Source organism: Scleropages formosus, chromosome 16 (assembly GCF_900964775.1).
Source record: "Scleropages formosus chromosome 16, fSclFor1.1, whole genome shotgun sequence".
Classification (NCBI taxonomy): domain Eukaryota; kingdom Metazoa; phylum Chordata; class Actinopteri; order Osteoglossiformes; family Osteoglossidae; genus Scleropages; species Scleropages formosus.
Genome location: NC_041821.1, coordinates 26,249,089 through 26,537,446, shown reverse-complemented (window position 1 = coordinate 26,537,446; position 288,358 = coordinate 26,249,089). Strand labels below are relative to the sequence as shown.

General features: G+C 46.3%; 1 protein-coding gene across 1 annotated transcript; it reads left to right on the top strand.

Annotated features, from left to right (window-relative positions):
• Positions 1 to 86,209: 86,209 nt before the first annotated feature.
• sntg1 (syntrophin, gamma 1) lies at positions 86,210 to 286,350 on the top strand. Its single transcript, XM_018727869.2, has 18 exons — positions 86,210 to 86,344; positions 113,316 to 113,370; positions 152,861 to 152,995; positions 183,824 to 183,880; positions 197,676 to 197,733; positions 197,811 to 197,854; positions 198,162 to 198,203; positions 222,307 to 222,409; positions 222,829 to 222,911; positions 238,337 to 238,467; positions 239,540 to 239,669; positions 239,858 to 239,896; positions 245,288 to 245,404; positions 264,911 to 264,982; positions 274,688 to 274,840; positions 275,771 to 275,863; positions 285,170 to 285,280; positions 285,871 to 286,350. Exons 2-18 carry the CDS (start codon positions 113,344 to 113,346, stop codon positions 286,057 to 286,059), a joined length of 1,584 nt encoding a protein of 527 aa, XP_018583385.1. The 5' UTR covers positions 86,210 to 86,344; positions 113,316 to 113,343; the 3' UTR covers positions 286,060 to 286,350.
• The last annotated feature ends 2,008 nt before the right edge of the window (positions 286,351 to 288,358 follow it).

Here is a 288,358-nt window from a genome sequence, read left to right as displayed (position 1 = left end):
CGTTGCAGCGCATACAAGAAAAGGTCGACGGATTAATCCAGGTCCTCCAAACTGGAGGTATTCTCAACCCCTCCTTCCAGGGTGCACCCGCGACTCCTGCTGAGCCTGTCCCGCCCGCACCCCCCGAGGCTTCGGGGACGGTCACAAGGATCGCGACCCTAGAGAGGTATGACGGTTCGCCCGATCAATGTCAGGACTTTCTGATGCAGTGCGAGTTGGTTTTTGAATGTTCTCCACGCATGTATCAGACGGACGCAGCTAAGATCGCTTTTGTCCTGTCGTTGTTAACCGGTCCAGCCCGGGCGTGGGCCACCACTGGGTGGCGCGCTCGCCCTAGAACTACCTATGACATTTTCCGCGAAAAGTTCGAAGCGGTTTTTGACCACCCGCACGCGGGGCGCGCGGCGGGTAATTATCTCATGCGTCTCACCCAGGGAAGTAGAAGCGTGGCTGAGTACGCTCTTGAGTTCAGACTCCTCGCGGCCAAGAGTGGCTGGAACTCCCCTGCCCTCCTCACCTGCTTCTTCGAAGGGCTGAATCCCCGGATCCAGGACGAGCTCACGTACAGGGGTGAGGAGGGGGACTTCGACTGGTTTGTGGAGACAGCCATCGCCATCGACAATCTTGGCAGGAGTCGACAACCCCTGGGGACCAGCCCAGCGGAGGACCGGCTCAAGAAAGAAGAAAGGAGACGGCGCCAGGTGGGGAGACTGTGTCTCTATTGCGGGTCCCCGGAGCATCTCCGTGCCGCGTGCCCCGAGCGACCACCTCAGGGGACCTCCACAGAAACGAAGGCGAGTCCAGGGGAGCACCGGGGACAGCTACGTCTGCCGGTGAGTCTTTCCTGGGGGGCAAGCCGGGTGCAGACGAACGCCCTCATAGATTCCGGAGCCGCGGGCTGTTTCATGGATGTAGGCTTTGCCCAAGCGCACCATGTCCCTATTAAAACATGTGAAGTCACCCTGAGTGTGAAAGCCCTGGATGGTCAACCCTTGGGTGATGGGGTGGTTGATTCCCAGACGGCACCTCTTGTGCTCGAAACAAGCGCGTGTCACCACGAGAAACTCACCTTCTTTCTGATCCGAGCTCCAGACACCCCTGTCATTTTAGGTTACCCCTGGTTGGCACGACATGACCCTGTCTTTAGGTGGAGTACCAAGGAACTGGTTTCTTGGGGAGGATCCTGTCACGCATCCTGCCTCACGCTTCCTTGCCGGGCCATGTCGGTGGAAGGGGTAGAGGGCCTTCCCCCGCCGGTCATACCCCCGGACTATGAGGATCTACGAGAGGTCTTCAGCAAGGTCCGCACCGCCGAACTGCCTCCTCACCGGTCCTGGGACTGTGCTATCGACCTCTTGCCAGGTACCACACCACCTCGGGGCCGGGTGTATCCCCTGTCGTTACCAGAACAATGGGCCATGCAGGAGTACATCAGGGAGGCCCTCGAAGCTGGCCTGATCCGGCCGTCAACGTCACCAGCCGCGGCGGAGTTCTTCTTTATCGGTAAGAAGGACGGGGGACTGAGGCCGTGCATAGATTACCGAGGGTTGAACGCCATAACGGTCAAGTATCCGCACCCCTTACCGTTGATTACCTCGGCTCTGGAGGGGATCCATGGATTGACCTGGTTCTCGAAATTAGACCTACGCAGTGGGTATAACCTCATCCGGATCTGTGAGGGGGATGAATGGAAGACGGCCTTCTCCACTTCACTAGGTCACTATGAGTACAGGGTCATGCCTTTTGGCCTAGCTAATGCCCCCTCAGTTTTCCAGGCCTTTCTCAACCATGTGTTGGGCGATTTCCTTCATCACTGTGTCATCGTCTACCTGGACGATATACTGATGTACTCGAAGACCCGAGAGCAGCATATCCAACAGGTCCGGGCGGTCCTCAGGCGACTCCTGCAACATCGATTGTATGTGAAGGCAGAGAAGTGTGAGTTCCACCAACGCCAAATCTCCTTCCTGGGCTATATCCTGAGCCAGGAGGGAGTTTCCATGGACCCCAGGAAGGTGGGTGCAGTGACCTCCTGGCCTCGACCTACCACGGTAAGGGCGGTCCAGCGTTTCCTTGGGTTCGCCAATTTCTATCGTCGATTCATACGTAATTTTAGCACAGTTGCCGCACCCCTTACCGCATTAACTGCAAGCAAGGACCGAAGATTCCCTTGGGGGGCGGAGGTGGAGAAGGCTTTCCAGGAGTTAAAAACACGGTTCACCTCCGCCCCAGTGCTGAAACAGCCGGACCCTTCCTTGCCGTTTGTGGTGGAGGTCGACGCCTCCTCGGTAGGGGTGGGTGCAGTCCTGTCACAGCGGCAAGGGGACCCTCCCAAGTTGTACCCCTGTGCCTTCTTCTCCCGGAAGATGACCCCTGCCGAACGGAATTACGACATTGGGAACAGGGAACTCCTTGCTATCAAGCTCGCGCTTGAGGAGTGGCGTCACTGGCTGGAGGGTGCGGTCCATCCCTTTGTGGTACTCACGGACCACCGCAATCTAGAGTACCTAGAGACCGCAAAACGGTTGAACTCCCGCCAGGCCCGATGGGCCCTGTTCTTCACCCGTTTCCGCTTTACTGTTTCTTATCGGCCAGGTTCCAAGAATGGGAAAGCTGATGCTTTATCGCGGGTTCATGACCCCGAACCACTGCCCCCCAACCCAGAGGAGATCCTACCCCAGGGATGCGTGGTGGGTCCGGTCCGCTGGCAACTCCTCCAGGACATCCAAGAAGCCCAGGACAGCGAGCCAGAACCGCCCGGGAGGCCAACCGACCGTGTGTATATCCCCAGTTCCTTCCGCGGAGCGGTGCTGAAATGGGCCCATGAGGCTCTGGAGGCCGGGCATCCCGGGATCCGCCGTACCTTGTCCCTGTTCCACGGACTGTTCTGGTGGCCCTCACTGTCCGACGACGTCAGGGACTTCGTCCAGGCCTGTGCCACCTGCACTCAGACCAGGACCCTGCCCGAGAAGGCAGCGGGTCTCCTACAACCCTTGCCTACGCCGACCCGACCCTGGACCCACGTGGCGCTGGATTTCCTAGTGGACCTCCCTGTCTCAGAGGGTAAGACCGTGATCCTTTCCGTTATAGATCGTTTCTCTAAGGCTTGCAGACTGGTGCCCCTTCCGAAGCTACCCACCGCTCTCGAGGTGTCAGAGGTCCTATTCGAGCATGTCTTTAAACTCTACGGACTCCCTGAAGACATTGTTTCCGATCGAGGTCCCCAGTTCACCTCTCGGGTATGGAAGGCCTTTTGGAGCCGGCTCGGAGTGACGGTCAGCCTTTATCAGGATACCACCCGCAAGCCAACGGTCACATCGAACGCTTGCAACAGGATGTTGCAAGATTTCTCCGAGCCTACTGCTCCCAAAAACCCCACCACTGGGCTCGCTACCTGGCCTGGGCAGAGTATGCCCACAACTCTGCGCCTCATACATCCACAGGTATGTCGCCCTTTCAGTGTGTGTTAGGCTACCAACCTGTCTTGTTCCCTAGTGAGACCTCTCCAAGTTCTGTTCAGGCTGTGGAGACATGGCATAACGAGAGCACCCACGTCTGGAGGATGGTCCGGGCCCACCTGCTCCGCAGTGCGGAACGCCACAAACGTCAGGCTGACCGGCGCACCCTTTCGTTCTTGCCTGGACAAAGAGTTTGGCTCTCCACCCGAGACCTTCACCTGAAGACCCCCTCCAAGAAACTTGGGTCCCGCTACATCGGCCCCTTCAAGGTAGTACGTCGTGTCACGCCGGTTACTTACCGCCTTCAATTGCCTCCTGACCTCCGAGTGCACCCAACGTTCCATGTTTCCCTCCTGAAACCGGTTGGGGTGTCCTTGCATCAGCCACCAGTAGAGACAACGCCACCGTCGACACTACCCCTCGCAGGGGACGATGTCTACACGGTCCGAGCCCTGCTAAACTCCCGCCGACGGAGAGGTCGACTGCAATATCTGGTGGATTTGGAGGGGTACGGTCCGGAGGAGCGTTCCTGGGTAGCTGCTTCGGACATCCTGGACCCCGACCTGGTGGTCGCTTTCCACAGGGACCATCCCGAGTGCCCGGCTCCGCGCCCCCGGGGGCGTCCTCTTTCCCGGCCCAGGGCGTCCGGAGCCACCCGTGGAGGGGGGGGGGGGGGGGTACTGTCACGTTCTCCGCATCTGGCACATCTGCGACACCTGCCGTTCCCTGATGGGAACAGCTATAAAGAGGGAAGCCGAGGAAGCCCAGATGCAGAACCTTGTTTTGCCTCCTTGTTTCCCTGCGAACCGTATTACTGAGAGACCCATTCCGACTTCGACCCTTTGCCTGTTTCTTCCTGACCACGTTCTTTGCCTAGCCCTTTCTACGATGTTTGCTGATCGCCTGACCCTCGCCTGCCCCTCGACTATGATTATGGATTCTGATTCGGCTTCCGTGCACGTCGATCCGAACACTCTGCACTTGGGTCCGTCTGCACTACGCGCAACCGTGACAGTGACGATAGAGTAATTATGAAATGCACTGCATGTATTCTTTTTTGCTGCTCACTTTTCAGTTTATTTTTCATTTAACAGCTGGGAAATTTACTGGACAATCATTCAATGTAGAACTGCAGTTTTTCAGCACATAACCTTATCATGTATGCATGTTCCTGCCTAAATTTGTACTATGTCACTGATAACTTCACACTTAGTTATTGTAGATTTGCTCCAGCTTTAAACTTATTGAAGGAAAGTATGAAGAAACTTAATTAAAGCACTGTGCCATACTGCCTCCAGCACAGCATTTGCCATGACTTAAAAAAAGACAAGAAATACAAGTGCAGAGGCTTTGAGTAGAAAAGAACACAGGTGCAAGGTTTATTTCTGGTGAACCCTGGTGAAAGAACATGGACAACTAAACAAGGCAGTTGAACTATACACTGGAGCTTAGGATATCCCATTGCTGTTTAAGTATATAAACACTGAGCAAGATTCTGTGGTGAAAATATTTCCTACTTCTGCTTTATGAAGAATGTGCAACCAATAAAGGGAGGCTGACTTGAAGAACTTGAACAGAGGTTGTCACGAGGCAAACCTTCTGGAGTTTCTGACAGCAAGTCACAGAGCCATAAAATTTCAGTGTTAAATGTTTCCTTGCATAATAAAAGAAAATGTAACAAAAATTTATAACTAAACATAGTTCTGTCATGCGGAACTGAGGGAACGGGGGCAGCTGGACAAGTTCACTGTGTCATCACTAAATATAGGTGTAACTGAAAATCACCATTTATCAAACACAACCAACTCAGCTGAAGGATAATGCAAATGTTGAGTTTTTTTATGTTTTAATGATGTGAAGACTAAGAGTTCAACTGTTTCTTGCCTGTTTTTTCTCTATATGCAAAGTGGCTGAGGTTTGCAGTTAAAACAATCTGAAACCTGGAATGAAATTTCATAATTAATACTCGTTAATGTTGCTTAAGGGGGGGCGCGGTGGCGCAGTGGGTTGGGCCGGGTCCTGCTCTTCAGTGGGTCTGCGGTTCGAGTCCCACTTGGGGTGCCTTGCGACGGACTGGCGTCCCGTCCTGGGTGTGTTCCCCTCCCCCTCCGGCCTTACGCCCTGTGTTGCCGGGTAGGCTCCGGTTCCCCGTGACCCCGTATGGGACAAGCGGTTCAGAAAATGTGTGTGTGTAATGTTGCTTAAGTATTACTATGCTGACCTGACAGCAGTATCATCAGTTGAAAGATGTTTTAAATACATTCCAGATAGTGCATAGACAATCTACTTATTTTGCTCCTACAACAGTTGCTGTCCATAGGCAACAATAAATGGTGTAGTTAAGCTATTGAACAAAAATTATATAATTACCTGCTTTTGATAGAAATGCCTTGTAAAGAAAAAACATTGGAGAAATTTGAACCGTTTATTAAACAGCAAAATTGTTTTTAAAGTGATGTATCTGCACTGATGCATGTGCTGGACAGGTTGAAATGTATCTTGTCATTAGTTATTTTTGTGCATGTCAGTCTACAGATTTATTATTTATCCAAAGTCACCTTATCTTAATTGGAATGGATGGTTTGCTATACTTTCTTCTGTAACAACATTACATTTGCATTTACATTTATTCATTTAGCAGATGCTTTTTTCCAAAGTGACGTACATCTCATAGAAAATCCAATTTGATTACATAAAGTGAAACAGACATAGTGGCAGATGTGTGATTCTTAAGTAGAGTTAGTTTGTTTCTTTCCACCATGTGCACCAGTGTTCATCACAAGATTAGCTGTATAAAACTCAGAATATCAATGATGTTAACCACATTAAAGGCACACACTCCTGATGGTGTCCCAGGGCGTGTACTTTGTGCTTGCACTGACCAGCTGACAGAGGTTTTTACCAGCATTTTTAACCTCTCCTTGACTAGCGCCGTTGTCCCGACCTGCCTCAAAACTACAATTGTCCCCATTCCCAAACAGCAAAATAGTGAGTTGACAAAAAGACTATCATCCAGTTGCACTTACACCCTTGATATCCAAGTGCTTTGAAAAGCTCATTCTGGCACATAACTAAAAACATCATCCCTGCCACTCTGGATCAGTATCAGTTTGTATATCGGGCAAACAGACCAACAGAGGATGCAATTAGGCTTGTCCTCCACACTCCCTTGGAGTACCTGGATGGGCCAAACACATATGTCAGAATACTCTTTGTTGACTTCAGTTCGGCCTTCAACATGGTCACCCCGATGTACTAGTGTCCAAACTCCACAGCGTAGACCTAAGCACAGTCATCTGTAGTTGGACTCTGGACTTCCTGACCAACCGTCCCCAGAATGTTAGGTTAGGAAAGCACACCTCCTCCACTCTCACCCTGAACACTGGTATTCCACAGGAATGTGTGTTGAGTCCTCTGCTGTATGCACTCTTCACCCATGACTGTCTACCTGCCCATGCAACAAACACCATTGTGAAGTTCACAGACAATATGACAGTCATTGGCTTGACTAGAAACATTGATGAGATTGTATACAGGGACGAGGTACAAAACCTGGCAGTCTGGTGCTCTGCCAACAATCTCTTTCTTAACACCAGGAAGAAAAAGAAGATTGTGGTGGACTTCAGGAAGAAAAAGAGAACTGACCCTAGTCCTATGCTCATAAATGGCAAGGCTGTAGAGAGAGTCCCCAGTTTCAAATTCTCGGGGGGGGGGGGGGGGGGGGGGTGACCATTACAGAAGACTTCTTTTGGGCCACACACTCCTCTACTGTCGTTGGAAAGGCACAACAACTCTTATTTCCTGAGAAGACTGAGGAGAGCGAGACTGCCCCAGGAACTTCTTGTGAATTTCTTTCGATGTACAGTGGAGAGTGTACTGATGTACTGCATTACAGCATGGTATACCAGCTGAACAGGAGAAGACCAGAAGGCTCTGCAATGGGTCATCAGGACGGCTCAAAACTTCATTGGCACACAGCTACCAGCAGTCGAAGACATTTGTCCAGATGTCAGAACAGAGCCTCCAAAATTATCAGGGATTCTACTCACCTTGCACAACACATCTTTAAACTGCTCCCTTCTCCTAGGTGATACAGCTGGTAGTGTAGTGGTTAGAGCTACTGCCTTTGGATCCAAAGATCACAGGTTGGATCCCCCCCTCTGGTTGTAGTACCCTTGATTGCCCTAAATTGCTTACTTACCCTAAATTGCTCTAGTAAAAGTACCCAGCTGTATAAAGTGGTATGTAATTGTAACCTTAACACTGTAAGTCACTTTGGAGAAGAGTGTCAACTAAATGAGTGAATGTAATACAGGACAATTCACATACACCACAAGAATGAAAAACATCTTCTTCCCCAGCGCTGTGAAACACCTGAACACTGCTTGATTTTCTTTGCCCTCCCATACACACATAATACGTTCAACTACACACACACTTTATTTTCTGTCTTTTATTTATTTGTAAGTCTGTTATTATCTGTCCTACTGTATTACTGGTGTACTGTATTTTATTTAAATTGTTTCATTTTCTATTTTTATACTTAAGTGTTTGTAATTTTGTTGTATTGCACAGCAGTATAATAACAAAGTTTTCAATTCAATTCAACACACACACTGTAGAGAGAGAGAGAGAAAGAGAGAGAGAGAGAGTTAGGGACTGTGTAGCACAGCAGTGGTGATGAAGAAGACGTATAACAATAGTCCTGGAACGTAAATTGCAGAAGATGAAGAAATTATTCAGGTTTGCTGTCATTGATTCTATTATTACCTCAATAATGATACATCTCAGAGTAGGTCCCAAGAATCTGAGGACTCTCTTTTTACATGCAAAATGTTAAATATTAACTAGGTGTTATGTGATTAGTTGGTTTAAGGAACTTGCTAAATCATTAAATTATAAATTATTCTGATACAGCCTAGACATTCTAATCTCTTTTTTATTCACAGTTTGGACATCCTATTTAGATTCTTTGTTGTATGGTCCTATATGGTTGACAAATAACATGTCCATTCCCCTCTCAGGGGTTTGAAGATGAGACAGGGTCAGAATACATGAGAAAGGAATGGTAATCGTGCATTAGGGCAAAGAGCAAAGATGGACAGAACTGATAGTACTTTCAAACACAGTACTGAAGTCAACACACTGTAACATAAAAAAAAAGATACTCAAAGAAAAAAATCTGATCAAAACCCACTCTACTTAAATATCTTTGATTCAGTAATTCTGATGCTCACTTGCAACGATTTAGCTGAAACCTTTGTACAATATAACTTAAACTTTTGGGATCGTATACACGGCTACTACCATTTAAGAATGCAATTTACCCATTTGCAGAGCAGTCCAATTTTAATCAAGCAGGTTAATGTAATTGCCTTACAGTGTATTACAGGTATTACTGGAGAAGCAGAGTCATGTCCTTTGACTGTAACATTGTCCCTAATGAAGTTATATAACTTTTCTTCTATCAGCTGACAACATTTTCTAAAGTGATGTACAGCTGTTTACCAGTTTAAAAAGGGGGGGTATTGATCCTATAGAATTTCAGGATAAATGGCTCTCTCAAAACACATTACAGTAGTGAGAGGATTGGGATTCAGACAACCTCTAGGTTGCAAGTCATCACCCCTAAGTGTTAGTCCCTATTAAATCCTGTTGGGTCAGTCACATTCTCTGAACACAATTTACTCACTTTGTCTAGGTGATGTGGCAGTTACAGTATCTATCTTGGAAATTAATGCCTTAAAATACTAAAATTAGAAAGTAGCAAGGACTGACTGGAATATACAAGGTATTAACCAACTGATTGCAGATACCTAAATGTTGTCTATTGTAACTAAGTGATATTGCAGTACTAATGCTGACATTGAAATTCAGGTTAGCAGACACATAGAGCTGGTTATCGCATTAGTTTATAAGCAACTAGCCAGTCCACCCTACAAAAATCAACATCCTACTCTCACATTTTTTGGAGTGGGTGCGCAGTTCATTTAATATTGTCATTCATTGGTAGACAAGTGAAACCATATGTGTGAAGTGTAAATAGGTGTGTAATCAATATTACTGTTAGGTCATATTAACTTCTAGATTAATAGTTTTAAGACTGGTTTTACCCTCCTTAAATTTAGTTTTGTTGTGGATTTGGAGTTCACTGTCATAATTTTTGGTTGCCAGGGAGTCTTGTCATTGTGGAGTACTAATAGTGTGCTTATAAGAACTGCAGCTCAATAGGACCAGGGCTGGAGATCCCGGGTGGAACCAGAAAAACACTTTTAACACAGCAGGATTAGTTGTCGTGATCAGCTTTTAATTTCATAATAACCATGTCATTGTTGTGACTGCACACCAGGATTTTTGGTTTTTGATCTAAATTAAAAGCAGTTTGGTTTTTACATATGACTGTTTCACCATCTAACCTAGTCTGTTGCTAATAGAAATGTTGAAATTGTGCAAAAGAGCATGGATGTAAACCTAACGGATCACTGTGATTCAGACATGCTAATCATTTGTTACACATTGCACAGAAACAGCATTGTACCGCTCTGAAGCCTGAACATGGAGTGAGCCTCTGGGAATGTGTCAGTCTTAGCACACACAGAATTTCCCATAATCACTCTGATTAGGCAGTTCCATATTTTAGTTGCATTTTGATGTCCTATAAATATTCATCACAATTGCAAGCGCTACATACTGTGACTTCTTGTCTTTTGACAAAATCTGTTTAAGGGGCAAGAAGGAAGAAAACACAGCTGCTTCATTATTTACTTGCAGTGATGTTGAGAAGAGTCTGCATAACTGTTCCTTTTATTTGGAGCAGTGTTTCTGTAATGGTAGAATGTTTCCAAAAATGGTGGAGTATTTCATACTCAGATTACTCATTAAATCTGCAGTGCACTGTCATGCAGAATAATATGTCCCGAAAATTTTCCTACAGAGTGGTAATGTTTCTCATTTACATATTTGATATTTAGAACCTAAAAATTTACAAACAAAAGCCTACAAAGAAGTTATTTGTCATTTGTTACAATAAAACACTGTAAGAAAAGACATCTGTTGCAGTAATCATATTTACTAAACTCTTCATCATTCTTTTTACCAGATATTTTCACAGTGAATACTGATTTATTAAAAGTTGGCTAAATCCTGGTTCCTGAACAAAAAAGTTGACAAAGACATTCAACCAGTGTAGTTATGGCATAGTCTCACCTTTTGAACTGTACTTAAATATAATTCCAAATGTATTTTTAATAACACAAATAACAGATTTTTTCAGGAACTGATAACTCCTTGTTATTCGTGGCTTACTCAAACTGGTCATGGCACTTTGGTATAGTATAGACCTAAATCACAGCAGATAATACAAAGGTTGAGGCATTGAATTGTAGTCTGATTTCTCATTTAGTGGTTGGAATGCATGCCAGAAAAGACTTTGTTCATTTTAGTAATTAATGCAAAATTAATAATGTAAATAATTAATACAATTAGTATTTTTTGCAAGTCACACTACTGCCTCACCAGCCCCTTCCCCTATAACCACTACCATGTTGCAAGTGCTCATGGGCTTTTGGTAAACCACAGGTGTCAGGACGCCAGGCTGGGGACAGGAGGTAAGGTAATGGACCAAAGTGCAGGTCGGCTTTATTTCAGGAGGGGAACATTGGGACAGACGAAAACAGTGGTCAGGGACAGGCGAATGTCGTTTGAGGCGCAGATGTCGGTACACGGGCGAAACAAGTCTCAGAAGCCAGACGATCAGAACCCGAAGCAGAAACTATGGCAAAGAGAAAACGCTGATTCTGCAATTCCATGAAGGGAGGTGTTTGCAAGAATCCACACCCCTGTGCGGTTACGGAGCTCCCTTTATACCTGACTGGGTAAACAACTCACAGGTGCGGTTGCTTTGTTTGATTCTGGGGGCATGACAGTACCAGCTGCCTGTCGAGGCCGAGGGGGGCGCCCCCTGAGCCAAGACGCCGGGCAGTCTGGATGGTCCCTGTGGAAAGCGGCAATCAAGTTTGGGTCTAGGACCTCCCTTGCCGGAATTCAGCTGCGCTCCTCTGGACCGTATCCCTCCCAATCAACCAGATACTGGAGGCGGCCGCAGCACCTTCAGGAGTCTAGGAGCTCCCGCAGTTGGTACGCCGGGGTCCCATCTACCTGTATCGGCAGAGGTGGCACTACATCTCGAGGGGCCTGGAGGAGAGATACTGTATATGATTTGAGGAGGAAGACATAAAAGAAAGGATGGACTCGGAGAGATGGAGGCAGACGCAGGCGATATGTGACTGGAGTGACCTGACAGATGATCCGATATGGGCCTATATACCGGGGACTGAGTTTCCGGGACGGGAGATGCAGTTTCAGATCCCTAGTGGACAACCTGATGCACTGGCCAGGACAGAAGATGATGGGGTGACGATGGCAATTGGCCTGTTGCTTATACTGGCGCTCGCTTCTACTGAGCTGGGCTGCTACCAACCTCCAGGTTTCCTCACTGTTCCGGTACCAGTAGTCGACGGCGGGGACTTCGGTTCGCTCTGGATGCCAGGGGAACAGGGGAGGCTGATACCCTAGGACACATTCAAATGGGGTAAGTCCAGTGGATAGTGAGACAGGGAATTGTGGGTATATTCGGCCCAGTGGAGGAAGCGGACCCATTGGTGTTGTTTTTGGCTGCAGTAACGCAAGAAGCGGCCCAGGTCCTGGTGTAGTCTCTCCACCTGTCCGTCAGCCTGCGGATGATCCCAGACATTAGGCTTACAGAGACCCCCAGTTCCCACCAGAACGCCATCCACAGCTGTGAGGTGAATTACAGGCCTCTATCAGGGACAATATCCTCCGAGAGGCCATATAGGTGGAAGACGTTCTGGAACAGGGCTTCCGCGGTTTCCATAGCCGATGGGAGCTGCGGCAAGCATAGCAATCAACAGGACTTCGAAAACCGGTCAAGGACTGTGAGGATAACGGTGTTACCTTGGGACACCAGGAGGTCCACGAGAAAGTCGATTGACACATTTGATCAGGGCCAAGCCAGAATGAGGAGGGGCTTGAGCAAATCCGCGGGCTTCTGAGTGGGGGTCCAGGTCTGTGCACAGGTCTCACAGGCCTCTACGTATACCCTGCACATCTTCCCAGATGGATGGCCACCAGTAGCTTCCCTGGAGGAGGGCTAAGGTCCGGCGGTGGCCCAGGTGTCCTGCCGCTGGGGAGTCGTGTGTCCACTGCAGGAGAGAGGATCGAAGATGGACCGACACGTATTCCTTACCTTCCGGCCTATCTGTGGGTCCACGGTCCTCTTTTTGGGCCGCCTGGAGCTCCTGCTTGAACTGCCCCCATACCAGAGCCACCACACACTGTTCTGGTAAGATGGGAGCTGGCAAAGCTCTTTCCAGTTCCCGGCCATGTACTCGAGACAGGGCGTCTGCATTGATGTTCTCTGACCCCGGCCCGTAAGTCACGATAAACCTAAACCGGGTAAAAAACAAGGCCCAGCGTGCCTGATGGGGTTCAGCCACCATGCCTTTTGCAGGACTTGAGGTTCTAGTGGTCTGTCAGCACGAGGAAAAGGTGTGCAGCACCCTCTAGTCAATGTCGCCACTCCTCCAATGCCAATTTAATGACAAACAGTTCCCAGTCCCCAGTGTCGTAGTTGCGCTCTGCTGGAGTCAGCTTCCGCAAACAGTTAGCACACGGGTGGAGTTTTGGGGGAATACCCTCCATCCATCCATCCATCTTCCTCCGCTTATCTGGGGCCGGGTCGCGGGGGCAGCAGTCCGAGCAGAGTCCTCCAGACTTCCCTCTCCCCGCACACCTCCTCCAGTTCCTCTGGGGGAACCCCAAGGCGTTCCCAGGCCAGCCGGGAGACATAGTCTCTCCAACGTGTCCTGGGTCTGCCCCGAGGCCTCCTCCCAGTGGGACAAGCCCGGAACACCTCCCCAGGGAGGCGTCCAGGAGGCATCCGGAACAGATGCCCGAGCCACCTCAACTGGCTCCTCTCGATGCGGAGGAGCAGCGGCTCTACTCCGAGCTCCTCCCGGGTGACCGAGCTCCTCACCCTATCCCTAAGGGTGCGCCCAGCCACTCTGCGGAGGAAACTCATTTCTGCCGCTTGTATCCGCGATCTCATTCTTTCGGTCATGATCCAGAGTTCATGACCATAGGTGAGGGTAGGAACGTAGATCGACCGGTAAATTGAGAGCTTCGCCTTACGACTCAGCTCCCTCTTCACCACAACAGACCGGTACAACGACCGCATTACTGCGGACGCCGCACCGATCCGTCTGTCAACCTGCCGCTCCATTTTTCCCTCACTCGTGAACAAGACCCCGAGATACTTAAACTCCTCCACTTGAGGGAGCAACTCCCCCCTAACCCGGAGGGGGCAATCCACCTTTTTCCGACTGAGAACCATGGCCTCGGATTTGGAGGTGCTGATTCTCATCCCCGCCGCTTCGCACTCGGCTGCAAACCTCCCCAGTGCACGCTGCAAGTCTTGACTTGATGAAGCCAACAGGACCACATCGTCCGCAAAAAGCAGAGACGAGATCTCGCGGCCACCAAAACAGACACCCTCCATTCCCTGACTGCGCCTAGAAATTCTGTCCATGAAGATAATGAACAGAATCGGTGACAAAGGGCAGCCCTGGCGGAGTCCAACATGCACCGGGAACAGGTCTGACTTACTGCCGGCAATGCGAACCAAGCTCCTACTCCGGTCATACAGGGAACGAACAGCCCGTAGCAACGAGCCCCGAACCCCATAATCCCGAAGTACCCCCCACAGGATGCCACGAGGGACACGGTCGAATGCCTTCTCCAGGTCCACAAAACACATATGGACTGGTTGGGCAAACTCCCACGAACCCTCCAGCACCCTAGTGAGGGTATAGAGCTGGTCCAGTGTTCCACGGCCAGGGCGAAAATCGCATTGCTCCTCCTGAATCCGAGGTTCGACTATCGGTCGGATTCTCCTTTCCAGTACCCTGGCATAGACTTTCCCAGGGAGGCTAAGGAGTGTGATCCCCCTGTAGTTGGAACACAATCTCCGGTCCCCCTTCTTAAAAAGAGGGACCACCACCCCGGTCTGCCAGTCCAGAGGCACCGTCCCCGAACTCCACGTGATGCTTCAGAGGCGTGTCAGCCAAGACAGCCCCACAACATCCAGAGACTTGAGAAACTCGGGGCGGATCTCATCCACCCCCGGAGCCTTGCCACCGAGGAGTTTTTTGACTACCTCAGCAACTTCAGCCAGGCTAATGGACGAGTCCCCCTCCAAGTACCCGGCCTCAGCTTCCTCTACGGAAGGCGTGTCGGAGGGATTGAGGAGATCCTCAAAGTACTCCTTCCACCGCCCAAGGACATCCTCAGCTGAGGTCAGCAGCGCACCACTTCCACTGTAAACAGTGTTCGTGGAACACCGCTTCCCCCCTCTGAGTCGCCGGATGGTTTGCCAGAATCTCTTTGAGGCCGACCGAAAGTCTTCCTCCATGGCCTCACCGAACTCCTCCCAAGCCCGAGTTTTTGCCGCGGCGACTGCCAGAGCCGCGCTCCGTTTGGCCCGTCGGTACCTGTCAGCTGCTTCAGGAGTCCCATGAGCCAGCCAGGCCCGATAGAACTCCTTCTTCAGCTTGACGGCATCCCTTACTTCCGGTGTCCACCACCGTGTTCGGGGATTGCCGCCGCGACAGGCGCCGGAGACCTTATGGCCGCAGCTCCGAACCGCTGCCCCGACAGTGGAGGTGTGGAACATAGTCCATTAGGACTCAATGTCCCCCACCTCCCTCGGGACCTGGTTGAAGCTCTGTCGGAGGTGGGAGTTGAAGACCTCTCTGACAGGGGCCTCCGCCAAACGTTCCCAACAGACCCTCACTATGCGTTTGGGCCTGCCAGGTCTGTCCAGCTTTTTCCCCCGCCATCGAATCCAACTCACCACCAGGTGGTGATCAGTTGACAGCTCAGCCCCTCTCTTCACCCGAGTGTCCAAGACATATGGCCGAAGGTCAGAAGAAACGACTACAAAGTCGATCATCGACCTCCGACCTAGGGTGTCCTGGTGCCAAGTGCACTGATGGACACCCTTATGCATGAACATGGTGTTCGTTATGGATAAACCGCGACTAGCACAGAAATCCAATAACAACTCACCGCTAGGGTTCAGATCAGGGAGGCCGTTTCTCCCAATCACGCCCCTCCAGGTATCACTGTTGCTGCCCACGTGGGCGTTAAAGTCCCCCAGTAGAACGACAGAGTCCCCAGTGGGAGCGCTTTCCAGCACGCCCTCAAGGGACTCCAAGAAGGCCGGGTACTCTACACTGCCGCTAGGCGCATAAGCACAAACGACAGTGAGAGACCGTTCCCTGACCCGAAGGCGTAGGGAGACGACCCTCTCATTCACCGGGGTAGACTCCAACACATGGTGGCTGAACTGGGGGGCTATTAATAAGCCCACACCAGCCCTCCGCCTCTCACCTTGGGCAACGCCAGAATAGTGGAGAGTCCACCCTCGATCGAGGAGAGTGGTTCCAGAACCCAAGCTGTGAGTGGAAGTGAGCCCGACTATATCTAGACGGTATCTCTCAACTTCCCGCACCAGCTCAGGCTCCTTCCCCGCCAGTGAGGTGACATTCCAAGTCCCAAAAACCAGAGTTGGCGCCCGAGGTTTGGGTCGGCCGGGCACTCGGCCCCGACCACCGCCCAAATCACAATGCACCGGCCCCTTACGGTTTCTCCGGCAGGTGGTGAGCCCGCCGAAGAGCGGCTCCACGTCATGGCTTCGGGCTGAGCCCAGCCAGGCCCCGTGGGCATAGACCTGGCCACCAGGCGCTCGCATGCGAGCCCCCCCCCAGGCCTGGCTCCAGGGTGGGGCCCCGGTGACCCCATACCGGGCGGGGTAAACGAAAGCCTTGCTTTTTCCTTCATAAGGGGTTTTCGAACCGCGCTTTGTCTCGTCTGTCATCCAGGACCTGTCTGCCATGGGAGACCCTACCAGGGGCATATAGCCCCAGACAACATAGCTCCTGGACTCATTCATATTCAGGGGAATACCCTGTCCTTGCGAAAGGATAGCACCAACCCCTACCTCCGAGTCGTCTACCTCCACCACAAATGGGAGCGAAGGATCCGGGTATCGCAGGATCGGTGCTGTAGTGAACCTCTTCTTGAGGGTCTGGAATGCAGTCTGGGCCTCCTCCGGCCACACCAGCTTCATTCCCTTTCCCCGCAACAGTGCCGTCAGCGGGGCTGCCACCGAGCTAAAACCCCTGATGACCCTGCGATAAAAGTTAGCAAAGCCCAAAAAGCTCTGCAGGGCTTTGACAGACGTGGGCCAGGGCCAGTCCAGTACTGCCTGGACTTTTTTTGGGTCCATAGCCACACCGTCGGCCTTCAGAATAAACCCGAGGAAGGAGACCTGTTTCTGATGGAACACACATTTTTCTCCCTTGACATACGACCAGTTCTCCAACAACCTCCGTAATACCTGCCTCACCAGGCAGACATGCTGGTTTATTGTCTGGGAGTATATGAGGATGTCGTCAAGGTACACGAGAACTCCCTTGTTTACCAGGTCTCCCAAAACATAATTAACAAAGACCTGGAACATTGATGGCACATTGGCTAGGCGGAACGGGATGGCCAGATACTCGTAATGCCCTAAGGAGGTGCTACATGTGGTCTTCCACTCATCGCCTTCCGGAATCCAGATGAGGTTGTAGGCGCTGCGCAAGTCCAGCTTGGTAAACACTCGAGCCCCTTGGACCTGTTCCAAAGCAGCGGTGATGAGAGGCAAGGGGTGTGGGTATTCTACCGTGACCACGTTCAGCTCTCGATAGTCAATACAGGGCTGCAGCCCACAGTCTTTCTTAGCAATAAAAAAGAATCCGGCGACTGCTGGGGAGGTGGACAGCCTAATGATCCCAGAGGCTAAGGCCTCTTTCACGTATTCCTGTAGTTCCTGTTGCTCAGGTAACAACAAGGGGTAGATCCTACTTCTGGAGGGAGATGCGCTAGGCAGCAGATCAATAGCACAATCCCATGGCTTGTGCGGGTGTAAATTAGCCTCCTTGTTCTTACTGAAAACCTCAGTGAGGTCCTGATACTCCACGGGCACGACAAAGGTTTAGGATGCTTCCAGGCTCTCCACAGAGGTGGCCCGGCAAGGTAGGGTCAAGCAAGTGGTGGCACACTGCGGTCCCCATGCCACTAATTCCCCCTTGCTCCAGGAGAAAACCAGGTCGTGCTTAGCCAACCACACGAACGCCAATATCACTGACATCTCCGGGGACCAGATAAGATAAAACGCGAGGTCCTAGGTGTGACATGACCCGACCCAGACCCACAACGACACTGTCTGTTTCTCCACCACCCCCTTATCCAGTGGCTCCCCGTCCAGAGCTCTGATCCGGTGTGTGACTTCACATTAGTGTACCGAGATGTTGTGGTGCTGGGGCAAAGGTCGCGTCTATAAAACAACTGGCGGCCTCTGAATCAATCAATGCGCGTGTCTGTATCCGGGAAGCCCCCCAGGACATCTCGAGTGGTACCGTTAGCTGTGTCTCGGTGCAGAGGGCGGCACTCACCTCTGCTCCGTAGCAGGGTTTGCTCGCAGGTGGTTTCCAGAGGCAGTCCACTCAGAAGTGCCCTGACCCACCACAATGCAGATACAACTGACCCTGGAGCCATCGCTGTCTCTCTTCAGGAGAGAGACACCTCTGTCCCAGCTGCATTGGTTCCTGGACCTCAAGAGGCATCAGCGTCTCCAGTGGGGTCAGCCAGGGATAGGGTAGATGATCATGTGCCAGGTTATTCACGATGATCGCGTTTTCAATGAAGAGATCCAGGATCCAGTCCTCCCCTCAGTATGCCAATTCAGCTTGGATCCGAGGATGTAGCCGTGGCATAGGAGGCCAAGAGGACAGCCTGGTCCCAGCCGCTCTTCTCTGCCAGGCTCCGAAACTCTAGGGAGTAAACTGCCATGGTCCGATTCCCCTACTGGATCACCATCAGGCAGTCGCTGGCCGAGTGCGCCGACAGCGGGTGGTTGAACACCGCCTGAAACTGCTTCAGGAAGCTTTCGTAGGCAGTGGACTCCCGCTTGTGACAGACCGCCATAGCCCAGTCTACTGCAAGTCTGGTGAGGAGAGCAATCAAACAAGTTATTTTACTAGCATCAGATTTATAAATGTGGGGCTGGCTCGCGAACACCAGTTTGCACTGCAGGGTGAAACCCAGGCACTTCTCAGGCTAGCCGTAGTACCTTTCACATGGGTTTAGTGATGCAGTGGGTTTGGCCGGGGCCTGCTCTGTAGTGGGTCTGGGGTTTGAGTCCTGCCTGGAGTGCCATGCCGTGGACTGGCATCCTGTCTGCGGTGTGTCCCTTCCACCTTCAGCCTTACACCCTGTATTGCCAGGTTAGGCTCCAGCTCGGTGCGACCTCACTTGGGACGAGTTGTTGTAGACGTTGTGTGTGACTTTGCGTTTCCCATCATACAACAAAAATGATGTTTCTTATTCCTCAGGCTTTTCCGAGTATACCTTGTATGTCAGGAAGTTAATTACCTCAAGCAATTAAATTACCTTGACCATAGTTTTATTGAAGTATGAAATTTTAAGATTTTAAGATACTTTGCACATCTGCTGTGTCTCCTTTCTTTGGTATTTCAATGCATAATGATTTTTTTTCAAGTCTTTAAGCAGCTGTGTGGATTGATTATAAGTCCATTAGCTATTTTCTTGACAATGACTTCAGTTCTGATCTTATTTCATTCACTATTAGTAAAGCTTCTGTATAAAACTCAGGTGTTTCAGTATGTACTGTATGCACTATCGACATCACTGTTTTCACTTTCAGTTAATGAAAAGCTGTGCCTTGGTATCTTGGGATAATAATTGGACAAATTTACTTAAATGCTATATTTAAAATAAAATTATAGAGGGAATGTCAACAGCTCTTTGAAAGTATTTCCTTCTTTAAATGACATAAATGGCCTATGGATGTAAGAAGTTAACTATTCATTTGAAAGGCATGTAAAAACTGTACTTACAATGTATTTTTAATAAAATTTAAATTTTATTATTTTAGTTTTAGGGTTGGACCGGGTCCTGCTCTCCGGTGGGTCTGCGGTTCGAGTCCCGCTTGGGGTGCCTTTTGATGGACTGGCGTCCCGTCCTGGGTGTGTCCCCTCCCCCTCCAGCCTTACGTCCTGAAGTTGCCGGGTTAGGCTCCGGTTCCCCGCGACCCTGTATGGGACAAGCGGTTCAGAAAGTGTGTGTGTGTGTGTGTGTGTGTGTGTGCGTGTGTGCGTGTGCGTGCGCATTTTAGTTTTAACATTTCTCATGTGAGAAACAGCTTTCCTTGAAAGTTTGAAGGCTGTACAAAAAAGCTATCACTCCTGCCAGATTAATGCGTTAACTTCAGGTTAAGAACAGGACAATATTAATTTTGTGTAGTCTAGGCCAGAACGTGATTATTATATTGTAACAGCAGGCTGCCTGTTCACTTTAAGTGTCTTGCCGACACAGGCGTGTATACATTTGCATTCCAGCAATGTCTACTAAGTATTCAGTGTGGTTGTGAGCAGCAGAGCTGATCGATTCTACAACTATCTACAAAGTAATTTCATTATATTATTGTATTACTTTTTTTCACAAAGTACTTATTGACCTCATACTGTCTTTTTTTTTCTTTTTTTCAGGCCCTCAAAGGCAATTATTATAGTATTTAGAAATTCTCCTGTAAATTGGAGATTATTTATTTATTGTCTTCCAACACACAATTTAGAATAAAATAAACTGAAATGAAAAAAAAATAAAATCACTTTAATGCAAGGCTCAGTTTACACTGATGTTAACACACGTTGGTGTGTTTCTACTATGAGTTCTGCACTTGGCCGATCTTCTTCGTACCATTTTTGTCTTGTATTTTCATTGCTTTGGAAAGCATTTGTAGTCAAACATGAAAACTCAACCGGTAATAAAAAAGGATCACCCCAGGTAGCAACCAACCACTGTCTACAACCGCTTGTCCCGAGCAGGGTGATGGCAAGCCAGAGCCGACCTGGTGGTTTCGAATGCTTCCAGGCACAGAGTGCATATCTGAAGGGGGAGAGGACATACCCTGGACAGGACACTAGTTTGCCACAAGGCACCCCAAGTAGGGCTCGAGCGGCAGACCCGCTACACAGCGGGCGCTGGCCAATCCTGCCATGCCACCGCGTCCCCCCCAGTTAGCAATCATTTCCAATTTCCAAGAGTTTCTGCCAATTTCTTTCAAAACATCCTGCCATCCAGAACAGTTTTTCTTCTCTTATTTTTTCTGTAAATCAGCTAATATTGTAACAAAACAATAGTTTGACAAATCTTTTTACTATTGCACACAAATAATTAATTATTCTGTATACACTATACATAAAAAGTAACTACATATAGTAATCTATAGTATTATAAAACTACAGTATAGTAATCTATATATAGTAACTACTACTAATTTCCTCTGTATAAATATTTTTGAGTAAAAGTGAGTATAAATATTTACTTATTTTTGTCTTCAACACTTCTTCCAGATTTTAATTTTCCCTGACCTGTTGTTCTCTGCTCCCTAGACCAGCTTCATAGGATAACACTCTCTTAGTGAGCTTAACTGAGAAAAGAGCTACTGCAGCAGCACTGTCAGGACTCCATATACCCAGTATGTAAAACATTAATCTCAACAGGACTTAGGGCCAAATCAGTGCAGTTGGTTTTTGTTTCAATGTTCCTGTGTTGGCACAGGATCCTTTTTTTTCCTATTTTAATTGGTGCAACTTAGCCAGTGAACATCAGTTCTAAGTCAAGGAGGATGAACACACATGAGGAAGGGTGAACACAGATGCACCTCTTCTCGTATATACCTTATGAAGATCAAGTTCATAACTTTACTTCTGAATTTCAAGTTGTCTGTAGTTTCGTCCCTTTCACACACCTGGAGGAAAATATTTCTTCAGTTCATCTCATACCATCGTTGTTGCCTCTCTGGCAAAAAGTTTTATCTCTGTCATTATTCTAAAGGACTTTGTTGTAGCTCACGCCCATTCATTTCTGAATATCTTTAGCATAGGTGCTGCTTTGGCACGGCAAAGACTCAAACCTGAATGTTTGTCATAGGTTGTCAAATGCTACCTTAAGACACAATGACTATTATATTCATTGAGAATTTAAAGATTGTTCTTAGAATTAGAACTGATGCTCTTAAAAACCTTGAATGAAGATTACCGGCTGTGGTCCATAGTATTTAATACATGGCATTTTGCCCCTTGTCCCAGTGTTTTACTCTAGATTTTCAAATTGTCTGCAAAGCCAGCCTCCCAGCAGGCTTTTCTAGGGTTCTATGCAGAGTGTTTGGAAAAATAATGTAATTGTTTTTAATGATTGGCAAGAGACAGCCAATCATTACCTCAGAAATTAAAATTCATTGTAATAGATTAGGGGGTGCGGTGGCGCAGTGGGTTAGACCACAGTCCTGCTGTCCACTGGGTCTGGGGTTCGAGTCCCGCTTGGGGTGCCTTGCGACGGACTGGCGTCCCGTCCTGGGTGTGTTCCCTCCCCCTCTGGCCTTACGCCCCTGTGTTCCCGGGTAGGCTCCGGTTCCCCGTGACCCCGTATGGGACAAGCGGTTCTGAAAATGTGTGTGTGTGTGTGTGTGTGTGTGTAATAGATTATCACAAGTAGAGCTATATCCTTTCAAAAAAGAATGTGATATATTTTTTTGCAGAGAAACTTTTTCAGTGACATTATTTTTCCACTAAAAAGCCCTAGAAAATGTACCACAAGTGTTTTTATTTTTAATACAAACATGTAATAAATGCTCAACACATTGTAATTAGACAGATTATGCTGGACACATTCTAATTACTTGTTCCTTTATTGTTTCCATGTGGAACAATGAATGCTGAACTGTAGACTTGGACCTCATTTAAAATTAATTTGTTTACAATCAAAACATTGCATTAAGAGGTGGCACAACTAAATAAAACACTGCAAAGAGTGTGCCCACAGTTTTAAACTATGATTATTGGGATTGTTCAGATGTGTCCTTGAAGAGATGGCATGTTACGTTCTACACAGAATTGCATATATTATCCTGTAAAAGAGTTTCTTAGAGAAGGAATGTTCTGAGTGATTCAGAAACCAGCATACATATGTAGGTCGACCTCGATATTGAAAAGTAGTCCCCTAAACAACACTCACTGCAGATTACTATGCTGAGCCTCACTGGTTGAGCCACTGAGGAGCTTGTAGTATATCTGATAGCTCAGTGTGAGGAGAAATGCTGCTATGATTATGTGGTTATGACTCTGGGTCTACTCAGCCTTGCTCACTAAGAGCAAAGTGTGATACAGAAACATGAGAACAACAAAAAAAGCATTTTCTTGAACGATTTTCATAGACTATTTTAAAATTGAACATTACTAGTGGGGGGAGTGCGGTGGCGGGTTTGGTTGGAGGTCTGGGGTTCAAGTCCTACTCGGGGTGCCTTGCAACAGACTGATGTCCCGTTCTTGGTGTGTCCCCTCCTCCTCCAGCCCTGCACTCTGTGTTGCTGGGTTAGGCTCCACTTTGCCGCGACCCCATTTGTGACAAGCGGTTTCAGACAATGTGTGTGTACATTATTAGAGGGCCTTGCTGTTCCTTGCTATATTATTAGTGCATCTTAAAATGGCAAAGTAGTATGAAACACTGATTGTCACAAATGTGCAAACTATCATAAAAGGGAGGACATCTTAAGATGTGTAGATCTTATACAAAACTTCATGTACTTTCATCAACTCTTTCTGGATCCTAATTCAGTGCAAACCTACAGGCCAGTCTTCCTCCTCTGTTTTCTGTCTAAAACAGATCAACTATTTGAATTCCTCAAGCATTCCCGTGTATCTCCTGTACTTGTTTCTTTGCATTGGCTTCCTATAGCTGCCCGGATCAAATTTAAGACCCCGGTTATGGCCTCCAGATCTGCTACTAGCTATCTACGAGACCTGATCATCCACTACACCCCAACCAGACTGCTACACTCTTCCACATCTGCCTGCTTAATGGTCCCACGCACAAAAGGTTAAGCATGAAGGTTCTCAGTTGTGGCGGAATGGCCTCCCCCTCTCACTCAGAACTGCTGACTCTCTGTGCACATTTAAAATGGTCTTAAAACTCACCTTTTTAAGACTCATCTGAACACATGACTCACTTCACCCACCATCTCTTAATGTTCATGTAAGTCGTAAATGTTCTTGCACTATAACTTTAAGGTCATGCCTGGATTATCTTTTATGCAGCTACTCCTGAAATGTAGTGTAAATGTGTTTATATGTATCTCAAAAAAAGAAAAAAAAATACTAGGTAAGTGATCAGGAATCGTGGATATTCTGATAGTTTTATGCAGCTACTTGTATGATGAACATTGCTTCATACGGTGGAAAGAACCACCTGTGGACCCCCAGAGGTTTTTTTTTCTCCCTCAACTTTCATTTGGGAGTTTTTGCTCCTTTCCCAGGGGGTGTGGTGGCGCAGTGGCGCAGTGGGTTGGACCGGGTCCTCTTCTCTAGTGGGTCTGGGGTTTGAGTCCCACTTGGGGTTCCTTGCAACGGACTGGCGTCCCGTCCTGGGTGTGTCCCCTCCCCCTCCGGCCTTACGCCCTGTGTTGCCGGGTAGGCTCCGGTTCCCCGCGACCCCGTATGGGACAAGCGGTTCAGAAAGTGTGTGTGTGTTCCTTTCCCTGGTGGCCAGTAGGCATACTTATAGTTCTATAAAAGTACTTTATTATGGTAGCCATTAGTCGACTGTCTTCTTTGTTTGTATCTGTTTTTCTTGCCTTATGTCTGTGTTAAAGCACTCTGTGTCACTGCATGAGAAGAGCGCTCTATAAAAATAAATTGAATTGAATTGAATTGAACTGAAAGAACCTAACTGCATTTAAGAATCACAAGTCTGCATCAAAGTCTCTCTTCCTGCTAATGTAATGCATACATTGTTTTTTATTTGAGTTATATGTCACTTTGGAGAAAAGTGTCTGCTAAATGAATAAATGTAAATGTAAATGTACTTTAGAAAGGCACTTAGCATGATTTACCAAGTAAAATCCCATATAATCCCACATATTGATTGATTGATTGATTGATTGATTGATTGATTGGGTTCTTTTCTGTTTTGGCTGCTGAGATCTGAAACCTGCCAAAAAAAGCTGGTATTAAAAAAAAAAAACAAAAAACTGTTACACATGCAGCCTGGTTCTTACTTTGTACTTTTAGAGATTACTAAAGAACTCTCCAGTGGAGCTTTCTATAATGGCAGGAGTGTTGGCTCTTGCGCTAGAAGCAGTTGACCCCTGACACTTTCTCAGGAGGTGCTAATGGTGCTAATGCACAGGACACTCAAGAGAGATAATTGGGAGCAACTAGGGGCTTAGATCTTGCCAAGTTTGAGCAACTAAGTGCAATAATGATTTTCTTTCCCCTACAGAATGAGAAAGCTAAAAGTCAGGCTTTAGTCAGACCTGACAATAATAATAATAATAATAATAATAATAATAATTATAATTTGTAGGAAGGTGATCAGGATTAGTCTATCCTGAGTTTTGTGCAGATACTTGTGCGATGAACAGCAGTGCATGAATTGGAAAGAAACTAGGTTTACTTAAGAATCACATGTCAGTAACTGTCTTTCTTTCTCCTAATGTAATGCACAAATTGTATTTTCTCTGAGATGTGTGTCACTTTGGAGAAAAGCATCGCCTAAATAAACAGCTATTTTTCTTCTTCTTCTTCTTCTTCTTCTTCTTCTTCTTCTTCTTCTTCTTATTATTATTATTATTATTAATGTGTAAAACATTTTATTCAGCTGTGAATTTACTGCAGTGATTCAGGTTACATTACAGTACAGTACATTACAGTAATACATATGTCAAAAATAATACTTTCTGCAATTTGAAGCTGTAGACTGCTGTTTATAGTTTTCTACTGACCAAATTCATTACATGCTCTTCTTTAGTTATGTAATAAAACACTGGACTTCCTAAGTACAGGTCTAGGACAATATTTCTGCCAGTTTGGTGAGTGCTTAAATACGATATGGAAAGCTACCAAGGAGTGTGTGACAACCCAAGCAAAGATTGTACTTTGCTGAAAAAAAAATTAGCATGACATATAAAACTGGCCTTGTTCCTCAGCCATACAATATTGTAAGGCTATTATCATTTCAATTCATTCAAGCTGCTTTATTTTTATTCTGATGAAGTTTGTTTTATTGGCAGGTGTGCTCTAGTTTGACAGTGAAAAGGGCTTTTTTATGTCGACAGCTGATGTTTTCAAAGATCCGTGATTCTGCTACTGCGGCATCTACCAAATATCTAGATATGTTTCATAATGTGCTGCTGTCAGTATAAACATAGCATTTTTGATGTAGTTGTGTCATGGATATTTTTTGCAGGCACAATGCAAGCTTCATAAAAAAGTATTCCAGACAAGAAATCCGGGGAGATTTCAAAAGTGTTTTTTGGATATCAAGGTTGACAATGGTATAAAACAGACTGCACAAGTAGGTTTGATATCAGTGTTAATAATGTGGAATTCAAAAAAAACAAGAAACTTTATTTTGCCAAAAAATGGGAAATTAAAGTAAATTTTAGTTACTCCAATTATTTATTCAGAATCTGTTTTCATGTTCAAGAATTTTCTTTTCATGGATATCCTGATGCTATGCCATTGCAAAAATCTACTGAGCTTTGCACACAGCTATTAATAAAACACAGATTTTTTAGCTCCAAAGCTAACCCGGCAACACAGGAAATAAGGCTGGAGGGGGAGGGGACACACCCAGGAGGGGACGCGAGTCTGTCTCAAGGCACCCCAAGCGGGGCTCGAAACCCAGACCCACAAGAGAGCAGGACCCGGTCAAACCTGCTGTGTCACCACGCCCCCATATATATTTTATCTGAATAGATTATTTTGTTTTTGCCATGTTATCCGGTAGCTGGGACTGTCAAAAAAGCAGTTGTCTTTAATGACATGTTGAGCACTTATTGTTGCGCAAATTTAGTGAAATGACAAAAAAAAAAATGCCATGTCATGAAACTTCACGTTGCCAAAATATTTTCATGAGCCTGCAAAAAAGTTTCACACTATCAAGTATTTCTTTGTAGCATATTTATTTACTGGCAAGATTGCAATTGAGATCACTGCATCAGTTTTACAAAAGCTTAACCTTAGCATTAACACTAGAATTACCAAAAATTTTGCAACCAAATGATTATGGGATCATAAGTGACTTAATACCAAAATTGTCTTTTTGTTGTTTGTCTGTAATTCTACACATTTTGCACACAGTTATCCCTGCTCCTGACATACTTGTAATCTGCCCCACTCATAAGTAACATAAATTTCCAGAATTTTGGTTGTTTTAACTGTATTTGCATATTTTGTCCACCTGGTGTAAGAGGCACTTAAAATTTGCAATGGGGTCAATTTTGACATCATTAATACTTAGCATGATACATATATTTTGGTTATGATAGCATTTTGAATTGGGCTCCAGAATAATCCCTCTGCTGCTCAACATTACATTGCATTGCTAGTACCTTCTAGTGACCAATGAAATACGATTTTGAATGCTGAATATGTGGGGAGCAATGAAACATCAAAAAAAAAGAAATTCTTGCCATACACAGGAGCCAAATACAGCAGATTTTTTTTTTCTTCTGTAAATAATGGATATGTCCAGTCTTTTCTCTGGCTACACATTCCTGCCTTAAAAACCTGTTCCATGAATTATAACTAATTAAATGTACTGGTACTTATATTCAGTGATTTATTGCTAAAACTTTCAAAAGGGCTTCAAGCAACTGATGTGTGAATAAATGAAAACACCACTTTGGTTATTGTATTCAACATGCGCCATCGCTAAATAGAAAAGCTACAAAAAACTGACTCTTTATGGCTTATCAGGCATGAAAGATATTATTATTCATATTGGAATTCTGTGGTTCCTCCTGCTAGCTAGTGAATGTTAGATGTGTGTGCACCCAGTGGCCACATTATATCCAAGGATATAATGGTAGTCTTGGCCTATAAATCCATACTAAACAGTAATATAGACTTTCATTGTCAATATAGATTATTGCGGTCATATGGTAATATGACTTTCACTATTACTCATTGATTATTGTTACTATTGAAGTTCAGCAGTGAAACATTCAAACATTTGCTCATTTGCTCAGAGCAAAGACTCCTGTCCAGTTTCTTTGTGTATTTTTGTTTTTTACTCTGTACTCATGATACAATTCTAACAAAAATGTTAATTTTTCCACTTGCAATGTATTTTTCAGGGATACACGCATAGGGAAAACAGAACACTACACAACAGAACAGAATTCCATACACACTAACATAAACAGGCTATGCACTTATAACACTACCCACACAGAATATGCACACATCTACACACCTATATACACCCTGAATAAATTTGTGGCCCCTCTCTCTGACAACAAAAGTGGTGCAAACTGTTATAAGAACCCCATTGCCAACAGTGAGTGAGTGAGTGAGATTCCCCCTGGAGTGACAAGGAGGGAAGGAGAAAGGAAAGAAGTTTTGGAGTCTGAGTCTGCTTCTGATTCCTCTTCTCCCCAACAACTTAAGCAATTTTAAAGCCAAAACTTCTGAGTTAGTGTCTTCTTGTATGAAGAACCAGGAAGCTGTCACAATTCTTATTTAGCTACTCCATACAGACAGTAGGAGGTTGGAGGTAGGGAAGCCCAGTGTTTCTTCACTGTTACACAACCATGCAGAGCAATCATCAAACCTAATAGTATTGCAACCAATACCATTACGGATCTCACACCAAGTTAAACACCTGGCAACAGTCTTTGTGGTTTGAAGGCATCTTTTCTGCAAATATAAACCCATCCCGATATAAAAATTGGAGTGAAAGATGAAATCGTATTGCTTTTCTTTATTGCTCAGGGTTACATGTCTTTGTGCATTGGCCTTGGACACTAGCAAGCTCTCAGTAGCAGCCCTGCCATAAATTCCAGCTTTGTGAAGCTCGCAATGTATAGTTTTTGTTGAGACTGAGTAAATATTTATTTAATTATTTATTTACTTACTTCATCAAAGCTGTCTACGGCAACTGGACTGTGTGACATCATCATCATCATCAGAGACTCAGACGCCCCTGCTGCTACAGTAACCTGTTTTATCCTCGTCTATCAAGTCCTTGATCCTGTTTCAACCTCTCCATGAGACTCTGGAACTGCGAGTCTGCTGTGAGGAAGGCTGACTTCATACCAGCCTATGTCTCCCCCCTCCCACTGGACCTCCTGACCATACCTGAATTCTGTATTACATTTTTCATTTTCATTTACTTTTACATTGATTCATTTAGCTGACGCTTTTCTCCAAAGCGACGTACATCTCAGTGAAAATACAATTTGTGCGAACTTCCTACTTTTTTTTTTTTTTTTTAAATAATAAGGTACACAAAGCAGTTGTATAAAGGCTTATCTGGGGATGATCATGAAGTTATGGTGCATGAACATTTACACAATACAGGAGCTAGAGAGATTTAGCAGATGCCTTTCTCCAAAGCGATGTACATCTCAGCAAAAATACAATTTGTGCATTACATTAGGAGAAAGAGACATAGTTGCAGACGTGATTCTTAAGTAAACCTAGTTTGTTACTTTCCACTTGATGTTCATCGCTCGAATAGGTACATAAAACGCCGGATAGATGAATGATAGATAAATCCTGATAACCTTCCTACATTTTTTTAAGTACAAAAACATTTACATACAATACAGGAGTAGTGGCTGTGTATAGGCTTATCTGAGGATGATCATAAAGTTATGGTGCATGAACATTTACACCATACATGAGCTGAAGCGATCTTGGGCAAAGTGAGTCTGGAAAAGTTGATTTTTTAGACCCTTCTTGAGTGTAGACAGAGTTTCAGCAGTTCTGAGATAGAGGGGGAGGTCATTCCACCACAACGGAGCCAGAACCGAGAACCTCTGTTCTTTACTTTTCATGCACGGGACCACCAAGTCAACAGAAGTAGACCAGCAAAGGGGTCTGGTTGGAATGTAGCAGATGATCAAGTTTTGTAAATAGCTGGGAGCAGTTCTATTGATGCATTTGTAGGCAGTAACCAGGGTCTTGAATTTGATCCAGGCAGCTATAAGAAGCCAGTGCAGAGAAATCAGTAGAGGAGATACATGGGAACATTTTGGCAAGTAAAACACAACTTGTGCAGCAGCATTCTGTATCAGCTGCAGAGGTTTGATGCCAGTAGCAGGAAGGCCACAGAGGAGAGAGTTGCCGTAGTCCAGACGGGATGTCACCATGGCGTAGACAAGTAGTTGGGCAGAGTCAGTTGTGAGGCAAGGATGGATCTGCAGGACCGGGTTGTGGTTTCAATGTGCTGAGAGAAAGATAGACTCAAGTCAGTCATTACTCCCAGACTCTGAGCCAAGGAGACAGGCAAAATGAGTAAGTTGTTCAGTTTGATCGATAGATTGTGACAGAAGGATAGGCCAGCTGGGAGGTGAAGAATCTCTGTTTTGAAGAGGTTGAGTTGGAGGTGGTGATCAGACATACATGGAGAGATGTCTGACAGGCAGGTAGCAATGCGCGCAGAAATGTCTGATGTTCCAGGTGGAAAAGAGAGGAAGAGCTGGATATCATCAACATAGCACTGATATTTGCATCCATAACAGGCTATGACCGGGCCGAGGGAGGAGGCGTAGATCAAGAAGAGAAGAAGACCTAGTACCGAGCCCTGTGGGACACCTATTGAGAGAGGCAGAGGTGAAGAATGAGAGCTCCGCCAGACCGCTTGATAGGATCTATCAGATAGGTAGGATTCAAACCATCTTAGTGCCACTCCTTTGATCCCAAGCTAACTAAGAGAGGAGAATAGAATCTGCCACACCTGCAGCCCTCTCCACTAACTACTCATTCTCCCACACCCCTCGTTCGTCTGGCAGAGGTGGAGGCACAGGCCTGCTCATCTTTCGCCAGTGCAAATATTCTGTTCTCCCTCTTCAACTGTGTGACCTGTCCTCCTCTCAATTGCATGCTGTCTCTGTCACTGCCCCGGTCACACTCGTAGTGGTTGTTCTCTATCATCCTGCCTGCCCTCTCGGCCACTTTGTGGATGACTTTAAGATCTTGTTGAGCTCTCTCAACAGTCCGTTGATTCTCTTGGGTAACTTCAACCTGAATGTCGAGGCCTTCTGTTGCTCCTGAAGTCCTTTGACCTCTGCCTGTCCCAATCCCCTGCTACTCACAAAGCTGTCAATCGCCTTGACCTTGTCTTCTCCCGTAACTGTGGCTACCCTGTCCTCTTTGTTACTCCGCTGCATGTCTCTGATCATTTCTTCATTTCTTTCCAACCCTGCCTCACCACTAATCCCTTTCCTGCTTCTGCACCCATTGTCACCTTCGTCCGTAATCTAAACTCTCTCTTGCCCTCCTGCCTTGCCTTTGCCACACTGTGCGTTCTCGCTTATGCTGCACAATTCTCAGATCTATCAACAGACAATGTTACTGTTTTCCTCTCTGCCCTATCTTCCTCTCTTCACTCTCTCTGTCCCCCAACTCCCAGACCAGCATGCCCCAGTTCCACCTCATGGGGCTGACTGATATATTATGTGCCAACAGGACCAAACTCCTGCTTGCACACAGACCTGGATGTGAACAAAGACCTCTTAGCTACTTTTCGCTCTGCTGTCTCCTCAGCTAAAACAACCTTCTTCCACAACAAAATACAGTCTGCAACCAAAAAAAACACACAGACTCTTCGCCACCTTCTCATTCATACTCTGTCCTCCACTACTTTCTCCTCCACCTTCTCTCACTGTCGATGACTTTGCTTTGTTTTTCAGAGACGAAATCAACATAATCACAGACAAGTTCTTGGCATTTGACTGCCCTAATCACAGTGGACCTCCCTGGAAAGTCACACTCTCCAAATTCAAACCCTTGCCAGAAACTGAAATCTCTGACCTCCTACTGTCACACAGAGCCACCACCTGCTCGCTCGATCCGATCCCATAGACACTCCTACTGACCATCTCTGCAAGTCTCCACCTTCATCTCCAAGATTATCAACTCCTTGCTCTCCTCTGGCTCCTTCCCATCTACAGGACAGTCTCTCTCCTCTGTTTACTGTCAAAAACTGTAGATCAATTATCTCAATTCTTCACCAGGAATCATCTCTTTTCTACTGATGTCAGTCTGGGTTCTAAGCTGGACACTCCAGCAAGACAACGCTCCTGGCAGTGTCTGTTGCCCTCCAGTTGACTAGAGCGGCTTCCCTCTCCTCAGTCCTCATCCTCCTCGACCTCCCTACACCATTCTACACTGTGAACCACCGGATTCTACTCTCCTCTCTTGGTCAGCTTGGCATCTAAGGAATGACACTAACATGGTTTCAGTCCTACCTATCAGACAGATTCTACCAAGTGGTCTGGTGGGGCACCCATTCTTTTCCTCAGTCTCTCTCAACTAGTGTCCCCCGGGGCTCAGTACTAGGCTCTCTACTCTTCTCTATCCACCCCTCTCCCTCGGCCCTGTCATTGCTTTCCATGGATTCAACTACCGCTGCTACGCCAATCATACCCAGCTCTTTATCTTATCTCCACTTGGAGCATCAGACATTTTTGTGCGCATCACAGCGTGCATGTTGGACATCTCTGCATGGATGTCCGATCACCACTTACAGCTCAACCTTTCCAAAGCAGAGATTCTTCACCTCCCCACTGGCCATGGTAGTATTTCCTAAAATTTCTGTATAAAATGTTTGCTATTATCCCAGGGGATATGTCTTTATTATGTCAACAATACATTACGTACAGGTGCTTCCGAATTTAATATTCCTGTTTTTATCAAGTATGATGTTCCCCACACTGGGGAACTTGATAAGGATCTTTAAGTAATGCACTGACATTTATTAGCTATTGAATGCAAAATGAAAGAATTTTATAGAGTACAATGGTTCCATTCAGCTTGCTTTCAGTTACCCATTGTGAAATTTACAGGCAATCCTTGTATTTTGTTTTCCCAAAATATAATTGTGTCACAACTGCTTCAGTATTTACCTTGTTGTATGATCCTTGTAAACTCCATTCTGCCCTGGCATTAACTGTTGTCAAGCAGAATTGAAATGAAAAAATATGTATAACCCAGTCCTTTACCTGTCATTTGCTGAATCCCTATGTGATATTTCTATACCCAATGCTTAGGTTTGTAGGTCCTCATTCTTTGTAAAATTTAATTAGTTGGTTTTATAGAATAACACTCATCATTTTTAAGGGAGTCAGCTGACTATTATTTGACATTCTGATAACTGCATCCACTAATATGCAAAAAGTGGTAAGAAGTTTATTTTTAAAAATGAAAATCATTGTTGTAAATGAACTGTACTTCCACAAACGTTTAAGGTATGAGGAGTTCACATTTGGGGGGTGCGGTGGCGCAGTGGGTTGGGCCACAGTCCTGCTCTCCGGTGGGTCTGGGGTTCAAGTCCCGCTTGGGGTGCCTTGCGACGGACTGGCGTCCCGTCCTGGGTGTGTCCCCTCCCCCTCCGGCCTTACGCCCTGTGTTGCCGGGTAGGCTCCGGTTCCCCGTCACCCCGCATGGGACTAGCGGTTCTGAAAGTGTGTGTGTGTGTGTGAGTTCACATTTGAAAGATCTCCATATAACTACACAACTAAGCTTTGGGATTTGCAGATTACCAGCTTTTCTAAAAAAAAAGTCAAATTAGAACTAATGGACAGAATGTATAGTTCAGAGGCTGGTGCTTTTTATGATCAGCTTGATTAAATGGAATCGGAGTATGCTCTCTGCTTGATTAATTCCTATGTGCTTTCCCATGTACCAATCCCAAATATGTAATTGAGAGCATTAAAGCACAATGTTTTATGCTTGAAAAAGAAACATCTATCAAATGCAGTGTGTGGAGCGAAACAAAATCAGTCAACAAGTATTTTCCCACATCTTTGACATGCTTTTGCAATATTTAAATCACACTCACTCAATTACTCACTCAAATACTCATTGCTCACTATTGATTGACAATTTATACTATTCAGATTTGTAGCACATTCTTAAATCCGACAGTGCTATCTGAACTTTTCATGCAGAAATGTTTTCAGTAATCTCACAGAAAAAAATTTAGTTCTCTTTCAAAGTGACTAAGCTTCTTTTTTTGTAACAGGAAATGCACACAGATTTTTTTTCAGTTTTTAGTTGGAAACAAAACCAAAATAATTTCAGCCTTTGCATTAGAACCAGAGATAAGTTCTTCAAGATTCAGCAACATAAACACTGATTTGAGACAACACACACTTGAGATGCTTCTTTTATATATTTATTTAAATTCAGTATAAATCCAACTGTCTTAACATTATTCTGTAAAACATCTGATTTCTCTTGGTAAAGGTTCTCAGCTTAAGTACAAAACTTGTTTCTCCTCTTCACCCTTTGCTCATATTTCCCCCAGTCCAACATTCGATTATCGACTGAAATGACTGATCAGAACCAGGGCTCTTCAGAACTCAGTGTGTGAATTCCAGATTTTTAAAAATGTGTAAAGCAGCCTCAGTGTTCAGTACACTTCACTTGATTTCTGGCAATTTTTTATTGTGAGGTTGGCTAGTGAAGTTCTATAGCTGGAAACTGCGAAATAAAATATACCAAGCCACAAATCATTATCATTTACATATACTCATTTATGAGATATTTTTTTCCAAAGGTAGAAAATGTACATCACACACACACACGCACACACGCACACACGCACGCACACACACACACACACACACACACACACACACACACAGTGTCTAGGACTGCTTAGCGGGGTCACTGCGAACTGGAGCCTATCCCGGCAGTGCAGGGTGTGGGGCCAGAGGGGGAGGGGACACACCCCGGATGGAACACCAGTCCTCTGCAGGGCACCCCAAGCAGAACTCTAACCCCAGACCCACCAGACAGGGGGACCCAGCAAAACCCACTGCACCACCGTCCCCCATCCATCCATCCATCCATCCATCCATCCATCCATCCATCCATCCATCCATCCATCCATCCATCCATCTTCCTCCGCTTATCTGGGACCGGGTCGCGGGGGCAGCTGTCCGAGCAGAGTCCTCCAGACTTCCCTCTCCCCGCAAATCTCCTCCAGCTCCTCTGGGGGAACCCCAAGGCGTTCCCAGGCCAGCCGGGATACGTAGTCTCTCCAACGTGTCCTGGGTCTGCCCTGAGGCCTCCTCCCAGTGGGACATGCCCGGAACACCTCCCCAGGGAGGGGTCCAGGAGGCATCCGGAACAGATGCCCGAGCCACCTCAACTGGCTCCTCTCGATGCGGAGGAGCAGCAGCTCTACTCCGAGCTCCTCCCGGGTGACTGAGCTCCTCACCCCATCTCTAAGGGTGCGCCCAGCCACCCTGCGGAGGAAACTCATTTCTGCCGCTTGTATCCGCGATCTCATTCTTTCGGTCATGATCCAGAGTTCATGACCATAGGTGAGGGTAGGAACGTAGATTGACCGGTAAATTGAGAGCTTCGCCTTACGACTCAGCTCCTTCTTCACCACAACAGACCGGTACAACGACCGCATTACTGCGGACGCCGCACCGATCCGTCTGTCAACCTGCCGCTCCATTTTTCCCTCACTCGTGAACAAGACCCCGAGATACTTAAACTCCTCCACTTGAGGGAGCAACTCCCCCTTACCCCTAACCCGGAGGGGGCAATCCACCTTTTTCCGACTGAGGACCATGCTCTCGGATTTGGAGGTGCTGATTCTCATCCCCGCCGCTTCGCACTCGGCTGCAAACCTCCCCAGTGCATGCTGTAAGTCTTGATTCGATGAAGCCAACAGGACTACATCGTCCGCAAAAAGCAGAGACGAGATTCTGCGGCCACCAAAACAGACACCCTCTGTTCCCTGGCTGCGGCTAGAAATTCTGTCCATAAAGATAATGAACAGAATCGGTGACAAAGGGCAGCCCTGGCGGAGTCCAACATGCACAGGGAACAGGTCTGACTTACTGCCGGCAATGCGAACCAAGCTCCTGCTCCGGTCATACAGGGAACGAACAGCCCGTAGGAACGAGCCCCGAACCCCATACTCCCGAAGTACCCCCCACAGGATGCCACGAGGGACACGGTCGAATGCCTTCTCCAGGTCCACAAAACACAGATGGACTGGTTGGGCAAACTCCCATGAACCCTCCAACACCCTAGTGAGGGTATAGCGCTGGTCCAGTGTTCCACGGCCAGGGCGAAAACCGCATTGCTCCTCCTGGATCCGAGGTTCGACTATCGGTCGGATTCTCCTCTCCAGTACCCCGGCATAGACTTTCCCAGGGAGGCTAAGGAGTGTGATCCCCCTATAGTTGGAACACAATCTCCGGTCCCCCTTCTTAAAAAGAGGGACCACCACCCCGGTCTGCCAGTCCAGAGGCACCGTCCCCGAACTCCACGTGATGCTTCAGAGGCGTGTCAGCCAAGACAGCCCCACAACATCCAGAGACTTGAGAAACTCGGGGCGGATCTCATCCACCCCCGGAGCCTTGCCTCCGAGGAGTTTTTTGACTACCTCAGCAACTTCAGCCAGGGTAATGGATGAGTCCCCCGCCGAGTCCCCGGCCTCAGCTTCCTCTACGGAAGGCGTGTCGGAGGGATTGAGGAGATCCTCAAAGTACTCCTTCCACCGCCCGAGAACATCCTCAGCTGAGGTCAGCAGCGTACCGCTTCCACTGTAAACAGTGTTTGTGGAACACCGCTTCCTCCCTCTGAGTCGCCGGACGGTTTGCCAGAATCTCTTTGAGGCCGACCGAAAGTCTTCCTCCATGGCCTCACCGAACTCCTCCCAGGCCCAAGTTTTTGCCGCGTCGACTGCCAGGGCCCCGTTCCGTCTGTCCCGCCGGTACCCGTCAGCTACTTCAGGAGTCCCATGAGCCAGCCAGGCCCGATAGAACTCCTTCTTCAGCTTGACGGCATCCCTTACCTCCGATGTCCACCACAGTGTTCGGGGATTGCCGCCGCGACAGGCGCCGGAGACCTTATGGCCGCAGTTCCGAACCGCCGCCCCGACAATGGAGGCGCGGAACATAGTCCATTCAGACTCAATGTCCCCCACCTCCCTCGGGACCTGGTTGAAGCTCTGTCGGAGGTGGGAGTTGAAGATCTCTCTGACAGGGGCCTCCGCCAAACGTTCCCAACAGACCCTCACTATGCGTTTGGGCCTGCCAGGTCTGTCCAGCTTTTTCCCCTGCCATCGAATCTAACTCACCACCAGGTGGTGATCAGTTGACAGCTCAGCCCCTCTCTTCACCCGAGTGTCCAAGACATATGGCCGAAGGTCAGAAGAAACGACTACAAAGTCGATCATCGACCTCCGACCTAGGGTGTCCTGGTGCCAAGTGCACTGATGGACACCCTTATGCATGAACATGGTGTTCGTTATGGACAAACCGCGACTAGCGCAGAAATCCAATAACAACTCACCGCTCGGGTTCAGATCAGGGAGGCCGTTCCTCCCAATCACGCCCCTCCAGGTGTCACTGTTGCTGCCCACGTGGGCGTTAAAGTCCCCCAGTAGAACGACAGAGTCCCCAGAGGGAGCGCTTTCCAGCCGGCCCTCCAGGGACTCCAAGAAGGCCGGGTACTCTACACTGCCGCTAGGCGCATAAGCACAAACGACAGTGAGAGACCTTTCCCTGACCCGAAGGCGTAGGGAGACGACCCTCTCATTCACCGGGGTAGACTCCAACACATGGTGGCTGAACTGGGGGGCTATTAATAAGCCCACACCCGCCCGCCGCCTCTCACCTTGGGCAACGCCAGAATAGTGGAGAGTCCACCCTTGGTCGAGAAGAGTGGCTCCAGAACCCAAGCTGTGAGTGGAAGTGAGCCCGACTATATCTAGACGGTATCTCTCAGCCTCCTGCATTAGCTCAGGCTCCTTCCCCGCCAATGAGGTGACATTCCAAGTCCCAAAAGCCAGAGTTGGCGCCTGAGGTTTGGGTCGACCGGGCACTCGGCCCCGACCACCGCCCAAATCACAACGCACCGGCCCCTTATGTCCTCTCCGGCAGGTGGTGAGCCCACCGAAGAGCAGCTCCACGTCTTGGCTTCGGGCTGAGCCCGGCCAGGCCCCGTGGGCATAGACTTGGCCACCAGGCGCTCGCATGCAGGCTCCCCCCCCCAGGCCTGGCTCCAGGGTGGGGCCCCGGTGACCCCATACCGACTACCGTCCCCACCCTTCAGAAAATGTACATCTCATAGAAAATACAACGTATGCATTACATTATCAGACCTGCCTTTTTTAGTCTCTAGCCATGAGCCAATAAATGAGTTCGCTCTCATCCATTACATGTAGTTGTTTTCAAAACTGGTCTTAAATGAGCCAGATGCTCTTTCCATGAGGTAGTGTAAATGACCATATCATTCAGGTACACTTCAGAGAATTTCACATAACCTGTTAAGCCTGTCACGTCCAGAGGCAACAGGAAAACAGATGTGTGTTGCTCTGCATCTAAATGTGAACAAAATGGGTGATGTTCTCAGATGCAGAGTAAATACATATAGTATATGTGAACCGTTCAAACTAAGAAAGGAAGTGCCGAAGTGATACAAGGAACACGGAGGGAAGAGATGTGCTGAGTGTTCTCGTAAGGGAAACTAACTTGAGTACACAGAAATGTGACTCAGACTGGGCAGGGACACAGGACTGGGATAAGAGCACAGAGGATGGATGCAGACAGGACTGGAGCTTTTGTCTGCAATACAAACAGACTGTGAATAGGACTTTAGTGGCAGGTGAGCAGACACGGAATGAGAATCACTATGAGATTGCCAGGAAATGCAATAAAGAGCAGATCAAGAATCCACAACTAGATGTTTGTCCATCACCCCTTTTATGGTGCTAGGGATTTGGTACTCACACTCACACATTCTCAGAACCGCTTGTCCCATACAGGGTCACGGGGAACCGGAGCCTACCCGGCAACACAGGGTGTAAGGCCAGAGGGGGAGGGGACACACCCAGGACAGGACGCCAGTCTGCCACAAGGCACCCCAAGCGGGACTCAAACCCCAGACCCACCAGAGAGCAGGACTGCAGCCCAACCCACTGCGCCACTGCGCCCCCCACCGGATTTGGTACTCACGTGGTTCAAATGTGCTAATGTGGCTTAGTGGCTCCAGGTGACACGCCCGCTATGTCCATCCCGAGTCTGATCTTCGGGGATCATGACAAAGACAGTGTCCATAAGGTATTAGAAGGTTGCAGTGTAGTGCTGTCTTTTGAAGTTTTAGTGTAATTGTGCAGTGTATCCATGGAGACCAAAACTTGTCCCCTATAGCTGTGGTGATTGTTAAGATAAAGTATTATGTGTTTTTGCTGAAAGCTGGAAAGGTTGGTAATCTACAAAGTGAACTTATTTCTCTGCTAGCTGTAACTGATTTGCTGAGCATAAAGACAAAAAAAAAAAAAAAAAAATTCAACTTCCATTTCCAGTTATTACAAAGTCACAAACTTGCAGGGCTTAAAGCCTTAGGAATGTATAATGAACTCTTCTCAGGGGAATTTTAGGGTCCTCAGATATCAAGGTGACATCCTCACCAACAGAAATGGCTAAATTCTCTTGAATCAGATGGAGATAACCCAGAGCAGCTCACAGATCATAAGTAGGGCATAGCTGATAATAAATTTTTATTTCAAATTTCTGCCGTACTCTTCCACCCATGTATGAAGAAAATGCTAAATATTTAGTAAATGAAGAGGCAGGTAGGGAATTTTTTGTTGCTTCAAGATATTTCAGGCCTGTTGTTGTACAACTTACACACTCTGTACCCTAGACAGGTCATTTGGACAGCACGTGGCACAGCGAGTAGTTCTGCTTTCTCACAGCGTGTGGGTGGTGTGAGAGGACATGTGTTTGATCCCTGCTCAGTCTGTGTGGAGTTTGCATGTTCTCCCTGTGTCTGTGTGGGTTTCCTCCCACAGTCCAAAGACATGCTGTTCAGGTTCCCCCATAGTGTGTGAATGACAGAGGGAGTGTGTTCCACTGATGTATGAATAGGTGACCCAGTGTAAGTAGTGTATCTAGCAGTGTAAATCACCTTGGTGAATAAGGTATGTAGGCTGATAACACTGCATGGAGTTCAGTGAAAGTTGCTTTGGAGAAAATTGTCTGCTAAATAAGTAAATGTCATTTGTTTGTAGAGCAAAGTGTACTGGTAGCCTCCATTTGAATCGACCAACCATGTCCATAGATGCTCATGCATTTTGTCAGACCTGTCCTGGCTGCAATAAAGTGAGTTAAGTACTTAGACATATCTCCATTCCATTTGCTGGTTAGTAATGTCAAATTCCAGTAGATTGCCATTTTGGTTATTTATTTAGCAGGCATTTCCTTTAAAGCAACTTCCAATGAACTCTGTGTAGTGTTAGCAGCCCAAACATGTTATTTACTGAGGTGACTGACAATGCCAGTTACACTACTTATAATTGGTCAATTATCCATACATAAGTGAAACACACTCTCTCTATTACTCACACACTATGGATGAACTTGAACAGCATGTCTTTGAACAGTGGCAGGAAACCCACACAGACACAGAGAGAACATACAGATTCCACACAGACTGAGCAGGGATCAAACCCACACCCTCTCACACCACCCAGGCACTGTGAGTCAGCAGCACTACTTGCTGGGCCACTGTGTCACCTGTAGATCTACAAGACATGGACCTACTAGATGTGCAAGAAAAGCAATCTCGGACACTAGTGCATATTAGCAATAAGGGATTATGCGATTATGCAGCAGGCTTTCCTGAGACTTTTCTGCTTCACAAGATGAAGAGATCTTCCATAATTTGTGTCCTCATTCAATTTTTTGCATGTTTTGGCATCTGTAATAAAATACTTACCGATCAAGGTTCTCATTTCATATCACAGTCGATAAGACAGTTATACAGAAAAGTAGGAATTAAAGGGCATGAAGACAATGTGCTCCCCAGACATATGGATTACTGGAGAGACTCAACCATGCCCTCAGGAATATATTCAGAAAATGACATCAGAAACAGCAGAAGATTAAGACAAATGCATGTAATTTCCATTGTTTGCTTACCAACAGGTCTCCCAAGCATCGAGAGGAATTGTTCTTTTTAAGGTTTTTGGTTGTTGTTAAACCTGGGAGGTTGTAAAACCATCTTGAAGGAGTGTGTTAGCTAATGTATTGCAGATGAGGAATTGCCTTGTGCAGTACCAAAGCTGTCGTACCCACGGAAAAAGAATGCCGCTTACAGTGTTCTTCTTGTCCTGTGTCTAGTCTAGTCATTGTCTGTATTCAGTCCCTGTTCAAGTTTCTTAAACTCCTGTGCTTCTTGGGTTCACCACCATGAGCCACATGTCACCTGTTCCACATATAATTTTCACAAACTAAATAAACTCAGTGAAATTCGGTGTACTCCATACTGCACTAAAAACTTATTAAGTCACGTGGTTTTCTTATTTGGTTTATAACAACATAAATAAATGTGGGGCACAGTGAATAGCGCTGCTGTCTCACAGCGCCTGGGTGGTGTGAGAGGATGTGGGTTCAATCCCTACTCAGTCTGTTTAGAGTTTGCATGTTCTCCCTGTTTCTCCGTGGGTTTCCTCTCACAGTCCAGAGAGGTGCTGGTCAAGTTCCCCCTAGTGTGTGAGTGACAGAAAGAGTCTGTTTCATTGATGTGTGGATGAATGACCCATTGTAAGTAGTATATGTAGCAGTGTAAGTCACCTTGGTGAATAAGGTGTGTGGGCTGATAACGCTACATAGTATCCATTGGAACTTGCTTTGGAGAAAAGTGTCTGCTAAATAACTAAATGTAAATTTAACTCTACATTTTTTTCTCTTTTTAGTGGGTTTTAGTTACTATTCTGTTATGCATCCATATACCTTGATGAAAAACTGTCACGCAGAACCGAGGATGCCGGGGTGGCTGGACCCGAGTCCAGGATTGTACGTCAGGAATCAAGGGGTCAGGCAAGTTCTCGTTGTCAGGGACAGCTGAAGAGTTGGTCAGTCGGCGGTCAGAGTCAGAGTGAGGATCCATGGACATGGTCGGGGGACAATGCAAAAGGTCGAAAGCCGGAGAACGGATACAAGAAGCAAGGGATGAGGAAGAGCAGGACATAGCACAGGGGGATGGTTGTCTCAGCAAGATTCTGCAAGGGAATGGGAACAGAGGAGGATCTTTTAAGGGTGCGTGTACTGATTGGTGTCCGGTGCTTGATCTGTGTCAGGTGTTGTCAATGATGATGCGGACATGGAATTGACATAAACTTTATGACTATTGTCCTTTTCAAATTCGGTTTTTGCATATTTGGCATGTTCTATCAAGATCCCAGTTCCTTTGCAATATCTAATAATTTGCCTCTGCAATGCGGGTACCGAATATTGGACCTCATTTATCTACCCCATTGTTCTTGGGGCACAGGGGGTGTGGTGGTGCAGTGGTGCAGTGGGTTGGACCGGGTCCTGTTTTCCGGTGGGTCTGGGGTTCGAGTCCTGCTTGGGGTGCCTTGCGATGGACTGGTGTCCCGTCCTGGGTGTGTCCCCTCTCCTTCTGGCCGTACACCCTGTGCTACCGGGTAGGCTCTGGTTCCCCGTGACCCTGTATGGGACAAGTGGTTCTGAAAGTGTGTGTGTGTGTGTAAAAATAGTCAAGGTCTGAACTGGTGTTTATTCATGGTACTTACAGAAATGGTGAGGAATGACAGTAAGGGAGCTGAGGCAGGGAAGTGGAAAGTAGATTCTACTGTAGTAAGAACATGCTCATTCTGGTCTACATCTCAGGGTCAGGTGCTCCCCTATTGAAAAGGTATAAATAAAGGGTCATGAACACATTGTCCCTTATTCTTTCTTCCATTGTGTTGCCTCTGCCATGCACATTACATTTACATTTATTTATGTAGCTGACACTCTTCTCCAAAGCGGCGTACATCTCATAGAATACAATTTCTGCATTACATTAGCAAAAAGAGAGACATAGTTGTAGACGTGTGATTCTTAGGTAATTTGTTTCTTTCCACTATATGCACCAATGTCCATTACACGGATGATGATGATGATGATGATGATGATGATTTAACCGTTCAGTGGAGGCCGACTTTCGGTCACTTATGGATCATCATTCTTCATGCTTTACGATTTTTGACCATGTCTTTTAATTCTTTCAAGGGCATGTTCTTGTCGGCATTAATGATGTCCAGCCAGCGTGTTCTTGGATGTCCTCTTCTTCTCATCCCACTCACTATGCCAAGCATTAATGATGTTTCCAAGGAATTAGCTCGCATGATATAACCTAAGTATAGGAGCTTCTGCTTGGTGATTTTGCCTTCCAGCGATATCTTCCTTTTGACTCGCTCTAGGATCGTCTTGTCTGTGACCTTGGATGTCCATGGCATGCGCAGCATTCGCCTCCAACACCATAGTTTGAAAGCGTCAATTTTCCTTCTGTCCGCCTTCTTGAGTGTGCCCAGCTTTCACATGCGTACATGGAGATCGGGAAAACGATTGCGTTGGTTATTCGGATCTTTGTTGTGATGCTAATAGCTTTGTTCTTCCAAATTTTTGCCATTCCTTGCACCGCGTTACGACCAAATGCAATTCTTCTGTTGATTTCTGGTCCCGATTTGCTGCTGCGGTTCATTTTGGATCCAAGGAAAAGGAAGTCGTGGACTGATTCGATTTCTTCATTGTCGATTGATATATGAACTGTGCTGTTGTCTGCTGTTGTCATTACCTTTGTTTTCTTGATGTTAAGATAAGTCCCATGCGTTCACTTTCTTCTTTGACTCTTTGGACCAGATATTCCAGGTCCTTTTCACTTTCTGCAAGCAGCGTCGTGTCATCGGCATATCGAAGGTTGTTGCTCCTCCCACTAATTTTCACATCAATTGGTGATTCATCCAGATTACATCACCTCATGATCGTTTCAGCATACAGACTGAACAGGGCCGGTGATAGGATGCATCCTTGTCGGACACCTTTTGCAATCTTAAACCAGTCTGTATTGCCAAATGCTGTCCTGACTGTAGCTTCCTAATTCTCGTAGAATAATCATATCAATTCTTCCAGATGCTCTGGGATACCCATTTGCTTCAAACAATTCCACAGCTTGTCATGTTCAATGCAATCAAATGCCTTACTGTAATTGATGCAACACATATAGATGTCCTTTTGGTATTTGCACGTCTTCTCCATGATCCACTGCAGGTTTGCAATTTGATCTCTGGTTCCACGTCCTCTGCAAAATCCTGCTTGAACATCAGGGAGCTCCCTCTCGACAGTTGATGCCATGTGTTTTTGAATGATTTTCAGCAGGATTTTGCTTGCATGCGATATGAGAGCGATGGTTCAATAATTGCGACATTCTTGCATATGGGCTTTTTTTGAAAGCGGGATAAAGACCAGTTTTGTCCAATCTCTGGGCCACGATTTGGTCGTCCAGATCTGCCGGCAGAGCCCTGTTAACGTTGGGATCGGTATTGGCTTGAGTAATTCAGCTGGAATGCCATCAATGCCCAGGGCTTTCTTATCTAGTAGTTGTTCCAAAGCCCAGGCTACCTCCTCCTCCAGAATTTCTGGTTATTGCTTGGTTGGGTCTTTGTGACCAGCTGATTGACTTGGTTAGTTGCCATTGTACGATTGCGCTGTGTACTCTTGCCACCTACATTTAATTTGGTTTTCACTCTGTAGAACGTTGCCATTCTAGCCTTTGATGGTCACTAATTTGCAGGGCATGAGTGGTGCTCGTGCCTGTTTCACATGGGTGAAAAGCTCGTGAGTGTGACCTTGTTTGCATGCATCTTCCAATTTTGCACACTGCTCATTCCAGTAACGCTCCTTATCACGTCTCGCTTCTTTTTGAAATTCCGCATTTAGCACTTTGAAATCGGTGCTCTTGCCAGTGACTTTAGCTGCTCGTCTCCTGTTTGTGATTTCAATCGTCGCATCTGAAAGCCATTATGGTCTTTTTGCTGGTTTTTTGTAAGGGATGAATTGTTCCGCTGTGTGTGTTATGATCAGTTTCCTCCCATAATTCCTCTAGAGCTTTTTCGACTGTACTGAGTGATTCAAATCTGTTTTTTACCTTGACCGCATATTGTGTTGGGATGTTGCTGGTATCGAAATGTCTCATTGCAGGTGAACTTTTGATGGTGTTGAACCGGAGTTTGACTTTTACAACAAGTAGCTGATGGTCGGAACCGCAGTCGGCACCAGGGAGTGCTTTGACTGCTTGTACTGAGCTCCTCTAATGTTGCTGGCAGAGGAAGTAGTCAATCTGATTTCAATGCTATCCTTTTGGAGCTGTCAACATGGAAAGGCGATGGTTTGGCTGCTCAAACCATGTGTTCGTGATCAGTAATCGATTTTCATGACAGCATTGAACCAAGTGGTCACCAGCCTCATTCCGTTCTTCTAAACCAATTTTGCCTACAACAGGTATCTCTTCTCCAGCGCCTACTTTTGCGTTGAAATCTCCAGCAATAAAGATGGTGTCCTTGGCAGGGGCTTGATCAATTGCTTGTTGGAGATCCACGTAGAATTTTTCAATATCCTCAACTTTTGCGTCAGTGGTGGATGCATAAACCTGCAATATTGTGAGCGGGCGAGGATTCCCGCGGATGCGTATGGATATGACTCTGTCGTTGATGGTATTAAAGCATTGAGCGGCCTTAGCAATTTTCTTGTTTGCAATGAAGGCGACACCATTGCATCTTATATTTACATCCCCAGAGTAGTATACTATAGTATGTAATCGTCACTAATGAAATAGCTGCCTCCTGTCCAGTGGAGCTCGCTGATACCAAGGATATCGATGTTGAGCCGTTCTATTTCAGTTTTTATTATGTCGAGTTTGCCGGCATTCATTCCGCGGATGTTCCAGGTTCCAATGCTGTGAATCTTCGTGAAGCGCAGATGATTTCTTTCGCGTGGGGCTGCATCAGCAGACCGCAGTCCTGGTGGATTTCTCCGACTCACGTCATAATTCTCCAAGCTATTCGAAATTCGTCATTGTTCTTCCCTGGTCACCTGTAGGGTGCTTTCCTGCCCAGGGGGACTGCCTTCCAGCACCATGATTGAAGATGTTTGGTTGTGATCCATAAAGTATTTCGGCAAAGATAGTGAAGTAGTTTGCCATTGTTTTCTCCACCCCTCCCCATTTATCCGGGCTTGGGACTGGCGTGTTGCTGTTGCCAACTACACGGCTGGGTTAGTACATGAATAGCTTCATAAAACTCAGAATAGACAATTCTTGATCACCTTCCAAATTTTTTTTGTTTTTTTTTGTTTTAAGATACACAATCATTTACGTATGATACAAGAACAGCTGGGTAAAGGCTTCTCTGAATATGATCATAAATTTATGGTGCACGAACATTTACACCTTACATGAGCTTAAGAGATCATGGGCAAAGTGAGTCTGGAAGAGATGCGTTTTCAGACACTTTTTTAAATGTTGACAGAGTTCCAGCAGTCCTGAATGAGACTGGGAGGTCATTCATTCCACCATGACAGAGCCAGAACTGAGAACCTCCGTGCTTTATCTTTTGTGTGTGGTACAACCAATCGGGGCAGAAGTAGAAAAGTGAAGCGGTCTGGTTGGGCTGTAGCAGTTGATCAAGTCTTGTAAATAGTATGGAGCAGTTCTATTGATGCATTTGTAGAAAATAACCGGGGCCTTACATTTGATCCAGACAGCTATTGGAAGCCAGTGCAGAGAAACAAATAGAGGCGATACATGCGAATGCTTCGGCAAGTCAAGTTTGGCAAGTCACATAACATACATGCCCTTAATAGTGTATGCAAAACTTTAATCTCACAATCAAATGAAGCTCATCTGCCTTCAAATATTTTCTAATACCACTGCACAGCATCTTGAACAGGACAGTTTCAGCATGCTTTACAGAGTGAAAGAAACAAGCAGTGGCATTCTGAATGTTATTTTTTTCAGTAATAAACATTCATGAGCCAAAATTTCAAATCTTTTGCCTGCATGATCTACGTTGTCTTACCACCTATACTAGACTCCTGTCACATTCCAGAGGTCACACAGATGTGTTTTACTGTAACATCCCTATTTGGGATGTGAAACTCACATGCAGAGTGGAAATATGAGTGTACAGAGTGAATTAGAAACTACAGTGCAGGTGTGAGGAGAAACAGAGCAAAGGGAAACAGAGCACTTTAAACATGGACTACAAGTGGAACAGCACAAGCACATCACAACATTGCTTAAACAAGGCTGAGACACAGGACTAGGCCAGGGGCACAGCAGTAAAGCAGAGAGGAGAGATACAAAGGACTGGAACAGAAATACACTGTCACAAGGACTTTGGAATCAAGGAAGGCACAGGGAGCAGGGAGAATCACAGCCAAAAGTGGTAGATAGCAGATCAAGGATCCACAACTCTGCAGGCTTGATGTTTGCCTTTTATAGCTTCTACTCCAGCTGAAGCATTGAGAACAGCTGTGCCGCATTCAGCCAGGTTATTTGTAATGTAATGTTTCATCTTAATGTTTGTGTACCTTAAAAAAAATGTAGGAAGGTTGAAGGATTCATCTATCCTGCCTTTTATGCATCTACTTGAGCGATGAGCATTGGTGCATCAAGTGGAAAGTAAGAAACTAGGTTTACTTAAGAATCACGTCTGCAGCTATGTCTCTCTCCTAATGTAACACACAAAATTGTATTTTCACTGAGATGTACATTGCTTTGGAAAAAAAGTGTCTGCTAAATGAATAAATGTAAATGTAAATGTAAATGTACTTGGACCCTGACCTCTGGTGGTTACTTTCATCACTCTTCATGGCAGACATGACAGCATTTAGGAGTGGCTTCAGCCGTTGTATGTCAACCAGAAGGAGGACACCCCCTAGCACAAGTAGCTGGATGCTCAGGGTGTGTCCTATGAAAGACCATGATGAGAGCAGGGTCCAAGATATCCTCTGGACCATACCCTTTGCAGTCTACCAGGTAGTAGATAGCACCACCTTGGCATTTAGAGTCCAGGAGTACCTTTACTGAATAAGGAGGGGCACTATGCATGATGATGGGTGCAGGTGGGGAGTCAGCTTGGCCCTGATGAATTGATGTACAATGTGGTTTAAGTACAGAAACATGAAACATGGGACACAGCTGGTAAGTGACAAAATTCCTCCTTTTTAAGATCTTTAAAGGTCTAATATATTTTGTGCTTACATCTTGGATGGCAGGTGTAATTTCATATCTCAAGCAGAGAGCCAGACTCTCTGTCCTGACTGATATAAGATTTTGTGACCCCGCTTTCTTCCAACCAGACATGAGCTGATTTCCAGGTGGCCTTACTCCTTTGGTACCATTACACCTCCAGAGAATCATGTTGGACTGGTTTCCTAAAACACGTTGAAAAAGCATGAGGTTTGTGGAGGAAAGAATTAAGGAATTTTGTGCATATTCTGCCCATGGAATGTATCTACTCCAGTCATTCTTTTTGGGCACAATTTAGGTCAGGCTGAGCAACACCTGGGCAGGCAGGAACAGAAGACCATCCACACCCTTGAGCTGAATTGGGGGAGTCAATCAGAAACAATGTCTTTTGGGACACCATATAGCCGAAGACCTGTTGGAAGAGTGCCTCGGTGGCTTCCATAGCTGTAGGCAATTTCTTCAATTGCTGGCCACCAGGGTAGTAATGTTCCCTTCTGAGTTGGGCAAATATATTTGAAAATCCACCACGACATAGGACTAAGGGTGATGTAGTAAAGGAAGAGATTCTAGCAGCCTGGCCAGCAGTTGTCGTTGGACTTTTCAATTCAATTCAGTTTCACTGAGTCCAATTTATTTTTATACTGTGCTCTTCTCACACAGTGACACAGAGCACTGAACAAAGGAATAAGACAAATCAACAAATAAGACAATGGACTATTTACTAAAGTAATATAATATCCATGCAGTTAATAAAGCTACAAGTATGTCTACTGGTCACGGAGGAAAGGAACAAGAAACTCCCAACTTAAAGTCAAGGGAGAAAAAATATCTCTCGGGGTCCAAGTGTCAGTGGCTGTCCACCCCTCCTGGACATTCTAGATTAAAAATTTCCCAGTTTACTAAGGTATGTCTCATCCATCATGGCAGTTGGCCATCAACTTCAGTCAGCATGGGGTTCTTGTGAGATGGCCAGTCAGCCCCCTCAGGTCTTATTGTACGGAAACAATGCTCAACAAGAAAAAATTGTTAGTAAGTTATAACTTAAAGAAATCAGACAATTGACAGTTTTTCGCGATCAATTTGACACATTACTCCAAACTCTGGTCACTGTTCTCAAAAAAATTAACACAGCCATCTGAACACTTCATTCACACAAACACACATTTTCTGAACCGCTTGCCCCATACGAGGTCGCGGGGAACCGGAGCCTACCCGGTAACACAGGACGTAAGGCCAGAGGGGGAGGGGACACACCCAGGACGAGACGCCAGTCCATCGCAAGGCACCCCAAGTGGGACTCGAACCCCAGACCCACCGGAAAGCAGGACCCGGTCCAACCCACTGCGCCACTGCGCCCCCTAAACACTTCATTCATTCTCCTAAATAGATTGTAAGTTCTTGTCTATCTCATACTACTTTCAGATGACATGCATCGATCCATCCATCCATTTTCCTCCGCTTATCCGGGACCGGGTCGCGGGGGCAGTAGTCTAAGCAGAGCCCCCCTGACTTCCCTCTCCCCGCAAACCTCCTCCAGCTCCTCTGGGGGAACCCCAAGGCGTTCCCAGGCCAGCCGGGAGACATAGTCTCTCCAACGTGTCCTGGGTCTGCCCCGAGGCCTCCTCCCAGTGGGACATGCCCGGAACACCTCCCCAGGGAGGCGTCCAGGAGGCATCCGGAACAGATGCCCGAGCCACCTCAACTGGCTCCTCTCGATGCGGAGGAGCAGCGGCTCTACTCCGAGCTCCTCCCGGGTGACTGAGCTCCTCACCCTATCCCTAAGGGTGCGCCCAGCCACTCTGCAGAGGAAACTCATTTCTGCCGCTTGTATCCGCGATCTCTTTCTTTCGGTCATGATCCAAAGTTCATGACCATAGGTGAGGGTAGGAACGTAGATCGACCGGTAAATTGAGAGCTTCGCCTTACGACTCAGCTCCTTCTTCACCACAACAGACCGGTACAACGACCGCATTACTGCGGACGCCGCACCGATCCGTCTGTCAACCTGCCGCTCCATTTTTCCCTCACTCGTGAACAAGACCCCGAGATACTTAAACTCCTCCACTTGAGGGAGGAGCTCCCCCCTAACCCGGAGGGGGCAATCCACCTTTTTCCGACTGAGGACCATGGTCTCGGATTTGGAGGTGCTGATTCTCATCCCCGCCGCTTCGCACTCGGCTGCAAACCTCCCCAGTGCATGCTGTAAGTCTTGATTCGATGAAGCCAACAGGACCACATCGTCCGCAAAAAGCAGAGACGAGATTCTGCGGCCACCAAAACAGACACCCTCTGTTCCCTGGCTGCGGCTAGAAATTCTGTCCATAAAGATAATGAACAGAATCGGTGACAAAGGGCAGCCCTGGCGGAGTCCAACATGCACAGGGAACAGGTCTGACTTACTGCCGGCAATGCGAACCAAGCTCCTGCTCCGGTCATACAGGGAACGAACAGCCCGTAGCAACGAGCCCCGAACCCCATACTCCCGAAGTACCCCCCACAGGATGCCACGAGGGACACGGTCGAATGCCTTCTCCAGGTCCACAAAACACAGATGGACTGGTTGGGCAAACTCCCATGAACCCTCCAACACCCTAGTGAGGGTATAGCGCTGGTCCAGTGTTCCACGGCCAGGGCGAAAACCGCATTGCTCCTCCTGGATCCGAGGTTCGACTATCGGTCGGATTCTCCTCTCCAGTACCCCGGCATAGACTTTCCCAGGGAGGCTAAGGAGTGTGATCCCCCTATAGTTGGAACACAATCTCCGGTCCCCCTTCTTAAAAAGAGGGACCACCACCCCGGTCTGCCAGTCCAGAGGCACCGTCCCCGAACTCCACGTGATGCTTCAGAGGCGTGTCAGCCAAGACAGCCCCACAACATCCAGAGACTTGAGAAACTCGGGGCGGATCTCATCCACCCCCGGAGCCTTGCCACCGAGGAGTTTTTTGACTACCTCAGCAACTTCAGCCAGGGTAATGGATGAGTCCCCCGCCGAGTCCCCGGCCTCAGCTTCCTCTACGGAAGGCGTGTCGGAGGGATTGAGGAGATCCTCAAAGTACTCCTTCCACCGCCCGAGAACATCCTCAGCTGAGGTCAGCAGCGTACCGCTTCCACTGTAAACAGTGTTTGTGGAACACCGCTTCCCCCCTCTGAGTCGCCGGACGGTTTGCCAGAATCTCTTTGAGGCCGACCGAAAGTCTTCCTCCATGGCCTCACCGAACTCCTCCCAGGCCCAAGTTTTTGCCGCGTCGACTGCCAGGGCCCCGTTCCGTCTGTCCCGCCGGTACCCGTCAGCTGCTTCAGGAGTCCCATGAGCCAGCCAGGCCCGATAGAACTCCTTCTTCAGCTTGACGGCATCCCTTACCTCCGATGTCCACCACAGTGTTCGGGGATTGCCGCCGCGACAGGCACCAGAGACTTTATGGCCGCAGCTCCGAACCGCCGCCCCGACAATGGAGGTGTGGAACATAGTCCATTCGGACTCAATGTCCCCAGTCTCCCTCGGGACCTGGTTGAAGCTCTGTCGGAGGTGGGAGTTGAAGACCTCTCTGACAGGGGCCTCCGCCAAACGTTCCCAACAGACCCTCACTATGCGTTTGGGCCTGCCAGGTCTGTCCAGCTTTTTCCCCTGCCATCGAATCTAACTCACCACCAGGTGGTGATCAGTTGACAGCTCAGCCCCTCTCTTCACCCGAGTGTCCAAGACATATGGCCGAAGGTCAGAGGAAACGACTACAAAGTCGATCATCGACCTCCGACCTAGGGTGTCCTGGTGCCAAGTGCACTGATGGACACCCTTATGCATGAACATGGTGTTCGTTATGGACAAACCGCGACTAGCGCAGAAATCCAATAACAACTCACCGCTCGGGTTCAGATCAGGGAGGCCGTTCCTCCCAATCACGCCCCTCCAGGTGTCACTGTTGCTGCCCACGTGGGTGTTAAAGTCCCCCAGTAGAACGACAGAGTCCCCAGTGGGAGCGCTTTCCAGCACGCCCCCCAAGGACTCTAAAAAGGCTCTACACTGCCTCTAGGTGCATAAGCACAAACGACAGTGAGAGACCGTTCCCTGACCCGAAGGCGTAGGGAGACGACCCTCTCATTCACCGGGGTAGAGTCCAACACATGGCGGCTGAACTGGGGGGCTATTAATAAGCCCACACCCGCCCGCCGCCTCTCACCTTGGGCAACGCCAGAATAGTGGAGAGTCTACCCTTGGTCGAGGAGAGTGGTTCCAGAACCCAAGCTGTGAGTGGAAGTGAGCCCGACTATATCTAGACGGTATCTCTCAGCCTCCTGCATTAGCTCAGGCTCCTTCCCCGCCAATGAGGTGACATTCCAAGTCCCAAAAGCCAGAGTTGGCGCCTGAGGTTTGGGTCGACCGGGCACTCGGCCCCGACCACCGCCCAAATCACAACGCACCGGCCCCTTATGTCCTCTCCGGCAGGTGGTGAGCCCACCGAAGAGCAGCTCCACGTCTTGGCTTCGGGCTAAGCCCAGCCAGGCACCGTGGGCATAGACTTGGCCACCAGGCGCTCGCATGCAAGCCCCTCCCCCCCAGGCCTGGCTCCAGGGTGGGGCCCCAGTGACCCCATACCAGACGGGGTAAACGAGAGCCTGGATTTTATAGTCATATGGGGATTCTGAACCGCGCTTTGCCTCGTCTGTCACCCTGGACCTGTTTGCCTTGGGAGACCCTACCAGGGGCATATAGCCCCAGGCAACATAGCTCCTGAGATCATTCAGGCACTCAAACCCCTCCACCACGTTAAGGTGGCGGTTCGCGGAGGGGAGATGACATGCATACTTTTTCCAAAACACTGTGTACAAAATTCTGCAATGTTTGCACAACAGTTCATACAGCCAACCACACACACACACACACATTTTCTGAACCGCTTGTCCCAAACAGGGTCACGGGGAACCGGAGCCTACCCAGCAATACAGGGCGTAAGGCCGGAGGGGGAGGGGACACACCCAGGACGAGACGCCAGTCCATCGCAAGGCACCCCAAGCGGGACTCAAACCCAAGACCCACCAGAGAGCAGGACCCGGTCCAACCCACTGCGCCACTGCGCCCCCTACAGCCAACCAGAACTGTAATATATCAGGAAAAAAGCAATTGCATATTTTTCATTGGATTAACACAAATCACAAACATTTATGTACCATTTTGCTAATCACAACAAGTAAAACGCTGTCATTTGTTCAATGCTCACTTACACATGGTATGTTCTCAATGAGCCCCAGATTGATATCTGCTGATTTAGTAATACACACAACACAGGAAATGCAAATTTCCTAATTGATTACACAGTTATCACAATTCCTACAACTATAAAAGGGGAAAAGAAAAAAGACAAAGAATAAGAATGAGAATGAGAAGGGGAAAAGGAACACATGTAAGAGTGAGAGGTGGTGGAGAGGGTAGAGGAAGATGAAGAGTGGAAGAGGTAGAGGGAGATAAGGGGAGAGGAGGCGAGGAGTAGAGGGAGAAGAGATGGGTAGAGTGGAGGGCAGTGGTGTAGTGGAAAGAGCAAGAGAAAACAAGAGGAAGGAGACAGCAGGGTGGAAGAGGAGGGAGGAGAGAGGCAGAAGGATTGGGTTCAAATGGGTTTCAAATGAAATGAGGGCCACCCTAATTGACCATGTCATAAATCATGGTCTCTCCTTCAGAGAAGCTAGGCAGAGAGTTCATCCCAACATAAAAAGATCCACAGTGACTTCAGTTATCCTCACATTTCAGAGTGAAAACTCGTAAGTAACCATACCATTGTACTGCTATGCTTAGACTCTAGTACTCTAGTTCTCTACTATAAATGTTCGTACTCATCCAAAAATTTGTCAGAATTGGAGTTTGACAACATTCAGGTAGAGGAGCAAGACTCTTTTCAATTGAACAAGAGCATGCCATTGTTGACATGGTAGTCCAGAGCAACACCATCAGCCTCAAAGCAAAGAATAATACAGGACAACGAAGTATGCAGTCTTGCCACAACTGATCGTGTTGTCATTCACATCTGGCCAGAGAATTTCATCTACATCACAGCATATATTCTCGTGAGCAATGCATCGTGGGAAAAAAACGTGAATGTTGAATCCATGCTTGACAAGCTGCTGCCTCAACATCTCCACAGGCCTCTTCCAATTGCTTGAAGAAGACTTACTTGACTGTAAGGGTTGTGATCATATACTTTCCATCTCCAACAGGAGAAGAACTCCTCAGTTGGATTCAGGAAAGGAGAATATGGTGGAAGGAACACCATCCTGAAATGTGGGTGATGCTCAAACCACTCCTGCACCAACGCCGAATGGTGGAATGGCACATTGTCCCAAACAACTACAAAATCTCGATCCATTTGCTTCTGGTCAACCTGCGGGAAGAGGATTTCATTGAGGGAGATCAAAAAATTTGTATCCTTTCGGTGTTGTATGGCCCTAAGACAGCATTGTGTCACAACACCAGTAGTTGAAATTGCGGCAGACATGGTGATGTTGTCTCCCCTCTGTCCAAGGACATTGACTGTGGCACGATGTCCAATCACATTCCTCCCTCTTCTCTTTTTTCGTTAAGATTGAAGCCAGCTTCATCAATATACTGGTACTCAAAATGAGTAGCACTGCTATCCAACTCCAAAATCCTCTAGAGTAAAAACACAAGGTACGATAAGTAAGTGCTTTTTAAGATAATGCCACTGATTGCAAAGTTTATACTGTAACTGTTGCAGAACAGTCTGGATTCCTCCTTTGACACAGCACTATGCCTAGAGACGCCTGAATTTTTCCACTTACAGTGGAATAGTATATAGACAATATCTTTGTATTTACGGTAAAAGCGCAGTAATTGTGTGGCTTACACGTACTTGAACAAACTGGAATTGCAACTTCTTCACTCTGATAGAGTTCCTCTCAAAGGGCACTTTGTATGCTTGCTTCATCCGGATGGCATTTCTCCTTACAACATGATTGTCACGTCCCACGGGGTCACTGCCCCTCCTGGTCAGAGGCGGCGCCACTCAGTGCCGCTAGTTAACGCTCACGTATCACCTCACAGTCTCGTAGGACACGGAGGTATAAAAGGAGCCAGCGGAGCAGAACTACTTGCGGATTCTTAATCAGCGGTTTTATTGTGCTCTCTTGGCGATTCGTAGTCTCTTGTTCCCACAGTCTGTTTCCTAGGTGTGCATGTTCCAGTCCCAAGTGCCCGTCCCGTCAGTTCCTGCCTCTTGTTCTCCAGTCCTGGTCCATCGTTCCTGTCCGGTATTTCGTCACGTCTCGGGGTTGCGGTCATACTCACAGAGTAGCGTTTCACTGTTCACCGTAGTTCAAACACCGTGTGTGTTTCCTGGTCTCGTGTTTCCTGTTTCACTTCCACCGAGTGTCTTACAATACGCACAGTGCACTTTTAACATCACACTGCACGTGAGGTCATTTTATATTTCGTCTGTGTTTGGACGTAATAGCAATGCGCGTCCGTGTCGGACTCCCGTCCGGACGCTACAGAAGAATCCGCCTGCTAATATGACTTCAGCAGAATGGCGTGAACTGGCAGATCTGACAGAGGCGAACCAAGAACAACTCCTGGTTTGCACAAACGTCGCTAGCCGCATCACGGATCAATTGGAGCGGTTGACACGACTCCTCAGTCGCTGTGGGCATGGCGCCGATCCGACCAGTTCACAAACGCATTATCAGCAGACGTGTCTTGATGCCCCCTCGGGTCCCCGCGCTGAGCCTGCGGTTGCCCTATGTGACAGTGAGCCGGCTAAAGCACGCAACCTTGTCAGCTGTGCAAGGCTCGAAGAACAGTGCGTCAGGCAGGGAGTAATACGACTCAGTAATGGGCGTTTGACAGAGGAGGAAAGGAGGCGCCGTTTTCTGCAACGCTTGTGCTTTTACTGTGGAGCTGCGGATCACGTTCAGGTTTCCTGTCCAGTGCGGCCACCCCGTGGATCCCAATGGACCGACTTACTGGTGAGTGATGTATCTCTCCATACCTCTCTGCTGACATTACCAGTTACAGTATCCTGGGGTTTCCAGCGGCAGGAGACAAAAGCTATGGTAGACAGTGGTGCTGCAGGGAATTTCATGGATCGTGATATTGCCGCGTCCTGGGGCTTGCCCTGTGCCCCATGCTCCAAACCCCTGGCTATTAAAGCTATTGATGGTGCATAGAGAGCCCTAATGCAGATCTGCCCCTGCAGATTCCAATGGAGTACGCAGATCTAGTGGCGGTGTTTAGCAAACACAAGGCTGCAGAACTGCCCCCTCATAGACCTTGGGATTGTGCTATAGATCTTTTACCTGGCACTACACCCCCTAGGGGGCGGATATACCCTCTTTCTCAACCTGAACATCAGGCAATGGAGGCGTATATAGCGGAGGCACTAGAAGCCGGATTAATCCGGCCGTCTACTTCTCCAGCTTCTGCTGGCTTTTTCTTTGTTGAGAAAAAAGACGGGGGTTTGAGCCCGTGTATTGATTATCGGGGGCTAAATGCCGTTACTGTGAAGTACCCGCACCCCTTGCCTCTTATCACGTCGGCCCTCGAACAGGTTTCCGGTGCTGCCATCTTTACGAAACTGGACCTTAGGAGCGCATATAACCTGATTCGCATTAGGGAAGGGGATGAGTGGAAAACCGCCTTTAGCACCGCCCTAGGCCATTATGAGTATCTGGTCATGCCTTTTGGCCTGGCGAATGCACCTTCCGTATTCCAGGCTTTTGTTAATGAAGTACTCCGAGAGCTAATTAATCGCTCAGTATTGGTGTATCTGGATGATATTCTGATCTTTTCTCGGTCCCGTGAGGAGCATATTGTACATGTCAGGGAGGTGTTGCAAAAGCTAGCAGTGCATAAGCTGTACGTGAAAGGGGAGAAGTGCCAGTTCCATGTGCAATCTGTGGATTTCCTGGGGTACATCCTAACACCCAATGGGGTCACGATGGATCCACAGAAGGTCTCGGCAGTTCTGTCATGGCCCCAGCCAAAGATAGTAAAGGACCTGCAACGGTTCCTAGGTTTTGCGAATTTCTGCAGGCGCTTCATAAGGAACTTCAGTTCCATTGCAGCCCCATTGACTGCTCTGTTAAAAGGAGCCCCTAGGTGCCTGACCTGGACCCCTGAGGCTAGTCAGGTCTTTGAAGACCTAAAGAAGCGTTTTACTTCTGCCCCAATCCTGAAGCACCCTGATCCTAAACTGCCCTTTATCGTGGAAGTTGATGCTTCTGAGGCAGGGGTAGGGGCGGTGCTCTCACAGCGCCAGGGAAATCCCCTGAAGCTCTATCCATGTGCGTATTTTTCACACAAAATGTCGCCTACTGAAAAGAATTATGATGTAGGAAACAGGGAGCTCTTAGCCATAAAGATGGCCTTGGAAGAGTGGAGACATTGGTTAGAGGGGGCTACTCACCCATTTTTAGTGTTAACTGATCACCGGAACCTGGAGTATCTGCAGAAGGCAAAGAGGCTCAATTCCAGACAGGCGCGGTGGGCCATGTTCTTCACCAGGTTCCGTTTCACGGTGACCTATCGTCCTGGCTCCAAGAACGGCAAGGCTGATGCTCTGTCCCGCTTGTTCGAGGTATCGCCTCAGCTCTCCCCACCAGACACCATCTTGTCCCCGACGCAGTTTGTGGCTCCTATCCGTTGGGCTTTATTGGACGATATCCAAGCAGCCCAACGTCAAGAACCCGGTCCCAACGAGCAGCCCCAAGACAAAGAATACGTCCCGTCCACCATTCGGTCCGAGCTCCTACACTGGGCCCATGATGGTCCAAGTACAGGACACCCAGGGGTCAACCGAACCTTGAAGCTCCTCTCTGAACGCTTCTGGTGGCCATCCATGAAACAGGACGTACGAGACTTCGTCCTTGCCTGCACCACATGTGCCCAGGCCAAAGTCCCACGGCAGCTGCCAGCAGGGCTTCTTGAACCACTCCCGATTCCCAACCGTCCATGGTCCCATATAGCGGTGGACTTCCTTACTGATCTTCCGTGTTCTGATGGAAACACCACCATATTGGTCGTCATAGATCGCTTTTCCAAAGCCTGTCGACTGATCCCTCTGAAAGGTCTGCCCACAGCCCTGGAGACCGCGGAACTGCTGTTCCAACATGTCTTCCGGCTGTATGGCCTGCCAGAGGATGTCGTCTCGGACAGGGGACCCCAGTTCACCTCAAGGGTCTGGAAGGCCTTCTTTGCCCGCTTAGGAGTCTCAGTCAGCCTCTCCTCTGGTTACCATCCACAGTCTAATGGGCAAGTGGAACGCCTCAACCAGGAGATTGGACGTTACCTGCGGAGTTACTGTGCTCAGAATCAAGCAGATTGGAGCAGATACCTCCCCTGGGCAGAGTACGCCCAGAACTCCCTGGTCCATTCGTCCACAAACTTAACTCCTTTCCAGTGTGTGCTCGGTTACCAGCCTCCGCTGTTCCCGTGGACGATGGAGACCAGTGGGTTGCCAGCTGTGGACGACTGGTACAAGAGGAGTGAGTCGGTGTGGGAATCCGCACATGTCCGTCTCCAGGAGGTGATGTCCAGCCAAAAGGAGAAGGCCGACAAGAGGCGTAGGACTGTATTGTACCAACCGGGGCAGAGAGTGTGGTTGTCCACCCAGGATCTCAAACTACATTTGCCCTCGAGGAAGCTTGCCCCCCGTTTCATCGGCCCATTCAACCTCCACCGTTGGATGTGGAGTGGATGGTTCTCCTGCTTACTCCGTCAGGGCCCTCCTGGACTCCAAACGGAGACGGAGTACGCTGTACTATCTGGTTGACTGGGAGGGCTATGGGCCGGAGGAGCAGTCTTGGGTACCAGCACGGGACATATTGGACCCGGCTCTTATTGAGGACTTCCATAAGTCTCATCCAGATCGGCCTGCTCCGTGACGGCGGGGGCAACCGCCTACCCGCCGGCGTCCTGCGGCTGGAGCCGCCCCTGGAGGGGGGGGTACTGTCACGTCCCACGGGGTCACTGCCCCTCCTGGTCAGAGGAGGTGCCACTCAGTGCCGCTAGTTAACGCTCACGTATCACCTCACAGTCTCGTAGGACACGGAGGTATAAAAGGAGCCAGCGGAGCAGAACTACTTGCGGATTCTTAATCAGCGGTTTTATTGTGCTCTCTTGGCGATTCGTAGTCTCTTGTTCCCACAGTCTGTTTCCTAGGTGTGCATGTTCCAGTCCCAAGTGCCCGTCCCGTCAGTTCCTGCCTCTTGTTCTCCAGTCCTGGTCCATCGTTCCTGTCCGGTATTTCGTCACGTCTCGGGGTTGCGGTCATACTCACAGAGTAGCGTTTCACTGTTCACCGTAGTTCAAACACCGTGTGTGTTTCCTGGTCTCGTGTTTCCTGTTTCACTTCCACCGAGTGTCTTACAATACGCACAGTGCACTTTTAACATCACACTGCACGTGAGGTCATTTTATATTTCGTCTGTGTTTGGACGTAATAGCAACGCGCGTCCGTGTCGGACTCCCGTCCGGACGCTACGATGATAACTTGTGGCAAGACTGCATTGCTGAATATTCTGGAATACTTGGTTGTCCTCTATTAGTCTTTGCTTTGAGGTGGATGGTGTTGTTCTGGACCACCATGTCAACAATGGCATGCTCTTGTTCAATTGAAAAGAGTCTTGTTTGTCCATCTGAATGTTGTCGAACTTCCATTCTGACAAATGTTTGGATGAGTACAAACATTTATAGTAAAGAACTAGAGTACTAGAGTCTAACCACAGCAGTACAATGGTATGGTTACTTACGGGTTTTCACTCTGAAATGTGCGGATAATTGAAGTCACTGTGGATCTGTTTATGTTGGGCTGAACTCTCTGCCCAGGTTCTCTGAGGAGTGACCATGATTTATGACATGTCAATTAGGGTGGCCCTCATTTCATTTGAAACCCATCTGTACCCAATCCTCCCTCCTTTTCCACCCTGCTGCCCCCTTCCTCTCTGCTCATGTCTTGTTACATCTTCTTCTCTTGCTCTTTCCACTACACCATTGCCCACCACTCCATCTTCTCATTCTCCTAGATCCTCAGCTCCTCTCCCCTCATCTCTTTTTACCTCTTCCACTCTTCGCCTTCCTCCAACTTCCCCCACCACCTCTCACTCTTACACGTCTTCCTTTCTCCCTTCTCATTCTTGTTCTTATTCTTTTCCCCTTTTATAGTTGTAGGAATTGTGATAACTGTGTAATCAATTAGGAAATTTGCATTCCCTGTGTTGTGTGCATTACTAAATCAGCAGATATCAATTTGGGGCTCATTGAGAACATACCATGTGTAAGTGAGCATTAAACAAATGACAGAGTTTTGCTTGTTGTGTTTAGCAAAATGGTACATGAATGTTTACGATTTGTGTTAAACCAATGAAAGTCATGCAATTGCTTTTTCCTGATATATTACAGTTCTGGTTGGCTGTATGAACTGTTGTGCAAACATTGCAGAATTTTGTGCACAGTGTTTTGGGAAAAGTATGCATCTTGTTTGAAAGTAGTATGAGATAGACAAGAACTTACAATCTATTTAGGACAATGGATGAAGTGTTCAGATGGCTGTGTTAATTGTTTTGAGAGCAGTAACCAGAGTTTGGAGTAATGTGTCAAACTGATCAAGAAAAACTGTAAGAATCATGCATCTGCATCTAAGTCTGTCTTTCTGCTAATGTAATGCATAAATTATATCTTCAATGAGATGTACATCGCTTTGCAGAAAAGCGTCTGCTAAATTAATAAATATAAATGTAAATTATTGGGAGATATGGTGGCAACTGGTTGTGGCCTTATGTCCCAAGCCAGGGATGTAATGAGAGAGAGCAAGAATGTGCTGTGAGGAACACAGAAGAAAGAGAGCGTAGTGTTTTGACAAGGACTGTAAATGGAACCAAACTAGCACACAGAAACATGAATTAGACAGGTCTGGGACATGGGGCAGGAATAAAGTGAACAGACAGGTCTGGATATCAGGGTTGGAAGAGAAAAATGCTGTGAATATATCTTTGGAAATAGGTGTGCAAACAAAGATCAAGAATTACTGCAAGAATGCCGGCAAAAGCAGTAGAAAGTTGATTGAAAATCTACTATATGTTTCTCCTATCCTTCTTTTATAGTGTTGAGTTCAGATGTGCTGATATGGGTGAATGGTCCATGGGCAGCAGCCCCTTTGTTCCTCCTAGGTCTTATTGTCAGGGATTTTGACACAGACTTACACAAAAAAATTTTTTCCACCTTATTCCACAAATAAACACAAAGAACCGCAGAGTGAAAAAAGTTTGTATTCCTTCTACATTCTTTTAATTCTGTTGCCCTAGTAAGGTATTGCACACTATTCCATTTTTTGCCAATGTTTATTAATCAATAGCTATAGCATTTCATATGTTTGAGATGTAACAGGTGAGGGGGCACGGTGGTGCAGCAGGTTTAGGCTGTGCCTGTTCTCTGGTGGGTCTGGGGTTGGAGTTCCACTTGGGGTGCCTTGCGACAGACTGGCGTCCTGTCCTGGGTGTGTCCCCTCCCCCTCCAGCTTTGCACCCTGTGTTGCCGGGTTAGAGTCTGGCTTGCTGCGACCCCGCTTGGGAAAAGCAGTTGTGCACATGTGTGAAATGTAACAGAAGCAGATAGGGTAACACAGAGATACTATGTATATATAGTAATAATTCAAAATACCAACTTCTGCTTTGGTTTCTTATAAGAGCACAGCCTTTCAAATCCAGGAAGCAATTCGTGACATAGTAATAATTCAAAATACCAACTTCTGCTTTGGTTTCTTATAAGAGCACAGCCTTTCAAATCCAGGAAGCAATTCGTGACAAAAGAAATTTATCAGTAACTTCTCTAAAAATTAAGCTGTGGAAGTGGCAAACATTGCTTAGTGTAACAGTTGTCAAATTTAATTTTATTCAAATTCAAGGACAGACAGTGATGATTTATTGGAATGGATTGTCATTGACTGCTTTAATTCTGCCATCCTGAGTATGGAGGATCAGCAGAGCAGACTCAAATGCTGATGCTTAAGTTGTTTTATTTGTATCACACAAGGGTTGCACGAACAGAACAGAACAGAACAGAATAGAGAGCCTCGGAAGATGGGTGAGGAAAACGTCTCTCAGTTGGAGGTTCCGCGGCCAGGTGCATCGGAGCGGGTCCTTTTATACTGTGTCTCCGGGGTTGTCACCGTGGGGGTCATGGTGGTTGTTAAGCACGCAGCTGCTAGGCGCGCAGTCATCGGGCGTGGCAGTGACAGTACTCCCCTCCCTATGGGCGGTGCCTGTCACCCTACAACGTGAGGGGGGATGATCCTTGGGGAGGGGAGGGGAGGGGAGGGGAGGGGCGGGGCCCAGGCCAGTCTGGATGGGACCTGTGGAAATTAGCAAGAACAGGGTCCAGAAAATCGTGCGGGGGCACCCAACACCGTTCCTCCTGGCCATAACCTTCCCAGTCCACCAGGTACTGCAGGCCACCTCGCCGTCGACAGGAATCTAGGAGCGCATAGACTGGGTCCCCATCAACAGCAGCCAACTCAGCTGGCAGGCTCGGCATGACATCACCAGGGGCCTGGAGAACAGAGGACCTGCAGGTTTTGAGCAAGGAAACATTGAAAGTGGGGTGGACCTACAAGTCTGGGGGTAACCAGAGGAGACGGGTGTGACCTGTCAAAGGACCTTAAAGGGGCCGATGAAGCAGGGGTTGAGGGGTGTAGCTGGTGGACAGCCACACTCTTTGCCCTGGCTGGAAGATGAAGGGGCACTGGTGGCGGTCTGCCTGCTGCCTGTAGCGGAGGGTGCTGCACTTGAGATGAGTCTTGACAGCATGCCATGTCTCCCTGCTGTATCTACTGCGGGTATGTTGCTCAGGCCAGGGCATCAAGGGAACAGACCAGGCTGATACCCTAAAACACATTGGAACAGTGACGTACCTGTGGAGGAGTTACTCAATGCTTTGTGGGCATACTCAGCCCAGGGCAGGTTCCAAGCCCATTGGTGCTGTTGATGGGTGCATTGGTGGTATTGATGGGTACAGTTGCTGCGGAAGAAGCAACTGATATTCTGCTGTAATTGCGCCACCTGCCTGTTGGACTGGAGGTGGTAGCCAGAAGTGAGGCTCACCAAGACCCCCGCTTCATCCAGAACGCTTTCTACACTCGCGAGATGAATTGGGGTCCATGGTCAGACACAATGTCCTCAGGCAGACCATATAGGTGGAAGACCTGTTGGAATTGTGCCTCCACTGTCTTCAGGGCCATGGACAACCGTTGCAAAGGGATCAGACGACAGGCTTTGGAAAATGAGTCAATCAAGGTTAGTATCACAGTCTTACCATCCAAAGAGGAGAGGTCTACCATGAAGTCCACTGCTACATGTGACCAAGACCGCGAGAGCAACGGCAGCCATTCCAGCAAGCCAGTGGGTCTCTGTGTTGGAGCTCTAGCTTGGGAGCAGACTGTGCAGACCTCCACATACACCTGGACTTCCTCCTGCATGTAGGCCACCAGAACCTCCCTTGGAGGAGGGACAGTGTTTGGTGCATGCAGGGGTGACCGACCGTGGGAGAGTCATGGGGCTACTGCAGGAGTGTTGGTTGCAGTTTCATGGCCACATACTCCTTACCATCCGCTGCCATGGGTGGACTGGGCTCGGCTGCTTGTGCGTCCAAGAGCTCCTGAAAGAAGTGCCAGCTCACTTGGACTACAGCATAGTTCTCAGGTAGGATCATTTCAGGGCTTTCGGTCAGGGCGTCACTGGCAAACAGCTGTGACAGGGCATCAGTCTTCGTGTTCTTAGAGCCCAGCTGATATGATAGAGTGAAAATGAATCTGGTAAAGAACAAGGCCTATCGGGCCTGGTGTGCGTTCAACCGGTGTACTTTCTGAAGATATTCTAGGTTACGGTGGTCAGTTAGTACCAGAAAGGGATGCGAGGCCCCTTATAACCAGTGTCTCCATTCCTTCAGGGCTAATTTAATAGCTAAGAGCTCTCCCTAAGTTAGGCGGGTTTCCTTAACTGTCGTAAGGGCCCTGAAAGGGGCAGCGATGGAGCTGAAACCCCTGATGAATCTTCCATAGAAATTGGAAAAACCCAGGAACCATTGCAGGGCCTTCACAGTTCTCAGCTGTGGCTAGTAAATCACTGCCTGGACCTTCTCCGAGTCCATAGCCATGCCTGCATTGCTCAGGATGTCTGAACGGCACTCTCGACTGGTGGAAGAGACATTTTTCTTCCTTGACATAAAAGCGGTTTTGCAGGAGCTGTTCTAACACTGTCTTTTCCCGATGGACGTGCTGTTCCTGGGTCTTGGAGAAGATCAAGATGTCGTCCAGGTACACCAGGATGCAGTCATGCACAAGGTCTCTTAGGACATGATTCGCAAATGTCTGGAACACTGAGGGCACGTCCGACAAAATGAAAGGCATGACCAAATACTCATAATGACCCAGGGTGGTGCTAAAAGCGGTTATCCACTCATCCCTCTTCCTGATGCGGCTTAGGTTGTATGCACTCCAAAGGTCAGATTTTGTGAAAATTTTTGCACCATGCACTCATTCTAAGGCCACAGTGATCAAAGGCAGAGGATAGGGGTATCGCACCATTAATAGCATTCACCCCACAGTAGTCAATGCAGGGGCACAGGCCCTCATCCGTCTTTCCTACAGAAAAGAAACCTGCGCAGGCTGGCAGTGTGGAAGGTTGAATATAGCCTGCCTTAAGTGCTTCGGTAATACACTCTCACATGGCGTTTTGGTCAGGAAGAGAAAGGGGGTACACCCACCCACAGAGGGGCATGGTTTCTGCCAGGAGGCTGATGATGCAGGCCCATGGTCTGTGCAGAGGAAGGGTTGCTGCCCATGCCTTACTGAACACCTCACTTAGATCCTGATATTTGGGGGTACCACCACCAGTGGCATATCTGTGACAGTCTCAACAGAGGTGGCCTGGCATGAAAGTGACAAATAAGAACGCTCACGTTGTGGTCCCCAGGAAACCAGGTCCCCATTGTTCCAACGGAACACTGGATCATGTAGGGCTAACCAAGTGAAACCCAAAATGATCGGTGTGTTCAGCGACCTTGCCAGCTAAAACACGAGCTCTTCACATTAGCACACCCCCACAGACGTGTGTAACAGTTCTGTATGCGAGAGAGAACAGACTCAAATGCTGATGCTTAAGTTGCTTTATTTGTATCACACGAGGGTTGCACCCACAGAAAAGAGCAGAACAGAGAGCCTCAGAAGATAGGTGAGGAGAATATTTCTCAGTTGGAGGTTCCACGACCAGGTGCGTCAGAGCGGGTGCTTTTATACTGCGTCTCCGGGGTTGTCACTGGGGGGGATCGTGGTGATCGTCAAGCATGCGGTTGCTAGGTGCTCAGTCATCTGGTGTGCCAGGGTACCAGTGACAACCTGCACGGGGGTGCGGTGGCGCAGTGGGCTTGGCCGGGTCCCACTCTCTGGCGGGTCTGGGGTTTTGAGTTCTGCTTGGGGTGCCTTGCGACCCACTGGCATCCCGTCCTTGGCGTGTCCCCTCCCTGTCCAGCCTTGCACCCTGTGTTGTTCAGTTAGGCTCTGGTTCGCCGTGACCCTACTTGGGACAAGCGGTTTCAGACAGTCTGTGTGTGTGTGTATATATTCAGAATACAGAGATAAATGTACTAAGTCTATTCATCATACCTCAGTAGTTAATGCAAAGAACACTTTCAAAGCATATTTTAAGTGAAAGTATAAAGGATTTTTATCAAGTCATCACGCCATATTTTGATATAGCTGTTGGTATTTGTTCCTTTTTTTTCGGGGGTTAGAAGGTAGCATACACTGCTGCTCTGCAGAAACCCCATTTTGAATTCCACTTCCTGCTCTTGTATCCTTCATCAAGATACCTTCCTTAAATTGCTCTACAAAAAATTTTCCCAGCTGTATTAATGGGTTAATAACTGTATGTAGTTTAACCAGAGGTGGATAGACTAACATGGTTGACAGAAGTATCCTTACTTTTATAAATAATCTTGTTCTGTCTTCAGTAGACAAAGGAAGCAGGAGAATTATTTTTCAAAGATTTAATGAGAAAAGAGGGGGCGCAGTGGTGCAGTGGGTTGGACCGGGTCCTCCTTTCTGGTGGGTCTGGGGTTCGAGTCCCACTTGGGGTGCCTTGCGATGGACTGGTGTCCCGTCCTGGGTGTGTCCCCTCCCCCTCCGGCCTTATGCCCTGAGTTGCCAGGTTAGGCTCTGATTCCCTGCGACCCCGTACGGGACAAGCGGTTCAGAAAGTATGTGTGTGTGTGTTCTTGTTCCTTCTAGAATCTTTCAATGGCTGTAAAGTATCAAAGGGGGGTGTGGTAGCACAGTGGAAGTAACCAGGTACTGCTCTCTGGCAGGTCTGGGGTTCAAATCCTGCTTGGGGTGCCTTGCAACAGGCTGGCATCCTGTCCTGGGTGTGTCCCTTCCAGCCTTGCGCCCTGTGTCGCCAGGTTAGGCTCCAGTTTGCAGCAACCCCACTTTGGACAAGCGGTTTCAGTTTGTGTAAAGTACGAATGTAAAACTGAGTCTCTAGAACTAGTGGTATTTTTGTTACCAGTAAACTTGAACTAATCATAATCAACTGACGTGACTAAGTATGAAAAATTTTCATGCGTAGTGTAATTAACCAGTTTTTTTTTTTTTTTTTTAATGACATGTTCTCCAGTGTTAAAAGATACTTTTTTACTTATCCTTGTAATTTTTTTTAAATTTTTTTTTTTTTTTTTTTTATGAATGACAGTGAGGTGCTGTGTAGCATTACTAACAAATGTTTCATATTAGATGTTGTTCATTTACTTTCCAGGTTCAAATTATATTTATGCTACTGCATGGGTATTCAGGTAATTAAAGCTATTTATTAATGCTTGCTATTAAAGTTGTTTATGTTTATGGTGCTTGTGGCCATAAAAACACAAAAGAAGGAGGGAGGAGTGACAGCATCCTTTTCCTACTTTATTTAAACCTTCCCCTGGCAAAAGTTGGGCATGCTACCCTGAGAAGAAACCAGAGGAAGCACATTCCCAGAGAGATTCTGCTTCCCAGCCCTTCTCTGCATCAAGTTCCTCACTATTGTCTGTCAGCAGTTAATCTTTGTAAGATTGGATATTTAATCTGTCCACAGACCTGTCAACTCCCCCATTTCCATAAAGGTTGTTCTGTTCCTACCCTGATCTCCTGTTTTGTCTGCTCCCGTTCTTCCTGTTGTGTTCCTGGTCCTGTGCTTTAGTTTGTTGTCATGCCACTTTGTTGAAGTCCTGTCATCTCTCTGTTTCACTCCAGGTGCTTGGTGAAGCACTCGTTACTTCCCTTTGTTCTGTGTTTATTCTAGCACACCGACACTTTATTTCATAAGTTCATGATGTGCTGTTCAGATCACAACCCCTTTCGTCCGAATTCAGATGTTACAGTAAACAGCATCTGCGTCACTGTTTCGTCTGGATGCAACACTACTACTAATAATAATAACCAACTCTTTCAGTTCTGATATTTGATTGATTTTAATTGCTCAATTTCATTATTGTTTACAGTCTGATAGCTTGTTGTTCTGCATGTTGATATATTTCAGAAATACCACAGCTTCCTGCTAAAGAATGAAATTAAAAAAATTGATTTAATGCTCTCTCAATTTAGTCTTTGTACAATATATGTTGAGAGACAGGTAATTGACTATCAGCATGGACTGCCTTATAAAAGATGAGTCACAATGTAGTGAGGCAGCAACACAGTACGACTCCAGGTTATTAGGCTTCCATGGCATGAAATTGTGGAGATTCAAAGCCGGATAAGCATGCTAGAGATGATTCTGACCCATCCCTTCCTGAATAATAGAGCATGTATCAACAGAGAAGCAGACCCTTCACAGCGGGATTGGACCATCCTTGAAACAAAAGAATACAGCCAGCATCCATAATTATGTTTCTGAACCCTGAAACAGTTGTAAAACACAACATTTAATATACATTGTGTTAGGACTGTCAGTGATCTCTGCTTGCTGGAATTTGAAATGCAAAACACTCGTATCTGGAATGTGCGCAGAGAATAATCCCTTCTGCTGTTTTGCATATTATTCTACAGAAAATCCACCTACTGTACATCTGGGTGAAAAGGACATTAATCCTGTACTGGTACAGCAATACAGAGTCACAAACTTGATTTCTAATGTTTCCCCACTAAACATACGGATAAGATTTCAGATAGATTGAAAAATGTGTTACAATTTTTCTTGATTGATTTTACACATTTCTCCAAATTAATGTAATTGCTCTAAAAACAATTAACACAGCCGACTAAACACGGTCTGATCTTGGCCAAACTGTTAAATTTTTGTCTCACAGAGCCTGGGTGGTGCGAAAGAATGTGGGTTCGCTCCACGCTCAGTCTGTGTGGAGTTTGCATGTTCTCCCTGTGTCTGCGTACGTTTCCTCTGGGTGCTCCAGTTTCCTCCCACTGTCCAAGGATACGCTGTTCAGGTTCCCCCATAGTGTATGAATGTCACAGGGAGAGTGTGTTCCACTGATGTATAGATGAGTAACCCATTGTAAGTAGTGTATCTAGCAGTGTAAGTCACCTAGGTGAATAAGGTCTGTGGGCTAGTAACACCACATAGTATCCATTGTAAGTCACTTTGGAGAAAGGTGTCTGCTGACTGAATAAATGTAAATGTAAATTTAACTGTGTAATGAAGCACTGTATTTTATACAAGTAATGCATTTATAAAAAATGAATACTAACATCAAAACTACAAGTTTGCTTTTAATTAGTTACCTTCCTTTAAACTGTTAAGATCATGTACAGGTTTTCAGATCTTTACAGATTCTTGGCTTAAATGTTGCTGCCATTGAATTTAAGTGCAAATTGTGATATGTGGAAAAATCCCAGCTAGGTTAGCTAATCCAGCAAACCCATTGTGATTTAGTGATGTGTTCTGAGCCCTGCTGTTATCTCTCAGCAGCCCAGGGGAAAACTAAGACCTCAGTGGAGTTACACCAGAGTCTTAGTGAGGACAGCCTCTTCTACTAGACTAATGCCTGCATATCCTTGACCTCAATGTGATACCACATTCTAGTAAGGTAATTTCTTGGATACAGGTTTTTTTTTTTTTTTTAACTGCTGAAAATAAAACATGCTGTGTCAGGGAAAATTCACATTTCATATTAAGGGAACAAAATTAAAAAGCTTGTTGTATCCAAAGGCTGTCACAGGGATTTTAAACAGACAGAACACCCTCAAATATATTTTACATTTTAGTTTACCTGCCCACTTTCCATTCCTGGAGTCTGTATGAGTGCATGTAAAAGTCTTCTAAAGGTCTATGATCTAACTGTTCTTCTCCAGAAGACATATAACATTGTCACGTGCTGCTGGTTTATCTTGTAATTTCCAGTTTATATCTTTCAATACTCTCCCTCCACTTCTCCATATCTACAAGAGGGGGAAAAAAAAAAAAAATAAAAAATAAAATTTAACTCCTGCCCAGGTGTGAATACTAGTCATTACTGAGCAGTTAGAAACATGATGAAGATAGCAGACACACATGTACATGTTAAGTGGTGTTTTGTTTGGTTGTTTGCTTTCGTTTTCAATTGGTGGGATTTTGGGGTTAGTATGTGTATGGGGACAATAACTTTGAACATTCCTTTGGGTTTTATGGTGTTGGAGAATTAATAAACTTGCTTTTGTTATCGAAATACATGAGTTGGGTTATACATAAATTTAGTTGGAATAGAACCTAGGCACCACCCTCATAATTAGGTGAAATGGGGGTCAGGGTGGCGCTACACTTTTTATCGCTTACAGTTATACATTTCTGGAGAGCAATTTTTTTCAGAAGCAGTTAGGATAAGGGAGTGGATTTGAATGCAGGGACATCAGGTCATAAGTCAACATTGCTGAGGTTATTCGTTGTTTGAAAGATATTGAGTGTGCAACACTTCGACGCACACCAGACCAGAAGTTTCTTAGAACCTTCTGAGTGTTTACACATAATCTCTCGAATACTCGAGTATTCCTAACATAAAACACCCTCGTTGCAGGCCTGCAGGCTGGACGCAGCTTCGAGCTTGTGCGTTAAGACCCAAAATTATGGGTCGCTTCACTCTTGCGAGCAAAAGGGGAAAATAACCGCAGTTTACCTTATCCACCGTCCACTCGCGTTCGGGGGTGAAAACTCCAGCGATGCCCGAGGAACTTGCGTTACCGGTAGCACGAAGCGCTTAGCGCTATCTATGATCACGTTCCCCTCAGTCCTCCGTCACCGGCGTAGCAGTTCGACGAGACGGGCTGAAAACTCATCGTTTTAACTGGATGTCTCGTCGGACTACGGAGACTTAAACTCGCTTATACAGAATCCACACGAAATGATATTTTCTTTTGGTTGCTCTTTCCGCAACCAAAAAAATATCTCCTCTGGACCCTTCTAGAAAAGTCTAGAAACTTTTCCCATTCATTCCATCCCTCTCATTGGTTCGGCGCCAAACCGAACCCCAATCAATTCACAATACGTGCAGAACTGGCATAACGTGTAGGTTGCACCTGTTCCAGGAAGTGTGATATGGCTTCAACCAAACGATGAATCAAATTGATGAAGCTTTATTTAAACCTTCAAAATTGAACACACAAATTAGTAGCGCTACAGGGCTATAAAAGTGTCAGCTAAATTACTTACAAAAGTTTAAAAAAAAAAAAAGCACACAGCTGCCCCTTCACCTGGCGTAGCGTTATTGTATCTTGACCAAACATATATTATAAAACACAGTCACTTCCTTACAAGATACATTGTTTTGTTTGAAAGACACTCCTTCCTCTTTTCCTCACTTTCAGAAGCAGTATGAAAATGATTTCACATGATAATGTTAAGCTGTTCTTTTGCAGAATATTTCAGTGGCTTATTTGTTGTTGCATCATTTGTCTCAATACCCCACCTTCACATGAATAAAATCTTTTTTTTTGCATTCTGACCCATTCGGTCGACACCAGACAAAAGCAGGTTGGCGTCACAGAACAACTTCAGACCTATCGAGGGTTAACATATTTATAGCTTGGTTTTTACAGAAGCAATTTGGGTTAGAGATTTTACTGAAGATGTTCCTCCTGGGATGTGGAGCTTGCAGCTTTTGGCCACAAATCTGGTTTCACCAGCAGCAGGCAGTTGTATCAGTTATTGAAATCTGTCAACAGGGTGCATTGCAAATGTGAGGAATAAGATTTCTGGATGCCTCTATGCTCTTATCACTTCATGCAAGGAAAACAGAGGAATCATGAGATGCAATGTTAGATATATGAGATCATAAGCCTTATATTTGCCTACATTCACGGTAAATGAAAGACTGCTCAGAACCTGTGCTGCTTTCCGCCTATTTATGTTTAGATCCATATGAAAGTACACGAACAATAACGAGAATTATTGACCTGCAAGACTGTTTATTTGCCAAGCCCTTTTCTTACCCATAACCATCACAGAAAGTAAAAAGAGCCTTATCTGTTTTTGACTCCCAAACTCTTTCCTAAGCTTAGTGTCTGAACTCTCAGTAGTTTCTCCATATTGCTTTAATGGCAGAACAGAGGAAGATGGTGAACAGTTGTTATTATGTAACTCCCACCTCAGTACTGCCCCTCAAAGCACACTTCCTTTTTTGTTGACAGCCCTTGCCAAAAAACCTAGTGCACTTATAAGAGGTCATGTTGCACACAGGTTTTGCACATTTCCTCATACCCCTGTACTGTCTCACCCCACTGAAGCTGGCAGAGCTAATTTCACAGAGAACTTAAAAGGCCCAGAGCACAAAGTACCCTGACCTCCAACACATTTAACACACTCTGTAATACATTATCTCTCACACACACACACACACACACACTTTCTGAATCGCTTGTCCCAGACGGGGTCACGGAGCCTAACCCGGCAACACAGGGCGTAAGGGGGAAGGGACACACCCAGGACGGGACGCCAGTCCGTCGCAAGGCACCTCAAGCGGGACTCAAACCCCAGACCCACTGGAGAGCAGGACCCAGTCCAACCCACTGCGCCACTGCGCCACCGCACCCCCTGGCACTACAGAATCATTGGCTATGTATCACAGTCCCTCTACAGGCTTATAAACAGCAGAACCAATTTGCATTTGGAAGTCTTGCTTGTGCCAATTGGCAACACATGTCAACACTTATCCCTCAGTCAGTTTCACAGTACTGAGTGAACACTGTTCTAATATTGATGTTTAAGTGGTAATCAGACTATTCAACTACGTTCTGTTAAGGCTCCGAAGGAAGAAAAGGAAGAAGCAGCAGGCCAGGGTGGCATTTTTCAGAGATTTCAGTTTTTAAAGGCTTTGTTTGGTAAGAAGTCTGCAATGTTAAATGTGGAAAAGCATGAGCTGGATGGTTATCTGCATGACATGTACTCTAGTGGAGAACATGATGGGGGGTTTGAGTTGCCAGAGGATATCCCCCCTGTAGTGGCGATAGAAGGGTAGATGGATGTGTTCCCTCTGAGGAGGGGAGAGGTGCAAGATATTGTGCGGTGGGGAAGGGCCTTCTTAGCACCTGGCCCAAACAGAGTATTATACAAGGTGTTCACAGTGTATGTGCACCAAATGTCATGAAATTTTTGCGGAGGTTAATGGCTGTTGTGTGGAAGAAGAGGGTCATTCATACCATTATATTTGGAGTCTGATCGGATCATGTACTTTGTGGAGTTAGCAGTGCCATTTGAGGATGCAATTGGTAAAGCATTTGGTGGCAGAGGCAAGAGACCATGGGTGCCGGGCTCAAATTCCACCCCCCCCCCCCCCCCCCCCCCCAGCTGTAGCACCCTCAGTTGCTCAAGTAAGAATTTTGTGTCATTCACCAAACATAAACCTACCTATTTATGGGAAATAGTACAAGACAACACATTATTATTACTACTGCTGGGGACTGAAGATGTTCTACTTATTACTCAAGGCTAAACTTTTTGAGCACTAAAATTAGGTACATTAAGGATGACAATATTTGAATAAATGCACTTGGTCCCTGGTTTACAATCTTCTGAGTAACAAAGTTTTCACAGAAACAAATTTTTCTTAGGGCTGGTCAATTACCTTTTCATAAGAAAGATTGCATACCAATTTGAATCACACATAAAAGCAGCACCAACATATAGCGATCATTAATAATAAGCACCTGCTAAAGTTTTTCAAGAGTGCAAAAGGTGGAACAACCCAAAAAGGTTAAAAACAATGTATGATCCTCTGCCTGCTACATCTACCAGTTTCCAGCTTGTCAGTGAAGTGTTGCCTCTTCATCAACCTCCACCTCCAAATAATACCTTCAGCTCTGAGTTGATGCAAAGTTGTTCTCTACACTTCATGGTAAATAGCACAATTCACACCATCCATCCATCCATCTTCCTCCGCTTTTATCCGGGGCCGGGTCGCGGGGGCAGCAGTCCGAGCAGAGTCCTCCAGACTTCCCTCTCCCCGCACACCTCCTCCAGTTCCTCTGGGGGAACCCCAAGGCGTTCCCAGGCCAGCCGGGAGACATAGTCTCTCCAACGTGTCCTGGGTCTGCCCCGAGGCCTCCTCCCAGTGGGACAAGCCCGGAACACCTCACCAGGGAGGCGTCCAGGAGGCATCCGGAACAGATGCCCGAGCCACCTCAACTGGCTCCTCTCGATGCGGAGGAGCAGCGGCTCTACTCCGAGCTCCTCCCGGGTGACTGAGCTCCTCATCCTATCCCTAAGGGTGCGCCCAGCCACTCTGCGGAGGAAACTCATTTCTGCCGCTTGTATCCGCGATCTCATTCTTTCGGTCATGATCCAGAGTTCATGACCATAGGTGAGGGTAGGAACGTAGATTGACCGGTAAATTGAGAGCTTCGCCTTACGACTCAGCTCCTTCTTCACCACAACAGACCGGTACAACGACCGCATTACTGCGGACGCCGCACCGATCCGTCTGTCAACCTGCCGCTCCATTTTTCCCTCACTCGTGAACAAGACCCCGAGATACTTAAACTCCTCCACTTGAGGGAGGAGCTCCCCCCTAACCCGGAGGGGGCAATCCACCTTTTTCCGACTGAGGACCATGGTCTCGGATTTGGAGGTGCTGATTCTCATCCCCGCCGCTTCGCACTCGGCTGCAAACCTCCCCAGTGCACGGTGCAAGTCTTGACTTGATGAAGCCAACAGGACCACATTGTCCGCAAAAAGCAGAGACGAGATTCTGCGGCCACCAAAACAGACACCCTCTGTTCCCTGGCTGCGGCTAGAAATTCTGTCCATGAAGATAATGAACAGAATCGGTGACAAAGGGCAGCCCTGGCGGAGTCCAACATGCACCGGGAACAGGTCTGACTTACTGCCGGCAATGCGAACCAAGCTCCTGCTCCGGTCATACAGGGAACGAACAGCCCGTAGCAACGAGCCCCGAACCCCATACTCCCGAAGTACCCCCCACAGGATGCCACGAGGGACACGGTCGAATGCCTTCTCCAGGTCCACAAAACACATATGGACTGGTTGGGCAAACTCCCACGAACCCTCCAGCACCCTAGTGAGGGTATAGAGCTGGTCCAGTGTTGCACAGCCAGGGCGAAAACCGCATTGCTCCTCCTGAATCCGAGGTTCAACTATCGGTCGGATTCTCCTCTCCAGTACCCCGGCATAGACTTTCCCAGGGAGGCTAAGGAGTGTGATCCCCCTATAGTTGGAACACAATCTCCGGTCCCCCTTCTTAAAAAGAGGGACCACCACCCCGGTCTGCCAGTCCAGAGGCACCGTTCCCGAACTCCACGCGATGCTGCAGAGGCGTGTCAGCCAAGACAGCCCCACAACATCCAGAGACTTGAAAAACTTGGGGCGGATCTCATCCACCCCCGGAGCCTTGCCACCGAGGAGTTTTTTGACTACCTCAGCAACTTCAGCCAGGGTAATGGACGAGTCCCCCTTCAAGTCCCCAGCCTCAGCTTCCTCTACGGAAGGCGTGTCGGAGGGATTGAGGAGATCCTCAAAGTACTCCTTCCACCGCCCGAGGACATCCTCAGCTGAGGTCAGCAGCGCACCACTTCCACTGTAAACAGTATTCGTGGAACACCGCTTCCCCCCTCTGAGTCGCCGGACGGTTTGCCAGAATCTCTTTGAGGCCGACCGAAAGTCTTCTTCCACGGCCTCAGCAAACTCCTCCCAAGCCCGAGTTTTTGCCGCGGTGACTGCCAGAGCCGCGCTCCGTTTGGCCTGTCGGTACCTGTCAGCTGCTTCAGGAGTCCCATGAGCCAGCCAGGCCCGATAGAACTCCTTCTTCAGCTTGACGGCATCCCTTACTTCCGGTGTCCACCACAGTGTTCGGGGATTGCCGCCGCGACAGGTGCCGGAGACTTTATGGCCGCAGCTCCGAACCGCCGCCCCGACAATGGAGGCGCGGAACATAGTCCATTCAGACTCAATGTCCCCCACCTCCCTCGGGACCTGGTTGAAGCTCTGTCGGAGGTGGGAGTTGAAGACCTCTCTGACAGGGGCCTCCGCCAAACGTTCCCAACAGACCCTCACTATGCGTTTGGGCCTGCCAGGTCTGTCCAGCTTTTTCCCCTGCCATCGAATCCAACTCACCACCAGGTGGTGATCAGTTGACAGCTCAGCCCCTCCAGACTCATGCAGACACCTGTGATCGGCTGAATGAGTAGTGGGGGACTGCGGTCAAGACCTGTACTGTGCTGACGACGGACACGGTGAGCGATGGAGGGTCCGCTGACGACACGGAGCTGTTCCGCCAGGCCCAGGAAGCCGATCCAGAGCTGGCGGTGGTGCGGGGCTTCTTACAGTCGGGGCAACACCTGCCCTGGACTGCTGTGACCCCGCACGGACCCACCGTCAAGTAGTACTGTTCGCAGTGGGACAGCCTCACCTTAAGAGGGGGGCTGTTGTATCGGCATTGGGAGGGGCTGGTGCATGGCCAAGTCCTGTGGCAGCTCCTCATCCCCCATGCCCTCAGAGAAGACGTGTTGTGGCGAGTGCATGGACCCACCAGCATCAGGCACTTTGGCGTGGCGAAGACACTGCGTCGGCTACGCCAGCAGTTCCACTGGGCAGGGTGCAGGCAGGATGTAGAGTTGTTCGTGTAGTGCTGTGACACCTGCACGGCACGCAAGGGCCCCAGCAACCAGTCACACGCCCCCCTGCAACGATTTCAGTCCGGTGCCCCGATGAAGCGTGTCAGCCTGGATGTGCTAGGACCCTTCCCTCAACTGAGCAAGGCAACCGCTACGTGCTCGTGGAGATGGATTACTTCACCAAGTGGCCCAAGGCATACGCGGTGCTGGACCAGAGTGCATCTCTATGGGGGAGCAATTGGTGGAGAAGATGTTCTGTCACTTCGGGGCACCAGAGGAGCTGCACAGTGACCAGGGGAGGAACTTTGAGTCACAGGTCATGAAGGCAGTGTGCGACCGGCTGGGGGTGTGCAAGACGAGCACCACACCTCTTCATCCGTAGAGCGATGGTCTGGTGAAGCGGTTCGACCGCACGCTCACCACGCAGCTCTCTAAGCTCACTGCCCAGCACCAGCGCGACTGGGACAGACACCTGCCTCTGGTCCTGTCGCCGTGCCGCTCTGCTGTCCATGAGTCCACCGGCTGTATCCCCGCCCTGCTTATCTTTGGGTGTGAGTTGAGGACACCGGTGGACTTAGCTTTCGGTAGCCCGGTGGAGCCCGAGGTGAGTGAGGAACCAGGTCTGGAGTACCTGCAGCAACTGCAGCAGCGCTTGGAGTCCGTGCACGCTTTTGCAAGGCACCATCTGACAGAGGCGGGGAGGCGACAGAAGCACGTGTACAACACGCAGTATCACGGGCGTCCCCTGGACCCAGGAGACCGAGTGTGGGTCTACAGTCCTTGAAGGAAATGTGGGCTCTGCCCCAAGCTCGCAGACAGCTGGATAGGTCCCTGTGTCATCCTGGGCCAGCTGTCCAACGTGGTGTACAGGGTGCGGATGGGACCCGGACTTCGCCCGGTGGTGCTACACTGAGACAGGCTCACCCCTCACCATCCCAGGGAACCCGCACCACAGCCCACCGTCGCAAGCCTGCCAGGTCCAGTGGATTCACCACCGATGACCAGACCCAAGAGGGAGCGCAGGTTACCTCTGCACCTACGGGACTTTGGAGAGTTATCCCAGCGTCGTGTAAATAGTTGATGTTAGTGTTCATGTGTGTACATAGTTCTGTGTGTGTGTGTGTGTGTGTGTGTGTGTGTGTGTGTGTGTGTGTGTGTGTGTGTGTGTGTGTGTTGTGCTGATTGGTTGTCGTTCCATTTATATTTAGTGTTTGAGCGGGGAATTCTGGGGAGTTCCAGGGGTAGCCCCTTAACCGTGGGGCGCGGTCGGGGGGCTGGGAGTGACCTAGGGGGATTCTCCAGTGTTCTGGATTTGTTTGTTCTGTCTGAAGCGTCTTTGTCAAACTCTGTACTTCAGTTCATTATGTTTCACTTGTGTGTGGTCATGACAACAGCCAAAAGACTTTGCAAGGTTTAGCAGTAGCATTATCAAAGAAGTTTAATTAGAATACATTGAATGTTGCTTTTTCCAGTGGAAGTAAGTTTGACACCTGAGTAAAGACCTTATTTCTGGTTTGAGCATCCAGTGTGGGCCATATTAGTGAACTGTGTTTTCTTCACAAATATAACCATAATCAAATTCAATACTACATCTTTATCAAAAAGTTTTTGGGTTGTGGAACATCTGGACATGAAATGGATTCAGATGTTTTTTACCGAAACATCCAGACACAAATATAATGTGTAATGATCTCAATATCAGAATATATGTACAAGTGCACAGTGTAAATCAGGAAATGACGTGCAGGGGTGACACAAAAATTGAACAAAGAGATGCACTGTGCGTTCCTACCTTAATCAACAAGGTGACTTGCAAATTGCTAGTATTTTACACTACTTACAATGTGCCACTCATCCGTACATCAGTGGAACACACTCTCCCACTCACAGAGAATATAGTGAACATGAACAGCATGGCTTTGGACTGCGGGAGGAAACCAGAGCACCCAAAGGAAACCCATGCAGACACAGGGAACATGCAAATTCCACACAGACTGAGCAGTAATCAAACTCATGTCCTTTCACACCACCCAGGCCCTGTGATACAGCAGTGGTACTTGCTGAGCCACCATATTTTACATTTTCATTTATTCAATTAGCAGATGCTTTTCTCCAAAGCAACTTACACTGGATACTATGTAGTGTTACTAGCCCACACACCTCATTCACCAAGGTGATTTACACACTAGATACACTACTTACAATGGGTCACTCATCCATATATCAGTGAAACACACTCTTTCTGTGTCACTCACACACTATGGGGGAACCTGAACAGCATGGCTTTGGATTGTGGGAGGAAACTGGAGCACCTGATGGAAACCCACGCAGACACAGGGAGAACATGCAAACTACATACAGACTGAGCAGGGATCAAACCCACGTTCTCTCACACCACCCAGACGCTGGGAGACAGCAGCACTACTTGCTGTGCCACTGTGCTGCCCATGTCACCTATACTTAGCTGTCTTGAGTTCTTGTGAAACTTGTCTATTATCATCTGCATATATGTGAACAGTACTAATTGGCAACCACACCAGCCACTCTTAGAACTTACTGGCTTCACCAAATATGCTACCAACACTTTCTTAATTTTTTTTTCCTATTCTACTTGAAATGTTCTTAAGGAAGACCTCTAAGAAAGGTTTTTTATCCTAGTCCAAAGACCAAAATCAACATACCTGTGTTTTTGTAAACATTTACCTTATTAATTGTGGGAAAGGCAGAGTGAAGGAACCTCGAAGATACATGGAGAACCCTTACTTTGATGTATTAATGAGGGCATATATTGGAAAATGATATCATTTACTTACACTGAATCATATTAAGGCTGCAAGTAATAGTCTAATGCAAGTGAATCAGAAGAACCTTCCTGCCGAACCTGTGTTTTGGTCATTTATTATCACCAGTCAGTCACTAAGCACAAAGACAGACATTATTAACCCCTTGGGTTGTATGGACTTTACTTTGCTCTGTTCACACAGCAAGAAAAACAGATACAAAGAAAGAAGACAGTCGACTAATGGCTACCATAATGAAGTACTTTGATATAGCTATAAGTATGCCTACTGGCCACCTGAGAAAGGAACAAAAACTCCCAACTGAAGGTTGAGGGAGGAAAAAATGTCTGGGGGTCCAAGGGCCAGTGGTTGCCCACCTCTCCTGGGCATTCTAGATCAAGTAACAATTGTCAGCCAGTTTAACAAGTACTAATAATTGTTGCTAAATGGTATCTTGGATCCCGGCTCAGCATGGAACATCTCGTTCATCATGGCAGTTGGTCATTATCCTCAGTCAGCATAAAACTTGCACTGTACGGGTTATTAAACAGGGGGTGTGGTGGCGCAGTGGGTTGGCCCACAGTCCTGCTCTCCGGTGGGTCTGGGGTTCGAGTCCCGCTTGGGGTGCCTTGCGGCGGACTGGCGTCCTATCCTGGGTGTGTCCCCTTCCCCCTCCGGCCTTACGCCCTGTGTTACCGGGTAGGCTCCGGTTCCCCCGCGACCCCGTATGGGACACGCGGTTCTGAAAATGTGTGTGTGTGTGTGTGTGGTTATTAAACAGCAAACTTGGAAGCGCAAAGGCTCAGTCTTTCTGTTAATGAGTTTTAATCGTGTGCAATTAAAAAACCCTAACACAACTGACATTTTCTAATGAAAAGGAATATGGTAAATGACATTGCAAAATGGGAAAAAAAATATAATAATGTACGCATGTGTAGTTTGTTCTACTCTATTGCAAGTCTACCGGCAAAACTAAAAGCAGTCAAACTGCTGGGTTTATCAAACTGTGATAAATGTAGTAAGAAGCCAAGAAACCAAATGTCATGATTCACACAGACAACAGTGATTAAGAGAAGTCAGATGTATAGTTCATTTACAAGTGAGGGGTGCAATTTATGGTTGTATGTCAGTGGGAGTGGAAAGCTGTGGTACTATAGTTCAGTGAAGATGTGGAAATGCGTGGGAGCTTGGACAGATATAAACTTGGAGAACAAGGAGATACAAAGAACTGACAGTAAGGTGCAGGATAGGGGCTCAAAGTACAGGGAGCTGGGAACCAGGAATTCATGATGCTGTGGCAAGATAGAGGGAGCAGAACAAGTTAAACAGGCCAGCAGTCTTAGCACTGTGTGAGATTCTGCAGCACAGCAGCTGTTACTCTTTTCAAGACTTGTCTGATGGAGTGACTGAAAGCAAGCATGGTGGGGTCTGTTGGGTTGTTCTGTGTAAGAAACCCTGGCGGTAAGCCAGGGGGCTGTTTCCAGAGCACATGACAGTACACATTCCACACTTGGAGTTGTTCCAGTCACTTGCTAGGGATGTGATGAAGTTTGAATTTGAATCCGCAAATCTAGATGCATTTGAGAGAGACTGTGAGAATTAATGATTGTAGAGTACTACATGCGCAACGGTATACACTTTATATGTAACTCTCTACTTGATTGATTTGTGCATGTGTTCACATATCAATTACACAGTGAAATGCCTTAGACCTGCTTTGTAGGACTTTACATACCATATATGTCATGGTGGTCTTTTGCGTAGTGTAAGACGATTTGTGCAAGTTCACTTATATGCAGGCTGGGAGGGCTGGCTGGAGGCGCAGCTCCTAGAGGAAACGAGGTACTCGGACAGAAAGCATTATTTCCCTGTGTGCCGGTGTTCAATAAAATGTTCGAGATGAACGCGGCCTCTGCATCCTTCTTCGCCCCATCCAAACCCATGGCGCTGTGCGCCACAATATGAATCAATGTACTTCACACAAGTAGCTACACAGAGGTTTATCAGAATATCAATGATTCCTAATCACATTACTAATATTTTTTAAAAACATTTACGTTACACAAGTAGCTGCGTGAAGGAATATCCGTCGTTCAACACTTACGATCTCAAAGTTATACAGCATGAACATTTACACATTATATGAATATGGGAGAAGAGAGTCTAGAAGAGGATCATGGGAGAAGTGATTAAGTGGAAATACACACACACACACTTTCAGAACCGCTTGTCCCGTACGGGGTCACGGGGAACCGGAGCCTACCCAGCAACACAGGGCGTAAGGCCGGAGGGGGAAGGGGACACACCCAGGACAGGACGCCAGTCCGTCACAAGGCACCCCAAGCGGGACTCGAACCCCAGACCCACCGGAGAGCAGGACTGCGGTCCAACCCTAAGTGGAAATACTCATACTGATATAAATTCTTATATTTTTGTTAATATTTCCATGAGAAGAACAATCATAGTCACAATTTTGAAAATATGTGGTTATCCCCCTTACTCTATAAACCATTGGTTCTAGTTTCTTCCTAAAACGCTCTCTTAACAAAAAAGTCATAGTTGCACATGGTGAAGCAAAGAAAAAAAGGTTCATTCAGCAGAATCACCGTAAACCAATTCTTCCTAGTGAAAAACGATCAAGGTCCGAGTTGTGTCAGCTGATTGATGTCACGTGACATCAACTAACCAATTGTTTACTTCAGTTATGTTTTCACTTGTCGAAAATGGTGGAAGTCAAGAGCACACCAGATCTCACTGACAAACTAAAAAAGCTGAAATTTAAAGAAAGACAATGGGAAGTATACAAAAATTATAAGCTTTCAGAAAATTTTGTTTGTGAAGATTCCAAATGCACAAAGAGCAGTGTTAGAGAAGCACCTGAATGAGATGAAAGCAAAAGATGAGTAAGACTCATAGTTCTCAACATTTGAGTGTTTCAAGAATGTAAGACGATGTCGTCCAAGTGAGCAGAATCACAGGTTTTTGCAGCAAATGAATATTCTTACCACTATCATGTTTATGTCAGGAGAAATGAATAGTGCGTTAAGATACCAGTATTTGCAAAAGCATTCATCTCCGTCTTCGGGATCATCAGTTAAAGATTGATTACAATCAAGACAGTACTCACTACAGAATGTTCAAAGCATAATATTTTGTTTAATTTTTGTCAGAATTTTTCGTTGTCGGTTTGTTTGGATTAAAACTTGGCAAATTTAGCAGTTTGAGGAATGCAGATAAATGTGGGCTTTTTGGTGAAATAATGTCTTTTGTGAGAGGTGCATTTTTATATTGACATATTGTCATGAGGAACAGGGCCATGGGCAACCGTGGCAGGGGGATCAGGTGGCAGGCTTTGGAAAGCCCGTCAATCAAGGTCAGTATCATATTCTTACCATCTGAAGGGGGAAGGTCCACCAGGAAGTCCACCTCTATATGGGACCAAGGCCATGAGGGTACTGGGAGTGGTTCCAGCAGGCCCGTGGGCTTCTGTGTTGGGGTATGGGCTTGGGAGCAGAACAATCAGCCTCGGAAGATAGGTGAGGAGAACGTCTCTCAGTTGGAGGTTCTGCAGCCCGGTGCATCGAAGCGGGTGCTTTATACTGCGTCCCTGAGGTTCTCAAGGGAAGGGGTGACGGTTGTCGTGTTGTTGCCGGGCACAAGGTCATCAGGCATGTGGTCATCTGGGGCAGGAACGCAAGTGACACTTACCAATAAAGATCTGAAATTTTACCTTGAATTTTGCATAAATTAGCTATTCTGTCATTTTTGAATGTTCTCTTTCAAAACGGGTCTGTTTACTGTTATTTTTCCAGTGAAATTGCATGTAAATATAAAGGACCAGGGGTGCGGTGGCGTAGTGGGTTGGACCATAGTCCTGCTCTCCAGTGGGTCTGGGGTTCGAGTCCCGCTTGGGGTGCCTTGTGACGGACTGGCGTCCCGTCCTGGGTGTGTCCCCTTCCCCCTCCGGCCTTACGCCCTGTGTTGCCGGGTAGGCTCCGGTTCCCCGTGACCCCGTACGGGACAAGCGGTTCTGAAAATGTGTGTGTGTGTGTGTATAAAGGACCAGTTTTAAGAAGTACATTTTCCCTTCACATATAGAAAAAATAGAAAAATTATCATAGTCCAGATTGCATGACAAGTTTTAAAATCATTTCCAATACCACAACTATTGACTAAAATTTACCAAAATGTAATACTGCCAAAAACAATGTGTTCAATTTCTATGGATGGCAATTATGTATGTGGAATAAAAATATTGTTTCAAAGTTAAAAATTCAGTTTTCTTCATTTTAACATTTTGTGACCTTGATTGTTCTTCCCGTGGACTCTTAATTTAATCTGAGTGTAAACCAATGTTTTTTGATTGCTGAAATGGAAAATTACTCCTGTTTGTAAAGTTGAAACCAAATAATTCTTTTTAATCTTTTCATTGATATGTGCATGGAGATTAGTAAATATTATTCTTTCTATTTTAATTTTCCTTAAAATACCCATCCACATTCGCATCCATATGGATTTATAAGTTTAAAACCGAATTCAACGGATGCCAATTTTGCTCAGCTCCGTCACATCCCTACTTGACACCAACGCAATGAAGCCAATCTCTGGAAGGAGGGCTGGGATGGCCTGGGTGACTTCTGTGATATTACTAAATCAGGATATGAGAAGTCACAAGTGAGCACCCAGGAATGTTTATCTAGACCATATACCTCCCAGTCTACTATATTGTGCATCATGCCTCTATGGGGTTTTTAGTGCAGGAGGACCTGAATGGACCTGGCTGAATATGTGCTAGAGTCCTTAGTGTCCATTGGTGCAGGGGGAGTTGCAAGGGACAAATCCTGTAATCCTGCAAAATAGAGGTCTTGAGTGTTATGTCACCTAAGCTTGTTGGTGGGCATCACAGTGACATAACATATCATGTTACATTCCCTGAATATAACTTACTGATTTTTATTTATATATTTTTAAAACGCAGGGGGTGCGGTGGCGCAGTGGGTTGGACCGCAGTCCTGCTCTTCGGTGGGTCTGGGGTTCAAGTCCCGCTTGGGGTGCCTTGCGGCGGACTGGCGTCCCGTCCTGGGTGTGTCCCCTTCCCCCTCCGGCCTTACGCCCTGTGTTGCCGGGTAGGCTCCGGTTCCCCGTGACCCCGTATGGGACAAGCGGTTCTGAAAATGTGTGTGTGTGTGTGTGTGTATTTTTAAAACAGTTTTCAACATCAAACTTTTTAAAATGTTTATCCTCACACTATGAGCATTTTTCATATGTTGTTCAATATAACTTACACAAAAATGTATCTTAAAAAGAAAAATACAGAGGAAATATTTTGTGTGAAATCAACACAGTCAAAATTAAACCTACTACTTGTGCCTGCCATCATTCAATCCATCCATCCAATTTCAAAAACCACTTGTCCTGAGCAGGGTGCAGTGAACCACAGTCTCTTCTGGAAGCACTGGGCAAAAGGATAAGGAATTACTACAAGTTATCACAGGAAACTTCACAACAGTTATCAACTGAAATAGTCTCCAGAGCAGCAGATTTCCTCCTTACTTCTTCTGCAGGGAATTTAAGTAATCAGAATCAGAACCAGAATCAGAATCAGAATGAGCTTTATTGCCAAGTATGTTCACACATACAAGGAATTTGTCTTGGTGACAGGAGCTTCCACAGCACAGACAGAATGACAGTGACAAGATAGATGAGAAGATAGAATATGTGAATAAGGGATAAAAAATATAGAAAAATATAAAGTACCCAATATTATATACAAAAATAGTCACTAGTTACAAATGCAAGGGAGTGTGAGTAAGAGATATGACGTGATAAATACACACACATTTTCAGAACCGCTTGTCCCATACGGGGACGGGGGGAACCGGAGCCTACCCGGTAACACAGGGCGTAAGGCCGGAGGGGGAGGGGACACACCCAGGACGGGACGCCAGTCCGTCGGAAGGCACCCCAAGCAGGACTCGAACCCCAGACCCACCGGAGAGCAAGACCGTGGTCCAACCCACTGTGCCACCTCACCCCCTGCATGTGATAAATAGTTATAAATATAAATAGCATTGTGTATTGCACTGGTTTACTCTCGGGGGGGAATTTAGCTGTTCATGAGGTAGATGGCCTGAGGAAAGAAACTTTTCTTGTGCCTGGCTGTCCTGGTGCTCAGTGCTCTGTAGCGCTGGCCAGATGGCAAAGGTTCGAAGAGGAAGTAATGATTAGAATCCAGTATGTGGCTCAGTTAAGTAATTTATATAATTACTACCCAGTGTTTTGGTGTGTTCAGTGTGTTCTTTCTCCCTCTGTCTGACTTCATCCAAAATGCTTGTATAAGGAACTAGTTAGTGTATCATAAATAGTAGATGACTTTTACTCATCTAATTTTCATTTCAACTTGCATTTTGACTGGCAGCTACATGAACCTAGAATGCAACCATGCTGAAAGGAAAACAAATCATTAACTCTTTTTCGCAACCCACCCTTTGTACATCTTATAACTGATAAAGAGCACCATATGTCATTAGTTTAGCTTTTTTGCAAAAATAAATAGTTTGTACATAAAAATTCAAAGTTCAAAGTGTTACCTAAACAGTTTCACAAAACCCAGATGACACGTGGTATCCCAGTTTCATGAACTGAACAGTTGGAACAGTGACCTGTCTTCACCCTGACCTTGGAGAAAGCAGTAGTTAGTAGTTAAATCCTGGTTACTGTGTACAAATGCATCAATAGAACTGCTACCAGCTATTTACAAGACTTAATCAACTGGTACACCCCATCCAGGCCCCTTCGCTCATCTACTTCTGCTCGCTTGGTGGTCCCGTGCACGAAAGGCAAAGCTCGGAGGTTCTCGGTTCTGGGTCCGTTGTGGTGGAATGACCTTCCCCTGTCACTCAGAACTGCGGAAACTCTGTCTGTTTTCAAGAAGGGTCTGAAAACCCACCTTTTCCAGATCCACTTCGCCCAAGATCTCTTCAGATCAACTATGGTGTAACTGTTCACGCATCGTAACTCCAGAAGCATCCCCAGATACAACCTTTATTCAGCCATTACTCTGGTATTGTACTTGCTCATTTGTGTATCTTATAATATTTAAAAAAAAAAAAATGGTGGGAGGGTATTGGGAATTGCCTAGCCTGTGTCTTAAGCACCTACTCGAACAATGAACCTCGGTGCAGCAAATGGTAGGGAACAAATTAGGTTTGCTTGAGACTTTCATGTCTGCAGCTATGTCTCCTTCTCTTAATGTAATGCATAAATTGTACTTTTGCTGAGATGTACATCACTTTGGACAAAAGCATCTGCTAAATGAATAAATGTAAATGTAAATGTTTTGCTAAGCAATAGATTTTGCTTCTAATATTTGCATTCTCTAATGTATGGCACATTCTGCTCTGTTAGAAAGCTAACCAAGACCTTTACTGAACAAGTACAACTAAAATAGTTTGCATTTCATATAAAGTGGAAAAAAAAGTTATAAACACATGTCATATATAAATGCAGGGTAAAGTATATTTATCATTGCCCTTAATTACATCAAATCGTTCAAAGTGAATACTTTGACTAGTAGTTTGTCTATTTTTTTTTCTTTTTAAGGTTTACTGAGAGAATCAGTAGGATTACAACGTAAAATATCCCTCTGCTGCCAGACAGTATCCATGGAACTGTCCAGATCTGTCATACTGGTACTACAGGATGAAACCAGACATCTGAGAACAAGACGCTGGTAAACAGAACAGGTAAATTTTTGGGCAAAGACTGGCTGAAGGCATTACAAATGTAATTTATGTTTGTTTAAAAATGTGTGTTTCCAGCTATTTGTTATGTGTGTACTTCAATAACACACAACATGTCACAAAATTTTGAAAGCTGCCTTAATGCCGTTCAGGCATAACCACTCTTCCACACTATCTGTTATGACACTGGAGTGTTATGACATTGACAGTGTTTGACTGAACTGGTTATAATTCATTCTTCATGATGATCAATGATCAATTCCCTCCCCACCCCCAGATTTTCAGGTGACTTGCATGAAGCGAACATAGCCATAAAACTGGATTAAAGTTTTTCCATTGCTTTATCTATTTCTGAGGTTTGTAGTATTGATAAAGCGATGCAGACATTTCTGATGATGAATCACAGGTCTCACACACACACACATTTTCTGAACTGCTTGTCCCATACAGGGTCACAGGGAACCAGAGCCTAACCCAGCAACTCAGGGTGTAAGGCTGGAGGGGGAGGGGACAGACCCAGGACAGGATGCCAGTCCATCGCAAGGCACCCCAAGCAGGATTCAAACCCTAGACCCACCCGAGAGCAGGACCCGGTCCAACCTACTGTGCCACCACGCCCCCCGTTAAATCACAGGTCACTTACATTCCAAATAAGCACAACCATACAGTATTTTTTTAGAGTTGGGTTGTGATCAGCTTGACCTTAAACAAAGACAGGGATCGCTGATCACGGAGACTGCAGCAGAAAGGGCCAATACATTTGAATCCACAAAACAGATAATACCCCAGACACATTTCTGTTTCAAACCCTGTTTCATAATTTTTAAGTGAAAATATCAAAGATTATTATTACTTAAAAAAGCATCCAGCAGAGCCTTTGGTAAGCAATGAACTATTTCAAAAGCCAGCTAAATGTCTCAGTATGTGGAGCATACTAGACTTGTCTGCCAGTTACCACAACTGGCAATGTTTCCTGAGATGGTCAGTAGCTTCTTGTAAAGTGCCTGACAGTTTATGTTGGAGGGACCATCTATTTTGTTAACTCTGTGTCACTGGAGGATTCTCTCCACTAAATAAAATAAAATTAAAAAAAAAAAAAAAATTAGAAGGAAGATGCAAGTCAGTCCTTTTACTGTACTGCTTATGAGGGTTCCATTTATACAACATGTGTGGGTTTCCTCTTAGTTTTTGAGAAATATGCAGTGCTTGACATACTGATCGTTCCCCAGGGAGACCTGCTAAACTCAAACCTAGTCCTTAAGATACCATCTGAAGGTCACACTGTAGTAAATGTTGCAGTTTTTCACTGCTACCTGCAATTTCTAAAATTAGACATGAAAAGACTGCAAAACAATAGAAGAGATACTGCTAGATATGTGCTCTCAGAATGTACTGTTGTCTTTTCACCTAGAAAATACATTCAGAGATAGAACATTCATGTTTTTCTGGCTGTCATGGTCAAGATTACATAATAAACCTCATCTGAATAAGCACGGCATTTCATTTTCAAGCAAATCCACAAGATACTATTCCATTTTTTTTTCCCTCACATATGCATAAGGTGTCTACAGCTATTAAAAACTGAGCCCTTGCAAAGTGTACATCTGGTGCAGAATTTCCACTGAAATACATTTCGACATTAAAATGACATAAGAGGAACCAGGTGGCATTATAGTTGAGTACTCTATTTGAAAATGCATGGGTATTATTATTATTATTATTATTATTATTATTATTATTAATAAATGTTTACAAATATTATTAAGTATTAATAAATAAACAATATAAGATATAATTGCAGGTAAAAGACAGAGAACAGAATGTTGCAGAAGTGCGTGGGCAGGACATGAATTCACCTCTGTGCAATGCGAAAAGGAACAAAGGAAGATAAGGGGAAGGTTAGGTTAGGCTTGCAGATTGATGGAGGAAAGCACTGCCCACGTTAGTGTCAGATGTGTGAGGGGAGTCACAGTTTGTCTCTTCTAACCACTTTCAAATATCAGTCATGTTTCAGTACTTCAATGGATAACCCCATTATCAAGAATACTTACAGTGCACTGGTAGACACTATGTATTATGATTATTATTATTATTATTATTATTATTATTAGTAGTAGTAGTAGTAGTAGTAGTAGTGGTAGTGGTAGTAGTAGTAGTATGCTAACAATACCACCACCACCACCAACAACAACAACAACAACAACAATAATAAGAATAATAATAATAATAATGTAGAACAAGTATGATACCTTGCTATAGGCATGTACTTATGCTGCATAGTTATACATTCAATTAAAAAATTTTTAGATAGGGTAACAAGCAATTCTATATCTATCATTGCGATATTCCATGGCTGTTTTCAAATTAAAATCTTTCCTTCATGCATTGCTAAATTTGTTTCCTACCCAGTTAATCATGATTTGTAATGAATTAAATGCTCTGATCCGATTGTTAAATTTTACAGCAACATTACAGCACAAGCAAAACCTATCGACACAAGCAACACAATCTGCAACCCCACCTTTCAAAAGCTCTGTGGATTCCTTCACAGCCACATGCTCCACATACATAATTTTTCCCAGAAAGGACAGCATTTTTCATATTGGAGAAGAAGCACAAAATCATGAAAGGAATGATGGACTTTGTTTTTCAGCAACAATAATGGTAACAATAATTATTTTTATAGGTTACAGTCCTTTTTATAGGTTACAGTTATAGGTTATGATCCTTGGGTTGCACAGTGGCACAGCAGGCAGGGAGATTAGATGAAGGTTTAATCCTTGGTCAATCTGTGTAGAAATTACATTTACATTTATTCATTTAGCAGTCGCTTTTGTCCAAAGCGACGTACATCACAGCAAAAATACAATTTGTGCATTACATTAAAAGAAAGAGACATCATAGCTGCAGACATATGAGTCTTAAGTAAACCTAGTTTGTTCCCTTTCACTTGATGCACCAATGTTCATTGCTCGAGTAGGTGGATAAAACCCGGAATAGATGAATCCTGATAACTTCCTACTATTTTTTTTTTTTTTAAATATCAGATATAAGAAATTATTAGTTCTACCGCTGTTTGTGTGAGCTACGGTGCTACAGTTCCCTCCCAAAGACACGAATTTGACTTGAAATGATGAATGTGTTATTGCCCATTGTGTATGTGTATGGCTGCTTGTGTTTCATTATTCCAGTGAATGGATGGTGGTAGGTAGCTTATGGGCAGCATGGTGGTGCAGTGAGTAGTGCTGCTGTCTCACAGTGCCTGGGTGGTATGCAAGGACATAGGTTCAATCCCCACTCAGTCTGTGTGGAGTTTGCATGTTCTCTCTATGTCTGCATTGGTTTCCTCCAACAGTCGAAAGACATGCTATTCAGGTTCCCTGTAGTGTGTGAGTGACCCAGAGAGTGTTTGTTCTACTGGTGTATGATGAGTGACCCATTGTAAGTAGAGTATCTAGCAGTGTAAGTCACCATGGTGAATAAGATGTGTGGGCTAATATACATAAAGTTTGTTGGAAATTGCTTTGGAGAAAAGCATCTGCTAAATAAATAAATGTAAATATACTGCAGTGTATCAAGATTTGTAAACTCCCATGGCTATGTGATCTGTGAGAATCCATGCAGTAATCATCACTTTTCACTTTGGAGGAAAAAAACATCTGCTAAATGATAAAATCATTGTAACCACTATGCTTCACATCTATACACATTGTTTAATTGTATTATTGCTTTATACATAAAGACACACATACACACACACTGGCCACTTTTTCAGGAAAACCTGTACACCTGCATACCTACTTGTTTAGAAAAGTTTTCAAACAGGCAATCATGTAGAAGCAGCTGAATGTATAAAACCAAGCAGACATGGGTCAAGGGCTGCACTTAATGTTTAGATCAAACATCATAATGGGGAAAAAACTGTAATCTAAGTGATTTTGACTGTGATATACTAGCTATTGGTGCCAGGTGGAGTGGTTTCAGTGTCTAAAGAACTGCTAATCTCCTGAGGTTTTCGGGCACAACAGTCTCTAGATTTTAGGTAGAATGGAGCAAAAAGCAAAAACCATTTGAGCTGCAGTTCAAGGGGCAGAAAGATCTTGTTGATGAAAGAGGTCAGAGGAGGCCAGACTGGTTAGAGCTGACAGGAAGGTTACAATTGCTCAAATTACCTTCCTTTACAGAGTAGAAAAGCATCTCTGAATGCACAACACATTACACCCTGAGAAGGATGGGCTAGAACAACGGAAGACTAAATCAGGTTCCACTCCATTCATGCTAAGAACAGGACTATGAGGCTATGGTGGGCAACTGAAGATTGCAAACTGGATAGCTGAAAACTGTAAAAACATTGCCTGGTCTGATGAATGTTGAGGCAGATGTTAGTGTCAGAATTTGGTGTGATCAGCATGAATACGCAATCTGCTTTGTCTCAACAGTTCAGGCTTGTGGTGGTGGTGTAATGATGTGGGGAATGTGTCCTTCGCATACACTGGGCACCTGAATATCAACCAAGTACCATTTGAATGCCACAACCTATCGGATTCCCTTTATGGCCACAGTTTACCCATCTTTTAATGCCTACATCCTGCACCATATAATGCACCATCTCACAAAGCATAAGTCATCTCAGTCTGGTTCCATTAATTGAGTTCAATTCAATTTATTTTTATAGAGCGCTCTTTTCATGCAGTGACACAGAGCACTTTAACACAGGCATAAGGCAAGAAAAACAAGTACATCAGAAGAAAGAAACAAAGAAGATAGTTGACTACAGGCAATCATAATATAATGATTGATCTTGTATTTTCCCGCAACTGTGGCTGTCCCATTCTCTCTGTCACTCCACTGCATGTCTCTGACCACTTCTTCATTTCCTTTCAAGCCTCCCTCACCACTAACTCTTTGTCTCTTCCTGCACCTGTTATCACCTTTCGCCTCAACTTAAAATCTCTCTCACCTTCCTGCTTTGCCTCTGCTACTCTGGCCGCTCTCCCTTCTGCTCCACAATTCTCAGATCTATCTACAGATGATTCAACTAATACTTTCCTCTCTGCCCTGTCTTCCACTCTTGACTCTCTCTGTCCTCTGTCTTCTACACCAGCACGCCCCATTGCTACCCCATGGGTGTCTGATACGTTATGTGTTAACAGGACCAAACTGCAGGCGGCAGAGCGAAGATGGCGTAAATCCAAAACTCCATCGGACCTGGATGCTTACCAATCACTCTAAGCTGCCTTTCAGTCTGCTGTCTCTTCAGCTAAAACCTCCTTCTTCCGCAACAAAATACAGTCTGCGTCCAAAAAAACCACACAGTCTCTTTGCCACCTTCTCATCCCTTCTGTGTCCCCCGCCACCTCCTCCTCCCTCTTCTCTCACTGCTGAAGACTTTGCTTTGTTTTTCAGAGACAAAGTCAAAGCGATCACTTACAAATTCACATCATCAATCTGCTCGGTTCGCGCTGAACCTCCCTGCAAAGCTATCCTGTCCAACTTCAAGCCGCTCTCTGAATCTGAAGTCGCTGACCTCCTGAAATTGCTCAGAGCCATCACCTGATCGCTTGATCGAATCCTGTCCTAACTTCGTTAGAACATTTCCCCGCAACTCTCCTCCTTCATCTCTTCTATCATCAACTCCTCACTCTCCTCTGGCTGTTTCCCAGCTGCCTTCAAAACTGCTCTAATTTCACCTCTTTTAAAAAAATCCTCCCCGGACCCCAATCTGGTTGAAAATTACAGACCGGTCTCTCTCCTCTCCTTTCTGTCCAAAACCCTTGCAGGGCAGACTGTGATCAACTGTCCAATTTCCTCACCCAGAACCATCTCCTTGATGGTTATCAGTCTGGTTTCAAAGTTGGTCACTCTACTGAGACTGCCCTTCTGGCAGTTTCTGACACTCTCCAAGCTGCTAGAACTGCCTCCCTCTCCTCGGTCCTCATCCTTCTCAATCTGTCTGTAGCATTCGACACTGTAAATCACCGGATTCTACTCTCCTCTCTTAACCAGCTTGGGATCAAAGCTCCTCTGCCTCTCTCAACCGGTGTTCTGCAGGGCTCGGTATTGGGTCCTCTTCTTTTCTCCATCTACACCTCCTCCCTTGGTCCGGTCATAGCCTCCCATGGATTCAAATACCATTCTATGCTGATGATACCCAGCTCTTCCTCTTCTTTCCACCTCGTGCATCAGACATCTCCGCACGCATTGCTGCCTGCCTGTTGGACATCTCTTCATGGATATATGATCACCAACTCCAACTCAACCTCTCCAAAACAGAGATTCTTTACCTCCCAGCTGGCCTGTCCTCCTGTCACGACCTCTTGATCAAACTGGACAACTCACTCATTTTGCCTAGCTTCTTTGCTAAGAGTCTAGGGGTAACAACTGATGCGAGTCTGTCATTCTCTCAACATATCGAAGCCACAACCCAGTCTTGCAGATATATCCTGCATAATATTTGAAGGATCCGTCCCTACCTCACTACTGACTCCACCCAACTACTTGTCCAGGCCATGGTGACTTCCCGTCTGGACTACTGCAACTCTCTTCGGTGTGGCCTTCCTGCTAATGCCATCAAACCTCTGCAGCTTCTACAGAATGCTGCTGCACATGTTGTGTTTGATTTGCCAAAGCGCTCCCATATATCTCCTCTATTCATCTCTCTGCACTGGCTTCCTATATCTGCCCGTATCAAATTCAAAACCCTGGTTACTGTGTACAAATGCCTCAATAGAACTGCTCCCTTTTATTTACAGGACTTAATCAACTGGTACACCCCATCCAGGCCCCTTCGCTCATCTACTTCTGCTCGCTTGGTGGTCCCGTGCACGAAAGGCAAAGCTCGGAGGTTCTCGGTTCTGGGTCCGTTGTGGTGGAATGACCTTCCCCTGTCACTCAGAACTGCGGAAACTCTGTCTGTTTTCAAGAAGGGTCTGAAAACCCACCTTTTCCAGATCCACTTCGCCCAAGATCTCTCCAGCTGATTTACGGTGTAACTGTTCACGCATCATAACTCCATAAGCATCCCCAGATACAACCTTTATCCAGTCAGTACTCTGGTATTGTACTTGCTCATTTGTGTATCTTAATTTAATTAAAAAAAAACAATTAGTGTGGGTATCGGGATTTGTCTGTGTCTTATGTACCTACTTGAACGATGAACCTCGGTGCAGCAAGTGGTAGGGAACAAACTAGGTTTGCTTGAGACTTTCATGTCTGAAGCTATGTCTCCTTCTCTCAATGTAATGCATAAATTGTACTTTTGCTGAGATGTACATCACTTTGGACGAATAGATGTAAATTTAAATGTAAATATAATGCTTTTATAGAGCTATAAGTATGCCTACTGGTCACGGAGGAAAGGCACAAAAACTCCCAAATAAAAATTGAGGGAGAAAAAAACCTCTGGGTCCAAGGTCCAGTGGCTGCCCACCCCTCCTGGGCATTCCAGATTAAATAAAACTTCTAATCCAGTTTTATCAGTAAGTAAGTAATAATGGCTTTGTTGCTGTATGGTATCTTGATTTTACAATTCAGCAAGGTATGTCTCGTCCATTATGGGAGTTGGTCATCATCTTCAGTCAGCATGGGGTGTGTCTGTGACTGCTGGCAAGCCTCCTCAGGTCTTTTATAGGGAGATTATGCTGTACAAGAAAAAGCTTGTTAGTAATTTACAACAAACAAATAAATGTAATATGCTTCCGTAAAGAGGTGGGAAAAACAATGTGGAATGCCTGAGTAAACACACACACACACACACATACATACATTTTCTGAACCCCTTGTCCCAGAAGGGGTCGCGGGGAACCAGAGCCTACCCGGCAACACAGGGCGTAAGGCCGGAGGGGGAGAGGACACACCCAGGACGGGACGCCAGTCCGCCACAAGGCACCCCAAGCGGGACTCAAACCCCAGACCCACCAGAGAGCAGGACCCGGTCCAACCCACTGCACCACCGCATCCCCCTGCCTGAGTAAACATGTAACTCTTTAGTGTGGATTTGAAAACAGAAACAGAAGGGGCATTTCTGACAGCAACTGGCAAAATATTCCACAGTTTAGGTACTCTATAACTAAAGGTGCAAAATCCTACTGAGGTCTTATTGATCACAGGTACTTTAAGGTAATCTGCATCCAATGAACAAAGATATCATCCTGAGATATAAGAATCAATAATCTCACAAAGGTTAGCCAGAGCAGTGCCATGTGCTGCCTTATAGGTCCAAAGTAGGATTTTATAATCGACTCTAAATGTAACTGGGAGCCAATGCAACGATTTAAGTGCCGGTGTGATATGGTTGTACTTCCTAGTTCTAGTAACAGTTCTCACAGCAAACTGTAGCCTGACAGCCCGATAAAAAAGTATTACAATAGTCCAACCTGCTTGAAACAAAAGCATGAACCAATTTCTCAGCATCCTGCCCACATAGGAATCACCATAATTTAACTGTTTCTTAAGTGAGGGAAGCACGATTTAGTGAAAGCATTTACATGAGATACAAATGACAGTTTCCCATGCAACAGGACACCTAAATCCTTCACACAATCTGTACGCTTGAAACTAATACCATCTGTGGGAAAGATTGGAGTGACTTAGTCAAGAGTTTTGGCATCACCACCCACCACAAGTAGCTCTGTTTTATTGGCATTTAGAGATAAAAAAATTTTTACTGTACTTTATTTGATATGCTGTGTCACCAGCAAATTGAAAATATTGCTAATCCTCGTATCCACGATAGATTAATACTGGAATCTAATTTGACACTGGCAATTGCAATTACAATTGCCACGCAGCTAGAGGCAGCTGATGCCCAGGCGAAAGAGATGTTTGCAAGCAGTTCTGCTCCGGTACAAGCCCTAAGCGCTACTCCTACTCCGGACAACAGCGTCCAACAGCCAGATCCAATGCATGTGTCTCATTAAAGATGTCTGCTTCTGGTCCTGCTCCGTCAGTTCAGACCTGCTTCCATTGTGGCTTTGATGGACATCTTGTTAATGCATGGAACTGCCCTGCTGCATCTGCTAAATGTAGGAATTTCAATAAGGTTGGATAATTTGCTGTTCTGCTCCTTCTTGTTCAGTGGATGCAATTAAATTACTGGAGGTCTGTTTTCTCTACCTGCCTGGACTAACGGAACGTCTGCTGTGTGATGTGGCCATTAATGTTTCACCAGCTGCTGCATCCGTGTCTCTTAAACTCACAGTCGACTATTATGCCTCACGGTCATTTTACGGAAACAAGTGTATAAACAGCATTTCACACTGCGCACTTACAGCCTCCTACTGTCCGTTTGCTTACTTATTCACGTAAACCGATTTCAGTGCTAGGCTGTTTACCTGCAACCCTGTCTAAATATGGCCTTACTTGTCCTGCTTACTTCTTCATCATCGATAATGGCGCAGCATTGCTAGGCATGTACTTGATTAAAGGACTTTAGTTTCAATTTGATGGACACAGTGCTGCCGCCACGACACTCTGCTCCAATTTGCGCCCTTTCCACCCCTCCATAACAGCATACTGCATTGGGCTGTGTAAGAAACTGTGTGAGAACACTCATAAGGTTAAAATTTTTCACTCTGTGCCCCCTGTCAGGCACAAATTGCGTTGCTTGTCTTTCTCTGTGCAGGACGCTGTTTCCGCAGAACTTGACCAACTTCTGCATGCAGGCATCATTGAAAGAATTGCTTCCTTTCCGTGGATCTCTCCAGTTGTAGTGGTTCAGAAGAAAACGGGGGGAATTTGTATGTGTGTGGATCTGTGAGAGCCCAATAAAACAATTATAGTGAATAGCTACCCGATGCCGCAGATGATGACACTACTGAGAGGTGAAACTATGTTTTCCACCATAGATTTATAAAGTGCGTATCACCAGGTAACTCTCCACAAAGACAGCAGGGACCTCACAGCCTTCATTACACATGAGGGTCTTTTCAGGTTCTATCAGATACCTTATGGCTTGGTTTCTGCTCCATCTGCGTTTCAGAAGATGACGACTGTCGTTCTTAAGGGACTCCGGAATATTGCAAACTATTTGGATGACATCATCATTTAGGGCGCTGACTGGAGGAACATGATCAAGCACTGAAGAATGTGCTGCAACATCTCAAAGACACTTGATTGCTGCTGAATGAGTCAAAGTGTCATTTCAGGAAGCTGAGCTTGAGATTTTTAGGACACACAGTCCAGGAACACCTCTCTGCAATAATCGATGCACGCGCGCCAGTGGATGCTGTTAAGTTGCATTCTCTGCTGGGTCTCCTTTCTTCGTAAAATAAATTCATTCCTAATTTTGCTTCTGTAGTGGTGCCTTTGTGTGCATGCCTGTGGGATGACAGTGAATTTTTCTGGTCTTAAGTAGCTAAAGACAGCTTGGCTGCAGTCAAACAGCTTCTTGTGAACAGTCCTGCTATAGCACAGTTTGACCGTGACCTGCAAGCTGTCATCACCACTGATACGTCTGATTATGGTTTGGGTGCCATCTTTTCACGGATACATGCTGATGGTCATGAACTTACTGTTGCTTTTGCATCTAGAACACTCACCCCAGCTGAACGAAAGTATTCCACAGCTGAGAAAGAGGCTTTGGCATGCATTTGGGCCGTCTAAAATTGAAAGACATATTCACAAAACCCGCGAATTGTTTGTCTGGCCTGCCTTTGCCGTGACCTTCCCCTGAACGAGAGATGGAATTTGAGTTGGTGGCTTTGCTATCTGGTGCTCTGACTGCCATCTTACAGGAAGACTTTGCGGCTGCTTTGACTCACTGTTCTGAACTCTCTGTTCTGCGTACACAAATTGTGCATGGTTGGCCTTCTTCTCCCCTGCTTCGGATTCTGTGTTATGTCCATACTACAAACTATGGAATGAGCTCAGTGCGCAACATGACTTTGTGTTTAGAGGTTCTTGGCTGGTGGTACCTAAAGAAATGCGTGTGATGCTAGTTTCTATTGCATATGAAGTCACCAGGAAATTGTGCAAACGAAACAATGCCTACGTGAACTCTATTGGTGGCCTCAAATGGACGTGCTTGTGGCAGAGAAAAGTGCTGCTTGTCAGTTTTGTCTTTCTTTGGATAAGAATGCCAAATCTTCCGCTGTACCAGTCCAGCCCGTTCCTTTGCCTTCTTCACCTTGGGAAAAACTGGCGATAAACATTGTATCCCTTTCAAGATGGCTGTTTGGAATTGTCAATATGCCCTGATGTTCAAGAACTATTATAGTAAGTTGCCTGAAGTAGCCTTTACTGCATCTGTGGCAATGAGGCAAGTGATTGCTTTTCTTGCCTCTGTTTTCAGTAGACATGACAACCCAATGATACTGGTGACTGGCAATGGACCTCAGCTCACTCCGCCTGAGTTCGCTGCATTCTTGAAAGACAGTGACATTCAGCATGTTCGTACATTGGTGTATTATCCTGCTGTAAATGCAGCTATTAAACACTTCCTCCGGGTGCTTATAAGTACTATTCACTCAGCCATACTGTAATCAGCACCATGACAAGCAACAATGAATGACTTCCTCCAGATTTACTGCACTACACCGCATGCTGTGACAGGTGTCTCACTCTTTGCATTGTTTCATGGACTGAAAACGCACACTGGCCTTAATGTTCTGCAGCCTCCACCTTCTGGTCACAAGCCTGCACAAATGCACCAGTGCGTTTCAGCACAGCAGATGTGTTTCAGCGTGAGCCTGATTGGCTGAAGAACTGTATACACTACTTACAGAATTACTGTGGACATTTAAGTGTTGTTGAAATGTTCATATTGCTATTTTGTTATAAGTTACTGGCATTTATTCAATGCGTTGTATAGTGTATTTTCATATACATGTGAAATGGTTGATTGATAACAAATGTAATGCTTGCTATTCCTATTTCATGTGCTGAGTGGTGACTACAGGAAGAATTCCTTTAAGTAAGAAGGGGATATGTGGTGTTCTTGCATTGGTGTACTGCTAGTTGGTGTTTGGGGTTTTGCGATGCGATTAGAGAGATAGTAGAGAAATAGTAGAGTGAGAAGAAGAAAAGAGAGTGTGTGCATGTGGTGATGTTTACTTGATGTTGTTGCTATGTATGTTTATCTTTATTAAAATCTTTGAAGAATAATTCTCCTGTTTCCCTTGCCTACTGAAGACACAACAGTATGCAATTCGGGCTCTTGCCACATATTAAGTGACCCCTTACGGTATACATCTTTTCAGTTCGGGAGGTTGAGAAGCTCAAGCAGGTTATTAGTATGGCAGTATAAAGTTGGCTGGGAGGGCCATGCTGTTTAAGTAGCATAGCGTTATATGGTAAGGTCATGTTGGAGTTGCCGGTGACAAGTCTGGTGGAAGAGTACAATTCAGTTTAATTCAATTTATTTTTATAGAGCGCTCTTCTCACGCAGTGACACAGAGCGCTTTAACACAGGCATAAGGCAAGAAAAACAAATACATCAGATAAGAAACAAAAAAGACAGTTTACTAATGACTACCATAATACAGTACTTTTATAGAGCTGTAAGTATGCCTACTGGCCATGGAGGAAAGGAACAAAAACTCCCAACTGAAAGTCAAGGGGGAAAAAACTTCTGGGGGTCCAAGGGCCAATGGTTGCCTACCCCTCCTGGGCATTCCAGATTAAATAAAACTTCTAATTCAGTTAACAAGTAATAATGATATTGTTGCTATATGGTATCTTGAATCTCCAGCTTAACATGATACATTTCATCTGTCATGGCAGTTGATCATCATCTTCAGTCAGCATGGGGTTCGTCTGTCACCAACGGCCAGCCTCCTCAAGTCTTATGTAGCGAGACAATGTTCAACAAGAAGAAAGAACACACACAGTCTGAAACCGCTTGTCCCAAGCAGGGTCACAGCAAACCAGAGCTTAACCCAGCAACACAGGGAGGAAGGTGGGAGGGGACACACCCAGGGCGGGACACCAGTCTGTTACAAGGCACCCCAAGTGGGACTTGAACCCCAGACCCACCAGAAAGCAGGCACAGGCCAAACCTGCTGCACCACCATGCCCCCATGAAGAAAGAACAGAGTTACTAATTTATAACTTAAGTTAATTTAATATGCATTTGTATAAAGCTGGTAAAAACAAACACAGGCAAGTGGAATTACATTTCGAGGTGGAATGCCTGAGTGAACATGTAAGTCTTTAGTCTGGATTTGAAACTGAAACAGAAGGGGCATTTCTGACAGTAACTGGCAAAGTATTCCGCAGTTTAGGTGCTCTATAACTAAAGGCACAACCTCCTACTGAGGTCTTATTGATGACAGGTACTTTAAGGTAACCTGCATCCAATGAATGAAGATATCGTCCTGGGATATAAGAATCAATAATCTCACAAAGGTAAGCTGGAGCAATGCCATGTACTGCCTTATAGGTAAAAAGACGGATTTTATAATCGACTCTAAATGCGATTGTGTCATGGTTGCGCGTAACGCGGACGGACTCAAGTGCAGAGTTCTCGGATTGACGTGCACGGAAGCCAAATCAGAATCCATAATCAGAGTCGAGGGGCAGGCGAGGGTCAGGCGATCGGCAAACGGAGTACAAAGGGCTAGGCACAGAACGTGGTCAGGAAGAATCAGGCAAAGGGTCGAAGTCGGGATGGGTTTCTTGGTAACACGGTTCGCAAGGAAACAAGGAGGCAAAACAAGGTTCCGCATCTGGGCTTCCTCGGCTTCCCTCTTTATTGTCGCTCCCTTCAGGGAACGGCAGGTGTCGCAGATGTGCCAGATGCGGAGAATGTGACATACTGGGAGCCAATGTAACGATTTAAGTACCAGTATGATATGCCCATACTTCCGAGTTCTAGTGACAATTCTCGCAGCAGAATTTTGTACCAGCTGTAGCCTGGATACAGTCTGGTATGGACAACCCGACAATAAAGCATTACAATAGTCCAGCCTGCTTGAAACAAAAGCATGAACCAGTTTCTCAGCATCCCGTCTACATAGGAATCACCATAATATAGCTATTTTTCTTAAGGAAGCACGACTTAGTCAAAGCATTTACATGAGGTACAAGTGTGTGAGGGTGGGTCTGGAGCTGACTCTAGCAGAGTCAAAGGATGAGGTAGTCAAAAAGGTGGTGCCATCGGTTAGGACAGGTAGGAGGTGGAACCCCAGAGATGCAGTCCAAAGTGCAAAAAGGGCTCTGATGTTGTCGGATGTGGTTGGATACATTCAGAGGGCAGGACGGCAGGGTTTGGCTCTGGCAACATGCGGTGATTGTGGAGTGCTGCCCCAGAAGCAGACAAACAGCGGCTAGTTGTTGAGCAGATACGGGAACAGGAAGACGAGGCGCGGCGTGCAAATATGGCCACATTAGTTAAGCAGGGTCACTGGGTGAACTGGGAAGGCGTGGAGAAGAGAAAATCATGCTGGCAAGATGTATGGGCTATGGAAGCGAGTTGCCTTAAGTTCATTGTTGGGTCAACTTATGACGTGCTGCCAACACCACAGAATGTTAAGCAATGCGCAGGGGTTGATAGTTCTTGTAAGTTATGTAGTGGTGTGGCAATGCTGAGGCACGTTTTGTCAGGGTGTAAGGTTAGTTTGGGGCCGGATTGCTATACTTGGTGCCATAATCAAGTTCTTAGATGTTTGACAGGTGTTCTTTAGAGCAAGCAACAGGCGGTGAATTCCTTGCCTGCTTGCAGTATGGCTAAAGCAATTGGTTTTGTGCGGGCAGGAGAAAGTAGCATTGAATTAGGAATGTCAGCTGACAGTTAGTAGTCTGGGTTAAATTGCAGCTGGTGACCCATAACAGCAGTAGTTACAGTAGCCTCTTGGTGCGAAGACTCGGGGCGCAAAAGACAAGAGAGTCTACCTGTGGGAGTCCACTGAGGATGGCTACCAGCATCATGTTCCGCGAGTGATGTTGCGTCAAACATGTCGACCATCAAAGTTGTTTACGGCAACTGAGCTGTGCAACGTCGCAACCACCGGACATCTGGATGCTCCTGCTGCTACAGTAACCTGGTTTATCCTCATCTGTCAAACCTTCTATCCTGCTTTAATTTCCCATGGGACTTTGGAACTGCCAGTCTGCAGTGAGAAAGGTTGACTTCATACCAGCCTACGTCTCACATCTCTCACTGGACCTCCTGGCCCTAACTTAAACCTGGATCACCCCAGACAACACTGCCCCACCTGCAGCTCTCTCCACTAACTACTCCTCCTCTCACACCCCTCGTCCCTTCAGCAATCTCTCTCACCTTCCCGCTTTGCCTCTGCCACTCTGTCTGCTTTCCTTTCTGCTGCACAATTCTCAGATCTATGAAAAGACAATGCTAGTAACATCTTCCTCTCTGCCCTATTTTCCTCCCTTGACTCTCTCTGTCCACTATCTTCCAGACCAGCACGCCCCAGTGCCACCCCATAGCTGACTGATACGTTACGTGCTAACAAGACCAAATTCTGGGCTGCAGAGTGAAGATGGTAAAAATCCAAGACTCGCTCGGACCTGGATGCATACCAATTACTCTTAGCTACTTTTCACTCTGCCATCTCTTCAGCTAAAACCTCCTTCTACCATAACAAAAAACTGCATCTAAAAAACCACAAAGACTCTTTGCCACCTCTCATCCCTTCTGTGTCCTCCACCACCCCCTCCCCCTTCTTCTCTCACTGCCCTTGACTTTTCTTTGTTTTTCAGAAACAAAGTCAATGCAATCATGGACATGTCCTCAGCATCACCCTGCCCGATTTGTGCTGGACCTCCCTGTGAAGTCATGCTCTCCAAATTCAAATCACTCTAGGAATCTGAAATCTCTGACCTCCTGATTTCACACAGAGCCACTATCTGCTCGCTTGATGATCCCATCATCACTCCTAGAGAACATCTCCCTGCAACTCTCCACATTCATTTCTAAAATCATCAACTCCTCATTCTCTTCTGGCTGTTTCCCAGTTGCCTTCAAAACTGCTTTCATTTCACCTCTGCTAAAGAAACCCTCCCAGGATCCCAACTCGATTAAAAACTACATACCAGTCTCTCTCTCCTTTCCTTCCCGTCTAAAACTCTAGAGCGGGCGGCCTGTGATCAACTATTTAAATTCCTCACCCGGAACCATCTCCTCGATGGTTATCAGTTTCAAAGTTGGTCACTCCACTGAGATGGTGCTTCGGGTGGTGTCTGATGCTCTCTAATCAGCTAGAGCCACCTCCCTCTCCTTGGTCATCATGCTCCTAAATCTGTCTACAGCATTTGGCACTGTCAAACACCAAATTCTACTTTCCTCTCTTAACCAGCTTGGGGTCAAAGGAGAGGCACTAAGATGGTTTGAGTCCTAGCTATCAGACAGATCCTATCAAGTGGTCTGGCGGAGCTCTCATTCTTCTCTGCATCTCTCAACTGGTGTCCCGCTGGGCTCGGTACTGCGTCCTCCTCTCTTCTCGATCTACACCTCCTCTCTCAGCCTGGTCATAGTCTTCCATGGATTCAAATACTGCTATGCTGATGATACCCAGCTCTTCTGCTCCTCTCACAGAGTGGAAGGGATAATGAATGGTTACTACTCTACTTTATGTCATGCCATCCCCTGTAGGCGATATTCCCAAGCATACTTCTAAGCTATTAAAACCTATTTGGTAAAGAAACAGGAGACTGGAGTCCTGTCTTAGATGTATTGACCAGAACAATGGAGGATTCTTTTATGAATGTATTTTGATTTATAGAACAGTTATATGAATAAAAACTAATGTTATGGCATTTTCAATGTATTGGCTGTCATATCTAATCAGCTTTAATGTTACCTTTGTAGCCTCTATGCAATCTGATCTCATGTTGTGTTTGTGTATTTGGGGTGTAAAGTTTATTGGTGTAAAATAGTTGTATAAATATGGAAAGGGTTATGGTTTTGTAATTTGACGTTTTTTTTTTGTTCCTATATTGTAAGTTTTTTTTTGGTTTTTCATTGGCAGGAAAAATGTCAGTTAAGGACTGCCCAATCGGTGCTGGTTGGGAAAGTGCGCGTGACCTTCCGGGACGGAAGTTCGGGGAAAAGAGGTGGAAGAAGAGGGAGTAGGAAGGAGAGGCTGGAAAACCGCATGGGGAGAAAGGAAGTTATTTTAGAGACCGGGCTAGGAGAACAAGCCGGTTTGGGTTCAGTTTCACTCTCATGTTTTGATCAGCTACTCGAGCCTAACAGCCAGTGGGCATGCGGGGGGAGGTTAGTTGGTTGTGATTAGTTTAAGGGAAAGGGGGGAATTCAGCACGTGTGCCACGGAAGGCACCGTTGTACTGAGTTTCCGGAGCTGTGACCTCTAGTGTGGCAGTGGAGGTGCCGGGGTTTTGCCAGCACGACTGGACCGCAGAGCGAGTGTCACCAGGACTCGCCATCACCGCTCCACACTTACCGGAGAGAGAAAGAATCTGAGGACAGGTCACTGTTGGTTACCTGCATCTCATGGAACAGTGAGTGAGTAACGGTGGAGTACTTCCCTTGGTGGTGGACAAAGAGGTACAGCAAGCACGCCAATGAGACAGCACCAGAGACTGAGTCATATAATAAAAATCCCGGGTACAAGTATTCATTTTCTCTGTCATTGAGAGTACTGTAATGTTTATATGTGTGGACTAGTAGTTTTATATTAAATATTTGTTGGATTTATATTTAATCTGGATGTTGTGACATTCTGTGTGTGTGTGTGTGTGTGTGTGTGTGTGTAAGTGTGTAAATGGGTTTTACTGGGAAAGGAAAAGGTGGCTCAGGTTGCTAAGTGTGATGCATGGGAGGTTTACACTTACAATATAACAGTATAGCTGCACAACACTAACTGGGCCTCTCCTCACCCTAGTGTGAGTCATACCCTGCAGTTGGGGAAGCAACAGTAGACACATCCCCAAAGTTGGTTGTTGTAGACACCACTGATTCACCTCCGATGCTAATGTTAAAAAAACATTAGAATTGAGTGGGTGGGCTACACCTTGATGAATAAAGGTATCATGTTCTATCAAAATTATGAGCATTTCCTTATAATTCCAGACTTGTGCATGTATAAAATATTTGTATTAATATATAAAAAGCGGGCAGTGGGAGCCCAATCCCATTCCTCAAGGGGAAAAATGTACTCAGCTCATCTCAAAAGGAACAACAAACATTACATTACTTCTTCATTTCTTCATTCACCAGATGCTTTTCTCCAAAGTGATGTATATCTAAGAGAAAAACACAAAAAATGCATTAGATCAATAGAAGGAGAGATTTGACTGCAGACACGTGATTCAAGTTTCAAGTTTATTGTCACAGATGCAAGTACCATGTACATCCACCCATCCATCCATCCATCTTCCTCCACTTATCCGGAACCGGGTCGCGGGGGCAGTAGCCCAAGCAGAGCCCCCCAGACTTCCCTCTCCCCGCAAACCTCCTCCAGCTCCTCTGGGGGAACCCCAAGGCGTTCCCAGGCCAGCTGGGAGACGTAGTCTCTCCCACGTGTCCTGGGTCTGCCTCAAGGTCTCCTCCTAGTGGGACATGCCCGGAGCACCTCCCCAGGGAGGCGTCCAGGAGGCATCCGGAACAGATGCCCGAGCCACCTCAACTGGCTCCTCTCGATGCAGAGGAGCAGCGACTCTACTCCGAGCTCCTCCCGGGTGACTGAGCTCCTCACCCTATCCCTAAGGGTGCACCCAGCCACTCTGCGGAGGAAACTCATTTCTGCCGCTTGTATCCGCGATCTCATTCTTTCGGTCATGATCCAGAGGTCATGACCATAGGTGAGGGTAGGAACGTAGATCGACCGGTAAATTGAGAGCTTCGCCTTACGACTCAGCTCCCTCTTCACCACAACAGACCGGTACAATGACCGCATTACTGCGGATGCCGCACTGATCCGTCTGTCAACCTGCCGCTCCATTTTTCCCTCACTCGTGAACAAGACCCCGAGATACTTAAACCCTTCCACTTGAGGGAGGAGCTCCCCCTTACCCCTAACCCGGAGGGGGCAATCCACCTTTTTCCGGCTGAGAACCATGGCCTCGGATTTGGAGGTGCAGATTCTCATCCCCGCCGCTTCGCACTCGGCTGCAAACCTCCCCAGTGCATGCTGTAAGTCTTGATTCGATGAAGCCAACAGGACCACATCGTCCGCAAAAAGCAGAGACGAGATCCTGCAGCCATCAAAACAGACACCCTCCGTTCCCTGGCTGCGCCTAGAAATTCTGTCCATAAAGATAATGAACAGAATAGGTGACAAAGGGCAGCCCTGGCGGAGTCCAACATGCACCGGGAACAGGTCTGACTTACTGCCAGCAATGTGAACCAAGCTTCTGCTCCAGTCATACAAGGAACGAACAGCCCGTAGCAGCGAGCCCCGAACCCCATAATCCCGAAGTACCTCCCACAGGATGCCATGAGGGACACGGTCGAATGCCTTCTCCAGGTCCACAAAACACAGATGGACTGGTTGGGCAGACTCCCATGAACCCTCACCTCTCCTCTCCAGTACCCTGGCATACACTTTCCCAGAGAGGCTAAGGAGTGTGATCCCCCTATAGTTGGAACACAATCTCCGGTCCCCCTTCTTAAAAAGGGGGACCACCACCCCGGTCTGCCAGTCCAGAGGCACCGTTCCCGAGCTCCACGCGATGCTTCAGAGGCGTGTCAGCCAAGACAGCCCCACAACATCCAGAGACTTGAGAAACTCGGGGCGGATCTCATCCACCCCCGGAGCCTTGCCACCGAGGAGTTTTTTGACTACCTCAGCAACTTCAGCCAGGGTAATGGACGAGTCCCCCTCCGAGTCCCCAGCCTCAGCTTCCTCTACGGAAGGCGTGTCAGAGGGATTGAGGAGATCCTCAAAGTACTCCTTCCACTGCCCGAGGACATCCTCAGCTGAGGTCAGCAGCGCACCACTTCCACTGTAAACGGTGTTGGCAGAACACTGCTTCCCCCTTCTGAGTCGCCGGACGGTTTGCCAGAATCTCTTTGAGGCTGACCGAAAGTCTTCCTCCATGGCCTCACCGAACTCCTCCCAGGCCCGAGTTTTTGCCGCGGCGACTGCCAGGGCCCCGTTCCGTCTGTCCCGCCGGTACCCGTCAGCTGCTTCAGGAGTCCCACGAGCCAGCCAGGCCCGATAGAACTCCTTCTTCAGCTTGACGGCATCCCTTACCTCCGGTGTCCACCACCGTGTTCGGGGATTGGCGCCGCGACAGGCGCCGGAGACTTTATGACCGCAGCTCCGAATCGCCGCCCCGACAATGGAGGTGCGGAACATAGTCCATTCAGACGCGATGTCCTCAGTCTCCCTCGGGACCTGGCTGAAGCTCTGTCGGAGGTGGGAGTTGAAGACCTCTCTGACAGGGGCCTCCACCAAATGTTCCCAACAGACCCTCAGGCCGGGTACTCTACACTGCGGCTAGGCGCATAAGCACAAACGACAGTGAGAGACCGTTCCCTGACCCGAAGGCACAGGGAGACGACCCTCTCGTTCACCGGGGTAGACTCCAACACATGGCGGCTGAACTGAGAGGCTATTAATAAGCCCACACCCGCCCGCCGTCACTCACCCTGGGCAACGCCAGAATAGTGGAGAGTCCACCCCTGGTCGAGAAGAGTGGTTCCAGAACCCAAGCTGTGAGTGGAAGTGAGCCCGACTATATCTAGACGGTATCTCTCATCCTCCTGCACTAGCTCAGGCTCCTTCCCTGCCAGTGAGGTGACATTCCAAGTCCCAAAAACCAGAGTTGGTGCCCGAGGTTTGGGTTGGCCAGGCACTCGGCCCCGACCACCACCCAGATCACAACACACCGACCCCTTACGGCCTCTCCGGCAGGTGGTGAGCCCACCGAAGAGTGGCTCCACATCCTGGCTTCGGGCTGAGCCCGGCCAGGCCCCGTGGGCATGAATCTGGCCACCAGGCGCTTGCATGCGAGCCCCCCACCCCCCCAAGGCCTGGCTCCAAGGTGGGGCCCCAGTGACCCCATACCAGGCGGGGTGAACAAGAGCCTTGATTTTATAGACATAAAGGGGGTTTGAACCGCACTTTATCTCGTCTGTCACCCAGGACCTGTTTGCCATAGGAGACCTTACCAGGGGCATATAGCCCCAGACAACATAGCTCCCGAGGTCATTCAGGCTCTCAAACCCCTCCACCACATTAAGGTGGCGGTTCGCGGAGGGGTACCATGTACATGTATCATGAAAATCTTCCTGAATGTTTCTCCACCGACTATGGACAAAGACAATAGAAAAACTGCACAAACAAAACAATGACAATTACAGTGAGTAGTTCAACAGCAATAGCAATAAATAATGGTATCAGTAGGAACAATAATGCCAGTTGACAGTCAGAGAACTCAGAACGAGAGAAAGAGAATGCTTAAAGTGACAGTGTAATTTACCAATGTGCTTGGGTAGAGCAGTCCAACTCTAGTTACTGAAGGTAGCACATTGGTTAGTGTTGTATACTCTTACAGCAGTGGGGTAAAAGCTGTTCCTGTACCTAGCTGTGCGGGTTCAAATAAACCTAAGCTGTTTTGCAGATGGTAGGGAAGAGAAAAGTGCCCGTGCGGGGTGACTATGCGTATTGTCTTTCTGAGACAGCGTGTGGTGTAGGTTTCCTGTACTGCTGGTAGCTGTGTGCCAATGATTTCCTGAGCTGTTTTGACCATCCTCTGTAGGGATTTCTTGTCATGTATGGAGCAGCTGCCACCCCAGGATGTATTACACCCTGAGATGACGGACTCTACAGCACACCTGTAGAAAGTAGTGAGGACTGTAGTGGTCATCCTGGCTTTCTTCGGACGCCTGAGGAAGTGGAGGCATTGATGGGCCTTTTTGATGGTTGATACTGTGTGCTCAGTCCATGTGAGTTTGACAATGAGGGTGACCCCGAGGAATTTGAAGCTGTTGACTCTCTACAATTGCCCCTCCTATGTAGATGGGTGCCTGAACCGTATCCTGTTTCCTGAAGTCTATCACCAACTCCTTAGTTTTACTGACATTGAGAGACAGGTTGTTGTCCTGGCACCACTCTGCCAGGAGCCTCACCTCCTCTCTGTAGGCCGTCTCATCGTTGTTGGTGATCAGACCCACAATGGTGGTATCATCAGCAAACTTTATGATGGTGTTGGAGCTGTGACTGGCTACACAGTCATGTGTGAACAGGTAGTATAGCATTGGGCTCAGGACGCTTCCCTGTGGAGTGCCAGTGTTGAGGATCAGTGGGGAGGAGGTATGTTGGTGAGGAAATCCAGGATCCAGTTGCACAATGTGGCACTCAGTCCAGCCATAGTAGTTTCTGGATCAGCTTGGTTGGGATGACAGTGTTAAATGCTGAGCTATAGTCCACAAATAATAGCCTTGCATAGCAGTTTTTGTTATCCAGGTGAGACAGAATTGTGTGAAGTGTGTGTGATACTGCATCTTCAGTGAATCTGTTGTGGCGGTAGGCAAACTGCAGTGGGTCCAGAGTGTCTGGGATGGTGTCCTTAATGTGTCCCAGCACCAGCCTCTCAAAGCATTTTATTGCAATGGGGGTCAGTGCCACTGGGTGATAGTCATTAAGGCAGCTCACTTTGTTTTTCTTGGGAAAGGGGATGATGGTGGTGTTTTTGAAACAAGTGGGTACAGCTAAGCTTTTTAAGGAGGTGTTAAATATGTCAATGAAGACAGTAGCCAGTTGCTCACTGCATGTTTTTAAAACTCACCCTGAAATTCCGCCCGGACCAGCAGCTTTGCGGATGTTGACTTGGCTAAAAGTTTTCTCACCTGTGCCATAGAGAGGGTGAGACCTGTGTTATCATGTACTGTGGGGATGCATAGCGGGGGGGTTTTGTTCTTGAACTCAAAGCAGCCATGAAACGCATTCAGTTCCTGTAGTCTAGGATTATCTCCCCTGTTTTGAGCGTGTTGAGCTCCAGGTTGTTTTGACTACACCAGCCAGCCTGCTGTTCAACCTCCCTGCTGTATGCAGATTTGTCTTGGATGAGGCCAATAACTGTAGTGCCATTTGCAAACTTCAGGAGATATATCAAGGGGTCTTTGGAGGTGCAGTCATTTGTGTACAAGCAGAAGAATAATGGGGAGAGCACACATCCCTGGGGTGTAGCAGTGCTGACTGTGCAGGTGCTGGAAGTGAATTTTCCCAGCCTCGCTAGTTGCTGTCTGCCTGTCAGGAAGTTGGTGAGCCACTGACAATGCTGGGCACAGAAAACTGCATCAGTTTGATTTGAAGGAGGTCTGGGATGATGGTGTTAAATGCCGAACTGAAGCCCACGAAAAGGACTCTTGCATTAGTCCCTGGGTTGTCGAGGTGTTGCAGGATGAAATGCAATCCCATGTTGACTGTGTCATCTGCTGACCTGTTCGCCCTGTAGGCAAACTGGAGGGGATCCAGTAGGGTTCAGTGATGTCCTTTAAGTAGGCCAACACCAGTCTTTCGAATGACTTCATGACTACAGACATCAAGGCAACAGGTCTGTAGTCATTCAGTCCTGTGATTTTGGGTTTTTTGGGGACTGGGATGATGATGGAGCATTGGAAACAGGAGGGGACTTTGCACTGGTCCAGTGAACTGTTGAAGATCTGGGTGAAGATGGGTGAAGACTTTCAGACAGGCAGGTGGGACGCCGTCAGGGCCTGGTGCTTATTCTGTCTTCTGTTTCTGGAAGACCCGGAACACATCCTCTTCACATCTTCACAGAGGTGTTGATGGTCATGTGGAGAGAATATGGGAGTAGGTGTGGAATGACTGGCCTTTTCAAACCTGTGGTAGAACACATTCAGGTCGTCGGCCAGTTCTTGATTACCCACGACACCCATCCACTGCCTCTCCATCCATCACGGCAGACACAGATTACCCTCTGAGCCTGAGAGGTGTCAACTACCCCCATCCCTCCTACACACACATACACACCCACAATGCCAATAAAATCAGAGACCACAGGCTACCTCTGCATACGTTGCGCACACAAATACACACCCCCTTTCAACTGCGAATAGACCCAATCTACCGATGCAGGACTTTGCACATGTACATCTTCTATGCTTACATTGCGCACTGCACACTTTATATACGTATATAACTTCATTTCTTGGATTTTTGCACTAATAGTAATTTTTGTAAATTTGTGATTTACACCTTGTGTTTTTCTTTCCTTATGTTTTTCTTTCCTTATGTCCTTCAATTTATATCATAGGCTGCTGAGATGATTCACAGAGTAAGAATTTCATTGTATGGTGTAATGAACTGTTTACTGTACACATGACAATAAACTCTTGAATCTTGAAGAGTGGGGGGGATGGAGTCTTGTAGCTGGTGATCTCTTTCCGCCTTTTCCCTACCGATGCATGGTCATTAGCTGAGAACTTGTTTTTCAGTTTATCAGAGTAGCTATTCCTATCTCCTTATTAAGGGTGTTTCAAGCCTGATTGTATAAGACTCTGTCCCCACTTCTGTAGGCCTCCTTCTTTGCCTGATGGAGTTGCCTGAGTTTTGCCATGAACCATGGTTTGTCATTATTGTATGGTAAGTGAGTCTTGGTAGAAACACACATATCTTCACAGAAGCTGATGTAAGATGTCACAGTGTCAGTGAGCTCATCCAGGTCAGTGGCTGAAACTTCAAAGATATTCCAATCAGTACAGGGGAAACAACCCTGTCATTCCAACTCTGCTTCCTTGGTTCATCTCTTTACATTCCTTACAGGCTTAGCTAGTTTAAGTTTTTGCATGTAGGTCAGGAGGGGATGAACCAGACAGTGATCAAAGAGACCCAAAGATGCATGGGGGACAGAGCAATATGAATCCTTTAATGTGATGTAGCAATGGTCCAGTATGTTTGTGTCTGTGGCGGGGCATGTAATGTGCTGTCTGTATTTGGAAAGCTCAAAAGTGAAGTTTGCTCTGTTAAAATCTCCCTGGATGATAATAAAAGAGTCCAGGTATGGTTACTCTGTGTGTGTGATCACATCAGTCAGCTGTTGCAGCACTGCACTCATACAGGCTTGAGGAGGAATATAAACACACACACACACACACACACACACACACACACACACACACACACACACACAACCACTTGTCCCATACAGGGTCGCGGGGAACCGGAGCCAACCCGGCAACACAGGGCATAAGGCCGGAGGGGGAGGGGACACACCCAGGATGGGACGCCAGTCCGTCGCAAGGCACCCCAAGCGGGACTCGAACCCCAGACCCACCGGAAAGCAGGACTGTGGTCCAACCCACTGCACCACTGCACCACCACACCCCCTTTGAATATAAACACTCCCTAGAATAAACAAGGAAAACTCCCATGGTGAATAAAAAAGCTTACAGCTGATGAAGAGAGCTCCTAGAGCAGGATAGCACATCTTCTTTATCTCTGTTTTATCTGTACACCCATTTTTAAACCAGTAAAAACATAATCCACCGCCTCTCATTTTTCCCGTTGACTCTGCGATGCAGTCTGTTCTGAAGAGCTGGAAGTCCAGCAGATGTAGCGTGCTGTCCGGAATGGCTGCACTCAGCCAGGTTTCCATGAAGCACAGAGCAGCAGAGTTGGAAAAGTCCTTGTTTGTTTGGGTAAGGAGCAGCAGTTCATCCATTTTGTTGGCGTGAGAGCGGAGGTTTCTCAGGTGAATTGTCAGCAGCAGGGTCTTGAAGCCGTGTTGTCAGAGCCTCAGCAGTGCACCGGCTTGCCTCCCCCTGTCTGTGCCATGTGGAGCATTTGTAGAGAAGAGCTGCTCCTCTGACTAAAATGTCTAGTAAAACATCAGACTGCTCAAAAACCGGTAAAAGAGTTCCTGGTGTGCTCTGCCAAACATTTAGCAGTTTGTCTCTGGTGTAACTGGTCAAAAAAAAGTGACTAAAAACAGGACAAATAAACAAAAACAGCAAAAGTACTGGAGAGCACCACACTGAGGCAGCCATTCGTGGCACATTCAATAAGTTGAATGAAAAACAAATTTGAAGCGATCATTACTCCTAGGCTCTCGGCTTATGAGATAGGTGAAATGATCAAGTCGTCCAGTTTCAGTTCTCAACGGGCAGATAGACCAGCTAGGAGGTGAAGGCACTCACTTTGACAAATGTCTAAAAATTCTGTAAAACACTTCATATATAACAGACTAAATTAATAATAATTAAAAGAACAGCATCTACATTTATTCATTTAGCAGATGCTTTTCTCCAAAGCAATGTACATCTCAGAGAAAATAGAATTTGTGCATTACATTAGGAGATAGATATAGTTGCAGACATGTGATTCGTAAGTAAACCTAAGAACGCTACTCATTCATTGTCAACAACCACTTGTCCTGAAGCCTTACCCAGTGACACAGGGCACAAGGCCAAAGGGGGAGGAGACACACCCAAGACAGGATGCCAGTCCATCTCAAACCACCCTAAGCCGGGATCAAACCTCAGACCTGCCACAGAGCAGGCAGCAGCTGACCGCACCATGCCTCCACACCCTACAGTATGCTATATTAAATTTTTTTGAAGTTGCCTAGAGTTAACAAACTACCCAGACCATGCTGTCAGCAGCATTATAGAAAGGGATTGTCTGAACATGAGCTTTATTGTGCCTCTGCATCATTAGACAGTAGCACTCACAGAGCACAAATATGGCCAGCGAAAAACTCTTGAACAACAGAATAACACAGGAGTCATTATTCCCCCATAATTCCCCATAATGACTGCCCAACATCTATTTACATCCACATCAGCATTACTACACTATGGGAGAGCTACTGCTCCCATCGCCACTGCTACAGTACGTTTTGTAGCATTTTTGTCAGTTGGAGTAAGAAAATATAAGAAAATGTGTTCTTAGTGTCTAATTTTTATGTTTTTTCACAGTGTGTGTGCATCTCTAAACTTCTTTTTCATTTACAGTCTTTTAAGTACTTTATCTGTTGTTGCACTGAACGCATATTGGGTTGTCCTGACCTCATAATGGGAAAGAATGAAGGTGAATATCAATTCAAATTTGGCTTTGTACTTTTTGTGTTTTTCTTTGTGTTGCAGGTCAGGTGTTTCCACTGTGCCATAGCATATGGATTTCAAGAATTCCACTGAGGAGGTATGATTGTTTAAACAGAGGCCGATTTATGGATTATGGTAGAATCAAGCAATGTTATGTTCCTTCACTTTTCAAAGGTGTCACTCTTTATTCTTGCAGCGGTACAGCATTTACTACACTTTTTAATGCAGACTTATGTTTGTAGCAATATAAATGTCCCCAGAGACTAAAAGGGAAGCTTTAGATCCATTTAATTATGCTTTAAATAGCTGAAGTTTCGACTGATGCAGTGGCACAGTCATTAGTGCAGGTGACTCATAACTCCTGTGCTTTCGGCTAGCCTGTGGACTTTAATCTAGTTCAGTATGCATGGACTTTTGATGTTCTTCCCAGGTTTGCATGGGTTCCCTCCCAGTGATGCAGTCAAAAGAATTAGAGTTTCAGGTAAACTTGGGATAGCTGATGTATTGCAGTTAGAGCTGCTACTTTTGGCTCCAAAGATGATAGGTTCAAACCTCCCCTTCAGCTGTAGTACTCTTGAGTAAGGTAATCAACCTAAAACTGCCCTGTTGCATAAATAGGTAAGTAGATTAACATGATCATTTGCTCTGGAGAAAAGCATCAGCTTTCCTTTAAAAAAAAAAAAAATTGATTATTCTAAATCAACCAGGCCTCACTAGAGGCTAGTGTGTCCTGTCCTACCTTGTCCCATCCCAGTGAAAATTCCTGATGTACCCTGCCTCTCACTCTATGGTTCAGGCATGGGGTCAAACCACTGGGACTCTAAGCAGGATAACCAATTAATGAGAATGGTGGATCTACAGATATTGGAATTTTCTGTTGATGATAAGTGTGAGGGTATGGACAACAGATGGAAGCAGCAGTGGAGAATTGAAGTAGTTGGACCAAAAAGGTTTATTTTCTTTTACTAAAAAGTATTCCTCAAAACACATTAACCCCCAACCAAGTACAAAACAAACATTAAGTTACAAAGAACATGAGGCCTATGAGCCATGGGCTTAACCCCTTGTATCAACATTAATGCATAGCTCTCCTGTTTACTGCATGAGAGTGTCTACATAAGTTTGCATCAATTCACCCTCTCCACTAGTGCCCTAATACAAACTTATATAGCAGTAACTCCGCCCTTCTGGTTATACCATAACAGCCTCAACTATTCCAAAGTACATTTCCCCAAAAATTACATCCAACATAAATACTAAAACATACAAACAATACAGAACATTTTCTACTATAAATATCCCTACGTTACAACTTATAAAAACATTTATCACACTACACAATAAAACACCCCTGTCTAGTTGGTTGTGCCCAAGGACTCCCACCTAGATATACCCCAAATAGTTCACTTCATCTGGTTTACAACACAAGGCACCAAACACAACAGAATACTAGACAGCTGCACGGTAAGGAAAAAGTCTACAGAAATGATCTTCTAAAAACAATAAATACATTCACTCTCCACAACCAGTTACATATACCTGCCATACCTTTATAAAAGAAAAATTATTAGTTAATGACAAACAGACAGATACAGGTAGGCCTTTCCCGGCACCTAATCTAGTTCAAACAAAAAGTGTTAAATTGAATACTAAACCAGAACAAGCAATATAACAATATAAGGTGAAATGCATGTGACAGGCAACAACAGCAACAAGGTTCAGCATTTCATTGATGGTACTTTGCCGGCATCTTACTGATTCCTTGCAACCAACTTGCCTGTCACAGCTCAATCTGTGACATTAAGCTAAGTGAATACCCACCTTATATTACTTGTAAAATATTAGTAATTAACTGTCCAATGTCCCTGGTGAACTTAACGAGTACAAAAACCCCTTGATTTATGCAAATAGACTGTTCTTCAACCCCTTACATAAGTCAAAAGTTATGTATGTCAGATGCCTCCCTCCCTCCCTCCCCCACCACCATTCAACATAGGCTAGCCTAGCCTAGGCATTGGTTCCAAACAGGTATAAAAATTACACAATATAATTCTCTAGTAAATATCAACCAGGGATTGTGGTGGTGCAATGGGTTTGGCCAGGTCCCACTTTCTGGTGGGTCTGGGGTTAAAGTCACGGTTGGGGTCCCTTGTGACGAACTGGAATCCCATCCTGGGTGTGTCCCCTCCCCCTCCAGCCCCTACCCTGTGTTGCTGGGTTAGGCTTCGGCTTGCTGCGACCCCGCCTGGGATAAGCAGTTTCTGACGATGTGTGTAGTAAATGTCAGACATATTCAATACTTTAATAAGACATAGGCCTGGTCAATGAAATAAATCTTTACCTTTCTATAAAGTATATGTGTACAGTGATGTACTGTATGCACTTACCTTAGATCTAGTAGTATGCTGTCTAGTATCCATATCACTAACAATTTTTCCATCTCAGTTATTGCACCTTAATGTTTCTTTGTTATTATTGTTGTTTTCATGCTAGCTGTTCCTTTCACTTGCTCTTTTATACATTCAGCAACCTTCACTATCATATTCGCAGTCAATATGGCTAAATCTAGTTCCCATGCTATACATGATAATCTTTGTCCACCTTCAAACTTCCTTATTTTTTTTTTCAGTTGAATCTCCAGTTTGATTACTGTATACTCAAGAGACAGTTCTCATTTTCCTTCAAGTGCACATTTACCACCAGGCATTATGAATAATGAAATGGATAAAAAATATGCAAAAAAAGCACTACGCTAACAAGAGGAGATGTGTTCACGGTTCAAAACTCTTGGTTAAACCTGTTGAAAAATTGCTTTGACTTATTGGTCTTGTCACAGAAACCCTCCACTAAGTGGCCAGACTGTTTTTAAGACCCTTTCAGATCTCTCCCTCATCATTCTCATGTGTCACTGCTTGAGTTGAGTGCTCTATAAAAATAAACTGAATTGAATTTGAAATGAATTCTGTCTCAGCTTGTCCTCCACATTCTTCCTGAGGATGTCATTGGCATCCTTGATCATTAGCCTTAGCTCTTGTTACACCTGCCTCATTTCCTCCATATCACTTGTCCTGAAGGCTGTCTTGTTTCTTGTTCCTGTCTTGTTTCTGACAAAGAGTGGTCAACTCACATGTGCCTCATGGATTCTTATTGTAGAAGCAAGAACCCAGGTGGATATGATGCATGATGTGACCTGCTGCATCTGCAGTAGCAGAGGCGTAATGTAAACTGCAACTGAGATAAGCTGTACAAAATATGGATACACTTCATTGACAGTCAGATCATTTTTTGTGTTGCAGGTGTATTCCAAAGTTAAGCCATTTATTATCCCTGACACCTTCCTTCGTACTGTTTGTGATTCCTGTCTGCTTACAAAGATTGAAATCTGCTCACAGTTGCTGCATTCAAGGTACTCCCTCTGCATCCTTGTCAGTATTTCAAGCTCTTCCACCTTCTTTGTGAGCGATCTTACATTTCAAGTAATGTTGGATGAAAGATATAATTTTTTCCCCCTGTGTAAGACAGGGGCTTGCTGCTTTACCCATGTTGAACGCTTCCAGGGCTCAGAAAGTCCCCTTGACAGTTGCCTAAGGACCTTATCCTGGGAACAACTGGAACAGTGCAGCACAAACAACTTCACAAACAATTTCCTTTAAAAGGCTGCCAAAACCTTACTTATTAGAACTGCAGTTTCTTTCATATTGTAGCGTGGTTGAAATTTGTGGAATCACAGGGCTGATGCAGTACTTGAGGACATACAGAGTACAAGACAGGGGCTGACTGCTTGGTCTTGTATCCTTAATCTGTGTTGCCTTGATGTCATCCACGAAGGCCTATCAGATTGGGGTCTCATAACAGTATGATCTATCCATCCATCTTCTTTCCCGCTTGTCCTAGTAGGGTCACAGTGGCAAGAGGGAGAGCAGAGAGGCCCAGCGGCCCCTGTCCCCCGCAACTTCCTCCAGCTCAGCTTGAGGGATCCCCAGACGTTCCCAGGAGAGCTGTGAGATATAATCCCTCCAGCAGGTCCTGGGGCCTCGTCCAGTTGGCCGTGCCTGGTATACCTCCAAAGGAAGGCGCCCAGGGGGCATCCTAATCAGACGCCCAAACCACCTCAACTGGCTCCTCTCAATGTGAAGAAGTAGTGGCTCTATTCTGAGTTCCTCCCAGATGTCCAAACTCCTCACCCTATCATGGAGAGTGAGTCCCAACACCCTGCAGAGAAAACTCATTTCAGCTGCTTGTATCTACGATCTTATTCTGTTGGTCATTACCCAAAGTTTATGACCATAGGTGAAGGTAGGGACGTAGCTCGACTGCCTTATGACTCAGCTCTCTCTTCACCACTACAGTCTGGTACAGCAACCGCATTACTGCCGCCACTGCTCCCAGTCTGCGACCAATCTCACGCTCCCTTCTCCCCTCACTTGTGAACAAGACCCCAGGATACTTAAACTCCTCCACCTGGGGCAAATTCAGTATAACAGTATGATACAGTATATAATGAACTTAGTGTACATTACATGAGTAGCTGCATACAGACTTTCAATTATTAAATAAATAATTTTAAATGATTAAACGTAACAAAAATGTACATATTCATTGAGCACTTGTGAAATCAGGGGTTAAGTGAGTCTGAAAGGGGTGACTTTTGACACTCTTCAGAGAGTGATTCAAGCAGAGAGAGATTCAGCAGTTCTGAGTGAGAGGGGAGGTCATTCCACCACACTGGAGCCAGAAACAAAAACCTTTGTGCTTTTGATTTTTGACCTCTTGTGCGTGGGACAACCAAGCAGACAGAGGTGGATGAGCTTAGCAGTTTGGTTGGAGTGCAGGAAGTGATCAGGTCTTATAGATATCATCAAGCAGATCTGTTGTTGATTTTGTAGGCCATAACCGGAGTCTTCAGTTTGATACGGGCAACTATAGGAAGCCAGTGCAGAGAGATGATGAAGGGGGATACATGGGAATGCTTTGGCAGGTCAAACATGACTACTGCAGCAGCATTCTGTATCAGCTGGAGCAGTTTAATGGCAGAGGCTGGGATGCCAGACAAGAGTGGGTGTCAGTTGTCTGGACTCAGTATCACCATGGCCTGGACCACGAATGACATGGTTTGTTGTGAAATAAAGACAATCCTGTGAATGTTACTGAGGATGTTTCTGCAGCACAAGGCTTTGATATGTTGCGGCAAAGACAAACTTGGAGTGATTATTACTTCTAGACTCTTAGTTTATGAAGTGAAGTAAGAAAGTTGTCCACTTTCAGACAGTACTCAACAAGAAGACAGAGGAGCTAGGAGGTGAAGGATGTCTGTTTTGGAGAGGTTGAGTTTCCATGCCTTAGCCAACTCCATGTCTAAGAAATTTCCTACTTGCCCCAAATCTTCCAAAGCCCCTGTGACAAACATTTTGGCCACCCATGATATAGGAACTGCTAACACCAACCGAGGGATTAGTGTGGATTCAATTCAATTCAGTTATATTTATTTATTTATTTTTTGAGCACTCCTTTTGCACAGTGACACAGAGCATCAAACAGAGGAATGAAACAAATAGACAAATAGAAATGACAAAGTGTAGATGATTTTGGAAAACAGCTCACTACCATAGGAATGATTTTCCAATGAACCAATTGGAGTGAACAGGCAACCCAGAAGCAGTCTGGTTTTCTACAATAGATGCAAAGATCTTCCTTGTGACATTATTGCTTTTCATCAGGATTCAGGTGGTCTTTCCTGACCCACATGAGTTCATCGATATTTCCTAAGGGGATGAGAGAGAGTAGTTTGTGGTCCCATTCCATTCTGCTTCTGCTTGTTATTCAAACAAATTGACTGCTGGCCAAGCTGGTGGAAGTTACGCTTTTTGTGTCAGCAGCCTAATTCTGGTTGTATGTGGTTATTTAGTACCTGACGAAAACTGGACAGGATATTGGCTTCATTCCAACCACCGGCAGCACCCAGAAACTCCAACACTCTACCGCAGTCCAATACCTTTGGCAGATCTCCAGGATGAAGTCTCCAACCACACTTTCTTCAACAGAATGGTCAGAAATCTTCTGAAACTGAGCCATGAATTGACTTCAGGGGATGACAGTTGTTCCCAGCAAAGGGGTGTGGAGTGTATGTTTGGATGGTCACAGTATATTTTTGTCAAACCCATAGGATCTTCGTGTTCAAGAGGCACTGTAGGAGTGATTTTTGTTTTTAAAAGAGTGCTCCCTGGACTGTGACAGAAGTCCTTATGAGTTGTAGCTGTGCTAAGTTTATTGAAATGCCATAGTCTTCTATAACAAAACTTTAAGAAATTAAGTAGCGAGCATCTGTGTGTGTGTTTTTTTTTTTTTTTTTTTTTTTTTTTTTTTACATTGAATTAAACAATGAAGACCTGGTACCGCAGGAACTTCTTGGTTGATGGGGGACACTGCTCCCGGGAATTGTGACAACTACTTCAACTACTTCAATTACTTAAAAACAGAAATAGGAAATGGAAGCCTTCACTAACACTAGTTTCTTTTCTCTGCTCCTGTCATTTGAGATCAAAGAAAATAAAGATCTCAGGACTCCTATGGTCACTGGGGGCGTTACTCCTTTGGGTTGTGACATCAACACACGTGATGGATAACCTATTTTGCTCTTTCTAATGGTCTTTCCATCTTCCAAGCTTTTATGAATGAGGACTTAAGAGACATGACTAAGTTTGTTTTGCAAATACATTTAGTAAGCTTCTCATGTAATGTATGCCTACAAAAACAGTGTTATTGAACTTTGTGACTGAATTCTGAGAATCATGCATCTAGGTCTGTATCTCTATAGTGAAATGGCAGCAGTGCGTGTGGCATGGTGTAAATATGAAAGCCCAATATAAAACCAGGGCCCAAAACTATAGCAAGGTGTTGGTGCTCACCTTAAGCTCCTTGATCGATTATTTCTCTCCATATTACACAAAATTTACTAGTACACAATACAAACATAATAAGAAAAAATAAAACCATAATGGAGGGTACTCCTGCCTCACAGTGTCTGGGTTGCTCAGGCTTAGTTTCAAATCCAGCTCAGTTTGTTCACCCTGTGTCTGCATGGATTTCCTCCGTGTGCTCCAGTTATGTTATATACTGTATGTGTTTTGTCGCATCTTTATGTAGAAGCACAGACACTACTTACACTAATTTACATGAGCCTCCCCAACCCCATTACAGTATTACATGGAGGTGGAGGGTGGCAGAGAGGTGGTATTTCACCGATAAGCTCAAGATGTAGGGCATAGAATTATCTGCAGATTGTTCACTTTCTGTTGTTTACATTTATTTATTTAGCAGATTTAGTGAATCTCATAGAAAATACAATGTGTGCATTACATTAGCAGAAAAAGGGACTTAGATGCAGATGCGTGATTTTAAAGTACAGTTAGTTTCCACCATATGGACCAATGTACATCACACGAGTAGCTGCATAAAACTTTATCTGAATAACAACAATTCCTCATCACATTACTTGTGATACATTGTGTGTGTCTTCGTCAAGCTCGGATCCTCAGCCAGAGTGTCACAGACTGAGCTGTGACAGGCAAGTTGGTTCCAAGGAATCAGCAAGATGCCGGCGAAGTACCATCAATGTAATGCTGAACCTTGTTGCTGTTGCCTGTCACATGCATTTCACCTTATATTGTTATATTGCTTGTTCTGGTTTTGTATTCCATTTAACACTGTTTGTTTGAACTAGATTGGGTGCCGGGAAAGGCCTACCGGTATCTGTCTGGTTGTCATTAACTAATATTTCTTTTATAAAGATATGGCAGGTATATGTAATTGTGTGAAGAGTGAATGTATTTATTGTTTTTAGAAGGACATTTCTGTAGACTTTTCCTTACCATGTAGCTGTCTGGTGTTCTGTTGTGTTTGGTGCCTTGTGTTGGAAACCCGATGGAGTCAACTATTTGGGGTATATCTAGGGGGGAGTCCTTGGGCACAACCAACTAGGCAGGGGTGTTTTACTGTGTAGTGTGAAATGTTTTTATAAGATGTATGTAGGGATTTTTATAGTAAAAAAATGTTTAGTATTGTCTGTATATTTTAGTATTTATTTTAGATGTAATTTTTGGGGGAAATGTATTTTGAAATAAATTGAGGCTGTTATGGTATAATCAGAGGGCGGAGCTATTGCTATATAGGTTTGTATTAGGGCACTAGTGAGAGAGCTTGATACAAACTTATGTAGTTACTCTCATGCAGTGAATAGGAGAGTTATGCATTAATGATGATATAAGGGCTAAGCCTATGGCTCATAGGCCTCATGTTCTTTATAACTTTATGTTTGTTTTGTACTTGGTTGAGGGTTTATGTGTTTTGAAGAATACTTTTTAGTAAAGGGAAATAAACCTTTTGGTCCACTATTTCAATTCTCCACTGCTGCTTCCATCTGTTGTCCATACCCTCACATGTGGTGTCAGAAGCGGGACTTGGACTGACTTAGTGGAGAATCGATAGAGTAGTGACCATTGAGGAAAATGGCCACCAGAAGCAAGAAGAAGTGACAGGAGGAAGAAGATGGAGCAGAAGATGAAAGTGCTGCAGATGTGGTGCTCCCTCCTGCTGGTGATCTTGCTATGGTGCAACTTGCAAAGATGTTTGAAACATTTATGGAGTTTCAGAGAGTCAGAGATGAACAGATGGAGAGAGAGACTGCCCATCAGGTTCAACAGTTTAAAGTCCTGTCTCATCAGGTGCACCAGTTACAGCTTGATGTGGAACAACAGAGGGTGCAAGGAAGCACTTCTTTATCAGCTCCAGGTCCTTCATCGTCCACAGCATTGAGGTGTTATGGATCCAATATGGTAAAGCTGGAGGACTCTGATAATATTGAAGATTTCCTTACTACATTTGAAAGGATGGCAGTAGTCTATGGCTGGCCAAAGGTAGACTGGGCCACTCGTTTAATTCCATTGTTAACGGGTAAGGCCAGAAGTGCTTTTGTAGCTATGGAGTCAGAGAGTAGTATGGACTATGACAAAATAAAAGAAGCACTGCTTAAAAAGTATGAAATCAACCCAGAGACCTATCGCCAGCAGTTCAGGTCTATGGAAACCAGCATTGAGGAGACCCCCCAAGAACTCTATGTACGGCTGAAGGAACTCTTCTGTAAGTGGGTCAAGTTTGAACAAAGCAGCAAAGAGGACATCATGGAAACAGTGGTGTTGGAACAATATTTGCGAGTTCTCTACCCTGAAGTGAAGATCTGGGTTAAAGAACGAAGTCCTGCAACGGCAGCAGAGGCAGCTGAATTGGTGGAGAACTATGTAGCAGCCCACAAGAGCTCCAGGACCTATCGCTATGCTGGGAGACTTGACCGTCAAGCCAGGGGTAAGTCTGATGGTGTGTATAAAGGAGCTGGTTCTGATGTTAAACATAATTATCCTAAGAACACCTTGTCTACTGGTCTTGATAGTGTTAAGTCTGAGCCCAGAGATAAAGCTTTGGTGTCATGCTTTAATTGTGGTGCTCCAGGTCATAAAAGTACATTCTGTCCACTTAAAAAGACTAAATATACTCATTTGTGCTATGTTCCCAGGCCCACCTCCCCTATAGGAACTATACAGAATAGGGATCCTGTTGTTATGGTTGAGCTCAATGGAAAGCCTGTTGTAGGCCTTGTAGATACTGGGTGTTCACAGACATTGGTGCAGGCAGCTTTAGTTCCTCCAGAATTTCGGAATGAGGAGGAAAGGCTTACTGTACGCTGTGTACATGGTGACAAAAGTGAGCATACCACTGCTGATGTGTATATTCGGGTTTGTGACCAGACCTTCTTGTTGAAGGTAGGACTAGTGCCAAGACTACCCTATCCTATGTTATTGGGGCAGGATCTCCCCGTGTTGCCTGATTTGGTCAGTAAAACAGCATTGTATGGTGTGATTACCCGTGCAAGGGCTAAGGAACAGGATAACTCTGAACCTTGGCAGGTGTTACCTTTTCAGGATGTTGATGTTGAAATTGAGCCCACTTTTACTAAGGAAGAGAGGTGTGCAAGGCATAGACAGACAGTTGGGGAGGTCATAGGATGTTCTGACATGCAGTTACAGTCAGAAGTTGATCCCCCTAGCTTGGCTGAAATCAACTTGCATTTTTCTGGTAATTTAGCTGAAGAGCAGTGCTCAGATCCCAGTTTAACCCAATGCTTTAAAAAGGTAGAGGAAGGTTGTATTACTGGGTTAGGGAACAGAAGCTATTTAATACAGAATGGACTTCTTTATAGAGAGAGTGAGAACAGGTTGCAATTAGTGGTGCCAAGGAAATTTAGGAAAGAAGTATTGGAGCTTGGGCATACTATTCCCTGGGCAGGGCATTTAGCCTACTCGAAGACACTGGAAAGAATAGGTAAACGTTTCTTTTGGCCAGGATTGCATGAGGAAGTGAAGGAATTTTGCAGATCCTGTCCACAGTGTCAGTTGTCAGGAGGGAAGGCTATGACACGTGCCCCTTTGATTCCATTACCAGTGGTAAATACTCCTTTTGAAAGAATTGGTGTTGATGTAGTGGGTCCTGTGGAGAGAAGTAAGTCGGGAAATAGGTTTATCTTAGTCATATGTGATTATGCAACTAGATATCCAGAAGCTTTTCCCTTGAGGGAGGTAACTGCCAAACAGGTTGCCACAGCACTGCTCCAACTTTTTTCGCGAGTGGGTATTCCCCGGGAGGTTCTAACAGACCAAGGTCCCAATTTTATGAGTAAAACCCTCAGGCAGGTCTATGAACTTTTAGGAATTAGGCGTATCAGAACCACTCCTTACCACCCACAGACTGATGGACTTGTTGAGCGGTTTAATCAGACCCTGATAAATATGTTGAAGAAGTTTGTTTCAGATACTGGCAAGGACTGGGACCAGTGGTTACCCTTCCTGTTTGCATACCGTGAAGTTCCACAGGCTTCAACAGGATTTTCTCCCTTTGAGTTATTGTATGCACACCAGGTTCGGGGGCCACTGGATCTCCTTAGAGAGAGCTGGGAAGGTGAGCCAACTGTCCAGAAGACCGACATTATCTCTTATGTGCTGGAGATGCGTGAGAAGCTGATGCAAACAACAGCTTTAGCACAAGAGAATTTTAAGGAGGCTCAAACCCGTCAGAAGCAATGGTATGATCAATCTGCTCGCTCTCGTAGTTTTCAGCCAGGAGACTGGGTCCTTTTGTTATTGCCTAGTTCAGATGACAAACTCTTAGCAAAGTGGCAAGGGCCATTTAAGGTCACTAGGAGGATGGGTCAAGTGACCTATGAAGTTCATATGCCTGGCCAACGTAAGCAACATCAAGTGTTTCATATTAACCTGTTAAAGAAGTGGATCCAGAGACCAGAGATTGTTGTTGAATCTATGCTCATCCAGGCAGTTGAGGAGGAGGTAGAATACAGTGAGCAGTATCTACCAGCCAGTGGAGAGAGCTGCAAACTGGACCTGAACCATCTTTCGGAGGAGCGTCAGCAAGAGTTGAAAAACATCTTGCCTAATGACCTCTTCGTGGAGCAACCAGGACGTACAGAGCTGGTGGAGCATCGTATTTGTCTGAAGGATCCACAGCCAGTGCGACAGCCATCCTACAGGGTACCCGAACGCCTGTTGTCAGTCCTCAAGGAGGAGTTGGAAATGATGCAACAGTTGGGGGTGATTGAACCATCGGACAGTGAATGGAATAGTCCCATCATTTTGGTTCCCAAGAAGGATGGAAGTCTGCGATTTTGCCTGGACTTCAGGAAGGTTAATGCCCAGTCCAAATTCGACCCTTATCCTATGCCGAGGGTTGATGACTTAGTGGAACGTCTGGGTAAGGCTAAGTTTCTCAGTACATTAGATCTTTGCAAGGGCTATTGGCAGGTGCCTTTATCTGCTGATAGCCGTGAGCTGACAGCATTTAGGACTCCTTTTGGGCATTTTCACTTTAAAGTTTTGCCATTCGGGATTCATGGGGCACCTGCAACATTTCAAAGACTAATGGACCATGTACTTAAAGGTACAGAGGGCTTTGCAGCTGCATACTTGGATGACATTGTCATCTACAGTTGTAGTTGGGAGGAACATCTACACCATCTGCAATATGTTTTGTCCCTAATAAAGCAGGCAGGTTTGACCATCCACCCACAGAAGTGTGTTTTGGCTAAGGAGGAAGTTGCCTACCTTGGTTATGTGTTGGGCCGAGGGGTGATCCGTCCACAGGTAGTGAAGGTGGAAGCCATAATGTCAGCAGAGAGGCCATCCACCAAAAAGCAGGTTCGTTCCTTCCTGGGACTTGTGGGGTGGTACAGGCGCTTTATTCCAAATTTCTCAGAAAAAGCGGCACCATTGACAGAACTGACCCGGAAGTGTCGTGCTAATAAAGTTCAATGGACGTCTGACTGTGAAGCTGCTTTTAAGGAGTTAAAGGATTCTCTGTGCCAAGAGCCTGTCCTGATTAGTCCAGACTTTGATCAGCCCTTTACAGTGCAGACAGATGCATCTAAGAGGCTTGGGAGCAGTCTTGTTGCAAGGGGAACCTGGAAATTTGCGACCGGTGGCCTATATAAGCCGTAAACTCTTGCCAAGAGAATGTAAGTATTCTACTGTTGAAAAAGAATGTTTGGCCATAAAGTGGGCATTGGACTCTTTTAAATATTATTTATTGGGACGTAGGTTTGTGTTAGAGACTGATCACAGAGCACTTTCTTGGTTGGGGTGCATGAAGGACTCAAATGCTAGGATCACAAGGTGGTTCTTAGCCATGCAGCCATTTGATTTTGAAGTACAGTCAATGTCATGACTGTATATCCTGGTGAGGGGGATCAGTGAATTGATGTCTTGTTCACTCCAGCCAACATCCAGTTTGATGTCACCCATGTAGAGAAGGTGGCTTATAGTTACTTCACTTCTGAACTTGTATCCATATCCACTGTTTGTGATGAACTGGCTGAGGGCATTCAGGCCTATGCAGAACAGCAGAGGGGACAGTGCAACACCTTGTATATGCTGCACTTGGTCGTCACTTGTGTGATGGCCTTGGAGTGAGATTCTAGTGTTTTGTTTTTTTTTTTTTTTAAGTTCTTAAGGAAGGCTATTAGTATGCTCTTGGTCTTGTATAGTGTCAAGCACTCCAGTATCCATGTATGGGGCATTGAGTTGTAGGTTTTTGTGTAATCAATCTAGGTGGTACTCAGGTTGATCTGTCTGGTCTTAGAGTCTTAGATGATTGCTCTATCAACCGGTAGCTGGTGCTTTGACCCTCTGCTGTTGTTTACAATGCCTTTCTGAGCTTCGTTCATGTGCCTGTTCAACTTAGCCACTATGATGCCTGAGGGGAGCTTCTCTGTTGTGGAGAGGCAGGTTATTGGCCAGTAATTTGAAGGTGTTGTACCCTTCTGTGGATCCTTCATGATCGGGATTGTCCTGCCCTGTGTAAGCGAGACCCTGATATTGACAGCTCATTCATTTCTGCTGCTAGGCAGACAATGAGTGCAGTTAGCTTCTTCAGCCAGTAGATGTGGATCATGTCAGGTCCTGGTGCTGTCCAGCTCTTCATACTTGAGAATCACTGTTGGATGCCTGCCTTTGTGATAATGACTAGTTCTTGCTCTGGGAGGTTGCTGTGGTCCTCTCTCAAGTCCACCAGCCACTAGGCACTGATGTTGTGTGATGCCTCCTATTTCTTTCTCATCCAGGATCCATCTTTCATTACACCCTTCTGCATCTCTGTTAGCCAGCTAATGTCTCTCCCAGTTTCATGGCCTCCAGTCTTCTCCTCCATAGGGGTTACTGATGGCATCTTGCAACTTGATCTTATAGCCTAACATCTCTAGGATTACTGTTGCAGTGGCATATAGACGCTCAGTGGTTTCTGTGATCTACATCTGTCAAAATCCCCTTATGACTATTAAATGAAGGTCCTCGTTTACCCCGCCACCTCGCATGCGAGCCCCTGGTGGCCAGGTCAAAGCCCATGGGGCTTACGGGGTCGGTGCGTTGTGATTTGGGCGGTGGTCAGGGCCGAGTGCCTGGCCGACCCACACCTCGGGCGCCAACTCTGGTTTTTGGGACTTGGAATGTCCCGTCCTCACTGGCGGGGAAGGAGCCTGAGCTGGTGCGGGAAGTTGAGAGATACCGTCTAGATATAGTCGGGCTCACTTCCACTCACAGCTTGGGTTCTGGAACCACTCTTCACGATCAAGGGTGTACTCTCCACTATTCTGGCTTTGCCCAGGGTGAGAGGTGATGGGCGAGTGTGGGCTTATTAATAGCCCCCCCGTTCAGCCGCCATGTGTTGGAGTCTACCCTGGTGAACGAGAGGGTCGTCTCGGGTCAGGGAACGGTCTCTCACTGTCGTTTGTGCTTATGCGCCTAGCAACAGTGCAGAGTACTCAGCCTTTTAAGAGTCCCTGGGGGGCGTGCTGGAAAGCGCTCCCACTAGGGACTGTCGTTCTACTGGGGGACTTTAACGCCCACGTGGGCAGCGACAGTGATACCTGGAGGGGCGTGATTGGCAGGAACTGCCTCCCTGATCTGAACCCGAGCGGTGAGTTGTTATCGGATTTCTGTGCTAGTCGCGGTTTATCCATAACGAACACCATGTTCATACATAAGGGTGTCCATCAGTGCACTTGGCACCAGGACACCCTAGGTCGGAGGTCGATCATCGACTTTGTAGTCGTTTCTTCTGATCTTCGGCCATATGTCTTGGACACTCGGGTGAAGAGAGGGGCTGAGCTGTCAACTGATCACCACCTGGTGGTGAGTTGGATTCGATGGCGGGGGAAAAAGCTGGACAGACCTGGCAGGCCCAAACGCATAGTGAGGGTCTGTTGGGAACGTTTGGCGGAGGCCCCTGTCAGAGAGGTCTTCAACTCCCACCTCCGACAGAGCTTCAACCAAGTCCTGAGGGAGACTGGGGACATTGAGTCCTAATGGACTATGTTCCACACCTCCACTGTCGGGGCAGCGGTTCAGCGCTGCGGCCATAAAGTCTCCGGTGCCTGTTGAGGCGGCAATCCCCGAACACGGTAGTGGACACCGGAGGTAAGGGATGCCGTCAAGCTGAAGAAGGAGTTCAATCGGGCCTGGCTGGCTCATGGGACTCCTGAAGCAGCTGACGGGTACCGGCAGGCCAGACGGAATGCGGCTCTGGCAGTCGCCACGGCAAAAACTCGGGCCTGGGAGGAGTTCGGTGAGGCCATGGAGGAAGACTTTCGGTCGGCCTCAAAGAGATTCTGGCAAACCGTCCGGCGACTCAGAGGGAGGAAGCGGTGTTCCACAAACACTGTTTACAGTGGAAGTGGTGCGCTGCTGACCTCAGCTGAGGATGTCCTCGGGCGGTGGAAGGAGTACTTTGAGGATCTCCTCAATCCCTCCAACACGCCTTCCGCAGAGGAAGCTGAGGCCGGGGACTTGGCGGGGGACTCATCCATTACCCTGGCTGAAGTTGCTGAGGTAGTCAAAAAACTCCTCGGTGGCAAGGCTCCGGGGGTGGATGAGATCCGTCCCGAGTTTCTCAAGTCTCTGGATGCTGTGGGGCTGTCTTGGCTGACACGCCTCTGCAGCATTGCGTGGAGCTCGGGAATGGTGCCTCTGGACTGGCAGACCGGGGTGGTGGTCCCTCTTTTTAAGAAGGGGGACCGGAGATTGTGTTCCAACTACAGGGGGATCACACTCCTTAGCCTCCCTGGGAAAGTCTATGCCGGGGTACTGGAGAGGAGAATCCGACCGATAGTCGAACCTCGGATCCAGGAGGAGCAATGCGGTTTTCGCCCTGGCCGTGGAACACTGGACCAGCGCTATACCCTCACTAGGGTGTTGGAGGGTTCATGGGAGTTTGCCCAACCAGTCCATATGTGTTTTGTGGACCTGGAAAAGGCATTCGACCGTGTCCCTCGTGGCATCCTGTGGGAGGTACTTCGGGATTATGGGGTTCAGGGCTCGCTGCTACGGGCTGTTCGTTCCCTGTATGACCGGAGCAGGAGCTTGGTTCGCATTGCCGGCAGTAAGTCAGACCTGTTCCCAGTCCATGTTGGACGCCGCCAGGGCTGCCCTTTGTCACCGATTCTGTTCATTATCTTCATGGACAGAATTTCTTGGCGCAGCCAGGGAACGGAGGGTGTCTGTTTTGGTGGCTGCAGGATCTCATCTCTGCTTTTTGTGGAGAATGTGGTCCTGTTGGCTTCATCAAGTCAACACTTACAGCATGCACTGGGGAGGTTTGCAGCCGAGTGCGAAGCGGCGGGGATGAGAATCTGCACCTCCAAATCCGAGGCCATGGTTCTCAGTTGGAAAAAGGTGGATTGCCCCCTCCGGGTTAGGGGTAAGGGGGAGTTGCTCCCTCAAGTGGAGGAGTTTAAGTATCTCGGGGTCTTGTTCACGAGTGAGGGAAAAATGGAGCGGCAGGTTGACAGATGGATTGGTGCGGCGTTCGCAGTAATGCTGTCATTGTACCGGTCTGTTGTGGTGAAGAGGGAGCTGAGTCGTAAGGCGAAGCTCTCAATTTACCGGTCGATCTACGTTCCTACCCTCACCTATGGTCATGAACTCTGGATCATGACCGAAAGAATGAGATCGCGGATACAAGCGGCAGAAATGAGTTTCCTCCGCAGAGTGGCTGGGCGCACCCTTAGGGATAGGGTGAGGAGCTCAGTCACCCGGGAGGAGCTCGGAATAGAGCCGCTGCTCCTCCGCATCGAGAGGAGCCAGTTGAGGTGGCTCAGGCATCTATTTTGGATGCCTCCTGGACGCCTCCCTGGGGAGGTGTTCCGGGCATGTCCCACTAGGAGGAGACCTTGAGGCAGACCCAGGACACGTTGGAGAGACTGTTTCCCAGCTGGCCTGGGAATGCCTTGGGGTTCCCCCAGAGGAGCTGGAGGAGGTGTGTGGGGAGAGGGAAGTCTGGGGGGCTCTGCTCGGACTACTGCCGCCGCGACCCGGTCCTAGATAAGCAGAGGAAGATGGATGGATGGATTGATGGATTGATGGATGGTTTCTGTGATGGTGGTAGTGGGGATTGTGAGCAGAGCTGTGCTGACATCAGAGAGTATCTGTTCTGATGGGAGTTTGTCAGTACACCAGGTCTCGGGATTGACTGTATTCTGTCTGGCCATGATTCTCATGGTCAGCTCTGAAGATTTAGCTGTAATGGTGGGTAGGGTTGTGGCAGCTGGTTATGTAACCCTGCTCTCCTCCATCAGGGGTAGCCCTTAATTTCCAGATGTTGGTCTTCTGCTCATCCATAGTTCCCACATACAGTGCATATAACTCCTTTCTTTTGGTTCTGCTTTTATAGTAGCACTCCATCAGTTCCATGTTCTTTGTCTGTATCCATCAATGTCTTGTTCCAGTAACCCACTTGTCATCAGGTTGTCCTGGTTCCCCAACACCTGACACAGACTTTCTTAAACCGGTTGACGTCTGAGCCGGGTTGACTTCAGTTCCATTACGGGAGTAGTTGCGTAAAGGTTTATCCATTGTTTAACAGGTATGATCTGAAAGTTATGTGCATGAACATTAAAGATTACATGAACTTAAGAGATCAAGGGTGAAGTGAGTGCAGAAGAGGTGAGTTTTAAGACCCTTTTTAAATGTGAACAGAAATTCACCATTTCTGAGTGAGAGGGGGATGCCATTCCACCACATCGGAGGCAGAACTGAGAACCCACATGCTTTTGCTTTTGGACCTTTGTGTGTGGGACCACCAAGCCCACAGAGGTGGAGTATAGCAGTCTGGTTGGGGTGTAGCAGATAAGGGCTTGTAGATATGTATTGTTCTATTGTTTGCTTCTTTTACTTAGACTTAGGTCCGCCTGTGCAACTGGGCACATTGGACAAAAAGCATTCTCCAATGATTTCAGTCAGTGGCTATATTTTGTCCATCTGCCTTTCCGGGCTAAATCTTCCTTGAAGGTGCTTCTCCAAGTCTTTTTGGGTTGGCCTCTTCTCCTCACTCCTTCTGATGGCATCCAGGTCATTGCCGTCAAAGGGTGCCCATGGTCCAGCATTCGCAACACGTGTCCTGCCAGCTGTAGTCAATGATTTGCCACCATCTCGGATAGCGGCCATGTGCCAGTCCGCATTAGGATTTCTTCATTGGGGACTCGATCCCAGTACGTTACTCGCAAGATTTTTCAAAGACATCTCTGGTGGAACACATCTAGTTTGTGGGCTATTTTTGCAGTGTTCTTCTACGTTTCACTAGCGTTTATGGCTGTTGGCAATACGATGGACAAGTGTAGCCAAAGTTTCAGCGCAGTGGTGATTGATGCAGCCCAGACACTGCGCATACATTGGAAAATGGCCGCAGCTTTCGAGCCTTTGGAAGACATCATGCTAAACATCGCCATCTGCTGTAATCACGCTACCTAGGTACGTTAAGCACTCAACTGTTTCAATTGCCGCATTAGCAACTTTCAGCAGTGGATGGGTAGCTGTATTGTCACCAATTTCTTTCAGCTTCGTCTTCTCTGCACTGATTCTCAGACCAACCTTCCTTGCTGTTTCTTCCAGTTTATTAGTCAATTTCTGCAGATCAGCCAGAAGGGCAATGCCATCTGCGAAATCAAGCTCAGTAAGCTAATTTTGATCTTTCCATAGAATTCCAAGGTGCTCTGTATCCACCGCTTGCCTCATCACATAATGCAGTGCTATTAGGAACAATAGAGGTGACAAGATGCAGCCCTGTCTGACTCCAATAATCACATCAAAGAAGTTGGTGGTCCCATTGATTGTCCTCACGTGGCATTTGGAGTTGTGGTATACGTTCTTAAAGGTGTTGAGAAATGACTGCGGTATGCCATAGGCCCTACAGATGTTTCACATTGCCGGGTGATATACACTGTGAAATACCTTCTTGAAGTCGATCAAATTGATTGCTGAGGGGGGTGTTGAAACTTAATACATTGCTCGATGATGTTATGAAGGGTCAAGATTTGCTTGGAGCATGAGCACCCACTACAGAAGCCAGCCTCTTCTTCACGCAGTTTTTGGTCAACCACATCATGTAGTCTTGTAAATAGTATGATGCTAAGCACTTTGCCAGGGACAGACAGCAGTGCGATACCATGCCAATTGTTGCATTCCATGATGTTTCCTTTCTTAAGCAATTTGACAACATATCCTTGCCTCCAATCTTCAGGGACACATGTTTCTTCCCAGCACCTATTCATAAACTGGTTCAATACCTTCATCATACTGTGACCTCCCTATTTCAGATGCTCTTCAGGGATCTCATCACACCTGGCTGCCTTGTTGTTCTTAAGCTTTTTGAGAGCTGCTGTCACCTCCTCATTTGTGAGGGTGTCCAATTTGACTGGCAACTCATTAGGTGGGGTGGTACTATCAAAGTCCAAAGTAACCGTGGGAGATGGTTAGTTAAGGGTTTCACGGAAATGCTCCACCCACCAAGCATCTTGTTCTTCCTCTGTAAAAAGGGTCCTCCCATTCTTGTCTTTAATAGGTACGTTTGTACTGCATCTTGTCCCTGTTAAATCACGAACATTGTGGTAAAGTGCCTTCATGTCCCCTTTGTTCCAGTCAGGCCTGTTTATCACTTCCGCAGCTGCTCTCGACTCTCCTGTTCGGAAGCTGGTATCCAGCTTATGCTGTTTCTCTTCTATCTGGTGTCTGTGCCTAGTCTCTCTCACTCTTGGCAGTTTTACACTTGTCAATAAATTCCCATGTTCTATCCTGAATCCAGTGTTCTCCTTGTGTCCCTCTCCTTCCTCGAGAAGGTTTTGTGCACTAGGAGTTATAGCTGCTTTAAAGGATGCTCACTGTTCTTCAATTGTATTATTTTTGGGTGTCTGTTGCATTTGTTGCTCTGTGTCTTGTCAGTAATGTTGACACATAGTTTCATTTAAATTTACATTTATTCATTTAGCAGACGCTTTTGTCCAAAGCGACATACATCTAAGCAAAAGTACAATTTATGCATTACATTAAGAGAAGAAGACATAACTGTAGACATGAAAGTCTCAAGCAAACCTAGTTTGTTCCCTACCACTTGCTGCACCAAGGTTCAACTTTTCCACAGCAAATGGTTTGATTGTCATCTGTTGTTGCCACCTCTTCAGTCACAGTTTCAGCAATCCCTTCAGTAGATCTGATGTGATGTCTGCTCCACAGTAGACTCTGATGTCTTGTCGTGTCGCTCACCAGCGCTTACTTATGCTGATGAAATGTGTTCCCAATGCAGAGGCTGTTGGTAATGCAGAAAAGGAGGAGCTTCTCACCATTATCTATCATCCTCTCTCCTGTACCATAACGCCCGCTCACATGTTCTCAGCCTCGTCATTCTTTGCTGATTTGCCCATTGAAGCCACCAAGAACCATGATGATTAGACTGGAATTTAGCATCTTCCGGAGTAGACCGCATTGTCATAGAGACTAATCCCAATGTTTCATTTCCTATGTTGGAAACATCCTCAGGGTTCTGCATTGTAAACCGTTAGACATTGTCTTCACGGATCATTGATGTAGTCTGTTAGGTCGATTGAGAAGTTTGGGTATTTATAGTGGTTGGTGGGCGGGGCTGTAGTCAGCGGGGGGGTGCAATTGGATCGTGTATCTTCCTGAGGGCAGGGTTGTAAGTAGTAAGGGGTCTTATTGTCAGCGTGTAGTTTCCCTTGAGGGTCTGTACCAGCCGGGGGCAGTTCATCTGTTGGCTGTTCAGCTTTGAGGTGGTTTGATGATTGGTCCGTGTTGTATCTGGTGGACATGGATGAGATTAGTGGAGCCATGTTTGTGACAACTTGAAACCATCTTCTTTGTTAAAGTTGTCTGGAGGCTTTCTATCAGATTGGCTTCTTTAACCAATCTGCTTCTGTAGTTGGAGACTGATGCCAGTACCCTTGTTTGCTCAAAGTTTACTAGGTGACCAGTCTCTAGTGAGTATTCCGCTACTGCAGACCTGACGTCATTGTTTTTGGTTGCCCTGATGTGTTCCTGTAGGCGGGTGGAGATGAGTCGTCCCATTTGTCCTACATAGATTTTGCAGCAGCTACATGGAATCTCATAGACTCAACTGGTTTTTAACGGCAGTTTGTCCTTGACTGTGCCTAGCAAACCTCTCGTCGTTTTTTCAGACAACGTCTAATGGTTTACGATGCAGAATCCTGAGGACGTTTCCAACATAGGAAACAAAACGTTGGGATTAGTCTCTATGACAACCCGGTCTACTCCGGAAGATGCAAAACTCGAGTCTAATGACAACGGCCACGGAAGCCTACGTGACTTGATATACAACCATGATGATGTCATGTTTGGGAGTTTCACTGACTGTATCTTGCAGCTGTCTTCAGTCGGTGCATACGTTTTATTAATGTTGTCTTGGCATGGCATGACTGGAAGCAAGCTGTGATCACACGGTCGCTGACTGGTTGCCAGCCAATGAGTGCACCTGTAGCTTCTTTGTTTAGCATAAAGCCCATGTCATGTATGTGTTGTTGTTCTTGCCCTTAGTAAAGGCTCTCATTGTCATCACTGGTGGATTCACCATTCCCAGTCCATCTCATTTCATTAATGCCAAGGATATCTAACTTGTATGCAGCAAATTCTCTTGGCAGCTGACCCAATTTTCCAGTTTGCCACAACATTTGTACATTCCATGTTGTGATTTTTTTTGTGGTCTTAGCCGTCAGAAATGAACTCTTCATCAGGAGCAAAAAAAAAAAACTTTCATTCAGCTTTGATTTTCCTGTCATAACTTACAGGGTCTTTATTTTCTTGCTAATTGCTTCTGCTATTCACATGTTTGCTTGCCATTTCTTTAGTGGTGGTAGTTTTTACAGGGTCGGGTTGCTAGGCCAACACCCAACTCTTATTTTTTCCAACCATGCTTGGGACAGGCTTAGGGGGAGTTAATTTTTTCAAAGGTGTAAAAGATGCAAGGCAGCGCTTGTTATTTACGACCCCCATTTGTAAGGGAATCATGTTTAGCTTTGGCTCACAATTTGAATTGGTGTGCCAGCAATGCTCTTTATATAATTATTACTATTAATCATGTTATCAATAGCAGTAACACTCATGTTCTGAGTACATTTACATTACATCTATTCATACAGCTGACACTTGTCAGAAGTGACTTACAATGTTAAGCTACTTACAATTCATTACCCATTTATTCAGATGGATAATTTTACTGGAGTAATTCAGGGTAAGTATCATGCTCAAGAGTACTACAACTGGAAATGGGAATCAAACCTGAAACACCCTTATCCTTTATTTCCCCACAATGCATCTGAAGGTGTACTTAATGTTTACATGTCCTGTCCTTCCCTAAATTTGTCCATGCTTAAAAAGACAAGTTTTCTGGGAAGCACCTCTCACCTATTTTTTACCCTGTGTTCCCTTTGCACTTCCTCTGTGGAAGCACACTTCACAAATTAAAAACCTCTGAGTTAAGCTAATAATGACTTTGCAAAGGCAAAATAAACAGCACTCAAAGAATTCATGTAAGCAATCAATTGCAGAAAATAACAACACTATTTGGGCCCATATGTCTTGTAATTCAGAAAAGTCATCTATTTCTAATAAAGACTGTATGTAATACAGCATATCATAATACAGTTGTAGGAAAAAGTTTTCATAAATTTTGTTTACCAGCAGAGTATAGTCATACCCCAAGATAAGCTGTCATGGTTTTTGTCCCGGAAGGAAGGGGCGGACTCAAGAGCAGAGTGCACCGGGGTTTTATTCTGACGCTAGACAGGAATCGAAGTCAGGTACAAAGCAAGGGTCTTCGGACTGCAAACGGGCTAAACTAGGAAATCCAGTGTCAGAGTCGGGAGAACAGGCAGTGGGTCAGAACATGAGTGAGCGGATCAGGGTTCAGGGCGGGAGCGGTCTCAGGAGAAGGGAAGAGGAGCTAGGGGCAGGGTACAAGGCAGCAGGTAGGATGGCACAGAGCAAGTGCGTGATTGGCAAACAAGGTTCCGCGACCCTCATCGTTCGCTTCAGCCTTTTAAGCTGTCGAGCCCCAGGTGTATCTGATTACGCCGATGACGTGGGCGTGGCATGACCCCCCCCCCCCCCCCCCCTCCAGGAGTGGCTCTAGACGCTTGACATGAACCCGGAGGACGACTGCGAGGCCTGGGAGCGGGCCGGTCTGGATGAGCCCTGTGAAAAGCAGAAATCAGGTTATGGCCCAGGATATCACAGGCTGCCACCTAGCTGCGCTCCTCAGGGCCATATCAATCCCAGTCCACCAGGTACTGAATGGTCTGTCCCCGGCGATGGGAATCCAGGAGTGCCCGAACGATGTATGCAGGGCCACCCCCATCAGGCAAGGATATCGGAGCGGGAGGTGCTAACTGAGGCTGATGGAGAGAAGTGGCTAAGGGCTTCAGGAACGACACATGAAAAGAGCGGTGTACTCGCAAGTGGCGGGGCAATTGCAACTGATAGGTGACTGGGGTGATCCATCGTAGGACCTTAAAAGGGCCCAAATACCTGGGGCTGAGTTTTTTGGACATGTATGGCCCTTGTAAGCCATGGGTGAATAACCAGACCCTCTGACCTGGCAAGATGGTGAGGGGTCGTTGTCGGCGATCCTCCTGTTGTTTGATTTGTGCCCGACGGCGGAGGAGATGGTCCCGTACTGACCTCCACACCTTCCTGCTATTCTTGTACCAGGTGTCCACTGCAGGCACGTTACTGGGCTCGGGATGCCAGGGAAACAGCGGCGGCTGGTAACCTAAGATGCATTGGAAGGGTGAGTGCTTGGTCGATGTGTGGGTAAGGGTGTTGTGGGCGTATTCAGCCCAGGGTAGGTACCATACCCAATGTTGTGGGGTGTCAAAGCAATAACTTGGGAGGAAACGTCCTATGTCTTGTTGCAGCCGTTCTACTTGTCCATTGGCCTGAGGGTGATAACCTGAGGTTAGACTCACCGAGATTCCCAACTTCTTCCAGAAGGCCTTCCATACCCGTGAGGTGAACTGAGTCCCGCGGTCAGATACAATATCCTCAGGTAATCCGTAGAGACAAAAAACATGATGGAAAAGAAGTTCAGTGGTCTCTAATGCAGTTGGCAATTTGGGCAAGGGAATTAGACGACATCCTTTGGAAAAGCGGTCAATGACAGTCAGGATTGTGGTCTTACCTTCCAAGCTGGGGAGATCAACTAGGAAGTCTAGGGCGATGTGGGTCCAGGGGTGATGTGGCACTGGCTATGGTTGAAGGAGGCCGAAAGGCTTCTGGTTGGGCTCCTTGCTTTGGGAGCAGACAGGACACGCCCGGACGTAGTCCTGTACGTCTTCCTTCAGGGAAGGCCACCAGAATTGTCTTTGTAATTGCTCTTGGGTCTTACTGAAGCCGGGATGGCCTGCGGCTGGATGGTCATGGGCCCATTGGAGTAGCGTCCTCCGCATCCCGGGGGGAATGTATTGCTTACCAATAGGTTTTCTGGACGGTTCAGGTTCGGTGTCGGGGTTCTGTCCATGGTTTATGTCCCATAGTACGGAAGCCACCACGCTGGTCTGGGGCAGGATGTAATCCGGTTCTTCTGGGCATGGCTTTTCTTCATGAATGCGTGATAGGGCGTCGGCCTTGCTGTTTTTCATTCCTGGCCTATAGGTGACAGTGAAGTTGAAACGAGAAAAGAAGAGAGCCCACCTGGCTTGTCTGGAGTTCAGACGTCGAGCACTCTGAAGGTACTCCAGATTCTTGTGATCAGTGAGTACCAAAAAGGGATGTTTGGCACCCTCCAACCAATGGCGCCATTTTTCTAACGCCAATTTCATTGCCAATAACTCCAGGTTTCCTATGTCATAATTTCTTTCCACAGGGGACAACTTCCTAGAAAAGAAAGCACAGCGGTACATTTTCTCAGGTGCACCTTGGCGTTGGGACAGCACTGCACCTACCCCGGTCTCTGATGCATCAACCTCCATGATGAACGGGAGTTCAGGGTCCGGTTGGTGCAGGATAGGCGCTGAGGTGAACCGACACTTAAGTTCATCAAATGCCTGCTGAGCCTCAGGGTTCCAAGGGAGTCGAGGTGCTTTCTTCGCTGTTAATGCAGTCAGAGGGGCTGCGATCATACTGAAATTTCTGATGAAGCAACGATAAGTTTGCAAACCCAAGGAAACGTTGAAGGGCCTTTGTGGTGGTCGGACACGGCCATTCTAATAAAGCACGCACTTTATCAGGGTCCATGGTCACTCCGCCTGGAGTCAGTACAAAGCCGAGGAAGGATACTCGTTGTCGGTGGAACTCACATTTCTCAAGCTTGACATACAGGTGATTTCGGAGCAGACACTTTAATACCTGTTTGACCAGCTCCACATGGTGGTGCAAATCTTTTAGAGCAGATCAGAATATCATCCAGGTAGACAAGCATCCCGTTGTTGACTAGGTCCCCCAGCACGTGGTTGACAAAGGCCTAAAAAACACTCGGTGCGTTGGCAAGACCAAAAGGCATTACCCGGTACTCATAATGCCCCATGGTGGTACTGAAAGCGGTCTTCCACTCATCCCCTTCTCTGATACCTATGAGGTTATAAGTGCTCTGGAGGTCTAATTTCGTGAACCACCTTGCATCACGTACCTGTTCGAGGGCGGCTGTGATCAGTGGCATGGGATGGAGGTACCTGACAGCGATGTGGTTCAAGGCCCTGTAATCTATGCATGGGCGGAGCCCTCCGTCCTTCTTTTCCACAAAGAAAAATCCGGTAGAGGCTGGAGAGGTGGAGGGCCGAATGATGCCGGAGGAAAGTGCCTCTGTGATATATTGCTGTAGTGCCTGGTGTTCGGGCCTGGACAGTGGATAAATGCGACTACAAGGGGGTGTAGTACCTGGTAAGAGGTCAGTGGCACAGTCCCAGGGGCGATGAGGAGGGAACTTGGCGGCGCGCTCACGGCTGAAGACTTGGGCCAGATCTCGATACTCAGGAGGGATCGGGAGAGGCTGTAGGGGCGTCGTGCCCTCGATTGAAGTCGCCCTGCAAGGCAACTTAAGACAGCAACCTTCGCACTGACGTCCCCAAGCTGTTAGTTCTCCTGTACTCCAAGTAAACACGGGGTCATGATGAGCTAGCCACAGAAACCCCAGTATCACAGGGACCTCAGGTGATGCAATAAGGTAGAACTGAAGTGATTCATGGTGACAAGCCCAATGGCTGTTTGAATGGGTATAGTCTGGGAATCTACAAAACCCCTGCCTAGCGGTTGCCCATCCAGGGCGTTGATTTTCAGGCGCTTGGGACATGGGGCTATAGGTATCTTGTGGAACCGGGCCAACTTAGCATCCATAAAACATCCAGCGGCCCCTGAGTCGACCAAAGCTTGGACTGATACACTCCCCTTACCCCATAACAATAAAACTGATACAGTCAAGCGGTCGCAGTGCAGAATTCCACTCACCTGGGCTCTGGGACGGGCGGCACACTGGAGATGACGATGGCCTGGCTCCCCACAGTACAGGCAGAGGTCTTCTTGAAACCTCCGCTGCCTTTCGGCTGGTGACAATCGATCTCACCCCAGCTGCATGGGCTCCGCTCCCCTGCACTCGTGACCGGTTCGCTCCGAAGAGGTGTGGTGCAGAGGTTCCTTGGTTCGCGCGGTATTGTCAACAGCCACCACTGTGTCGATGAACTGATCTAGGGTCCACTTTTCCCCTCTGAAAGCCACCTCTTTGCATATGCGAGAATCCAAGCCTCTATGGAAGCTGGCCAGGAGCGTTGTCTGGCCCCAGTCACTGCGCGCGGCAAGGGTGCGGAATTCAATAGCGTAATCTGCCACCGTCTGTTCCCCCTGCCTTATTACGAAGAGCTGATCGCAGATAGTTTCATCAGACAGGTGTAAACCAAACACGGCTTGAAATGGGGCTTTAAAGTCTTTGTATGTTGACTTGGAATTGCATTCCCAGGTGGCAGTGGCCCAATCCAAAGCCCGACCAGCGAGGAGTGACATGATGTAAGCAATACGGCTTATGTCTGGGCTGTAAACTTGTGGCAGGCTCGAAAACACCAACTCACATTGCATCAAAAAGCCGGCGCAGTGAGCGGAGTCACCTTCAAAACAAGCTAGCGGCAGAAGACAGGGGTCATGAGGAGGCAGAGGCGGCGTTTCGGGCGGCGGTTCTGGCCTGGAGACGGGTGCAGAGGCGGAGGCCACCAACGTGAGCAGACCTTGCTCTTGCATTGTTTCCACCAGGGACTGGAAAGCTTCAGCAAGATTATTCAGGGTTTGTTCCATCGAACCCATATGGGTTCCCTGGTTAGTGAGCGCCCTCTTGACGCGGTCGAGCTCCGCTGAGTCCGTTCCGAAGGCGGAACATTCTGTCATGGTTTTTGTCCCGGAAGGAAGGGGCGGACTCAAGAGCAGAGTGCACCGGGGTTTTATTCTGACGCTAGACAGGAATCGAAGTCAGGTACAAGCAAGGGTCTTCGGACTGCAAACGGGCTAAACTAGGAAATCCAGTGTCGGAGTCGAGAGAACAGGCAGTGAGTCAGAACACAAATGAGCAGATCAGGGTTCAGGGCGGGAGTGGTCTCAGGAGAAGGGAAGAGGAGCTAGGAGCAGGGTACAAGGCAACAAGTAGGATGATACAGAGCGAGCGCGTGATTGGCAAACAAGGTTCTGCGACCCTCATCGTTCGCTTCAGCCTTTTAAGCTGTCGAGCCCCAGGTGTATCCGATTACGCTGATGACGTGGGCGTGGCATAAACACACACACACACACACACACACACACACACACACACACACACACACACCTTGTCCCGAGCAAGAGAGGACACACCAAGGATGGGACACCAGTCTGTCGCAAGGCACCCGAAGCAGGACTTAAACCCCAGACCCACCAAAGAGCAGGCACAGGCCAAACCCGCTGAGCCACCACACCACCTAAGCCTATTTAGTTTATGACGATTCCACTTTACTGTTTGTTTCATTTCCTAACCCTACTTCTGCTTAGGTGTTTCTCTGGATTTATGAGCACTAAATTTGGGCTCACACGCCTCCTCAGAGCTGAGTTGGCATTTTCAGATGGAGGCATGGAAGTTTGTGACTCAAGTACAGAGATTCTTTACAGTGCTATTTACAAGTGTGAAGTGGAAAGTAGGTCAATGTAGGTTTTGTGACTTGAAGGGTTAAATGTGCATTTAGGAGAGATGACTGGATGACTCAGGGATAATAACTGGAAGACTGGGCTGGGATGACAATTCAGTAATGAATTCAGGGAACAATAGAAATTTAAAAGACATTTATTCATTTAGCTGATGCTTTTCTCAAAAACAAATTACCGTGTTAAAATTAGTTATTACAAGCTTACAATTATTTACACTGCTGGGAAATTAAGGATAAGTACCTTGCTTAAGAGTATTACACCTATAGGTGGGGATTAAACCTGCAACCTTTGGATCCAAATGCAGTAGCTCTAACCACTATGCTAGCAGCTGTCCTCAAAGTCTCATCATTTATATTTTTTTAAATTGTATTGTCTCTGAGATGCACATTACCCTAGGAGAAAGACACATAGCTGCAGATGTGTCACACTAATTGTAGAGCCTGGTATCTGCTGGTAGAAAAGACATCTGGTAGTGTTTCCTGGAACATCGCAGCTGGAGTAGCCTGTTGGTGAAAGTGCTCCTTTGTTTTACTATGATGGCTTGCAGGGGAGCATGAGTAGTTGTACATGCTGGACAAATTTATTATTAAATTTAATATTTAGTAGGGGTAGCTGGTACTGTAGCAGTTAGAGCTGCTGCCTGTGCACCTAAGCTGTTGGTTTGAATAACAGTTCCAGCTGTAATACTGTTGAGCAAGGTACTTACCCTAAATTGCTGCAGTAAAAAGTTAGACAGCTGTATAAATGGATAAAAAAATTCTAAGTTTCTTAACATTGTAAGTTGCTTTGTAGAAAAGTGTCAGCTAAACGTATAAATGTAAATTTATTTCACCACCACCATCCTGCTACTAAAACTGTACCTTACCATGGTACAGTAGCTTGCATGTCCCAAAGACACCAAGAGCTGTACCTGTTGGAGCATAGCTCCTGGCAAGTTCAACCACACTGAATGGATCTTGTGGCAAGGGGCCAGACAAAAACAGGCCACTGGTCCTCCAGGTGGGAGGTTGAGCGTTAGACTAACAACCCCACACTATAAAACACATTTTGTTACGGGAACCAATACAGTTGTCAGCTATGAACGGAAAGCCAATGCAAATTTGAGCCAATCACTCGGCGCTATGACCAGCACTGCTGAAAGCCTGTTCCAGGAAATCAGGAGAAGTAAAATGTACTTGAACTCAAAAACAAGATTTATATAGGAACACAATGTCTGAACCATGTATGAGCTATCAAAAATAGCTAGCTCGAAGCCAGACATTGTTGGTGTTACTAAGCCCCACTGGACTGGTCCTGAAAAGACAGAGGACTAGCAACGGGTCAGGTATACAGATAGTGCTGAAAGCAAAGGATGGGGGAAATAATGCCAACTGCAAGAGTTCGAAGGGAAAATGAATGAAAATGGCAAAAACGTTCTCCCAGTAGAAATTTATAACTGCATAACTGGTAGTACCATCTTACCATCTTTTCAAACAAAAACATCCACAAGCTCACTTGGTTTTCACCTGATGGCTGCACAACCAATCAGATTCACCACATGGCAATCAATGTTAAATGGTGCAGGTCACTACAAAATGTTAGACTTTGTCATGCGGCAAATGTCTACAGCCACCACCACCAAGGCTACGCAAAACTAAACACCTGAAACGTCTAACAAAGAGTAACAAAGTAGAACTGGAAAACTACTTTGTGCTACTAGCCCATATGACTGAAGAATCTGAAATTATCAAATGGGAGTCTATAAAGAACCCCTCCGTGAACCGCCACCTTACCGTGGTGGAGGGGTTTGAGTGCCTGAATGAGTCCAGGAGCTATGTTGCCTGGGGCTATATGCCCCTGGTAGGGTCTTCCATGGCAAACAGGTCCTGGATGACAGACGAGACAAAGCGCGGTTCAAAAACCCCTTATGAAGAAAAAATCAAGGCTTTCGTTTACCCCGCCCGGTATGGGGTCACCGGGGCCCCACCCTGGAGCCAGGCCTGGGGGGGGAAAGGAACGTTTGGCGGAGGCCCCAGTCCGAGAGGTCTTCAACTCCCACCTCTGACAGAGCTTCAACCAGACCCCGAGGGAGACTGGGGACATTGCGTCCGAATGGACTATGTTCCGCACCTCCATTGTTGGGGCGGCGATTCGGAGCTGCGGTCATAAAGTCTCCGGCGCCTGTCGCGGCGGCAATCCCCGAACACGGTGCTGGACACTGGAGGTAAGGGATGCCGTCAAGCTGAAGAAGGAGTTCTATCGGGCCTGGCTGGCTCGTGGGACTCCTGAAGCAGCTGACGGGTACCGACGGGCCAAATGGAGCGCGGCTCTGGCAGTCACCGCGGCAAAAACTCGGGCCTGGGAGGAGTTCGGTGAGGCCGTGGAGGAAGACTTTCGGTCGGCCTCAAAGAGATTCTGGCAAACCGTCCGGCGACTCAGAGGGGGGAAGCGGTGTTCCACAAACACTGTTTACAGTGGAAGTGGTGCGCTGCTGACCTCAGCTGAGGATGTCCTCGGGCGGTGGAAGGAATACTTTGAGCATCTCCTCAATCCCTCCGACACGCCTTCCGTAGAGGAAGCTGAGGCTGGGGACTTGGAGGGGGACTCGTCCATTACCCTGGCTGAAGTTGCTGAGGTAGTCAAAAAACTCCTCGGTGGCAAGGCTCCGGGGGTGGATGAGATCCGCCCCGAGTTTCTCAAGTCTCTGGATGTTGTGGGGCTGTCTTGGCTGACACACCTCTGAAGCATCACGTGGAGTTCGGGAACGGTGCCTCTGGACTGGCAGACCGGGGTGGTGGTCCCTCTTTTTAAGAAGGGGGACCGGAGATTGTGTTCCAACTACAGGGGGATCACACTCCTTAGCCTCCCTGGGAAAGTCTATGCCGGGGTACTGGAGAGGAGAATCCGACCGATAGTCGAACCTCGGATTCAGGAGGAGCAATGCGGTTTTCGCCCTGGCCGTGGAACACTGGACCAGCTCTATACCCTCACTAGGGTGCTGGAGGGTTCGTGGGAGTTTGCCCAACCAGTCCATATGTGTTTTGTGGACCTGGAGAAGGCATTCGACCGTGTCCCTCGTGGCATCCTATGGGAGGTGCTTTGGCGCTCGCTGTTACGGGCTGTTCGTTCCCTGTATGACCGGAGCAGGAGCTTGGTTCGCATTGCCGGCAGTAAGTCAGACCTGTTCCTGGTCCATGTTGGACGCCGCCAGGGCTGCCCTTTGTCACTGATTCTGTTCATTATCTTCATGGACAGGATTTCTAGGCGTAGCCAGGGAACGGAGGGTGTCTGTTTTGATGGCTGCAGGATCTCGTCTCTGCTTTTTGCGGATGATGTGGTCCTGTTGGCTTCATCAAATGAAGACTTACAGCGTGCACTGGGGAGGTTTGCAGCTGAGTGCGAAGCAGCGGGGATGAGAATCTGCACCTCCAAATCCGAGGGCATGGTTCTCAGTTGGAAAAAGGTTGATTGCCCCCTCCGGGTTAGGGGTAAGGGGGAGTTGCTCCCTCAAGTGGAGGAGTTTAAGTATCTCGGGGTCTTGTTCACGAGTGAGGGAAAAATGGAGCGGCAGGTTGACAGACGGATCGGTGCGGCGTCCGCAGTAATGCGGTCGTTGTACCGGTCTGTTGTGGAAGAGGGAGCTGAGTCGTAAGACGAAGCTCTCAATTTACCAGTCAATCTACATTCCTACCCTCACCTATGGTCATGACCTCTGGATCATGACCGAAAGAATGAGATCGCGGATACAAGCGGCAGAAATGAGTTTCCTCCGCAGAGTGGCTGGGCGCACCCTTAGGGATAGGATGAGGAGCTCAGTCACCCGGGAGGAGCTCGGAATAGAGCCGCTGCTCCTCCACATCGAGAGGAGCCAGTTGAGGTGGCTCAGGCATCTATTTCGGATGCCTCCTGGACGCCTCCCTGGGGAGGTGTTCCGGGCATGTCCCACTGGGAGGAGGCCTCGAGGCAGACCCAGGACACGTTGGAGACACTACGTTTCCCGGCTGGCCTGGGAACACCTTGGGGTTCCCCCAGAGGAGCTGGAGGAGGTGTGCGGGGAGAGGGAAGTCTGGGGGGCTCTGCTCGGACTACTGCCCCCGCGACCCGGTTCCGGATAAGTGAAGGAAGATGGATGGATGGAGTCTATAAAGAATATTTATCTAGAGACACCTACAAAAACATGGTGCCGGCCCGACGCAACGTGTTAATTGTTTCTCCTCGCAGACTTGTTAGTTTAGTGTGTATTATTTTGTTTGCATCACTGTCCTTCCAGCCTGTTTATTCAGTTATTACTTATGACCGCCAAACACTTCTGCAAATACGTGAAAGTGTGATTAGACGCAATTCTTAACGTTAGAGAGCTGAACTCGTTACCTTCGCCCTGCCACGAACAACATGACTGCGTCCCACTTAAGACCACACAGAAGATGTGATCTCAGAAATGGGGCCGTAGGGCTGGCGTACAGGTGAGAGCGATCCGCCGTGGGCTACAACCTCCGATGCCCAGTATTTTCCTGTCCGACGTTCAGTCTCTGGACAACAAACTGGATGATCTCAATGTCCACTTAAATTCCAAAGAGACTTACGGAACAGCTGTGTTTTCTGCTTTACGGAGACATGGCTCACCGCCAGCACGCCGGACCACGCGGTCCAGTCTGAGGGCTTCTCAATTTACCATGCAGATCGGACTGATTCATCGGGGAAAAAGAGAGGAAGGGGTGTATGCTTTATTAACAACGCATGGTGCACGAAAGTGGAAGTGATTGCACAGAACTGCACTCCGGACCTTGAATACATACTGATCAAATGCCAACCGTTCTACCTGCCCAGGGAGTTCTCGCCTGTGCTCATGGCCGCAGTTTACATCCCACCCCAAAGGAACACGCACAGCGCTCTGAACGAACTGTACCACGTCGTCACTAAGTACGAGAACAAGCACCCAGACGGCCTGTTCATTATTTCTGGGGACTTTAACCAAGCCAATTTCAGGAATGTGTACCCAAAGTACCATCGGCACATCTCTTGTCCCACCAGAGGCTCAAACACCCTCGACCATTGCTACACATCACAACAAAAGTGTGTATCGCTCCCTGCCACGTCCACACGTTGGGCAGTCAGATCACGCCTCGATTCGGCTGCTCCCGGTCTACAAGCAGAAACTGAAGCGAGAGGAGCCTGGGACGTGCACTGTGCAGTGCTGGACACAAGAAGAGGAGGAAAGGCTCCAGGACTGCTTTGGCTCTGTGGACTGGGACATGTTCAGAAACTTATCCTCCAATCTGGACAAATATGCCACAGTGGTCATGGACTTCATCGGGTACTGTGTAAATGTCTGCATACCACATAAAACAGTCCGCTCATTCCCCAACCAAAAACCATAGATAACCGCCAAAATCCGAAATCAGATCCGTGTGCGAACTTGTGCGTTTCAGTCCGAAGACACGGACACGTACAAGAAGAGCAGGTACGAGCTTTGCAAAGCCATCGCCAGCACGAAACGGGAATATAGCAGGAAGGTGGAATCAGAGTTTAACTGCACTCAAGATGCACATAGGCTGTGGTAGGGAATCCAAACTTTAACAGATTATAGACCACAGAGATGGTCATTGACAGGTGCTGCTGCGTATCTCTCTGACGAACCAAATGTGTTTTATGGCAGCTTAAAGTTTAAGAACAAAACCCCCCGCTGCGAATCCCCACAGTACATGATAACGCCAGTCTCACCATCTTTGTGGCACAAGTGAGAAAAACTTTTAGCCAAGTCAATATCCGCAAAGCTGCTGTTCTGGACGCAATTTCAGGGCGAGTTTTAAAAGCATGCAGTGAGCAACTGGCTACTGTCTTCATGGACATATTTAACACCTCTTTAAAAAGCTCAATTGTACCCACTTGTTTCAAAAACACTGCCATCATCCCCTTTCCCAAGAAAAACAAAGTGAGTTGCCTTAATGACTATCGCCCAGTGGCACTGACACCCATTGCAATAAAATGCTTTGAGAGGCTGGTGCTGGGACACATTAAGGACACCATCCCAGACACTCTGGACCCACTGCAGTTTTCCTATCGCCACAACAGATCCACTGAAGACGCGATATCACACACACTTCACACCATTCTGTCTCACTTGGATAATAAAAACTGCTACGCAAGGCTATTGCTTGTAGACTATAGCTCAGCATTTAACACTGTCATCCCAACCAAGCTGATCCAGAAACTACTAGGGCTGGGACTGAGTGCCACATTGTGCAACTGGATCCTGAATTTCCTCACCAACAGACCCCAATGTGTGCGGATTGGCAGTAATACCTCCTCCTCACTGATCGTCAACACTGGCACTCCACAGGAAAGCGTCTTGAGCCCGGTGCTGTATTCCTTGTTCACACATGACCGTGTGGCCAGGCACAGCTCCAACACCATCATAAAGTTTGCTGACGATACCGCCATCGTGGGTCTGATCACCAACAACGATGAGACAGCCCACAGAGAGGAGGTGAGGCTCCTGCCAGAGTGGTGCCAGGACAACCTGTCTCTAAATGTAAAACTAAGGAGCTGGTGGTTGACTTCAGGAAATGGTTCAGGCACCCATCTACATAGGAGGGGCAATTGTAGAGAGGGTCAACAGCTTCAAATTCCTCGGAGTCACCCTCACTGCCAAACTCACATGGACTGAGCACACAGCATCAACCATCAAAAAGACCCATCAACGCCTCCGCTTCCTCAGGTGCCTAAAGAAAGTCAGGATGTCCACTACAGTCCTCACCACCTTCTACAGGTATGCTGTGGAGTCCATCCTCACAGGGTGTGTTACAATGTATGACAATAAACTTGAAGTATCTTAAGCTATTGTTGAAGCAGGCATCCCTTGGACGGATCAAGATTGCTTGACAGATCTAGATTTTGCCGACGACGTGGTCCTGCTCGCCGAAGACGAAACCCAGCTCCAAAACGCAACCGAGAGACTCGGCTACGAAGCCAGTAAGATCGGCCTGCGTATCAGCTCAGAAAAATCAAAGGTCATGAAGACCGGACCTGTAGGCGTGCTAGCCGACATCACTGTTGACGTGACACGACTGGAGACAGTGGAGAAATTCACCTGCTTTGGAGCATTGTTTGTCACGATGGTGTCGCCGAGACTGATGGCCGGTGCCGGATCAGGAAAGCTTCGGCCGTGTTCCATTGCCTCCAGCACATTTGGACATCAACTTCAATCTCCCTCAAGATTAAGTTACGACTATACGCCTCTATTGTCGTCCCAACCGCAATCTACGCATGCAAAACTTGGAAGCTAACGGCGAACACTGTTCGCAGGATAAACACATTCCACCAACGATGTCTCCGGAGGATTCTCAAGATCCAGTACATCAACCGCATTACCAACAAAGCAGTCTTGTGCCGGGGAAATTCCAGCAGCCTTCAAGTTACAATCATGCAATGACGACTCAGGCTAGCCGGGCATATTTTACGAAAGCAACAACATCGCATTCCTCGGGTGGCAATGGACAGGTGCCCCCCGGGGGCCAGGCGTGGCCGGGGCTGTCTCTGCACCACCTGGCGTCGAACTTTCATCAACCATCTGAAGTTCGCTGGCGTATCCTGGAACGAAGCTGAAGTGCTGGCAGAGGACCGGCAGAGGTGGAGAGACTTCGTCGCCCGATGTGCCCAACAGCATGGGAGGATCTAAGACTAAAATCTTAAGCTATAGAAATTGGGGGGAGAACACTGGGACCATGGCAGATTGTTTTGTCTCAATTAAGGAACAAGATCTTGAACACAAAGTCACACAGATTACAGCAACAGATGCAGCAAGCTTACAAGATCAAAGATGTGGAGGTGAAGAAGATTGCCAAAAGGTGTATGAGTTTATTTGAGGGAACTGGCAATAGAGGATGAATATGCCTAGGCAAACAGAAATGAACACTGTTTAAAAGATTATTAAAAAGCTCTATGAGAGAAGCACTAAATCTACCCCTGCAAAAGATAAATATGGAAACAACCTTACAACAAAGCATAAACAAGCAGCAAGATGGAAACAACATTCCCGTGAAATAAACAGACTAAAAGCAGAGGACCCAGCAAATCCCACACCAGCAGAAGTTGATTTGGATATTGATCCCAGTCCCCAACAGAAGTTGAAGACAAGCCATTAAAGCTTTACAAAATTAAAAAAAAAACGCCTCTGGCATTGACAACATTCATGCAGAGATGATAGCCAACCTAAATACTTCAACTGTACTCACATATCTTCCAAAATACATGGGAAAAGATACAATCTCCAATAACTGGTCTAAAGGACTTGTCAGTCTTCCAAAGAAAGGAAACCTCCAAGTTTGTGATAACTGGTGAGGCATCACACTGCTTTCAATTCCATGAAGTCTTCTGTAAAATTCTACTGAGTAGAATTGGTTCAGCTATTGACAGCAAACTGAGATAAGAACAAGGAGGATTTAGAAAATGCAGATCCTGCATAGTGCAGACATTCTCACTAAGAAACATCAGAACAATGTCTAGAGTAGAATAACTCATTGAACATTATTTTCATTGACTTCCAGAAAGCTTTAGAAGCTTTATCGGCCTACATGGGGAAACTCTATGGAAGATCCTATGCAGTCCTCCCAAAGACTGTAACCTTGATAAAGTTATACTACAAGGACTTTAAGTGCAGTGTCATTCTTGAGGGAAAACTAAGAGTGGTTCCTTGTAGAATCAGGTGTACACCAAGGCTGCATCATTTCTTCAATTGTATTTCTAGTTAGTATCCAGTGGACTGTCTCAGCTAGAAGACCTAGATTTTGCAGATCTGACTGTAGTCTCCTCCCAGCACCTGCAAAAAAGCTGACAGAATAGAGGTGCTAAACAGTCTGGTCTCAATATCAATATCCAGAAGACTAAAGCCATGTTCATCAATCCTATTATAACCCTGCTATAAATACACCAGCTAACAAATGTCACACTTGAAAAGGTGGAAGAATTTACTTCCACCTGGTAGAGTGGAAAGTTTTGTCATTTCTGCTAATGCTGTCAGCAAGATATCAGGGCCTTTGCTTTGATTAGGAATCAGCAATATTCTGGTACTGTTTCATGCAGGTACTTGTGTAATGAACATTGGCACATATGTTGAAAGAAACAAGCTGTCCTTAAGAATCACACACCTGCAGCTTTGTCTTTCTCCTACAGTAATGCACAAATTGTATTTTGTATGAGACGTGTATCGCTTTGGAAAAAAGTGCTTGCTAAATGAATAAGTGTTAATGTTTCCTATATCCCAGCCCATCTGGAGGTCCAAACAATACAACTTACAAACTGTCAGCCTTTATAACAGCAATGTAAAAACTGTCTTGCTATATGACTCTAGATGTTGGAGAGTGGTTGTAACTGACATGAAGAAAAATACATTCTAAAACATCTACCTCAGAAGAATTTGTGGTATTTTCCAGCCATGAGATAGCTTGGGCACGTCCTAAGAATGCACCAGCAACATATTCCAAAGGTCGACCTGAGATGGACACTAACAAGAAAGCCATCTTGTTAAGCAAGAACCAGGAAGGCCAAGAACTACTTGGAGAAAGACTGAAATACCTGAGCTAAATATTAAGCAAGATAAAGATCTTAGCCATGGACAGACACATTGCAGATAATCAGAATGAGCTTTATGGCCAAGTATGTTCACACATACAAGGAATTTGTCTTGGTGACAAACTTCCACAGCACAGACAGAATGACAGTGACAAGACACAGATGAGAAGCTAGAATATGTGAAAAAGATAAAGAAATATATAAAAATATAAAGTACACAATATACAAAAATAGTCACTAGACCTATGTACAGGTATGTTCTATACAAATGCAAGGGAACATGAGTAAGAGATATGTGACAAATATTAAATATTAATAGCGTTGTGTATTGCACTGGTTTACTCTCTGGGGGGATTTAGCTGTTCATGAGGTAGATGGCCTGAGAAAAGAAACTTCTTGTGCCTGGCTTTCCTGTAGCGTCGGCCAGATAGCAAAGGTTCAAAGAGGAAGTGGCCCGGATGTGAAGGGTCTAGAATGATTTTGCTAGCCCTTTTACTGACTTTGGACAAGTAAAATTCTTGGAGAGCTGGGGAGGGGGGTGTGCCAATGACTCTTCCAGCAGTCCGAACTATCTGCTGTAATCTTCTGTCTGACTTTGTAGCTGAGCCAAACCGGAGTTATAGAGGTGCAGAGGACAGACTGGATGACTGCAGAGTAGAATTGCATCAGTTCCTGTGGCGGGTTGAACTTCCTCAGCTAGCAAAGGAAGTACAACCTCTGCTGGGCCTTCTTCACAATGGAGTCTATGTGGAACTCCCACTTCAGGTCCGGTGAGATGGTGGTGCCCAGGAACCTGAATGACTCCACTGTTTCCACAGTGCTGTTCATGATGGTGAGTGGGGATAATGCTGAGGTGTTTCTCCTAAAGTCTACAATCATCTCCACTGTTTTTGAGCGTGTTCAGCTCCAGGTTGTTATGACTGCACCAGACAGCCAGCTCTTGGACCTCCTGTCTATAGGCAGACTCGTCACCATCCAAGATGAGGCCAATGAGTTTGGTGTCGTCTGCGAACTTCAGGAGTTTGACAGAGGGGTCCTTAGCGGTGCAGTCAGTATACAGGGAGAACAGCAGTGGGGAGAGCACACATCCCTGGGGGGCGCAAGTATTGGATGAACATTTTCCCAGCCTTACTAGCTGCTGCCTGTCTGTCTGTCAGGAAGTTGGTGATCCACCGACAGATGGCAGTGGGCACAGAGTTGGGTTAATTTGGACAGGAGAAGGTGTGGGATGATGGTGTTGAAGGCCAAGCTGAAGTCCATGAACAGGATTCTCACATAAGTCCCTGGTTTGTCCAGATGTTGCAGGATGCAGTGCAGTCCCATGTTGACTGCATTATCCACAGACCTGTTTGCTCGATAAGCCTCTGGCCAGGAGAGGCATTACCCCTGTGGGGCATGACACACTAACTGTGTTGAATGATACGATGGAGCAATTAGAAAAGTTTATGGTTGTAATAGACATGACATGTAAATCATTTAGATCAAAATGAAGACAAATGATAAATCATCGAGATTGGTGTCCATTTCTTTGAAAAGTAACAATGCTATTTTCAACTCATGAATACTGGAGCAAAACATTTTTCAAGCAAAATAAATTTATAAATTGGTAGCATGGCTGCTCAATTCCCCACAGTCCATGTTTACCTCAGATAATTTGGTGCTTGAAAACTGTTTATACATATATATATATATATGAGTATGAATGCTTTACAGAAAATAAAGTTCTGTTTTGCAGGGTTTTTTTTTTCTCTCTCCACAGTTATTGACTATAGGAGTTCACTGTCCCCCATCTGTGCCCTTTTCATTGACTTGAATGCACATCTTTATTTACATGCTGATTACAAATATTTGTACAGGGTCTAAGTATTGAAACCAAACAGTGTTTTAGTATACATGCAAATAATAACCATAATAAAAGTTAGTAGTGTCCCTTTGTCATCATGACAATACAATTTAGTTTACTTTCTCTGTTTCTTATTTCAGATAAAGACTGGAGTTTACTTGCTGCAAGATGGTAACCAGGAACCTTTCAATGTTCGACTGCACCTAGTTAAAGACATCCTGACTATTCAAGAACAAGATGTTATTTGTGTATCTGGAGAGCCATTCTACTCAAGCGTGAGTAACACTACTTTTCTTTATAACTTAATCTCAAAATCCACTTTAAATATTAAGTTTTATGAAGTTATTCCAGAAGGTTTTTTTCTTTCTCTCCAGCCTACACATAGACAGTACACTGAGAAAATAGTGAGTACTCAGGGTCAAAAGCTTACAATTTATCACAAGTATCATCATGCAACACTTTCTACTAACTTCCAGAAGGGCATCTGGATATTCCACAATTCATTGGAGTTGTGCAAATCAAATGTCAAGCGGGAGAAATTTAATAGCTTAAGTTACCTACATGTTTACAGAGGGAACTTCCGGTGTAGACCACAACACTGAAATGCATTTATTTGGCAAATACGTAAGAGTAGATAGTCTATAACATCAAGAAAGGACTTTGGGCTGTGATTTAACAAGAGCATAATTTGGGCAGAAGTGAATTTTTTTTTTTTTGTTAAATGTTTCTTGGAAGGGGGTTGCGGTGGCGCAGTGGGTTGGACCAAGTCCTGCTCTCCGGTGGGTCTGGGGTTCGAGTCCTGCTTGGGGTGCCTTGCGGCGGACTGGAATCCCGTACTGGGTGTGTCCCCTCCCCCTCCAGCCTTATGCCCGGAGTTACCGGGTTAGGCTCCCCGTGACCCCGTATGGGACAAGCGGTTCAGAAAGTGTGTGTGTGTGTGTGTGTTTCTTGGATCATTGTGTCACACAGTAAGCTTGTCAAAGATTTTGACAGCATTAATTCTATCAAACAATGAAATAGGAAAAGTCAGAGGAGCTAGGTCCTTTTTAATATTCTTAACTGGCCACGGAGAGTTGGTGTCTGGAAGAAAATTGAGATTGGGAGTAACAAAAATATTAAGGTATCTGAAGCCAGTTTGCCAGTTTAAAGGAGAAACAGCAAGTAGAATTAAGAGGGGAACTAAAATACATGGACAGATTTAGATTTATAACCTGAAAGTTTGCTACAGTAGGATATCACCTTTAGTACTGCTGAGGATTAGGAATGACTCAGGAACAACAGTACATTATATAGAGAAATGTGATTGATCCTTTAGCAGGACCTGACGAAGACAATCATAAGTGTGTAAAGGGAAGAGGGGCACCATTTTTGTTAACATGGGGCAAGGATTTGAGAATAAGAGCTTCATTAAGTTGGTAGTTATTACTCATTTAAGGCCATCCAAGGCAGCAAATCAGTAGTGCCATTGTATTATGTCAAATAGCTTTTGGCATCACAATAGATTAGATCCCACTCTTCCTTTTCAGCAGTGAAATGTATAATATTTAAGCCACAAAATATGTTACTGGCACCTACCCTGGCTTTAATGAATCCAGTTTGACCAGTTTTCATAATTTTTGGGAGCACAGCCTTATGTACCGAAATTTTGGTTACATTTTAAGATCTGCTTTCAGCAAACTGACTTAGATAGTTGTTTTTCTTTAAGATTAGACTTGAATTCCAAGAGTGAGGGATATGGCCCTCTTTAAGCATATAACAGAAGTAAAGGACATTATCTGGGCCAGAACTTCTGATTGAATTCAATGGGAAAACCATGGGGGCTTGTTGTATTACCAGAAGGCATTGATTGAATTGTTCCAGATCTTCATTACTAAATGGAAAGCACAGTCATCATGTGAAACACTAGGCAGTGAAACTTTCTGTATGACTGTATTTCATCCATCGATCCTTGGCCCTGAGTAATAAAGGAAACACTAATATTCTCTCTATTTATTCATTTAGCAGTTAATTTTTTCCAAGGCAATGTGGACAATACAAAATGTGCAGTAGATCAACATAAACCATTTGAATGCAGGCACATGATTCTTGAACACAGCTCATTTGCCATATTCCACCGTATCAGCTAGTATACAGTATACAAGTACATTTAAATTTATTCATTTAGCAGAGGATTTTCTCCAAAGTGATGTACATCTCATAGAAAATACAATTTGTGCATTACCTTAGGAGAAAGAGACATAGCTGCAGATGTGTAATTTTTAAGTACAGTTAGTATCCTTCACGGGGGGCGTAGTGGTGCAGTAGGTTTGTCTGGGTCCTGCTCTCCCGTGGGTCTGGGGTTTGAGTCCTGCTTGGGGTACCTTGTGATGGACTGGCGTCCTGTCTTGGGTGTATCACCTCCCTTTCCAGCCTTGCACCCTGTGTTGCTGGGTTAGGCTCCAGTTCACCGTGACCCTGCTTGGGACAAACGGTTTCAGACAATGTATGTGTGTATGTGAGTTTCCTTCACCGTTTTCACCAATGTTCATCACACCAGTAGCTGCATAAAACTTGACCAGAATATTAACGATTCCTAATCACCTTCCTATTATTATTATTTTTTTTTAAAATACATATAAACATTTACGTTACACTACAGGAGTAGCTGAGTATAGGATTGATCTGAGCATGATCATGAACATTTATCCCTTACATGAACTTAAGAGGTTATGGGCGAAGTGAGTTTTAAGATGAGTTTTAAGACCCTTTGTAAATGTGGACAAAGATTCAGCAGTTCTGAGGGAGAGGGGAAGGTTGTTCCACCACAATGGAGTCAGAACCGAGAACCTCCGTGCTTTACCTTTCATGCGTGGGACCACCAAGCAGGCAGATGTGGAGAAGTGTAGCAGTCTGGTTGGGGTGTAGCAAAGGATCAAGTCTTGTAGATAGCTGGGGGCAGTTCCATTGATGTATTTGTATGCCATAACCAGGGTCTTAAATTTGATTTGAGCAGCTATGGGAAACCAGTTCAGAGAAACGAATAGAGGAGGCACATGGGTATGCTTCAGCAAGTCAAACACAACTCGGGCAGCAGCGTTCTCTATCAGTTGTAGAGGTTTGATGGCAGTAGCAGGAAGGTCAGACAAGAGTGCAGTAGTCCAGACCGGATGTCACCATAGCCTGGACAAGTAGTTGGGCAGAGTCAGTTGAGAGGTAAGGACAGGTTCTACGGATGTTATGCAGGATGTATCTGCAGGTCCAGGTTGTGGCTTCAGTGTGCTGAGAGAAAGATAGACTTGAGTCAATCATCACTCCCAGACTCTTAGCTAAGGAGGTGGGCAGAATGAGTGAGTTGTCCAGTTTGATCGCGAGATCGTGACAGTAAGACAGGCCAGGCTGGGAGGTGTAGGATCTCTTTTTGGAGAGGTTGAGTTGTAGGTGGTGATCAGACATCCATGCAGAGATATTTGACATGCAGGCCGCAATGCATGTGGGATTGTCGGGTGCTTCACGTGGAAAGGAGAAGAAGAGCTGGGTATCATCAGCGTAGCAGTGGTGTTTGAATCCATGGGAGGCAATGACAAGGCTGAGGGATGAGGTGTAGATCAAGAAGAGAAGAGGACCTAGTACCAAGCCTTGCAGGACATCAGTTGAGACAGGCAGAGGAGAAGAACGAGAGCTCTTCCAGACCCGTTGATAGGATCTATCAGATAGGTAGGGGTCAAACCAGTAGAATCCAGTGATTGTCAAATGCTGCAGACAAGTCAAGGAGGATGAGGACCAAGTGGAGGGAATCCACTCAAGCTGACCGGAAAGCATCTGATACTTTGGAGAGATCTGTCTTGGTGGAATGTCCAACTTTGAACCCAAACTGATAACCTTCAAGTAGATCAATCATAGTGAGTGCAGACTGCTGATCACAGGTTTTTTGTTCCACAGTTTTTGACAGAAAAAGGAGGAGGGAGACTAACCTATTATGGAGGCTGGCCTGGTCTGAGAACAGATGGAGATGAGGGCAATTTTGAAGGTACATAGGAAGCAACCAGAGAAGAATGAGGATTTGATGATCACAGTGATGGAAATAAGTTGCTGGGAAATGCCCTGTAGAAGATGCTAAGAGATCAAATCAAGGGGGCAGGTGGTGGCTTTGTGTGAAAGCAGGAGGTAAGATTTCAGTTTCTGACAGGGGTTAAAAGTTGGAGAACTTGACTTTGCAGGGTGATCCACAATCATTGTAGCAGGTAGATGCCAAGAACTTGTTTGTGATGAAGTTGTCTTTGTCTCTGAGAAACAAGACAAATCCATCAATGGTGAGAGAAGAGGGAGGAAGAGGTGGAGGGCAGAACTGAGATGAGAAGATAGAGAAAACACTGTGAATTGTTAGCTGCAGATTGTAGCTGTTGAAGAACATGGTTTTAGCTTCGGAAACAGCAGAGTATAGGGTTGCTGTGAATTTCTTGTAAACTTCCAGGTCTGTTAGTGTTGTCTTGTCATTCTGCAGCATAGTACATCTATCAGCCATGGGTAAGTACTGAGGCAAGCTGATTTCTACGTTAGATGACAAACCTAGAGAAGAGGATACAGCAGAGAAGAAGACATTTGTAGCATTGTCTGTGGACAGCTCAGAATTGTACAGCAGAAGTGACAGCAGAGTGCAATAGAGGAGAGGGCAAGAGAAATTTTAGATTGCAGTGCAAAGGGGTTAGTAACGGTAATGCAGTACTTGAAGGATGATCAGAGACATGCAGCAGAGTAACAGAGGACAGAATAGCTACAGTTTCAAGAGAAGACAAGATCAAAGTAATGTGTCAGCCTTGTGAGTAGCAGAGGACAGACTTAGAGGTTGAATTACTCATTCTGTTGGGATTGTAGTTGATAGGCCGAAACACGATTAGATTTATTTCCAGGTTCAAAGTAATGCTGTTTCATACAGGTAAGATTTTTAATTTGTATAAATCATCCGGTATTTAGCCTTAGTTTAGTCAGTCCCAGTTTTCCTGAGTGTATTCTTTATGTTGTTGCACTGTTCTTCACTTCATGTTTTATATCCCTTGTAGCTTTTTTACCCTTGACTGGAGACTGTGGAGATAGGATGCCTTGGTGTGGTCTTACCTGCATACCATACTGTAGCAGCTGAGACTGTAGACTGCTGGTTATCTTGACAATACAGGTCTATGCCTTCAAGAATCTCCTTACGGAAAGCTTCGTGATCTGAAAGATTGCAGATCAGCCCCCACTTTTTTAGTTTTTATTCATTGAACATCTTCATCTTCTAAAAAACAAAGGTCCATGGTCTGACAGAATAATGGGACCAATCTGGAAGGATCTGACTGTATGTGTCATGGTCGCGTCTGAGGGAAGCGGCGGACCCAAGTGCAGAGCGGTAATCGTGGTGGTGTCTTCGGGGAAATCCAAGAGAGGAGGTCAGAGGACGGGCAAAGGGTCTTTGAGGTGCGAACGTCGTAACAGGGAGGATCCAAAAGGCGAGGTCAGTACACAGGCAAGAGGTCGATGATCAGAAAGAGGCAGTAGATCGGGGGAACAAGGGACGGGTTCGGGGAAGGCGTTCGGGAACAGGAAATGGCTGGAGAAGGTCGCTAACGAGGAGGCAGGTCAAGGTTCCGCATCAGCTGGTGGTCTGACGCAGCCTTTTATGCTGTAGTCTGCATTGCGTCCCAGGTGTTTCGTGTTGGCCCGGAGGTGTGGGCGTGGCAGTATGGATACTGGTTTCTGGAATGAAAGAATAAACTAAAATAAGAAATATGCAGGTTGGAATAAAATGTGTAATTCTTAATATTGGGGTGAAATTCCCTCCAGGTAACATGAGCTCCGAACCTAGAGCTCATGTTCTTAAGAGTAGCAGAGAACTTTAAATTTAATGTAGAACACATGGATGACTCATTTAAGTTTGTCGAATGTATAATTAAAATTGCCAGCCGAACAAAAGGCTTTTGACATGCAGAACCGAGGACGATGGGATGGCTGAACCCAAGTCCAGGATCATTCGTCAGGAACCAAGGGGTCAGGCGAGTTCTTGCTGTCGGGGATGGGCAAAGAGTCGGTCGGTTGGCGGTCAGAGTGAGAGTGAGAATCCATGGTCAGGGGACAATGCGAAGGTCGAAAGCTGGAGAACGGATACAGGAAGCAAGGGATGAAGAAGAGCAAGACATGTCGCAGGAGGATGGTTGTCTCAATGAGATTCCGTGAGTGTACAGGAGCTGAGGAGGGTCTTTTAAAGGTGAGCGCCCAGTCAGGTGCTTGACTGGCGTCAGGTGCGAGTGTGGACATGACAGTACTCCCCTCCCTATGTGCGGCTCCAGCCACTCTGCAATGCCTGGAAGGGGGGCGGCCTTTGGGATGGGGCACTCGCTTATCCGGATGGTACCGAATCAGTAATGAGGAACGGGTCGAGGATGTCACGAGCCGGTACTCAGCTGCGTTCCTCAGGACCTCACCCCTCACAGTCCACAAGGTAGTACAGCCCCCATGCCAGCGCTTTGAATCCAGGAGGGTGTGAACGATGTAGGCCGCTTACCTATCCACGTCCACTGGACAGGGTATCAGCTTTCCCTGGGTGGCTTGGAGCAAGGAGGTACCGTAGAGCTTGAGAAGGGAGACATGAAATGTGGGGTTGATGCGCAAGCGAGGAGGCAACTGTAACCGGTAGGTGACTGGGGTGATCCGACAAAGGATTTTATGGGCTTATAAACTGGGGGCTGAGTTTTTTGGAGAGCAATTTCAGGCGGATGTCCCTTGTGGATAGCCATACCCGTTGCCCAGGCTGAAAAAACAAAGCGCAGCGGTGTCGGTCCGCTTGTTCTTTTTACTGGTTGGTGCTTTGTTGGAGATGGTCTCTCACCACTCACCAGGCCACCTCGCTCTTCAGGAACCAGGAATCCACAGCAGGACCTCCGATTAACCAGGGTGCCAGGGGAACAAGGGAGGCTGGTAACCAAGGATGCACTGGAAAGGGGACAGGCCTGTGAAGGAATGGGACAAGAAGTTATGGGCATATTCGACCCAGGGCAGGAAACGCGACCACTGGTCTTGATCTTTTCCACAGTAGCTCCTCAGAAAGAGACCGAGGTTTTGGTTCAGTCGCTCCACTTGTCCATTAGCCTGAGGATGGTATCCAGACGTGAGGCTAACGGACACTCAAAGCTTGTACCAGAATCCCTTCCACACCCTGGACACAAACTGAGAACCCCGGTTGGAGACAATATCCTCAGGTAACCCGAAGATCCGGAATATGTTCTGAAAGAGATGCTCAGCCGTAACCAGGGCAGTAGGGAGTTGGGGCAAAGGAAGCAGACGACAGGACTTAGAAAACCTGTCCAACATCACCAGGATATCTGTATTACCTTCTAAAGGAAATAAGTCAGTCAGAAAGTCCACTGCTACATGAGACCTCAGCCTGGCTAGAACCGGAAGGGGTTCCAACAGCCCTGCAGGTTTCTGGTTCGGGGTCCTAGACTGGGTTCATACCTCACATGCCTCCACAAATTCCTGTACATCCTCCTGAAGAGAGGGCCACCAGTATTTCTTTTCGAGCAGGGCCAGGGTCCGTCTACACCCTGGGTGGCCAGCGGCTGGGGCATCACGCACCCAGTGGAGGAGATGTGGGTGCATCTTGGCAGGGGACATGCTCTTTGCCTTCAGGGGCGTTGACTGGACTGGGTTCCTCCGCTTGGGCTCTCTGGAGGTCCTGCATTGTTTTGGGCGCTTCTGGGGTTGGATCCTTGTCGTACAACTTGGACAGAGTATAAGTCTTGGTGTTCTTGGCACCAGGACGGTAGGAGACAGTAAACTGGAACCTGGTAAAGAAGAGGGCCCAGCGGGCTTGTCGAGGGCTTAGCCAATGGGCTGTCTTCAGGTACTCCAGGTTTCGGTGGTCCGTAAGGACCATAAATGGGTTAGTAGCCCCCTCCAACCAGTGCCTCCATTCCTCCAGAACCAGCTTGATAGCTAACACTTCCCTGTTACCGATGTTATAATTGCACTCTGCCGGCAACAGCTTTCGTGAAAAATATGCACATAGGTAGAGCTTGGCTGAGGTTCCCTGTCTTTGTGATAACACCACCCCGACACCCACAGTCGAGGCATCTACTGAAACAAGAAAAGGTAGCGAGGAATCAGGGTGCTTAAGGATCGGTGCGGTGGTACAACGCTGTTTGAGGTCCTGGAATGCCTTAAGAGCCTCTGGCTACAAGGAGAGCTGGGACCTTTTACCCTTAAGGAGAGCAGTAAGGGGAGCCATGAGGCTACTGAATCCACAAATGAACCAGCAGTAAAAATTTGCAAACCCCAAAAATCATCGTAAAGCCTTCACAGAGGTTGGACAGGGCCAGTCCAACACTGCCTGGACCTTGGGCGGGTCCATTGCCAGCCCATCTGGACAAGGATAAAACCCAAAAAGGACACACGCTCCTGGTGAAACAAACATTTTTCCGCCTTAATAAAGAGGCCGTTCTCTAATAAGCGACCGCGTATCTGTCTGACATGGGTCACATGCTTGGCCATAGAAGGCAAGAACACCAGGATGTCATCCGGGTATACTACGACACACTTATTTACCAAATCACCCGGCACGTGATTAACGAAAGCCTGGAATACAGAGGGGGCATTAGCTAACCTGAAAGGCATGACCAGGTATTTATAGTGGCCTAGGGCGGTGCTGAAAGCACTTTTCCACTTGGCCCCCTCTCTTATCAGGAGAAGATTGTACGCACTGCAAAGGTCCAATCTGGTAAAAACCCATGCACAGTGGACTGTTCAAGTGTGGTCGTGATTAGCAGCAGGGGATAAGGATCTCATTGAGACCTCTGTAGTCAATACAGGGACACAGACCACGGTCTTTCTTCCCCACATAGAAAATCCCTGCAGAGGCCGGTGGGGTGGAGAGTAATAATACCTAGGGATGGGGTTTCTGTCACGTATTTCTCTATGGCCTTCTGTTCAGGTAGAGACAGTGGGTAGACTCGGCCCCTCGGAGGGGAGGTTCCTGGCAAGAGGTCAATGGCACAGTCCCATGGATGCTGCGGACGTAGGGCAGATGCGCGCAATTACTAAAAACCTCAGCAAGGTCCATATACTCCTCTATCAGAGTCAGAGGTTGTGTGGAGTCAGGACTTTCAACCAACGTTGCTCTACAGAGTAAGGAAAGGCAAGAGAAGGGACATCGCTCTCCTCATGATACCAGCTCCCCAGAACTCTACGAGAACACTGGATCACACAAGGCCAGCCAGGTGCACCCTAGAATTACCAGGGTGTCTAGGGATCAGATTAAAAAAAAGGAAATGTTTTCCCTGTGACATGCCCCTGTCTGAAGACAGATCTCCACTGTTTGGGACTCCACCACCCCTGTACCCAGTGGTTGCCCACTGAGTGCCTTCACCTGTAAGGTGATGTTACAGCGGCATGTGGGAATACCATGTGACCATGCAAAAGTGGCATCCATGAAGCTGCTGGCAGCTCCTGAGTCTACGAATGCATGTGTAATCACCCTACAGGCCCCTCTCTCCCATGTTAGGAATATTGGAACCGTGAGCTGAGGGACTGCCTTGGGGGGGGGGGGTCACTCACTTTGGACTGTCGGGCTGGGGTCCTCCTGGGACAGGCCTTCCTGGGAAGGTTGCAACATAGTGACCAGCACCCCCACAGTAGAGGCAAAGGTCCTCTTGGAGGTGTCTCTGTCTTTCGGTGGAGGTCAGGTGGCCTCAACTGAACCGTAAGGGTGTTCGTGGCCGTAGCGAACGCCCACGGAACTGATTGTCTAGGGCGATAGCCTGCCATATGTATTGATCCAACCACTGGTCTTCAGCGTGTGAGGTGGCAGGAGAATCCGTCGGTGGAGTGGTGATACGGGGTATAGCAGGGAGGTTCGCGTCTTTTCGAGTGTCGATTTTGCTTCCGGATGCAAAGTACACTATAGAACGCCCAGAGCGTCTCCCAGGCGTTTGATTGCTGCTGGGTCCATGTGTAAGGCAGAATCTTGTGTCACGCAGAATCAAGGATGATGGGATGGCTAGACCCAAGTGCATGATCGTTTGTCAGGAACCAAAGGGTCTTGCGAGTTCTCGTTGTTGGGGACAGGCAAAGAGTACGGAGAGTACGTAAAAGAAGCCCTGGCCTCCTCGATCACTAGGCTGCGGCCCTGTATTGACTATCAAGGGCTGAATGCAGTCACAGTAAAATACCCACACACCTTGCCACTCATCACCACTGCTTTGGAACAGGTCCACGGGGCTTGAGTGTTCACCAAGCTGGACTTGTACAGTGCTAACAACCTCATCCAGATTCGGGAAGGTGATGAGTGGAAGATAGCGTTTAGCACCTCCTTGGGCCATTACGAGTACCTGGTCATGCAGTTCGGCATAACCAATGCACCATCCGTGTTCCAGGCTTTTGTCAATCATGTTTTGGGGGACCTGGTAAACAAGGGAGTGCTCGTGTACCTGGACAACATCCTCATATACTCCCAGACGATGAACCAGCATGTCCACCTTGTGAGGTAGGTTCTATGGAGGCTGTTAGATAACCGTCTGTACGTCAAGGGAGATAAGTGCATGTTCCATAAGAAACAGGTCTCCTGCCTCGGGTTTGTGCTGAAGGCCGACAGCGTGGCCATGGACCCAAACAAGGTCCAGGCAGTACTGGACTGGCCCCGGCCTACAACTGTCAAGGTCCTGCAGTGCTTTCTGGGTTTTACTAACTTTTATCCTAGGTTCATCAGAGGCTTTAGCTTGGTGGCAGCCCCGCTTGACGGCACTACTGTCGGGAAAGGGAACGAGGCTGGCGTGGGCCGAGGAGGCCAAAACAGCATTCCAGACCCTCAAGGAGAAGTTCAATATGGCACTAATCCTGCGACACCCAGATTCATTGCTCCCGTTTGTGGTGGAGGTGGATGCCTTGGAGGTAGGGGTCGGTGCTATCCTCTCGCAGAGTCAGGGTAATCCCCAAAACTCCATCCCTGTGCATTATTTTCAAGGAAGCTGACTCCAACCAAGCGAAATTATGACATTGGGAACCAGGAACTGTTGGCCATTAAATTGGCATTGTAAGAATGGTGACAGTGGCTGGATGGTGCTACACAACCATTCTTTGTTCTAACGGACCACAGAAATCTCGAGTACCTGCAAAAGGCGCAGCGCCTGAACCCCCAGCAGGTGCGCTGGGCCTTGTTTTTATCCCGGTTTTGGTTTACAGTGACTTACAGGCCAGGATTCAAGAACATCAAAGCAGACATCCTGTCCCGAGTACGTGGCCGGGAACCGGAAATGGCTCTGCCCGCTTCCATCTTACTGGAATATTGCGTGGTGGCTCTGGTAAGATGGCAGTTCTAGCAAGAGCTCCAGGCAGCCCAAGAAAAGGACCCCGGACCCACAGAGAAACCGAAAGGTAGGGAATATGTGAAGGTCTGGCTCCGACCCTCCTTCCTGCAGTGAGTGCACACCTCCCCAGCGACAGGACACTTGAGCCACTGCCAGACCTTAGCTCTCCTCCTGGGACCTGTGGAGGCCTGTGAGACCCGTGCCCAGGCCTGGACGCCCACTCATAAGCCTGCAGGTCTGCTCGAGCCCCTCCCCGCTCCAGCTTGGCCCTGGTCGCATGTGTCCATCAACTTCCTGGTGGACCTCCTGGTGTCCCAAGGTAACACCATTATCCTCATCGTCCTTGACTGGTTTTCCAAGTCATGTCACTTGCTACCCTTGCCGCAACTTCCTTCAGCTATGGAAACCACAGAGGCCTTATTCCAGAACGTCTCCCGCCTATATGGCCTCCCGGAGGACATCATCTTCGACAGAGGCCCGCAATTCACCTCATGGCTGTGAAAGGCGTTCTGGGGGGGAAACTCGGGGTCTTAGTGAGCCTAACGTCCGGACATCATCCGCAGGCTAACGGACAGGTGGAGAGATTACACCAGGACCTAGGCCACTTCCTGCGTTGTCACTGCAGTCAAAAACAACACCAGTGGGTCCGCTTCCTCCCCTGGTGTGAATACACTGACAATTCGCTGTCCCACTCATCCACCAGACTTACCCCGTTTCAATGTGTCCTAGGGTATCAACCTCCCGTTTCCCTGGCATCCAGAATGCCCCGAGGTCCCCGCTGTCGACGACTGGTACCAAGACAGTGAGGAAACATGGAGGTCGGTAGCAGCCCAGCTCCACCGTAGCGAGCGCCAGTACATGCAACAGACCGATCGCCACCATTGCCCCATTACCTTCCGTCCCAGCCAGTGGGTCTGGTTGTCAACTAAGGACCTGATGCTGCGTCTCCCGTCCCAGAAACTCAGTCCCCAGTACATAGGTCCCTATCAGATCATCCACTAGGTCACTCCCGTCACGTATCACCTGTGTCTGAGTCCATCCTTTCTTTCATGTCTCCCTCCTCAAACCATATACAGTGTCTCACCTCCAGGCCCTGAGAACTGCAGCGCCGCCTCCGCCAATACAGGTAGATGGGACACCAGCATACCAAGTGCGGGAGCTCCTAGATTCCCGAAGGTGCCACGGCCACCTGCAGTATCTGGTGGATTGGGAGGAATACGTCCCAGAGGAGCACAGCTGGGTTCTGGTAAAGGATGTCCTGGACCCAAATCTGATCGTCGCCTTCCATTGGGACCATCTGGATTGTCTGGGGCCTCGGCCCAGGGGGTGCCCCCCTCGGTCTCGGCAGGTGGCTGGAGTCGCCTATAGGGTGGAGGATACTGTCACTCCCTCGGGATCAAGCCAAGCGACTGCACCTGCATCTTGATAACCCGGACCGGTTTAAAGGGAGCTCCGTGACCGCACAAGGCTGTGGATTCTTGCAAATGCCTCCTTGTGTGGATTGTGTAAAATCAGTGTTACTCCTTGCCTTGTTCATGCTTTGTGTTCTGATCTCCTGGCTTCTGACCCTCGCATGTTCACCTGACTACTCAATCCTGCTTCGCCCGTGTAACAACGTCTGAGCCTTGAACGACCTTAGCCTGCCCCTGACCACTGTTTTCATCTGTCCTAGAGAACCTGTCCTGAAATAAAGCCAACCTGCACTTAGGTCCATTACCTTACCTCCAGTCTCCAGCCCCTTCTGTGTGACATTGATATTGATAGCAACTTGCTATGATTTCATAAAGTGCCATAGTTCTGACTGTTTCTTTTGTACACAACGATATGAAACGTCTCTTTAATTCCTGACTGCTGAAGAAATATTAGTGCCAAAATTCAGGTGGAAACCTCAGTGTCAGTAAGCAAGTCCATTTGAGCCTCAGTGTCAGATGTCAGTGTTGATTGTCTCTGTTTTTTTGTTGAATCACAACCCAAACTCTTTTGATTGTATTGCCTGTAGGGTGGCTGCTCTTACATATTTTATAAGGGAATGTATTTTAAAGTTGTGGTCCACACCATTCATTCCCTTTGTAAATATGTGGATGACTGAAGTGTATGAATTTCTCCCACTTAACCTGATATTTGACTGGTAACAGCTCCAATGAATTCTGGAAGCTGTGGACATCTTTCTGAAAGTTATTAGAACATGTAGATGTTATTAAGTTAACATGTTGTTTACACCTGTGATACATCATAACTTTTTGACCTCTATCTCTGTTTATGTGGACATTTGCAATCCCTCAGAGTAATATTTCTACATGAGTACTTCTGTGTTTAAGAACAATCAGCCTGAGTTCCATGTTTCTTTCAAAAAATTAATAAATAAAATTAATTACAAAAATGTAATGAAGTATACACAATTAAAACAGCAGTTCCTTATTAGCTTTTGATGCAGAATTTAGTAGGCTAATTGTTCATTTAAAAATATTTAGGTATATTTAAAACTTTCTACTTTTAGTTATTTCGTTACAACAAAAAAATAAATCTGGGATATTTTATCATACAACAGTAATGTAATTTCTGTAATCTGTCATTATGTGTTCCAGTTTATGTTATTTGATAATCCAGTGAATTAAAAAGGTATCAATAAATAGTGAATGATCAAAATCCAAAGTCAAGCTATGAGCAGAAACTGACAGCTCAACTTCAAAGAACCTGTTTGCACAGACTGTCAGTATTTTGCTACAAATACCTTATAGGTGCTTATGCTAAGAAAACTGCCTTGTTTGTGTGTTCAGCACTAAGTAGTGAAATAAGATTGTCTTCCGTAATGTAATCAGATGAAAATGTATTATATGTGGTTCCAAAAAAAAATGCTCAGTAAAGGGTTTAAATGTTCATATTTAAATCAGAGGTAATCAAGGTCCAGATCAGGCTCAAGCAGGTGTTCATTATGTTCCCATAGAAGAGTCAGTGTGTTCTTAGCAATAGAATTGCCTCTTTCACAATGAAATGAAACCTATGACATCTGTGGGAAAATTAAGGATATCCATCCATCCATCCATCTTCCTCCGCTTTTATCCGGGGCCGGGTCGCGGGGGCAGCAGTCCGAGCAGAGTACTCCAGACCTCCCTCTCCCCGCACACCTCCTCCAGTTCCTCTGGGGGAACCCCAAGGCGTTCCCAGGCCAGCCGGGAGACATAGTCTCTCCAACGTGTCCTGGGTCTGCCCCGAGGCCTCCTCCCAGTGGGACAAGCCCGGAGCACCTCCCCAGGGAGGCGTCCAGGAGGCATCCGGAACAGATGCCCGAGCCACCTCAACTGGCTCCTCTCGATGCGGAGGAGCAGCGGCTCTACTCCGAGCTCCTCCCGGGTGACTGAGCTCCTCACCCTATCCCTAAGGGTGCGCCCAGCCACTCTGCGGAGGAAACTCATTTCTGCCGCTTGTATCCGCGATCTCATTCTTTCGGTTATGATCCAGAGTTCATGACCATAGGTGAGGGTAGGAACGTAGATCGACCGGTAAATTGAGAGCTTCGCCTTACGACTCAGCTCCCTCTTCACCACAACAGACCGGTACAATGACCGCATTACTGCAGACGCCGCACCGATCCGTCCGTCGACCTGCCGCTCCATTTTTCCCTCACTCGTGAACAAGACCCCAAGATACTTAAACTCCTCCACTTGAGGGAGCAACTCCCCCCTAACCCGGAGGGAGCAATCCACCTTTTTCCGACTGAGAACCATGGCCTCGGATTTGGAGGTGCTGATTCTCATCCCCGCCGCTTCGCACTCGGCTGCAAACCTCCCCAGTGCACGCTGCAAGTCTTGACTTGATGAAGCCAACAGGACCACATCGTCCGCAAAAAGCAGAGACGAGATCTCGCGGCCACCAAAACAGACACCCTCCGTTCCCTGACTGCGCCTAGAAATTCTGTCCATAAAAATAATGAACAGAATCGGTGACAAAGGGCAGCCCTGGCGGAGTCCAACATGCACCGGGAACAGGTCTGACTTACTGCCGGCAATGCGAACCAAGCTCCTGCTCCGGTCATACAGGGAACGAACAGCCCGTAGCAACGAGCCCCGAACCCCATAATCCCGAAGCACCCCCCACAGGATGCCACGAGGGACACGGTCGAATGCCTTCTCCAGGTCCACAAAACACATATGGACTGGTTGGGCAAACTCCCACGAACCCTCCAACACCCTAGTGAGGGTATAGAGCTGGTCCAGTGTTCCACGGCCAGGGCGAAAACCGCATTGCTCCTCCTGGATCCGAGGTTCGACTATCGGTCGGATTCTCCTTTCCAGTACCCTGGCATAGACTTTCCCAGGGAGGCTAAGGAGTGTGATCCCCCTGTAGTTGGAACACAATCTCCGGTCCCCCTTCTTAAAAAGAGGGACCACCACCCCGGTCTGCCAGTCCAGAGGCACCGTTCCCGAACTCCACGCGATGCTGCAGAGGCGTGTCAGCCAAGACAGCCCCACAACATCCAGAGACTTGAGAAACTCGGGGCGGATCTCATCCACCCCCGGAGCCTTGCCACCGAGGAGTTTTTTGACTACCTCAGCAACTTCAGCCAGGGTAATGGACGAGTCCCCCTCCGAGTCCCCAGCCTCAGCTTCCTCTACGGAAGGCGTGTCGGAGGGATTGAGGAGATCCTCAAAGTACTCCTTCCACCGCCCGAGAACATCCTCAGCTGAGGTCAGCAGCGCACCACTTCCACTGTAAACAGTGTTCGTGGAACACCGCTTCCCCCCTCTGAGTCGCCGGACGGTTTGCCAGAATCTCTTTGAGGCCGACCGAAAGTCTTCCTCCATGGCCTCACCGAACTCCTCCCAAGCCCGAGTTTTTGCCGCGGCGACTGCCAGAGCCGCGCTCCGTTTGGCCCGTCGGTACCCGTCAGCTGCTTCAGGAGTCCCATGAGCCAGCCAGGCCCGATAGAACTCCTTCTTCAGCTTGACGGCATCCCTTACTTCCGGTGTCCACCACCGTGTTCGGGGATTGCCGCCGCGACAGGCACCGGAGACCTTATGGCCGCAGCTCCGAACAGCCGCACCGACAATGGAGGAGCGGAACATAGTCCATTCAGACTCAATGTCCCCCACCTCCCTCGGGACCTGGTTGAAGCTCTGTCGGAGGTGGGAGTTGAAGACCTCTCTGACAGGGGCCTCCGCCAAACGTTCCCAACAGACCCTCACTATGCGTTTGGGCCTGCCAGGTCTGTCCAGCTTTTTCCCCCGCCATCGAATCCAACTCACCACCAGGTGGTGATCAGTTGACAGCTCAGCCCCTCTCTTCACCCGAGTGTCCAAGACATATGGCCGAAGGTCAGAAGAAACGACTACAAAGTCGATCATCGACCTCCGACCTAGGGTGTCCTGGTGCCAAGTGCACTGGTGGACACCCTTATGCATGAACATGGTGTTCGTTATGGATAAACCGCGACTAGCACAGAAATCCAATAACAACTCACCGCTCGGGTTCAGATCAGGGAGGCCGTTCCTCCCAATCACGCCCCTCCAGGTATCACTGTCGCTGCCCACGTGGGCGTTAAAGTCCCCCAGTAGAACGACTGAGTCCCCAGTGGGAGCGCTTTCCAGCACGCCCCCCAGGGACTCTAAAAAGGCCGGGTACTCTACACTGCCGCTAGGCGCATAAGCACAAACGACAGTGAGAGACCGTTCCCTGACCCGAAGGCGTAGGGAGATGACCCTCTCATTCACCGGGGTAGACTCCAACACATGGCGGCTGAACTGGGGGGCTATTAATAAGCCCACACCAGCCCGCCGCCTCTCACCTTGGGCAACGCCAGAATAGTGGAGAGTCCACCCTCGGTCGAGTAGAGTGGTTCCAGAACCCAAGCTGTGAGTGGAAGTGAGCCCGACTATATCTAGACGGTATCTCTCAACTTCCCGCACCAGCTCAGGCTCCTTCCCCGCCAGTGAGGTGACATTCCAAGTCCCAAAAACCAGAGTTGGCGCCCGAGGTTTGGGTCGGCCGGGCACTCGGCCCCGACCACCGCCCAAATCACAACGCACCGGCCCCTTATGGTTTCTCCGGCAGGTGGTGAGCCCACCGAAGAGCGGCTCCACGTTGTGGCTTCGGGCTGAGCCCGGCCAGGCCCCGTGGGCATAGACCTGGCCACCAGGCGCTCGCATGCGAGCCCCCCCCCCAGGCCTGGCTCCAGGGTGGGGCCCCGGTGACCCCATACCGGGCGGGGTAAACGGACGCCTTGATTTTTTTGTCATAAGGGGTTTTTGAACCGCGCTTTGTCTCGTCTGTCATCCAGGACCTGTCTGCCATGGGAGACCCTACCAGGGGCATGTAGCCCCAGACAACATAGCTCCTGGACTCATTCAGGCACTCAAACCCCTCCACCACGATAAGGTGGCGGTTCACGGAGGAGAAATTAAGGATAATAAACCTTAATTACAACCTTTTGATAAATTTAATGACAAATTCTTAGCTTCTTTGGCATCTTGCCATTAGTTATCATTGTAAACAATTGGGTCACAGCCATTATTTTCTTACAGACATTTTAATAAGGTTGGGAGATGAAGGAACTTTGAGTATTTGTGTAACTCCACTGAATACAACTGATATTTTTGTTTCTTCTGATAATTGACAAGTTGTTACACCACTGCTACTAGAAAAGTAGTACTGCATTAGGAACAAAAGTCACAACTTCTCTGTATTGTTACAGATGGTTTTCTCCTGTGCTGGTTATGCAATAAATATGCGCATGTGTAGCAGAAGCAGTTTATATTAACCTTGAAGGCGAATGAAAAATTTGCATGCTTCCCTTTTTTCCTAGTCTGAGAATTCCAGGCAAGTCTACTTCTACTGTGAGCACTGAGGTCCATTGCTTTTTCGTTATGTTGCAACACCATTCTCAGTCATGTCTACAGGGTTGGGCTAAAAACAGCACTTAAGCCACATTAGCACTGTCAGCCCATGTAAGGACAGGAAGTTCAAAGCTGAGGATAATTTCAGGATAATTTCTTTCTGACCACAACCATCAGCACATGATTAAAATGGTAAAATGCTTCACAAAGTAATTTTCCACTTGCAGTGTATTAAGATTTCAGACCACACAGTAATTAAAAATATGTTTTCTACAACTGACATTGAGCTCTTGGAAATATGGAAATTTAATTAAAATTTCATTTAGTTATGTAATTAAACCTTTAACTGCTGTGTGACATTTGAATGAAACATTAATAGTTATTTTCACTTTAATTCAAACAACACTGAGTACTTGGCATTTTGTTGTTAAACATGAAGATGGCCTTTTTAAGGTAAAGCAAAATCATATAAAGTTATTTTCAGAATCAATTTTATTATCAGCAGATCTAAACACACAACAGCACTTAAAACTTATGGCATAATTGTGAGTACCTGGTAACTTAATTACTTTGATAAGAAGATGGCATAGGTAATATAATTATGTATCTGATTTTAATAGCTCTTTGGATGAAAACACTTTTCTTAAGTCATTTGCTTTTGGCTCATACAGCAGAATTGCTTATAATAAAGTACTGAAAAATTCCTAAAATCAGGTGTCAATGGAATAATGCTCATTTTACTTCATGTCACGAAAAGCTTAAAAAAAAAAAAAAAAGCAGGGTTAATATGTAGAAAATGCTTTAAAACAGCTTGGGGCCATCAAATCGGTTTATCTAGTGCATCTTAGTACTCTAAAAATAGCAGTGTGTCATTTCATAACAGTTGTGCCTTATGCACATTATAAACGCTTAAAGAAGACTAGCTCAAGAGCATAATCTTAACCCCACTACAATGTAACAAGTGCATTGCACATTCAAGCAGCAAGCAATACTCAAAGTGAATAAGACTCATTGATTTGTAAAGGGGGGCACGGAGGTGCGGCAGACTTGACCGGGTCCTGTCCTGCTCTCTGGCGAGTCTGCGGTTCGAGTCATGCTTGTGGTGTCTTCCAGCAGGCTGACATCCCATCCTGGGTGTGTTTCCTCCCCCTCCAGCCTTGTGCCTTCTGTTGCCAGTTCACCTCGGGACAAGCAGCTTCAGACAGTGTGTGTGTCTGATTTGTAAACATAACATAAAGCAGTCATAACCTCATAAAAAATATCATTGGTCATCAGTCAACGAGAGTTGGACAGATTTATTTTTATGAGCAGGAATTTTGTCAGTTTGGACATGTGTGTGTATGTATGTATGACTTTTGTATTAGATCAAGTCACTGATCAAACTGATGGTAAGTGGATTCTTTATGTGCCAAAATAAAAACCTGGCTGGTCATGCTGGTTCAAAATGACCCCTAGTTAGTTCACGTTACCCAGACATGCAGAGCTCTGATTGCTTTCACTTACTCAACAGGGCAGAACTGTGGTGCTTACCCCAAAGCAAGCTTAATGATCCATGAGGGAGCATACATCTGCATACTTATTGGTCATTTAATGGTGGCTTCCAGGGGACTGCAAACTTACAGTTCCTTTAAGTGTACATGAATTGCTCTTTGTTTCTTGGGAGCATTGCTTTGCCCTTAGGATGTGTCTTGCTCACTGGTTGGAAAACCCTGAAATCTTTACCGAAATTGTTAAAATCTGTCATGTTTAAGGATTTTTTTTAAAGGGAAGAAACTACAAAGAGAGTTTTGCAAACCTTTCCTACACAGCATACCCTGATTTATGTTTATCTGTCAGTGCTTCCATCTCCATAATTGAGTTACAGACAGATTTTATTTGGTTTACAATTCCGAAATGCTCATACTCAGCTGGTCTGAATAAGCACTTCAGAGTACTGAAAGTGATATGGATTGGACTTCAAATATCAGTTCCACTGCAATATCAGTTATCATAAAACTACAGGAACTTTAATAGTTTGGGTTGAACTTGCTGGGTGGAAATGTTAGCATTATTATTGAAATTGCTTCTATTACATTTTACGAAGGAGTCATGTATCTATGCCATGTTCCGTTCCAGAAATGAACTGTCGGACTCAATTGCAGAGTGCACTGGTGTTTATTTTAGGGAATGCACAAGAAACAGTCAGGGACAGGCGATGGTCTTCGATTGGCAAACGTCCTACACAGGGCAATCCAGAAAGCGTGGTCAAAGGACAGACAAAAGGTCAGAACACTAGCAGACTGGAACTTGGATCAGGAAGGAACACAGGACAGGGACAAGGGCAAGGGCAAGGGCAAGGGAACCGAAGGCTGACTCTCGAGGTGAGCGAGCGTTAGGCAAACAAGGTTCCGCATCCACCGTCGCTCTGCCTCGGCCTTTTATGCCTCTGTCTCCGTCAAGCCCCAGGTGTGCCCTGTTGCACCGGTGATGTAGGCGTGGCAATCCACAGCAAATTGCTATAAAATTCATAATTATGTTTAAAGGAGTCAAATCATACACTTGACAGTCCTAGTTTTCTGATTGCATTTAATCAATATTTAACAGAAAATTGCAATATGTTCTACAGTGCGGACTGAGGTTGAAATCTGCAGTACCATACTAAATATTTGTACAAGGGCCCAGCAAAACAATGCTGCATTAGGTAGATTACAAGGATTTCCTTCTCACTGCATGCAGAAGCATCATGTGTTGGCTTCATTAACAGGCCTTTAAGTAAAATGGGGTAATCTAGTCATGCTACAACAGGGGATCAGATGATGCAGTACTCAGTTGTCTGCATATTGTGGTTGTGCTTTGAGGGGAAATCAAAGTAGCTCATGCATGGAAAAATTAAAAGAAAATGAGTTTATCAATTTTTGAAGGAATTAGTCACAGCCCTAGGGGCCGATAACCATCCCCGCAACTCTCCACCTTCATCTCTAAGATCATCAACTTCTCGCTCTCCTCTGGCTGTTTCCCAGCTGCCTTCAAAACTGCTCTCATTCCACCTCTGCTAAAGAAACCCTCCCTGGATCCCAGTTCAGTCCAAAACTATAGACCACTCTCCCTCCTTTCCTTCCTGTCTAAAACTCTAGAGCTGGCGGCCTGTGATCAACTATCTGATTTCCTCACCTGCAACCTTCTCCTCGATGGATAACAGTTTGGTTTCAGAGTTGGTCACTCCACTGAGATGGCGCTTCTGGCGATGTCTGATGCTCTCTAATTGGCTAGAGCCGCCTCCCTCTCCTCGGTCCTCATCCTCCTCGATCTGTCTGCAGCGCTTGACACTGTCAACCACCGGATTCTACTCTCCTTTTAGTCAGCTTGGAATCAAAGGAGCAGCACTAAGATGGTTTGAGTCCTACCTATCTGACAGATCCTATCAAGTGGTCTGGCAGAGCTCTCGTTCTTCTCCTCTGTCTCTCTCAACTGGTGTCCTGCAGGGCTCGGTACTAGGTCCTCTTCTCTTGATCTACACCTCTTCCCTCAGCCCGGTTATTGACTTCCATGGATTCACATACCAACACTATGCTGATGATACCCAGCTCTTCCTCTCCTTTCCACCTGGAGCATCAGACATTTCTGCACGCATTGCTCCCTGCCTGTCAGATCTCTGCATGGATGTCTGATCACCACCTACAACTCGACCTCTCCAAAAAGAGATCCTACACCTCCCAGCCTGGCCTGTCTTCCTGTCATGATCTCTCGATCAAACTGGACAACTCACTCATTCTGCCTACGTCCTCGGCTAAGAGTCTGGGAGTGATGATAGACTTGAGTCAATCTTTCTGTCACACTGTGTGACCTGCTGATACATCCTGCATAACATCCATAGGATCCGTCCTTACCAAGTATCGTGCAAGTCTGATAAGCAGCTGTAGGAAATGACTGGTGGAGGTTATTACTAAAAACTGAATTGAACCATTGAATATCAAACTTGTACACTATTTGTCCATCCTACGCTTTGAATGTTTAAAAGAGGTTCAATGTTGAGAAGTATAGTTGCTTGTCATGAGACTGAGAAGATTGTGTGTCCATTATTGTGACTCAGCTGAAGATCAGACTACTTGTTAGGAGTTATGCAAAACTAGGCAATTCCAATGGCTTCACGCACTTCTTTTCGTTACTGTACACATACACACTACAGATATTTGAAAGTAACCAAGTTACCCAGAAAACAGATCTTTGGACTGTAGGTGGAAACTCATGTGAGCACACGGAAGCATGATGGGGACCGATTTATTCACTGAGAAGCATTTATCTATCAGTTCAGTATATATTGGATTCCCCACAGAAATACTAACAATGCTTTTTTTAAACATTGTGGCTAGTTGTCAGACATCTCTGCATAGATGCCTGATTGCCATCGACAACTCAACCTCTCCAAAACAGAGATCCTACACCTCCCAGCCTGGCCTGTCTTCCTGTCACAATCTCTCCATCAAACTGGGCAACTCACTTATTTTGCCTACCTCCTCAGCTAAGAGTCTGGGAGTGATGATTTACTCAAGTCTATCTTTCTCTCAGCACACTGAAGCCACAACCCAGACCTGCTGATAAATCCTGCATAATATTCACAGAATCTGTCCTTACCTCACAACTGACTCTGCCCAGCTACTTGTCCAGGCTATGGTCCGTCTGGACAACTAAAAATCTCTCCTGTGTGGCCTTCACAATGTTTATAGTTTGACAAGATGGCGCATTTTATCCATACAGGTGAATGCTTTTTTCACAGCGCAATCGTGAAATGAGCCCTAAGATCTCTATGAATATCACTGGAGACTGGTGTATCAATCAAATCAATACAATAAGTCTGTATGGTAGATTTAACCTTATTTCTTCTGATCGGAGGAAGAAGTGTGATGTAATCTCTAGGACCTAATCAGGATTTTGGCCATTAAACTAAGGCACTTACAAGATTTGTCGATAGATTTTGTAAAAACGGGAAAGTTTGTTGGTGGTTTTCAAAGAAAATCAGGAAAGCTACAATAACTCCTCCACCTGAGACTGAATTCTTCTAGTGTGAGTTATTGTACCTCATTGCTTCTCTTCAAAGCATTCTCCTGGGACAATATTACTATAACAGCCTGGTGCCTAAAAAAATGAAAAAAATATAGAGCTACTGCAGTCTGTTGTATAGAAAAAGCATATTCATAAATTATACTGAATTAGTTTGCATTATATGAAAAACAAAACACAGCATGGATGAGCAAATTGTCACACTTATATTACATCTATTTACACAAAAGATAGAAAAGAGGGTCAACAACTGGATCTGTTTCATAAAATATATATAATGAAAATACTGTGTGTGTGTGTGTGTGTGTGTGTGTGTGTGTATATATATATACATACAGACACATATAAATACATACATACATAATATATATAGAAGGGAGACACTTTATCCAGACAAGGAAGCAATCAGACTTGAGAAAAGGTAAGGACTATTGATGGGAAGGAGGTGGGCCCCTCTTTGAACTGCCACCTTACCATGGTGGAGGGGTTTGAGTGCCTGAATGAGTCCAGGAGCTATGTTGCCTGGGGCTATATGCCCCTGGTAGGGTCTCCCATGGCAGACAGGTCCTGGATGACAGACAAGACAAAGTGCGGTTCAAAAACCTCTTATGAAGAAAATAAAATCGAGGCTTTCGTTTACCCCGTCCAGTATGGGGTCACCGGGGCCCCACCCCGGAGCCAGGCTTGGGCGGGGGGCTCGCATGCAAGCGCCTGGTGGCCAGGTCTATGCCCACGGGGCCTGGCCGGGCTCAGCCCGAAGCCATGATGTGGAGATGCTCTTCGGTGGGCTCACCACCTGCCGGAGAGACCGTAAGGGGCCGGTGCATTGTGATTTGGGCGGTGATCGGGGCCGAGTGCCCGGCCGACCCAAACCTCGGGCGCCAACTCTGGTTTTTGGGACTTGGAATGTCACCTCACTGGCAGGGAAGGAGCCTGAGCTGGTGCGGAAAGTTGAGAGATACCGTCTAGATATAGTCGGGCTCACTTCCACTCACAGCTTGGGTTCTGGAACCACTCTTCTCGACCAAGTGTGGACTCTCCACTATTCTGGCGTTGCCCAGGGTGAGAAGTGGCGGGCGGGTGTGGGCTTATTAATAGCCCCCCAGTTTAGCCGCCATGTGTTGGAGTCTACCCCGGTGAATGAGAGGGTCATCTCCCTGCGCCTTCGGGTCAGGGAACGGTCTCTCACTGTCGTTTGTGCTTATGCGCCTAGCCATAGAGGAAGCTGAAGCTGGGGACTCTGAGAGGGACTCGTCCATTACCCTGACTGAAGTTGCTGAGGTAGTCAAAAAACTCCTTGGTGGCAAGGCTCCGGGGGTGGATGAGAGCCGCCCCAAGTTTCTCAAGTCTCTGGATGCTGTGGGGCTGTCTTGGCTGACACGCCTCTGCAGCATTGCGTGGAGCTCGGGAATGGTGCCTCTGGACTGGCAGACCGGGGTGGTGGTCCCTCTTTTTAAGAAGGGGGACCGGAGATTGTGTTCCAACTATAGGGGGATCACACTCCTTAGCCTCCCTGGGAAAGTCTATGCCAGGGTACTGGAGATGAGAATCCGACCGAGAGTCTAACCTCGGATTCAGGAGGAGCAATGCGGTTTTCGCCCTGGCCGTGGAACACTGGACCAGCTCTATACCCTCACTAGGGTGTTGGAGGGTTCGTGGGAGTTTGCCCAACCAGTCCATATGTGTTTTGTGGACCTGGAGAAGGCATTCGACCGTGTCCCTCGTGGCATCCTATGGGAGGTGCTTTGGCGCTCGCTGTTACGGGCTGTTCGTTCCCTGTATGACCGGAGCAGGAGCTTGGTTCGCATTGCCGGCAGTAAGTCAGACCTGTTCCCGGTGCATGTTGGACTCCGCCAGGGCTGCCCTTTGTCACCGATTCTGTTCATTATCTTCATGGATAGAATTTCTAGGCGTAGCCAGGGAACGGAGGGTGTCTGTTTTGGTGGCCGCGAGATCTCGTCTCTGCTTTTTGCGGTTGATGTGGTCCTGCTGGCTTCATCAAGTCAAGACTTGCAGCGTGCACTGGGGAGGTTTGCAGCTGAGTGCGAAGCGGCGGGGATGAGAATCTGCACCTCCAAATCCGAGGCCATGGTTCTCAGCCGGAAAAAGGTGGATTGCCCCCTCCGGGTTAGGGGTAAGGGGGAGTTGCTCCCTCAAGTGGAGGAGTTTAAGTATCTCGGGGTCTTGTTCACGAGTGAGGGAAAAATGGAGCGGCAGGTTGACAGACGTATCGGTGCGGCGTCCGCAGTAATGCTGTCATTGTACCGGTCTGTTGTGGTGAAGAGGGAGCTGAGTCGTAAGGCGACGCTCTCAATTTACCGGTCAATCTACGTTCCTACCCTCACCTATGGTCATGAACTCTGGATCATGACCGAAAGAATGAGATCGCGGATACAAGCGGCAGAAATGAGTTTCCTCCGCGGAGTGGCTGGGCGCACCCTTAGGGATAGGGTGAGGAGCTCAGTCACCCGGGAGGAGCTCGGAGTAGAGCCGCTGCTCCTCCGCATCGAGAGAAGCCAGTTGAGGTGGCTCGGGCATCTGTTCCGGATGCCTCCTGGACGCCTCCCTGGGGAGGTGTTCCGGGCTTGTCCCACTGGGAGGAGGCCTCGGGGCAGACCCAGGACACGTTGGAGAGACTATGTCTCCCGGCTGGCCTGGGAACGCCTTGGGTTTCCCCAGAGGAACTGGAGGAGGTGTGCGGGGAGAGGGAAGTCTGGAAGACTCTGCTCGGACTGCTGCCCCCGCGACCCGGCCCCGGATAGCGGAGGAAGATGAATGAATGAAAGGTGGGCCTGTTGGTGCCCTGTCCAGGCTGGGACGGCCTCTTTGGTGTGTGTGACATCACAGGTCTTGCACAATAGAAGAAATTCATTAGTTCTCTGGAAAAAGAAGCAAATTCATACCAAACCGTTCAAATGACAAAATTCTCCCGCAATAATTTTATCAATCCAAGACATCTGTACTTTGTTCACTTTTTGACTGCAGGCATGTAGGTGCACTGAATCCTGGTCAGTGGGTCTAGTAAAATATCAAATTATGATTACACATTCCAGCAGCAGTTATCAAATGGAGTTTTTCACTTTACATTTATTTATTTAGCAGACAATTTTCTCCAAATCAGCTTCCAATGATCTAAATGTAGTGTTATCAGCCCACACACCCGATTCACCAAGGTGACTTACAACCCCAATTCCAAAAATGTTGGGACGCTGTGTGAAATGTAAATAAAAACAGAATGCAATGATTTGCAAATCTCAAACCCATATGTTCACAATAGAACACAGAAAACATCAAATGTTTAAACTGAGGAAATGTACCCATTTTAAGGAGAATTAAAAGGTAATTTTGAATTTGATGGCCGCAACACGTCTCAAAAAAGTTGGAACGGGGCAACAAAAGGCTGGAAAAGTAAATGTTACTAAAAAACAGCTGGAGGAACATTTTGCAACTAATTAGGATAACTGGCAACAGGTCAGTAACATGACTGGGTATAAAAAGAGTGTTTTAGAGAGGCAGAGTCTCTCAGAAGTAAAGATGGGCAGAGATTCACCAATCTGTGAAAAACTGCATCTACAAATTGTGGAACAATTTCAGAAGAATGTTCAAAGTAAAATCGCGAAGACTTTGAATATCTTATCATCTACAGTACATCATCAAAAGATTCAGAGAATCTGAAGAAATGTCTGTGCGCAAGTGACAAGAGCGAAAATCAGTATTTGATGCCCGTGATCTTCAGGCCCTCAGGTGGCACTGCATTAGAAATAGGCATGATTCTGTAATGGAGATCACTGCATGGGCTCAGAAACACATCCAGAAATCATTGTCTGTGAACACAGTTCGCCATGCCATCCACAAATGCAGGTTAAAGCTCTCTCATGCAAAGAAGAAGCCATATGCGAACATGATCCAGAAATGCCGCAATCTTCTCTGGGCCAAAGCTCATTTAAAATGGACTGAGGCAAAGTGGAAAACTGTTCTGTGGTCAGACGAATCGAAATTTGAAATTCTTTTTGGAAACCATGGACACCGTGTCCTCCGGACTAAAGAGGAGAGGGACCATCCAGCTTGTTATCAGCGCTCAATTCAAAAGCCTGCATCTCTGATGGTATGGGGGTGCATTAGTGCCTATGGAATGGGCAGCTTGCACATCTGGAAAGGCACCATCAATGCTGAAAGGTATACGCAGGTTTTAGACTAATACGCTTCCATCAAGACAACATCTTTTTCAGGGAAGGCCTTGCATATTTCAGCAAGACAATGCTAAACCGCATACTGCATCTATTAGAACAGCATGGCGTCGTAGTAGAAGAGTCTGGGTGCTGAACTGGCCTGCTTGCGGTCCAGACCTTTCACCAATTGAAAACATTTGGTGCATCATGAAAAGAAAAATACGACAAAGACGACCCAGGACTGTTCAGCAGCTAGAATCCTGTATCAGACACGAATGGGACTACATTCCTCTCCCAAAACTCTAACTGTCTCCTCAGTTCCCAGATGTATAGTCTCGTTAAAAGAAGAGGGGATAAACATGGCCCTGTCCCCACTTTGAGACATGCTGCTGCCATCAAATTCAAAATTACTCAAAATTCCTTAAAATGGTACATTTCCTCAGTTTAAACATTTGATATGTTTTCTATGTTCTATTGTGAATAAAATATGGGTTTATGAGATTTGCAGATCATAGCATTCTGTTTTTATTTACATTTTACGCAGCGTACCAACTTTTTTTGGAATTGGGGTTGTACGCTGCTAGATACACTACTTACAATGGGTCACTCATCTATACATCACTGGATCACACTGTCACTCACACACTATGGGTGAACCTGAACAGCATACCTTTGGACTGTGGGAGGAAACCAGAGTACCCAAGGGAAACCCACGCAGACACGGGGAGAACATGCAAACTTCACAGACTGAGTGGGAAACGAACCCATGTCCTTTCACACCACCCACCTGCTGCAAGACAGTACCGCTGGTCGCTGCGCCACCATGCTGCCCCTAGAACCTTGGTGGCTGTGAGTTTTAAGTGAGCTGAAAAGATATTTTTCTATAACAAACTGATCATTTAGATGGGGAAATTTTCTTAATAGAAAAACAGTAAAAGCAAGAAAGGAATACAAAAGGATAGCCCAAGAGTTTTTGGTATTCCTTTTTTCTTCATAATGAAGTTTTCTTGACAGTTATACATACACACTGACTGAAACCGCTTAACCCAGGTAGAGTCGCGGTGAGCCGGAGCCTAGCCCGGCAGCACAGGGCATAGGGCTGGAAGGGGAGGGGACACACCAAGGATGGGACACCAGTCTGTCGCAAGGCACCCGAAGCAGGACTCAAACCCCAGACCCACCGGAGAGCAGGCACAGGCCAAACCCACTGCATCACCGCATCCCCCTGTTGACAATCTGTTTCTACAGTCACCCTCTGGTTAATTTTAAGGAATGCTATCACTAACACTGTCCTTTCATTCAATTTCAGCAATAAAATAGAAATTAACAAGTTTGCAATGTAAATTTGTCATATAACTAGAAAGATATATAAGGTATAAACTGGATTGTATCTGAAGTAAATGCAGATACACTAATTTAAATAAGGGTTATTATACACTTACCGGCCACTTTATTAGGTACACCTTGCTTGTACAGGGTTGGACCCCACGTTGGATTCAGCAAGGTTTTTGAAGCATTCCTCAGAGATTTTGGTCCATATTGACATGATAGCATTACGTAGTTGCTGCAGATTTGTCGGCCTCACATCCATTACGCGAATCTCCCATTCCACCACATCCCAAAGGTGCTCTATTTATTGAATGGAGATCTGGTGACTGCGGAGGCCATTTGAGTACCGTGAACTCACTGTCATGTTCAAGAAACCAGTTTGAGATGATATGAGCTTTGTGACATGGCGCGTTACCCTGCTGGAAGTAGCCATAAGAAGATGGGTACCCTGTGGTCATAAAGGGATGGACATGGTCAGCAACAATACTCAGGTAGGCTGTGGCGTTTAAACGATACTCAATTGGTACTAAGGGGCCAAAAGTGTGCCAAGACAATATCCTCCACACCATTACACCACCACCAGCCTGAACCGTTGATACAAGGCAGGATAGAGCCATGCTTTTATGTTGTTTATGCCAAATTCTGACCCTATCATCTGAATGTCAGCAGAAATCGAGACTCATCAGACCAGGCAACGTATTTCCAATCTTCTATTGTCCAATTTTGGTGACCCCATGCAAATTGTATCTTCAGTTTCCTGTTCTTAGCTGACAGGAGTGGCACCCGGTGTGGTCTTCTGCTGCTGTAGCCCATCTGCTTCAAGGTTCAACATGTTGTACATTCAGAGATGCTCTTCTGCATACTTCGGTTGTAACGAGTAGTTATTTAAGTTACTGTTGCCTTTCTATCAGCTCAAACCAGTCTGGTCATTCTCCTCTGACTTCTGTGGACAAAAATGCCTTGTTGATGCCAGAACTCCTGCTCACTAGATTTTTTTTTTCTGACCACTCTCTGTAAGCCCTAGAGATGGTTGTGCATGAAAATCCCAGCCGATCAGCAGTTTCTGAAATACTCAGACCAGCCCGTCTGGCACCAACAACCATGCCACGTTCAAAGTCACTTAAATCACCTTTCTTCCCCATTCTGATGCTCAGTTTGAGCTTCAGCAGATCGCCTTGACCATGTCCACATGCCTAAATGCATTGAGATTCTGCCATGTGATTAGTTGAATAGATATTTGCGTTACGAGCAGTTGAACATGTGTACCTAATAAAGCGGCCAGCAAGTGTATGTATAAATGCTCTAAATATGTTTTAAAACCTGCCACGAGAGCATAAAGATAGACCTTTATTTAAAAGTTTAAGTTTTATGCTTTACTCACATTGTACTTGATTAATGCTGTAAAGAATGCTACTGTATATGAATCGGAAAGTAGTTGCTGAAAGAATGCAATTATTGGATTCAATGGCAAAATGAATTCTAAATATACCAACTTTAGAACAGTTGTAAAACAGAATAATTTTGGTGAGTTCAGTTTCAGTTAAAAGGAACCATATTCTACAATGATACCATTATGCCATACAACACATTTTTACATTATGTAAGCATCAATGTTTAGGGGTATATTTGTTAGATTGCCTAAGGTATTCAGGGTTTTGAAAGCTGGAAATTCATGAGCCAATTCCTTGTGACTGTTAAAATATCAAAAGATGTCTGTCTTTTTCAGTCTGTACCCTTAAGCAGTAGAAACTTATTTGGATTATTTCTGGAAATGTAATGTTCATATGACACATGTTTAATTGTGACTGGACAATTTATGTAAACATTGAATAGTTTACACGCACACACACATTGTCAGAAGCCGTTTGTTCCTAGTGGGGTCGCGGCAAGCCAGAGCCTAACCCAGCAACACAGGGCACAAGGCTGGAGGAGGGGGGGGGACACCCAAGATGGGTCGCCAGTCCATCGCAAGGCACCCCAAGCAGGACTCAAACCCCAGACCAACCAGAGTGTAGGCCCTGGCCAAACCCGCTGTGCCACCACACCCCCCTGAATAATTTACAGTATCTACCTAATGCAAGGGAAAAATACAAATTGCCATTTCATTCAAGCACAGAATCAGCCAATTGTGAATCTTTCATTTCAGCTAGAGAGAACGTGCCATGCTTTCATGCAGCTTTGTGAACATGCTTATCTGTGCAAAGAAACTTTTCAGTGGAATTTACTTGACACAGCAGAAAAGCTACAGGCTTATGACCACATTCTCAGTTTTAATGACCTTCACTGCTCACTTCTCAGCTTCAGTTATTTAACTGCCCAGAGAAATCAGTGGCTGCCTGTGTGTGCACTGCAGGACTAGTAGTTGTGATGTTTCCTCTGTTTATTTTTACAGAGATGCTGATGCAACAAACTGTATTCTTTACTTGCAGGAAAGAACAGTGACAATCAGAAGACAGACAGTTGGAGGATTTGGCTTAAGTATTAAGGTTAAATTTTATTTTTAACAGTACTTCACTATCATCTTCTCAATAATTTTTGTTCCTTAACTCTTTCTCACGTATACTGTATGTATATCTACTGCACACTGATTCCCCATCATCCCCCCTTCATCCTCCCATCCTCCTGATATCCGGATTTTGCGTATCCTGTGCATGGTTATTAATACCGCTTATCACTAATTGATCCAAATTATTTACATACAGTCTGCTGTAACCAGCCCTGGCCCACTGAATTCAGTCCAGTGCGAGAAATTGAGACCACAGTTGAAAAATTATACCATGCAGCTGTGTGAGAGTGACTGTGAGATGCATGCAGTGAGTTGTAAGAACGGCATACCCAGCATCTCAGCCTTTACCTTCCTCAGACTACTCCAGGCATACTGTCATGGTAAGTTTACCTTCTGAATCCTTTTTTTTTTTCCCCCATGACCATGCATTTGGGAATATGTTTGGTCTACTTTCCATCTGGGCCTACTCGCAACTGCTGTCGAGTGAGGTTGTTGAGCCTCCCTGTATGAGGCTCAATGAGCAATGGAGATTTGAAGATGAGGTGGTGGGTTGCTGGACATCGTAATGCAGGAGCATGGTGGTCTGTAGGGCTTTTAAAGCCGTTCTGTGACTTACAGATGCCTGTGGGAGGGTTTCAGTCTAGTACTTCTCTCCTGAAATTGTGTTAATTTTAGTTTACAAAACTACAACTAAGAAGCACAAAAAGTATTATAACGTGAAAATGCATTTCAATGGAATTTTGGTCTGCTTTCCACCTGGGCTCACAGTCCACTGGAGGACTCATACCTGCTGTCCCATGAGGTTGTAGAGCCTCCAGAAAGCAAATTCCTTAACAGAATCAGTGGGGTCAAGGACTCATAAGTGTCAATATATTACAGAACAATTACACTGACATTTATTCACTTAGACACTTTTCTCCAAAGCAACTTACAACGGATACAATGTAGTGTTACTAGCCCACACACCTTATTCAGCAGGGTGACTAACACTGCTAGATACACTACTTACACAGGGTCACTCATCCATACTGTACATCAGTGGAACACACTGTCTGTGGCACTCACACACTATGGGGGTACCTGATTAGCATGTCTTTGGAATGTGGGAGGAAAACAGAGCACCCACAGAAAACCCACACAGGCATGGGGTGAACATGCAAACTCCACACAGACTGAGCAGGGATCAAACCCACGTTCTCTCACACCACCCAAGCAATGTGAGATAGCAGCGCTACATGCTGTGCCACCGTGCTGCTCAATTAATTTATGTTTTTACATTACAGACTTACAGTTATTCATTTACTTGACCATTTTCTGCAAAGTGACTTATGTTAACATTACTACAAGCTTACAATTTACCTAGTTATACAGCTAGGTAATCTTACTGGTGCAATTTTAGGGTAAGTACATTGCTCAAGGCCCAAGGGTTCTACAGCCAGAGGTGAGGATTAAACTTGCAACCTTTGGGGCCAAAGGAAACAGCTCTAGCCATTATGCTACCAGCTGTTTTTTAAATCTCATGGAGATTAGAGTTATGGCATTATGTATGGCTGGAATATTAAACTGTATTTAAAAGACAGGGCAACTTCTACTGGTGGTTGTAGTGGCCATTTCTATTTAGCAAGAGTGAGCTAACAACATGATGAATCAATGATGTAGCGCCACCCTCCACCTAATTATGAGAGTGGTGCCCTGGGTTCTATTCCAACTAAACGTATAATCCAACTCAAGTATTTCAATAAAAGAAAAAAAAAAAATTATTGAATTCTCCAAACACCATAAAACCCAAAGGAATATTCAAAGTGACTAGTATTAACCCAAAAATCATGACATCTGAAACGAATGCAAACGAAACAACAAGAAAACAGAAACTTCTTCACACGTGACGTACACTCACTCAGTTAACCTCGGCTCGGGTGCTAAACTTCAACGCACAACAGTCGTAGAAGCTTTTTACAGAACCTTCTTTTGTTTGCACACAATAATAATGCCTCGAATACACACACACACACACACACACACACACACACACACACACACACACACACACACACACACATTTTCTGAACCGCTTGTCCCAGATGGGGTCACGGGGAGCCGGAGCCTAACCCAGCAACTCAGGGCGTAAGTATCGGGTTCTCCTCAGTCCTCCTCCGTCACGGCGTAGCAGTTCGATGCGACAGGTTGAAAACTCGTCCGTTTAAGTGAACGTCTCGTAGAAACCACCAGGACACCCTGGAAACTTAACTCGCCTATATATAAAATCCACACGAAATGATATTTTCTCTTTGGCTGTTCTTCCAGCAGCCAAAAAAAAAATATCACCTCCTTACATTCTGGAGTGCTCTCTTTAACACCCCCTTCTCACACTGACACTCTCCTCTGCATGTTTCTGGAAAAGTCTAGAACTTTTCCCATTCATTCCATCCCTCTCTTTTCTCATTGGTTCAGCGCCAAACCCCAATCAATTCACAATACGTGCAGACCTGGCATAACGTGTAGGTTGCACCTGTTCCGACATATTGTAACAGCGCAGAGGGGAGTAAATGTGTAAATAGTTGGCATTAGTGTTTGTGTGTGTGTACATAGTTGTGTGTGGTTTCTGATTGGTTGTCGTCCTATTTATGTTCAGTGTTCAAGAGTGGGATTCTGGGGAGTCCCGGGGGGAACCCCTTAACCATAGGGGACTGCTGGGAGTGACCCAGGGGGATTCTGAGGTGTTCTGTGTCTTGTACTGTCTGAAGTGTCTTTGTTAAGACTGCTGCTGGAGACATGTATGCTTTTAATAAAGAGCACGTTTCTTTTACTCTGTCTGTCGAGCCAGTTTCTAGTAGCTCCGTGGGGGGATGCTACATTGGTGTCAGAGGCGGGATGGAACGCACTTTGAGCAAGCAAACCCCAAAAACCGACCGGGGAAGAGAACGTTCTCGGGAGATCAAAGACATTCAGCAGAAGACTTTGGAACTGCTGGCTGCTCTGGAGCAGCTGTGGGGATCACCACCACCACGCTGGCGAGAGGCTTCCCTCGCATCGGTGTGTGGAGAAAGAGGCATTCCCCAACCACCGCCCAGCACGCCAGCCTCAGGGGAAACACCGCAGCGAACAGCGCTCCGCCTGCCGCGGTATTTGGGGACGGAGCTGTGGGAAACTTACAAGGCACAACTCCGCCTAGCAGTGCGGCACAATGGCTGGGACGCGGCAACTACAGCAGGACAGCTGGGGCTAGCCTTGGAGGGGAAAGCGCTGACCGTGCTGCTAGACGTGAGAGCGGACCAACACCGTGAGCTGCCCGAGCTCACGGCTGCCCTGAGACGCCGTTTCGGCCAACACGAAACAGCCGACTATTATCGCGGGCAGCTCACAGCGAGACGACGCGGCAAAGGCGAAGCCCTGGGAGCGCTGGCCGTGGATATCCAGCTCCTGGCGCGGCGGGCGTACCGGCAATACCCCGCAGCTATCCAAGAAGACTTGGCGCTGCAGGCATTCCTCCGAGCGCTTTCCCCAGAACGCCTGCAGCAGCACGTTAGGCTTGCTGCCCTGGCTAACCTGGATGCGGCGCAGCGCGAGGCGGAACGCGTGGAAGCCGTCCTACGGGAGGCGAAGGAGCCCGAGCATTCTTGCCGCTCCCTGGAAGACGTCACTGATGACGAGGTGGAGGGAGAAGCTGCGCGCCAAGTCGAGGCACCACCTGCGCGCCAATGGCCGCCTATTATCTGCTGGCGTTGTTGGAAGTGATGTCACCAGGTGCGCCACTGCAGAAAGCCCGCCCCGGCGTCGTCTCAGGGAAACGGCAGAGGGGCGGCGCCGTGAGGGGGGTTTCGCCCTGTGAGTCCGCCTCTTCTTGTACCCTCTCGTACCCTCATTCCCAGTAGGACGCCTGGGGAAACTCTGCTGCCTTTGGCTGCCCTGCCTAATAGAGGGCGTGCCCTGCGAAGCCCTCGTGGACACGGGGTCTACAATCTCGATCGTCCGCACCGGGGTGCTGCCTGGAACGGCGCGCCATCCCCCCAAGGGATGGACCGAGGTGTCAGCGAGCCTGCGTACGGTCACAGGAGAGACCGTGGCGATGTGGGGGAAAAGACGTTTGCGCGTGGCTGTGGGCAACCAGCTGTTGGAGCACGAGTTCTGGCTCGTGGAGATCCAGGATCCGTGCATTGTAGGAATGGATCTCCTGGCCAAGTCGGGGGCGGTGCTGGACCTGGGCAGACGGTCGCTACAGCTGGCAGGTGAGAACATTGCCCTCACTCATACGCGGCGGAAGAACCTCAAAACACGCACCCTCTTCGCCAGTTCGCGAGTGGAGGGGACCGGGGCTGCGCACCAAATGGCAGTTGAGGGAGAGCCCGAGGCACACAGCGGGGGCTCCTCTGGTGTACAGTGCGTCACACAGTAGAACACACCGCGTCAGAACACACAGTAGAACACAGTGCGTCACACCGCGAAGCGGTGCAGATGCTATGGCAGCGCAGCGGGGCGGAGTTAGAAGAGGGTCAGCGAGAGCAGTTGAGGAAGCTCCTGAATGCCTTCATGGACATCTTCGCAGCCCGGGATGAAGACTGCACCAAGACGGACCTGGTGCAGCACCACATTGAGACAGGTGGCGCGGCCCCCATCCGCCTGCGGCCACATCACCTAGCGCTGGCGAAGAGGCAGATTGCAGAGGAAAAGGTGAGAGAGATGGCGGCAGCAGGCATCATTGAGCCCTCCAGCAGCCCCTGGTCAGCGCCGGCGGTCCTGGTGCAAAAGAAGGACGGCAGCTGACAGTTCTGCGTGGATTATCGTCGCCTGAATGCGGTAACCAAACAGGACTCCTACCCCCTGCCACGCATTGACGATGCGTTGGACTGCATCGCGGGGTCACAGTGGTTCAGCTCTCTGAACCTCAGGAGTGGCTACTGGCAAGTCGCTTTGGCGCCGGAGGCCCGCGAGAAGACAGCATTCATCCTGGGGCGGGGCCTCTGGCACTTCACAGTCATGCCTTTTGGCCTGTGTAACGCGGCCGCCACCTTTGAACGGCTGATGGAGTGGGTCCTGTCGGATGTGCCCAGGAGGCGGTGCATTATCTACCTGGACGACCTGCTGGTGCACGCCTCCTCCTTTGAGTCTGCGCTGGCAAATCTGAAGGAGGTGTTCGCTGCCATCAGTGTGGCCGGGCTGAAACTGCACCCCGCGAAGTGCAACCTCCTCCAGCGGCAGGTGAAATTCCTGGGCCACGTCGTGGACGCGAATGAAGTGTCCACGGACCCTGACAAGGTGCGGCAGGTGCGAGACTGGCCAGCCCCGGAGAACGTGTCGGAGTTGAAGAGTTTCTTGGGGCTGGTGTCGTATTATCGCCGCTTTGTGCGTGGTTTTGCAGACATCGCAGCACCACTGCACCGCCTCACTGCTAAGGGCACCCCGTTCGAGTGGACCCCTGAATGCGCAGCCGCCTTTCATCGCCTGAGGGAGGCTCTGGCGTCTGCCCCCGTCCTGGCTCTCCCGATCCCTGGGAGGACTTTCATCGTGGACACAGAAGCCAGCGATCAAGGCATTGGAGCTGTGTTGTTGCAGGCGGGAGATGGAGGTGAGAGGGTGGTCGCATTCTACAGCCGCCGGCTGAGTCGCCCAGAGAAGAACTACTGTGTTACACAGCGAGAGCTCCTGGCCGTGGTGGCAGAGATTAAACATTTTCGTCCCTACCTCTATGGGACCAGGTTCCTGTTGTGGACTGACCACGCCTTGCTCACATGGCTCCTAAATTTCAAGGAGCCAGCGGGACAGAGAGCGCGGTGGCTGGAGCTGCTGCAGGGGTATGATTTCGAGGTCCAACACCGACCAGGACGCCTGCATGCCAACGCCAACGCACTTTCTCGGCGCCCTTGCAGCGCAGGCTCGTGCAGGCACTGCGTTCGGCTGGAGGAGCGGCGAGCGACTGCAGACGAGACCTGCGCTGTGCTGGCGGCCGATGCAGCGAACGATGGGGGATCCGCTGACGACACAGAGCTGTTCCACCAGGCCCAGGAAGCCGATCCAGAGCTGGCGGTGGTGCGGGGCTTCCTGCAGTAGGGGCAGTGCCCACCCCGGACTGCTGTGGCCCCACACGGACCCACCGTCAAGTCGTACTGCTCACAGTGGGACAGCCTTGAGGTGGGGGGGGGCTGCTGTATCGGCGTTGGGAGGGGCCAGTGCCTGGCCAAGTCCTGTGGCAGCTCCTCGTCCCCCGTAGCCTCAAGGAAGATGTGTTGCAGCGAGTGCACGGTCCCGCCGGCATTGGGCACTTCGGCATGGCGAAGACGCTGCACAGGCTGCGCCATTGGTTTCATTGGGCGGGGTGTCGCCAAGACGTGGAGCTGTTCGTGCACTGCTGCGATGCCTGCACGGTGCGTAAGGGCCCCAGTGACCGGTCGCATGCCCCCCTGCAACGACTTCAGTCGGGCGCCGCAATGGAGCGCGTGGGCGTGGACGTGCTGGGACCCTTTCCCTGCACTGATCGGGGAAACTGCTATGTGCTCGTGGCCATGGACTACTTCACCAAGTGGCCTCAGGCATACGCGGTACCGGACCAGAGTGCCACGACCACAGCAGAGCAGTTGGTGGAGGAGAAGTTCTGCCGTTTTGGGGCACCAGAGGAGCTGCCCAGTGACCAGGGCAGGAACTTTGAGTCACAAGTCATGAAAGAGGTGTGCGACCGGCTGGAGGTGCGGAAGACGCGCACCACGCTCCTTCATCCACAGAGCGACGGACTGGTGGAGTGTTTCAACCAGACACTCACCATGCAGCTCTCTGTGCTTACCTCCTGACATCAGCGAGACTGGGACAGACACCTGCCCCTGTCCCTGGTCCTGTGGGCGTGCCGCTCTGCCGTCCAGGAGTCCACCGGCTGCACCCCTGCCCTGCTCATGTTCGGACGCGAGCTGAGGACTCCGGTGGACTTGGCTTTCGGCAGCCCTCCGGAGCCCGAGGTGGGGGGTGAAGTGGGTCCGGAGTACCTTCAGCAACTGCGGCGACGTTTGGAGTCCGCGCACGCTTTTGCCAGGCGCCATCTGACGGAGGCCGGGGGGCGGCAGAAGCGTACATACGACACGCAGTGTCGCGGGTGCCCACTGGCCCCAGGAGACCGGGTGTGGGTATACAATCCCCGGAGGAAACGCGGGCTCTGCCCTAAGCTCGCAGACAGCTGGGTGGGTCCCTGCGTGATTCTGGATCAGCTGTTGGATGTCGTCTACAGGGTGCGGATGGGGCCAGGGTGTCGGCCGGTGGTTCTACACCGTGACAGACTCGCCCCCTACCATCCCAAGGAACCTGCACCGCGGCCTCCCGGAGAGAGTCCACCAGGTCCAGCGGGTTCACCATCCCCGCACAGACCCAGGAGGGTGTGCAGGTTGCCTCTGCGCCTCAGGGACTTTGTGCTTTCGGGGTCGACAGTCGCCGGGACGGCCGACTGCTAAAGGGGGGGGCAATGTAACAGCGCTGAGGGGAGTAAATGTGTAAATAGTTGGCATTAGTGTTTATGTGTGTGTACATAGTTGTGTGTGGTTTCAAAGTTTGTGATTGGTTGTCATCCTATTTATGTTCAGTGTTCAAGAGTGGGATTCTGGGGAGTCCCGGGGGGGGAACCCCTTAACCATAGGGTGCAGCAGGGGGGCTGGGAGTGACCCAGGGGGATTCTGAGGTGTTCTGTGTCTTGTACTGTCTGAAGCGTCTTTGTTAAGACTGCTGCTGGAGACATGTACGCTTTTAATAAAGAGCATGTTTCTAGTAGCTCCGTGGGGGGATGCTACAATATGTTGGTATGGCTTCAACCAAACTATGAATCAAACTGATGAAGCTTTATGTAAACCTTCATAATGAATGCATAACTAGTAGTGCTACAGGGCTTCAAACAGATTAGTTGGAAGTCCAGGAAGCTGGAGAATGGTCTTAAATAACGCTATTGAAATGAGTGACTGATGGCAGCGGCAGTGTTTGTTGAGAAAAAAGGGGTCAGATGGAGTTATTGAGAGGCAGTGAAGGTGGTATTAATTTTGTAGTTCCAGGTGCTGTGCCCAGTCTAAAATAAGATATTGAATGTCCCTTTGAAAACAAATGTGTTTTGCTGCACTTCAGATGTAAATGATTATGAATAAATCAGAAAGGCAGCAATGAATATTTGGATTTTGTCGGGAATTTAACATAATCTAGATATGTTTGAAATTTGAAGGAAGCTGTACAAGGCAGGAGTAAAATTTAATAAATTAGTTTCAAGGTAGTATAAGTATTGCAAAAGATGTGTGTGCTAGACAGAAGCTGAGAATTTTAGGATGGTGTTTCATTAGCAGTAAGAGCATTTTTATGAACATTAAGAAGCAGAGATGTGTGATTCAGGGAAAGATGACCTAGGAGTTTGGAAGTATTGGGATTGGCACTGAACTTTCATCAAGAACCAGTGTGTTGACTCTCTAAAATTGGAAACAAGAAAAAGAATCAGTTATTGTGTTTTTATGACATGATATATGGTAAGCTTTTTGAAGGAACTGATCTGTAGTTTCCATAATGCAGTTTAGTAAAGCACAAGGCCACAAGATGGTTCATTCCTAGGAACTACATTCCTCCAAAAGGGCTAATACATCAGTACAGTACAGTAGTAAACTGTTTTGGGGAACAAATTAGGTCCCCTATAATGGGGAACACTTGTGTGTCTGTATATATGTATGTATTATTACCCAAACTGGACTGGATAAGAAGAAACCATCAGCTGCTATGCTAGCAGATGTTAATGCAGCAGTCCTCAATATATCCACCACTACTATAACAGAAACCAATGACCTGATATATGCGGCAGCAGCAGTGACCCTTGAGATGGTTGGCTACAAGCTCAGGAAGGAGTCCAATGGAAGGCAGTCTCCCCCATGGAGAACAAGGCTCGAGGCAAAACTAAAGGTAGCATCCCAGGCCATCCATACTGGTTCAGGCACAGACTGGTGTTAAGCTCAACGATTGCCATCAGGTGGTTAAGAAATATGAGGGAATGTCCACAGCTGAGGCCTTGGAGACTGCAAAGCAGAGGCTCACTGCACCATCTACAAGACTATGGAGATACACCACAGAAGCAGAGGCCTGTGTGAAAGAAATCTTTCCCTTTCCCATTTCAGCCGTAGCGGACACTGAAAGAAATACACTCAGACACACAAAGACTTCACAACAACATCAGCTGATGGGAGAGCCCTGGAATTGGGTGTCTCCCCAATTAGTCTTTATTGTCTGCTTTTACTTGCCAAGCTCATACATAATTCATTACAGGGTGTTATAATAGGTGTGTTTAAAGTTTTCCCACCTTTTTACTAATAACTTTACGCTCTGTTGTTCTGAAAACTCCTCACCCTAAAGCTGAACTATCTAACTCCCATCATCCAGTTTACCTTAAATTGACCTCACTCCAGGCATGGCAGACCACCGGCCTTTTATGACATGCCCTTGGTGTCCACAGCCTGCCTTTATCAGATGACCTCTGACCTGGTGCCTGGTACAGCCTGCTTCTCACACAATGGTCTTACATTCCACAGCACGGAGCATAGCCTTAAACCCAGTACAAAAATATTACCAGTTACCATCCTTAACAATTTCCACTACTAAATTTTAACACCACACCAGGCAGCAAAATGCCATGTTCACCAAAGAATCAGCCAAGGTGTACTCCCAGCTACAGCGCAGGAGCATTGAGATCTCAGATCCACCAAGAGGGGAAACTGAAGAGTACTGGAAGAGCATATGGGAGAAGGAGGCAACACATAACACTAATGCCCAGTGATTAGCAGACAGAGGAGAACACCACAATCTCCCAGAACAGGAAGTAGTCACATTACAGCCAAGGACATCCAACAGCCTGTCACAAAGATGAAGAGCTGAACAGCACCAGAGCCTGATGTGAACCACACCTACTGGTAGAAGAGCCTAACAGCACTGCATAAATCAAGTGTGGACTATACCAAAGAGATGCACTGTCCCTGCTGCTGTTCTACATTAACCTGAATCCCCTCACCCAGATAATCACAAAGAGTGGATATGGGTATCAATTCAGAAATGGCATTACCATCAGCTACCTCCTCTATATCGATGATATCAAGCTGTGTGCCAAGAAAGTTGACTTACTGATCCACCTCACAAGAATCTACAGCCAAGACATAGGGATATCCTTTGGTCTGGAGAGGTGTGGATACATGACAGTACAAAGACGGAAGGTAATTGAGACTAAAGGGATAGAATGACCAGAAGGCAGCATAGTAGATGTTCAAGACAGCAACAAATACCTGGAGATCCCACAGACACATGAAGAGGTAGGAAAGACAGAAAAACCAAATACCTCCAAAGAGTGAGACAGGTCCTGAAGAGCGAGCTCAATAAGAAAAACAAGATTTGGTTCAATTTAATTTATTTTTATAGAGTACTCTTCTCACGCAGTGACACAAAGCTTTAAATGCCAGTAAAACAGAGGTACTTGTGGTGGGTGGTGATGCTAAAACTCTCGACATAATCACACCAATCTTTGCAACAAATGGTATTACCTTCAAGCATCCGGGTTGTGTCAAGGATTCGGGTGTCCTGCTGGATGGAAAGCTATCATTTGTATCGCATGTAAATGCTTTGACTAAGTCGAATACAAAGTTTGACACAGAGGTGGGAAAAACTGGAACATAGCCAAGTGGAATTAAATTTCGAGGTGATATTCCAGAGTGAACATGTTAGTCTTTAGTCTGGATTTGAAGACTGATACAGATGGAGCATTTCTGACAGTAACTGGTAGACTATTCCACAGTTTAGGTTCTCTATAGCTAAAGGCGTGACCTCCTACTGAGGTCTTATTGATCACAGGTACTTTAAGGTAACCCGCATCCAATGAATGAAAATATCGCTCTGAGATAAAAGAACCAATAATCTCACAAATGTAAGTTAAAGATCCAAGCAATTGATACCTATGCTTTATCAGTCATCAGGTACCCAGTGGTATAGTAAGCTGGTCAATGGAGGAGATAGAAGCTGCTAATACCAGGACCCAGAAACTTCTCACAATGCATGGAAGATTCCACCCAAAATCCAGTACTCAGAGACTGTACACCAATCGGAAGCAAGGGCACCGGGACTTAGTCAAGGCGTCTATCCTGGATGAAGCACAAATACATCAAACAAATGCCTCCTGGGGATGACCTGCTAAGAGAATGCCTCAGACAGGGCAGGTGGTTAAAGTACCAACAAAAGTGCCATTATACAAGCCCCTCCATGGAATGTACCATCAGCAGATAGCAGAGGTGGCTAACATCCAGAACATTACATTAATTTATTTAGCAGACACTTTTATCCAAAGCGACTTCCAACGAATGTTGTGTAATGTTATCAACCCATACCTTGTTCACCAAGGTGACTTAAAATGCTAGTACTGTACACTATTTACAATGGGTCAGTCATGCATACATCAGTGGAGCACACTCTCTCTATCAGTCACACACTATGGGTGAACCTGAACAGCATTTCTTTGAACTGTGGGAGGAAACTGGAGCACCTGGAGGAAACCCACGCAGACACGAGGAGAACATGCAAACTCCACACAGACTGAGCAGGGATCGAACACACATCCTCTTGTACCACCCAGGCCCTGTGAAACAGCTACCCTATGGTTGAAAATCACACATTTTACACCTCTTCATAAGGATAATAAGCTGTTTATCAAATGCATTTTCTGTAGGACAAGGCATTTGTGAGATACTGAGAAAAAAAAATTTGTGGTTATGAAATGAAGTGGAAAGCAACTGCAGCTGGCAAGGGCTGCACTGAAGGACAGCACTAAGGCACTGATCATAGTAGCACAGAAGTAGTATCTAAGCATCAGGTCAATAGAAGCTGAGGTCTACCATACCAGAACCCAAGTTGCAGACTCCACAAAGAGGCTCCAAAGACAATCCAAAACATAGAGGCAGGGTGCAAGATGCAGGTGGGAACTGCATGCACTGAATGGCACAATCAAGTGGCTGGGATAGCGTACAGGAACATCTGTACCAAGTATGGGTTGGAGCTTTCCAGGTCCAAATTGGTGACACCACAGAAGGTGATTGAGAATGACAGGGCTAAGATTCTGTGGGACTTCCATATCCAGACCAACAAGAAAGTACTGGTGAACCAACCGGACATCGGTGGTGGATAAAGAACAGAGGATAGCAGCGGTGATAGATGTAGCAGCCCTGCATGATAGCAACATCAAGAAGAAGGAGTATGAAAAGCTGGAGAAGTACAAGAGGCTGAAGCCTCCGAGGAACTGGAACAGATGTGGAAGGTAAAAGCAAAAGTAATCCCAATGGTGGTGGGAGCCCTCATTGCAGTGACCCCCAAGTTGGAAGAGTGGATCCAAGAGATCCCAGGAAAAACACCATAGCTTTCAGTTCAGAAAAGCGCAACACCTAGGAATAGCAAAGATAGCAAAGATGCTGTGCAGAAACCTCAAACTCCCAGGCCTCTTGTGGAGGAACCATGATTAGGGGGAGTGAACCACCCAGAGATTTTATATATTTATATATACTGTATATGTATACAGTATATATTTATATATATAATTTTCATATATATAGTTTACATATATAATATATATATATATATAATAAATCTTTTTCTTTTAACTAACCCTGTCATCCCTCATATTTCTTTTATTTATTTACTTACCTACTAGCAGCTTAAACTTAATAGGCTGCTATTCAAAGGGACAAATAGCTAGAGGGTGGCCTGTTGAGATCAAATACAGGGGGTACAAGCGTGTTTGCTGTTTGTGTGTATTCTGGAACACTGTTTGTTTAATACAAGCCATTTTAACTGGAGATCTTTTTTGCCTATTTTTTAATTTAGATAACCATTCCTGCATGGAAAAAATCCATTTTCATTTGTAAATTTTACTTCCTTAGTGCATGTTTGGAATGTACCCTATGCTTTTTATACTTATTTCCTGTTTACACATTGGTAGGTTTTACTGAAGTATTTTTAGGGTAAGAAAATTGCTAGGTAATAGTAAAAGGTTTTTTCTGATAAAGCATCACTTATAACCACCACACCAACTGCACACTCTGAATACATAGTATATTTACCCCATCACATTGTGACCATGGCAACATTCATATTTCACAATCTATGACCATACTTTATATCTAAATGCAGGACTCTGAAGTGATTAATGTTCTAAACTGAAAGTTTATACTTCTGAATGTAACATAGGAGCTATCTAGTTAACACACACACACACACATTTTCTGAACCTGCTTGTCCTGTACGGGGTCGCAGGAGCCAGAGCCTACCTGGCAACACAGGGTGTAAGGCCGGAGGGGGAGGGGACACACCCAGGACGGGACACCAGTCCACCGCAAGGCACCCCAAGCGGGACTCGAACCCCAGACCCACCAGAAAGCAGGATCCGGTCCAACCCACTGCGCCACCGCGCCCCCATCTAGTTAATATATTTTTCTTATCAATAATTGATGAATGTCCATCCTGTGGCTCTTCATGTGAGTTTACCTGTAGCTTATGGTCTTATGTTAGCTGAACGAGTACATAACTATGACTGAAGATACCAAGACAGCGTATCAATAAAGCACTGCCACTGCCCTTGGAAACAGCTAATACTTTATGATGCAGTCCCATTGCATTGAATCAAGTCATTGAATAATTGACTTGAATCAACATCAGCTGAGAATAAATTCATCCACATTTTTTAAAGTTTTTTTTTTTTTAAGATCAGCAGTGGCACAACTAGTGCAAGTAATGTACATTTTATCTATGTCCTCCAGGGTGGTGCAGAGCACAATATACCAGTTGTGATATCCAAAATTTCCAAAGAACAGAAAGGTGAGTGCTTGCCCATCTTCCTCTTCAGCCCCCTCTCAGAATCCACTCTGTCTCATTTTTCTGTCTTGTCACTGCAGCTGAGCTATCTGGGTTGCTCTTCATAGGAGATGGAATCCTTCAGGTTGGTAATATATAACATTCTATAATACAGTTCTGATAAATTTCAGCATAGTTCATAAAATGTTACTGCACTGTTACTTCTGTCTGCTACTATAACTTCAGTTATATAGATTGTAAAACTATGTAAAAGACCTGCACAAAAAACATATGACAAATCAAATATATTATTTAACTCATTGTATCTGGAAAGTACGTGCAAGATATGACTTTACATCCTTTGCTGGCACCAGCTGAGCAGATAAAAAATTTATGACTGTCTTGCTGCTATCTTGTTATTCTTCTTACTGTTTTTTTTTTTTTTTTTTTAGATAAATGGAATAAATGTAAGAAACTACCGACATGAAGAAGTGGTAAGTCATACATTATTTTGATCCAGGGATGTGTGAGATATATTTTATACAGAGGATGTATACAGTATATAGAATTGTATAAACCTACTCTTTCTTGTAAGAAAATTAAAAAAAAAAAAAACTATCCTTTTAGTAATTGCAAACTACTACACCACAACACAAACTACTAGACACTTCCCATTACTGAATAGCAAAATAGTCAATAAGTAAAGAAACAATTTAATGTTAGTGTCATGCTTCTTTTTAGAGTTAGGGTGCACTAAAAGGTGTCCATGTTTTTTTCAGTAACTTGAAATACGTGCATCAGATCATAAAATGTTATGGTTTTTGAGACAATGAGGGGTCTGCATAAGAAACAATTAAACTGCATACAAAAGTCCAGCCAATACTCAGCAAATAAATAGCAGGGTATAAGAACATGTCTCATCATACATAACGTCTGACTTATCTGCAATATCTGTTATAAGTTGTAGCTATATGCGTAAATGAAAATTATGAGTGATCATTTGTACATATCTTAAAGAAAGTTATTCCAGCTGGTCCGATATCATGCTGCTTGTTCAGTGTAACCTGTGCATAACCTATAAAAAGTTTATAGAATATGTATGGTCAAAAACAAAAACTATTTACAATAACCTTTTTATTGTAGTACTTCATTGTATACTTGTGGTTTCAAGTAAGGTGAGATGAAATCATTCTTGTGGGACAAATTTGAAAAAAATGGGCATACCCATACTGACATTACAGGTGTAATTATCTCTCTTTCTACATTATACCTATTATACCTGTCATTTGAAAATAGCTTAAAATGCTATGTTACATGTGGGGAACTAAACTGTATCTTCATAAATTCATTGCATTTCACCAAGAGATTCACACACATTTCTCTCCTTGCTTTCTGAAGAGGCAGATGCTTTTCATAGCATTATGAGTGTCAGAAATGCTTTGCTTTTGCCATATATGCTAACATAAAGGAAAGTTTTTTTTTCTCCGTTTCTGCAATAAAGAATTATGATAATTATGCTTTCCTTTCAAAATAATTTTTAATCTGGAAGTCTGATACAGTGTAGCTTCAAAAAAAGAAAATAAACAACATCAGTACCACCAAAAAAATCTTCCACAGGTAAAACAATAAAACATTAAAAGGACAGAACTATAAATAGTTACTTCAAGTAAATTAAAATAATGATCATCAATATATGATCATGTGTTTGGCTTAATAGTTTTTAAAACAAAAAAAACTGAAAGGCCCGTCTTGATGGTAATGCTTGAATATTTATCAAATAAATGATGCTGGGTTTATAACAGTTGCATCTTGCTGATATTGCTGCTTTTTCTATTTCAGAAAAGTTAACTGAAGCTTCGATTAATATTTTCATGAATAAAAATGCAAGTCTTTCTCACAGGATGCATTAGTTATGATCCATTTTCACTGATTGTCATTTCAGAGTTGCATGACCTCTATATGATTATAATCATATATCACTTTCAATCATATGTTAATGATTATAAATCATTACACTCATAATTATGAGTCCAGCTTGATTCTAAAAGAGGCTGCAACTGAGTGGTGAGAAATCAACTAAGTGGAAAAGAATAAGAATGAATTTAAGGCAGATGGGACTTGATTAAGGTGCTTTTTATGGGTGAAGGATACCACTGTTGACATTTAGAACATGGTAACAGTGGGCTTCCCAAGAAAAATCTTGAGCCTGTCAGATATTCAGCTTTAGATGCACCAACAATTTCATTAAGCATTTTGTAATGCTATTATGTTACATAAGGTCAGTAAGTGCAACCTGAGCACAAAGTTTAAATGACATATTGAAATCAGCATCAGATGTAATTTTTATAACTTTTATTTTTTTTCTAACATTGAACTTTGCTTGGATGTAACACAGAAACATTTTAAAGAATCCAAAACGCATACATGGTCTTTAGAAGCAAATGGTGCATACTTTAGGGGTCTGCTGTGGTCTTATTCACCAAATTTGCATGTCCCACAGCTAAATAAAAGACAGCAGGTAGTGATTAGAGCTGCTACCTTTTCAAACCAAAGGTCACAGGTTTGAATCCCATCTCCAGCTGTAGTACCCTTGAACATAGCACTGACTAAAATTATCCAGCTGTTTGTAAATAGATAAATGATTATCTGTTGCTTTCAAGAAAAGCATCTGCCAAATGAATGACGGTAAATGCAGAAAAATAAATGCCTATCTTTATAAATAAAAAGCATAACCTTTTCCATATGGGCTATAATTCTTTAGATTGAAATACTTTTTGTACATTTCAAAATGCTTCTCTCTACTATGAAATCAGCAGCTTCAGCAAACATTACCATGTTACCAAAAGCATCTGCTAAATTAAAAAATGTAAATATAAATGTAAACAAATGTAAATGTATCAGTCATCATGTTACCCTCAATGATGACAGCAGAAAAACATCTGTGGTAGTCCTGATAAGAGATTATAAACAGAAAAAATTACATATAAAAGATATATACTAAACATGTGCGCTTGACAGTTCTCCTGCCCCTGCCCTAATGGAAAAATTGGATAACAGCTAACTGCAGGCACTTAAAGGATCAGTAAAAGGACCTTAAGACAGCTGGGCTAAGCCAATGAGAGCAGTGGTTTGGTGAGACTTCTGTTATGCAGCCTTCAGTTTTGGTTTGTCTAGTGGAAGGGGTTCTGTTTTGAGCTCCATTTTGACCTAGTTTTGTTCGAGAAACCCTGCTGTCTTGTGCTTTAATTGTACCCTGTGACTGCCTTCACCCCACAACTATGCTACATTTACATTTTTTCATTTCGCAGACACTTTTTTCCAAAGCAACGTATATGTCATAGAAAATACAGTTTGTGCATTACCTTAGGAGAAAGAAACATAGCTGCAGATGTGTGATTCTTAAGTAGAGTTTGTTTGTTTCCTTCCCCATATGCACCAACGTTCATCACACCAGTAGCTGCATAAAACTTTACCAGAATGTTGTTGATTTTTAATAACCTCCCTAATAGTCTTTTTTTTTTTTTTTGAGATACATACACACATTTACGATACATTGCAGCAATGGTCCCGTAAAGGGCTGATTCAAGCATGATATGAACATGTATACCTTACAGGCATGAACATTTATACCTTACATGATCTTAAGAGATCATGGGCGAAGTGAGTTTGAAAGAGATGAGTTTAAAGATCCTTTTTAGATGTGGAGAAAGATTCAGCAGTTCTGAGCAAGAGGGGGGAGGTCATTCCACCACAAAGGAGTCAGAACCGAGAACCTCTATGCTTTACCTTTTGTGGGTGGGACCACCAAGCGAGCAGATGTGGAAGAGCATAGCAGTCTGGCTGGCGTGTAGCGAATGATCAAGTCCTGTAGATAGCTGGGAGCAGTTCCATTGATGCTTTTGTAAGACATAATCAGGGTGTTAAATTTGATCCGAGCAGCTATGGGAAGTCAGTGTAGAGGAACAAGTAGAGGAGATACGTGCAGACACTTCAGCAACTCAAACACAACTTGGGCAGTAGCATTCTGTATCAGCTGCAGAGGTTTGATGGCAGTAGTAGGAAGGCTAGACAAGAGAGAGTTTTAGTAGTCCAGACGGGATGTCACCATGGCCTGGACAAATAGTTGTGCAGAGTCTGTTTTCAGGTAAGGATGAATCCTGCGGATGTTATGCAGGATGTATCAACAGGTCCGAGCTGTGGCTTCAGTGTGCTGAGAGAAAGATAGACTTGAATAAATCATCACTCCCAGACTCTTAGCCGAGGAGGTAAGCAGAATGAGTGAGTTGTCCAGTTTGATCGAGAGATCGTGACAGGAAGACAGGCCAGGCTGGGAGGTGTAGGATCTCTTTTTGGAGAGGTTGAGTTGTCAGTGGTGATCAGGCATCTATGCAGAGATGTCTGACAACTAGCCACAATGTTTAAAAAATGCATTGTTAGTATTTCTGTGGGGAATCCAATATATACTGAATTGATAGATGAATGCCTCTCAGTGTTCGCATGAGTTTCCACCTACAGTCCAAAGGTCTGTTTTTCAGGTAACTCGGTGACTTTCAAATATCTGTAGTATGTGTGTGTGTGTTTGTGGATGTCTGTACAGTGACAAAAAGAAGCACATTGTCATGGTCGCGTCTGAGGGAAGCGGCGGACCCAAGTGCAGAGCGATAATCGTGGTGGTGTCTTCGGGGAAATCCAAGAGAGGAGGTTAGAGGACGGGCAAAGGGTCTTCGAGGTGCGAACGTCGTAATAGGGAGGATCCAAAAGGCGAGGTCAGTGTACAGGCAAGAGGTCGATGATCAGAAAGAGGCAGTAGATCGGGGGAACAAGGGACAGGTTCGTGGAAGACGTTTGGGGAACAGGAAATGGCTGGAGAAGGTCACTAACGAGGAGGCAGATCAAGGTTCCGCATCAGCTGGTTGTCTGACGCAGCCTTTTATGCTGCAGTCTGCGTTGCGTGCCAGGTGTTCCGTGTTGGCCCGGAGGTGTGGGCGTGGCAGTACCCCCCCCGAGGATCGGTCCCGAACACTCGAGGGCGACCAGGGGGACAGCCTCGAGGCCGAGGTGCGGGCCGATCCGGATGACTCCTGTGGAAGTCGACAATGAGGCTCGGATCAAGGATGTCTCATGCCGCTACCCAGCACCGTTCCTCAGGTCCGTATCCTTCCCAATCCACCAGATACTGGAGTACCCCTCCACGACGGCGGGAATCCAGGAGCGCCCGTACCGCATACGCTGGCGCACCACCGTCAGGCAGGAGAATCGGGTCTGGAGGCGTGCTTGCGGGCTGGTGTAGGGAGGTGGCCAAGGGTTTGAGGAAGGATACGTGGAACGTCGGGTGTGTGCGTAGATGTTGGGGCAGATGCAGGCGATACGAGACCGGGGTAACTCTGCGGATAATCTTAAAGGGTCCTCTGTACCTTGGGCTGAGTTTCTTTGACATATATGGTCCTTGGAGACCCCGGGTTGATAGCCATACCCTCTGTCTGGGTGTAAGGGAGAGATGCCGCCGATGTCGATCGGCTTGGTGTTTGATACGGGTTTGTGATTCTTGGAGATGTCGTCTGATAGCTGCCCATACCTCGCTGCTGGTTCGGTACCAAGAGTCCACAGCCGGCACATCGCTGGATCCCGGTTGCCATGGGAACAATGGTGGCTGGTACCCGAAGATGCACTGGAATGGAGAGACACCTGTAGAGGTATGGGTGAGCGTATTGTGGGCATACTCTGCCCATGGAAGGTATCGAACCCAGTGAGTTGGGTGTTCAAGACAAAAGCTTCTGAGGTACCGACCGATATCTTGCTGTAGCCGTTCTACCTGCCCATTGGCTTGAGGGTGGTACCCCGATGTCATACTCACCGTGACCCCGAGTTTTTTCCAAAAAGCCCTCCACACACGCGATGTGAACTGAGGACCCCTGTCGGACACTATGTCTTCGGGTATGCCGTAGAGCCGGAATACATGCTGAAACAGCAACTCTGCTGTCTCCAAGGCAGAGGGGAGCTTGGGCAAAGGAATCAAGCGACAGCCCTTGGAAAAACGATTGATCACGGTCAAGATGGTGGTCTTACCATCTGACAGTGGGAGGTCCACTAAGAAATCTAACGCTAGGTGCGTCCAGGGACGGTTGGGTACCGGCAGGGGTTCCAGGAGCCCTGCTGGACTCTGATTTGAAGCCTTAGACTGAGCACAGACTGGACACGCTCGGATGTAGTCCTGCACGTCTTCCCGGAGGGATGGCCACCAGTAGAGCTGCTGGATCCTAGCCTGAGTCTTCCCAAACCCCGGGTGCCCCGCCGCTGGATGGTCATGGGCCCATTGTAGGAGAGTTGTCCTCAGACCTGGTGGAACATATTGTTTTCCAGAAGGTTTACCTGGTGGTTCGGGGTCCGCTTGTTGGGCTTGGGCCAGGTCCTGGGTGATGAACAGGTCTGGTTCTGGTACCTCCTGCGTTTCGTCATGCAGCCGGGAAAGGGCGTCCGCTTTGATGTTCTTTGGACCTGGTCTGTAAGTGACAGTAAAGTTGAACCGAGAAAAGAACAGTGCCCACCTGGCCTGACGCATGTTGAGGCGCCGGGCTGTCTGCAGATATTGTAAATTCTTATGATCAGTGAGCACCAAAAAAGGGTGTTGTGCCCCTTCCAGCCAATGTCTCCACTCTTCTAGGGCTAACTTAATTGGTAGGAGCTCTCTATTCCCTATGTTGTAGTTTCGTTCGGCCTCAGACAGTTTCCTGGAAAAAAATGCACAAGGGTATAATTTCACGGGCTTACCTTGTCTCTGAGAAAGGACAGCGACTACCCCTGACTCTGAGGCGTCAACCTCCACCACGAATGGCAACTCAGTGTTGGGTTGATGCAGAATGGGGGGTGTAGAGAACTTGAGTTTGAGGTTCTCGAAGGCTCGTTGGGCTTCTGGGTTCCACGGGAGACGAGGGGTTTTACTCGCTGTAAGCGCTGTCAGTGGTGGGACGATCATGCTGAAGTTCCTGATGAACCGGCGGTAAAAATTGGAGAACCCCAAAAATCGCTGGAGAGCCTTAGTGGTGGTTGGGCGAGGCCATTGCTGGATGGTCCGGACCTTACCTGGATCCATAGCAATGCCGTCTCGGGTAAGTATGAACCCCAAGAAGGAGACCTTCTGCTTGTGGAATTTACATTTCTCCAACTTCACATATAATCTGTTCTGCAACAGTCTCTGGAGCACCTGTCGGACAGTCAATACATGCTTGGCCAACGTATCAGAATAAATCAGGATATCGTCAAGATATACCAGGACGCCTTTGTGGATCATGTCCCCGAGCACATGATTCACAAACGCCTGGAATACACTGGGTGCGTTCGCAAGACCAAAAGGCATAACCAGGTATTCGTAATGACCCAGGGTGGTACTGAAAGCAGTCTTCCATTCGTCACCCTGCCAGATACGGACTAGATTGTACGCACTTCTCAGGTCTAGCTTCGTGAACCATTGCGCCTGCTGAATGTTCTCAAGGGCGGCTGTGATCAAAGGCAGAGGATGTGGATATTTCACACAAATACTATTCAACCCCCGATAGTCAATACAGGGGCGTAACCCCCCATCTTTTTTCTCTATGAAAAAAAACCCGGCAGACGCGGGGGACGTGGATGGTTGTATAATTCCTGTTTCTAAGGCTTCGGTGATATAAGTCTGGAGGGCTGATTGCTCGGGTCTGGACAACGGGTAAATGCGACTACGCGGAGGCGTAGTACCCGGCGAGAGATCAATCGCACAGTCCCACGGGCGATGCGGTGGGAGCTCGGATGCGTGTCTTTTGCTAAAAACCTCCGCAAGATCCTGATACTCGGGAGGAACTGGCACCTGCAGTGCAGATTCTGAGCCTTCTATAGACGTAGCTCGACAGGGTAGCTTTAAGCAGGTTCTCTCACATTGGGGTCCCCAAGCCACCAACTCCCCAGTACTCCCCTGAAAAACCGGGTCATGCTTGGAGAGCCAAGGGAACCCGAGAATTAGGGGCAACTCCGGAAATGAAATCAAATAAAAACTCAACATCTCCTGGTGACATACACCTACTCTCACAGTTACAGGGGCTGTCTGGTGGTCCACAAAACCCTTCCCGAGGGGCTGGCCATCTAGGGCGGTTACTTTAAGACGCCCCCCAATGGGTTTGGAAGGGATACTATGAGACCGAGCAAACCCAATGTCCATGAAGCACCCTGCTGCTCCCAAATCCACCATTGCTTGCGTCCGTACCTGTCTTGCGCCCCAGGATAACATTACGGGTACAGCGAGGCGGTTACAACAGAGGGTGCCACTCACCTTGGCCTCAGGGCGGACAGGGCACTGGAGACGGAAGTGACTAGGGTCACCACAGTAAAGACAGAGGCGTTTTCGTAGTCTTCGCTGTCGTTCGGTGAGGGGCAGGAGCCCCAGCCCCAGCTGCATCGGCTTTGCTTCCTCCTGTGCGGGACTGCATCTTTCTGGAGCCGGTTCTGAGGCTGGTCCCTGGGTTCTGATCTGGTTATCTAAGGTAACAGCGGTTTCTATGAACCGATCAAGGGTCCATCTTTCTCCTCGGAACACCATTTCACTGCGGATGTGTGGGTTTAGACCATGGCGAAAACTAGCCAACAAGGCTCTCTCTCCCCAATAGCTGCGTTCTGTGAGGACACGAAATTCTATGGCGTAATCTGCCACGGGTCGGTCACCTTGCTGTAGATTCATGAGTCTTTCACTCAGCTGTTCTTCCGGGCGAGCCAGTCCGAAAATGGCGAGGAACCGGCTCTTGAACTGCACATAAGTGCTGGGGAAGCCATTTGTCCAGACTGCTGTCGCCCACTCAAGTGCTCTGCCCGTGCGCAGAGAGAGGGCGTAGGTGATCCGGCTCTGTTCTGTGCTGTAAACTAGGGGCATACTGGAAAAAACGAGCTCACATTGAAACAAGAAACCTTCACATTGCGCTGGGGTCCCGTCAAAGCGGGTCGGGAGAGACAAGTGGAAACCGCGTGATGGAGAAGGAGTTGCGTTCGACGAGTCAGGTGCTGCAGGACCGGCTGCGCATTTCTCAATGGGCTGTGTGGGCGCACGCGACGTATTCAGCACGCTTACCACCTGGTTGTAAGAGGCGATGAGGTTGTGGAGCGTCTGTTCCATACCTGCTAAGCACGCTTCACGCGAGTCCAACTCGGCCTGGAGATGGTTCAGCTCCGCTGGATCCGTATACGTGGCGGAACCTTCTGTCATGGTCGCGTCTGAGGGAAGCGGCGGACCCAAGTGCGGAGCGGTAATCGTGGTGGTGTCTTCGGGGAAATCCAAGAGAGGAGGTCAGAGGACGGGCAAAGGGTCTTCGAGGTGCGAACGTCGTAACGGAGGATCCAAAAGGCGAGGTCAGTGTACAGGCAAGAGGTCGATGATCAGAAAGAGGCAGTAAATCGGGGGAACAAGGGACGGGTTCGGGGAAGGCGTTCGGGAACAGGAAATGCCTGGAGAAGGTCGCTAACGAGGAGGCAGATCAAGGTTCCGCATCAGCTGGTTGTCTGACGCAGCCTTTTATGCTGCAGTCTGCGTTGCGTGCCAGGTGTTCCGTGTTGGCCCGGAGGTGTGGGCGTGGCACACATGAAGCCATTGGAATTGCCTGGAGTTTTGCATAACTCCTAACAAGTAGTCTGATCTTCAGCTGAGTCACAATAATGGACAAACACAATCTGCTCAGTCTCATGACAGACAACTATACTTTCTTTCAGTATTGAACCTCATCTAAACATTCAAAGTGTAGGATGGAAAAATGGTGTACAAGTTTATGATATCCAATGGTTCAATTCTGTTTTTAGCAATAACCTCCACCAGTCATTTCTTACAGCTGCTTATCAGACTTGCACAATACTTGGTAGGAATTTGAGACCATTCCTCGTTATTAAACTGTTTTAGGTCATTGATGCTTTTCGAGTTCCTTTCGTGAACAAATCGTGCTACAGTTTCTCAGTTGGTTTAGGGTTCCATGACCATTCTAGAACACACCTTTTCTTCTGTTTTACCCATTCTGTTTATGGTATACTCCTGTGTTTTAGGCCATTGTGTTACTGCATCACCCAACTTCTTTTAAGCTTCAGAAAACAGATTGCTTATCTAACCATGATGCTCCCTTCACCATGCTTCATGGTTAAAAGGATGTTTTGGTGTTGGTGTCTGGTAGCTGTTTTTTGCTTGTATGTCAATTGTATACAAAGACGAATAAAGATGATACACGATGAATCATGTTTTCTTCTTTCTTTGTACTGAACCACGTGCAAGCAACAACTCCGTTCTTTTTGGTACATTTCACTGGCCAACCAAACTCTAACTCATGTTACTCTTAAGGGTGACCCATTAACACTTATCCCTCAGTTTGTGTAACACTCAATACACAATAGTGTTCAGTTCTTTTTTCCTTCTAATTATAACGTTATGCAGGGGGTGCGGTGGTGCAGTGGGTTGGACCGGGTCCTGCTCTCTGGTGGGTCTGGGGTTCGAGTCCCGCTTGGGGTGCCTTGCGGCGGACTGGCGTCCCGTCCTGGGTGTGTCCCCTCCCTCTCCGGCCTTACGCCCTGAGTTGCCGGGTAGGCTCCGGTTCCCTGTGACCCTGTATGGGACAAGCGGTTCCGAAAATGTGTGTGTGTGTGTGTGTGTGTATAACATTATGCATTTCTGACAAAGACTTCAACTTATGTCCCATTCATCCACAGAACATTGTTTCTAAAGCAGTGGAGAGCAGTGGTTTCCTCTATTGTATTCTACATTAATACCATTCTTAAATATTTTTCTTGTAGTGGATATGTGAACAATGACTTTGAAAAGTTCAAGATTTTTTTTTTTCCCCAAGTCCTTTGTTCTTACCGTATGGCTTTTCCACCTCCTTCGGAATTGCATTCTGCGCTCTTGCTGTGATAATTGCAGGGCGGCCACTGTTTTGGTCAGTAGAAACAGAATATACACACACACATACATTTTCAGAACCGCTTGTCCCGTACGGGGTCACAGGGAACCGGAGCCTAACCCAGCAACTCAGGGCATAAGGCTGAAGGGGGAGGGGACACACCCAGGACAGGACGCCAGTCCGTCGCAAGGCACCCCAAGCGGGACTTGAACCCCAAACCCACCGAAGAGCAGGACTGTGGTCCAACCCACTGCGCCACCGGAACCCCCTCAAAACAGAATATAATTTTTTTTTTAAATTTATTTTTATTGCAAAGCTTGTCTTACTGTGGAATTATATGATCACCCATGTATTTGCAAATTTTAGCTTTATGAATCTTTATACTACTACTTCCAAGGTTCTTTCAGAAAAAATAGGGTGTCGTTTTGATGGAATAATTGATTTTTTTTTTTTTTGATAGAGTACAACGCCCAAACCAACAGCTGAAATCTCATGTTATTGATCAGAAAACAGCTGTCTCCAGTTAGGTTTTGTAGAAGTCATTAGCCTACAGTTTAACATACTTTTTCCAGCATGGACTACCTACATACATACATACATACATACACACACACCCTGAACCGCTTGTCCCATACGGGGTCCCGGGGAACCGGAGCCTAACCCGGCAACTCAGGGCGTAAGGCTGGAGGGGGAGGGGACATACCCAGGAGGGGACGCCAGTCCATCGCAGGGCACCCCAAGCAGGACTCGAATCCCAGACCCACTGGAGAGGAGGACCTGGTCCAACCCACTGCGCCACCACGCCCCCACTAGCATGGACTATGAAAGTTTAAATAATTTATTCAATATAGACAAGAAGAAATACAATTGTTTCTGTGTTTATTAAATTAAACAAATTGCGACCCCGTATGAGACAAGCAGTTCAGAAAATGTATGTGTGTGTGTGTGTTTGTGTGTGTGTGTGTGTTTTGTCTGTAATTGTGACTTGGGTAAGTATCAGACCACATGTATCTATAGTAGATATTCTACTATCTGCAATGTAGAAATCCAAGAAATTTAAAGGGCGTGCAATTGAATATATGCTTGTATATTACACTGATGTACTGTATAAATGTGTGAATAACTGTAAAGAAAAAATTCTGATAAATACAAATGTCTTGTGCCACTTAATTCTCAGGAGGCACAAAAAATACATATTTTATCTTTGCAAACACAAAGAAATGCCTTATACAATAAAGTCACCATAGTGAATAAGATGTGTGTGCTGATAACACTACATAGTATCCTTTGGAAGTCGCTTTGGAGAAAAAGATCTGCTAAACAAATGTAAATGTAAAGTAATTGTATTAAATGAATTTCCCTGTACAGCTGAATTCTTCTGCAATAAGAAATTATAATGGAATACTGGAACTTTCATTAACATTTTGTCCAGGGAATGACTGTTTAGTAACTGAAACCATATTTAATACTTTGTAAAGGGTAGATGCACTATAGATTTGGCATCTGGTATATCCAGGATTTGCTATCGTTTCACCCCAGTCTATCTATTCTACAAATGTTTGCATCCTAGTGCTTTAACTTCCTGCATCCTCCACAATTCAAGGTCATGCAAGGGAAATAGAAAAAGAGGTTGTGTGTAGTGTTTTTGGTGTGTGCCCTGCAATAAACTTGGCACCGTGCAGGGCCAAACTCCAGACTGCAGTGACCCTGACTGATAAGCGGCTAATAAAGATAAAGGCCTAGTTAATTAACTGATTTAATCCAAGAAGCCTAGCAATTTATTTCAATCTGTGCTTTAGTGTCACTCTTAAAAGCATGTGTACATGGAACGTATCACATACTGGACAAGGTTTTAAAAAGGGTCAGTCACAGCATGTCATATTCCAGGGTTAGACCTATTTCTGGATAATAAAGTGCAGTTGGGTCCTTTTACTCCTGCACCTGTGAGTATCCTGCAGCACCTTGTTCTGCAGCAGTGACAATACCAGGAGGATTTATGTTTTATTGAACCTCTTTTCTCGTTAATATATTTACTGAGGTGAAAACAAAATTTAAATATCCTCAGCATATTTTCTGCACTAAACTTGACCAATGTTGTTCAATAGCCAAAGCAAATTTCTGAGAACATTTACAAAGTTTAAATGCAAAGCAGAATACTACAGCACATGGGCTACATACATACTGGAAGATAGTTCCATTGATAGATAATGGAAGATTGTACCCATAACACTAATAATATTATAAAAAGGATGATGATCATTATAGTGAGAAAACAATACTGTCAGGCACTGCTGTTACACTGTACCATTAGGAGACTGCATTAATAAGCCCATAACTCTGTTTTGTCAATATCTGTTCATTACCTGCACAACACAGCAATTATCCTTCTGTGAATATTTATGGCTCTGTATTATTGTAGATGTCTACTAATTTATGAACGATTATTATGGGCAGTTGGGTAAGCCAGTGAAGAAAGTCAGAAGTAAGCCAGTGAATAGCCAATACTGCACTGAAAATGAAATATGCTTTAATGAGGGTATGGTATAGCTCTGTCATGCAGTGTGCGGAGGATTAGGAGAGCAGACTCAAGTGCTGATGCTAAATCGCTGTATTTGTATCATACGGGGTTGCACCCAGAAAACGGAGTAGAACAATTAGCCTCGGAAGATATAGGTGAGAAGAACATCTCTCAGTTGGAGGTTCCGTGGCCAGGTGCGTCAGAGTGGGTGTTTTTATACTGTGTCTCCGGGGTTATCACCGGGGGGGTTGAGGCAGTCGTCAAGCATGCGGTTATTCGACGCACAGTCGTTGGGCGTGTCAGGAGTGACAGTGCAGTCGTCAGGCATGTCGAGAGTGCCAATACCCCCAACCCCACATGCGGCGCCTGCCGCCCCATGACGCGAGGGCGGACAGCCTCTGCAGCGGGGTCTGGGCCAGTCCGGACGGGACCTGTAGAAATCAGCAACAAGAACAGGGTCCAGAACATCGCGCGCGGGCACCCAACACCGTTCCTCCGGGCCATCGCCGTCCCAGTCAACCAGGTATTGGAGGCCCCCTTGCTGTCGATGGGAATCAAGGATGGCCCAAACAGCATAGACCGGGTTCCCATTGACTGCCACTCACTCGGCTGGCGGCCTCAGCGTGCCATCATCAGGTGCCTGGAGAACAGAGGACCTGTAGCATTTGAGCAAGGAAACGTGGATGGTGGGATGGACTCATAAATCCGGGGCAACTGGAGCCTATAGGAAACGGGCGTGACCTGGTGAAGGACCTCAAAGGGGCAGACGAAATGGGGACTGAGCTTCCTGGAGGGGAGGCGTAACCTCAAGTCCCGGATGGACAGCCACATTTGCTGCCCTGGCTACAAGGTGAGGGGGCACCGGTGGCGGTCCACCTGCTGCTTGTATTGGAAGGTGCTATGTCAGCAATGAGCCTTGGTAGTCCACCACGTTTCGCCATTGGCCTGATGCCAGGCATCAACTATGGGTACGTTGCTTGGGCTGGGGCACCAGGGAAACAGAGCAGGTTGGTACCCTAAAACACATTGGAACGGTGACATACCTGTGGAGGAGTGGGTCAAGGTGTTGTGAGCATACTCAGCCCAGGGCAGGCACCAGGACAACTGGTGTTGCTGATGGGTGCAGTAGCTGCGGAGGAAGCGACTGACATCCTGCTGCAGTTGTTCCACCTGCCCATTGGACTGGGTGTGCTAGCCAGAGGTGAGGCTCACCGAGACCCTCAGTTTTGCTCAGAACGCCTTCCGTACTCACAACGTGAATTGGGGCCCACAATCAAACACAGTGTCCTCAGGTAGACCGTATAGGCAGAAGACCTGTTGGAATAGTGCCTCTGCCATTTCCAGGGCTGTGGACAACTATGGTAAAGGGATCAGGTGGCAGGCTTTGGAAAATCGGTCACTCAAGGTTAGTATCACAGTCTTACAGTCTTACCATTCAAAGGTGGGAGGTCCACCAGGAAGTCCACTGCTACATGAGACCAAGACCGTGAGGGTTCTGGCACTGGTTCCACCAAACCAGCAGGTCTCTGTGTTGGGGTTTTAGCTTGGGAATAGATTGTGCAGGCCTCTACGTACTCCTGGACGTCCTCCGGCATGAAGGGCCACCAGAACCTCCCTTGGAGGAGAAACAGTGTTTGGCGCACACCGGGGTGACCGGCTGTGGAAGAGTCGTGGGCTCACTTCAGGAGGTTTGGTCGCATTTTCACGGGCATGTACTCCTTACCCTCTGGTGCTACAGGTGGATTGGGCTCAGCTGTTTGTGCGTCATGGAGCTCCTGAAAGAAGTGCCGGCGTGTTGGGGCCACAGCACAGTGCTCGGGTTGGATCAGCTCTGGGCATTCAGTAGAAGCATCAGTGGCAAACAGCCGTGAGAGGGCATCAGCCTTCATGTTCTTAGAGTCTGGCCAATACGATACAGTGAAATCGAATCTGGTGAAGAACAAGGCCCATCGGCCCTGGCATAGGTTCAGACAGTGTGCTGTCTGAAGATACTCTAGGTTACGGTGGTCAGTTAGTACCAGAGAGGGATGCGAGGCCCCTTCTAACCAGTGCCTCCATTCCTCCAGGGCTAATTTAATGGCTAAGAGCTCTCAAGTTCCAATGTCATAGTTTCGCTCAGCTGGTGACAGCTTTTCAAGTCAAGTCAAGTCGAGCTTTATTGTCATTCCACTACATGTGTGGACATACAGTGGGACGAAATGTCGTGTCTCGCAGGACCACGGTGCTGTGTAAATAAGCATAAATATAAACATACAACACTAGACATAAGGACAGCTTTTAGACCTACATAGCTAATTTACTAAGTCGGTAATCTAAAATTAGGGCAAATATACATATGCTATAAACAGTTAACTATACATACACATAATCTAAGACAGACTATACAAGTACTTACATAATAACTGTACATGATATTGTGCAATAGAAGTATTTAAGAAGGAAGTAGTGCAATATGATTTGTAGTGCATTCACAAGTAAACATTTGTGTTATCTTATTAAGTCCTTGTAACATTGGGGGTTTTATAAGAAAGTGTCTGGTGCATAGGGGGTGCGGTGGCGCAGTGGGTTGGACTGCAGTCCTACTCTACGGTGGGTCTGGGGTTCGAGTCCCGCTTGGGGTGCCTTGTGACGGACTGGCGTCCCGTCCTGGGTGTGTCCCCTTCCCCCTCCGGCCTTACGCCCTGTGTTGCCGGGTAGGCTCCGGTTCCCCGTGACCCCGTAAGGGATGAGCGGTTCTGGAAGTGTGTGTGTGTGTGTGTGTGTGTGTGTGTGTGGGGTGCATATAGAGAAAAAAGTGTGTTTCTACAGTTGGTTTGCATATGGAAAGGAAAAGAGTGTGTTTCCAACAGTTTGCGTGTGGTGTGGTGTGGTGTGGTGGGTTGGGGGGGAGAGAGGATCCTGGTTTCAGGAGCTAAGGTTGTGGATGAGGTTTCAGAGGGTGGCAAGGTGATTGCAATTGAGGGCTCTCACAGCCTGGGGGAAAAAGCTGTTGAGCAGTCTGGCAGAGTGGGCTCTGATGCTCCGATACCGTCTTCCTGATGGCAAGAGCTGGAAGAGACTGTGAGAGGGATGAGTGGGGTCTTTTACGATACTGGTGGCTTTACTGGAGCATCGTGCAAGGAAAATGTCCAGAATGGAGGGAAGAGGGGCACCGATGACCTTTGCAGCTGTGTTCACTGTCCGCTGTAGGGTCTTGCGGTCTGCTGCACTACAGTTCCCGTACCAGACAGTGATGCAGCTGGTTAGCACACTCTCAATTGTTCCCCTATAGAATGTGGTGAGGATGGGAGGAGGGAGACTTGCTCTTTTAAGTCGGCGCAGGAAGTGGAGCCGCTGTTGCTCCTTCTTGGAGAGTGATGTAGTGTTGGTGGTCCAGGTGAGGTCTTCTGTAATGTGCACCCCCAGGAATTTAGTGCTGCTGACTCTTTCCACAGTCAAGCTGTCGATGGTCAGTGGGGGGTGGTCAACGGAGTTCTTCCTGAAGTCCATCACAACCTCTTTTGTCTTACTCACATTGAGGGACAGGTTGATTGCACCACACCGTTCAACCAGTTGTGCCACTTCCTCTCTGTAGGGTGTTTCATCATTGTTGCTGATGAGACCTACCACCGTTGTGTCATCAGCAAACTTGATGATGTGGTTGAAGCTGAACTTGGCAGTGCAGTCTTGGGTCAGCAGCGTAAAGAGCAGCGGGCTGAGCACACAGCCTTGTGGGGCACCTGTGCTCAGTGTGGTAGTGCTGGAGGTGTTGTGGCCGACACAGACTGACTGAGGTCTTCCGATTATAAAGTCCAGGATCCAATTACAGAGGGAAGCATTTAGGCCCAGCAGGTTTAGTTTGCTGATGAGCTGTTGTGGGATTATAGTGTTGAATGCTGAGCTGAAGTCGATGAACAGCAATCTAACATAAAAGTTTTTGTTTTCCAAATGGGTAAGAGCCAGGTGGAGAGTGGAGGAGATGGCATCGTCCGTAGAGCGGTTTGGACGGTATGCAAATTGAAGCGGGTCAAGTGTGTTGGGGAGATTGGATTTGATATGGTGCACGACTAACCTCTCAAAGCACTTCATCATGATTGGGGTCAGTGCTATGGGACGATAGTCATTCAGGCAGGACACAGGTGACTTCCTTGGTACTGGGATGATGGTGGTGGACTTGAGACATGTGGGGACAACTGCTTGGCTTAATGAGATGTTAAAAATGTCTGTTAAGACATCTGTCAGCTGTTCAGCACAGTCCCTCAGTACTCAGCCTGGTATGTTGTCAGGACTTGCAGCCTTGCATGGGTTAACCCTAGATAGGGTCTTCCTTACATCGACTGGAGACAGAGAGCACCTGGTCATTGGGAGGTGTGGGTAGTTTGTGTGCGGACTTGTCATTCTGCATTTCAAACCGTGCATAGAACTCATTAAGTGCATCTGGGAGGGATGTGTCATCTTCACAGGCCTGTGGCAGGGGCTTGTAGTCTGTGATGGTCTGAATAGCTTGCCACAGACTCCGTGTGTCCTTGCTGTCACTGAAGTGATTATTGATTTTTAGTGCATATAACTGTTTTGCTTTCTTGATGCCACGGGACAGGTTAGCTCTTGCTGTTTTGAGGACTGCTATGTCTCCCGATCTGAATGCGTCATCAGGGGTCTTTAGCAGCCCACGAACCTCTGCTGTCATCCATGGCTTCTGGTTGGCACGTGTGGTGATGGTCTTGGTGACTGTCACATCATCAATGCACTTTTTGATGTAAGCAGTCACTGTTTCAGTGTATTCTTGCAGGTCTGTGTGGTCATGGTAGGTGGCTGCCTCTTTAAACATGTTCCAGTCTGTGTCCTGGAAGCAGTCCTGTAGTGCTGAGGTAGCATCGTCTGGCCATACTGTGATCTGCTTTTGGACCGGTTTGGCAAGTTTGAGAAGTGGTTTGTATGCTGGAATTAGCATAACAGAGATGTGGTCTGAGTACCCGAAATGGGGGCGGGGTGCAGCTTTGTACGCATTTTTTACTGTTGAATAAACCAAGTCCAATGTGTTGTTTTCTCTTGTTGCAAAGTTAACGTGTTGGTAGAGCTTTGGCAAGACTGTCTTTAAGTTTGCGTGATTAACATCACCGGATATTATGAAAAGCCATCAGGGTTATTTGTCTGTTGCTCGCTGATAGCACTGTACAGTTCGCGAAGAGCGTCCTTAGCGTTTGCACAAGGGGGTATGTACACAGCAACAATGACAATGGCTGTGAACTCCCTTGGCAGATAGAAGGGTCGGCACTTCACAATTATAAACTCCACCAGCGACGAGCAGTGTTTTGACACTAACACAGCATTGTTGCACCATTCCTTGTTAATATATACACACAAGCCGCCACCGCGAGTCTTACCAGACAGTGCTGTATCTCTGTCCGCTCGGTAGCATGTTAGCCTGTGCAGCTGAATGGCGGAGTCTGGGATGTTGTTGTTTAGCTACATTTCGGTAAGAACAAACACGCAGCACTCCCTTGTCTCGTGCTGTGCAGTCCGGCAGAGTCGAATTAGGTCCAGTTTATTGTCTAGTGAGCGTACATTTAACAGCAAGATTGTTGGAAGAGCTGGTCTTGTGGGGTTAGCCTTTAGCCTAGCTCGTATGCCTCCGCGCTTGCCGCGTTTGCGTCCTCTCTCACACCGCTTGCGGCACCTCCTTGTGCGGGTAGCAGCCTTAGTCTCGGGGTCTGGCTTCCGCAGTAAACAAAGGCCTCTTAGCTTCACAGTAGTCATTGGTTATGGATGATGGTTACCTTCACTGCCTATTTCCAGAAGACGCTGGCGATCGTAGACATATTGCAGTGTAGCTTTCTGATGTTTCTGTTGTATTTCTTCTGGTTTTGAGGACGAGGAGACAAGACTAACTGACATTAAAACACCGTTTTTAGGACCCGGAGCAGCCGCTGCATCTGACCGCGCCGCCATCATGTTCATACTTTTGTGAAAAGTATGCACAGGGGTACAGTTTTGGTGGGTCACCCTGCCATTGGGACAGCACGGCCTCGACTCCGACCTCTGAGACCTCCACTACAAATGGTAATGTGGGGTCTGGGTGTCATAATGTTGGTGTTGTCGTGAAACGAGTCTTCAACTCTAGGAATGCTTGCTGTGCTTGCCCGCCCCAAGGCAGGTGGGTCTCCTTACCTGCCGTAAGAGCTGTGAGGGGGGGCAGTGATGGAGCTGAATCCCCTGATGAATCTCCTATAGAAATTAGCAAAATCCAGGAACCGTTGCAGGGCTTTCACAGTTCGCAGTCGTGGCCAGTCAATCACCGCCTGGACCTTCTCTGGGTCCATAGCCACACCTGCGTCACTCAGGATTGTAGCCCAGGAACGGCACTCTGGACTGGTGGAAGAGACGTTTTCCCCCTTGACATAGAGTGGGTTTTGGAGGAGCCATTCTAACACTTTTCTTACCTGGCGGACGTGCTCTTCCCAGGTCTTGCACGGGGCCCGTGAGGTGGGAAATCAGGTAAGCAATCTTGGTTTTGTCTGCTTGATAGGTTCATGGAGAATAAGCGAACACGAGTTCGCATTGCATTAGGAAGCCTTAGCAGTTGTCCGGCGTTCCCACATACTTATCCGGGCTGGCGAGGTGGGGGGTCCCGGTGGATTGAGTGATCCCGCTGGACCAGAACGCTTCCACCATCTCTTGGAGAGTCCCCTCAATTTGGCGCAGGGACTGGTCACGCGAGCCCAGCAGGGTGCCATGTGAGGAGACGGCATGGTGCAGCTGATCGAGCATCGCTGAGTCCGCATGAAAGGCAGAACCTTCTGTCACGCAGTGTGTGGAGGATTAGGAGAGCAGACTCAAGTGCTGATGCTAACTTGCTTTATTTGTATCACACAGGGTTGCACCCAGAGAACAGAGCAGAACAATTAGCCTCGGAAGAAATAAGTGAGGAGAACGTCTCTCAGTTGGAGGTTCTGCAGCCAGGTGCATCAGAGCAGGTGCTTTCATACTGAGTCTCCGGGATCGTCGCCGGGGGGGGGTCGCAGTGGTCGTCAAGCACGCGGTTGTTAGATGCGCAATCGTCGGGCATGTCGGGAGTGACAGTGCAGTCCTTGGGCGCGTCAGGAGTGACAAGCACATCTGCTGAACTCACAAGCAATTAAATTTACTCTTGCAGTTATAGAAGATAACACTTTGGTTACTTTATTTTGTCCTTTTGTTTTCAGTTCTGCATTTTTGTCGTGTTTGTGTTTTTATGCTAAGTGCTGTTAATTCACATGTGCAGAGATTTTGCAAACATTACCTCCGAACCACCTTGAAAAGAAGCGTATCGCTATATGTCCATATTCATGCATGCAGGCATTGAAATGCAAGAAATTAACCCATAAAGCGGAAAACAAATATCACAACAAGGTAGAATAAAGCACATTTTAATCACCAGGACCTTTTCTTAATTCCTGAATGGTTGCCCCAAAAAAAAGAAAATCTGAGTGTGACTATCTGTAGTTCTGATGAATTGCATTATATTTACTCTGCCTTTGCAATAAACGAAAAATAGTTTTAGAATAAGACAACATTTTTAATATACCAATTTTTAAGAAACGTAATAGTTATATGGTTTTGAAATATATTAAAATTCATTCAGTATTATTACATTACCTCAAGAAACTCCTTTTTAGTCCTTTTATCAATTACTTCATGCCATAAGCATACTGACATTCACTGGTCATCCTGTTTTTCATTACAATCACTCTTAAATCCCAGACAAAAGCTGTAACCATTTTTAGTCTTTTTAAAAAACTAAAAGTTTTGTTTCCTCTGAGGGCACGTTACTGATGTCTCTCACCAGGGTGTGTGAACAGAAGTTGTTTAATCTCTGCAACAGGCAGAAATTTTGAGGAAGGAGTGCAATTGAAAATATATCAACCAACTCAAAAAGAGTAACTTTTAATTCAATAATTGTCAAATAATTTTATTATATCAAACTGAGAAAGTCTAAATTGGTATTCTGATGTGTGTTTTATGATGTGTTTTGCCATGTTTAAGAGCCGTGTGCTATACACCGAGATGCTTTTCAACAGGGGGGGTGTGGTGGCACAGTGGGTTTTGCCAGCGCCTGCTCTCTGGTGGGCCTGGGGTTCAAGTCCTGCTTGGGGTGCCTTGCAACGAACTGACGTCCTTTCCTCCTCCAGCCTTGCACCCTGCATTGCTGGGTTAGGCTCTGGCTCACCACAACCCCCCTTGGGACAAGCAGCTTCAGACAGTGTGTGTGTATGTATGTATGTATGTTTGTGTGTGTGTGTTTCTCAACAACTACTAAACACAACATGAATACAATGCTGTAAAGTACATTCTGCCTGTACACAAAATGCAGATGACAATAAAATAACACTTAATCATTTTATGAGGCAAACAGTTGATAAACACTGTTCATCTCGAAAATTGTTTTTTTTTTTTTTTTTTTTTCCTAATTTGAAAGCTGTTAGAGGTACAGATTTCAGGTACTAAGAAATAATAATAAAAAAAAATCAAAATGCTTACAGATCTGTCCTTCATGATATGATAGCAAATGTCCTTCATTACATTTTTATTTACTGAAAATATATCCCTTTTGGGAAATGCTACAGCCAAGGGAATAAACCAATAAAAAGTATAAGCCAAGATTAAATCAGTTTATATAGTAGATCTGACTGTACCCTTCAACCCTGAAGTAAAACAGGAAAAGATTCACAAATTTTGATTACTAAGTACACACAGGGCTGAGTAACTTAATTGTAAATGTTTTGGCATCTTGTGAGATGTCTTCATCAACATCAACTTACCTTGGGCAAGATGCCAAAACATTTGCAACTAAACTACTTAATAACCTAATATTTAATGCACACTTAATAACTAAAGCAACCCTCCAGAGCTACTAATTTTTCGGCATATTTCTAGAAATTAAATGTGAAAACAACACAAATGTAGTTAGTGAAATGTACTTTTTTCTGACATGTATGTCATGTTGGAGAAAAGTGTCTTCAAAATGAATGAGTATAACGGCAACATTTACATTTACATTTTCTCCTAATGTAATACAAAAATTGTACTTTGAGATGTACATCGCTTTTGAGAAAAGAATCTGCTAAATGAATAAAAGAGACATAGTTGCAGACATGTGATTCTTAAGTAAACCTAGTTTGTTTCTTTCCACTGTATGCACTCATTGCATAAGTAGGTGCACAGAACTCAGGATAGACAAATCCTGATCACCTTTCTACATTTTTAAAAAAAAAAATTTAATGGGTACACAAACATTTACATACAATACAGAAGTAGCTAGATAAACTGTGAGCTAATATACTAAGACAAGCCACGGAACATTTAAAATGTAATATGTATAAAGCAGCCCAGCCCAGCATACCAGTCACAAATGGCTGAAACTGCAACTCTAATATGCACACATGGCAAAGGTTATTACGTTTCTTAAAGATTGGTATTTTAAAAATGTTGTCTTATTCTAAAACCATTTTTCGTTTATTACATATGCTTGATTTTTACAAAACCTTGTTAGCAAATAAGAAATGTCAGAATTAATAAGATTCTCTTTATTTTGACTTGGCAGTAAAAGTGACGTTGAAGTTTAAAAACAACCAAAATTACAGACTTCTAGTTGTGTTTATTAATTGAGGAACTAGCTTATGCTCATTTTTTATTATAAGGACACTTCGTACATTAATATTTTCTTACCTGGATTTCAAGAATTTGCACAACTCATCTTATTATAAGAACAAAAATACCCAGTTTTCTGGGCCAAGGTATGAGAAGTGTCCATGCAGAGTAACCGAAGAATGTACAAATTTGTGTTGGAATGCATTTTCATTTCAAGATTGCTTTACGTGGAAGACTAGCCGCACAAGCTGACGTCAACCAACTATAAAATGTAATATAGTTATCTTGTTCTTGAATTTTCAAAACAAGTTCCAATTGTTTTCAAGTAGAAATCGATAAGGAAATGCTAATTTCACAAAATATAAGAAATGTCTATTATTTCTATTGTCAAGATCAGACAAGAGTTAACTGATATCTTGATGTTTTGTCCATTTACGCTTACTGTTGTCCCTTAAAAAGTAATTGTTATAGCCTTTTATGGCGGTATATTCAGGTAGAGAACAGCGCTTGTCAAAGATCACATCACAAAATCAGCAGGCATAGCATTAATTGTAGAGTACCAATAGCGTGCTTTAAAGAGCACCTATTTTAGAGTCCACCAACACTGAGCACTACAACTGATTTTGTAGGTCTCAAATGCATTAAGCTTCTCTTGATACTGTGAATTACAGAGGCATCTTAATGAGCTTGAGAGGGACATTGAAGCTGGATTGCAAGTCCTGAAGATGCAGACTCCAATATGCTGATTATCCATTATAACTATCACTGCAAAGGACAGATCTACGGACCAGGAAATAAATTTAGTAGGCAGGTGCTATAATTAAATTAGGAATCTGACAAGCAATGATGGATGATGCAGACTTTAACACGTTAGTATTAATATATCAAGTATTAGTATTTCCTCTGCAGCCCTTATAATTGTTAAATGATTTATTAGTTACATTTAAGGCACGGCCATCATTACACACCCTCCGCAGTACCATCACCATTGCATATCAACATTAAATACTCTTCAAATCAAAAGTAGCTGTCAAAATTTGGTGATTGCACTTTTTCATGTGTCTTTAATGTGTAAATCTTGTGAGTGCTTGTTATGATCCCCAGCCATCTAGTGGTGACTAGGGTGCAACATCAGGTGATTGGGGATGAGTGGTAACAAGGGGCCAACAAAATTGCATGTACAACAAGGAAATGCTCAAGTCCAAGTTATTATATCTGTGCTAATATTTACATAACACAGGGGAAAAAGGAGCTAAGACAGAGCCAATGAAAGGAACTTTGGCAAACCAAATTAAACTGTCTGAAGTTAGTAGATTACCCTAGCTATTAAACAAACCAAAAGGGTCTTCAGCATCTTGGATGCCATAACTAATCGACTCTGTCTACCAAAAACCAAAAGTACAGAGAGTGACTTGCCTCTTCCCTAATGTGTCTAGACAGGCTGCTGAAAACTATGTGTTTGAGATGTAGTTCATGTAACATGCTTATCTGTCCAGCTTTCCTCCAGGAAAACAACACAAAGTCGATTGACAATTGGCCACTTCATTAGAATAGGAGATCATTGAGGGTACTTTCTTTGTCTAGGTGCAGGTCTTGAGAAATGCTGGAGAAGAAGTAACACTGACTGTTTCTTTCTTGAAAAAGACGCCAGCCTTTCTGAAATTGCCTCTCTGCGAAGACTGCACATGTACGTCTTACTTTTGCAATGTGAAAAAAGAAAAAATCCTCATCATCATCAGCTGCAGTGAATAAGGTTTAAATTACAAGCACATATCAGAAAGTAAAAAGAGAATGAGGCAAATTTTGTCATGTTCATGTGACAAGTAACAAATACCACGTATGCTTTATCCCTCATAGCCTCACTAATGTTTTTACTGCTAAAATCAAATTATTTGCCTTCACGTTTTTTTTAATTAATAATGCTGAGTCTGACTGTGGTGTTGGGTAATATTGCATATGCAACATATAACATTTTCAGCCTTTATAGTTGAACTTGCTAACATAATGATGAGATGTGTCTTTTTTATAATTCATTCTTTCTGTTACTGAGCATTCTGATTATGAATGAGACTATTGTATAATTGTGTTTGTTTCCAATTCATTCAGGTGTACCCAGTGACCAGAGCAGTGGGACGTCATCACCTTTATGTGACAGTGGCTTGCATTTGAACTATCACCCCAACAATACGGTATATTGTAAAAATGTGGGGAACTTTGATCCTTAAAAGTGAACGCATTTTCATGAATAAAACGATATGGTATTGATTAACATGATAGTATGATCATTGAAAATAATTGTGCTTAATATATTGACTGCATTTAGGTCAGTGGATCAATTACCAATTCTGACGCTTAAGTTCTGGGTTTGTACTCAAATATTCTGGTGTTACAGGGTGGAATATAGGTTATTTGGCAGTTTTTCAATTTTTCAACATGGTAACACTGTTGGTGAATGTAAATAAGTACTGTACTCTGCACGGAACGAGCATTCAGAAGAAGGTGTATTCTTTCTTCTTACCTGTACTTTACAGACAAGGCTAAAGTTGACAACCCCCTAAATGAACAAATGGATACAGAAGATGGATGGATGGATGGATGGATGGATGGATGGATGGATGGATGGATGGATGGGTTTTCTTGAAGGTCATTCTTACATTTATATTTATTCATTTAGCAGATGCTTTTCTCCTCAGTGATGTAGCTCTTAAAGAAAAATGCAATGAGTTCATTACATCTACAGAAGGAAAGACTGGAATGCAGACACATGATTCCAAAGTAAATTTATTTGTCACATTCTACCATATGAACCAGTATACATCACACAAGTAGCTGCACAAAAGTTTATTTGATTATTAAACAATTGATGTTGCTGGACACTTGTGACTCCAGTACAAATCAAGGTGAGAGGAAAACCAAAAAAGAAAAGAAAATGGACAAACACATTAGAGCCAGAACGGAAAACCTTTGTGCTTTTGATTTCGGACCTTTTGTGCATGGGAAGACCAATCGGGCAAAGGTGGAGAAACGTAGCTGTCTGGTTGGGCTGTAGTTAGTGATCAGGTCTTGTACATATCGAGAAGCAGATATGTTGATGGTTTTGTAGGTAGTAACCAGAGTCTTGAATTTAATCCTGGGAGCTATAGGAAGCCAGTGCAGAGAGACGAGGATGGGTGAATGTTTCAGCAAGTCAAGCACAACTTGTATAGCAGTGTTCTGTATCACCTGGAGAGGTTTGATGGCAGAGGTAGAAAGGCCAAAAAGGAGAGTTATAGTAGTCCAGGCAGGATATCATTTTGGCCTAGACAAAGGGTTGCGTAGAGTCTGTTGTGAGACGGGGTGGATCTTGTGGATGTTATGCAGGATTTATCCCACGGTGCGGTTGTGGCTAAATGCTTAATTTTGAAGTCTGAATGATTAAGCTACCTTTCAAGACTGTTGAACTCAACAGGCAGCCAATGGTGCAGCAAGCAGAGGACATGGGTTTGATCCCTACTCAGTCTGTGTGGAGTTTGCATGTTCTTCCTGTGTTTGAGTGGGTTTCCTCCACATGGTCCAGTTTCCTCCCACTGTCCAAATACATGGAGTTTACATTTACATTTTATTTATTCATTTAGCAGACGCTTTTCTCCAAAGCGACGTGTGTCTCAGAGAATACAATTTGTGCATTACATTATAAGAAAGAGAGACAAGTGGATTGCTGAACCTAAAAACTGCTAATTCTGTGTGTGTGTTACAGAGAGTGTGTTTCACTGGTGTACAAATGTGTGACTCATTGTAAAGTAGTGTATCTGGCATTATAAGGCACCTTGGGTGGAAAAAGGTGCAGGCTTAATACTGCTACATAGTGTAATGACCCTCATTACTTGGGAGCGTTACGTCTGAGCGGGAAGTGTTTATTATTTATTGTAAAGAGATGAGTTTATTGTAAATGGTTGAACTGTGAGTAAAATGGAATTAAGTGTTCAACTGCTGGGGGAAGTTACAGAGAATATATAGGGTTGAATGTGTTGGCCAGTGAAAGAGGAGAAAAGCCTGAGTGGCACTGCGCTGCCTGACTAGGGGTGCAGGTCCTTGGACCAAGAGTATTACACACACACACACACACACACACACACACACACACACACACACAACCACTTGTTCCATACGGGGTCGCGGAGCCTACCCAGTAACACAGGGCGTAAGGCCAGAGGGGGAGGGAACACACCCAGGAAAGGACACCAGTCTGTCACAAGGCACCCCAAGCAGGACTCAAACCCTAGACCCACCGGAGAGCAAGACTGCGGTCCAACCCACTGCGCCACCACACCCCCCCAAGAGCATTATTTCCTTGTATTTACACTTATACCTGTGACAGTGTTCCAATAAACATTCGTAATGAACGCTGTCTGTGCAACCTTCTTTGCTCTATCGAAACTCAGAGCACAACATGTTTCCATGTTGTTCGGTAAATATAGTGTGAGCAATGAGTAAATATAAACTTAGTATTGTACAATACATTTCACACACACACACATTTTCAGAACCGCTTGTCCCATACAGGGTCACGGGGGAACCGGAGCCTACCCGGTAACACAGGGCGCAAGGCCGGAGGGGCAGGGGACACACCCAGGACAGGACGCCAGTCCGTCGCAAGGCACCCCAAGCGGGACTCGAACCCCAGACCCACCGGAGAGCAGGACTGCGGTCCAACCCACTGCGCCACCGCACCCCTGCAATACATTTCAAGAATGATAAAATATAGTCTGCGCTGATGTGGGATTTTTTTTTTTTTTTTTTTACCTGCGTAAGTTTGTAAGAGTATTTTTCTTTTAATCTGTACCAATAGGAATTACTACACTATAAGCATCTCATAGCTAAAACACAGTTATCACTGAAATTGTCAACAACTCTTCAAACGACCACTCTAAAGACTTGCATCTAGTAGCAGAGTTTATTCATGCTTTCCAAATCAAAAAAAACTTGAGATGCAGAAGGTCTGCGGGAAAACAAAAGAAAGATAAGTACACTGTCAGAGATCAAACGAACAATCTGAAGGGGTAAGTTCTTGAAGGGTGTACTGAACCGTTCTCCACGACGAGGTTCTTCAGGGCGTACTCATGATGGTCCATCCATCCATCCATCTGCTGTCCTGCTTGTCCTAAAAGGGTCGCGGTGGCAGCAGGGAGAGCAGAGAGGCCCAGCCGCCCCTGTCCCCCGCAATTTCCTCCAGCTCAACCTGGGGGATCCCCAGCCGTTCCCAGGCCAACTGTGAGATATAATCCCTCCAGCGGGTTCTGGGCCAACCTAGGGGCCCCAGTCCAAAGGGAGGCGTCCAGGGGGCATCCTTATCAGATTCCCAAACCACCTCAACTGGCTCCTTTCAATGTGAAGGAGTAGCAGCTCTACTTTGAGCTCCTCCCGGATGTCTGAACTCCTCACCCTGTCATGGAGAGTGAGTCCCAACACCCTGCGGAGAAAACTCATTTCAGCCGCTTGTATCCGCGATCTTATTCTTTCGATCATCACCCAGAGTCGATGATCATAGGTGAGGGTAGGGACGTAGATCGACTGGTAAACGGAGAGCTTCGCCTTATGGCTCAGCTCCCCCTTCACTACTACAGTCCGATACAGCGACCTCATTACTGCAACCGCTACTCCCAGTCTGTGGCCTATCTCACGCTCCCTTCTTCCCTCATTCGTGAACAAGACCGAGTATGCGGACACAGCTTTCGCTCCATACGTACAAGGACTGAATGGCCCGCGGTAGTGGTCCCGGTACCCCATACTCCCAAAGCACCTCCCACAGAATTTCCTAGGGAACACAGTCATAAGCCTTCTCCAAGTCCACAAAACACATGTAGACTGGATTAGCAAATTCCCATGCCCCTTCAATGATCTGTGAGAGGGTAAAAAGCTGGTCCACTGTTCCACGGCCAGGGCGGAATCCGCATTGTTCTCTTCAAGCTGAGGTTCGACTATCGGCTGGAGCCTCCTCTCCAGCACCCCGGCATAGACTTTCCCAGGGAGGCTGAGAAGTGTGATGCCCTGATAGTAAGCACACACTCTCCAGTCCCTTTCTTAAAGATAGGGACCACCGCTCTAGTTTGCCAATCCAAGGGCACTGTCCCCAAGGTCCATGCAACATTGCAGAGGCGTGTCAACCATGACAGCCCTGCAACATCCAGGGCCTTAAGTATTTCTGGGCGGATCCCATCCACCCTCGGTACTTTGCCACTGTGGAGCTTACCAACTACCTCAGTGACTTCCACCAGGAAAATGGACTCTGACAGCCCGAAAGCCTCTGGCCCTGACTCCTGTAAGGGAGGCATATCACTCGGGTTTAAGAGTTCTTCAAAGTGCTACTTCCACCTCCCAACAATGTCCTCATCAGAAGTCAGAGTTTCTTCACTCCTGATAAACACAGCCTGACCGAAATTCCTCCGACCCCTTCTGAGCTGCCGGATGGTTCTCCGGAACCTCTTTGAAGCCGACCGATAGTTGTTTTCCATAGCCTCTCCACACTCCTCCCATGCCCGGGCTTTTGCTTCTGCAACCGCAGCCGCTGCTGCTGCTGCTGCTGCCTTTTTCGCCTCCCGGTACCTGTCTGCTGAGTCAGGAGTCCCCAGAGCCAACCAGGCCCTAAAGGCCTCCTTCTTCAGCTTGACGGCTTCCCTCACCACCGGTGTCCACCAACGGGTTCTCAGGTTGCCGCCCTGGCTGGCACAAACAAGCTTTTGGCCACAGCTGTGCCTGGCTGCTTCCACAATGGAGGTTTTGAACAGGGTCCATTTAGACTCCATGTCCCCTACCTCCTCCGGGACATGGGAGAAGCTCTCCCGGAGGTGTGAGTTAAAATCATTTCGGACAAGGTCCTCTGACAGTCGGTCCCAGCACACCCTCGTGACGGTGCTCCTTCTATATGGTGCCTTGATGTGAAGCAGGTGTGCCAGCTACTGCTGCCCTCGGGATCAGTTCCACCTGTTGGGGGTATGACAGTACCTCTCCAACAGCGGCACTAGTTGCGTGATGTCTCTGGCACCCCAGAAGCACCTAAATTCAGAACCTCAGATGAGAAACTGCACCTGGCCTTCTCTCTAGCTGTGTGGTTGTGTCTTTCTGGTTATATTCTTTGGACTGTTTCTTCGACTACAGGTATTGCCTGTTTCCTTGAACAACATCTGCCGATCCAGCGATCCTTGAGCGACTTCCAGCCATTCATGTGTTCGGCCCTTTCAATAAAACAATGAGCCCACACCTGTGCCCGTCGCTCATTCCAGAATCCCTCCAGGACAATATATATACATATAAAACTCCCTCTCACTCCTACATAGGGTGGTGTGTGTTTGTTTTCCTCAAGATTCTGTGCAGTATCTTAGCTGTTCCTAGGACTGCACTCTTCTGGACAGAAACTTCAGAGATGTTGTTCCTGGAATCTGTTGGAGCCATTCTCCCAGTTTGGTGGTCACAGCCCCGAGTACTTTTATTACCACTGGGACCACTCTGGACTTCACCTTCCACATCCATTCCAATTGTTTCTTCAGCCCTGATATTGCTATCACTTGAGATTACCACATCTATCACAATTGCCCTCTTTCCCCTCACATTTGCCCTTATTGTCAACCAGCACTATGTATGGTTTGCTGGCCAGTAATTGCTTCTCGGTGTAGAACTTGAAGTCCCACAGGACCTTAGCTCTGCTGCTTTCAACCACCTGCGGTTGTGTCTCCCATTTGGAATTGGAGACTTCCAGTCCATATTCTGCACAGATGTTCCTGTACATTATTCCATCCACTTAGTTATGCCTCTCAGTGTATGCTATTCCAACTTGCATCTTACACCCTGTTACTATGTGCTAGTCTGTTTCAGGGGCATCTTTGCCCAGCTTGCACTGTGGGTCCTGTCTGCTATGGTAGACTCTGGCCTCTATGGATCTGGTGCTTAGATCCTGTTCCTGTACTGCTATCATCAGAGCCCCTGTGTTGTCCTTCAGACCAGCCTTTTCCTACCACTGGTAGGATTTCTTCATGTTAGCCACTCCCTCTTTCTGTCAATGGTTGAGTCTGTGGAAAGGCTTGGTCTTCCACAATGTCTCCTCCTGTTCCTCATTACCCTCTGTCTTCTCTTCTCTAAGGTACTAATATAGCAGTTTGTTCTGGGGGGGCAGGCCTGGGGGGGGGCACGCATGCGAGCGCCTGGTGGCCAGTTCTATGCCCCCGGGGCCTGGCCGGGCTCAGCCCGAAGCCAAGACATAGAGCCGCTCTTCAGTGGGCTCACCACCTGCCGGAGAGACCGTAAGGGGCCGGTGTGTTGTGATTTGGGCGGTGGTCGGGGCCGAGTGCCCGGCCGACCCAAACCTCGGGCGCCAACTCTGGCTTTTGGGACTTGGAATGTCACCTCACTGGCGGGGAAGGAGCCTGAACTGGTGCAGGAGGTGGAGCGATACCGTCTAGATATAGTCGGGCTCACTTCCACTCACAGCTTGGGTTCTGGAACCACTCTTCTCGACCAAGGGTGGACTCTCCACTATTCGGGCGTTGCCCAGGGTGAGAGGCGGCAGGCGGGTGTGGGCTTATTAATAGCCCCCCAGTTCAGCCTCCATGTGCTGGAGTCTACCCCGGTGAATGAGAGGGTCGTCTCCCTGTGCCTTCGGATCAGGGAACAGTCTCTCACTGTCGTTTGTGCTTATGCGCCTAGCGGCAGTGCAGAGTACCCGGCCCTTTTAGAGTCCCTGGGGGGTGTGCTGGAAAGCGCTCCCACTGGGGACTCTGTCATTCTACTGGGGGACTTCAAGGCCCACGTGGGCAGCGACAGTGACACCTGGAGGGGCGTGATTGGGAGGAACGGCCTCCCTGATCTGAACCCGAGTGGTGAGTTGTTATTGGATTTCTGTGCTAGTCACGGTTTGTCCATAACAAATACCATGTTCTTGCATAAGGGTGTCCATCGGTGCACTTGGCACCAGGACACCCTAGGTCGGAGGTCGATGATCGACTTTGTAGTCGTTTCTTCTGATCTTCGGCTATATGTCTTGGACACTCGGGTGAGGAGAGGGGCTGAGCTGTCAACTGATCACCACCTGGTGGTGAATTGGATTCGATGGTGGAGGAAAAAGCTGGACAGACCTGGCAGGCCCAAACGCATAGTGAGGGTCTGTTGGGAACGTTTAGCAGAGGCTCCTGTCAGAGAGGTCTTCAACTCCCACCTCCGACAGAGCTTCAACCAGGTCCCGAGGGAGACTGGGGACATTGAATCCGAATGGACTATGTTCCACACCTCCACTGTCGGGGCGGCGGTTCGGAGCTGCGGCCATAAAGTCTCCGGTGCCTGTCGCGGCGGCAATCCCCGAATATGGTGCTGGACACCGGAGGTAAGGGATGCCGTCAAGCTGAAGAAGGATTTCTATCGGGCCTGGCTGGCTCATGGGACTCCTGAAGCAGCTGACAGGTACCGGCGGGCCAGATGGAACGCGACTCTGGCAGTCGCTGCGGCAAAAACTCGGGCCTGGGAGGAGTTTGGTGAGGCCATGGAGGAAGACTTTCGGTCGGCCTCAAAGAGATTCTTGCAAACTGTCCGGCGACTCAGAAGGGGGAAGCAGTGTTCCGCCAACACTGTTTACAGTGGAAGTGGTGTGCTGCTGACCTCAACTGAGGATGTCCTCGGCGGTGGAAGGAGTACTTTGAGGATCTCCTCAATCCATCCGACACACCTTCCGTAGAGGAAGCTGAGGCTGGGGACTCGGAGGGGGACTCGTTCATTACCCTGGCTGAAGTTGCTGAAGTAGTCAAAAACTCTTCGGTGGCAAGGCTCCGGGGGTGGATGAGATCCACCCCAAGTTTCTCAAGTCTCTGGATGTTGTGGGGCTGTCTTGGCTGACACGCCTCTGCAGCATTGCGTGGAGCTCGGGAACGGTGCCTCTGGACTGGGAGACTGGGGTGGTAGTCCCTCTTTTTAAGAAGGGGGACCGGAGATTGTGTTCCAACTATAGGGGGATCACACTCCTTAGCCTCCCTGAGAAAGTCTATGCCGGGGTACTGGAGAGGAGAATCTGACCGATAGTAGAATCTCGGATTCAGGAGTAGCAATGCGGTTTTCACCCTGGCCGTGGAACACTGAACCAGCTCTATACCCTCACTAGGGTGTTGGAGGGTTCATGGGAGTTTGCTCAACCAGTTCATATCTGTTTTGTGGACCTGGAGAAGGCATTCGACCGTGTCCCTCGTGGCATCCTGTGGGAGGTACTTCGGGATTATGGCGTTCAGGGCTCGCTTCTATGGGCTGCTCGTTCCCTGTATGACCGGAGCAGGAGCTTGGTTCGCATTGCCGACAGTAAGTCAGACCTGTTCCCGGTGCATGTTGGACTCCGCCAGGGCTGCCCTTTGTCACCAATTCTGGTCATTATCTTCATGGACAGAATTTCTAGGCGCAGCCAGGGAACGGAGGGTGTCTGTTTTGGTGGCCACAGGATCTCGTCTCTGCTTTTTGCGGACGATGTGGTCCTGTTGGCTTTATCGAATCAAGACTTACAGCATGCACTGGAGAGGTTTGCAGCTGAGTGCGAAGCGACGGGGATGAGAATCAGCACCTCCAAATCCGAGGCCATGGTTCTCAGTCGGAAAAAGGTGGATTGCCCCCTCCGGGTTAGGGGGGAGTTGCTCCCTCAAGTGGAGGAGTTTAAGTATCTCGGGGTCTTGTTCACGAGTGAGGGAAAAATGGAGCAGCAGGATGATGGACGGATCGGTGCGGTGTCCGCAGTAATGCTGTCATTGTACCGGTCTGTTGCGGTGAAGAAGGAGCTGAGTCGTAAGGCGACGCTCTCAATTTACCGGTCAATCTACGTTCCTACCCTCATCTGTGGTCATGAACTTTGGGCAGACCCAGGACACGTTGGAGAGACTACGTCTTGCAGCTGACCTGGGAACGCCTTGGGGTTCCCCCAGAGGAGCTGGAGGAGGTGTGCGGGGAGAGAGAAGTCTGGGGGACTCTGCTTGGACTACTGCCCCCACGACCCGGTCCCGGATAAGCGGAGGAAGATGGATGGATGGATGGATAAAGTTTATCGCTAGTTACCAGCAGTGGCTAATGAATGATATTGGCAGCACATGTTATGTTTCTTTGTGTTGTATAAGGTAATTAATGACTTGGTGTTTGTTAGTGTAAAAGAAAGTTAAATATGTTATAGGTTTTAACATTTTATTTTTGTTTCTGTATTGTAGTCTCACAGTGTTTCTGACAGTAAACATCTACGTACTTGCTGTCTCTGGATGTTTACTGAGGAACCTGTTTAGCTATCTGCCAAGCTAGAAATCATCACTACATCCTAGCGAGGGCAGAACAGTGAAAAGATGTACGCCTAAAGGGTTTCCTACAGAAAAGTGGATTTTCGTGGAAACACACAGCATTGTTCTGCCATTACAGCTGCAGCTAACACGTTGGAGTAGTGAAGACACGCTTGAAACACAGTCATGATTATGCTCCAACACCTCATGTACCAGTCAACATTCCTCAGCCAGTGCCATTGCAGCCAGAGCACGTGCAAAGGGGGAAGCTACACATGCGCAAGCATCATTTGCAGAAAGAGAGGCAGACATGATTAAGGTGCAAGCATGTATTGAAGAGGAACAACAAAAGGCTGCAGCAGAGGCTACTAGAAAAAAAGGCAGCATTTCAAGCCAATCTGTACACGCTGCAACTAGAGAGCGCAGCCACCATCGCTGAAGCTGATGTTCTGGAAGCGGTTGCCGAGAACGAATTTGGAGAACTAGATTGTGTAAGCTTAAAGAGCAAATATGCTGAGCATAAGTACATGGAGAATGCAAGACTTGAGCCCCACCAAGACTCAAAGCTACTACAACCCATGCCAGCACCAATGCGCCAGCTTACAATTGACGATGGTGAGGCAGTGGAAAACTACATGGGGGGAGGTAATCTGGAGTCATACAAGATCAGCAGCTATGAATGCCCTGAATTATCTGTTCAGCACACATCCAAACAGAGAATCGATGCCACTTCAAGTTACCCTCACGCTCAAAGCGCATCCCGGAAGACTTATATCAAGCTGGAGTGTCTGTACAGTTTGAATTCATCCACGGATACCTGTAGACACTGACAGCAATCACACATTACAAGACCATTCAGCAATAACTACCAACCTCATGAACCACATACAGGTATGCCTCCCAGAACTAATAAGCCCAGTTCATCAGCTACAACAGATTTGGCCAAGTATCTAATATGTCGTGAAACGATAAGCTCCAGACTGTTAAGCTTCAACCACCGTTGTGAATATTATTGGGCCTGGAAAGCATCTTTCCACAGTTCTACGGAGGACCTAAACCTGACAGCAATAGAAGAGCTTGACCTCCTGTGTAAGTGGCGTGGGCCAAAATCATCCGAGCATGTGATGAGAATACGAGCAGTCCACATACACAATGCAGCAGCAGCTGTGGGCATGGTATGGCAAAGGTTGGAAGACTGCTATGGATCGCTGGAAGCGATAGAAAATCCAATCCTTAAGAAGGTTGATGATTTTTCAAAAATCACAAATAGAGAAAATCAAAGGCTGCGAGAGCTGGGAGACGTTCTTTTGGAGCTGGAAACCTCCAAGGAAAATGGTTTTTTACCTGGTCTCAGTTACCTAGACACATCTCGTGGCATCACTCCCATTATCCAAAAGCTGCCATACTCCCTGCAAGACAAGTGGGTCTCTCTAGCATCTCATTATAAGGAAAATCACCAAACATCTTATCCACATTTTTCCATCTTTGTAAAGTTTGTTTGTGACCAAGCCAAAATACTCAACGATCCAAGCTTTGCCCCTCTTACAGGTAGTTCAAGCATAGGAAAGGCAGAGCATCTCTCTAAACTCAACATGACAACACCAGTTTCTGTCAAAAGGACAGAGGTCTCAGCAAACTCTAACCGCAGCCATGACAGCTCCTCAGAAAAGAAGATTGCTGACCCAGACAAGCAATGCCCACTTCACAACAAGCCACACCCCCTTAGGTAATGTTGTGGTTTTAGAAGTAAATCTTTGGATGAAAGGAAAGCCTACCTTCAAGAGAGGAATATTTGTTATAGGTGTTGTCCATCATCCAGGCACCGAGCCAAAGACTGATTAAAAAGGTTCAGTGCAGAGAGTGCGACAGTGATAGCCACCCTACTGCGCTGCATCCAGGGCCGGCTCCGTGGACAACTGTGGCCTCTGTAACCACAACAGATCAAGGCGGGAAGCAAGAAGAAGGTACCCTTCTAGCTGTCACGTCGAAATGCACGGACATCTGCGGGACTGCGATCCGGTCAAGGTCATGCTCCAAAATTTGTCTTGTCAAAGTTTATCCAGCAGCACACAGAGAGAGAGCTGTTAAAACCTACGTCGTCCTTGACGAGCAGAGCAATAAGTCCCTGGTAAGAACAGAGTTTTTTTTAACTCTTTAGTATTAAAGAGGGCATGGCAGCGTACACCCTGAAGAAATGCTTGGGAGTCACTGAAACCATAGGGTGGCGAGCTAACAATTTTATCATGGAGTTGTTAGATGGCAAAACTCGTATTCCGCTCTCTACTCTGATCTAATGTGACGCGCTCCCAGATGACGAGGCAGAAATCCCCACGCCTAAGATCGCCAGGCACTATACACATCTTATCATCGGAAGGGAATTTTCCAACGTACACCACATGACGACAAGCCTGCCATGTCTGTGGAAGAGAAAACCTTCCTGGAAATAATGGACATGGAGGTCTTCATGGATGAGTCAAACAGTTAGGTGGTGCCACTACCCTTCAAAGAACCAAGGTGCAAACTCCCTTACAATAGAGCACAAGCGGCCAAGCGTTTAACCATGCTGTGCCGCGTGCTTGAAAAAAAAACAGACATGAAAGAACATATTGTTGCTTTCATGAAGAGGATCTTCAAGTCAGGTCATGCAGAATTAGCTCCACCACTCAGTGGAGAACAAGAGCGTTGGTACCTACCAATCTTTGGAGTTTGTCATCCACGTAAACCAAACCAGATACGAGCAGTATTTGACTCCAGCGACAAGCATGATGGTATCTCCCTGAATGACGTCCTGTTAAGTGGTCCTGACTTAAACAACACACTCTTGGGAGTCATTATTTGCTTCAGTAAGGAGCCAGTGGCGGTGGCAGCAGATATAGAACAAATGTTCTCCTGCTTCAAACTTTACCGGGAACACCGTGATTTCTTACGTTTTCTCTGGTTTGAGGACAATGATCCTACCAAAGGTATCGCAGAGTACCGCCTGACCATACATGTATTTGGCAATAGCCCTTCTCCGGCTGTTGCCATATATGGTTTGAGAAGAGTTGCCCTGCAGGGTCAGGAAGAACATAGCGTGGAGGCAAAACAGTTCGTTCTAAGGAACTTTTATGTTGACGACGGACTTACCTCATTTCCCACCGACGGCACTGCCATCAACGTCCTGAAAAGGACAAAAGAAATGTTAGCTGACTCGAACGTTCAACTGCACAAGATAGCCTCCAACCGTAATGCAGTGGTGGAAGTGTTTCCGTCTGAAGAACGTGCTAAGGAGCTGAAAGACCTAGAGCTAGGTGTGGATCCTTTGCCCCTGCAGAGAAGCTTAGGTCTCAACTGGAATCTCCAAACTGACAGCTTTACCTTCCTTGTCTCAAGAGAGGAGAAGCCATTCACCCGGAGAGGTGTTCTTTCCACGGTCAACAGTTTATTTGATCCATTGGGGTTTGTTGCTCCAATAATGGTACAAGGCAAGGCCCTAGTCAGAGAATTATGCGCAGAGCGTTGCAAATGGGATGCTCCATTACCTGCTGAAAAAGAAGCGCAGTGGAAGTCTTGGAAGGACTCATTGATGGCACTTGAGCAACTTCACATACCAAGACCTTACCTACTTGTTTCCTTGGTCTCCACATGGCGCAGGGAATTATGTGTCTTTTCCGATGTATCTACTACAGCCATCTCTGCGGTGGCCTACCTCAGAGCAGTCGACGATAAGGGACATCATCATGTTGGATTCTGTATGGGGAAATCCAGATTAGCACCACGTAACTCCCATACTGTTCCCTGTCTGGAGCTTTGTGCAGCCATGCTAGCAGTCGAACTCGCCAACATGTTAGTGGATGAACTGGATATCAAAATTCACGCAGTGAAGTTTTACACTGTCTCTAGAGTTGTATTGGGCTATATCCACAACACCAACCAGAGGTTCTATGTATACGTCGCTAACAGAGTCGCACGCATCCGGAGGTCATCGCAGCCAGAACAGTGGCACTTCGTCAGCACGGAAAGCAATCCTGCAGATCATGGTACATGGCCAGTACCAGCTACGCTTTTGGGAGATACAAATTGGTTTTCAGGACCTTCCTTTCTCAAAAAAGATGGTGGAGCTACACCTCCTCAGGAAAAATCCTTTGAGCTTGTTGACTCAGATATGGATGCAGATGTGCGTCCACTGATTGCGACCTTAGCTGCAAATACGTCTGAAACTCTGCTTGGTTCACACAGATTTGAATGCTTTTTCAGCTGGAAGTTACTTACACATGGAATGGCCAAGCTTATTCAGAAGGTCAGATCCTGTTCAAGAGCTCCAAAAGGAGAGACACCAAAAGCAGATAGGCTTATGAAGGCAAGGACAGTGATTGCCCGGAGTGTACAACAAGAGGCTTTTAGAGAGGAAATAAAGAACCTGTCCAAAGGAGGGATTGTCCCAAAACACAGCCCTCTTAGAAAGCTTGATCCCATCCTGGATACAGACGGTGTGGTGAGGATTGGTGGTCGCATGTCCTCAGCTGGAATTCCTTGGGAGGAGAAACATCCCATAATTATTCCTAAGAACAACCACATCGCTACCTTGCTGGTGCAGTATTACCATGGATGAGTTGCACACCAGGGTAGGCACATCACTGAAGGGGCCATCAGGTCTGCTGGGCTGTGGATCCTGGGAGGAAAAAGACTGGTGTCGAGTATCTTACACAAGTGTATTATCTGTAATAGGTTAAGAGGAGACATAGAAAAACAAAAAATATCTGACTTACTTGTGGATTGTCTCACCCAAGCTCCCCATTCATGCAAGTTGGACGTATTTAGATGTATTCAGGCCATGGACCATCTGTGCTCGCCGTACCAGAGGAGGTCTTTTACCTGTTTGGTCACAAGAGCAGTACATATGGAGGTAGTTGAATCTTTATCTACATCAAGCTTCATAAATGCACTTAGAAGATTTACTGCAATCAGAGGTCCAGCAAAGCTCTTCGTTCGGACAAACTTTGTTGGTGCGTGCAAGGAACTTGGTATAACACCAGAGAATGCAGAGCTTCAGTCTTACCTCAAAGACCAGGGCTGTACTTGGGACTTCAATCTTCCACACTCTCCCCACATGGGGGGAGTGTGGGAAAGAATGATAGGGATCGCCTGTCGCATTTTAGATGCCATGCTGCTTAAGGTGCATTCACCCAGTTTTTCACATGAAGTTCTCATTACGTTGTTAGCAGAGGTTGCTGCCATAATGAATGCACGGCCAATAGTTCCTGTGTCATCGGATCCAGACATGCCCACTGCGCTCACTCCTGCTATGCTTTTAACACAAAAGATTGACTCCGTGTCCGCTCCTTCAGGAGACTTTGACCTTAAGGTTCTCTACCGGAGTCAGTGGAAGCAAGTCCAGAACCTTGCTGATTCATTCTGGAGACAACGGCGTCAAGAGTACCTTGCAACGCTCCAGCCAAGAAGGAAATGGCAAGTGGACCACTCTAACCTACAAGTTGGAGACATTGTGCTCCTGAAGGATGGCCAGGCCAAAAGGAATGAATGGCCTATGGGACTTGTAGTAAATACCTTTCCTGGTCGAGACAATAAGGTCCATAAAGTGGAAATGAGAGTGGTTAAAGGTGGCTCCCCCAGGGTGTATTCAAGACCCGTCTCAGAAGTAGTGTTGCTTCTGAAAGGAAGATATTGTTATTGTACGTTATACCAGGCGGGGAGTGTGCTGTCTCTTTAAGAGAGTTGTTTAGAGTTGATTGTGTTGTGCTGCTTGTTCACGTAGTTATCTAACGCTGTTAGCATCACCTGTTTTCTTTAAGTTTACCACACTTAGCAACCATTGCAAATAACCACTACACGTAACTTTAAGAATAAGTATTACTTACAGAGGTATGTTCCTAGAGTTCAACAGGGAAAGAAAAGTGAACGAGGAGTGGAAAACAACAGCTCTGCTTCTAAACTTTCTTCAGTGCTGGTATTTTCAATGTTAAGTTAGCATTAAAGTTAATCGCTAGTTAGTAGCAGTGGCTAATGAACGATATTGGCAGCACGTGTTATGTGTCTTTGTGTTATATAAGATAATTAATGACTGTTAGTGTAAAAGAAAGTTAAAGATGTTATACATTGTAACATTTTATTTTTGTTTCTGTATTGTAGTTTCACAGTGCTTCTGACAGTAAACATCTACGTACTTGCTGTCTCTTGGATGTTTATTGACGAACACATTTAGCTATCTGCCAAGTTAGAAATCATCACTACATCCTAGCGAGGGCAGAATAGGGGATGTTTAAAGAGTTGTCATTTGAAAAGACTCACATTTAATATTCCTCAGAGGTGTTTCTATCATGACAAAACCCTTGGTGCTTTTATGTGACCTCTTCCAGGACACACTGTCATGCTCATCTTGGCCTACATCTCCAGGGTTGAGATGGGAAAAGAGATGGGTGGACCTTCGACTTATCCCCCTGCTCCATTCACGACTGTCACAGTATATTCCAGGTTCAGACATCTGCCGGTAAGCCAGAGGGAGTTTTCTATCAAGCTATGCATAAGACACAGTCAAGCTTGATCAGCGGTCTTTTGGAAAGCTAGCTATGAAGATATATATATATATATATAGATATAATATATTAATGTTTACAGGCAGATTTCTCTCCAGATCTCTGAGATATCTAAACAGTAGCAGATCTCCATGTGGAAAATAGTGTCAAAACACGTTTATTTGCCTTGCCTGACAAAGTTATGTTGCCCGAACGATATCTTCTAGTAGTTTTCCTTATTTGTCTGTGACATATTATAACATAATATGAGGCTTCACAAATGTTCAAGGTCTCACAGCTAATTAGAATCATGTTCATGCAAAGTAGCAGTTTCTCATCCATCAGAAATACTTTATCCTGGCTTAAACTGGCATAGGAAAGACAAAATTTGGTGGTAAATTCTGCAGTGAGTGTTTATCATTTGTACATGGAATTTGGGTTAAACAGAAACAGGCCAAAGTTTGCTCAATAGCTTATTACATAATAGCTATAATATTAGGAATAATAACAAAAAAGGAATGTTAGACACGTTTTCTTATTTTCTTTTTAACATCTGCTTTCTAGTACATTGTGTAAAGTATGACCTTTGTTACTTGTGTTTGCTTTTTGCCTTCATGATGAGTCTGTACGTGTCTTCTCCAAAGAGAGGAAGGTTTCTAGAACCATTGCTGTAATGAATTTCCCTTGACACAATTGCTTTAAATGTAAGTACTCCTTAGGGTCTACTCAGTAAAACCGTTTGGTGCTGCAATATAACATTATACCTTAACACTGGAAGAAAAAGAACAAATGATACATTAGTAAAAAAAAAAAAAATTCTCTATATATATATATGTAGAGAGAGAGAGACTGAGAGTGTTCAAATTTATTATATATTAATGTAATGTACAAAATGAGGACTCAGTTTCTCAAATAATTACTACAGAAATTTACACCAAGCAATTTCACAGTATCTTATTGAAAGTTTAATAGATGAAGTGAAGTCAGGAAAATATATTGTAATCAGAGCTGTATCCGTAGAACTCTTGCTCTCTTACCTTTCTTTAGGAAAAATGCATTTCAAGTCATTGCAGTAGATGGTGTATGCAGTGGGGTCATCCAGTTTCCTAATGCTGAAGACTGCCTAGACTGGCTCCAAGCAATAGCAACCAACATATCTGCTCTCACAAAGCACAATGTAAGTGGGAATTATGACATCATATTAGCTGATTAGCACAATTCTTACTATAGGAAACTATAATTTCTTCTGATGTGTTTTGTGTTATTTACCTATCTTCACTGTGATTTCAAAAAGGTCAAAGCTGATATTTTTTTTTTTTTTAACTTCTGCATGAAACTGAATCCTAAATGCCTGTTTTCTGACAGGTGAAGAAAATAAACAGAAATTTCCCTGTCAATCAGCAGGTAAGAATTTGAATTTGGATTATAGCTCATATGTACAGATACTTTTTTTTCCCCAAATTGCTTAGTGGGCTGTCTGATTCCCAATTGTATTACCTAGGCTTAAGTGTTCATCAGTATATGAAAAATGAACATTTAACAAGCTGTGAAGTCTAGTTCAGCTTAAAGGATACCTCATTTTAATTTAATGCACCAAAAAACTAACGCAGCGTACTTTAGGCTGGTTGAGTATTTCTTGAGTGGGTTTCAGAAACATGCAAAGTTCAGGTTTCTCCTCTGTATCCTAATTTTTTATGTGATCACCTTTATTCTGTGTGTGAAAAAATTTTATTTCTCATGGAAAAAAACAGTCCCGTAAAAAATTGCACATAAAAAAAGACCAAAATAAAGACAGACAACTGCAAACATAAAATCATGATCCCAGCATTTTTAAAGTGGGTGAACTAACTGTTAAATAACGTATAATGTTTTGCACGCGCGTGCACACGCACACACACTCTCTCTCACTCCCTATTATAAATACTGTAGTTGTCACGACTACGCCCCGCACCTCAACCAGCAGCTTCAGTCGGAGCACTCAGCTATGAAAGACACTTCTCACCTTCTTCCCAGTTGCGGAATCTCACTCAACGCAATGCCCCTCTGCGTTCTCAAACCTACCTTACTTTGCTCTTCTGAGTCCTGTCCCTAATCATCCCCCGTCCCATTCCACATCTTTTTGATAACGACTGCCCACCTTTTCTCTTGGCCACAATTTCAGATCCTCGCCTCTGTTACTTCGCTGACCGACCGACCATTCACCCGTCCCCGACCACGAGAACACGTCTAGTTCTTTGATTCTGAATAAACAATCCTGCACTTGGTTCCAGCCTTCTCTGTGTTCTCTGTTCATCATGACAGTAGTAACATTTATTATCTCTTTATATCTCTCTCTATTATAAATACTGCAGTTAGATGTATTATTATTATTATTATTATTATTATTATTGTTGTTGTTGTTCTTGTTATCTGTATTATTAAATAATAATAATAATAATAATAATAATAATAATAAGAAGAAGAAGAAGAAGAAGAAGAAGAAGAAGAAGAAGAAGAAGGAAGATGTTTTAGTGTATCCGGAAGTGTTTCTTTCACGTTTTTTATGCATAGAAAGGTATATGATATACTAAGACAAACAAACCGATAATACCCACCATACCTAACTGTTCTGATTTATGTACAAATCTGACTTAAAGACAGACTGAGGACACGGAACTCGTTCATAATCTGTCTGTATCTGTGTTTGGCAATCCTGTGTGACCCTCTAAGATTATCAGTTCATTTGAAGAGTAAATTAGAGGCAGGTGTTTGAAGAAATGGGATTTCTCAGATATGAGTGGGGGATGCCCTGCCTTATTTCAAGAATAATAAGCGTGGACTTCATTATCTAAGTCTGATCTTCACAACACAGGTTTGTGGAAGTGTGCCATGGCTTCAGCAAAGGAGATTTCTGAGGACCTGAAAATCTGATCATGTTTTAAATCATATTTACGCAGAAACAGAGAAAATTCTAGAATTCACAAACTTTCAAGCACCACCGTGTTTATGGATGAATAATAAAAGGAAATCTTTTGACTTATACAGAACAGGTATACTGTGTTGTTTTTTCATTGACTATGTAAAACATAGTTGGGGTCATATTGTACTTTAATGTTGCTAAAAGAGTAGTTTAAAGATTAATTTCATCATGATTTAGAATCAGAATCAGAATCAGAATCAGAACGAGCTTTATTGCCAAGTATGTTCGCACATACAAGGAATTTGTCTTGGTGACAGGAACTACCACAGCACAGACAGAATGACAGTGACAAGACAGGTGAGAAGATAGAGTATGTGAGCAAGGGATAAAAAAATATTTAAAAATATCAAGTACCCAATATACAAAAATAGTCACTAGATACAAATGCAAGGGAGTGTGAGTAAGAGATATGTGATAAATGGTTATAAATATAAATATAAATAGCATTATGTATTGCACGGTTTACTCTCTAGGGGAGAGATTTAGGTGTTCATGAGGTAGATGGCCTGAGGAAAGAAACTTTTCTTATGCCTGGCTGTCCTGGTGCTCAGTGCTCTGTAGCGCCGGCCAGATGGCAAGGGTTCGAAGAGGAAGTGGCCTGGATATGAGGGGTCTAGAATGATTTTGCTAGCTCTTTTACTGACTCTGGACGAGTGCAGTTCTTGGAGAGCTTGGGGGGATGTGCCGATGATTCTTCCAGCAGTCCGAACTATCCGCTGCAGTCTTCTGATGTCTGACTTGGTAGCTGAGCCAAACCAGACAGTTATAGAGGTGCAGAGGACCGACTCAATGACTGCGGAGTAGAATTGCATCAGTAGCTCCTGTGGCAGGTTGAACTTCCTCAGCTGGCGAAGGAAGTACAACCTCTGCTGGGCCTTCTTCACAATGGAGTCTATGTGGGGCTCCCACTTCAGGTCCTGTGAGATGGTGGTGCCCAGGAACCTGAATGACTCCACTGTTGCCACAGTGCTGTTCATGATGGTGAGTGGGGATAATGCTGAGGTGTTTCTCCTGAAGTCTACGATCATCTCCACTGTTTTGAGTGTGTTCAGCTCCAGGTTGTTATGACTGCACCAGACAGCCAGCTCTTGGACCTCCTGTCTGTAAGCAGACTCGTCGCCATTCCGGATGAGGCCAATGAGTGTGGTGTCGTCTGCAAACTTCAGGAGTTTGACAGAGGGGTCTTTTGCGGTGCAGTCGTTGGTGTACAGGGAGAAGAGCAGTGGGGAGAGCACACATCCCTGGGGGACTCCAGTACTGATTGTGCGAGTTTTGGATGAGAATTTTCCTAGCCTCACTATCTGCTGCCTGTCTGTCAGAAAGTTGGTGATCCACTGACAGATGGAGGTGGGCACAAAGAGTTGGGTTAATTTGGACAGGAGGAGGTGTGGGATGATGGTGTTGAAGGCCGAACTGAAGTCCATGAACAGGATCCTCACATAAGTCCCTGGTTTGTCCAGATGTTGCAGGATGTAGTGCAGTCCCATGTTGACTGCATCATCCACAGACCTGTTTGCTCGATAAGCAAACTGCAGGGGGTCCAGCAAGGGTCCAGTGATGTCCTTCAGGTAGGCCAACACCAGTCTTTCAAGTGACTTCATGACCACAGACGTTAAGACGACAGGTCTGTAGTCATTAAGTCCTGTGATTTTGGGTTTCTTTGGGATGGGGATGATGGTGGAGCGTTTGAAGCAGGAAGGAACTTCGCACATCTCCAGTGATCTGTTGAAGATCTTTGCGAAGATAGGGGCCAGCTGGTCAGCACAGGTTTTTAGGCAGGCCGGTGAGACACCGTCTGGGCCTGGTGCTTTCCTTGTCTTCTGTTTGACGAAGACCCGACGCACCTCCTCTTCGCAGATCAAAGGTGCAGGAGGGGGGAAGGTGGGGGTTATTGGAGGTGTTAATTGATTCGTGGAGATAGGGTTTGAATGGATGTAGGGTGTGAGACAGGGTTTATCAAACCTGCAATAAAACTCATTCAAATCATCGGCTGGTTGTTGAGTTGACACGGTGCCGGGGGGTGGTGTCTTGTAATTTGTGATGTCTTTCAGGCCTTTCCACACTGATGCAGGATCATTGGCTGAAAACTGTTTCTTCAGCTTTTCAGAGTAGTTTCTCTTAGCCACTCTGATCTCCTTTGCAAGTGTGTTTTTGGCCTGTTTATACAAGACTCCGTCCCCGTTCTTGTAGGCGTCTTCTTTGGCCTGACGAAGCTGTCTGAGTTTTGCAGTGAACCATGGTTTGTCATTGTTGTATGTTAAACGAGTCCTGGTAGGGATGCACATATCCTCACAGAAACTGACATATGATGTTACAGAGTCTGTGAGCTCATCTAGATCGCTAGCAGCAGCCTCAAAAACACTCCAATCAGTGCACTCGAAGCAGGCTTGTAAGTCCTGCTCTGCTTCCTCAGTCCATCTTTTAACAGTCCTTATTACAGGTTTAGCTGATTTCAGTTTCTGCCTGTAGGTCGGTATAAGATGAACCAGACAGTGATCAGAGAGCCCCAAAGCTGCCCGTGGAACAGAATGATATGCATCCTTTACTGTGGTGTAGCAGTGGTCCAAAATATTACTGTCTCTGGCGGGACATGTAATATGCTGTCTGTATTTTGGCAGTTCACGGGAGAGATTTGCTTTATTAAAGTCCCCGAGAATGATTATAACAGAGTCCGGGTGTTGTTGCTCTGTGTCAATGATCTGGTCGCCCAGCTGCTGCAGCGCTGCGTTCACGCACGCTTGCGGTGGAATGTAAACACTTACGAGGATGAATGAGGAAAACTCCCGCGGCGAGTAGAAAGGCTTGCAGTTGATGAAGAGCGCTTCTAGGTCTGGACAGCACATCTTCTTCAAGGCTGTCACATCTGTACACCACCTTTCGTTGATGTAGAAGCATGTCCCACCGCCACGTGATTTCCCCGCTGATTCCGCGTCGCGATCCGCTCTGAACAGCTGGAAGCCCGGCAGATGTAGCGCGCTGTCCGGGATGGCTTCATTCAGCCAGGTTTCCGTGAAGCACACAGCAGCAGAGTTTAAAAAGTCCTTGTTTCTTTGGGACAGGAGGAAAAGTTCGTCCATTTTGTTGGGTAAGGAGCGGAGGTTCGCCTGATGGATACTAGGCAGCGCTGTTCTAAAGCCGCGCTTTCGGAGCTTGACAAGCGCGCCGGCTCGCTTTCCACGCTTGCGCGTCTTGGAGCGCTTGAGCAGCGCCGCTGCACCTCCGACTACAATGTCCAGCAAAACGTCAGAATAGTCGAAAACCGGTAAAATGTCGGGTGGTGTGTACTGCCGAATGTTCAGCAGTTCTTCCCTGGTAAAACTGATTGTCGGAGTATAACTAAAGACAGGACAAACTAACAAAAACAGTAAAACAACTGTGGAGCTCCACACCGAGGCGGCCGTTCGCGGCGCCATCATCAACCCTCTATTTAAAACAATAAACAGAATTTTCATGCTTGTAATTTGAAACTGATTTTGTACTTTTGCTTGATGATAGCGGGGGTGTGGTTGCGAAATGGGTTTGGCCGGGTCGTGTTCTCTGGCAGGTCTGGGATTTGAGTCCCGCTTGGGGTGCCTTGTGATGGACTGGTGGCCCGTCCTCGGTGTGTCCCCTCCCCCTCCAGCCCTACGCCCTGTGTTGCTGGGTTATGCTCCAGTTTCTCCGCAACCCTGCTTGGGACAAGCGGCTTCAGCCAGTGTATCTGTGTGCTTGATGAAAGCTAGTGGACTTTTTTTTTTTTTTTTAATTATTTTATACAATGCAGTCAGACTCTCTTGCTTGCATGAGGCATGAAGCATACTCTTTCTTGTGTGACACCTTAATACTCTTCCTAACAGATCATCTACATGGGCTGGGTGGAGGAGAAGGAGCAGGACTGTGTGCAGGACCGAACGTATACCCCCAAGTTTCTCGCTTTGCGGGGCTCATCTCTCTTCAAGTTCTCTGCACCTCCTGTGAGTTGTTACCTATGTGTACATAATATTAAATATAGAATTTTCCATATAGGCCATTACCTACCATTTAATCATTCATATAATAAAATTCATGTAGATAAAAAATTGTGGTATTAATAAATTAAATTAGTTCATTAATAACAGTGGTGTATGTCTGTGAAACAGGAAATGATCTTATTCACTGCTTTTGTACCATAGACGTTTCCATCTATTGCTTTTCCAAGAATCTTCCATTTTCTCTCTGTCTCCTACATGCCTTTACATAAATTACAATCTAGTGGCTTTTGCTTTGGCACAGTTCAGTGAAACCAAGATATTTTATTCATTCAGCTTATGAAAGAATTCATAGTTGTCATGGAAGTCTTTCAGACCAGTCAAATTCCCACTGGTGACTAGTGCCCTTCACACAGTTTTAAGGATAGAATGCTATACTATAGATGAGGAATATTTTCTCCAGTCCTTTACAGTGAACTTTGCTCGGGGTACGTCAGCACATCAGAAATGTTCATATTTCATTCTGCCAAATCTTGTCTGTTGTTAGTTTAAAGTAAATTTTCTAAATCTTGCTTGAATAGCTTGTTGTATCTGTGATGCTCTTTTTTAACAAACTATAGAATAAACATCAGATGACACAACTCAATGCTTTACTTAAAGTAAGAGGTGTACAGGACAAACAGTAAGGGAGCCAGGACTGTCCCTTGAGGGGCCTCTATGTTGCACACAGCCATGTCAGATACACAGCCTAGCAGCCTAATGAGCTGTGGTCTGCCAATCAGGTAGAATCCAGGACACAATGGATGGGTCCACCTGTATAGACTGAAACTTCCCCAAACAGCCCAGGTTGTATGTTAGTGAATGTACTACAGAAATCAAACATGATCCTCATTGGATTGTGCTAGTGGGGATAAGCTCTGTTCAACAGATAGGTGATTTATTCTTCCACTTCAATGTGGTCCTGATATACAAACAGTTTAGGGTCTAATGGAGCCTTGCCCATGGGTTTCACACAACATTAAGTAAAAGAAAATACAGGGAGTGAACCTGAGACACAGAACCAGAAATAACTGAATAGATATTCGGGTGAACTAACGGCGGCAGATGACACATCAGAATTGTCGGTATTGGCGAGGTCAGCTGGTTTAGTGGTGGATGTAAGGCCAGAGGCCAAAGAAAAAGAAAATCAGTACAGGAGGCTCAGACAGGCCTAGTTCACCCTTTAATGGTCACACAGAGAATGGTGCCAAGGCACAACAAGAGGATCTAATGAAGGTTGGACAAATGTAAACAAACTACCACAGAGCACTAGGGATGAAGTAGAAATGGAATTGCAAGCAGGCACAGTAGAAAACATTACATCCAGGGATGGGATGTCAGGCAAATACATTGTGCATGACAGACAGTAGGGTTTGATCTGCAGTTTGGTCTCAATACTTTTCTCCCAAATTTTCACTTTTAGAAAACTCCAATTAAAATGAGTGATAATTTCTAAGTGTTTTTCTTATCTCATATTTTAACACAACTAAATGTGAAAAAGTTTGGAAAGTATATATCGCATAAGAAAGTTTTGATATATGCAGAATATATACATAATTAACATGGGGGTGCGGTGGCGCAGTGGGTTGGACCACAGTCCTGCTCTCTGGTGGGTCTGGGGTTCAAGTCCTGCTTGGGGTGCCCTGTGACGGACTGGCGTCCCGTCCTGGGTGTGTCCCCTCCCCCTCTGGCCTTACACCCTGCGTTAGGCACCGGTTTCCCGTGACCCTGCTTGGGACAAGCAGTTCTGAAAATGTGTGTGTGTGTGTGTGTGTGTGTAGACATAATTATCTGCAGTAAGTTTAAAGTCTAAGAGCCTATTCCTGCATTGCTATATATTGATGAGGTAAATAATTTATGAATAAAGGCCTATTAGAAAGCAACTAAGAAAAAGAAAGCACTCCTTTACACAAAAGTTCTGGGGTTTGTAATAAGCAAGTAATGAAGTGGGAAATTTTTAGCACACAAAAGATTTGTAAAAATGTATAAATATGTGATGTACACTGCCACGCCCACACTTCCGAGACAACACGGAACACCTGGGACGCAACGCAGACTGGGGCATGAAAGGTTGCATCAGACCAGCAGCTGATGCGGAACCTTGTTCAGCCTTCTCATTTGCGACCTTCTAGCCAATTCCTGTTCCCAAACGCCTTCCCCGATCCCGTCCCTTGTTCCTACGATCCTGTGCCTCTTTATGATCATCGACCTCTTGCCTATGTACCAACCTCGCCTTTTGGATTCTCCCTGTTATGACGTTCGCACCTCGAAGACCAGTCGCCTGTTCTCTGACCTCCTCTCTTGGATTTCCCCGAAGACACCACATATACTGCTCTGCACTTGGGTCCGCCACTTCCTTCCAGAGCCAGTCATGACATACACTATAGACCCAATATAACACGGATGGAAGGGTTACACGTGCAAGCAAAAATAAGTGACACGTTGCAGCGTACATATTTCGTAATTACTAATAACACTGAATAAAGCGCAATTCAAAAATTCTTGTTCTTATTAATGAACTATAATGCAATGAACAAGAGTATCCACATGTGATAAGTTCTGCAACATTAAATGCTATTATTGCTACAGTGCTATTTAATGATGTTTTATTTTGCTGACTGAAAATTAGTCATCTCTGCAAAGTATTGCTCAACTAGTCAAAGTGGCATTGTTTTGTAGCAAAGTAGCAAAGCTAAATCGAAAGATCAGGGGAAAACAAAAAGGTTTTTGCAACATTGTTGACTTAGTGGACTTTGCAAATTAGTATCCCAGCATCTGAGCAATTTAAAGCTGTACTGCTTTGTATCAAGAGAGCAAAGTTACACAAATGATCACAGAAATAAAACACATTACACAATGATTGACAAAAACAACATAGTTCTAATAAGAATCGTTCAAAAGGTTTTACAGAAGATGTAAACATTTTTTATTTTTCACTGTAGGTCTGTGTTGTACTAATCGCCACATTCCAAACTTTACCTTTTGACTTTCGGAAATGTTTTTTGAAAGGTGATGTTGTTTGAGATGAGCTTGTGAAGGCGAAGACTGCCCATTGCATACACTTCAGATTGCTTTGCCATCTGAATCGCTTCATCCACAGTATCAGTACTGGCGACTCCATCATCCACATAGAAATTCTTTGCTATGACATCCTAAAGGGTGTGACTGAGCACTCTTTGGCTAGGTGTTTCAGTCCATAATTTGCGCAACCAGGGGAGGACACTCCACTAAAAAAATTAACCTTCAGTCTGTACTGTTGGGGTTGTGTATTCAGATCTCCATTTTCCCACCACAACAAGCGTAAGTAGTCACGATCGTTCTCTTGGACATGAAATCGATGGAACATTTTTTCTATGTCATGCATTAAGACTACTGGATTCTGTCTGAACCTTATGAGCACACCTGCCAGATTACTGAACATGGCAGGACCTGGAAGGAGGTGCTCATTGAGATTGGTACGCTTGTACTTGGTGGAACAATCAAATATGATGTGCAGCTTATCTGGCTTTTTAGGGTGGTAAACCCCATGATAATGAATGTACCATTTTTCACCACATTCACTATCACCATGTGCTTCCTCGACATCACCCCTTTCAGTTATGTCTCTCATGCAGTTGATGTAGTCTACCTTGTATCTTTCATTCTTGAAGTATTTCTTCATTAAGTGGTTGAGCCTGATTTCTGCCAGCTGCTTATTATCAGGTCAGCATAGCCATTGTCTGAATGGCAGTGGCATTTCATAATGTCCTTGTTTATTTTTTACAATGCTTTCCTTGAGTTTGTCCAAGAAAATGAGGTCGGTCAGTCACTCACTCACTCACTCACTCACTCACTCACATTTTCAGAACCACTTGTCCCATACAGGGTCGCGGGGAACCAGAGCCTACCCGGTAACACAAGGCGTAGGGGACACACCCAGGACGGGACGCCAGTCCGTCGCAAGGCACCCCACGCAGGACTTGAACCGCAGACCCATTGGAGAGCAGGACTGCGGTCCAACCCACTGCGCCACCGCACCCCCGAAATGAGGTCATTTTGAGAAAAAGTTTTGTCCCTTGTGACATTCTTAAAGTCAGACTCTAAGATGCGAATCACATTCATTGGCGTTATTGCTGGGAGCTCTTTAACAGATTCTCTGCGAGAGAGACCAGAAGCAGGAAAAGTATCAAGGCGAGGTACTGTGTTGCCAACAATACTCCACCTTAAGTCTGTTAAGACAGCACAGGGTTCATTACCTTTGCCTACATTACCTGTCTAGGACCTATGGCCATTTCACTGGTACAGGAACAGGTCAGGTGCTCACCTATCGGCGCCTTTTATTTAGGGCAGTGCAGGGGAAGACAAAAGGGGGAAAAGGGGGAACAGGGACCTGGTAGACCGGGGCGGTGTTTCAGGGTCAACTGCGTCGTCCACGGGCTTGGGGGCGAGGGCGGGGTTGTGGTTGGGATTGGGGTTGTGCTTGTGGCTGTTCGGGGTCACTCTCTCTCTCACCCTCATTGGCAGGTCCGGGGTAAGAAATAGAGGTTGTAATTAGTCCCAGTTGTGGCTGGCTCACTTGCAGACTCCGGCCCCCCTTCCTGGCTGCCTCAGCGTGTTATAGTATGTAGTCGCAGTTCACTGGAATGTAATCTTTTGTATAAGTAGGAAGGAGATGAATGCACTCAGATGACTTGTAGCCTCTCACTCGGAAACCTGACACTCTTTGGCTATCTAAAACTGTATTTTCTCCCATCATTGTGTGTAAGTTTTAGCTTTACTGGATGAGCATCCACTTCCAATCTGTTGCATACCTCAATGTGGAGTGACTCAGAGTGTCTAGTAAGGCATATACAAGTTGTTCTTTGGATGGATCGTTAACTGATGACACCCACACAGGCACAATCACCCATGTGCTAACCGACTGCCTTTCAGTATTAACACTGAGGGACGTTGCATTTGTGATTCCATTTTTATTGCTATGTGCCGTGCTTTCCATGAGTTGTGGGTTTTCACTGCTTCTGGCTCTATTGTAGTTGTTGTCATGAAGACAAATAGGCTGTCTTCCTTTACATAAATAACATGCATGGCGATGATGGCACTCCTTTGCGTGGTGACCTGACTTGAGACAACCATAACACAGTTTGTGGTCTTTGACGAACATTCTGCAATTACTAAGAGAATCTTTCATGAAGTCAGGACATTTGTGAATTTGATGCTGGTTGTCTTGACAGAACATACATTTCATCTTTGATTTTATTTGCATTTCGTCATCACTTTCAACAGCAGTTTGGGTGTTGAAGACATCGGCCTTAGTCTCTTTAGTTTTCTTTGTGATTCCTTCATGGGAAATTGGCTCAGATGAATGGAGAGCAAAGTAAGCTGTACTAGGATTGCATGCGATTTCTGCTTTCACAGAGGTAAACTCAGCAAAATCGTTGAAATTGGGAAATTCTTTACTTTCCAAGAGGGGTATTGTGACCTGATGATTCCATCAAGATGCAGCCCACTCGGGTAGTTTTTGATTTTCACACACACTGTCTGAAACCGCTTGTTCCACGTGGGGTTGCGGGCAGCAGGTGCGAAGCTCGACAACACGGGGTGCAAGGCTGGAGGGGGAGGGGACACACCTAGGATGGGACACTAGTCCGTCGCAAGATACCCCAAGCAGGACTCAAACCCCAGACCCACCGGAAAGCAGTACCCAGTCAAACCTACTGTGCCACTGCACCCCCCCTGCTTTTTGATTTTCCTGACAGTCATTTTTGTATTTCTAGGCCTTTCATGTAACCCTGATGCATGGACTGATGGCAGGCATTTAAGAAGCCTGACAAAGTCCTTATTCCTTCTGCATCCTTGGGATGTATTTTTGGCTATTTGGACAGATTTTCTCTGAAAGCCCTTTGAATGGTAAAAGGTTGACCATACTTGTGGTTGAGTTTATGCCAGGCATGCTTGTAGGCTTCTTCATCACTTACATAAAAGGTGCTGTAACAGACGAGGCAGGAGACAGGAGATGCAGTTGCCTGTTGCAGTGGGCTTTTATTTGCCCCTTAACAGGGGAGAAGGAAGGAGACGGGAAAGGGGGACCAGGGAACAGGTAAGGAGAGGCTTCGTGCTAGTCGGGGGCGCTGGGAGAGTTGGGTCTGTCGGGACGTGGGCGTCGTCTCAGGGATCGGGTTCGGGTTCACCTCTGTCTCCTTCTCCTCCTCGGTCTCTCCTCTCTACTGCTGGGCACCGGGGAAGAAATAGAGAGTGAAATCAACTCCAGCTGTGGCTGCTTTGCCCCCGTCTCCACCCCCTCCCCAGGCCGCCTCGGCGTGACACACACCTCCGCCGCAACTGACAGGTCCCCAGGGGCCGGAGCCGTGGGGTCCTCCCCACTGTGCCCCGTCCAATCCCCCCGCCCCTCCCCACTGCGAGAGGAAGTCGGGGACCACCTGTTCCCACCCTGGCCGGTGCACTATCCGGAAGCGGAAAGGTTGGAGGTACCAGCCAGGTACCAGCAGGTGAGGCGGGGGTTCGAATCCCGCATCGTGTGCAACCACTGCATGGTCGGTCCACAGGTCGAATTCCTGTCCCAGGAGGTAATACTAGAGGGAGAGGACGGCCCGTTTGATTGCCAGGCACTCCTTTTCAGTGGCGCTGTATTTGCACTCTGGGACCGTTAGTTTGCGGTTGAGGTACAACAGGGGCCACCACTCCCCCTTTATCTCTTGGGAGAGGACTGCCCCCAAACCCCGATCGGAGATGTTGGTCTGCAGGAGAAAGGGAAGAGAAAAGTCAGGACAGGTAAGGATGGGACCCCCACACAGCGTTTCTTTGATCCTCCGGAAAGCACCCTGGCACTGCTCCATCCACTGGACTGGCTCTGGGGCCCCTTGGCAGGTGAGGTCAGTCAGGGGCGCCTCCAAGGTGGAGAACCCTGGAATGAACCGGTGATAGTAATTCGCAACCCCCAGAAAAAGACCTCATCTGTTGTTTTGTCTTGGGGACGGACAAGTCGCTATGGTAGCTGTTTTGTTGATTTGGGGCCGAATTTGTCCGTTCCCCAAGAGGAACCCTAGATACTGTACCTCTCTCCTTCCAATTGCACACTTCGCTGGGTTTGCAGTGAGGCTCGCCTCCCTCAGGGCCTGCAGAACCGCCCTCAAGTGGACCAGGTGCCGCGACCAGTCTGGGCTGTAAATAATGACATCATCAAGGTAGGCCGCGACATACCCGGCGTGGGGTGCGAGAACCCTGTCCATGAGGCGCTGGAAAGTGGCTGGAGCCCCATGTAAACCGAACGGGAGTGTAATGAACTGGTGTAAACCAAAAGGAGTCGAGAAAGCCGAGATCTCCTTAGACTCTGGAGACAAGGGAATCTGCCAGTAGCCTTTGGTGAGATCCAGTGTCGAACAGAAATGAGCAGAACCCAGCCGGTCCAACAACTCATCCACCCGGGGCATGGGGTACGCATCAAACTTAGTAACCACGTTGACGCGCCTGTAATCAATGCAAAACCGAGTGGAGCCATCCAGCTTAGGGACCAGAACAACCAGTCTGCTCCACTCGCTGTGGGATTCCTCAATGATGCCTAACCACAGCATTTTGTGCAGTTTGTCCTGTATCACCTTTTGATACGCGATACGGCTGGCTACGCACCGGGCCCCTTTCAAGGGGCTGAATCTGGTGCTGAATGAGTGTCATCCGACCCGGCAGAGGGGCGAACATGTCGGCAAATTTCTGCTTTACCTGGGCCACCTCCTGTTGTTGGGTTTCGGTGAGGCCTGAGCCTACTGGGACAGGAAGGGGGGTTTGGCCCAGGTCAGGCAGTTCCGGGTCCAACTCATCCCGCACCGGGATTGTGGTGACCAAGGAGGCGACAGGGGCCTCCTGCCAGCGCTTCAGGAGGCTAAGATGGTATATTTGCCGTGTGCCACCTTGGTCTGACCAGAGGACCTTGTAGTCAACCTCCCCAATGTGCCGTGTGACCACAGAGGGTCTTTTCCACTTGGCAAGCAATTTAGACTGCGAGGTGGGAAGCAACACGAGCACCTTTTCACCCGAGGTGAAGTGATGTAACTGTGTCCCCCTGTTTTATGCGTGCGCCTGCCGCTCCTGGGACTGCTGGAGGTGCACCCGTGACAGGTGTCCGAGAGCATTTAAATGCTCTCTTAGGTCAAGGACATGCTGCAGTTCATTTTTACTGAGACTGGGGCCCTCCTCCCATGCCTCTCTCACAATGTCCAGGACACGTCGGGGATGCTGGCCATACAGCAACTCAAAGGGAGAAAACACCGTGGAGGCCTGGGGCACCTCCCGCACCGCAAACACTATTCTCAATTCTCACTAGTTGCTCACGCGGGTGGCGGAGCGTGTTGTCCTGCGACTGCTCGAGGGGGAAGACACTCACCTCTGCGAGCTGGGCGATGGGCGCTGGGGGGTCCGGCATGTCGTCGCTTGGCGTGGTCGGGAGACAGTTGGTCTCACCCTCCCCACGGGCCTGGTCCACCTCCGCCTGTGCGAGAGCTCCGGCAAACCCTGCCCAATTGGTACCCAGGATCAGCGGAAACAGCAGCCGCAGCGCAATCGCAGCCCGCACCCTCCAGTGTCGGCCCCCCATTCGGAATGCGATACTTGCGACAGGATAATTGCGGACATCCCCGTGCACACACCATACCTTCACCATGCCCTGCTTATGCCATACCCCTGGCGGCACCAGGCTTTGGTGAACCATGGTCTGCTGACAACCCGAGTCCAACAAAGCCCAGCAGATACCCCCTCGGAATCTTACCGGAACACAGTATCGAGGAGCCAGACCGGGAGCAGCTCCGCCGGCGGTTTCATCGGCGGCCTCCACAGCGCCAATGTCCATGACGGGACAATCTCACTGGAGATGTCCCGGATCACCACACCGTCAGCACTCCGGTCCCTGCATTCCGGTCACCGGAGGGGTCCCCCAGGCAGAGGAAAAGGAAGGGCTAAAGGGAAAGGGGGGAGACTCCACCGAGACGACGGATTTCCAGCGGGGGAGGGTGGGCTGGGGGAGCGGAAGTGCGTGCGGGAGAAGGGGCTGGAAGACCCGGTACGGGCAGTGGGTCTAGGCTGGGACACCCCTGAAGTGCAGGGTTGGGATGCCGGAATAGGAGGGGATGGGGGGGCTGTTGGTGTTCGCGGCCAGATAATTTTCGGCCAGGCAGATTGCATCAGTGAGCGTCTCCGGTCGGTGGCACTGGAGCCAGTCCGCAGTGGCAGTTGGCATGGCCGCCATGAACTGCTCCAGTGCCACCTGCTCCACAATCCGCTCTGGGTCTTGACGCTCAGGCTGCAACCACCGCCGGGCGGAGTCTAGGACCCGCTGCGCAAAGAGGAAGGGGCGGGTCGACTCGTCCCACCTCAGACCGTGCAGACGCTGGTCCTCTGTTGTCAGGCCAACGCTTTCCATGACGGCCTCTTGGGGACACCGTAATCCACGGCAGCCGCGGCCAGGACCTGACGCGCTGCCAACAAGGCCTCGCCTGTGAGGAGGGGAGTGAGCCGCAGAGCCCAATCCTCCAGAGGCCATCGACAGGCATGGGAGGTGCGCTCGAAAACCTTCAAGAAGATCTCAGGGTTGTTCTCCGGCGCGTCATCTCAGGGATTGGGTTTGGGTTCGCCTCTGTCTCGTTCTCCTTCTCGGTCTCTCCTCTCTACTGCTGGACACCGGGGAAGAAATAGGGAGTGAAATCAGCCCCAGCTGTGGCTGCTTTGCCCCCATCTCCACCCCCTCCCCAGACTGCCTCGGCGTGCTACAGGTGCCTTTAAGACATTTTTGTGCTCAGCCGCTAGTATACCTTTTTAAGATAGTGGAGTTTGTCAGCAGGTGAGATGCCCTTTCTGTTGATGAGTGATGTGAAGTTTACCTCCCATTCAACGAACTGGATAGGGTCATCACTGAACACACCTGGTTCTAGCACTGGGAGTCTGTTTATAGCAATACTGTCTTGAATGGCTTGGGCTAAACAATAAATATCACTAGGGGATGATTATGAGGAATTAGCTGGGCAATGCTGCACTAAAGGGGGAGGAGTACTTCTAATTCTTTCAAAATTATACTGTATTGGATGCATCTCAGTCTCTTGTTCTACCTTTTTAGTGTAAACCTCTAACTTAACACGAGCTACTTCTCTACTCCAGGGGGCGCGGTGGCGCAGTGGGTTGGACCACAGTCTTGCTCTCTGGTGGGTCTGGGGTTCGAGTCCTGCTTGGGGTGCCTTGTGGCGGACTGGCGTTCCGTCCTGGGTGTGTCCCCTCCCCTTCCGGCCTTATGCCCTGTGTTGCCGGGTAGGCTCCGGTTCCCCTGCGACCCTGTATGGGACAAGCGGTTCTGAAAATGTGTGTGTACTTCTCTACTCCTTTCAGCTTACAAATGCTCCAATTCAGCCCTTTGCATTTTTAATTCTCCTTTATGTTGTTCTTCAAGGGCTCTTATCCTTTCCTTTTGTCTCATTTCTTCATGCAACATCTCACATTCCATTTCCTTTGCTGCTAGGTCTGTGGCCATATCTGTTCATTTGACTACCATCATTGAGAACTGAGGCTTATGACTGACATTTGACCGTGAAGCGACAGATCCATATACGGAGTGTGCATATTCTGGAATGAGCAGTTTATGCAGCTGAAACCTTTCCTTTCTGCATCAAAATCTCCATCTACAGCTCATACCCTTTCATATATAATTTTTATAACATCCTTGATTACACCTTTGCATGTATCAACCTTGCGTCTTACATCAGTTGTTGACAGGGCATATTTTCTTGTTTCACTGTATACTTTCATAATATCATCCTTTCCCTTTTTAATGATGTCTGCAATTGAAGCAAAATACTTTTCAGCTATATATAACTTTAATTGTTCTCTAGCCTTACAGACTTCAATTTTCCACCATTCATACATGCCATTTAACCCTTTTCCCTTGTGCAAATCTCATCCCTTTCATAAGAACGTCTTGGTAGATCCGTACAGTCATTTATGTTGTTCTGTAGATCAGTCAGTAGGTTTTCCTTACACTGAATTATTTCAGCATGTCCATTTTTTGCTCTCTAACTCCTTTTGAGGAAAATCCTTATGTTCTTGTATTTCCATTTTTAGATTTGTACTCTGTTCCTATGTATGCTCCATTTCAGTGTAGCCTTGTTTACTATCCTTATTTGTTTGATCACCATACCACCTCTAACTCACCACTACCTTTGCAATGTGTTGTGGAATCGCTTTTTCAGCCTTGTGTGGCAGGGTGAGGGAAGTGGTGATAACGAAGCTCTTACTGTAGCAGACCCCACCCAAGTGATGGCCAAGACTTGACTGATGGTTTTGGTTGATTTATTCAAACTGAAACTTGTCAACTTCCACCAACATAAGAGCTGGTGTTTAAAAAAAAAAAGAAAGATACAGATATTTAAGATTTAATTTCCATTCCATCCTTCAGTAACCACACACACACATTTTCAGAACCGCTTGTCCCATACGGGGTCGCGGAGCCAACCCGGCAACACAGGGCGTAAGGGGACACACCCAGGACAGGACACCAGTCCATCGCAAGGCACCCCAAGCAGGACTCGAACCCCAGACCCACCGGAGAGGAGGACTGTGGTCCAACCCACTGCACCACCGCACCCTTTGCCTTCAGTAACCACATATTAATATATAGTGTACTGTAAGGATTCTACTAAAACAGCTGCAAAACAAATGATCATCTCATTTCAATAATGAAAACACACACACACACACACACCCACTGAAACCGCTCGTCCCAAGTGGAGTTGGGGCTAACCGGAGCCTGACCTGGCAACACAGGACATAAGGCTGGAGAGGGAGGGGACACACCCAGGATGGGATAATGAAAACAATCACAATTAAATAAAAGGCATTGATAATAAATATTACATATACAAATCATGCCTCTTTGGAGGGCTGCTAAATCTTTATATTAAATGAATTCCTTTGCTCTTGAAGCATGCAGCTATCCACAGGCTTTAGACCGTATCATAATAAAAGCACCCTTTGATAACCGTATGCCATAACAGTAATATGACAACATAAAAGTATAAAATACAAAAGGAAAATAGATTTGAGAAAGGTAGTCTCGAAGGAAGGCATTCAAGGATGGTGAGTTTTAAACATAAACTGGGGTTATTTACAATATTGATGTTTAGGGTAAACAACAATTAGATAATTATTACTTATTTAATAATTATAACTATTAAATGTTGCATGCCTCTTGCAGTACTACACCTCAGCTGAGGGTCATTTAGAATAACTATAAATTAACTACTCGTCAACAGTCGCATAGAATTACCTAGCTTATTAAACAATACATTTCTCCATTTTAATACAAACATTATTACACACCAGTGATGAGTGAACTAGCCCATATTTTAAGATATACTGTATATCTGTGAACTAAAATGCATATTAATGAAACTATACGTAACAGACAAACAATATGTACATTTGTAGCATGGGTCTACACTCTCCCCCTACCAAAATAGTAATGTCCTTATGACATCCATAACAACACAAATCACATAAATATGTTCAAAATACTCTGATCAACCTCCTGCAGTAAAAGAGTAATCTGATAATTGTATTATTAATAATATTATTAATATTAATATTAAACAGGACCATATATAGCATGTTTATTGACATAGGTAATTGTGACTGTCGATGAGTACTTAATTGATATTTATATTAAATGAGCCTCAGTTAATGTGTAGTACTGCAGGAGGCATACAACATTTAATAGTTATTAGTATCTATGAAATATATAATAATCTAATTGTTACTTACCCTAAACATCAGTATGCTATTACCTGCTGATTAACTAATCACTGTTCCTTATTAGTTATCAGTAATAATTGCAGTGTTAATGTAACTCTACTCATCTGTTGTGCATTAGTTCCTGCATAACTACCTATTTAGTAGGAAACAGTATTAAAAAGTGTTACCGGTGATTTTTCTGTCGGAAGGTGAACCTTTGGCTTAGTCTGAGGTCCAGAGCATTCTGGAGCAGGTTTTCATCATGATATTTCTGTACTTTACTCCATTCTAGTTTTCTTTGATGCTGACTAGTCTTTGCTGCTGAAATTCAGCCCCACAGCATGATGTTGTCACCACCATGCTTGACCCGTAGAATGATATTGCGCAGGTTATGAGCGGTGCTTAGTTTCCTCCAGATATGATGCTTTGAATTGAGTCCAAACAGTTCAATTTTGGATTCATCGAAGCAGAGAACATTGTTTCTCAGAGTCTGAGAGTCCTTTAGCTGCCTTTTTGCAAACACCAACCAGGCTTTCATGTGTATTACTGAGGAGAAGCTTTCATCCGGCCATTCTACAGTAAAGTTCAGATTGATGCAGTGTTGCAGTGATGGTTGTCCTTCTGGAAGTTTCTCCCATCTCCTCACAGGATATGTAGAGCTCAACCAGAGTGACCATCAGGTTTTCGGTCATATCTCTTACCACGGTCCTTCTCCCCTGATTGCTCAGTTTGGTCAGGCGACCAGCACTAGGAAAAGTTATGGTTGTTCCAAACTTCTTCCATTTAAGCATTATGAAGGCCACTGTGCTCTTGGGAACCTTCAATGTTTCAGAAATTTTTCTGTAGCCTTCCACCTATTTGTGCCTTAACACAATCCTGTCTCTAAGTTCTGCAGGTAATTCCTTTCCCCTCATGGCTTGGTTATTGCTCTGATTCACATTGCCAACAGTGGGACATTACATAGACAAGAAGGTGCTGTTCCAAATCATCATCAATCCATTGAATTTACCATAAGTAGATTTCAAACAAGGTATAGAAACATCTTAAAGAGAATCAATAGAAATGGGCCTGACGTGAGCTACATGTCAAGTGTCATAGCAAAGGGTCTGAATACTTATGTCAATACGATATTTCAGTTTTCTATTTTTAATAAATTTGCCAAAATTTTTAAAGTCCTGTTTTCATTTTATCATTATGAGTATTGAGTGTAGATTGATGAGGGGAAAAAAATGAATAATTTTTTCTGAAGGCTGCAACATAAAAAATGTGTAAAAAGAGTGAAGGGGTCTGAATACTTACTGAATGCACTGCATGTGTCACACCTGAAATTTTGGTGTGAAGTGAATATATTCCCTATAGGATTTTATTTCTTTATCTTTACTAACATAAGTGCCAACATTAGAGAGGAAAAAGGAACTATTTACAAAAGTACACTATACTTCACATGTGCGATTGACTAGACAAACAGTATCCATCTACACCACGCTCTAACAGAAGGACTGTAGCTCTACTGTTTTTAGGAAGGATTGAACCATTTTCCCAAAAAAGGATATCTGAACCAAATAAAGCATTGTGCTACTTAGATTAAAATTAATCACTCTTATAAAACACAATGATTCATCAACTCCTCTGTGAACCGCCACCTTAACGTGGTGGAGGGGTTTGAGTGCCTGAATGACCTCAGGAGCTATGTTACCTGGAGCTATATGCATTTTACCTACCAAATGCAGCCTTAAAAGCAAACTCTGGTGTAGACTGGTAAATAAGTTTTTTTTTTATCTTGGCTTATTTTGACATAGAGAGGGGCGTGGTGGTGCAACCGGCTTGGCCGAGTCCCGCTCTCTGGTGGGTCTGGGGTTCGGGTCCTGCTTGGGGTGTCTTGCAATGCACTGACGTCCCAAGTAGGCACAGGCCAAACCCGCTATGCCACCACGTCCCCATTGCTAACCTCCTGCCACTAATTTTACCAACCACTACACCTCTTCCACCGACCCCATCTACCCTGCTCTCTTCTCAACCATAACCACTGATTTGCCCTCTCAGCAGCCTCTCACCACCACTCTTAATGAACAGCCTTTAACACTAAATTCTCCAAATGATGTAGCTGATTTAGCCACAGACCCCCCTAACACCTGCCTCTACATTTACATATATTACTTGTACTTACTTACAATTATTTACCCATTTATACAGCTGGGTAATTTTACTGGAGCAATTTTAGAGTAAGTACTTTGCTCAACAGTACTACAGCCAGAGTTAGGGATCAAACCTGCAATCTTTTGGGTCCAGAAGCAGTAGCTCTAACCACTACACTACCAGCTGTCCTGAAAGACTCTACTGGTCTCACATGAGTCGCCACGGTCTCTTGCCTCTGTCACCAGATCTGCATACTTAACAATTTCACTCATATGCCTCCCCAATAGCATCCTTGAATGGCACTGTTAATTCTACAAAGTGCACGATCTGCTTACACTCTGAATACAACAACATATCTGGATGCAATAAAGTGATCACAATAGCCTGTGACACCTGGAGCGGTTTGCCCACATTAACCAGCAGCTTCCAGTCCTGTGCATTACCCCCCCACCAAGACACATCTGGTCTTGTACAGTATTACTCTATCCCACCCACACAAAACCAAATGTATTATTTATACTGCCAATAGGCAAGGAATTGACCAACAAGCATTTGCTCTCAAAAACACCTGCTAAACACTTAAGCACTTGATTATGATGCCAAGTATAGTACCCCTGAGCCAAGCTAACCTTATAACCGAAAAAATGTCCCTCAGTGTCACCACACAGCTTACAACAACCATCACCACCTGCCCACTGCTTAACAATCTGTGGCATCAGCAGCAAGTCATAAGTCACTACAACAATGAACTTAATATCACTTGCCTCCATACATCCCCACACATCTTGCCAGTGTAGCTTCCCCTTCTCCACACCCTCCCAATTCATCCACTGACCCTTTTTAACCAGTGCAACCACCTTCACACGCCTGGCCTCCTCTTCTTGCTCCTGAAACCTGTTTGACAACCAGCTACCATTTCTTCCGTGGCGGCGCTCCACAACCACCACATCTGGCCAGAGCCAAACCCCACCTTCCCCCTTCTGCACATGACCAACCACGTCCAACAGCTGCAGGGTCCACTATATGCTCTGGGCTGAATCTCTGGGGTTCCATCTTCTACTCGTCTTTACTGGCGGTGCCACTTTTTTTACAAACCCATCTTTCGACTCCACTAAAGTCATCTCCAAACTCACTTTCACACATTTATGTTCTTCAGCCAAACTTGTGACTGGCAGCTCCAACATGCCCTTACCATATAACACAACACTACTTAAACAGCGTGGCATTCCAATCCACCTTCTAACCACCTTACTAATAACCAGCTCTAATTTCTCAACCTCCGGAGCAGAAAACTCATATACTGTAAGTGACCATTTAATGCGTGGCAGCAGCTTGAACTGCAGACACCACAGCTTCAATTTCCCAGGCAGGAGGGATGCATCAATACCCTTAATACCTTTCACCACCACCTCCCTTAGTGCCACAACCTGCTCCTTATCATTCAACATGCAATCATACCACACGGAGAGCTCTTTTCTCTTTCTTGGCAGTCTGTATCTGCTGCTATATCATACTGTGTGCTTCCCGGAAGTTCTGCCTTCTGCACGGAGATAGCTATCAACTTGTTCGACTTCAAGTATGCCACAACGCTAAAGAAAAATTTCTCTTCAACATTAAGAAGGCTAACAGTCCTAAACTGGCCTATCCCAACAGTATCCTTCTTAGGAATAAAAATCCCTCCAACTTTCCGCCATGATTTCGGAATGATTCCCTTCTTCCACACAACAGTCATCAACCTCCACAAAAATTTCAGCACATCCAGTGCACATTTGAACACCCAGTATGGTCGTCTGTTTGAGCCAGGTGCTGTGGAGGCCCTTGCCAGCTGTACAATATCTTGCATCTCTCCCTGCTTTGGAAGGCACACATTCGTCTGCCATTCGATCTCCCCTACAGCGGAAATATACACCAACAACTCAAGCCAATCATCATGTTTTCCACCAGAGTATACTTTGCACAGATAACCATCCAGCTCCTACTTTTCCACATTTAATGTCCCAGACTTTTCCTTACCAACCAAAGCCTTTACAATTTAAAAGGATCTCTGAAAAATGCTACCCTGGCTCGCGCCTCTTTCCTCCTCTTCCTTTTAAGAGCCTCCACCCTCCTTAATACGGTTAATCTACTTTTTATACCCACCTGCAAATCACAAACACCCCCCCCTTTCCCCATCCTCAGCTTGCCTTCACCATGTTCTAAACTTCCTTCTCTCCTGAACAAGCCTCTTTATCTCCACCTGTCGCCTTGACTTCACTACACTCAACTGCTCCTTACTACTTACCTGCATTACTCCATATCTCTCTGCCCCATAACTATAAATAATCTCCCCAATCTATCCAATTTACTCTCCACTCTCCCCTTCATCTTACTGAAAATGCCAACCAAATCATTAGTTCCACTACCCCATACACCAGTTTCTCTACCTACTGGCCACCTAACCTTTGAGTAGTGCCCCCTTGACTTTCCCTTCCCCAGTTTACTCCCCTCTGTCTGCACAGCCTTGCCTGCCTGGCTTTCACCATCCTGCAACTCGGTGCCCAGTCCTGCCTCCTCAGTGCCAGAGGTACTGTTATCCTGCAAACTTTGGTGAGACACCTGCCGCTGGACTTCAGTCGACTGACTTGAGCTACTTCTCAACAAGTAGAAAGCAGTGCGGAGCCCCTGCCTTCCCATATCCAGGCACCTTTTCCTTCCCTGGTGAATCCTAAGGCCTCTTATCAATGTTACCTTCCTCCACCTGCAAAGACAAACCTGCAATTGCCTTCCATCAACATCCAAATTGTTTACTCCCATGTACATCCCACTGCTTGTAGTCATAACCACTCCAAGATCAGAAGCCATAAAATCCACCCATGAGCTATCTTCCACCACTGTTCTCACTGACTCACGGGGTATTACACCATTTGCTTCATTTGTAGGCATAGTGGGTGCCTCCATCTGCTTTCCACAGCCAATAATGCAGCTGCCCTGAGTTGCCAGTCCAAAGCAGCCCCAGATGGGGTCTCTTCCCTCCTGTCAGCTGTCTTTCCATGCTGTCACATGGTCTTTTCCTTGTTGCCAGCTGCTCTCTTCAGAGCAGTCACTAGTTTAATTAGACAAGACATTCAACATACTTAGGACAAGGTGTTATACCCCATACGTATATTACACTTGTTGTACGTAAGGAACCAATCCAACTGACTTCATCTTGAAGTCACAGAGAAAAAACATCCGGCATTGCCATCATACATCTCCATGACTCCCCCAACCGCGACAACAACCGCAGGGTGCCAATGTGCATATTTCATTGAGGTTGTCAAGTGGGCACCTCCCTTTGTCGGCACACAACACCCCAAGAAGCCTCAACAGTGCAGTCTGGCATAGCAGATCCACTTCCCTCCACACACGTGTGTCCCTTCACCCTCAACAAATGCAGCATTTCCACAAACACAGTCACTCCAATTAAACACCACACCTCCATACCTACCATCAAATGCTGTAAAGCACACCAACTCCACAAACTTAAACCATCCCAGATAACACCATACCTCCTTACTTGCCAACAAAAGCTGCAAACCTAATATTCTTATTATTTATTTATTTATTTTTTAATAAATAATGTTAATTTGATCCCCTCACAACAAGACTTAGATTAATAGGGTGATTTCACTGCTCAAGTTAACCCTCTTTGGCAATCAAACCTGGTTAGCATCTACAGCATATGAAAAGCTGTTATACTTAAAACAATGCACACTTGGTATTAAGGCACCTTGTGTGCACCAAGAAAGCAGACCCTACACCATTAGATATCCGCATTGCCTTTCTTCATTTAACTGATGCCTTTCTCTAAAGCAACTTACAGTGTTAAGCTACTTATTATTATTTGCCCATTTTTACTGGAGCAATTTTAGAGTAAGTGTCTTGCTGAAGGGTATTACACCTGGAGGAAAGATTCAAATCTGCAGCCTTTGGGTCCAATGGCAACAGCTGTAACCACCACAATGCTACCAACTGTCCGTTATTTGTCTAACAATAGAACCTATACCACTGACCCCAGATGTGATGTATTCATGTTTTACACTAAATTTTGATAATTTCATCAGCTTGTTGCATGATACAGGACCAGTAGGGTGGATGTTCTTGAAAGACCAGAACCAAAGCATCTGGCACAAGTGATCATTTCATATTCAAAGTCACTTAGATTACAGCTTGCTCATTCAGTCAAACAATAAATGGACCTTTTGATCAGAAGCTTTATATAATGAATCACAGCATCATAAATTACTCTGTGAATGGGGCCATATTGTGTAAAAGGGCACTTGTACTTAGTAAAGTGGCCAGTGAGAGTAAATCTATGTTTACTGTGTGCATGTATTAAGCATTCTTTGGAAAGTAATATTTTAACTTTTCTTTCCCTCATCTGCTCATCGACCTTTTTGGTCTTTTTCCGTTGCTTTCACAGTTGTGTCCTCCATACACTAAAATTAATTTATTTGTTGCTTGATGTTTGCTTTATGTCTTTCAGGAAAGGAAAGTGGCTTTGAAAGAGTGAGGTAGGCATATGTATTCAGTAATGGATTTTGTGGATCCATGTTTTAGGTAACTACATGGGACTGGACAAGGGCAGAAAGGAGCTTCACTGTGTATGAAATCATGTGTAAAATCTTGAAGGTAAGACTGCATTTTTCATGTGTCCAGCAGGCAATATGTGCGTCTGTGTGTGCGCCTGTTGGGTGTCAGAGGGAGGGGGATGAGGTAACAAGAAACAATACTTCTTTAACATACCAAGTAATGCAGCAAGGGCAAACTAAAATGTTCATAAGTGTTACTTGATCTGTCCTTACAGGAAAAAAGGTTCTGAAAAAAATAGAACCCTGGAGAGAGCAAGTATGTCTGGGTTTTAATGAAAAAATCAAGATTTGTCCTAAGGGGTAATCTGTACAGCAAACTCATTTGTTTTTTAACCTAACCATAGACCAACAGACAGCAGTGTAGTGTTTTCTAACTTAACCATTTTAATTCAGTCTAATGGAACTTTATTTCTTTTAGAAAATAAATAATTGCATTTTTTCTTTGTACAGACATCCCTTTTCATCAATTCATCCAGTCCTAAAAAAGGTGTAGTTTTCAAAATTTCAGATACTGAAAGCCTGTTTTCCATTATCCTAATGGGTGAAATAATGTCTTTCTAGCCCATCCGAAAACCATAAACCAATTTTCCCAAATCTCATTGAAAACCTGTAAAACACCTCAGTAAATTTCAGTCCATGAATTCAGCACAATAAAAAACATATACATTTACATCTATTTTAGCAGATGTTTCTAGTCTGAAGCAACTTACATCTCAGAAAAAATAAACAATGCATTGCACCTGTTACCTTTGCTGTTCTGCTTCCAGACAGTACTTGGAATGCCAGGGGAGTTTTCTAGCTCTGATGAGATCTCTAGTCCCAGATTACTTCTCTGGTGTAGTTTATACTTTTCTTTCTAATTGATCAGGACTTGCAGGATGAGAAAAAACCAAGCATGGATCCACTGAGCATGTTGAGTTTATTGTGAACAACTTTCTAAAACTGCATATAAATAATTGGAAAACCAGAAAAAAAAATCAGATAAGCCTTTCCAGCTGATTGCTCTGCTCTCTCCATAATCATTCAATTACTGTAAATTCAATTCAATTTAATTTTATAGCGCTCTCTTCCACACAGTGACACAGAGCACTTGAACACAGGCATAAGGCATAAGAAACAAATACAGCAAAGAAGACAATTGACTACAAACTAGAGTACTTTTTGTAAAACAACTATGTGTTGTGTATTGAGTAATACGTACTGCTTAATTGCATGTGCTAAAATTGTCGAACATTTCATTTGCTGGAAATGCTTGACAAATAATGATTTGGTGCGCAAAGTCCACGATTTAGAAGAGCATTTTAAGAATTTGATTTCTATCCGAGTTGGCTTGACTCGGTGTGTCCAGACGCCTCTATAGTGTCATACTCAGCATCGACACTTACAGGCCCCAGTACAGATAATGAGATGCCAGGTACCCCAGACCACTCTCATGGCAACTGGGTTACTGTTCATAGTAAGTCACATAAAGCGAAGCCTAAGCCACAGGTTCCTGGTTCTGGTGCCCCCGTCCAAACCCAAAATAGAAATTCAGCTCTAAGCAGTTAAATTTACAATCATAATTTAAAAAAATACGAATAAAAAAATACAACAACACTAATGATGTACTTATTTTGGGAGATTCAGCTATCCGAAATGTTAAGTGTAGGGGGCTTGGGAATAAAAGTGTAAAGGTGAAGTTTTTCCCACACCCACATGTCTTCAACATCAAGGCTCCTGCCAGTTCCGTGGCCAATAATGCGGTGTCAGCTTTTATGGTGCATGTTGGTTGGCAGTAATGATGTTCATTATCAGCAGTCTGGGGTGTTAAAGACTCGCTTTATTTTAGTTAGTTAGTTGTCAGATGGCACCGGCACGTATAGATCAAGGTTAATCATTAATGCTCATAAACAGTCTTATTTAAAGGAATAATATTTACATGATTAACATCTACACTGTAGGTTATGACAAGATCGAGCACATGGTTACTGGAATAAGTAGGACCGTTAACAACTTGAGTTCAACCAACGGAATTGAAGAGAGACAAAAAACTACTAGCGCGAGTACCTGACGATACATCTATTTGAATTTTGAAATTGTCACGGTGTCCCCCCGGAGCGGAAGCGCCGGACCCAAGTGCGGAGCACAGGAAGGTTTCTCAGGAGGTAATCCAAAAGACATAGTCGAATAAACAGGCAAATTGTCACCGATGTGCAAACAAAATTCGAAGGGAGAATCTAAGAGTCGTAATCCAGTAAACGGGCAAAAAGTCATGGTAAACCAGGAAGTTGTAGAGATACAGGAGCGGGCACAGAGGGACGGAGGACGAGGAGTCAGGGAAGTCAGGGAAGTCAGGGAAGTCAGGGAAGTCAGGGAAGTCAGGGAAGTCAGGGAAGTCAGGGAAGTCAGGGAAGTCAGGGAAGTCAGGGAAGTCAGGGAAGTCAGGGAAGTCAGGGAAGTCAGGGAAGTCAGGGAAGTCAGGGAAGCTAAGGCAGGAACCACGAGTGAGTAATCAAGCTGAACAAGGTTCCACGTCTTCTCACTCTTCAGGCTTCCCTTTTATGAGCCCAGACCCTGATCAGTCGCAGGTGTTCCCCACTGCCAAGGTGGAGGGCGTGACAGAAATCACCCATTAAGATAATTTGTTATAAGTAATGACTAAATCGGTTATAAAGTTACTAAATCCTTCCAGAAAGGAGGGGTGCGGTCCAAGTGGATGGTAGATAAGAAACACAATTACGTTGGATTTCGACTTCAAATCTATCTGTAGAACTTCAAACAAGCCAAAATTATCACGATTTCTGGAGGTTATTTGAACACTAACCAAAGAACATCAACTCCACCTCCACGGTGTACAGAACGAGATTTATGGAAATAATTATATCCGTCTGGAGCGGCTTCTGGGGTGCGGTGGCGCAGTGGGTTGGACCACAGTCCTGTTCTCTGGTGGGTCTGGGGTTCAAGTCCCGCTTGGGGTGCCTTGTGACGGACTGGCGTCCCGTCCTGGGTGTGTCCCCTCCCCCTCCGGCCTTACGCCCTGTGTTGCCGGGTAGGCTCCGGTTCCCCGTGACCCCGTATGGGACAAGCGGTTCTGAAAATGTGTGTGTGTGGAGCGGCTTCTATTAGTGGAATCATGTCGGACTCACCAAGGTAAGTTTCGGTAAGAAAGAAGAGATCGAACTTGTAACTTAATTTTAAGTTGTTCACTAGAGCAGCTTTGCTTGTTAGTGAGTGAATATTTAACAGATAGCATTTTAGACTATAGTTTGGCTTCGGTGGTAGGTTGAGGGTACTTGGTTTAATGTATTTTAGGTTTCCGGTGCCAGCGCTCCCATAATTAAGTCTAGTAGATGCTGTGGTTTTATAATAGTTTGTTATTTTTGGCCTGCAATTAATGCTTTTACTTAAAGTTCTGAGGCCTGCATTGGACAAGGCACAAGAAACCCCATCACATGAGAAATGACTACTGGTACCAGCACCAGTAACAAGCCCATCAATACACACAGCAGCTAAAGGAGATGACCCATGGCTGAGTCAGTCCTGCAACTTGAAGGCCAAGTTCTGGGACAGAATAAATGAACCCCTCTAGTTGAGGTGTACACCATCACATGTGAAAAACCTGGGCCTTTCCCAGAAATCATCCCAATTATTAACAAATGATATGTGATTAAAGTTGCACCTCTTCTCCAACCACCTGTTACAGGACACCAGTCTACTGTACACTATGTCCCCCATGAAGAGTCAAGGTAACGGACCAAAGACAGATTTCAACACTTCCTTCTGGCTTTATTACATACGTAAATAAAGAAAAAAAAATAAACTCCTACAAAACACCTTTTGTAAATAACACACCCATTATGGGTGACAGACATTTGTGTGAAAAGCACTTCCCATAATGGCCCACTCTCTTAAACAATCCTCATTCTTAACACACCAACAGATGAAAAGATTCTTATGCAGATGTGCCAAAAACAGTACAGGTGGTCCCTGACTTTTGATGCAGTACTTTCTGTGACACCCATCATAAGTCAAAAATATCATGGGTAGAAAATGCCTTTAATACACCTAACCTACAAAACATCATAGCCTAGCATACGTCTGATGGCCATTATGGGCTTGTCGCCTTCATGTTGGGCAATTATCTTGAGCTTCTCCTCAAGAGTAATTGTCCTCCTCTTCTTCTTCCCACCAGTAGCAGGAGACACAGATGGGTGTTTCTGTGACATTATGAATACACCAAACACGACTGCAGGCAGATCGCTCCTGCTGTCCAGCATCATGAGAGAGTACCACTTGCTATGGAAAAAAAAATCTAAATTCAAAATTCGAAATACAGTTTCTACTGAATGTCAATCTCCAACTCACAATCGTAAAGTCAAAAAATCATAAGTTGAACCATCGTAAATTGAGGAGCATCTGTATATTAATGCACTTCTGCTTTACTCTTGCAACATGGGACTTTCAAATGAGTTTGACATGCGTTAGATAAATTTTGTTATAGAGATTTTTTTGTGGATGTGGAAAATTTGTTATCAAAAGTCAAGAGTGATTATCCCAACATTCTGGAAAAGAGAAATTGTAAATTGAGGGATGCCTGTATGTCCATCCATCGATCCATCTTCCTCCGCTTATCCGGGACCGGGTCGCGGGGGCAGTAGTCCAAGCAGAGCCCCCCAGACTTCCCTCTCCCCGCACACCTCCTCCAGCTCCTCTAGGGGAACCCCAAGGCATTCCCAGGCCAGCTGGGAGACATAGTCTCTCCAACGTGTCCTGGGTCTGCCCCGAGGCCTCCTCCCAGTGGGACATGCCCGGAACACCTCACCAGGGAGGAGTCCAGGAGGCATCCGGAACAGATGCCCGAGCCACCTCAACTGGCTCCTCTCGATGCGGAGGGGCAGCGGCTCTACTCCGAGCTCCTCCCGGGTGACTGAGCTCCTCACCCTATCCCTAAGGGTGCGCCCAGCCACTCTGCGGAGGAAACTCATTTCTGCCGCTTGTATCCGCGATCTCATTCTTTCGGTCATGATCCAGAGTTCATGACCACAGATGAGGGTAGGAACGTAGATTGACCGGTAAATTGAGAGCGTCGCCTTACGACTCAGCTCCTTCTTCACCGCAACAGACCGGTACAATGACAGCATTACTGCGGACACCGCACCGATCCGTCCATCATCCTGCTGCTCCATTTTTCCCTCACTCGTGAACAAGACCCCAAGATACTTAAACTCCTCCACTTGAGGGAGCAACTCCCCCCTAACCCGGAGGGGGCAATCCACCTTTTTCTGACTGAGAACCATGGCCTCGGATTTGGAGGTGCTGATTCTCATCCCCGTCGCTTCACACTCAGCTGCAAACCTCTCCAGTGCATGCTGTAAGTCTTGATTCGATAAAACCAACAGGACCACATCGTCCGCAAAAAGCAGAGACGAGATCCTGCGGCCACCAAAACAGACACCCTCCGTTCCCTGGCTGCGCCTAGAAATTCTGTCCATGAAGATAATGACCAGAATTGGTGACAAAGGGCAGCCCTGGCGGAGTCCAACATGCACCGGGAACAGGTCTGACTTACTGTCGGCAATGCGAACCAAGCTCCTGCTCCGGTCATACAGGGAACGAGCAGCCCATAGAAGCGAGCCCTGAACGCCATAATCCCAAAGTACCTTCCACAGGATGCCACGAGGGACACGGTCGAATGCCTTCTCCAGGTCCACAAAACAGATATGAACTGGTTGAGCAAACTCCCATGAACCCTCCAACACCCTAGTGAGGGTATAGAGCTGGTTCAGTGTTCCACGGCCAGGGTGAAAACCGCATTGCTACTCCTGAATCCGAGATTCTACTATCGGTCAGATTCTCCTCTCCAGTACCCCGGCATAGACTTTCTCAGGGAGGCTAAGGAGTGTGATCCCCCTATAGTTGGAACACAATCTCCGGTCCCCCTTCTTAAAAAGAGGGACTACCACCCCAGTCTCCCAGTCCAGAGGCACCGTTCCCGAGCTCCACGCAATGCTGCAGAGGCGTGTCAGCCAAGACAGCCCCACAACATCCAGAGACTTGAGAAACTTGGGGTGGATCTCATCCACCCCCGGAGCCTTGCCACCGAAGAGTTTTTGACTACTTCAGCAACTTCAGCCAGGGTAATGAACGAGTCCCCCTCCGAGTCCCCAGCCTCAGCTTCCTCTACGGAAGGTGTGTCGGATGGATTGAGGAGATCCTCAAAGTACTCCTTCCACCGCCCGAGGACATCCTCAGTTGAGGTCAGCAGCGCACCACTTCCACTGTAAACAGTGTTGGCGGAACACCGCTTCCCCCTTCTGAGTCGCCGGACAGTTTGCCAGAATCTCTTTGAGGCCGACCGAAAGTCTTCCTCCATGGCCTCACCAAACTCCTCCAAGGGCCGAGTTTTTGCCGCGGTGACGGCCAGAGCTGCCTTCCATCTGGCCCGCTGGTACCCGTCAGCTGCTTCAGGAGTCCCATGAGCCAGCCAGGCCCGATTGAACTCCTTCTTCAGCTTGACGGCATCCCTTACCTCCGGTGTCCACCACCGTGTTCGGGGATTGCCGCCGCGACAGGTGCTGGAGACTTTATGGCCGCAGCTCCGAACCGCTGCCCCGACAATGGAGGTGTGGAACATAGTCCATTCGGACTCAATGTCCCCAGTCTCCCTCTGGACCTGGTTGAAGCTCTGTCGGAGGTGGGAGTTGAAGACCTCTCTGACAGGAGCCTCTGCTAAACGTTCCCAACAGACCCTCACTATGCGTTTGGGCCTGCCAGGTCTGTCCAGCTTTTTCCCCTGCCATCGAATCCAACTCACCACCAGGTGGTGATCAGTTGACAGCTCAGCCCTTCTCTTCACCCGAGTGTCCAAGGTATATGGCCGAAGATCAGAAGAAACGACTACAAAGTCGATCATTGACCGCTGACCTAGGGTGTCCTGGTGCCAGGTGCGCTGATGGACATCCTTATGCTTGAACATGGTGTTCCCCCCCCTTGAACCGCCATCTTAACATGGTGGAGGGGTTTGAGTGCCTGAAGGATCTCAGGAGCTATGTTGCCTGGGGCTATATGCCCCTGGTAGGGTCTCCCATGGCAAACATGTCCTGCAGGACAGACAAGACAAAGTGCAGTTCAAAAGCCCCTTATGATGACCATTAAATCAAGGTTCTCGTTTACCCCGCCCAGTATGGGGCCACCGGGGGCCCCACCCTGGAGCCAGGCCTGGGGGGGGGGGGCTCGCATGCGAGTGCCTGGTGGCCAGGTCTATGCCCACGGGGCCTGGCCGGGCTCAGCCCGAAGCCATGACATGAAGCCGCTCTTCAGTGGGCTCACCACCTGCCGGAGAGACCGTAAGGAGCCGGTGCGTTGTGATTTGGGCGGTGGTCGGGGCCGAGTGCCCGACCGACCCAAACCTCAGGCGCCAACTCTGGTTTTTGGGACTTGGAATGTCACCTCACTGGCGGGGAAGGAGCCTGAGCTGGTGCAGGAGGTTGAGAGATACCGTCTAGATATAGTCGGGCTCACTTCCACTCACAGCTTGGGTTCTGGAACCACTCTTTTCGACCAGGAGTGGACTCTCCACTATTCTGGCGTTGCCCAGGGTGAGAGACAGCGGGCCGGTGTGGGCTTGTTAATAGCCCCCAGTTCAGCCTCCATGTGTTGGAGTCTACTCCGGTGAATGAGAGGGTCGTCTCCCTACGCCTTCGGGTCAGGGAACGGTCTCTCACTGTCGTTTGTGCTTATGCGCCTAGCGGCAGTGTAGAGTACCCGGCCCTTTTAGAGTCCCTGGGGGGTGTGCTGGAAAGCGCTCCCACTGGGGACTCTGTCATTCTACTGGGGGACTTCAAGGCCCACGTGGGCAGCGACAGTGATACCTGGAGGGGCGTGATTGGGAGGAACGGCCTCCCTGATCTGAACCCAAGTGGTGAGTTGTTATTGGATTTCTGTGCTAGTCACGGTTTGTCTATAACAAACACCATGTTCAAGGCATAGTTATAGCTTCATAAAACCATTTGTATTCTGCTAGTCTGTAGTCAACTGTCTTTGTTTTTTTTCATTCTGATGTATTTGTTTCTTTGCCTTATGCCTGTGTTCAAGCTCTTTGTGTCACTGCATGAGAAGAGCGCTCTATAAGAATAGATTGAAATGGAAATTGCATTATGGTAGTAGTGGGGAATGACACTGAAACCAGCAGTATTCATGTTACAACTGCATACCCAGAAACACTATGATAAGGGAAGATTAAATGTTATAAAAATAGAAGGAGAAAACCTCATCTAGGATGGTCTACTGTACTTTTAAGAATTTTTCCTAAACTTCAAAAGACATTTTCAAATTTAACCCCCTCCCAAAATGTATGCTGTGCTTTCACCATAGCAATAAATATATTTTTAGCTGATTCCTTTTCAAAAAAATTTTGAAAAGTGATGTCTCAAGTCATGTTGTGCTGATTATTGTTAAATTGTTCAATTGCTGTAAGCACACATTTTTACAAAGCAAGAACATACTGTTATTAATCTAAACTTTTTAAAAAATATCTGCTGCTATCCACACACCAGTCCCTTTATTTCAATTCAGCAAGAAAAAACTTTTCATTGATGCAACTTTGGGGGAGGCATAGTGGCACAGCAAGTTTGGCTGGTGCCCACTGTGTGTGGTGGGTCTGGGGCTCAAGCCCTGCTTGGGGTGTCTTGCGATGGACTAATGTTCCATCCTGGGTGTGTCCCTCCTCCCCTCAGCCCTGCACCCTGTGTTGCTGGGTAGGCTCTGGCTTGCCATGACCCCGGTCAGGACAAGCAGTTGTTGATGTTAGTTGGTTGGCTTGGTTGGTTGGTAGATGCAATTTTGAGTGTGTTTGTTTTTTTTTGTTATTTTTTTCTATTTATCATTGTATTACCTATGGTAAGGTGGTGGAACTGGGTCCACAATTCAGCAGAAGATGCCATCATTAAGTTTTCATTTTTGTAATGAGTAGAGAAGTCACAATACAGACAAAACAGCCCTCTGGACACAAATATATTTATATGTTTAAGAATCACTGTAATTTAAAATTTGAATCGACAGAAAGACAAATTCTAGACTCTTTAAAGTGTATATGGATGATATAGTGCTCTTGTTCGCTTATCACCTGCACCAAGCTTTGCAAACTCAAGTGACTTTTTTAGTCATACACTGAATGTCATTATATGCGCTTTCACATTTTCAGTCAGCTTGAATAATGTAAAATTAGAGTAAGTGCTTAAGAAATACATTATATAACACAATTTACAGCATTTGAAATGTGTTTTGTGTTATTCAACAGCTGAAAGAAAGTTTTAGTGTGTTTTAGTAAGTAGTAAATTTTGGAAGAGATAAGTAAGCTACTGGTGTGTTTGACAACTTTACTTAGAAACTGGGGATAAGTGAGTATCTGGTGTGCATTTCAAATGACCTCGTGCATAACTTTAATCTTTCACCACAAGGTTTGTTTCATACAGAAATTGTTTGTAGCTCTAAGGTTTCACACGAGAATGGGGATGAGCATATGGGGATGACCACATGTCTGGTTTGTATTGTAAAGAGCACGAAAGGAGTTCAACAGAGTGTAATGGTTCACGTGACAGCAGGTTTAAATGTCCATTGATGAAATACAGATTAATAATTTCAAGTTGGGTAGACACAGCATGAATTATTAAAAGAGCCAGGCTTCCTGGAATAGGGGGTAACAAGTGTGTCTATCAACTGCATGTTTCAAAGAGTCCGGAAGGTGTTTAACTGTAAGCTTCTGCAGGACAGTGACTTTCTGGACCAGCGGAAGCACTGCTTCAGTCTACAGACTGAATGTGGAGAGGACATGTTCTTCAGTGTGGAGCTGGACTGCGAGCTGCTGGTGTGGGAAAAGGCCTTCCAAATGGCCACCTTCCTTGAAGTGGAGAGGATGCAGGTGCAGCTCCCAAACACCCTGCACTGTCAGCACAATAGCCTCCCAAGCTTTCCTGGGAGCAGCTCTTACAGCTGAAAAAGTCTAGTTCACAAAGTCGTCTAAGGAGTAGGAAAAAATAACCCCTGAACAAAGAATTTTAGAAGGTATGACCAAAACTGGCAATGGCACAAGGTATGCCTTTTAAACTCAGGCTAATTGAACTCTTTCACATCACTGCAGCTAGATGTATAGAGCACTGTGACTTTATTTATGTGAACTTGTATTTCCCATCAGCTTCACTAATAATGCAATATGGGTTAATGTAAATAATAATAAATAATGTTCCTAAATGACAGGGGGGCGCGATGGCTCAGTGGTGCAGTGGGTTGGACCGGGTCCTGCTCTCCGGTGGGTCTGGGGTTCAAGTCCCGCTTGGGGTGCCTTGCGACAGACTGGCGTCCTGTCCTGGGTGTGTCTCCTCCCCCTCCAGCCTTACACTCTGTGTTGCCAGGTTAGGCTCTGGCTCCCCGCAACCCCAAATGGGACAAGCGGTTCAGAAAATGTGTGTGTGTGTTCCTAAATGGGGGTTATGTCTGATGTTTTAAAATTTGCTGAGCTAAAAATTTTCTTTCTTGTCAACCAAATTGGTATTTATCCAAAAATCCAGTTATTTCAGTTATCCACTGTTTACAGTTGCAAGTTGTTATGCTTACAGTATTAATTTATCTTAACCCACAGTCTACCCTGATTCTTCTTTCTTTCTTCTCTCTCTTTCTACAGTTATTCTAGCCTGCTATGCATTGGATATATGAGACAGCTTCCTGTCTCAAAAAACAGTACAGTACAGAGTAAAGAGATTGTACACGAGTGTCTGAAAAAATGCAATGACAAAAGTACCCTGTACACTGCAATCTTAAGTAAACCTGGGTGTTGTTTCTTTCATTTTTTCAGTGCAAAACATATGCTTGTATTATGGAAAGCCACCTTATGGGACTCACAATAGACTTCAGCATGGGCTTTGTGTGCTTTGATGCAGCAACAAAGGTATGTAAACAATGTAAAACCAATAGCATTGTTTCACATGAATATTAATGACAGCTAGAGTATTTAGTTAAAAATAACCAGCTCATTAAAGAAATCAAACCTTGAAAACTAAAAATTTCTAATTTCTAAAATTTCTAATTTCTTTTTCTCTAGTTTTCTAGTAATAAAGTTTAATTTCTAACTATATAATGACCCTGATTGCATCAATATAATAAGCTTGCTGTTATTGTAGATTACATGTAGTACATTGCTTGTTTTTGTATTATATATACCCCCTTGTTGAACCCTACATTTACATGTGTTCTATATTGCATCAAATTAATTTTTTACTTTAAAATGAAAATTATTTGGTTGGAAGTGTGAGTGCCTCAGAGCATCTTGGTTGTGCAATGGAAGTCAGCTCAGTCCCAGATTAGTTTGCAGATTAGTTTGTTGGTTCCATGCTTGGCCTGGGTTTCCTCCAGTTTCCTTCCACAGTCCAAAGGTGAGTTTAAGTTAGATTTTAGATTCTAAATTCTCTGTAGCATGTTATGTGCTTATTCTATGATGGCTTTATATCTCTTCCCTAGTGTACCCTGCTTACCCGAGCACCCTATGTTTACACATACTAGCTGCTTTTTAACTAAATGAAATTCATATTACAGTCACACCCCAAAAATAAGCATATTCGATTAAAAAGAATTTCACTTCACAATAAGTTGCATAATCCACTCTGGATTGCAAGGCATTTCCTTGCATTTAAGAGGGCCAAATTTGGATTTTACATGCCTTCCAACAACTAAGCAGCACCTTGTTAATCTTTGCCTACATTTGGGCTTAATTGATATTTAACCAAGGTGGGCATGGTGGCGCAATGGGTTGGACTGGGTCCTGCTCTCCAGTGGGTCTGGGGTTCGAGGCCTGCTTGGGGTGCCTTGCGACGGACTGGCGTCCTGTCCTGGGTGTGTTCCCTCCCCCTCCAGCCTTACGCCCTGTGTTGCTGGGTAGGCTCTGGTTCCCCATGACCCCGTATGGGGCAAGCGGTTCAGAAAGTGTGTGTGAGTGATATGTAACCAATAGTTTTTTTTGGTGGGTGCAAATTCTTTTTTTTTTTTTTTTTTTTCTTTTGTCTATACGATCCCGTCCTGGGTGTGTTCCCTCCCCCTCCGGCCTTGCGCCCTTGTCAAGTTAGGCTCTGGCTCGCTGCGACCCCACTCGGGACAAACGGATTTAGTCGGTGTGTGTGTGTGTGTGTGTGTGTATATGATCCTGTTTTGCAAAAAAGTCTTATATGCTTTGCAGAACCCCCTGTAGTGCTACTGCCAAATGGATTCAGGATTCTTCAGAAATCCATTGTTTTGAAACAACAAAAAAATTACTTTATCCCATGTAGGTCACTCCCAATCATATAACTCACATCCACTGTTCTCTGCCACAAACAAATATCTCATAATAGTCAGAGAGACAAACAGTCTTAGTATTTTGGGATCTAATTTCTAGTGTAGCGCTCCCCCACAGAGCTACTAGAAACCAGCTCAGCAGACAGGGTAAAAGAAACGTGTTCTTTATTAGAAGTGTACACGTCTCTCAGCAGCAGTCTTAACAAAGACACTTCAGAAAGTACAAGACACAGAACACTTCAGAATCCCCCTGGGTCACTCCCAGCCCCCTTGCTGCACCCCATGGTTAAGGGGTTCCCCCCAGGGACTCCCCAGAATTTCACTCTAATATAGACTCCCACTAATATAGTCTGCAGTGTATTGTCATGGTCGATCCATCCATTTTTTTGCCCGCTCATCCTTCTAGGATCACAGTAGCAATAGGGAGAACAAAGGAGCCCAAATGCTCCTGTCCATCGCGAATTCCTCCAGCTCAACCCGGGGATCCCCAGCCACTCCCAGGTCAACTGGGACATATAATCCCTCCAGTGGGTCCTGGGCCAACCTCGGGGTCTTGTCCCAGTTGGCCATGCCTGGTATACTTCCAAAGGGAGGCGCCCAGGGGGCATCCTTACCAGATGCCCGAAGCACCTCAACTGGATCCTCTCAATGTGGAGGAGTAGTGGCTCTGCTTTGAGTTCCTCCCGGATATCCAGAATCCTCACCCTGTCACAGAGATTGAGTCCCAACACCCTGCGGTGAAAACTCATTTCAGCCACTTGTATCTGTGATCTTATTCTTTCAGTCATTACCCAGAGTTCATGACCATAGGTGAGGGTAGGAACGTTGACCAACTAGTAAACAGAGAGCTTTGCTTTATGGTTCAGCTCCCCCTTCACCGCTACAGTTCGGTACAGCGACTGCATTACTGCAGCCTCTGCTCCCAGTCTGCAGCCGATCTCACGCTCCTTTCTTCCCTCACTTGTGAACAAGACCCCAAGATACTTAAACTCCTCCACCTGGAGCAAATTCTCTCCCCATACCTGGAGGGGTATGCCATGCTTTTCCGTGAGAGAACCATGGACTCAGACTTGGAGGTGCTGATGCTCATACCAGCTGCTTCACACTCAGCTGCAAATCATTCCAATGCATGTTTGAGGGATCCATGCGACAGTGCCAAAAGGACAACAACATCCACAAAAAGCAGAGGCATCATCTTCCGATCCTCACATATAATTCCCTCCTGACCACGGCTGTGTCTTGATATCCTGTCAGTGAAAATCACAAACAGGAGGGGGGAAAAGGAACAACCTTGGTGGAGTCCAACACCCACGCTAAACGGGCTTGACTTAATGCCGAGTATGTGGACACAGTTCTCTCTCCATGTGGACAGGGACCGAATAGCCCGCAGTAGTGGCCCCAGCAGTCCATACTCCAGAGGCACCTGCCACAGAATTTCTCAGGGAGCATGGTCGTAGGCCTTCTCTAAGTCCACAAAACACATGTAGACTGGATTAGCGAACTCCAATGCCCCCTCAATTATCTGTGAAAGGGTAAAAAGCTGGTCCGCTGTTCCATGGCAAAGATGGAATCCCCATTGTTCCTTTTCAATCTGAGGTTCAACTATCGACTGGAGCCTCCTTTCCAGCACCTTAGCATAGACTTTCCCAGGGAGGCTTAGAAGTGTGATACCCCAATATTTGGCACACACTCTCCGGTCCACTTTCTTAAAGATAGGGACCACCGCTCCAGTTTGTCAATCCAAAGGCACTGTCCCCGAGGTCCATGCAACATTGCAGAGGCATGACAGCCCTACAACATCCAAGGCTTTAAGCAGTTCCAGGCGGAACTCATCCACCCCTGGTACTTTGCCACTGTGGAACTTTCCAACTACCTCAGTGACTTCCACCAGGGTAATGGACTCTGGAACCCCAGAAAGTCTCTGGCCCTGACTCCTGTAAGGGAAGCATATCTCTCAGGTTTAGAAGTTTCTCAAAGTGCTCCTTCCAAGTCTCGACAATGTCCTCATTTGAGGTCAGAGTTTCTCCACTTTTGCTAAGCAAAGCTCCTCCAACCCCTCCTGAGCCATCGGATGGTTCTCCAGAACCTCTTTGAGGCCGACCAAAAGTCATTTTCCATGGCCTCTAAACTCCTCCCATGCTCTGGATTTTGCTTCTGCAACCGCAGCCGCTGCAACCTTTTATGCTTGCAGGTAACTATCTGCTGAGTCAGGAGTCCCCAGAGCCAACCAGGCCCTAAATGCCTCATCCTGCTTGACAGCTTCCCTCACCACCGGTGTCCACCAGCAGGTTCTTGGGTTGCCGCTGTGACTGGCACCAACCAGCTTTTGGCCACAGCTGCGGATGGATGGATGGATGGATGTGACTGAGATATAAAAACACTTAAATTTGTGACTTCTCACACAGACTGTGACCACTACTTAGTTACATTAGTTTTTAAGATCCAAATCCATGAAATGTTTGTACAGTAAAATATCATTACCAGATTTATGCTTGTTTTGATGCAGTACAAAAAAATGACTAGTAGATGTGCATTATATTTCCTGTTAGAGAATTTTCGCTGAAGTTCATTGTGATTACGGTTTGTTTTTTTCCAGCTGCACCGTACCCTGATGCCATTCTTGTCATGTAGTTGTATGGTTAGATGGACGCAATCAGTTGTGTGTTGGTGCAGTTGTCAGTTTTATTTATTCATTTATTTACTTATTTTTTAATTTGCAGTTTCTTAAGGTGCGTATAAAGGTAGAGATACTGTGTCCTGTTTAGTGGAGTGGGCATGTTTTTGTCAGCTCAATTAAAATGGCTTCTGTTTGTCTTGGTTTCCATTGTGGGAGTAGTTTCAATTTCGATTTGAACTCAGCTGATGTGGATTAGCCTGGTTGAAATAGCAGCTGGTAAACCGTAGTGGCAGCCTCTTGGTGTGAAGACTCAAGGCACAAAAACAAGGGAGCCTACCTGCTGGAGTCCACCGAGGGAGGCCGCCAGCATGACGTGAATTCTGCCATCACCATCCTATTCCGCGTGGGATCATGCATCAAACATGTCGAACAACAAAGTTGTCTACATCAACCGAAATGTGCAACAACACCACCACCAGAGACTGAGATGCTCTCGCTACTACAAAATCCTGGTTTATCCTCATCTGTCAAACCCTTCATCCTGCTTCAGTTTCTCTATGGGACTCTGGAACTGCCAATATGTGGTGAGAAAGGTTGACTTCACACCTGCCTATGCCTCTCATCTCTCACTGGATCTCCTGGTCTTAACTGAAACCTGGATCACACTAGACAACACAGCCACACCCACAGCCCTTTCCACTAACTATTCTTTCTCCCACACCCCCTGTCCCTCTGGCAGAGGTGAAGGCACAGGCCTGTTCATCCCTCCCCTGTGGGAATATTCTGTTCTCCCTCTCCACCTGCAAGACCTGTCCTCCTTTGAATTACATGTTGTCTCTATCATTGTCCCAATCAGTCTTGCTGTAGTTGTTCTGTACCTCCCCCTTGGCCTTCCCAGCCGTTTTCTGGTTGACCTCGACATACTGTTGAGTTCTCTCCCAGGGGATAGCCGTCCGCTGATTCTCCTGGGTGACTTCAACCTGCATGTTGACATTCATGCAAGTGGCCTTTTGCCGCTCCTAGTCTTTTGACTTCTCCCTGTCCCAGTCCCCTGCTAGTCACAAAAGCTGGGAATTGCCTTGACCTTGTCTTCTCCTATAACTGTAGCTGTCCTGTCCTCTCTGTGACCCCGCTCCATCTCTCCTATCAATTCTTTGTCTTCTTCCAACCATGCCTCACCACTAATCCCTTCTCCTTCTTCTGCACTCATTGTCACCTTCCACTGTAACTTAAAATCTCTCTCGCCTTCTTTCCACCACACTGTCTGTTTTCCTTTCTGCTGCACAATTCTTGGATCTATCAACAGGCAATGCTACAAACATTTTCCTCTCTGCCCTATCTTTCTGTGTCGGCTTTCTGTCCACTATCTTCTAGATCAGCACGCCCCAGTACCACCCCATGGCTGACTGATACGTTACGTACTAACAGGACAAAACTCGGGACTGCAGAGTGACGATGGCATAAATCTAAGACTTTTACGGACCTGGATGTCTACAAACAATTCTTTACTACTTTTCAGTCCGCTGTGTCCTCAGCTACAGCAACCTTCTTCCACAATAAAATACAGTCTGCAGCTAAAAAACCACACAGACTCTTTGCCACCTTCTTATAACGACTGTGCCTACCGCTACCTCCTCCTTCTCTCACTGCTGATGACTTTGTTTTTCAGAGAAAAAGTCAACACGATCATGCACGAGTTTGCAGCATCACCCTGCCTTGTTCACCCTGGACATCCCTGCAAAGACGTGCTCTCTGAATTCAAGCCAAGATTCTCCTGATATCACACCGACCCACCACCTGCTCATTAGACCCGATCCCTTCCTTACTCCTACAGACCATCTCCCCACAATTCTCTATCTTCATCACTAAGATTATCAGTTCCTTGCTCTCCTCTGGCTTCTTCTCTTAATCTGTCTGCAGCATTTGACACTGTCAATCACCAGATTCTACTCTCCTCCCTTAGTCAGCTTGGGATCAAAGGAACAGCACTAAAATGGTTTGAGTCCTACGTCTCTGACGGATCCTATAAATTGGTCTGGTGGGGCTCCCATTCTTCTCCTCTGCCTCTCTCAACCATTGTCACACAGGGCTCAGGACTAGGTTCTCTTCTCTTCTCGATCTACACCTCCTCCCTTGGTCCGGTCATAGCCTCCCATGGATTCAAATATCACTGCTATGCTGATGATACCCACCTCTTCCTCTCCTTTCCGCATGGAGCATCAGACATTTCTTCACACATTGCTGCCTGTCTGTCGGATATCTCTGCATGGATGTCTGATCGCCACCTACAACTCAGCCTCTCCAAAACAGAGATTCTACACCTCCCAGCTAGCCTGTCTTTCTGTCATGATCTCACTGTCAAACTAGACAACATTTTGCCTACATCCTCGGCTAAGAGTCTGGGAGTGATGATTGGCTCAACTCTATCTTTCTTTCAGCACATTAAAGCCATAACCTGGACCTGCAGATACATTGTGCATAACATCCACAGGATCCGTCCTTACCTCGAAACTGACTCTGTGCAAATACTTGTCCAAGCTGTGGTGACATCCAATCTGGACCACTACAACTCTCTCTTGTCTGGCCTTCCAGCTACTGCCATCAAACCCCTACAGTTGATACAGAACGCTGGTTCCTGAGTTGTGTTTGAGTTACCAAAGTATTTGCATGTATCTCCCCTGCTCATTTCTCTGCACTGGTTTCCCGTAGTTGCCCAGATGAAATTTAAGACCCTGGTTACAGCCTACAAAGGCATCAGTAGAACTGCTCCCAGCTATCTACAAGACTTGATCATTCGCTACATGCTAATCAGACTGCTTCGCTCTTCAACATCTGCCCGCTTGGTGGTCCCATGCACGAAAGGTAAAGCACGGAGGTTCTTGGTTCTGGCTCCACTGTGGTGGAGCAACATACCCCTGTTCAGAACTGCTGAATCTCTGTAAAAATTTAAAAAGGGTTTTCAAACTCATCTCTTCCAGACTCACTTCGCCCATGATCTTTTAAGTTCATGTATGGTATAATTGTTCATGATCACACTCAGATCAGTCCTTTACAGAGCTACTCCTGCAATGTAATATAAAAATGTTTGTGTGTATCTCAAAAAAAAAAAGGAACTACTAGGAAGGTGATTAGGAATTGGCAACATTCTGGTAAAGAAAATAAACTTTACTTAAGAGTAACACATCTGCAGCTGTGTCTCTTTCTCATAAGGTAATGCACAAATTAAATCTTCTATGAGATCTACATTGCTTTGTAGAAAAGCGTCTGCTAAATAAATGTAAATGTCAATGTAGAAAACAAGAGGGTATAATGAAAATCAGTGTATGAGTTGACAGTTAATGTCCATTTAGTCTGTTCTCTCACCTTTGACCTTGCCTTGAAAGACAGAAAGAAATTTCTTCTAGGCAGTGGGGGGGCGCGGTGGTGCAACAGGTTTGGCCAGGTACCGCTCTCTGGCAGGTCTGAGGTTCCAGTCCAGCTTGGGGTGCCTTGCAATGGACTAGCATCCTGTCCTGTGTGTGTGCCCTCCTCCTTGTGCCCTCTGTTGCCGGGTGGGGCTCCTGTTCTCTGTGACCCCGCTCGGGACAAGCAGTTTCAGACTGTGTGTGTGTGTGTGTGTATAGGCAGTCCCCGGATTATGAACGTCAGACTTATGTACAACCCGTAGTTATCAACCACCCCCATTTAAAAAAAAATATTACTCGGAAGGGGATCACTAATCCTGGGTATTCTGATAAAGTTTTATGCAGCTACTAGTGTGATGAACATTGGTTTATATGCTGGAAAGAAACAGGAAGACTTCACTTAAAAATCATGCATCGGCATCTATATCTCTCTTTCTGTTAATGTAATGCACACATTGTATTTTCTATGAGATGTACAACACTTTGAAGAAAACCTTCTGCTAAATGAATAAATGTAAATGTAAAGCCTATTATTTAAAAAATTCTAATTACATACAATGGTACTAATAAGAAACAGGAGCTACTTTGCAACGCACATCAAAACATTGCGCGTCTGTAGCGGTTTGTCAGCTCATGGGCACGTGAGCCCGAAGAAGTACAAATACTTCTCTCTTTTCAGTCAGACTGTCACGCCCACGACCTCGCCCCAAATGTCCGCACCTGCCCGAAATCAGAGCAGTAGGTTATAAAGAAGCTGCACTAGAGCACCCTGGTTGCAGAATCTCATTTGAGAACCCCGTCTTTCCAGTGCTTTCAAGTGAACCCACGGCAACCTACCTGTCCTTCCAAGTCCCTCATTCTCTTCACTCCCTCGTTCTTGACACTTGCATCGCCTTCTCGACTATGACATCGGGCTCTCCTCAAGACCTGCGTTTGTGCATCAACCAACCCACAACTGTCCCCAACCACAAATCTCGCCTGCTCCCTTGTGTATTGACAGTAATGATCCCCCTATTGGGTGCACTCCTACCTCATTCTCTTGCCCGCTCACTATGACATGGACCATGTTGCTGTTAACAGTGTCTCTTGTGTCTTACGAGTACATTACACTCACAAGAACAGTCACAAATGAAACAAAAATTAAAATAATAAAGCGATCGGAAAAAGTTGAAACGTCACCGAACATTGAAAAAGCTAAAATCAAAGTTTATTTGTTTTTCTACCTACTCACACAAACACTCTCTCTCCTCCTCTCCCTATTATAAATACTGTAGTAACATTTATTGTTATTGTCATTATTATTACATAATTAGATTCTATTATTATTATTGTTACTGTATTGTTATATCAATGATGTTTTAGTGTATCTGGAAGTGTTCCTTTAATGTTTTTTATGCATAGAAAGGCACTAAGGCACAAACACTTGACTGGCTGACATTAGATTTGCAACATACCTAGTCCAATTTATGTACAAATCTGACTTAAGACAGACTGAGGAGCAGAACTCGTTCGTAATCATATATAATGATATATATATATAATGTATAAGATTATAACATAATATAATATAATAACACACAGAAAATGTGTGTGTGTATTTTTTAACAATGCCATTCCAAATCTTATTGTTTATCTTATCATTGTTTTATGTCATTCATTTATCAGTTTTCTGGTGCAATTTGTAATACACACACACACACACACTTTCAGAACCGCTTGTCCCATACAGGGTCGCAGGGAACCGGAGCCAACCCAGTAACACAGGGCGCAAGGGGACACACCCAGGACAGGACGCCAGTCCGTCGCAAGGCACCCCAAGCGGGACTCCAACCCACTGCGCCACCGCACCCCCTCATTTGTAATAATAAGTGATATTACTTTTAACATGCAAGTACTTCTCATCCAGGCTGTTCTCTGGCGATACAAGTTTTCCCAACTGAAAGGGTCATCTGATGATGGAAAGAGCAAGATCAAGTTTCTGTTTCAAAACCAGGAGACTAAACTCATTGAAGCCAAGGTAATGTTATACATTTCTTTTAAAGAAAATCGCAAAATTATGTACTGTCTTCTGGAAAAAAAAAAAAAAAAAAAAAAAAAAAAAAAACACATTTTGTTCAGTAGTTTTGTTTCTGTCAGTGGTTAATTAAGGAATTTCTTATGTCGCTCTGTTGCACAAATTATGTTGTACATGTTGTAATACAAACCTTGCCAAAAGTGTACACCTTTATTTCAATTTAATTTCTATGTGTAAAAATAACTTTAGTTTTGCTGTTTTTTAGGAGAATCATACCTGGTTGAAATTACATAGCGAGTGGCAGCTGAACATTTTTTTGAATTTTCACCATCACTAATGATTAGAAAAATACAATAAAGATAACAATTGAAAGAGACATCTGAAATTTTTACAAGAGTATTTGACACAGATATTTATATTTTCAGCATTAAAATATTGCTGTAACTTGTATATAATGTATATACTAGTTAAGTTCATCTAAGTAGATCAAGTGCAGTAAAAGTGCTGTTTTATAATACCCTCTTTTGGTTGCTATCCAACACATTTAGTTGAAACATTACAGCCAGACTTGAATACTGTTTCTCTCCCTGCAGGAGCTGGAATTTTCAAACCTTTTTGCTGTGCTTCATTGCATCCACTCTTTCTTTGCTGCAAAAGTGGCTTGCCTGGACCCCTTGTTTGTTGGAAGCCAGGGTGCTGCTGCAGCTTCAGTGGCTTCAGCACCTGTTGTCCCCCAGGTCTCCTGTACTGCTGCACCAGGAAAGATAAAATATTCTGCCTGACAGCTCTCAAGCTCCTTCCACAGCTCAAGGCAGCCCCCAGTTTACACCTACCGCCTCATCATCTCATGACCTAGCAAAGTATAGGGACACAGCAGCAGATCCAAAACGGTCACATTGTTATGGACACAAGTCCTTATCTTGTCCTGTTTATTCGGTCCCTTCCTTCAAAAACGAACGTTTTACCGTATATTTTTTTCTTTCTTTCTTTCTTTCTTTCTTTCTTTCTTTCTTTCTAATTTTGTGGTCTGATATAAACCTTATAAAATAGTTTAAATAGAACTCCTATTAAAGCAAGTGGGCTACTGGTTATACCTTTCACCTTGTGCTGTAAAGGTCCTGGGTTCCATTCCTTACTACTTACTACAAAAACACTTCAGCAGCATGCTTGCCCTCATTTATTCCAGTAAAAATGACCTCAACTGTATAAACTGGTAAGTAATTTTAAAACAGTTATGATAAAACCCAAGACTGTAGGTTGCCTTTACAATTGGGATCAGTGAAATAAAACACTGAAAATATAAAAAAAGTATAGAAACTGAACACTACAAAATATATAGATATTTCAAAATGCTTTAAATGTTACAACTACATTCCAGGAGTAGGGACATTTTCAGAAACAGAACTGATTATCTTTGAAGTGTTTTTACATAATATCAATCCTAATTATTCTGTTCTTATCCAAATTTATTCAAAACAGTCTCTCCAGTGTTTTAAACAACTGTTCTTAGTTGGCTAAAGGAGCTGCTTAAAAATTTAAAGTCCATTTAACCAGCATGTTTTGTGTAACCACACAAAGGTACACAAAAATAAAATGCATCAAATACATTATCTATCTATCTATCTATCTATCTATCTATCTATCTATCTATCTATCTATCTATCTATTTTTGTTTCTTTGATACAGTTTCACATAGATATGCCACTGTGCCTAATGACACAGAACAAATGGCCAAATGGTGATTTGGCTTACAACAATAATGAAAGATGATGAGCAGAGAAAAGACAGAGTAGATGCATTGACTATCCCCTTTGACAGAAGATGACAGCAAGTGAAATACTGACAGAGTTAAACTGTAACCATTGGTGGAAACTCCAAAAGCATTGTATTTTTTTTTAATCCTCTTGTGACATGTGTGGCTCCATTTTTTCACAACCTTCTTATATAATTGCTCAAAATGTTCCTGCAAAACTGCATATTTCTGCTTCAGTTCAAAGTACTTAGTTGCCTCACTGTAGCAAATAAAAAATGTATAAACATTTAATTTAAAATCTCCCACAATAATTGCAACATACTATAAAATCTTTGTACCACTACGCCATTGTTTTAAGTTATTTATGTTCATTTCTTAAACAGATGTTTTAGGACTATATATTGACAACAAAGTTTGAAATTGTGTTTAGATATAATTAATGTAACTTGGATCTCTGCTAAACATTATCCTCTGTGTGTGTGTGGAATTGACTGAAGTATGTTATATATCAGTATTATAAATATCCTAGAGGCATGCTGTGTCTCTTACAGTCCACCTTGAAAATTATCCATACATTCTGTTAACTGGTATTATGTAAAATTTTCATCTGACTTGACAAAATTTAGGGTAGTTTTATAGGTAACATCATGATTACAAGCAATATCGCAAACCTGAGATTACAATATATTCACTTATAACAATCTGTCCACATAAGGACTGAGCATCCTCAACTGCCATGAGCATATAAAATCCTTTAAATATTTCTTACTGACAGAACCTGTCTATAGACATACTGTAATCCATTTTAATTCAAGAGTTCACTTTGGAAAAAAAAAAGGTTTTTTTGGATCCTTGGATGGAGCTAGATGTCATCATGTGTAGCACTGACTATTTCACATACAATACGTGAAAAGAAATTAGAAGCCAAATTATCTGAAAAATGGACACCTGTACATTCCATCATGTATCGTGTGAGGTGTCTGAGATGTTTCTTCAATCAGCTGCTAACCTTTCACCACCCCAGCACCCAGCCATGCACTTACTGCTTAGTTCATCTTCAGTAGCCAAAGTGAGTTCATCACTTTCACTCTTTATTATGCTATCATATAGTATAATTGTGGCTTTATATCATTGTAAATAAATAAATAATATTTGATTCTTACTACCCATTAACTTAGTGCGGACCAAGTTGAATTACCTAAATTTTTAACAGTTATGTACAGTACTAATAGAACAAAGACAAATTTTTATACAATTAATCTGTACAGATCCAAATATATTTGAATTTAACAAGTTATGCTTTCACTTCATTGAGACTTAAGCATGTT

Excerpts from the sequence above, each read along its gene's own strand:
- sntg1 (XM_018727869.2), top strand. The coding sequence starts at position 113,344 with ATGGATTTCAAGAATTCCACTGAGGAG. Across the intron at positions 183,881-197,675 it reads GATTTGGCTTAAGTATTAAG|GGTGGTGCAGAGCACAATAT; the intron begins GTTAAATTTTAT and ends TATGTCCTCCAG. Across the intron at positions 274,841-275,770 it reads TTGAAGTGGAGAGGATGCAG|TGCAAAACATATGCTTGTAT; the intron begins GTGCAGCTCCCA and ends TCATTTTTTCAG.